This window comes from Heterocephalus glaber, unplaced genomic scaffold, assembly GCF_053883595.1.
Source record: "Heterocephalus glaber isolate CG9 unplaced genomic scaffold, H.glaber_assembly_v1.0 deba00001461, whole genome shotgun sequence".
Lineage (NCBI taxonomy): Eukaryota > Metazoa > Chordata > Mammalia > Rodentia > Bathyergidae > Heterocephalus > Heterocephalus glaber.
In genome coordinates, this window is record NW_028258308.1 from 5,715,115 (window position 1) to 6,003,472 (window position 288,358).

Sequence of the window (288,358 nt, forward strand, 5' to 3'; positions counted from 1 at the left end):
GTTGAAACCCAATTTTTCCAGCACCATTTATTAAAGAGGCTGTATTTCCTCCAGTGAGGGTTTTTGGCTCCTTTGTTGAAGATGAGGTGGCTGAGAGTGTCTGGAGTTATTTCTACATGTTCTAATCAGTTCCACTGTTCCTCAGGTCTGTTTCTTTGCCAGTACTGTGCTGTTTTTGTCACAGCAGCTTTGTAGTATAGTTTCAAGTTGGGGGTTGTGATACCCCACCCCCTGCCATGTCTCTGTTGCCTAGAATTGCTTTTGCTATTCTAGGTCTCTTCTTGTTCCAAATGAATTTTTGGATCATTTTATCCAGGTCTGTGAAGTATGCTGCTGGGACTGCAATTGGGATTGCATTGAATGTATATAGCAGTTTTGGAAGTATGGCCGTTTTCACTATGTTGATTCTTCCTACTCAGGAGCAAGGGATGTCTTTCCTTTTTCTGATATCCTCTTCAATCTCTCTTTTCAGAGTGCCATAGTTTTCAGAGAAGAAGTCATTGATTTCTTTTGTTAGGTTGATTCCTAGTTATTTCAGTTTTTTGGATGCTATTATGAAAAGAATTGTTTGCTCTATTTCTGTCTCAGTCAGTCTTGTTTGTGTAGAGGAAAGCTATTGATTTTTGTGTGTTGACCTTGTAACCAGCTACTTGACTGCATTTTGTTATTAAGTCTAGAAGACTTTTGGTGGAGTTCTTGGGGTCTTCTATATAGAGTAACATTTCATTTGCAAATAATGACAATTTGACTTCTTCATTTCCTATCTTTATTCCTTTTATATCTTTCTCTTGTCTAATTGCTGTGGCTAATACTTCCAAAACTATATTGAACAGGAGTGGTGATAGTGGATATCCTTGCCCTATTCCTGATTTTAGTGTGAAGGATTTCAGTTTTTGACCATTTAGTATGATATTGGCCATTGGTTTTTCATAGATAGCTTTTATCAGATAGAGGTAGAGACCATCTATTCCAATTTTTTGTAGGGTTTTTACCATAAATGCATGTTGGATTTTGTCGAATGCTTTCTCTGAATCTATTGAGATGATCATATGGTTTTTGTCCTTGGCTCTATTAATAGAATGTATTACATTTATTGATTTGCATATGTTGAACCATCCCTGCATCCCTGGGTTGAATCTCACTTGGTCAGAGTATACAATCTTCTTGATGATCTTCTCCATTCTATTATAATGCCAGTATCTTATTAAGGATTTTTGCATCTATGTTCATTAGTGAGATTGGCCTATAGTTCTCTTCTACAGTTGGGTCTTTCTCTGCTTTGGTGATCAAGGTGATGCTTGCTTCCAGGAATGAATTCAGGCGTATTGCTTCCCTTTCAATTTCATTGAAGAGTTTAAACAGTAGTAGCAGCAGTTCCTCTCTAAATGTCTTTAGAATTGGGCAGTGAAGCCATCAGGACCCGGACTTTTCTTAGTTGTTATGTTTTCAATTTCATTGATTGATATTTGGTTGTTTAGAATTTTTAGGTCTTCTTTGTTCACCTTTGGTAATTCACATGTATCTAGTAATCTGTCCATTTTTTCTATGTTTTCCATCTTGTTGGCATATAGGTTTTTGAAGCAGATATTCATGATCCTCTGGATTTCTGCTGGATCTGTTGTAATTTTACCCTTTTCATTCTTAATTGTATGGATTTGGGCCTTTTCTTTCCTTTAACTGATAAAGTTGGCCAAGAGTTTGTCAATTTTGCTTATTCTTTTGAAGAACCAACTCTTGGCTTCAATTTTTTTGTATTATTCTCTTATTCTCCATGGCATTGATTTCTGTTCTGGTTTTTATAATTTCCTCCGTTGTAGGAACTTTAGGTTTGTCCTGCTCTTCTTTTTCTAGAAGCTTGAGGTTCAGCATCATGTTATGTAATTGGCCTTGCTCTGTTTTACTTATGTGAGTATTCACTGCTATGAATTTCGCTCATAAGACTGCTTTCATTGTATCCCATAGATTCCGATATGTTGTATTGTCATTGTCATTTAATTGTAGGAACTGTCCGATTTCTTCATTTTCCTCTGTGACCCATTGGTTATTCAAAAGTGTGTTGTGCAGTTTCCATGTGTTTATGAAATTCTTGTCGTTTCTTTTGCTATTGATCTCCAATTTCATAGCACTGTGGTCTGATAATATATAGGGGATAACTTCAATTTCTCTGCACTTACTTAAAGATGTTCTATGAGTGAATATGTGGTCTATTTTAGAGAAGGACCCATGTGCAGCTGAAAACAATGTGTATTCGGATTTTTTGCAGTGGAACACTCTGTAAACATCTGTTACGTACATTTGTACAAGAACTTGATTGATTTCTAGTATTTTATTTATTTTTTTTTGTCTAGTTCATCTATCTATTTGTGAAAGTTGGGTATTGAGCTACCCCACTGCTATTGAGTTAGTGGTTATTTGATTTTTCTTGTCCATTAATATTTGTTTTATATAGTTGGGTGCACTAGTGCATATATATTTATGATTGTCATGTCTTCCTCTTGGATTGTTCCCTTTACAAGGCTGTAGTGTCCTTCTTAGTCTCTCTTAATTAGTGTTGGTTTGAAATCCACTTGATATGCTAAGAGGATAGCTGCACCTGCTTTTTTGGGGGTTCCTGTCACATGAAGTATTGTTTTCCAGTCTTTAACTTTCAGTCTATGAGTTTCTTTTTGAATTAACTGTTTCTGGTATGTAGCATATTGTTGGATCTTGCTTCTTGACCCATTCTGCCAGTCTATTTCTTTTGATTGGTGAATTGAGACCATTAACATTGATGGTTGCAACTGATACATATTGACATCATTGTCATGACTTTTTCTTTTTGTTGGATTCTCCCCATTTGTTTTAATTTTGTGTTGTGCCCAATGAATTCATTCTGCTGGGCTTCCTGGGGTTGTGATCCTCATCTTTTCCTAGGATACTGTCTAAAATTTTTTGGAGTGCTGTTTTGGTTTTCATGATGTTCTTAAGGAGCTCTTTGTCATGAAAGTATCTTATTTTTCTATCAATTTTGAAAGATAGTTTTGCAGGATACATCAATCTGGGTTGAAGTCTGTTTTCCTTTAGGGTCTGAAAGATGTCACTCCAAGCTCTTCTTGCCTTGATGGTTTGTGTTAAGAAGTCTGTTGTGATTCTGATGGGCTTTTTGTATGTGATTAGTTTCTTTTCTTTAACTGCTTGTAGAATTTTGTTCTTCTGTTGGGTTTCTAGAATCTTAACTATTATATGCCTATGTGTAGATTTTTTTTTGATGAAGGCTAGTTGGAGTCCTATATGCCTCACTTATCTATTTGTCTAGCTTTTTTCCTCTGCTTGGGAAGTTTTTTGCCATCACTTCTATGAATAGTTTTTTTTTAATGTCATCTGTTTTCTCTCCTATTTCTTCATTGACTCCAATCAGTCTTATGTTATTCTTCTTTGCATCATCTAGCAGCTGCTGGATTGGTTTCTCATGGTCCCTTACTGTTTTAAAGAAATTTTTCTTCTGGTCACTGATTGCCATCCTGTCTTCTATATCTGAAATTTCGTCCTCATATCGGTTCATTCTTCTGTGTAAACTTTCAATGGATTTTTTAATCTCCTGGAAATCTGTTTGCATCTATTTTATGGATTCCATTTTTTTCTTATGTTGGGAATCCATCATGTTCCTTAGCTCCTCTATTTTTTTAATCTGTGTCATCTCTAGATTTATTAATCATGTCTTGCACTAATGGCACAATCTCTGCTTTTATCTGAGAAATTATTTCTGATTTTATTTTTTCCAGATCCTCTTTTGTTGCCCATTCAGGAAGTCCAGGTGGTTGAGTATCAGATTGTTCCATTTTATTTCCCTTTGCAGTTGATTAGGTGATCTGGAACTCTGGTTTTGAGATTTGTTTAAGTGTCTTCTCATTTAAGAAGGGCAGGGGTGTGATGCTGGTGCCCTAGGAAGGCTCAAGTCCTCACTGGCATTGGGGGTGGGGGTACAGCCACACAGAAGGCTCCTCCTAAGCACTGGGGGTGGTTTTCTCCTTGCTGCTGGGGGCAGTGTTACAGTAGCCTGGAAAGCTCCTCCTCAGTACTTGTTCTCTTCTTTCTTAAAGAACATTACTCCATTAATCTCTTTTCTTTCACACTCTTATCCTTTGCCTAATAAGTTATTAGGCTCTCTGTCTTGGTTCAAGTCCTCTAGAAAGCAACTTGATATAAACCTTATTAACTAACATTGTATTAGATGATGTATTCCCAGACAACAAGAATAAAGGAAATTCAATAGGTGACTAGAAAAATGGGAAAAAATGGATGTTACTGTTTTTCACAGAACAGAAGAAGCTGAATAAAGTTTCTCAAGAAATGCAACTTTCTGTGTCTCCTTCCATCACAAGAGAAGAATTTTCTCGGAGTTCAGTGCATTGTGAAGAAGGAAGATAGGGTAATTTATTTGTTAATTTCTCCAATATCCTGAGCCTCATTTAAAAAAAATATATACCATAAGAAAAATTTACTCACCTGAAATTGCAGTATACTATATGAGCCTTTAAAGGCAGTACCTGTGAACAAAGTATGATTCAAACAATGGAGTTTTTGAGGTCTCAATCCTATCAATTCAAATAGAAGTCATGCACAACCTAGAACCTGACTATAAGAAAGTAGGACTATAAGAAAGCAATAGGAGAATTGCCATGGTGAAAGTAGCCAGAGATTTTGTCCTTAGATCTGAGATCATGGCAAGTAGTTAAACATAGAGAGGTAGGCTGAACCAATGTGGATGAAGTGAATTTTTTTCTACTTCTCATATCACTTTAACTGGGTTTCTAACTTGACATTTTTTCCAGGTAGCTGTTGTTTTGAGGATTAAAGTATGTCATCTCAACTTGTTATTTTCTTAAAAATGCAGATTGATGGAGATTTGAAAGACTTAAGGGTGGAGAAATATATTGGTATTCTGAGGTCTGTAGGAGAAAAAGGTTATATTTAGCTACCCCAATAAAGACATAAAATTCATTCATTCTACAGACTCTGACTGATCCACATTAAAAAATTCCTGTAACTGAGTAAGAGCAAGAAACTTGCTCACTTCTGGGATATGATCCAGCTTTGATAGAAGAGATTTATGCCACAAAGGAAAAGGTAGGAAGAATCCTTCTAGTTTTAGGTAAGAGTGCTATGCTGACTTTTGGGCAAAGTGATCAACTGCTGGAAGGCAAGCAATATATTTGATAATACAAAGTAGGAGTGGGCTACTGTTGCAGCAGGATATCTGCCTATGCCCTAGACCAGTGATGGCAAACCTATGTCACTCATTTCAAAGCAGGCTATTTGTTATCACTGAAGGCTCTAAAAGGCTTGCCATTACTGCTGTACGTTACACAAGGTAGAAGGGAAAGTTTTCTGTTCAAGATTAAAGCCACAATAATAACATGACTAGTACAAAAATAAACATGTATATCAATGAAATAGAAGACACAAATAGCCCGATATATCCTCATCCATCTGATTTTAAAAAAGAGGCCAGGGCCGGGGATTTAGCTCAGTGGTTCTGCCACCTGCCTCGCAAGCACAAGGCCCCAAGTTCAATCCCTGGTACCAAAAAAAAAAAAAAAAAAAAAAAAAGAGGCCAAAAACATGCTGGAGGAAAGATCACATCTTTAACAAATGGTGCTGGGAAAACTTGCTGTCTACATACAGAAGAATGATTCTAGAACCATATCTCTCACCCTCTTCCAAACACAAATCAAAATGGATCAAATACCTAGATATGAAAACAGAGACACTAAATTGGCTGGAAGAAAAATTATAAAAAACAGTTCCAGGCATAGGCAAGGCCTTTCTAATTGTACAAGAAATAGAACTCTAATTGTACAAGAAATAATACCAAGAATAAACAAATGGAATTATATACTATTAAAAATCTTCTGGACAGCAAAGAAAAATTAACAAAGGAATAAGACAACCTATAGAATGGGGAAAAAATTTGCCAACTGCTTCTCAGAGAAAAGACTACCAAGAATATGTAGAGTTCAACAAGATGGACCTCCAAGATGAAGTATCCTTTGAAAAAATGGGAAATTGAAATAAATAAACATTCTCAAGGAAGTAAAAATGCCCAATAAGAACAAGAAAAAAATATTCAGCACCTTTGGTCACTAGAGAAATGCAAATCCAAGCAACATTGAGATTTCATTTTACTCCTGTGTAAATAGTGTCATCAAGGACTCAAAAAATAATACATGCTGCAGAGGCTGTGGGGAAAAAAAGCCTTCCATGATGTTGGTAGAAATGTAAACTACTATAATTACTGTGGAAATCAGTATGAATATTCCTCAAGAAACTAAAAACAGAAATTCTATTGGACCCAGCTATACTTACCTTGGGTATCTTCCTAAAAGAATTTAAAGTCATCATATTTCAGTAATGTATGAACACCCATGTTTATAGCAGCATAATTCAAATAGCTCAATGGATTAATTTGTAGGAAAATGGATTGATCTTGAGAACATAATGCTAAGTGAAATAAATCAAATACATAAGGTTAAATATCAAATATTTTATCTTATATGAGAAATTCCAAATACAAATAACTTAAAAAGCAAAAAAAAAAAAATAGAGAGATGATAGGAAAGAGGGAGGTAGATTTTTGGAGATGTGAAGAGAGAGTGGGAAAAGGGATAGAGGGGAAAAGTAATGAAATGGTCAAAATGCAATATGCATATGTACCAATTCCCCAAAACAAATGAAATTATTATATATTGTAAACATAAAAAATGAAGACTTAGACAGAAGCACTGGTAAATTTTCACTTCTGAGAGTCAGAGTCTGTGAGAGTCTGGAGCAGAATAAAGAAAATAATGAAAATTCTCTTGTCTTCACTATAAGCCATTCAAGGAGAAACAAGAACAGTGGTTCATGGAGAAACAAGTCAGGGGGAAGGGTTGAAAGAATGAGGAAGGAAACCTCTCCTATGGCTCAAGTATGCAGTCTGTTGAAAGCTAAGGGAAATCACATTAAAAATTCATCAAAATTCCAGAACTCACATTAAGACTAAGACAGCAACAGCTAGTAGCTCGAGAATTTTGTGATTCAGCTCACAGGTCTGTTGGTTAAAGCTATTGAAATGTCTTTCTTAACAATTAAAGTAAAGTTATTTAATTGTTGCCTAATATACATTCATAATCACCATCACTAATACTTTTATTTGTAAAATGGTAGTTAACCCTTTTATATAATTTTTAAAAAATTGTTTATTGTGTGCTACCCCACTCTTGTAGGGGAATGACTTTCTCTGACATTTTGATCTTTGCTTGTAAGAATAAGAAAAGCCCTTGATATACAGGCATACTCAATAAACATTTATTCACTACATTTTATTTGAGAATCATGTTATATACTGTATCTTTGAAATAATTGCCACTTCTTAAAATTATTTCTATATTGTTTTATTAGCTTCCTAAATATCTCCACAGAGAATCTTTGGATTTTTAAATGTTACAGATTTTCAAGTTTCAAGAGTCACTAGGTTATAATTTTTTCTCCCAACTTGGCAAATAAACTGCTTAATATATAAACTGCACATCTCTGGAATGGGTAGAATGTCAAAACAAGATATAAGCAATTAATGTTTGGGAACTTATTTAGTAAGTATTGGGGATGATTTATTTTCATCAGTAAAAAATAATTTTAATTGTTTGACCTCATATCAAAATGACTGATACAGTGTGCTTCTATCCTAACACCTTTGAGTAAAATACCAAAGCATATATTAACACTACTGGTGAAACATTAAATTATAATAATAACAAAATGTTCACTATAAAGACTGGGAATTAACTTTATATATTTGCAATATTAAATGAATTTAATTTCACTTAATAAAACAGGTTATTCCATTTAGGGTAACCTCATTCTTATTTTAGCTGAAGGAGACATAATTACTGCATTATAAATATTATATTAAGACTTCTAATTTATTACTACAACTTAAATATCTATTAAAATATGTGCTTATTTATGTAGAATATTAAAGAACTAATAGTGGGGCTAGGGGCAAAACTTACTGGTAGAGTGCTTGCTTAGCATGAATAAGGCCCTGGGCACTGAAAATGAAAGAATGAAGATAGCTGTTGCATACCAAATAACTTCTAAAATATTCACAAGCATTCACATTAAAATGTGTAGTTCATGCAAGCTTAACATTTTAAACATTTATTGTGATAATATTAATAAAATGTGTATATAGTCTGGTGGACAATGTAATGTTTTAATATAGGAATATATTGTAAAATGATTACCACAATCAGACCTACTCTCTCAGTAAGTTTTATTATATAATGCATTTTTATTTTCTGTAAGCATCATCATTCTTTACATTAAGCTTCCTATTGTATAAGATTCTACATTTTTAAATAACAGGGCCCATTTCTCCATTATTTCCACAATCCATAACTCTGGTAACCGTCTTTCTAATTTGTATATCTGAGTTAAACTTTTAAAAATTCTGCATTCATTATTTGTCTTTGTCTGATTTATTTCATTTAGCCCAATTTTTTTCTAGGTGCATTCATATTTTTGCTACTGGCAGTATTTTCTTCTTTGTTAAGATTGATTAACATTTCACAATAGAGATGCACCACACTTTCTTTATCCATTCATCATTTGGACACTTAGGGTGGTTCCATATCCTTATTATTGTGAATAATGATACAAAGAACCTGGGAGTGAAGATATCACTTCGTGATAGTGATTTTTTTACTCTTGAATGTATACTCAATAGCAGGATAGCTGGATCATGTAGTTTTTCTAGGTTTAATTTTTGAGAAACCTTCATAAAATCCTCCATGACTATAAAAATTTGCATTCTTATCTATGATGATGTGTCGTCGTCTTTTCTCTATATCCTTACCAAAACTTCTCAACTCTTGGCTGTATGATAAAAGCCATTTTAATAGGTGTGATATAATATCTCATTATGGCTTTGATTTGCATTTTCCTCATTATTAATGAAGTTGAACACCTTTCATATATCTGGAGAAAGTTCCATTCAGTTTCTTTGTTCATTTATTATTGAAGTAGAGTTTTGCTAATTACTCATAGAAGTCCTTATATGTTTGGGACATTAATCCCTATCACATTATACTTTGCAAATTTTCACTGCCATTCTTTGGATTGTCATTGAAAGAAAAGTTTTATAAGCCACAATTACGATAATTTCAATAGTTATTTTCAAAGTGGTCAAGTGTATGAATTTTATACCATTGACAAATTGATTTTGCTTAAAAGCCCAGGAAGACTTAAAGTACTGTTTACATACCACTGTTATTAGAATTATTTAAATTTATTTAGCATAAATTGAATTTCTCTGTCAAGTAAATTATATATCTAAATATAAAAAATGTCATTGAAATATAAGTTGACTGTCACTGTCAAATTCTTCTCTGTGCAGGACATGTAGAATTTTGATAATAAAAGTATTTTATCATTACCAAAGTTCTGTTTCTAGAAAATGTCTTTCTTATGTTCTACTGATCATAGATAATCTTTGGATATAATTCATAAGCTCCTTTCCTTTTCAAAAATTCATTTTAATTGGCAAATTATAAAAGTATGTATGTTTGGAAGATAATGTGAAGTTTTAATTTATGTATACATTGTACAAAGATTTAATCAAGCTAATTGACATATCTATCAACTTGCCAAAATTACTACTTTTTTGTGATCACAATAGTAAAAATCTATTTTTGGCAAATTAGAAATATCAAGTGCATTAATTGTGGCCATCATGCAGTACAGTAAACCATTAGAACCTATTTCTTCAGTCTAACAGTAGAGATCATGATGCTAAAAGAAGTAAGTCAAGTATGAAGAAAACTTCTGTATTATCTCACTTATATGTGAAATTTAGAAAAGCAGATATCATAGTGTTACAGCTTGTGTCTAGATGTCTCCTGAAGCCTCATGTGGGCATAGGTGTGGCTTTTTACAAGTGGCTGGATCTAGGGTGTGTGATGTTGAGATTAATTATGTAATGCTGGGATTAAGTGTGTGATGCTGGGATTAAGGGTGTCCACTTTGGATGTGAGTGCTACTCACCCTGAAGGAAGGCAGAAAGCAGCAAAGCAGCAAGCAGCAGCAGCAGGTGATAAACACAGTCCTCTTTTTGTCCCTTATATTCTTTTCAGGCTACACACTGAGCTACTGCCATCACCTGCTGTGCTGCTACTTGCTGGATTGCTGCCTTCTGCCTGTCCTGCTTTGCCATGGATATTTCTCTGTGATGTCCATTTGCCATGCCACACTGCCTTGGAACCAGCCAACTATGGACTAAAACCTCTAGAAACTGTAAGCCCAAATATATCTTTCCTCCTTTAACTGGGTATCAGGTATTTTGTCACAGTGATGAGAAAAGTAACTGAGACAGATTTTGATACTGGGAGTAAAGCCCTTGCTATGACTGTACCTGAACATGTGGTTCAGGATCCTTTGGAACTGGCTTGTGGTAAGAGTTTGGAAATGTTTGGAGATGCCAGATGTAAAAACAGCCCTGTAATGCTTTGACTTGTATTTAATGGGAGATTTTGGTCATAGCTCAAAAACCAGAATGTTGCTAGACATCCACCTGGTAAATACCAGGATCAAGAGGTTTCAGTTAGGAGGAAGGACTGCACTGGCTGTTGTACTCCAGATCATGTGTGTTATGCTTTGGTAGAAAGTTTGTCTACATTTTGCTCATGTCCAGAGACTTTGCCTAAGACTGAGACTAAAGGCAGTGGAATAATTAATCTTGAAGAAATTTTAAGACAGTCTAATGTTGAGTCTGTGGCATGGCTACTATTGGGAAATTTTAGAGAATTTTGAGAATCAAGAACAAAGAGCCCAGAAGAATGTTTTAAAATGTTTTGAATTTGGCCAGAAAGAAAGCTCCAGGAAAGTTGCAGACTACAAACATGGAGAAGAGGAGAATTTGGTTGATGAGAAAGAAGAGGACAATAGAAAAGATGGTCTTAGGGCATCACAAGAAACAAGAGTACTCCACCCTTTGCAGTCTCAAGGTTGTAAAGGTGAAAGAATTTTCTGTGAGAAGAGAGCCCCAGAGGACCTTGTTCCAGAATGGTGGCAGTCAAGAGAATTTGTTCCTTAGGATCAGGTTCAGAGTGCTCAGCAATCCAGATAATCCACCCCTACAGCCAAAAGAGAAAGAAGCCTGGCTACTGCTACACTGACAGCAAACTTTGGTGTTAACTATGTGGTACTGGTTTTAGGTGCATGCAGGATGCAAGACTGTGGGTCAGGAAGGCTTCCACCCAAATTTCAGAAGGAAGGCCGAGAGACCAGGCAGTGTGCCCCTAATAGGGGAGTGTGTGAAGCTGTGAGTGTAAAGCCAAAAGTACGGTGAAGACCCCGGAACATTGGAGAAGCCAGAAACATGAATCATCTGAGGAAAGCTGCAAGGAGTAAGTAAAGCTGGCCCAAGGTATGTGCATGAATATTTGGGGAGGCAGGGGTGGAATACTATGGCTTGTATCTAGATCTCTTTCACAGCCTCATGTGGTCACAGGTGGGGCTTCTCAGAGGTCACTGGATGTACAATGTGTAGTGCTGGGATTAAGAATGCAATGGTGGGACTAAGGGTGCCCCACATTGGTTGTAAGTGCTACCCACCCTAAGAGGAGGTAATATGGATGGAATATAAAGGATAAAAAGAAGGCTACTGCCATCACCTGCTGTTGTTTGCTGATTCACTGCTTTACTGCCTTCTACCTGCTTGTTTAGCCATGGCGTGTTTCTTCTCTGTGATGTCTCTCTGCCATGCCAACTAACTATGGATTGGAACCTCTAGAAATTGTAATCCCCCAAAAAACTTTCTTCGTTTAACTTTTGATGTTGGATATTTTGTCTCAGCAATGAGAAAAGTTACTAAAATTCATAGAAACAAAGAATGAAATGATGTTTACTTGATGCAGAGAGGATGAAAGAGAGGAAAAGAGAAGGTGTTGATCACAGGATAACCATCTCAGTATTAATCTACAGAGTTCAAATGCTTTTTGAAAAGGAACAACAATCAAAGCTCATTTTCTGGCAAGGAATGTAGCTCAGTTGCACTGTGCCTATCTGGCAAGTTTCTGTGTTTGATCCTCGGTACTGAAAAGAAAAATTCAAAACTCATTTTCTAAAGCCTCATATCTGGCTATACATTTCCCTTTTTTCCAGTTTCAAAACTAAGATTCCAATTCTTCCAGGTGGATTCATGCTTTATAATCTTTTGCTGTGATCATGGCTACATTATGCCTTAAGGTCTGCTCAGTAATATCATGTTATACCAATCACTGACCTACTGTTTGTAATTCAGCTAAAAATATGTTTCTTCCATTAAGCAATAGTGATCACGGTATTTTATTCAGTGAACAAATGAATGAGTTTTATTTACACCAATAGGCACACAAATTTATACCAATAAGCATAAAAGTGTATTTTTAGAAAACCTTTCGCTAAATTAATAAAAGGTATCTTATATTTGAACATTTAAATGTATTTTTATTTATGTTTCAACAGGCTGTAATTTAAATGTTTATAAAATTATAATTTGGAAATAAGACATAAACCATGTATAAAAATATAGAACAAAATGGGTAAAATCCTGGAGAAGATTTGAATTATTTATAACATTTAGAATCCTCCATAAAAATTTAAAAGTGGAAAATTTCAATCACATTTTCTTCAATTGTTTCCTTTAAAAAATCAAAAGTCCTGGTGATGAATTTACATATGTGTGTGTGCTCATATGTCTACATATTTAAAAACAATTTTAAGTTAGTTTTATTATATTACATTCATTTCAGTTCTATATTTTCCAAGATTACTTAAATTTATGAAGACTCACTTAAACAATACAACAATATTTTATATAGAGTTTTAAAAATATATATAATACATGACTTGTCTATATTTTTTACATTGCTCTTCCAGATAATGCTTAAGTGTACCAAAATAAAGGCCAAAATAGAAAGGGAAAGGGAAAGTTTTTCTAATGTTATTCCTATTAAATGATGAAGCTGGAGAATTCCTATTGTGTAGCTAGAGTATTTAATTTTCATTACTGTCGATCTTAATTTGTTCATATTTAACTTGGCTACTCAAAATAAAACTATTACACATGTTTAAAGTAGGTTTGAAGTCAGTCTCATTTTTCTCAAGCAATTTTAGATTTTAATTTGTTAATCTTAATCCTGAGGCTATTTCCATCTTGGTTTTTCATTTGAATAAAGAAAAATGTTTCACAGTTGGTAGTTGAAAATGTTTTATTTTAGTTTCATAATATGTACCTTGATTCATGATGAATGTTAATTAAGGATTCTTAACCCTCACCTTAATTATATTTACTGATGAAAACATTTCTCATTGCTATCTCATGAATCTGAATACTGAGAATGGAGGTTACTGAGTAGTTGAAAATACTTATCTTCAAGTATGCGTTATTGGTCTGGGGATGTAGCTCAGTGGCACTGCACCTGCCTGGCAAGTGCAGGGTCCTTAGTTTGATTCTTGGTACAACAACAAAAAAGAATGCATTATTGATTACCAATGAGCGCTCTCTTATTGATAAAATTTATTTTACTTAATGTCTCTATTTTATAAGTATTTCATTTCAATAAATTTAGAAGAGCAAATGTTCAGAAATTATTTATATTTTCTACTAGATAAGTGCTCATGAGAAGTAAGCCAACATCAGAGTTAACTGTAATAGAAAATATGGTGTTTGAAAATTATTACTAAGAAATGGATTTAAAATTTTTTTTATACATTGGAGTACTGCTCAGCCATAAAGAAAGACAAACTTGAAACATTTATAACTAAATGGATGCAACTTGAAAAATCAGACACTACTGTAAATATTGCATTGTCTTTCTGGTGTGAGAAACTGAAAGAGTAAATTAGGACCAAAATATATAATAGATAATGTGAAATAGGAAGAAATTGTTCAAAAAGAAAGGGAAACAATTGAGAAGGAAGGAAAAAGGAAGGGAAAAGAAAAAAAAATAGAAAAGAAAAAAATGGAAACAAAGCTTTTGTAAATAAAGAGGGGAGCTGAAGAGAGGGAAGGGGATTGGGAGAAAAGGGGGAATCAAGATATAACATATGCAGGTACTAATTCCCTTTGATGAATATGATTGTTGTGCATATTTCAAATATACCAATAAAATTAATTTAGACTAAAAATTTATTACAATAAAAAATCACATTGCCATTAATCCTTTTAAAAATACTCTGTCTCCTTCAAATGTGCATATTTTTGCCAGCTACTCCTTAGACATACGATAAATATTTAGAATATGTAGAATAATGAAAGTAAAGTACATGGCCAATAAATAAATGAAAAAATATTCAACATCCCTAGCCATTTAAGAAATGCATATTATAACAATACTGAAATTCCATTTCATTCCAAAAATCATGACCATCTTCAAGAAATCAAACAATTGCTAATGAAGGTGCAGCCAAAAGGAAATACTACTTCATTTGTGAGACTGTAAAGTGGTACAGACACTATAGAAATCAGTATGGAGATTCCTCCAAACTCTAAAAATAGAAATTCTAATAGACACAGCTATTCTCCTTCTGGGTCTCTTCCCCCAAACAGTTAAAGACATCATATTACAGTACTACATGTATAGCCATGTATATAGTAGCACAATTCATAACTAAATCTTGGTAGCAGCTTATCTGTCCATCAGCAGATGAATGGATAAAGACAATGTGGTATTTATACACAATGGTGTACTACTCTGTGATGAAGGATAAAGTTGAGTCCTTTGTATGAAAATGGGTGCACTTTGAGACCATAAAGTTAAGTGAAGTAAATCAGATCCACAGTCTTATATATCACAGGGATATATTATATAGCCTAATATATAATATTTATTATATTTATTAAACTATAATATTTAATTATCTGTAAACATATAAATATATATATAAAACCTAATATATAAATAAAGTGCAAAATAAAAGACAGACAAAAGAAAAAGAAAGAAAAAAGTTATTGGATTCTAAACAGTTATTGGATTCTAGCATGACCAGTGTATCTAAAAATGCACCTTGATTTAGCACAATTGTGTTATGTGTTTTATGTTTTTTGGCCTGCTGGTCTGGCTTTTAATCTGTGTTAATGGTAATTAACTTGAATAAAGACTAAAAAATAAATCTGATGGCAAAAAAAGAAAAACTTTTAAAAAAATGGAGATCAAAGTAAAGGAGTAAAAAAGAATTGAAATGTGTTATATCATTACTGATTCACCACAATTAATATAATCATCATGTCTTCCAAACATGTACTGATAAAATTGTAAAAGTTTGCATTTTAATCTAAAAAATAAATTCATCATATCTTGTAATCACACACACACACAAGGACACACATGTCTCACCATCTTTAGCATTTTCTGAAACAGTTCTAGAAGCCATCCTTTTTGACTGTCCTTAATCACATGTGGTGGCTGCCTTAATGTCCAGAATCAATTCAAAGAGTTTACCTTTCATAATCCTTTGGACTTTGGGAAAAAGCCACAAGTCACAGAAAGCCTGATCAGGAAATAAGGTAGATGGAGACAAGCTGTTAACTTTTTATTTGACAGGTATTACTGTAATTAGATGACAAAAACAGGGTGTCATAAAATATGGTGAATGAATTTTAAAATTTATTTTGTAAAATATACAGTGGCCTCTTAAGTTACTCAAAATACATCTATTGCTTCAAGCATATGTTTTCCATCACTCTTAACAATGTGTCTTTCATTGTAATAATTTTTTTCTTATTGAAAATTTTTACATTAGTACATGTTCGCAATACTAGTGATTACATTCATCCTGCAAAGTTGGTACATGTATATTACAGGTAAAGTTTTTAAATATAAACATTCACTGAATCTTTTTATCACCCTTGTATTTAATTTGATTTTCTCAATAGGCCAGAAAAGAACTAATACTTAAAGCACTAAAACATAATGTAAAGTAATTTTAAAAGGTGAAAATAGCATTATGAACAGAATCAAACCAGATAAGATGTATTTTTGTTCTAGAAAATATACAAAATAGACTTGATATTATTGAAGACAGTTAAATTAGTTAGAAATTATTATAAGGCAGTTAGACAAAGCTCCCCCCCCCACAGAAAAACAATTGAGGCACATTCACTGGTTAGCATTATAAAAAGAGAAAAACTATTATACCCATGGACTTGCCCTAGGAATATATAGCAGTGATTGATATTCTAAATAGGTATCAATCACCTGGGTGGAGGACCAAGACCTTATCCCATCACTTCAGGAAAGGACCCTGACACACCCCTCACCGAAAATCCTTGTTACTTTTATGTACACTTGCTATGTGACTTGCTTCCCCATTTGATCCCTATTTAATCAATATTACCTAAGCGACTATACTTGTTATAATCTTCCTGGCTGATCATAGTTTTTTCCCACCTTGTGATTTCTCATTGGACCAATATTACCTCAGTGACTATACTTATAATCTTACTAGTTTACTATAGTTTTGTTCCACCTTCATCCCACTTCACCTCATGGTTTTCTCCCATAAAATACCTTTGAGAAGCAGGGTGGGTGGGCAACTCATTTTCTGGTCCCTCTTAGGTCTCTCTTTGACAGAAGTTATCTTTCTCTCAATAAATTTTTCCTACTCTTAACCTCTCTGTTGTTCCTAGAATTCATTCTGTGATTTTAGAGAACACAAACTTGCATTTCAGGTATAGCAGGTCTGGGAGTTACCTCTATTCCTCCTATAATATGGTTTGCTCATGAAAGATTATGAAAAATGATGATTTATTTTTATTATTTATTTGTGGGATTGTTGTTTTGTTATAAAAGACTTGTGCAAATAATAGTAATTAAGGAAGAAACACTTGTATTAGACAAGTAGCCACTGGATAATTTAATCCTTCCTTATACCACTTATTTAATTTAAATTCAACTTTTATTTTGTAATTTCCTTATGATGTTATCATGTTCTTAGTATTATAGATAGATGAGCTAGGTAAAAATATTATAGGCAGTCAGATAGGGCTAAGATCTCAAGAGGGCCAGGACAAAGGTGAAACACACCACAGCTGCAGATTGGCTGAAAACCAGGCCTCAAGATGGAGACAAGATGACCAGACCCATATACTTCTTCAAAAAGCTGGGCTTAGTGAAGTATAGATAGGCATTGACCACGCTGGGGGTGACGAGAAACTTCTGGACCCACACCACCTCCTAGGAGAATCCTTGTTCTTTCCATCCACGCTTGGTACGTGACTTACTTCACAATTGGACCACCTAAGTGACTGTACTTGTAACCTTAATGGATGTTCATGGCTGTGGCCCACATTGTACCCATGTGGGTTTCACCCTATAAAAATTCTCTGTAAAGTGGGGTCCTTGGGCTACCCACTCGGGACCCCTCCTTCCCTTCAAGAGCTTTCCTGTCAATAAATATCTTCCTACTTTTAACCTCCATCATTCCTGGGACTCATTCTTTGATTTTTAGAGAAGAAGAACTCCTTGTATCATACAGTTAACAGAATGGGAGATATAATATTTCATATTTCATATTTCCCATGACATCAGCACCCGACATTCCTGAGATAGTTTCCTTCAGTGCCTGGCACAGCATGAGCAGAGACCCATTTAATGGTAAAGTTTTAGGGCTACATGAAAAGACTGTTCCAACATACTTCACACTTGCTATGAAATGTCATTAATTTTGCTGGAAAATGGAGATTTGTATTTTCTAGAGAAAAAGTTGAATTTTCATGCACAATGAAAGCTACACGCAAATGTTTCTACTTCTGTTTAAATCTACAAAGTCTTTTAAAAAGTATTTCCCCAATGACAAGTGTTAATATTTTTGCACTTTGATAACAAACCTGTATAATTTCTGTAGTGCAAAACATGACTCAGATGTATTAACTGGTGTAAAAATCTTTTCAACAGAAATAGATGGTATTTATTCCCATCATATATCATGGTGGATTAATTCATTCTAAGGTTTGCTCCTAGCTAAATTATGTTTCTGAGCAACAAACATCTTTCAGACATTGCTTGTTAATCACTTAATTAGTTTATGAAACACTTGACTTTCCTGCCACAGGAGTTCTGAGATTAAAGGGAATTTTAAAGGATAACCAAAAAGGTTTTTAAATTCAATTTAAAGGAACCTGGAAGAAGAGACAACAATTTTTTTAAATGAGATGAAAATGAAGTGAAGTGTTAATAAGATTTTGATTTCAATAACTTTTGAGTTTTTAAAATAAAGTTCTGAGCTTTTCATCATTTGTACAGAAAATCTACCTAATATGGAAATCAGAAGACAATGTTTTCTGCACTCAGAATTTAAATGATTTGTATTGCTATGACAAAAAATGAATTTTAAGGTCATAGCATTGCAGATAAGTAAGTTAATTAGAAATTATTATAAAGCAGTTAGACAAAGCTGGGCCCTCAGCATAGAAACACTTGAGGCACATTCACTGGTTAACATTATAAAAAGAGAAAAGGTACTGCACCCACCTACTTCCCCTGGGGATGAATAACAGTGATTAATATTGTAAATAAACATCAATCTCCCTAGCTCATTTCCTTTCTGGAAATTCCTTGTTCATTCTATATAGACTTGCTATATAACTTGTTCTTGCATTTGATTCTCATTTAATCAATATTACCTGGGTGACTGTACTTGTAATCTTATTGATTGATCATAGTTTTGTCCCACTTTATGCCCACCTTGTGATTTCCCATTGGCTCTTATTAGTTGGTTATAGTTTTGTCTCAATTTGTAGCCACCTCACCTCATGGCTTTGCTCCATAAAAAAAACCCTGGAAAATAGGGCCTGGAGCATCCCATTTTCCGATTCCCCTTCTGTCTCTTTAAGACAGAAGCTATCTTTCTCTCAATAAAATTTTCCTACTCTTAACCTCCATTTTTCCTAGACACAAAAACTCATATTTCAGATATCTAGCTTGTCGGGAGTTAAATTTCCCATGTTTGGATTATTTTTGCCTATGTGGACTACTTGCTGTCCTATATCAGTATCTGAAAGGCATATTTCAATCACATGAATTTAAAAATTAAATTTTAAATATATTTTCATATTTGGATTTTCAAAATTATTGTTGTAATTGGGAAAGCCTATGTAAAATATATTCAGGCTCAATATAATATATTATTTTTATGAACTAATTCTTTCAAAGATGTTTTATTCAGTATGAGGCTTTTTTATATTAAGTCTTAAGGATTTCATTGTTTAATGATTTGCTATTTAATAAACCACAAGCTTAGGAAAACCCTTTAAAATTCTTAAGCCAACAATCTCACCATCTGCAACACTGGAATAACAACTGTTCTACCACACAGAGATGTGATAAATATTGTTAAAAACTGGTATAATGACATAATGCCAATAGCATAGAGCCTGGCATATGTTTGGCTGTGATCTAACCTGGTTACACGCTATAAAATTATAGCTCTTTTTACAAAAGTTCAATTTGGAAGGAAACTAACACATGTAGAATTTTTTAAAAATAAGATGAAAATGTTATGAGGAGTTAAGACAAATCGATATGGGGGAATAGATGCAACTTCCAAACCTGCTAGCTATCTGAAATGTGAGTTCATGTTCTCTAAAATCAAAGAATGAATTCTAGGTACAACAGAGGTTAAGAGTGGGAAAATTTATTGAAAGATAGCTTCTGTCTAAGAGAGACCAAAGAGGGACCTGAAAATGAGTTGCCTGCCCACTCTGATTCTCAAAGATGTTTAATGAGACAAAGCTATGAGCTGAGGTGGTTCAAGGTGGGACAAAAATTATAGTCAACTAGAAAGATTACAAGTATAGTTGCTTAGGTAATATTGGTCTAATGGGAAATCACAATATGGGACAAAACTATGATCAACCAATAAGATTACAAGTATAGTCACTTAGGTAATATTGATTAAATGGGAACCCAATGGAAAAGCGAATCACATAGCAAGTGTACAAAGAATGAACAAGGACTTTTGGTAAGGGATGGGTCAGTGATATTTCCTGGAAGGGATGGGTTAAGGCCTTAGTTCCCTGCCCAAGTGATTGATACTTATTCAAAATATCAATCAGAGCTATTCATCCCTAGGGAAAATACATGAGTGTAGTAGTTTCACTATTTTTACTATGTTGGTGTTTAGTGAATGTGTCTTGATTGTCCTCCATATTGGCTCCTGAAGATCAGCCCTGTCTAACAACCTGCAAGATATCTAATTAACTTATCTATCTGCAATAACATGTGCATGAAACTTATTCAATGTTTACCTTGAGTCAACATTTTATACAACAAAAGACACATTTGGGAGTATGAAACACAACTAAGGAGGCAGAAATTAATTTTTTTAAATTGCAAAAATTAGAAGTCATAGTAATCAACATAAAGTTTTGAAGGGGACACTGATCTCTACCCCAGAACTAATTTTACCTTGATAGAACATGTCAGTTTATTTGATTTCCTAATTAAATTATAGTAATATTTCTGTATCCAGTTCCTGCCAGAAACAAAAGAAAACCTCATTCAGACCTCAAAACACCTTCAATTCATTTAAATATGTCAGCCTTTAATAAAATGTAATCAAGTACGCAAGAAGACAACACTTGATGGGAAACTAAGAGAAATATAGGCAATAAAAACAGACTCACAGGATATGCAAATATTGATTTTTTCCAACAAAATAATTATACAAACATGAGTTTTGTAGTGAAGGAGCTGACTGACAAGAGCCAGAATTTGAGCAGAAAACTATATTTGATTATAGCAAATAAAATTCTAAAATTAAACATAAAATTACTGTAGTTAATAATTATTCAATGGGTATGATAAGTGGTAGATTAACCATAGCTAAAAACATACTGAATTTAAAAACAGATCAGATTCTCTATACTGTGATATAAGGAGAAAGAAAGAGGATAGAAAAATGAAAAAAATGATCTGAAACAAGAAAGGGTATAAGGGGCATATAATAAACAGATAAAGGGAACAAAGATTTAAGAAGTGTTATTGGGAATTAAAAAAGTAAAAACATGATTGTCAATTTAGACTCATAAATTTTTTGTGTATTAGTCAAGCATTTCAACCAGTTCCAGGACACAGGCTCAGAGATGCAGAAAGTGATGTAACACATTAAATAGTTTTCAGGTGCTTCCTTACCACACAGAAATGACTGTTGATAAACTTTGATAAGGACTCTCATAAGTAGGATATCTCACCTTGTATAGAACGATTAGCTTATTAATATCTATACTTTATTTTGTAGTTTAAAAAAATTCCTTCTGAGGACAATCATTTGGGCTTTTTTATTCTTCAAAATTCTTAATCAGAATTTATCCTGTCTAGAATTTCAATAAATAAGTTCTATCCTCCTCACAAATATTGTAAGTCTGTTAACCTTTAGGTTCATTTATAATGTAGCCAATAGATTAGAAACAATTATCTTCCTTCTTTTCTTTTCAATGGGAACATCTTTCCTGTTAGGACCATAAATAAATAGCACAGGACTATTTACCTCCTTGGTAATCACTAGAGTTAATTTAACAAAGAGAAGTAGAAATTTTGCCAACAAAACTTGTAAATTATTATTTATAATACTTCACGGTTATTGATATTGTTTTATTGGCTAAATTACACTTTATCCTCTGTTGTCCATAATTAAGAAACTTTTATATACAATGGAGACATTTGGTTGAAAAAATATATATGGTTGAAAACATATAAATTCTGAATGTCAAATTTACTCCAATTAGCTACCACAGGTATTTTATTAATTCAAGATTTTATCTTAACTCCCTAAATATCTTCTCATCCTGGGAATCAAGGAGTTCATAAATCAGGTTTTCAAGAAAAAGAATTTTAAATTTTGTTACCAGATATCTAAGAGAAAGAGAGTAAAAATAGTATTTTTATACTGTATTTCAGTTGCAATCATAGCAACATATTCTATAATTTTCCAACAGAAGTAAATTTTCCATATGGGAAATGACTGGCATTTTCATTACAAGAAAAAATTTTGCCCAAATTTGTATTGTTTCTGGTTTGTTAATCTATATTTCAGATGACATTGTACAGTTTTCATGACACAGCTCTAAATGTCACTGTCATTTGAGACAGGCCCACCCATTCACCATATAGACTGCTCTGAGTTATTTCTTTTTCTTTCATTTTTATTCTGTTATACTACAGGATCCAGAATATGGGTAATAGAGTGACTCAAATGAACAAGAAAAAGAAAATAAACAGCATTTTAATTTGAAGTACTTGAGTTATTAGAAGGAATGAAAGCCATAGTATTCGTGGTGACCTACCATCACTGAAGCTTAACTTTTGCCTTAGACACATCTTTGATTTAATTCTTTAAGACCTGACCATAGAATTACCAAGCACAAGATTTCATTGTGATTTTGGTATCTAGTAGTATTATGTGGAAGCTGTTGCAAGCTGCTTACAAGAAGTCACTGTTGAACATCCCATCAGAACTGTATTATCTCTGCATTCCTAGATAAAGTGTCTTCAAATGCCTATTTAGATTTAAAGATTGTTTTAGAAGTATTTTTTTAAGGCTGGGAATTTTTTTTTCAGACTCATTCAGTGTACCACAAACATCTCCCTTTATCCTCACCAAACATTTGGCATTTGGGGGCAGAATGAGCTACCACATATTGTGTTCCATTGTACAGTTGTACACCTTTGGAAAATAGTTGGTCCACACATTATTGGATATCCAGTAAAACTGTCAGTTAAGACCATACGTCTAAGTACAGCTTCATCTAAATATACCAAACGTCTTCCCATAAAAGTTCTTTTTCTACATGTAAAGGACAATATATTGTCACACCTTACAGTCACAGTTATGACTAACATCATTGAAAGTGTCTAGGTTTAATTTCAACTGTATTTAAATGATTCCAGGAAAATTCACATTTAACTTAATCAAATGGTCTATTAAACTGTGGCATACTAGGCAGAAAACTTCAATCTGCTTACTATCAAACCCACCCAGCTGTTTCAGCAAACTATTATCTTCATTTATGGCTTCAAAGATGACAGAGGCACTATGCTCCAGAAACCTCCACTTTATCCTATGGACTTTAAGTCATCAGAGTGTGTTACATCATGTCTTTTACCGATATTCATCAGGTCGGAACTTCAGAGGTTGGTTGATGATTGGTAGCTATGCAATGTATCTTTCTCCCTTTTATTTTTTCCCTGTTTTCAAAATACTGTAACTCATGTCTTGACCAGCAGGAAAATATTCAGCTGTGCTGAATTGATAGGCAATTCCCCATTCTAAAATCTTTACATGTTTTCATAGAATTATTCCAAACAGGATGCATGAACATTCACCGAAAACAGGTATTGATTCTAGTAAATATTCACTTATTACACTTTGAAACTACTGAAAGAGTTCTATAGGGCTCCATCAATATAATCCAATTTTTGACTCAAAAAATATAGTTAGAAAAAAATATATATATAGTTAGTTTCCTTTGATTTTATTCAGGCATTGGTGATCAAACTTAGGATCTTGCACATGGGAGTCAAGCTATCACTGAGTAACACACTCTGCACTATTCTGACTTTTAAGAGAACTTCCTCTGGCAGCACTGGAATAAAATTACCAAGTGGCATTCACTGAATATTAAATTCAATACTCAATTGAAATTGCAATTTATACTGAAGACTGGACTGCAATTTTTTTCCTTAAATTCTTTTATTGGTACATTTTAGGTATACAATACATTTACATTTATCATTGGGAAAACTTGTATCTTTAACATGATGTATCTTGGTTCTTATTTTTTCTCCATTCCCTGCCCTCACTTCACCCCCTCCACCGTTCCCTGTTTACAAAGACTTTGTTTCCATTTTTCCTTTTCTCACTGCAATATTGCTGTTCAAATACTTTTAATGTCTACCAACCAGTTGGATTATAAAGGCTTATGTGGCCTATTTGTTCCATAATCTGAAATACAAATATTTCAATAATTCTTTCTATTTAAGACACACCTTAAATCTGTAGTTTTACCATTGATGTTTAAATAGGTCTGTTGAAGGATTCTTTTTTATAATCTTTTTTTTTTAAATTCTTTTATTGGTACATTTTAGGTATACAATACATTTACATTTATCTTTGGGTGCTTGTACCTGTACATGATGTATCTTGGTTCTTATTTTTTCCCCATTACCTGTGCGCCCTTCCCTGTTTACATACTTCGTGTCCATTTTTTTTCCTTTTCTCATAATTTTTCCTTTCCATTCTGTAGGATTCTTATATGAAGAATGATTTCTTCAAACCTGATTAGATAATGTATGTGAGTTTTATTGTCAAACTCTGTGTGAGAGATCAATGTACTTCTCACAATTTGAGAGATATGCCTTGTTGATTTAGTCCACACAATTCCGGCAAAGGGAAAATTATATTGGGCCTTTGATTTCATATGGACACCATCGTACTTAATTCTGTTTTACTGAGCAAGCCCTTTCATTAACTAAATTCTACTTCAAAATATTGAAAATAGGGTTTGGCTGTACTATTATATAAGAATGAAAGAGAAAGTATTACTCAGGCCTTCAACAGCTTGCCAGATTTCTTTGATAATTTATAGTGCCTATGTAAACTTATCACATCTAATATAACTGAAACAATCTGAAATAACATATTGTTTAATCTTCTACATTTATAAAACTTCAGAAAACATGTCCTTTATGTTTTGGCCATAAAATATGTTATACAAGGAGTTAGTTAAAACCAAACTCCTGCCTCAATCATTTCCTTACTAATCTATTGTTATTCTTCTAAAATTCTTCCATGATTAATATATAGTGTTTAGAGTGGTTAATGTGTTCTTCACTGTATCAAATGAATAGTAGAAGAAAAGTAAAGTTGGTTTCAATGGACCTAATTGTTAGGTGATATACTTTAATTGAATTACAGTTGATTCTATAAATGTCACAGAGGAGCACAAATACTGAATGTCATATTAATTTTCTGCCCATTCTCTTTTATTTTTTTTATTTTTATTTTTTTTGGTACCAGGGATCGAACTCAGGTCCTTGCTCTTGCACAGCAGGCAGCAACACCACTGAGCTAAATCCCCAGCACATTCTCATATTCTTCATTTCTTTTATAGAAACACATATGCCCAGAGGTAGAGCTGCTCTTTTTCTAGTTCCCTAAGTGATAAATTCCAGAGCTGCTAAATGGCACAGAGCCTAGTTCACCTATGGCCTGTATATAGTTTTAAATAACATAAAAACTTGTTGGAAGCTACTAAAATATTGTGGCCACTTTTTGCTTTATAAGCACTAATAGGTCATTTTATGATTAATTCCAGTGACTAGAAAAAATAAGCTCTTATTTCCTGGTAACTAATAGTTTCCTTCAGTTGTTCCAATTCACTGATTGAATTAATGGACTAGCTGACTTAATTTTCTTGGTTATGGGGATATAAATTTTGAATCACTACTGTAACAAGTCATTAAAATTTGGTAGCTTAAAGAAACACAAACTTATTATCATACAGTTCTGTTGATCAGAAGTCTAGTAGGCATCTTGTAGGACCAAGCTAATCTTTAAAGCAAGTTGCATTTATTTCCAAAAGCTCTAAGAAAAAATCTACTGCCTTAAATTTTAAAGCTTTTAAGGCAGAACTTTCCTTGGCTCATAGACTCTTTATCTTTAAAGATAACAAATATCAGGCTACTTCATGCTGTTATCTGTCTGCATCTTAGACTCTCTTCTGCTTTCTTTTTCAAATTTAAAGACCTATACACTATATTATCCCTACAGGGATAACACAGTATAACTTCCACATCTCAATATTATTAACTTAATCACAATTCACATCTGCAAAGTCCCTTTTTGCCATATAAGGTAGTGCTTTTATAAGTTCCAGGGAATATGCATATTTGAAAGACCATTATTATGCCCACAACAATGCCATTGTCTTAGCTTTGGAGTTCACTGGTACAAAATGGTCTCAGATATATAGCTCTAAATTATCCACAAGATCAGTGATATGTGTAAACAAAAAGACCTTGGAATTAGATCTTCTATACAAAACTTTTTCATCTTTGTCATAAGTTCAAAAATATATAATGAGGTTTTCTCTAATTCATTCCCTGGTTAACCAACTCTTCCTTGCTTGATTTTTCATTTAAATTTTTTTAAATTATAGATTTGTTTTAATGGTGCCAATCCATATTAGAGTTTTGTGTGAATCACAGTAATTTTATCATGAAAAAAGATTATTTCATGAATATATTTATAAGTAGATATACATATATAATTTGATTAAACAATGAACTGTTAATGTTTTCTATAAATGTATTAGATGCACATTTCTAAATATCCACTGCTCTCTGCTACTGATAACCTTTGTGTTGCTCCTATATAATGGACATCAATAATAATCTCTCAGGCCAGGGATGTATCTCAGCAGCACCATGCCTGTCTGGCAAGCTCAAAGTCCTGAGTTGGATCCCCAGTACCAAAAAAAAAAAAAATCTCTTTTCTCATGTATTTATCCTGCAGTTTACCCAATCAATGTGTTTGGCATTGCTGGTTTATCAGTCAATATAGGGAAAGGACTTATACCCATATGCACACTCTATAAAAGCCAAGGATACCAATGAGATTGGCATTTTGAAGTAATATACAAAACTATTTATAGCAGCATAGACTTTTAGACTGAGAGGCTGCTGAAGCCTCTTGTATTGGTTTGAGAGATGATTGATATTAAAGGGATGAGGTAGTAATTACTGGAAGGATATAGAACAAATTCATCCTAATCACTTGTTCACAGGTTTGCTTTAACTATACTTTTTTCCCTCAATTAAAATCCATATAGGGTGTGTTATCCAATGTTGTGTCATTATATATTGTAAGAAGTTGGTAATGACTTGTAAATAAAAGTATATCTTTCTGTTTGAAAAGTAATTCATGTATAGTACATTAGGTGACTTCCCACATACTGAAGGCTAATTAAGTATAATTATTATTGTTACTCTTGCGTCTTGTCCTATTTTTTCTTCTATAGTATTCAATGAATTAAGTTACTTATCTTCTTAGTACTATCAACTAAGACCTTTTCTTTGTCCTTAAAAATGTGCCGTTATTTCTGCAAATATGTGGGAAAGAGGGAGAGAAAAAGAGAAGAGAAGAGGAGTGGAACAGGGAGGAGAGGAGAAGTCAAAAGAAGAGAAGAGAAAGAACAGAAGAGGAGAGAGAGGAGAAAGTAATATGAAACTCTTCTGCCTACTAAAGATTAATTACTATGAAGCTTGTCATTTGGTTCCAAACTAAAATGAGATAATAAAATGAGCCCTATTATTTCACTAGATTACTTCCAAGCTTTATTTTCCAAGTAAGACTTGTGAGGTGGAAAATCATAGTAACATGAGGAACCTCAAAGAGGTTGAAAAAAGTAAGAATTCCCGACAGGAGGGCTTTAGACGGGGGTGCTGCAGGGTAAGGTTCAGAGAAGGAGAGGGAGATCGCTGACCATTTGTAGTAATTTGGCTTATTTGTTTGATGCTGAAAGATTTGAATATGAGAAGGAAGGAAGGAACCACTGGAATGTGGTGAAAATGATTCACAAGAGGTAGAATTTAAATTCTCAATAGTGTGAATGGGGAGACCTTTCTATATCAGAGATTGGGCAGATTCTTCATAAAATACAAACCTCTGTAGTGAGGCCAAATAATCCTAGGCCAAGGACTACAATTGTCTTGCCATATAAAAAGCCTTTGAGCAGAGTTCTTAAGGTGTAAATTGATCCTCAAATTGCCTAAGAACATGCAGATTCAAAATTCAGAAGTATTTTATGTAATCCAACAAAATATAAGGTTCAACAACTGTAAATCCACAATGTGAGACATCCAACCAAAAATTATACTTTGATACAGTTGTTTCAAGGAAATTTACTGTGTCAACTTTCTGTTGCTATGACATAATGCTCCAGGTTTAGGAGTTTAAATGTGGCAATACTTATTTCAGCTCATAGTTTCAAAGGTTTCAATTTATTGTCAGCTGGCTCCATTGCTATGGGTCTGTGGTGAAGCAGAGCAACATGGTGAATATGGCATGGCCAGGAGATCTGCTCACCTCATGGCAGCAAGGAGGCAGAGATTGAGGGAACAAACAGCTTTCATAACCTCCAATAATGCAGTTGACTTATGAACCACTGGTGAAGCCCATCTGACCTCCAATGCTGCTTGACAAAGTTCTAGCTGGGGGAAAAGAAGGGTGGAACACATTGTACCCTCATATTTTATATTTTTCATGTCATAATGTTTAAAATTGTTACTCTGGTCACAGGAGTCATTGTGTTTGTGACTAACAACAAACTCTCCATGAGGCAAATTGGCAATGATGTATTGAAATCTGATCTGGCTCAAAAGCCCCAAATTCCAGTTTCTCTTAGTTCTATTACCTCATCTACTTCTAAAGAAACCTCTCCTAAAACTCCCTCTGTTTTCCCACTAACTATAACTCCCTCTCTTATTGCTGATGTTCCTTTTACTAAAGGGGTCTTATAAAGAAATTAGAAGGATAGACTTTAGATGTAAGTAATAGTGGGAAATGAGAAATAGAGAGAAAGTTAAGACAGGCAAATACATTAAGGGGGCAAGTTATTCAATATTTCTCACAGTGCTGAAAATATTTCCTGCTCATGAACTATGAACCCAAATGACACTTAGGTAAGATAAATAGAGGTATAGGAAAGTAGAGAGCTAATAGCAAACTATATTAACCATTGTGCAGTTTCTCAAGGGCTAGCTGGTGACCACAAGTTTGACATTTAATTAATTAAATCTTGCTTGTACCCCCGCTGATATTGAGATTTTGATTAAGTTACATTTTGTTCTGCTTAGGTATGGGAAAATAAGGGGACAATTGTAATTTTTAAGATATGTATTCATGATGGTCAATGAAATGAATCAGCTTAGAAAAAATATATAGTTTAGTAAGAAATAACTTTTACCTCACTAGATATTGCTAAGGCAACCTAAAATGTAAACATGTTCCGCCCAATGCCTCTTAGCTATTGCTTAAAGATATAAAAATAAATCAGACCCTGAGACCTCTCAGAGGGAATCTGAACATTGCTTGTGAAGGTTCTTTTCTCATCACTGGCCCAGGACCTCTCCCCTTCCTACCCTACATCGACTGCAGCTGGTCTGCGGCAAACCACCAATGGATCAGTCAACTGATGAAATTCAAACCTTTATGAAAGGAAGAGGGGAAAATAGTAGAAGTTTTTAAAACTTGTAGGAAAGAGCAAAAGGAGAGGACATTTTAACATAAAAGGGAGTGAGGGAGGGAGGATGAAGGAAGGGAGAGAAAAGAGAAAACATGCAATATGTTTCCAGAATGCTTTCTACCTAAGTAATAAAATCTTTGATGTTTGATTTGATACATTATACACAAAATAACAATCACATTCCAAATCACTTTTGTATGTGTGCCTCACAGACTACAGCCTAGCTAAAGTCATGTAAACTGAAGTGGTTTGTATAAATTGAGGAACCTGACATCCATTTCTTTACTCCATTATGAAGAATGTAAAATGCAGGGGATATATGTTAAGTGGCATCTGCTACCTGTTATGAGTAAGAGCCTGAGCATGTCTGCCCACCACATCATAGTACTAGGAAACACACTGGTTATGATAGGGAAAAGTTTTAGATAACTTAGTAGATTGAATATTAAGGTAGTTGTAGAACCAAAATAAATAATGTGTTCCTTTAAAATTTGCTTTTCCCATAACTCTTGTTGTTTAAGGTGACTTTAAGGTGATGATTATCTGACTCTTTAACCAGTAACTAACAAAGTTGCAATAGCTGGGTGAATTTACAATGTAATGTGCTTATCTTATGTCTGTGACTTGTAAATAGGAACTGGAATTGTATTTACATATCAAAGACCACCAGGGATGAGATAATGGCTAAAAAGGATATAAAAAGGAAACACTGAACAAAGGGGTGGGTGGATACTAACAAGACTGGTTTCTGGCAGTCTCACCTACTTGCAAGTATAACTTTTATTATTTTACCCAAATTCTGTGTCTCTGTGTATTTCTTTCTGAGATTTTCAGAACATTTGATTCCCTGACGGGGAATTGGGAATGAAATAGCCCTTTTAGGCATTGGCTCAACCCCACTGGAGGGAGCAGCTCTTTGTCTCCTTTAGAGGAAAGGTGCATCCCCGGGACTAATTTCCTAGGCTCCCAAACAGGACACAGAGACCCAATCGCTGGTTACAGATTGCCCTAACCTGAGAAGGAGGATGACAGAAGGAGAGCTACTGCTGTTGGTGTCTCATCTGTCTCTTTCCTCTCCTGGGTGAGAAACCCTGGGAAACCCCCTAGTTGTTAACTTTTGGTTTCACTCTGTAAATTTGTATTTTGTAACTTTGGGCAAATGTAGCAGAGGGGCCTGATCGCCCCTCGTGCTTTGCCATTTGGGGAGATGTTTTCTTTCATTTGTTTTGGTTATAGTTAGGGGATCACCAGGAGGAATGTGATAACTTCTGAATACATGTGTGAGTAAAAGAATTCTGGATAGAAGAGTGTGTGGAATGAGCTGCAGAACAAGACAGAGGGAGGAGGTGCTTGTGCTTAGAGTCCTCCCCAAGTTACAGAACTTGTGTGTGGTCTGTCTTTTGGTTCTGTGATCACATTTAACAAAAACACAACAGTGAGCTTACATGACAGCCCACCTTAGCCTGAATGGACCTTCAAGTGCCCAAGAGGCCTGCAGCCAGGCAGTCGAGTGAGTAATCCCCTACCTTTGTTTGTCTTGCATCTCCATACAAGGGTACCCATACACACACCAACATTCTGATTGGCCAATCTTGGGGACAGAAATGTCTTGTCCTACTGTTTTGGAATGCATGCTTAAGAATTTTTAAAAAGATTTTACTGGAAATTATGGTATTAAGATAAAACCCCAAAACTTAGAGCGTTTTGTGAGTTACAATGGCACAAGCTTTGCCTAGCTTGGCCAACTGAGAGATCCCTAGATGAGGGTCTCATCTGATCCATCTGGCTAACAGTCACCACCCCTGGATGGGAACATCCAGATCAATTTCTCTATATTGATTTATGGCTCAAATTGTGCAACAAAATGCCTCCTTGGCTTCATATGTGTGCCCTGGAAGCAAAAAGCAATATCCTGGTCCTCTGTCAGAAATGGGATGATGCTGAAAAGAAACCAGTCCTTTCAGATCCAGACTGAGAGAATTTAGACTTTTCCCCTCCTTTTGAGTTGCTAAATTCACATGTATGGAGGAGGTTGGGACAAAAACATGAGAACTACTGGGCTTTAGAGCCATAGAGGGTGCATGCTGCAGACTCAGAGAGGATCAAATAGGGCTTACACTCAAATTAAAAAAAAATTGAAAAGAGAAAATATGTAATGGATTGAAAACAGCTAAAAAAGCTCTGAAGGGCATAAAACAAAGCCAGAGAAAGTAAAAAAATGTTACAAGAGAAATCAAGTTATAAATTTTAGCTAATTAATAAATGTATTTGTGTTTCAATTTGAGTTGATGTTTAATTGATGTGCTTAAAATATTTCTTGTACATTGCAAATTCTTCAATTGTAATTATTGGGTTAACTTGTGCTTTTCTGTACTTAGCTGATTAAAAGACTCAAGGTTACTACCATTCTATTGGCAGCCAACCAAATTTAAAGTGTAACAATCTGAGAACAAAAAAGGGACACTATAAAATTTTAACAGCTAAAGACAAGTTTGTGATAAAAGGTCTATGGTGAGATAAAAAATATTAAAAAGCTATAAGTAAAAGAGACACAATTTTGATATAAAAATGTTGTATGTTTGTCTTGTTAAAAAGATAAAAAGAGATATACAATACCAGAAGGCCTAGGTATGTCAAAAGATGTGTGAAAGTGATTTATCAAGAAAATATGTATGTTTGTTTGTGGTTTCAAGTTTGTTATGAAAAGTTTAAATATATTTACATTGGTTGTCATCAAAGGGTTAAATTCTAAATATATTGCTATAATATGTGTACATTGGTCATCTTCAAAGGGTTTAAGAGCCAACAGGTTACAATATGACCTTCTACTTTATAGACTTTAAAGACTGTTGGGAAAAGGCACAAATATGTCAGACCAAGGTGCGGTACTTGAGATTTGACTAAAAAAAAGGACAAAGAAGGCTAGGTCCAGAGAAAAAGATAGTCATTCATTCTCTGCCAATACCCCTCCAAAATGCTTCAATTATTTGATTCCATCTTTACTACCCATTGTCCTAATTGGGAGGACTGTAAAAAAACTTGGTAGAACTTTGTTAACCTCTAAAAAAATGCAAGAGTTTTAGGAGAAATTAAAAAGATTAATGCCCCTAGAATGCCAGGAGACACACAGAATCCAAACACTTGGCATGAACAGCAGTGTCCAGTAAATATGTGGCCCAATTGGAATCCTAATACCTCAGTAGGCCAGGAGAGCTTAAGAAATTTTCAGAGGGCCCTTCTGGCAGGGATATGGGATGGGAGTAAAAGACCTACAAAAATGATTAAAGTGTCAGAGACAACAGGAACCTGATGAGAGTCCTGAGAAATTTTCTGAGCAGCTCTGAAAGGTCTACAGAATGTACACACTGTTTGACCCTTCTGTTCCTGATAACCATCAGTTAATCAATATGACCTTTGTAACTCAGTCAGCTCCAGACATTAGAAGAAAGATTCAGAAGCAAGAAACTTGGGAAGGCATGAATACAACGCAATTGTTGCAAATAGCTAGGAAAGTGTATGTGAACATTGAGTTGGTGAGAGAGAGAATGAGAAAAGAAGGAAGATGAGTGAAATAAGAGAAAAGCCAGATACATAGCAGTGGCTATGGGAGCCAAGGAAGAGAGGGAGAAAGAAAAACAGGGAATGAGGTCAGAGGGAAAACAGAAGAAAGGCTTTAAACATGAGGACTTTGATTGTGACCAGTGTGCATATTGCAGAGAGAAAGGACATTATAAAAACAAGTGCCCACAGCTTAAAAAAAAAAAAAAAAAAAAAAAAAAAAAGCAGAAATTAAAGGGAAAAAAGAAAATCATTTACTTTGGGCTATAGAAAGAAACAGTTTTAAGAAACTAAAATTAACTGTGGCAGCTGCCCCCCCCGCCAGGCATACCAGATGTGAAGCAACCTTTTACTCTATATGTGACTGAGAAAAGCCATGTGGCCCTTGGAGTGTTGACTCAAGAAGTAGGCCCATGGAATCAACTAGTAGCATACTTGTCTAAGAATTTAGATCCAGTAGCAAAAGTGTGGCCTCCTTGCCTTCAGGCCTTGATGGTCTCAGTTTTATTAATCCAAGAAGCAGAAATGCTAACTGTAGGTCAGGAACTGACTGTGCAGGTTCCACACATGGTCTTGAAACTGTAGAACATGAGAGGGTATCAATGGCTCTCAAATAATTGGATTACTCAGTACCAAACCCTTCTCTGTGAGAATCCCTGCTTATGGTTTATTCCTGTAAAAGCTTTAAATCCTGCTACCTTCTTGCCTACAGAGATAGGCCCTCCTGATCATGACTGCTTGAGTGTCACTGATGAGCTCTTTTCCAGCCACCCTGACCTACAAATGACACCCTTGCGCAATGCTGACCTTGTTCTGTTCATGGATGGGAGCAGCTTTGTGGAAGATGGGGTTTGTCATGCTGGATATGTGGTAACCACAAAGGATGAAGTGATCCTACCTGGACCCCCTTCTCGTTGGCACAGTGTGTCAAGCTCTGGGTACTCACATGGGCCCTCTGATAGGCAAAGGGTAAAAAGGTAAATATATATGGACTTTTGCTATGCATTTGCTGCATTGCACATCCATGGCAATGATTTACAGAGAGTGAGGTCTCGTCATGGCAGAAGGGAAGCAAATTAAAAATAAACAGGAAATTATACAGTTGCTAGAGCCAGTGTGGGAACCTAGCAAAGTCACAGTAATACATTGTTCAGGACATCAGAAAGGCAAAGACTTCATTGCACAAGGCAATAATAAAGCTGATACTGAAAGGTGAGAAAGACAACACACTCAAAGCCCTGGTCTCACCACTCCTTAGGCTGGTGAGTCAACACATGGCTGAAGAATGGAAGCACCAACAAGGACAACATGGATTATTGTGTTGTGCCAGATTACCACTGCTTTAAGTTTCTTTGTTTACAAATTGTGGGTGTTTAAGCCTAGTGATGAAAAGTTTGATGAACAATATGTGACTTTTAAAATGGTAAAGTGGGAACCAGAAGTGTATCCATTTACAATATTCTTTGATGCCTGCCCAAAAGAACATTATGGAGGACCTGGAGTAGCTTCTGACTGGGGGCTATTCTAATGAGAAATTATATTGCACAAAACAAAACACAAGTTTGGATCAATGTCTCCTTTGCTGGATGAGCCACTAGTAATTTTTACAATTGTAAACAAGGTCAATGCAATCCTATATCTATGTCTATGCCAGCCCCATGGGATCCTATTTGGATACAAAGAGTTATATATTTCATTAGGGCAAGAAATTATAAAAGATCTTTAGGAAATTCGAGATCCACTTCAGGCTTTAGAAACCCAACTAGATTCACTGGCCAATGTCATATTATAGAATAGGAGAGCTCTTGATTTGCTAACAGCCCAGAAAGGAAGGACTTGCTTATTTCTTGGTGAAGAGTGTTGTTATTACGCTAATAAGTCTGGTGTAGTACAAGAATCACTAGACAAACTGAAGGAACGGATCAAGGCTCTTGATGAGGAATTTGGTATAGGAGAGCCATCCTATGGGATTAATTTTGCTTGGGCAGGATGGAAAACTTGGATAGGACCTCTTCTGAGTCCCCTTCTTGTTATAATATTAATATTAATGTTTGGTCCTTGTGTCATCCAATGGATTTCAAAATTTGTACAGCAGTGCACTGCTGCAGCTCAACACTACCAAATGCTAATGTTAAGAAATGTAGATAAGGGGGCCAGGGATTTAGCTCAGTGGTTCTGCCACTTGCCTTGCAAGCACAAGGACCTGAGTTTGATCCCCAGTAGCCCCCCCCAAAATATATATATATATAACCTGGAATTATCCTGAAGTGAACAGAGGGACGAATGAAAGGGAAAAGTTTTAGATAACTTAGTAGATTGAATATTAAAGTAGTTGTGGAACCAAAATAAGTAATGTGTTCCTTTAAGATTTGCTTTTCTCATAACTCTTATTGTTTAAGGTGACTTTAAGGTGATGGTTATCTGACTCTTTAACCAGTAGCTTCATTAGCCTAATAAAGTTGCAATGGCTGGGTGAATTTACCATGTATATGTGCCTATCTTGTGTCTGTGACTTGTAAATAGGAACTGGAATTATATTTACACATCAAAGACCACTAGGGATGAGATAATGTGTAAAAGGGATATAAAAAGGAAATGCTGAACAAAGGGGTAGATATGGTAGTGGGGTTGGCTAAATTTCACTTGCCACACACCCTTAAGTATAAGAAAGGAACACTGAATATCAAAAACCTTGAGTCTGAAACAAGGAAAGACATTTTCACACAAGGTCACAAGTCCAGCACAGGCTGAGAAGGCTCTTACAAAAATATTTTATGCTAAATTCCCATTCTTATGTGCCTGCGAGGAGAATGCAAGAGAGCATGTGTGAAAGTGTCTTTTCCAATAACATGTAAGATATATGGTCATCTTGGAAATGAAACCTATGTGTGACAGTTCAAGATAGAAAAGCCTAGGACCCTTAAATCATAGAATATGATATCGCCCCTGAATTAATCACCTGAAAATTCTTGAATATCAAGAGAATTAGCCTCTATCAACATTAATCTTTTAGATTTGTCTGCTACTCACATCTGCATCCAATCCTAAAGGAACTACCGTTCTTAAGTACTTCAGTGGTTGATTATCCTGTTATAAGTTCCTCATGTTGTATTTATATCTAACTTTAAAACTTAATTTTTGTTATTCACCTAAAATTAGACTAACTCAATGTTTCTTGTGCATAAGTATGCTTAATCCAAATGCAAACCTTAACTTACTGCTCAGTAATTGCAATTAAGATCCTTCCACAGATATCCAGAGACCAGATGATCAATATCTAAGCATCCCTGGGCTGGGGATTTAGCTTAGTGGTTCCACTGCCTGCCTTGCAAGTACAAGGACCCAAGTTCGATGCCTGGTACAAAAAAAAAAAAAAAAAAAAAAAAAAAAAAAATCTAAGCACCCTTTATTCATTTTTTAACACTTTCCTTAATCTTCTTTTTCTTTGTCTTACTGATGATTCCTAACTATAATTCCATTAAGGTATTGCCTTTCCCTTCTTCCATTATAATTATTTGGGGTTCTCTCTTAACTTCAAAATGATCTATTCTGTACATGTGTGTGGGTTTGAGTAACTTGGACATTAGAGACTGCATGAAATAATCTTTTCAAAGAAACCCTGTCTTACAAATTCATGCATTAAGTAACTGAATTCACAAAACAATTCATTTTATCAGGCAACATTGAGTATTTTCTTTTTTCTTCTTTTCTCTAGTCAATAGAATAAAATATCTTTGTCTTATGTTGACAAGATGATATTCATTGAATTAATTTTTGACTCAAACTTATCTGAATTTTCAATTCTTTGTATTGATACCACATCATGAATATGCTCTATTTTTGCTGCTTTTTGTGTCAATTATGCAAGCTAAATTACTGAAGTTGTTTTTGTACCTGATGTTCAAGTTAAAATATGCCATTTCTATTTTATTACTAAATATCACTTAATTAATAATTTTCCATAAAACTAATGAACACAGAATAGGATCAGTATGTAACAATGGATATTAGAGAAATCTAAATTAAAAAGGACTAGATGGATATATATTTTGAATTATAATATCTTATTTAACTTATATAAACTCCTCTGTCAGTTTCCTTAATCAGAAAGAATTAGAAAAATTGGGTCTTCAGGGTTATTTACAGACAAAATTTTGTATCACATTATCTAATTTTCTATTTTATACAGTTATCTGATGTACTTTAAATTATTTAATGTCTTTAAGTGTACATATAAGCTTATTGCCAAGGATCAATATTCATGAATTAACTATTAATAAACCCAATTCAAAAATGGGCATCTGAAATGGACAGAGATTTCTCAGACAAAGAAGTAAAAGCAGCAAATAAATACATGAAAAAATGTTCAAAATCACTGGTCATTCCAGAGATGCAGATGAAAATAAGACTCCAGAAAGGATGGAAGCTATCATGAAGTCATCCAATAACAAATGCTTGATGGGCAGTGGGGAAAGAGGACCTCTACTCCATGGTTGGTGGGAGTGTAGACTTGTGCAACCACTTTGGAAATCAATATGGAGATAGTGGAAAGAACTAGGATTAGAGGTCCCATCTGACCGTGCTATCCCTCTGCTGGGTATCTTCCCAAAAGAATTAAAAGAATCATACCACAATGATATGTGTGCACCGATGTTTATAGCAGCACAGTTTGTAATAGCTAAAATTTAGAAACAGCCCAAATGCCTATCAACTGGATACTGGATAACAAAGGTGTGGTTTTTCTATAAAATGGAGTACTACTAAGCCATAAAGAATGAGAAACTAAAGACATTTATAGCTAAATGGATGCATAATGAGACCATACTCTTAAGTGAAATAAATAGGACACACGTGTACACACCAAATAGCTTCTCTGGTGTGAAAAACTAAAAGTATAAATAAGGTTCAAGTGATATAATTGATGATGTGAAATTGGAAAAAAAGGTCTAAAGCAGTTGGGGAAGTGGGAAGGGTAGGGGAAAGGAAAGAAGGGAAAAAAAATATGACAAAAGGAAAAAATGGAAACAAAGCCCTTGTAAATAGGGAAGGGTGGAAGGGGTGAAGGGAGAGCAGGGAAATGGGGAAAAAATAAGAACTAAGATACATCATGTAAAGTACAAGATTCCTAATGATGAATCTAACTGTATTTTATATCAAAAATGCACCAATAAACTTAATGTAAAAAAAGAACCCAAAGATTTTAAAATATACTGACATTATTATGACAAAATGAATATGATAAGCTAACACACATTTTGATAATTTTTGATTTTTGTTCATAGGTTAATGTATTTAATTCTAGTATTTTATTTGGAAATCATTAAACAAGATGAGGGTGTTAAGATATACATAGCAGTAATACTACTAATTTTGTAACCTATGTATTTTAATTTTGGGTAGACTTTTCTATCTAAATAACTAGTCTATCCTTTAAACTTTATTTAGAGTGATTATTTTTATAAAAGTGCTTCAATATTTTTGTTTCTTTGAAAAATATTATATAAACCTCAACCTTCAAGTTATTTTCTAAATAAAATATTATTTAGTTCTTTGTATTCTGTTTCATGAAAGAATAATATTTGTATGATTGAATGCTACTAAATGGAACCTACTAAAAATTACAGTTGGAGCATAAATATTAGTTATAACCTATATGATTATGCAAATGTGGTATTAGTCAAGGCACCGAGTAACAGAAAATGATTGAATTGTATGTACTTTTCATTAACTTCATGCCATTTTAAAGAATGTGTGTGTGGAGATTAATTGGAAACCAGTACCAAAAAAAGAGACTATAAAGAGTATATAAAATATGTATGACTTTCAAAAATAGCCTTGAGAAAATATTAATTCTAAAATTTTAAAAGATGAGATTTACTTTTATATCAGTAGATATTATTATTAAATGAAATAGAGTAGTAACTTTGTGTGTTTCCAAACATTATATGCGGAGGTATCAGGGACATCCCTTTTTCCCACTTGGAAGGATAACTTCTTTCTTTCTTCATAAAAACTGTAAAATCAAGTCAAAATATAGATCTCAAATGTAGAAAATGACACTAAAATATGAAATATGGTCTTCTAATTAAATAATAATAGTGTGTTAAAGGAAGTGATAACATGTTTTAAGAAAACGTGAGTTCATGAAGTTTTGAATCGAGTTGAAATGGTGTTAATTGTACATTATTCATCTGAGCACCTCCAAGAGAGAACGTTACAGCTGACAGACTTCTACATTCAGAATCTTGGACAAATACTTTCTTTTCATAATTATGGGACATATTTTTATGGTATGTTCTTACTAAATTTTGAGTCAATAATCTACATTTATCTCTATAGAATATAATCTCTATGTGGGCAAAGATTTTTTTTCAGTTAATTGTTCTTAGTCTCCAGCTAAGAGGTTGACTTTGACTGAACCCTCAGCAGATATGTGCAGATTGACTAATGAAAGAAGTCCCATGAACATAAACCAAACACATCCAATGATTATATATCAAGTTGTTTACATAATGTAATATTACATTTAATACACACTGACCCAGAAATCTAACATGAAAACTTCATTTTACAAAATGCATTATAAATATTTGTAATGGTATCGTCTGCATTACACGTGTGATATTAAAATTCATAAGAAAGCCAATAATGATTTTACATGTATTGATTATATAAGATGTAATTAAGCAGCACGCATCATGGAGAAAATATTGTAGGTAATTTATGTAGTTATCTGGTAAGTAAAAATAGCATGTTTGGGAAAATTTAGCAATACCATCCTTTTAGGAAAAATACATTTTTGCATGGATACTTATAAATATATAATATATGTGTATGAATATATGTGTATATTTATACTTAGTGTGTTTGTACATGAATTCATGATACATACACATCCGTGTACTCATAAATACACACATAGTATGTAAATTTTTGTGTATGTGTATTTTTTGGGATGACACACTTAATAGTACCTTGACAGATTGAATCAGAAGATATGCATATAAGGCTACAAAATCAAAATTCCAGTTATAACTGACATACTTTAATCTGAAAGTAAAATTCCCTTGAATATGAAGTCAGTTTAGAAAAATCAGAGTAAAGCAAATTCAATGTTAATTATCAATTTATTTTTTGCTGGTTTGCCTTATTGTACTAGAGATTGAAAACATATATATATATATATGTGAAATTGTACACTTATTTTTATGTTTTATTTTAATTTCCACACCGTTTGTTGAAAAAATTAGTTGTAAAGACATCCACCTTCTTTCAATTTTTATCACTCTAAAATAATCTGAAGTTTTCAGAAAAAGTATTAAATACAATAAAAATAAATCCCATTACTAGATGACAATAATTTGCTAACACGATGTCTTCTCTTTCCTTTTTATTTCCAATGTGTTTGTTATAAGCAACTATATTCATTTACATAATTAAAATATGTCATAAGTACACAGGAATATCAGAGAAATCACTTTTAAAAAGCTGCTATATATTCTATAGCTTGGTCCATGTTATGGTTTAGATCTAAAATGTCCCTGCAAATTCTCATGTGTACGAAAATTGAATAGATCTTAGGGGTGCTGTACTCATCATTGGAGTCATCCATTGGTAACTTTAATAGCTAGATGTGCTATAAGGAGAATGTGCATGGTTGGATGTTATTCCCCAGTGTGGTGACCTGAAAGGGTATATTCTTCTCCCCGGCTCCTCTCATCTCTCTCTGCTTATTGGCTGTCATGGTTTGAGTACCTTTTCCTCCTCCATGCCCTTCCATCATACTCTTTCTCTCTTGAAGCCAGCCATAGATCAAAGACATGAGACAAAGTGAATCTCTTTTCCTTGAAGTTCCCAGTGCAATGGGAAATTAATTTAGTACAGTATTACACTTTACCTTATTATGGCTAAAATATATGTTGTTCACTATGTTGCTCAATCTTGAAGTTGACTGCACTAAGAGATTCCTGGAGAGGCGATTGGAGTTCATAGCTGATGGGCTAATAGGAGGTAGGGTCTAGTTGCTGGAAGTGCTCATGGTGACATGACCTTGGGGAGTGTATCTGCTCCATGACCCCTCATTCTTGGGTGTGCTTTCTCTGCTCTATGTTTCCCCAATGTCAGGTGTTGAGAAGCTTTTCTGTGCTATGCTCTTCCATCAAGATGTTTCTGCCTTGGACCCAGCATTTTACTTAATTTCTTCTTGGCTATATCTGTGACAGTTCTTTAAGAACAGCAGTGAGCCAGGTGTGGAAGTGCACACCTCTAAGCTCAGCTTGTGGGAGGCTCAAGCAGGAGAATTACCACAAGTTTGAGGTCAGCCTGGGCTACAGAGTGAACTTCAACTTAAGGCTGGCCTGAAATTCATAACATGCATGAACCTTCCTAAAAAAGAAAAAAATGCACAGAAATAACTTTTTTATGGTAAGGTAAATTTGTAAATAATTTAGATTAATGTATAGAAGGAGTAAACTCTAAACCTGTATATCAAAATGGTCATTTTGTAAGAATTCTTAGTAGCATGTAGAAAATGTACATCTATAAATATTTTTCATACAGTTTATGTCATATTTAGCTACAATGAGTAAATGCATTGCTCATTTCCTTCTGAAAATATAGCACACATATTCTAAGTATCCCTGTAGTTTAAAGTGGAAAGGTTAAAAACTGTAGGCAAATCTTTTTATATCTACTGCTGAAAACAAAATAACTTGCTTTGGTGACAGAGTCTAATACATAACCATGCAATTGATGCAAACAAAATTACATAGATAGTCATTAAATCTGAGATCTTTCCAGAACAATTCAGCTGCCCTTTGCTGATAAACACAGGCTGAGGTTGTGGAACAACCTGCCAGTTTGCAATCAGCAAAGAATATTCTGAAATAACAATGGAATGAATTGCTGATCTGTAGCTTTTGTGATCAAGAAAGGAAAACCCCTAGTTTATCACATATAGTTGCAAGGAATTATTATGTTTTGCAACCTACATTACAAAAATTTTTAAATAAGTCATGTAGGATTGCAGAGCATACTTGTAATCCCAGCACTCTGGGAGGCTGAGGCAGGAGAATTGGAAGTTCAAGCCCAGGTTGTGCAACTTAGCAACTTAGTGAGAACCTGTTTCAAAATAAAAATTAAACAACAAAACAAAACAAAAGTTGAAGCTGGGTATGTAGCTCAGTGTGAGGACCTTGGGTTCCAAATGCAGTAACACAAAATAAATAAATAAAGAGATAGATAAACAGATGCCATAGTAATAGCAAGATGTCTGTGACCATGAACTTTTTTCAAAAATATATAGAAAAATGATTCATCACCAGAAAATTACTACACAATAATGTGTATTCTAGAGTCCCTGTAATCAGAAGATAGCATATTTTAATTTTTGCTTTCTATTTAATACTGTATTTCAAATTTGAATATTAATTTTTGTGTCTCAGCTATGTTCTATTTTTGTATTTATCTTTTTCTTCTAGTGTAATAAAAGACATTTATGGTGCTTTGCTTCAAAATAGCAAATATTATATTAACAATATTGAAATTCTGTGTATGATTAAATACTATGTAAGTACTTTATGCATATTTATTACATAGAAACAAGATTTTTGAATGTTAATCATTCATTTTAGTTTATGGAGATACTCTTTGTATACAGTGACATAAGCTAGGTGTTAGTCATAATGGTCTGAAAGTAGACCTCTTTAGCTTATACTTGTGTACAAATAACTTACTAAATCTGAGCTAAGATTTATAGAACTCACTCATGTCGAATAATATAAAATATTATGTAAGATATATCCATAAATTCAGGTTCTATAAAGAATTTAATTGAACACAATAGGGGTACATTAAATCAGTATTTGTTAAATTGTGCTTTTTCGCCCAGGAGTACTGGCATAACCAAAGAACTTTTTAAAAATGCAAATTAATGGGCCACATTCTAAAATATTGAATTAGAATTTCTAGGACTGGAGTCTAAAAATCTGTTTAAAGGATCAATTCATGTGTTTCTGATGAATACTAAATTGCATGAACCAGCCAGCAAAAAACTTGCTTGCTTTCCTCTTTCTTTCTTTCTTTCTTTCTTTCTTTCTTTCTTTCTTTCTTTCTTTCTTTCTTTCTCTCTTTCTTTCATTTCTTTCTCTCACCTAATAATATAATGTTGATTTAATAAATGTATAAAATATGGGTGAATAGTCACATATAAAAATAGTCATTTATGTATAGTTTTGCTATACTGTAAGTCTAAAACATTTTAGAGTTGTAATTGCCGAGTTTTGTTTACATGGCTGGTTTACATGGCATGGCTGATAAGTCTTTGCAGAGTAATAGTGTATCATGTTGAGGAAATGATGAAGATCTATACCTCGTATAATAGTATCTACAGGAAAATGTCAATTAAATGCTTTAAAAATTTTGATATTACATTATTAGATGAGAATAGATGGATCGCATATAATACTACCCTGTGATGCTAACTGATTTTCCTATAATTATTTTCAGAAAACCAAGCAAAGATACACAATTTCAAATAAATTATGAAAATATGTTAAATGTATCACACACAATTTAAAAGAAAATCTTCTGAAGTATTCATTGTAATTTTTATATAAACTAAGTATGTTCAAAACATTCAAAAATATTTTAATTTTAAAAAAAAAATTTAATTTTTGGAAAATATAAAATTAGCAGGATTGGAAAAGAGCAAAATTTTTTCAAATAAATTTCACCTACCTCACTCAGATGATAAAATCTTATTTTTAAAAAATTTTAGTAAAAGGAACTATTGCAGATTTCTTAAATGCAATATTTCAGTACTTCTACATTTATTAACTGTGGTTAACATTTTTTTCTTTCTTTTATCAGGATGGATTATTTTTTAAATATCCTTTTGGATATTTTTGGAATGCTACTTTAATTTATTTACAGATAATATTTTTCAGCAGTGGTTAAAGGGAACTATTTCAGATTTAATCCATCCTTCTTTTATACATCTTTATTTCTAAAACAGAAAAAGAAAATAAAGTTGGTACACGATTAACTAAAATACACACCACACCTAATGTCAGCAGCTTTCTCACTAGTCTATTTTCTTATCACAATCTAATCCATGATAACATATTCCTTTTTAGCTGTCATTTTTCCTTTGTCTTCTCTAACACATAAATTTTTGGCCGTAGTTTTCATGACCTTGACATATTTGAAGGCACTAGTCCGGTATTTATAGATTGTTCCATGATTTGAATTGATCTCATGTTTACTGATGAATATACGTGGGCTTAGAAATTTTAGAATTAATAAAACAGCAGTAAAATACCATTTCTGTTGTATCTCAAAAAGTGATACATAATATAAGTACATACTATTACTCATATTTTTATGTCAATCATTTAGTTAAAGTGGCATTTGCTGTTTCCTTACCTCCCTATATTCTAAGGGGGAAGTCACTAAACCTAGTCTAGTTTTAAGAAAAAGTTATTTTCACATGCCAGTGAAAGAAATATCAAAGAATTTATGAAAATATTTTAAATATATTATAGTTATTAATTAATGTTTTGGAGAAGATAATGAGTCTGTATAAATATTCTATTCTTCCACAAGTTTTGCCAACTAATTTTAGAACAGTCACTGAAAAACTTGGTTTTTGTCACTGAAGTTATACTGTACTATTCAAATGGTGTTTATTCTTTTCATTTCTGCTATTTTCTAAATTGGAAATCTTATCAAGGCAGTTTGATTTCTTCTATATTTATTTGCTTATTCAGTCATTTTTATAACAGGATAGAAAAATCTTTTCTTCACTATAATGCAAAATTATTTTCATTTATGTTGTTGCTCAAATTTTTCCAGCTGTACTTATCATAAACTCTTTAGGATTCAAGTTATTTCATTTTTAAAGTGTTTCCTTAGTTTTGCAAATCCAAGATGTTCCAGACTTAACTTATACATTTTTTAAAAATTTCTTTTTTAGCTTGTACTCTTGAGGCCTAGAATCAACTGTTTAATTTTTTAAAAAATGAAGAACATCATTTACAGTCTGATTTATAGGTGTGTTCATTGCAACTTGGTTGTATTTCTCTCAGAGGATAGAAAGATGAAATAAGTACATAAATGCATGTCAAAATAGATATTTGTGCTCTCCAACATAATACATATATCTGTATTTATTCCTGTACTTTTAAGATAGACTGGAGTTCACACTGATATCTTTCACTCTGTTGAGCAACACAGGGTTTGATCAATATTTGCTTTCTTACTTAATTATAGTTTATTTTCCTGGCACAGAGGAACCTGTATCTCATTATTGATAATTCATTTAATTATTTGCTCAACTTTATTGTGTGTATAAAATAATTTAAGAATGGATTACCACATCCTTGCATAAAACATGTTTCACCTACATTTCAGTGCTTTAATATAACTTTTTGCTCTCATTTTGAAAATATCTCATCAAAATATTACTTTCTAAAGTTATTTAGCTGAGCTACTTTTTCTTCATCTTTTAAAGTGAGGAATATAAGTATAATACAGTTAAATTAATTTGTTACTCTTGTAGAGTGATTATCACAAAGGGAATATTGTTTATTTTAAAGTATATGTGTATAAAATTTAATTTCCAGAGATAAAGCTGTACTGCAAAATATGATTTTTGAATAGGATATTTCTACATGAAATACTGGATAATTTTGATAAAGAATAGAGGTTTGAAAAAGAAAATTAATCTATATCTTTGCAAGAAATAATTTTTTTGTGAATGAAACAGCAAACAATTTTCAAGTGTTGCAGTCAGTTTTTTCATATCCTGTGCACTTTAAATAGGATGTGAAGTATGACATTTCTAAAATGTTCTCACTTAGCATCCGGCAATAGCAACCATACTTAATAGTAGGTTTCAAATTAACCCATATGGTAAAACCCAGAGTCTGATTAATTTACTTACAAGTTTTATAATTATAAATCATTCATTAACTTCTTAGAGATTCAATTTTACTATAATTAAACTTGAAATAATTACATCATTCTTCTACATACCTAGAATGTGGTTTTTCAATATTGCCACCATTGACATTTTGTATAGGATAATTCTTTTTTTTTTCATTTTATGATTTTAGCATTATCTTTGTGCTCTATCCACTGTATGCAAGTAGTATATTACTTGCCTAAATTGTGACAATCAACACTATCATTGAACTTTGCAAAATGATCTTCTGTTAAAATAATTATCATTAGTTGGTAGTCACTGATCTAGATGTATGGCAAGAAGAAATATTTGTGTCTGATGAGAAAAGAAATAGTTCCAAATGAAGCCAGTGCTCCAAAGATAATTAAAAATGAGCTCTATCAAAGTTAAGAAAACCTTGTCCTGACTCATCTATAACCAAGAATAAAGGCTAAAATTTTCAGAAAAATTATCAAATATGCTATTTCTACTTATAAAGAAAATGGGTTTATACAGCTCAATTTTAGAGGATGAAAAGCCAAATGATATGGCAACAAGTCTGGTGAAGTCAGACTCATAGGTGCACATTCTTCATGCACACCTATGCTACCTCCTGGCTGGTTCAATCACCTTTTGGAGGATGGAATGATAGTGGTGTGCAAGGAACATATTATTCAAAAAGTCTTTAAGATATTAATCCATAAAAATTTAGAAGATTCACTATACTGATGGGCTCACAGACTGGCTATTTATTATGGTCCTTGCATCCTTGTCCTCATTTGGAAGAGACATTTCCAATACACTGACTTTAACAAAAGCACAGTCAAGAGTCATAAGAGAAGGAAATCATGAACTAAAATTATTTATTATAGATATAAAGGCATTATTGTAAGAAATGAGAGGCTTACACAACATTTACCAGAGCTAGCAGAAGAGAAAAGGTGGAAGCCTCCCTGAAGGGTAGCAGCTATGAGAATTCAAGCAGATGGGTACAAACAACCTAGGTAGACCCTACACTCCCTCACCATCTGTTCTCATACCTGTGTGCACCTGCCTCCGGAGGAAAGTAACCTCCCTGAGGTCTGCTGCTTTCCTATCTCATGTGGCTCTGTCTCATTAGCAAATTTTGTCCATAAAATTTGCTGGGTAAGAACACTGGGTATATGATTTTGTTCTTCTCTTATAACAACATGGAGAGTAGAGAAGGGGATAAGGTAAGACTGAAGATGATTCAATAATAAACAACCCAACACTGCCCAATCCTTTAGGTCACTATTCAGACATGCCACTTTTATCATTATTTAATTTAGTAATAAGGATATTAGAGTCATACTTCTGTTAATACCAAAGTAGCTCATTCATAAGCATATGGGGAAGAAACCATGCTTAGTGTAAAGGTGATCTCAACCCACCAGCAACATAGCTAGAATTCAGGAGGCTCCTCCATTTGTCTATCAGTCAGTCTATTGGTAGTAAGGAGATGCCGCCAGTAAGGTGGTGGGCATGATTTCATTGGCATTTTCCTCCATTCAATGAGTTCTTTTCTTAGGAGTCACACTGTTTGCTGATGGTGAGTAGATAATTCTCTAACCCTAAGAATGTCTTCCTCTGAGGATAAGGGAATTCTTCTGGGCCTGGACCTGCAACATAAACTCTGCCTTTGGTCTCCAGCATCCTGACTCACTGGACTTGCCAGACTCCAGAATTAATGAGACGTTTCTTGAACTTCTCTCTCCCTCCCATTCCCTTTCTCTCCCTTTGTTGGTTTCAGTTATCTAAAGAAACCTGTCCTACACTTGTATCACTGAATCAATGTAGATCTCTATCTTTAGCAATTTCATCTTAAATGCAAACACTAAGCACCTGTGTGTAATTCTCACAGATACAAACACTAAGACTCCCCCTCTTCATTGTTATTCAGGGGAACCCTGTGAGAGGCTACACTATTGCAGCTTTTCCCTTTCTGGTGTTGCCATCATATTGGGCCAATATATATTCAAATAAGTCCTTGGTTGGATATGTTCCACATATGTTCTTTTACTTTTCATTCTGCTGAAATTAGTAATCAACAAAAATTATTCAATTTAAAGTATGATAATTTATCTTATTTCATTTATAATTAATATGTTTTAATGTTTATGGAGACTTTGCTATCTTGTTGTCATAAAGATGTTTTTCTATATTTTATTACATTTAAATTTTTTGAAAACCTGTTAATGTAAATGGAATTTAAGCAACACTTTCAAAACAACCACAAAAATAGAAACAACTATTTGGAAAAAACATTTCAGTGCACTAGAAATCAACCTAAGATGACAAGAGGTTGAGAAGTGCTCATACATGAAAACTGCTGGTGGAAAGCTTACAGCCTTCCCACCCAAATTATTTTCTATTTGACACTTCATCTTACTCTAGCTTAGGCAACAGAATGCTAACCCTTTTCTGTTTGAGGGGGACAAACTTCCTTCAACATCAATGTTAGGGGAGTTAAAATTTTATTCTTGAAGTAAATGTGCCATGGAGAGGTTGAGTTAATAAGCTCTATCTATATGTCTAACTGATTGTTACTCGATGCATGCTTATTAGCAGCCCCAGGTAATCCAGATAAAATGAGAACTTGAGGGAATTTGTAAACTTGCTTAACTGTCTTAACATTGTTATGTGCATGTATCAACTCCCGAAAGGAATGTAATCATTATGAACTGCCAACATGTATGTACTAATAAAAATAAAATAAGTAGTACCCATTAAAAAGTCCTAACATTATCACTACCAAAATTACTGGATGCTAAGTTATGCAAAAACAGGGGAAGCACTTATAGGCACTAGGCTTAAACAAAACAAATCCAAGCAAAACAAACAGAAAATAGAGAAATCAATAGTTGTACATTATGAGGAAATAGATTTCACATTTGGAGATCATGCAAATTGCTAACTAAAGTAAAAATCAATCACACTTACACTATGGTCTGAATATGTTTCCTTGAAATTCCTAGTTCAAATGAATACAAAAAAAGAAAATTCAAAAAATAATATGTATGATTATCACAGGTACTGAGGATGGAGAAGAAATAGTGGGGAAAAAAGAACTAGGCAATAGATGTGTGAAAGGAATGACACTTCGATGAGTTTACTCTTTCACCTCTGATTCTTAAAACAATCAGAATACTGTGTCATATAATACAAAGTAAATTGAGAGAATGAGAATGAGCCAAAACATGAACACCCAAGACCAGGCCTTTATTAGGGGATGGGGTTCCGGGCTGTCTCGAACAATGGCAAGAGCAGCAGCCAGGGGCTGGTTAGGTGACCTCTTATAAGGGCAAGGGGCATAAGGCTGGGGGAGGGGGACATGTAGAGGTAGATGTTCGGCTGCAGCCAGAGGTGAGGTTTAAATCCATCAGTAAGTTTAAATTTCTTGGTGGGAAGGACTATAAGCAGGAGAGCTTTGAGGTAGGAAAGTTAGGTTATTGTTTTCCTGAGTGATCTATTATCTGCCAGGAAGAGGCATTTAGGAGGTGGGACTGCCATCTTGTTATTATGGAATAGGGGCAAAGGTCTCTTTTCTGTATATGCTTTCTGCTGGCAAGGGGCATTGATAAAAGGTCTGGGGTGGTAGATAGGGTCTTATGTGACAGTGATGTGGTCCTCCTTGGTGAGGGGCTGGTAACAAGCCATGATGTGTTCACCAACTATCTGGTTGGTAAAGGCTCACATACGCTCCTGCAAGAAATTTTGAAAACAATGGAACAGACAGGGTCCAAAAAGTAGGATTATGCAGAGAATAGTAAGGGGACCCAGGAAAGGAAGAAGCCATGGAAGCCTTTGGACAAGGTATCCTGATAGAAATTGTGCTCTATATAGGTTCTTGTCTACATTTTTTTATGTGTTTCCTGAGTTCCCTTACTCTGTCTCCAACAATTCCAGACTGCTTTACAAAGGAGCAACATTCTTCCCCTAATAGGAGGCATGCTTACCCTCTTTCTGCTGTTATTCTGCTGTTCTAGTTTTCCTATATACAATGCCCTCAGCAAACATAGGTAATTTTACTTCCTCCTTTTGATTTGCATTTTTTAAACTCAGGTTAGCATTTCTAGCACTATGTTTAATAGAAGTGGTGATAGTGGACATTTGTGTTTCCTCTGAATTTAGAGAAGTTGGTTTCTAAGTTTTATCTTTGAAAATGGTGTTAGCCCTGGGATTTTCATATTTTACCTTTATTGTGATGAGATCTTTTCCTTCTATGTCTAGTGTATTGCAAAATTTTATCATTTTGAATTTGAATTTTAAAGCTTTTGAATTTTGTCAGGTGTTTCTATACATCAATTGAGATGACTATGTGATTTTATCTTTCATTCTGTTAATTCTAGTGGTCCACTTCAGCATACAAAGAATACAATAGGGTGCAGATTTTTATGATCACCTCTAAAATAATCATCTATGTTTAGATAAGCAGCATAAATATTAGTCCTAAACCATCCTGTTGAGTACCACAATCTATGTGATAATATTTACTCACAAAGGGAGTCATGTTTTGAAAGCATAATTGCTAGCACATAGGGGTTCTGCTTACTACCTACCAGACCTTGCTGAAAGTCCTGCATTGTAGACAGTACCATGTCCTTATTTTACAGAATAAGGAACATAGGCATTTGATGACTCACTCAGGTGTCTGTGGGTCTAGAACTAATTGCTAGGAATCATCATCTACACCTGCAACATGCATACTATGTCACCTAGGGCCATTTTATGTTTCCAATTCCCAAACAAAGAACAGCAAATATATGTTTTCTAATAAGTTTATTTTCAACTCATATCCAAATCTGCCTTAGAGAATAAAGAACTTTTACTGAAATACTATTTTTGCTATGATAGTAGCTTCAGTCATGTCAAAGCCTTAGAGAATTCATAGAGATGCATTATGTTAAAGAAAAGTTTATAAATGCATATTATAAAATTCAAAGATAGATACAAATATATTATAGCTAGAAAATTCCTGATTTATGACATAAAATCTGAGACAAGTATTATCTTTTTTTTCATTCTTTTTCTTACCCATGAAAAATAACTAGTACTTTTTAAAAGTAGGAGTTTTTAAGTTATTTTTCTTTCCTCAATGATTAAAAGAATAGTTTTTCAATTACTCTACAGGTTTTATATTCTATCAGCTCTTGATAATTAGATTATAGATGAAAAGAAATATTCTTTGCTAGGTGTCTTATTTGACAGAAATATTCTATTTCTCTGTATTTGCTTTTTACAGCATCTGTTTATTCAAGATGAGTAATAAGCTTCTTGTGATTTCTTCTGTAGTTTGAGATGAAATTATCTGGAGCTGGAAAATTTTAAGCAAAGTATATATGATAGACATATTTACTATAAGAGCTTTTTTGAGGTACATACACATGACTTATGATGTCCTTTTTATGTAGGGACACATGAAGAGTGGTACTGATAATTACACTACAACTTTTTACACTTATTGCAATCAAATTCCTATAATGAATGGTATGACTTGGTGGCTAAAAGGGAAAACAACTTTATTCATCGCTTCCTGTTACTTCTTTAAGCTTATGTCGTCATGAAATTATCAAGTGCAAAATCTGAAGCAAAATAAAATTAATGCTTGCTAATTAACTAATTATGCTTATTCAACAGTAAGTTTAGTATAAGAAAAAATGTAATATATGTAAGTGAAGTTCAAATTTGGAAATTTAAAAAGAAAATGTTAGAAGATCACCATCCAAGAAAATGATTGCATTCAAGGTAGTGCTTGAATGGAGTTATGATTTGTACAAACAGAATCCATTAAATAAAAAGAAAATATGTACTAAGTAGAACATATCTCTAGGAGTTAGAAGAAATGCTAGACAACCCATAATACTGTCTAAAGAAATTGTCGATTTATTGGAAGAAACAGAGATGTAAGAAAAGTTCTGAAGGGGAAGAAGAAGGGGAAGTAGGAAAGGCAGGGGAAAGGAAAGTAGGGAAATAAAAAAAATGAGAAAAGGAAAAAATGGAAACAAAGTCTTTGTAAATAGGGAGGGGTGGAGGGGTTGAAGGGAGGGCAGAGGAATGGGGAAAAAAATAAGAACCAGGATGCATCAAGTAAAGGTACAGATTCCCAGTGATGAATGTCATCATATTGTATATGTAAAATGTACCAATAACTTAATGAATTGAAAAAGATACATTACATAAAGTACATAAGTTTCTGATACAGAGATGTACATAGTAACCTGGTAAAATGTTGAAATACAAAACCCCCATTAGAAACTCAAGGATGAATAGGAGTTAAAGAAAAAAAATGAGTCCAAAGAATATACTGGATAAGGGATAATATATTTTTTAAAAGGCAAAATATAAGTGAAAGCATGATAAAGTCTGCAAACTGAAAAAAGTTTTCTACTATTTCAGGACATTGAGTGCAAGACTTGAGTGGGAAGAGATTAGGCTGGTGAAGGGAGTGTAAATAATTATGAGAAAACATGCCAAGGAATATTAACGTCCTACTAAGAATAGCTGATTCTGATAAGTGAAGGGAAACAGGATTAAATCTTCAGTTTAGCAAAATCCCTGACTAGAAGTAAACTAAATGAGAGAATGAAGTTTAGTTCAATAATTTATGTTAATAAATATAATGGGATTGAATCAGAATCTCCTTAAGTTCCTAAACACAAATATTCAAATATAGATGAAAATACAGGAATTCTATCAAAATTTTAAAGGAAAATTAGTTTCAACCTTCTATTACATATTAAGCTAAATTTTTACTTGTGTGTTAGATGAAAGAAGTTTTTGAAAAAAGAATACCACAAAAATTTACACTTCATATATCAGGAAGCTTGCATAAGATGTCATCCAATAAATGAGGAATTACAAAGGAAGAGGGGAAGTGAGAAGGGTTAGGGGAGAAGGAAAGAAGAAACACATAGGAATGAGGAAGGGTAGCTATCACCCAGAAGGAAAGAGGTTTCTATTCTTAAGAGTTAGGAGAATGACCACAATGATAGAAGTGGAGTTCATACGATGTGTATATATAAAGGTTAAATATGCTTTCTAAAGAGAAAAGAAACCACAGAGGATTCATTACCTGTGTACCTTTATGAGAGACCTCTAGCAAGATTTTGACATTCTCATATAAATTATCATCTGACAATAGATTAAAATCTAAGCTAAAGTTATGGAAATTAATAATTTCAGAAAGAAATAACATGCATGATTGAAAATATAATCACACTGTACAATATAATTTGGCATTGAACATTATTCCTGAGTTGGATTATACAATATTGAATATGGGCTTAACCATACAATTTAATCTAAAATTGTGAAAAGAACAGATATCACATATTTGGAGGAAAAAGAAAGTGATGAAAGAGAGAGAAATTATTCTTTTTTGAGTTGGTAAGATATAAGCATTTCTCTACAATTAGAAAATCAAGTAGTATTTATTATGTAATAGTAAAGAAGTGAGTAGAAGAATCAAGTACAGGAGGAAAAATGAACACAGACGATGGAATTTACAGGTTGAAAGGGGTAATATTTTCATGATTTTAAAATTTTAGGACAATAAAAATTTAAGTAAATGATGAATCACTTATAGTCATGAATAACTTACTCTGAAAATTTCAGCAGTTCCAAATAATGAAAAGTAAGTAAAATAATAATTTTAATGTATTTAGAATTGCAATATTTGAGCATATTTAGAAGCAGAGAAAGGAAATAATTCAGTTAGAAATGTTAAGATAGATATAGATAAAAAGTTAATTGATAAAATGATTTTCCTGGAAGCAGGTAAGACTAGAACATATACATTTTTTAAAATAATTGTTTTCTTAGGCTTTTGTAACTAATAATAGTATAAAATTTTTCCATCTTTTTTATTTCATTTGTGTCTATGAACTAATAATTTTAAACATGCCATTTGGTTTAAGTACAGTGTTATAGCTAGTCTTTTCCGAAAAGTTCCTCTTTAAAATAAATAATGTCATTTGAAAGACATTTAGGAAGCTATATCTAAATACAGTGTATATAGTGAATATGAAAGAGAAAAATGTTCAATTTGTTCTGACACTTGGGGAGAAGGCATTTGTAAAATCAATGAGGAACAGAGACTTGGAGAAACTATGGGAAGAGATAATGCCTGTATATTACAGGAGAAAAATAATGGATTACAAGAAAAAAGGGAACTTTTTCAATGGAAAGTTTATGGTGTACTTTCCCCCTAACTTCTTGATTCTTTAGTGTTCCTGAAAAGGTTTCATAATTAAAGAGAAATTCCCATGAGGATCAGCTATTCTGTTTTCTCATGAATGTTCTTCAATTTAAGAAAACCAGAAAGATATGTTTTTCACATGCTCTTACATCAACCTCCCTGGAAGAAACTAATACCCTTTTTCTTCAGGGGCACTAAAGAGTCTACCATTTGTGTGTCTGATGCTTTCATTCTTTCAAACTAAAAGTAAGCTTTCCCCAACAGCATTCTCACAAAACAAACTACAAAAAATAAAAGTATTTTTAAATAAGAGATAAACATCACTTATATTCTTTAACAGTTTTGGCATTAACTCAACTATTAACTGGGCCAAGAATTTAGCTCAGTGGTTTTGCCACCTACCTCGCAAGCACAAGGACCTGAGTTCAATCCCCAGTACAAAAAATAAAATAAAATAAAATAAATCAGAAGAATTCATCTATTAACTACTTTAAAATCTCATATGTTGGATATTTGGAAAAATCCATTACTTTTTGTCCTAGGTTTTTAATATGAAGTAAAGGAAAATTGTTTCATTTTCTTTCAGAAGATTTTTATTAACTAAACCTGGATGGATTCATCCTGGTTGCATATTTCTTTGGATTTATGTAAAAGAACTGCAAAGCTCTGGTTTCTAGACACAAGCAGAACTGGGCTCCTATCGTGGTTTTTCCATTTATTAAAGGTGGCTCTAGGAATAGCATTTGTTTTCTGATAGGATGTTTTATAATCTACCCCATAAAAATAATGTGAAGACTCTCATCTTAGCGAAGGCCAGTATGGAATCAAATTTATTTTGTTTTGTTCTGTTTTCCCTACACTTAACATGGATCTTCACACTTATTAGGTAAGTCAACAGTTTTTATTCTGTGCTGATTCATCATGCCTGTGATGTCTATGTTGTGATAACTGGTAAAAATTAGAAGTCCAATAAGAAACAGGGCTTCATTTCCTTCAAGTGTCATCTTCTACAAAAATACTACTCAGTTTTATATTGTGTTTCTTTTTCAAAAAGATAATATCCATTTATGGCCTAGAAAAAAAAATTTCATATTCTTGTTAAGGATGAAATTGATCTCAAAGTATTGTCTTTATTGTTTTAAAATGATATTGTTTCTATACTCTGGAGAATGCCTTAATTTTAATATAATAGATATAAATTATTTTTTAATATTTTGGATTACGTACATATGTGATAATATTGCACTGAGGTTTAAAGCTAAACTTTGAAAGCTCTTTGAAAAGAAATTAATGTCTTTTCAAGAGACTTCCTCCTGCTAGTCCCCAAAGTTTCCCAACCTATTCCAATGCAAAAGAATTAGACAATAAGATCAAAGAAGGTTTGTGTAAAGTTGAGAAATCTCAAAACTTAGAGTCTTTAAGGGCTGAATTTTATAACCTGACAGTGTAATATGTGAAGCTCCAAATAAGCAAAGGCAATGGAGGGTGGTACTAATTATGGCATCTTTCAAAGTTAAGATAGGTTTTTCTGAGAAAAGAAATAAAATGTGTATTATGATGATAAAAATATTCATATAGTTTATTTAAACAACATGAGAGCAGAATCAGCCCACGCCCTGGCAACAATCCACTGGACCCCCCTGGCCCACTCCTCTGTACAGCCACCTGGTTCCACACTACAAAGACGCAGAGGACACCAGACCACCAGACCATGGTACTGAGTCGCGCTGCTCTTGGCCCAGAGGAAGGGGCTTCTGGGTCACCATCCCTCCCACCACTGCTGGCTCAGAGGTACGGGCTTCTGAGCTACCATCCCACTGCTCCTGGACCAGAGGAAGGGGCTTCCCAGCCATCCCTCCCACTGCTCCCAGCCCAGAGGAAAGGGCTTTTGGGCCACCATCCTTACTGCTGGTCCAGGCCCCTGTTCCACCTCTCCCAGGTCAGAGGAGGTAATCTGTGCAGGCGCCAAGAGCCCCAGCCCCCGTCGAAATGAGAAAACATGTAAATAAGTCTCAAAACCAGACTTCCAGATCATCTACAGCAACCCCAAAGGGAAATGAGATGGAACACTCTGATACCCAACCACCTGGACCCACTGAACTGGTAAAAAAAGGGGATCTGGAAAAAATGAAATCAGAAATAATTTCTCAGATAACAGGAGAAATTGTGCCCCTAGTGCAAGACGTGATTAACAAATTTAGAGAGGAGCTGAGGAACATGATGGAATCCCAACATAGGAAACAAATGGAATCCATAAAACAGATGCAAATAGATTTCCAGGACATGAAAAACTCCATTGAAAGTCTACACAGCAGAATGAGCCAGTGTGAGGACAGAATTTCAGATATAGAAGATAAGATTGCAATTAGTGACCAGGAAAAGAAAAATTGCTTCAAAATTATAAGGGAACATGAGAAATCAATCCAGCAGCTGCCAGATGATGCAAAGAAGAATAACATAAGACTGATTGGGTTCAATGAAGAAGCAGGAGAGAGTGCAGATGACATAAAAAATCTCTTCACAGAAATAATGGCAGAAAACTTCCCAAGCAGGGGAAAAGAGTTTAACATACAGATAAATGAGGCATATAGGACTCCAAATAGCCTTGATCAAAAAAAAATCCACACATAGGCATATAATTGTTAAGATTCCAGAAACTCAACAGAAGAACAAAGTTCTACAAAGAAAAACCCATCAGAATCACAGCAGACTTCTCAACGCAAGCCATCAAGGCAAGAAGAGCTTGGAGTGACATATTCCAAACCCTAAAAGAAAACAGGCTCCAATCCAGATTGATGCACCCTGCAAAACTATCTTTCAAAATTGATGGAGAAATAAGATACTTTCACGACAAAGACCACCTTAGGAACTTCATGAATACCAAACCAGCACTCCAAAGAATTTCACATGATATCTTAGAAACAGACATTGAGGATCACAACCCCAGGAAGCAAAGCAGAATGAACCCATCTGGCATGACAAGAAATTAAATGTAAAGGGGGAGAACCCAACAAAAAGAAAAAGTCATGGCAATGACAAGTCAATAGGTTTCAGTTATAACCATCAATGTTAATGGTCTCAATTCACCAATCAAAAGAAATAGACTGGCAGAATGGGTCAAGAAGCAAAATCTAACAATATGCTGCATACAAGAAACACACTTAATTCAAAAGGAAACTCATAGACTGAAAGTTAAAGGGTGAAAAACAATACTGCATGTGACAGGAACCCGAAAAAAAGCAGGAGTAGCTATCTTTTTTGCAGATCAAGTAGATTTCAAACCAACACTGATTAAGAGAGATGAAGAAGGACACTACATCCTTGTAAAGGGAAGAATCCAAGAGGAAGAGATGACAATCATAAATATCTTTGTACGAAACACTAGTGCACCTAACTATATAAAACAAATACTAAGGGACATTAAAAATCATATATGCACTAATATAATTGTAGTGGGGGCCCTCAACACCCCACTGTCACAAATAGATAGATCAACTAGACAAAAAATAAGTAATGAAACACTAGAACTCAATCGAACTCTTGAACAAATGAACTTAAGAGATGTTTACAGAGTCTTCCACCCCACAAAATCAGAATACACATTCTTTTCAGCTGCACATGGGTCATTCTCCAAAATAGACCACATACTCAGACATAAAACATGTTTAAGTAAGTGCGAAAGAATTGATGTTTTCCCCTGTATATTATCAGATTATAGTGAGATGAAATTGGAGATCCATAGCAAAAGAAACTCAAAAAATTTTATAAACGTGGAATTTGAACAACACACTTCTGAGTAACCAATGCATCACAGAGGAAATTAAAGAAGAAATCAGACAGTTTCTTTAATTAAATGACAATGCCAGTACAACATGTTGGAATCTATGGGACACAATGAAAGCAGTCTTATGAGGGAAATTCATAGCAGTGAATATGCATATTAGGAAAACAGAACAAGCCCAATTAAACAATGATGCTGCACCTCAAGCATCTAGAAAAAGAAGACCAGGACAACCCCAAAACTCATACAAGGGAGGAAATTATAAAGATCAGAGAAGAAATCAATACAATGGAGACTAAGAGAATGATACAGAAAATGAATGAAGCCAAGAGTTGGTTCTTCGAAAGAATCAACAAAATTGACAAACCCTTAGCCAACCTTGACAAAAAAAGGAAAGAAAAGGCCCAAATCCATGCAATTAGGAATGAAAAGGGTGAATTTACAACAGACCCAACAGAAATCCAGAAGATCATCAATACCTACTTCCAGAACCTATATGCCAATAAGATGGACAACACAGCAGAAATGGACAGATTCCTAGATACATATGAATTAACAAAGTTGAACGAAGAAAAACTAAGAATTCTGAACAACTCAATATCAACCAATGAAATTGAAAATGTAATTAAAAACTTATCAACTAAGAAAAGCCCGGGCCCTGATGGCTTCACTGCTGAAATCTACAAGACATTTAGAGAGGAACTGGTGCCACTACTGTTTAAACTCTTCAATGAAATTGAAAGGGAAGCAATACTCCCAAATTCATTCCTGGAAGCAAGCATCACCTTGATCCCCAAAGCAGAGAAAGACCCAACCAAAAAAGAGAACTATAGGTCATTCTCACTAATGAACATAGATGCAAAAATCCTTAATAAGATAATGGCAAACAGAATGCAGAAGATCATCAAGAAGATCATACATCCTGAGCAAGTGGGATTCATCCCAGGGATGCAGGAATGGTTCAATATATGAAAATCAATCAATGTAATACACTGTATCAATAGAGCCAAGGGCAAAAACCATATGATTATCTCCATAGAAGCAGAAAAACCATTTGACAAAATCCAACATGCATTTATGATAAAAACCTTACAAAAAATTGGAGTAGATGGTCTCTATCTCAAACTGATAAAAGCTATCTATGAAAAACCAACAGCCAATATCATACTAAATGGTCAAAAACTGAAATCCTTCACACTCAAATCAGGAACAAGACAAGGATGTCCACTATCACCACTCTTGTTCAGTATAGTTCTGGAAACATTAGCCACGGCAATTAGACAAGAGAAAGAAATAAAAGGAATAAAGAAAGGAAATGAAGAAGTCAAATTGTCATTATTTGCAGATGACATGATACTCTATATAGAATTTCCCAAGAACTCCACCAAAAGTCTTCTAGACTTAATAACCAAATTCAGTCAAGTAGCTGGTTACAAGGTCAACACACAAAAATCAATAGGTTTCCCCTACACCAATGACAGACTCACTGAGAGAGAAATAGGGCAAATAATTCCTTTCACAATAGCATCCAAAAAACTGAAATACCTAGGAATCATCCTAACGAAAGAAATCAAGGACCTCTTCTCTGAAAACTATGGCACTCGGAAAAGATAGATTAAGATGATATCAGAAAATGGACAGACATCCCGTGCTCCTGGGTAGGAAGGATTAATATAGTGAAAATGGCCATACTTCCAAAACTGCTATATAGAGTCAATGCAATTCCAATTGAGATCCCAGCAGCATACTTCATGGACCTTGAGAAAACAATCCAAAAACTCATTTGGATCAAGAAGAGACCCAGAATAGCAAAAGCAATTTTAGGTAGCAGAGACATGGCAGGGGGTATCACAATCCCCAACCTGCAACTATACTACAAAGCTACTGTGATAAAAACAGCATGATACTGGCAAAGAAACAGACCAGAGGACCAGTGGAACAGATTAGAAGATGCAGAAACAATGCCAGACACACTCAGCCATCTCATCTTCGATAAAGGAGCCAAACACCCTCACTGGAGGAAAGATAGGCTCTTTAATAAATGGTGCTGGAAAAATTGGGCTTCAACTTGCCAAAGATTAAAACTAGACCTATATCTCTCACCATGTACTAAACTAAAATCAAAATGGATTAAAGATCTAAATATTAAAATAGAAACTCTGAACCAGTTGGAACAGAGGTTAGGTAGAACCCTTGAAGACATCGGTGTAGGAAAAGATTTTATGAACAAAACCTCAGTTGCCCATGAACCAGCACAAACAATCAACAAATGGGATCTCTTCTTATTAAAAAGCTTCTGCACAGCAAGAGAAACCACCAGCAGTGTGAAGAGACAATCCACAATGTGGGAAAAAATCTTTCCTGCTCTTCCTCAGACAAAGGTCTACTATCTCAAATCTATAAAGAACTTAAAAAGATCAGACCTCCCAAATTTAAAGACCCAATCCGAAAAGGGCATCTGAAATGAACAGACATTTCTCAGACAAAGAAGTAGAAATAGCACATAAATGCATGAAAAAAATGTTCAACATCACTGGTCATTCGAGAGATGCAAATGGAAACTGCGCTGAGATTCCACTTCACTCCAGAAAGAATGGCTGCTATCATAAAATCAACCAAAAACAAATGCTGGCAGGGCTGTGGGGAAAGAGGAACCCTGCTCCACTGCTGGTGAGAGTGTAGACTATTGCAAGCATTGTGGAAATCAGTATGGAGATACCTCAAAGAACTAGGACTGGATGTCCCATTTGACCTCGCTATTCCACTGCTGGGGATCTTCCCCAAAGAATTAAAAGAATCATACTACAGTGATATATGTGCGCCCATGTTCATAGCAGCACAGTTTGTAATAGCTAAAACTTGGAAACAGCCCAAATGCCCATCAACTGAAGCCTGGATAAAAAAAAATGTGTGTTCTTTATAAAATGGAGTACTATTCAGCCATAAAAAATGAGAAATTAGAGACATTTATAGCTAAGTGGATGCACATTGAGGTGATACTCTTAAGTGAAATAAATAGGACACACATGTGTAAATACCAAATAGTTTCTCTGGTGTGAGAAACTGAAAGTGTAAATAAGGACTGAATGTATAATAGGTCATGTGAAATAGGAAGAAAAGGGGCAAAGGGGAAGGAAGTGGGAGGGCTAGGTGAAAGGATAGAAGGGAATAGGATTAATATGAGAAAATGGAAAAATAGGAACAAAATCTTTGTAACTAGGGAGGACTAGAGGGGTTGAAGGGAGGGCTGGGCAAGGGTGAAAAATAAGAACCAAGAGAGACTATGTAAAGGTGCAAATTTCCAATGATTAATGTCATTATATTGTATACCTAAAATGTACCAATGATTAGAATGAATAATCGATAATGTAAAATAGGAAGAAAAGGTCCAAAGGGGTAGGGGTAGTGGGAGGGGCAGGGGAAAGGAAAGAAGGGAAAGGAAAAATGATGAGAAATGGAAAAAATGGAAATAAAGTCTTTGTAAATAGGGAAGGGTGGAGGGGGTGAAGGGAGGGCTAAGAATGGGGAAAAAATAAGAACCAAGATGCATTGTGTAAAGGTACAATTCCCAGTGAGAAATGTAATTTTGTTGTATACCTACAATGTACCAATAAAAGTATTTAATAAAAAAAATAACATGAGAGCTTGCTCTATTCCAAAAACTATACTATTTATTAGACATAATAGGTAATCCTTGCTTTAATGAGTTTATATTTAGTTGAGAGATAAATAAGATTATATGACAATTCCTTATAATGTTTTATTACAAATAATTTAACTATTTTGCCGTTTATAATTAACATTCTAGCAAACATGTGCGCACAGTTTAAGAAAGTGAGACTACAGCCACAAAAGCTAATTATTCAGCTTCAGCATTAAGTAGTTTATTTTCAAGAATTTATTGATTATTTACAGTGTGTCAAGCATTAAGTGAGGTAAAAAAATTGCAGAAAGGATTTTAGTGAAAGTGCAAATAGTAAGTGAAAAATTACAAAATATTTAGAATGTAAAATTAAAAATAAGACTGATCATTTGTATATGGTGTTTTAGAAACAAATTCAAGGTTTCAGAGATGTGAGACTGGCCCTTTAGATGGGTGTGTTGAGAGTTTGAAGTCAGCCTTTGAAATCTTGGATTAATTCAGAAAAAGAGGAAATTGGTCCAGTTTGAGTAGACAGGATAGAATGGTAAAATAGATAGGTAAAAAGCACAACAAGGATATTGAGGACAAAATAAATATGGTGCCAATTTCCAGTTTGAGATTAGTCCTAAGAGATCTGGCATGAGTTGAATGTAATAAATAGAAGTGAAGTCTAACTATACGATAAGACATGTACTCCAACTGTCAATCAGGGATAAGGGACAATTTAGAGATCAGAGCAGAGAGTGAATTAAGATAGAGCATCATTGAGTCTAAGTGCCTTAAGACTGTAATAAAACACCATAGAACATAGCTTTCTTATTGAAGCATTTTTTTTTCTTAAGGGATTAAATGAGAGCTAGCATGTGTGCAGAGGTTAAGGCTGTGTGTGTGTGTGTGTGTGTGTCTGTGTGTGTGTGTATGTGTGGTGTGTACAAGTTGATACCAAGTAAGGTGTTTTTGTTGCTCTTCCATCTTACATTATATGTCCACAGTGGTGCAATGCTTGGGAAAATGCTCAGGAGGGTGAGAAAAATCAGGCACAGATATTCCTGAAATGTGCTCAAAGAGCTTCACTTCCCAGCTTTCATCTTCTCCTTTAATGCCAGCTTTTCCATTAATCCCTGTGTTGGGTTAGAAACTAGGCTTACTGGGTTTCTGGTCCTGGTCATCTACCTGCAGTTCCATTGTGTGGAGAATATGAAAAATATAAAAGATGACTTTGTGGTTGTTGTTTCATTTTTTTTAGGTCAGAAGACCTGTTGTGTGACCTTTTTGAATGAAAAGATTGAAAGATTTAAATGTGTGTGAATGAAGTAGCCACATACAGGTTATATCTGTGACTTTGGAATATTTACAAAGAAGTTTATAGATTTTTCACTCTCTCTTCCTGTCTTACTTGCTTTTCACAGTTGGGACAAAATATCCAACACCACAAGTTAAAGGATTTTATCTCACAGTTTACAGAGGATTCAGTTCATAGTCAGCTCTTTCCAAGGCAGGGTGGCATGGCAAAGGGGCACAACATATGAGAAACAGTTTATGTCTTTGCAGACAGGAGGCAGCAACATGGAGACTTCTTTCTTCTTTCCCTTTGTATACCATCTAGGCTGCAAACCTATTGATTGGTACCACCCACACCCAGAGTGGGTCTTCCCTCTTCAGTAAGTCCATTGTCTACACCCAGAACTGTTAAAAGCCAATCAATGGACTAATCCAATTTCACACACTCACAATCCAGTCACTGCCAAAAGCCTACCTATGACCACATGTGGCTTTGGGGGACATTTGGATATAAGCTATAACACTTCTCCTTTTCCTTCCTGCTTTACTGCCTACCTAGTCACTCGCTGCCTTCTTTCTCTCTTTCCATTTTGTCAAAAAAAATCTGTTGCTACTATGAGCTGGCATAATAAGAATGTCAGTATGTGTTTTTGGTCTCAGGAAGACTTATGGAAAAATGACTATCTAAATAACAGGCAAGTACTATAGAAAATAAAAGACTTTTTTGCCATTGCCAGTGACATGAATGACTGTCCTTAAAGAAGGAAGAGAGCATTTCACAAAGACAGTAACTTTTGGTAATATTTTTGACACTAAACAGGGAGAGAAAAACATCCAAGGCAATTGACAGCAAGGAAGACAAGAGTGAAAATACATGTTAATTTTGAAAAGGATTTGCTAGATTTATGGTATTAGAACATAAGGTGCTGGAATATGATTTGAAGAGATGTCATTGTGTTAATTCTATAGGGAAAAGATAATAGGAGTTGCCAGAGACCCCTGCAGTGGTCCAAACCAGTACGACATCTGCTAGACAGGAAAGTGGGAAATAAATGACACACAGAGACAGAGATTTGAGAGAAACTGAGTCTTGGGCTGATCTAAGCTGCTCTGGGCAGCAAAGACAAAGGACTCCTAGGACATCCAGTGCTTACTCATTACAAGTGTGGGAAGAAGGGATGCTGGACAGGCCTTGGAACATCTGCTGATAACAAGTAACAAGCAGGCAGGACTGTAGAATGAGGGCACGGATATAACTTTGCTGAAGAGAACAAACAGTTAATTCAAAGAGAAAGAATTTAGTTGGAGTCTGTTGACATTGACTGGAAATGAATTCAGCCAAGCTCTGATATTTCCAATGTAACACAGCCAAATTATGGAGGGGCAAGAAGCTTGTGCCACTATATCTTGCTAATGCTGCAAGAAGGTGTCTGGTACAAATCCCATATTATAAATGACCTCATTTACCATGCAAAGTACCTATATTTCATAGTGTAAATAATAAGGAGCTTATGGGTTATTTTTATGGAAGGGCAATGGGATTCAGTTCTATGAATATATATAATTTTCTTTCCCATTGTTTCTCTTTTTTCTTTCCCACCTCATATATGGGGCTCAGGATCTATCATCTTTAAATTCAGACCTCTTCCATCAGTCATCCCTTTTTCCTTTCCTCACACCATTCACATTTTAATAAGACTGCTAATTTTATACACACATTCATACTCATAGCCTTTCCTGAAGGATTTATCTATAGTTTATGCATACAATTTCTCACCTTCCATTCCTTCTTTAATTTACACCAATATGGCTTCTACTCCAATTGTGCAATTAAATATCTTTCACTAATGATGTCCGTGTTGCTAAATCAAAAATGTTTTGTCCCTTCTTTTTGACTTTGTGATAATATTTAATGAGGCCCTTAAATAAACCCAAATGTTCATTTCTTTTTTAAATTTTATTTTTATTGGTACTTGTTTGCAGAACATAATGATCACATTCATCTTGAGGAGTTGGTGCATGTATGTAATGCATATTAATTCTGTTGTTTTTTTCATTTCCTTTTCCTCCTCTCTCACCTCTTCCTTCCATCTCTTGGTCACTTTCCCTATTGGAAAGACCGGTGTTTAGATTTGATTGCAAATCCAAGCAGCATGGCAGAGAATGTAGCAAAGAGTGGGAAAGACTGAGGAAGATTAGGTAGGCATTGCCTTGAGGAAAATGTTTTGGGATAGAACTGGCTGAGGATGTGAGAAAAGAATAGCTTCGATATGTAGATTGCTTACCACATACATGCATTCCTTTAAGAACTTATAACTGACTCTCTGTTGAGTCTCTAGCTAATTATTAGATAAGATAATAAAGAAATGTTGCATAAGAAGCAATAGTACTATACTGTATTAATGTACCCAACCCAATGGCCTCAACATTTGGTCCACAGCCAGTGAGGGGCACTGCAGGTGTCTTGGAAGCTGCTGGTGCTTTTGTTCACACCCTTCTGATCTCACCTCGAACTTCAACTATGGCTGCAAGGCTGGCTTGTAAACATCTCACTTCAAACATACGCCTTCTGTAACGTCATCTTCTCTCCTGAGGCTTCTAATAGGTATGATGCACAAACCTGCAAGGGTCCCCTCATCAGACATGCATATGCAGACCAGAATTGTGAAAACATTAATAATCTTGGGGATAGCCTTTCATTTTTCTTATATGTGAGATATCAAAATCTTAATATCATGTAGGCTTACTGTTTGTATTTGGAGGGAGACGTGAAAATACTTCAATTTTGCAAAATATACAACAATTACCTAAAAAAGGAAGAGTAGTTTGGAGAATGACATTGATAAACAACTTAAATTTAGCTATCATACTGTTTTGACTCAGTAATTAACAAGCAGAGATGACATATGTGACATTTTAACTAAATTTAATTTTAGCTGAATTTTCATCAAAGAGCAATGTGTATCATTGTCATTTGCCCTTGGTTTTATGTATTTTCTTGCTCTAATTTGCTTCTGTCATGTAATTCAAAATAATTTTATCTTCATTGTAAATAGTTTAAATAATTTTAAGTCTCATTTTATTTCTGAATTTTATATTTTAATGTTTAATTTCTAATGCATACAAATACAATTGACTTACATTTTATTCTCAATGTGTACTCATGCCTTTCAGATTTACAAATATTCACTTATATATGTCTTATTGGGCATTCATTACATTGTTTCTTCACTTATTTGAAACATATTCTAAACTTTTTCAAGTCAAAAACAATATATTTCATAATTTAAGATTGTAGGTATTCAAAACAAACACACTGATCTATAAATTAATAAACATTCCGATATTATTTTATTAAAATATACTAAAAGTTGCAATAGAAAACACTACAGTAGAAAATATGAAAAGTGTATAATTGCATCATTTTACCTTCACATTTAGGTCAAACAGAATAGATTTATTTGTGATGATAATTCTGAAGAAAATAAAAACAGTATTGTAAACAATTATTTTTCTTTATTTACCCTCCAGATTTCCTGTGACTTACCTACCATAGATCTCTCCAAAGACATGTGCTGAACTTTGGAATTCAGTTCACCTATGTTTTGGAAATAAAATCTCAATGTTAAGTGGTATCTGAAAGCAAATTTTAATTCTTTATTTCTAAGAGAAACGATGACATTTGGCTTAATGAAATTGATTGCTCATCTTTAAATTATGATAGAATTCTATTTAACAAAATGCCTGGCAATTTCATTTTATATGGGCCATTTTGTTCTATATTGTCTAGTATTCTGATGTATTTCCTTATTTATGCTACAATTCTTCACCTCTCTCAAAATCTCTTGATATGCCTCTGATTCCAAAATCTCTCATTCTGAATATAACCAAATTCACCTCTAAACAAACAGCTCCTCTTGTATTTTCAAATGTTCAAAATTTTTATTATATTATGATTGGTTATGTAATAGTCTCCTTTATGAACTTTCCAATATTTGGAAAAATGTTCCTACATTCCTTAAAATTTACATACTTTGAAATCTCTTTAAGTTTTCTTAGATCAACTATATTTAAAAGATAATTGTCTTCTCTCACCTTCCAGACTTTTCTGCCAAAATCAAAATGGAAATAACATAAGATAGAATGATTTAAATAAAAATATTACTAGTGAACAAAATTGATATATTAAAATTTAAAGAAGAATTAAAAAGAAAAGTGGACTGAAATGTATTATTTTGCATACATTAAAGGATATGTAAAGTTAAAGCATTGGATGTGAAATGACAGTTGATCCATATCTTTTGGAGAATAATGAAAGCTACTATTAAGAAATATTTAGAAAGCAACCCTGCCAAATAAGACTCGGAAGCTGATACCAAAATTTGCCAGCCACTAAACTATGATTAAACATATTAGGTCAAGCACTGTTTTATTAGCCATATTACAAGGGATATGGCATATTGAAAATCTTTAAAACTGCTTTCCTGTCAGTAATGAAAAATCTTATGTGAACATGAAATCAACCTCCTCATTCCAAAAGTTATTTATCACATAGAATAGATTGAAATTGGTGACCAGATGACCAGTAAAGTAGATTGATTTAGACAGAAAATAGCCTGGATAAAAAGTGAATCAGACAAGAAAGTGGATTGGCACTTAGGCTGAAGCTTATTTCATAAAACCAGGAAATTTTAGCCATCTATAGAGAATGAAGTGTGGAGTCCTTTGAGGATTGGCATAAAATATTGTGTAGATTGATCAGTTTACAGAGGGATGCAGCTATCTGTCAATTGAGGACCTAAGGTTGTAAAATCCCTGATAGTCACTGAAGGAACAGAGAGTAGGTCCTTTTCTGTCAGAAAGGTTCAGAGTAGCTCTTTAAAGACTGTCTGCTCAGACAGGCAATTGTTCCCAATTGGTTTGTGTAGGTGAACACATCTGGATCATTTATAAATATCAGGAACAATCTCCAGACATAGTTTATTAATACAACAAATTCTTGTTCTCATGATATACTTCTACTGTGTATTTCCCATGTGATTATTTAAACCTCAGAGCTTCAACTTGACCTCTTAGAGCTCATTCTCCAGTGCAGTCATTTTCTCCCTTCTTCTTAGGAAGACAGAAGGCAGCAGCCTTAAACTTACTTCACTTTCACACTGATACTTTTTTCTTTCTCTCCAGTCATAGTACAAATAGAAAGTGTTTTCTAAGTAAGACTGATCTGTACATTTGTGCACTCATCCACACTCAAAAATGTCTCTTCATCCTTTCGTCTATGTATTGTACATTCAGTTTTTGCCTTTTAACAAGTTACCTTCCATGCCTATTTTCTTAAAAGGTGTACATACCTCTTAAATTTTCAAATCTTATTAGAATTGAAAAACAAAATCATTCCTTCTCCTCTCTCTCCTTTGGGGGTGCCATATTAACTCGACCCAGCAAAACTTCTTGAAAGGAAAAGTCTCACTTCCTCTGTTTTAGTTCAAGTCTCAATCCAAGGCCATCTGTCCCCTTATTCTCATTCCACTGAAAATTCCTCAAAATAAACATTTATCAAAACTGTTTGTAACTCAGGACTCAGTACAGTAGATACTGGGTTTTTGACTCATCCCAGGTAGTTTGTTTCCAAACATCTAACCTGACTACTGCTTGATATTGCTTCTTTCTTTCTAAATGTCTTTCACATTCATTGGTTCTAAATATCATAGCTAGGAATGTAGTTCATTCTCCTTATATCTTTTTTATGGTTTATTACAACAATCTCTTGTTTTGGTTTTCATATTTTTATCCAATAGCCCCTATTTGGTTTCAATATCTTTATCATCTCATACAAAAAAAATCTAGAGGAAATTTATAAGTACATGTAATTATATTATATACCTGTATAAAAATAGTTCAATTTAAACAAACTTGAACTTCTCTAATTTACAGGATCAGTTAACATCTTTGTGTATAAGTAGAGCAAAAAATATTATAAATACTCCATGGAAACTGGATTTTATAGACAGTGGGATTTTTATCTTTAAAACTTTTTCAAGTACTGGTACTAAGGAATTAACTTATCTTAACATATAGAAGAAAATCAATATTTGCTGAAAGATAATGCTTAAGAACTAATTTCCTAGTTTACAATATTTTTTTGCTATTTAGAAGTAAAATTCTTGGGATAGTATCAGAGTGAGCTCTTCAGTTAAGAATATATCTTTCTCATCAATCTAAAGGCATAGACTTTGACAAAGAAAGTACCTGAAAATATTTATTTTGCTTTTTATTTCTTCAGTGTTCATCCAGGTTGAGAATTTATATAAATATTTCAGTCACCCAATATTGATAATTATAAACTTAAAAATTATAGCAATCCTTTTTAAGAGCAACTAAGTGATGGGGAATTTGGAAAAATATCAGTATTAAATTGAAGGTATTGTTTCATTTCCCTTCTTTCTTTTCCTCTACCTCTGCCACTTCCCCTTCCCCTTTAGACCTTTTCTTCCTATTTCACATTATCTCTTGTACCTTTTGATCCTTATTTACACTTTCAGTTTCTCACATCAGAGAAACTATTAGGTATTTATTTCACCTAAGAGTATGGCCTCAATGTGCATCCACTTGGCTATAAATGTCTCTAGTTTCTCATTATTTATGGCTGAGAAAAGGAAAAATGGAAACAAAGTCTTTTTAAACATAGAGGGGTAGAGGGGTTGAAGGGAGGGCAGAGAAATGGGGAAAAATAATAACCAAGATATATCATGTAAAGGTACAAATTCCAAATTATGATTCTCATCATATTGTATACCTACAATATACCAATAAAACTTAATGAACAAAAAAAATTGAAAGTAAACTTCTTAGTCATGAAACACATACCGGTTGGTTTGGTAAAGATCAAGATACCTGGTTCTCCACATCTATAAGTTAAACAACTGAAAATTCAAACAACTACAGACTGGAAATATTTGAAAAAATTGTATCTGTATTAAATATGTATGGAAATTTTTCTGTCATTATTGAATAGTCAGTGTGACAGAACATCTTTATTCATAGCATACACTTTGAATTATCTAAGGATGATGTGTAGACTATAAAAGGACTTTCCTAGGTTATATGCAAATACTGTCATTTTTAAAAATTAATTTTATTGGTACATTTAACATATACAATATAAAGATATTCATCATTGGAAAATTGAAACTTTACATATTCCATCTTTTTTCTTATTCTTTCCCCATTCCCCTGCCCTCCCTTTAACTCCTTCATGGCTCCCTATCTATAAAGACTTTGATTCCATTTTTTTCTTTTTCTCATATTAATTCCATTCCCTTCTTTCTTTTGCCCTACCACTCCCACTTCCCCTTCCCCTTTTCATCTTTTCTTCCTATTTTATATTATCTATTATACCAGTTAGTTGTTATTTACACTTTCAATCTCTCACACTAGAGAAACATCAATATTTACATTTGTGTGTCCTATTTATTTCAGTTAAGAGTATCACCTCAATGTGCATCCAAATGTCTCATTTCACATTCTTTATGGCTCAGTAATATTCCATTAAAAACACACACACACATTTTCTTTATCCAGTCTCCAGTTGATGGGCAATTAGGGTGCTTCTAAGTTTTAGCTACCACAAATTATGCTGCTATGAACACGGGTGCACATATATCACTGTGGTATGATCCTTTTAATTCTTTGGGGAAGATACCCAGCAGAGGACTAGCTGAGTGAAATGGGACTTCCAATCCTAGTTCTTGGAGGTATCTCCACACTGATTTCCACAGTGGTTGCACCAGTCTACACTGCTACCATATTGGAGTAGGGTTCCTCTTTCCCCACAGCCCCGCTAGCATTTGTTATTGGTTGATTTCATGATAGCACCCATTCTTACTGGGGCAAGGTGGAATTTCACTGCTGTTTTCATTTGCATCTCTTGAATGACCAGTCATGTTGAACATTTTTTCATATGTTTATTTGCTATTTCTACTTATTTGTCTGAGAAATGTCTGTTCATTTCAGATGTCCATTTTTGGATTGGGTCTTTAAATTTGAGAGGTCTGATTTTTTTAAATTCTGTATATATTCTAGGTAGTAGACCTTTGAGAGAACGCTGGTTCAAATATTTTCTCACATTGTATGTTGTCTCTTCACACTGTTGATCATTGCTCTTACTGTGCAGAAGCTTTTTAGTAAAAGAGATCCCACTTGTTGATTATTTGTGCTAGTTCATGGACAACTGAAGATTTGTTGATAAAATCTTTTCTGACACCAGTGTCTTCAACAGTTCTACCTAACCTCTGTTCCAGCCAGTTCAGCATTTCTGTTTTAATATTTAGAATTTTAATCCATTTTGATTTTAGTTCAGTGCATGGCGAGAGATGTAGGTCTAGTTTTAATCTTTGGCAAGTTGAAACCCAATTTTTCCAGCACCATTTATTAAAGAGGCTATCATTCCTCCAGTGAGGGTGTTGGGCTCCTTTGTCAAAGATGCAATGGCTGAATGTGTATGGAGTTGGTTCTACATCTTCTAATCTGTTCCACTGGTCCTCATTTCTGATTATTTGCCAGTACCATGCTGTTTTTATCACAATAGCTTTGTAGTATAGTTTCAAGTTGGGGGTTGTGATACTCACCCCCCACCCCCAGCCATGTCTCTGTTGTCTAGAATTGCTTTTGCTATTCTAGATTTCTTCTTGTTCTAAACGAATTTTTGTATGGTTTTCTCAAGGTCCTTGAAGTATGGTGCTGGGATTTCAATTGAGATTGCATTGAATCTATATAGCAGTTTTGGAAAAATGGCCATTTTCACTATGTTTATTCTTCCTACCCAGGAGCAAGGGATGTCCTTCCATTTTCTTAAATCATCTTCAATTTCTTTTTTTAGAGTGCTATACTTTTCAGAGAAGAGGTCATTGATTTATTTTGTTGGGTTGATTCCTAGGTATTTCAGGTTTTTGGATGCTATTGTGAAAGGAATTGTTTGCCTTATTTCTGTCTCAGTGAGTCTATTCTTTGTGTAGAGGAAAGCTATTGATTTTTGTGTGTTGACCTTATATCCAGCTAATTTACTGAATTGAGATATTAAGTCTAGAAGACTTTTGGTGGAATTCTTGGGGTCTTTTATATAGAGTATCATGTCATTTGCAAATAATGACAATTTGACTTATTCATTTCCTATCTTTATTCCTTTTATTTCTTTCTCTTCTCTAATTGCTGTGACCAATGTTTGTGAGACTATATTGAACAGGAGTGGTGATAGTGGACATCCTTATCTTGTTCCTGTTTTTCGTGTGAAGAATTTCAGTTTTGACCATTAGTATGATATTGGCTGTTGATTTTTCATAGATAGCTTTTATCAGATTGAGGTAGAGACTGACTATTCTAATTTTGGGGAGAGTTGTTATGATAAATGCATGTTAGATTTTGTCAAATGCTTTTACTGGATCTATTGAGATGATCGTATGGTTTTGTTCTTGTTTCTATTAACATAGAGTATTACATTGATTGATTTCCTTATGTCAAACCATCCCTGCATCCCTGGGATGAATCCTAGTTGGTCAGGGTGTGTGATCTTCTTGATGATCTTCTGCATTCTATTTGCCAGTATCTTATTAGGGATTTTTGCATCTATGTTCATTAGTGAGATTGGCCTATAGTTCTCTTTTTCGGTTGGGTCTTTCTCTCCTTTGCAGATCAAGGTGATGCTTGATTCCCGTAATGAATTCAGGAGTATTGCCTCCCTTTCAATTTCCATGAAGAGTTTAAACAGTAGTGGCAGTAATTCCTCTCTAAATGTTTTGTAGAATTCATCCATAAAGCCATCAGGACCTGGGCTTTTCTTATTTGGTAATTTTTAATTTCATTTTCACTTTCATTGATTGATATTGGGGCATTTAGAATTTTTAGGTCATAATTCAAAATTGGTAATTTACATGTATCTAAGAATCTGTCCATTTCTTCTGTATTTTCTATCTTATTAACATATAGGTTCTCGAAGTAGGTATTGATGATTCCCTAGATTTCTGCTGGGTCTGTTGTAATTTCAGCCTTTTCATTCCTAATTGCATGGATTTGAGCCTTTTCTTTCCTTTTTCTGATAAGGTTGGCTAAGGGTTTGTCAATTTTGTTGATTCTTTTGAAGAACCAACTCTTGGCTTTATTGATTTTTTGTATCATTCCCTTAGTCTCCATTGCATTCATTTCTCCATTGATCTTTATAATTTCCCCCCTTGTATGAACTTTGGGTTTGTCCTCCTCTTCTTTCTAGAAGCTTGAGGTTTAGCATCAGGTTGTGTAATTGACCTTGCTCTGTTTTCCTAATGTGAGTATTTGCTGCTATGAATTACCCTTGTAAGACTGCTTTCATTCTGTCCTATAGATTCCGAGATGTTGTATCATCAATGTCATTTATTTGTAGGAACTGTCTGAGTTTTTCTTTAATTTCCTCTGTAACCCATTGGTTATTCATAAGTATGTTGTTCAATTTCCATGTGTTTATGAAATTTTTGTGGTTACTTTTGCTATTAATCTCCAATTTCATCTCACTATGGTCTAATAATATACAGGGGATAACTTCAATTCCTTTGCACTTGCTTAAACATGTTCTATGAGTGAGTATGTGTTCTATTTTAGAGAGCGACCCATGTGCAGCTGAAAAGAATGTGTATTCTGATTTGGTGTGGTGGAACACTCTGTAAACATCTGTTAAATTCATTTGTTCAAGAGTTTGTATGAGTTCTAGTATTTTGTTGTTTATTTTTTGTCTAGTTCATCTATCTGTGATAGTCAGGTGTTGTGGTCCCCCACTTTTATTATATTAGTGTTTATATGACTTTTCATGTCCATTCATATTTGTTTTATATATTTAGACACACTAGTGTTTGGTGCATATATATTAATGATTGTCATCTCTTCCTCTTAGATTGTTCTCTTTACAAGAATATAATGTCCTTTTTTGTCTCTCTTAATCAGTGTTGGTTTTAAATCTATTTGATCTGCAAAGTGGATAGCTGCTCCTGTTTTTGGGGGGGGTTCCTGTCACATGAAGTACTGTTTTCCACCCTTTAACTTTCTGACCATGAGTTTCTTTTTGAAGTAAGTGTGTTTCTTGTTGCCACATAATGTTGGATCTTGCTTCCTGACCCATTCTGCCACTGTATTTCTTTTGATTGATGAATTGAGACCGTTAACATTGATAGTTATAACTGATATGTATTGATTTATCCTTGTCATGACTTTTTCTTTCTGTTGGATTCTCCCCCTCTGCTTTTAATTTCTTGTCATGCCCAACGGATTCATTCTGTGGGCTTCCTGGGGTAGTGATCCTCATTGTCTTCTCTAGGATATCATCCAAAATTATTTGGAATGCTGGTTTGGTATTCATGAAATTCCTAAGGTGGTCTTTGTCATGAAAGCATCTTATTTCTCCATCAATTTTGAAAGACAGTTTTGCAGGGTACATCAATCTGGGTGGGTTGAAGGCTCTTTTCCTTTAAGGCTTGAAATAAGTCACTCCATGGAGTCCTATACACCTCACTTATCTCTATGTCAAGTTCTTTCCCCCTATTTGGGAAGTTTTCTGCCATTACCTCTGTGAACAGTTTTTTTTTTTTTTTTTTTTTTTTTGTCATCTACACTCTCTCCTATTTCTTCATTGACTCCAATCGGATCTGATGTTATTCTTCTTTGCATCATCTAGCAGCTGCTAGTTTGATTTCTCATGGTCCCTTACTATTTTTAAGAAACTTTTCCTGGTCAATAATTGCCATCCTGTCTTCTATATCTGAAATTCTATTCTTGCATTGGCTAATTCTACTACATAAACTTTCAATGGAGTTTTTAATCTCCTGGAAATCTGTTTACATCTCTTTTATGGATTCCATTTGTTTCCTATGTTGGGATTCCATCATGTTCCTCAGCTCCTCTATGTTTTTTATCTTTGCCTTCTCTAGATTTATTAATCATATCTTGTAGTATGGCCACAATCTCTGCTGTTATCTGAGAAATTATTTCTGATTTCATTTTTTCCAGGTCCTCTTTTGTTGCCAGTTCAGTGAGTCCAGGTGGTTGAGTATCAGATTTTTCCATCTCATTGTCCTTTGGAGTTGCCTTAGGTGATATGGAAGTCTGGTTTTGAGACCTATTTGCATGTCTTCTCATTTCAACAGATACAGCCTGCTGTGCCTTTATTGAAGTGACTTTTTGCTCACCCAGTGGTCTTGAATTCTCAGCAAGCCACTGAGCATCCTTTACTCTGCTGTTTACCAGTACAGCAATTCCTGGGTTCAGAGTGGTTGCATTCTGTATCTATGAGCTGACCTGCTATCTGGGAGGCCTTCTGCCTGCGGCCTGTGCACACTTGGGATGGTATCTAGATATGTCTCTCACTAGGGCCCCTATGTAACTGTTGTCTTAGAGGGCCTTTTTTGTGGGGCCTGTGCACCCCAGCTCCTGTTTTCTGCTTAGACTTTGGCTAGGGTCTTCACTCATTTATCCATTGTATCAGGGTGAGCCTCTGCGTATTGCTTGTGTGCTGTGTAGCTCTTTTCCAGGCAGGTCCTTGGCTGTGGCCACTGGTATGGCAGGCCTCTGGCTGAAGCTTGTGCACCTGTGCAGCTCTTTTCTGGGCAAGACTTTGGCTTGGGTGGGTGTGCAGGACCCTCTTGGTTTGGGGTGGAGCCCTGGCTGGGAACCACCTGCAGCCATGCAGGTCTGGGCTTCAGAGCTGCTCCCCAGAATCTGCCAATACGATGTTATTTTTAAATAAGGATCTTGAGAATATGCAAATTTTGTTATCCACAGGATGTCAAGAACCAATTTCATGTGGGATGACTGTACTCTAATCTGTGGAACAGATTAGAAGATGCAGAAACAACTCCAGACACACTCAGCTACTTCATCTTCAACAAGGAGCCAAACACCCTCACTGGAGGAAAGATAGCCTCTTTAATAAGTGGTGTTGGAAAAATTGGGTTTCAACATACCAAAGATTAAAACTAGACCTATGTCTCTCACCATGCACTAAACTAAAATCAAAATGGATGAAAAATCTAAATATTAAAACGGAAATGCTAAACCGGCTGGAACAGAGGTTAGGTAGAACTCTTGAAGACATTGGTGTAGGGAAAGATTTTATGAACAAAACCTCAGTTGCCTGTGAACTAGCAGAAACAATCAACAAGTAGGATCCCTTCTAATTGAAAAGCTTCTTCACAGCAAGAGAAATGACCAGCAGTGTGAAGAGACAACCCACAATGTGGGAAAATTTTTTCACCTGTTGTTCCTCAGACAAATGTCTATCTACAATCTATAAAGAACTTATTTTTAATAATTTCAATAAGTTTTCATGTGAAATAATGAAATTCACATTTCATCTTTAAGGGGAATGTGTACTTTAGCTAATCAAACATGTGAAAAAAGGAGGCCCCAAAGCAAAGAAATTCTGGGTTTAATCCCCTTCCAACCAGATATGGGCTCATTAACAAATGTAAATTATTCTCTTTGCCCCACAATTTCCTTATAGTGTTATTTGCTCTGGATATAATTTATCAAAAATGTAGAAGAGGATCATTTTCTGAGTGTTCTGTTTGATTTCTAGTTTTAAAGTAAAAATTTTAAATTAAAATATATACTGTAGATTTCTTAATACTTAATTGAACTGATCACATTTTAATAACATGAAATTTGATACTTAGGATTAATAATTAACTATATCTTTGTTCATGTTCCTATATTTTTATGCAACACTTAAGGTTTTATAGAGGTCAGCTGTAGGAGTTTTGTTAATATTTCTTTGGCAGAGAGATAGCTATGAGTGTAAAATGATAAAGTTTGGAAGCTGTATGCTAAGGATTATGTGAAAAATCACCAAACAAAAGCTTTTGTTTCTGTACAATTTAATTGTCAACATTCGTATAAACTTGCTTGGGATTCTGACATATGGTTCCATATATATAGAAACAAATTTCTTTTATTATAGCAAATCTTAATGTCCCAAACTTCAGGGCAATGTTTTGAGACTTGATTATAAAGTGATAGCTTTATATATACACATAGATACCCACACCACTTGACTCAAAATTTAACCATTTAGCAAACACAAACACACACACACACACTCATCTTTCCCTCCTTAGGTTGGTATAACAAAATATTAGAGACCAAGAAGCTTAAATACACAGAAATTTCTCATGGCTGTAGAGGCTAGAAAGTTCAAGATCGAGGAGTCAGCCATTTTCAGGTTCTGGTGAAAGATTTCCTCTGGCTTGAAGAAGGTTGTTTTCTCTCTATTGCCTCATATAATGGAAGGAGAGAGAGGAAAGAGTGTATGTTTTTATAAAGCCACTGATCCCTTCCAGAGGACCCCACCATCATGACTGAATATAGTTGTAATTACCTCCCAAATCCCTGACTTCTTAATATCATGGCAATGGAGTTTAGGGATTCAACTTATGAACCTGGGTTGCAACACATATCAGCCCATAACTACACACACACACACACACAAATTTAGTGATCATATGTCATTTTAAAAGTGTAATTTACCTTTTTTGCATTTCCAAACATCACTAATTAAAAATTCAATTTATTTCTCCACAGATTTAGAAGAGATGTTTTTGGAAATTTGACTTTTAAAATGTTTCCTGATACCTTCTAGGACTTCAGTTTATTGAAAAGTATCTTTAAGCTACAGAATTTTAACTCCCTTCTTGGTTTCAGCTGAAAGACTTGAAAACAAGCTGTGCATGCGTGTAGGTGTGCTGTAATTTTCTTTGATTTAAACTCATTTGAAAGATGTCATTTAGTACAAAATGACTTTTAGATTACTTCAAAACCAGTAGCATTTTTTCATACTAGAGAGATATCAAGAACTAGAGAAAAGTAAATCTAACCTACATTTAACTTCCCTCAGGATAAAGAGCGACTTAGGTTTAGGAAGAAATTGAAAAAGCTATTCTTCTGTCATGGGATAAGATTACTTTTGCTTTTATGCTGTAGGCCTTTTTTAACTATTTGCTGAAGTGTCCCTTGCTGGGTGTGATAGTGTATGCCTGTAATCACAGCACACAAGAAGGTGAGGCAGGAGAATCACTGTGACTTCAAGGCCAGCCTGAACTACATAGTGAGACCTTTCTCACACTCCCTCAAAAGGTGTCCCATAAAAATATGACCATAAAGTAGTCACTTCACATGAATTCTTTCCCTTACCCTAAATATGTAATTGTGTTGCCTCATAAGGAGTTTACACTTTGCCCCTAATTTGTTTTAAAAATAAAATCTAACTAAAAGGTTCATCAGAGCTTTGAAGATAGTCACACATCAATGATGTGAAATGAGCTGTTATAATACACTGTCATGGCTTCATAAGCTTTGTCAGAACCCTCTTCATACCATGAGTATTTTGGCTGTTTGACTGTTATCTCTCTGAGCAGTTTTCTGGATGGCTATCTCTCAGTGAAGTTGGACTCTCCTCTTCATAGTGTGGGTCACATGTATATCAGCAGGCTTGTTATAGCTCAAAGTGAGGTGACAGCTGCCAACCTTGCTAAGCAGAGATTTCATTTTCATTACTAGTAGGTGAACTGTTCCATGGGTCTCTTATTAAGGTCAGTTTGAATCAATAGCCTGTAACCTCCATGAAGACAGTGTGCTTTCTTTCCTTTTTTATTTCTTTTACCTGTTAACCAGGTAAGTGCCATAAACTAACATTGCCTATTGTAGATACAAGATTCTAATGCATGTATTCCCTGTATAGTATTTCCATATATTTTAAAATTAAAACTATGGGGCTAATCATCACATTTGGATTTTCTGGAGTATAGAAAACATTTCTTGTCATCTATGGATAATTCTTCGTAATTTGAACACAATAAATGAATGAGAAAGTGGATGTTTTAAAAAACAACTTTATTTCCTTCAATAATACATTATATCATGTTTGATGTCCTATGTGAAAATAAAACACCCAGTTAAATGGCATAGAAGAGAATGTCTTGTACGCCAAATGTTCTTTTTATGAGATTATGTTTTATTAAGAAATGAGGACAAGCTCAGAGTTATGAAAATCATGACCTGAAAGAGCAGAAATAGGAGAACATGTAGAATTTAGGGAAGTGCTTAATGCAGAGGGTCTATTATAGTAATTTTCATTATATAAATATAGCATTCAAATTTCTTTTATCTAATTTTTCTTTACCCAGCCAGACAAAGAGAAGAGATTCATTTCTCCATTGAGTGCAAGGATTTTCATTCAAGAAAAGAAAGGATTCTTTGAAAAGAGAAAAAAACCTGATAACAATATACTTTATTTAGTCACATAAATTGAAGTACTTCCCAATTTTATGATATTTTCAATAATCTCCAGAGACAGAATCATGTTTTCTTCTTCCTTCTAACCAGCCATAATTATGCTGAATTTCAAAAAAAAAAACAACCTTTTAATCAATATTGGACTTTAAGCATCCTTTGGAATTAACAGTAATCTGAATTTAACATTGTTCTGAATTACAGGGAGAACTGGTAGGCCTCTTACAGTACCTCTAGTTTCTACATTTGTTTGCTGAATGGTTAGTAGAAATAAATTGTAGAGGTTGAAGGTAAGCTTTGCTTTGTTTTTTTCATACAATATGCATGTATTTAGGACACTTGAAAAAAGAATTATAGGTATATGCAAAGGTATTGATTAGACTTTTCATAAAGAGAAACAACATGAATTCAGTGATCAGGAGGAAATAATTTAGAGTTATGATAAAATTGGCTACAAATACCTCATTAATTCACTGTAATCTTAGGAAGCCTATATTCATACAATTTGTGATATTTAACTTCCTGGTGTAGAAAATGAAAAACAAAAAGATCTAGAGTAAGATGATGAAGACTAAATAAAATAATTACACTAATTCTCAATTTTAGCCACCAGTTATTGGCATGGCTTTAAATGTAGTTTTATCCTCAAGCTTCCAATTCACTCAAAATATAATATTTTGTAAATGTGATGGATTAGGTGATTATCACAGAGAAAAGAAAATTTACTTTATCAAGAATTGTTTAAATTGAAATGTGTATACAGCCTGAGTTTTGACTGAAAGAAAAAATATTATCTTGATGTAATTAAATATCCAGTTTTTCCAAAAGTATGATATAAATAAATGGGAACAATGGCAATTTATTTTATTTTAAATCCTGTGTGGCATCCCTGCACCTCTGAAATCATGTTGGTTCATTGTACACCTAATTAAGTAAGGTAAATGCAACTTTTTAAATAACCGTAACCACTCTTCCAGTGAATTAGCATTAGTTGTTTCATTGAATTTTGGAGATTCTCATCGAGTTTTTCATAGGTAATATTATAGTAGGATATGTAGCATATTTACAAAAATTTTTAGTGATGATTTGCTATTCCAAACAAAATATCTTGAGTCATACTTTTATTTCTTTAGATTTTATTTCAGAAACTATATTTTTTCTTGTTTTTGGATCTTGTATGCCATGATAAGTAATTTACTGAATAGTCTCATATTTTCTAACAGATTCTGAGTCTGGTAGACTGTCATTTTGGGGATTCTCATTATTTTCCACTAATTAGTTCTTTTTGAGAATGCAGAAAATTTCTCAGGGAAATATGAACACTTGAATTAGCATTGTAAAATTTGATAAAATCAGACAGTAAAATTTGATAAAACCTATTTATGTCAACAAAATATACAGGCAAAAGAAATTCTATGAATCTAAAATTAATCAGTAAGAGTTATAAGTAAAGTGCTTTACACTCTAAATTCATCTCCAGAGCAATGATGGTAAGTACTTAATGGAGCTTATGAAATATTGTTTTTCTTTTTTTCCAAAACTAACATATATTTACATGTTTTGGTAAAAGTCACCAAAGTAAGTTGCTTTTACACTAGGATATTTTTCCTTGCATGGAATTTGTCTTTGATTTGGAGTTTAAATATATATTTAGGTCAATATAAACCATAAAAGATAACTCAATGTACATGATATGATCAATTTTTAAAAACTTAACAGGTCAGAAAATATAGAGGAGAAGAAAAATGTCAGAGCAGTGAGTGCCAGCAGCACAACTTCTCCAGGAAAAGGTGCTGAGAGCCTAGAAATCAACAGTCCAGAAACCAAAAAAAAAGAAAAAAAAAATGTAAATAGCATGGGAGAACCTTGAGGCAACTGACAGAGGCGAGGAAGAAAATATGATCCACTGCTGCAGAAGAAATAGATTATTGATGTAGATCAAAGAACATGTGACTCAGCAGAAATGGCTGTATATTCCCCCTGCAGGGATCAGCGAAAACAACCTTGCTCCTCACTGAGAAAAGAGACCTGGATCCAGAAAGTCGTGTACAGTTGGAGGCAGTGGCAAAAGTGCGAGATAATATTCCCTGAACGCCCACTCTGGTAAGGGAGTTGGTAAGTGAGGCTCATGTGATTGGCAGCTAGTGCGCAGGGCCATTTTGTGCAGAGTAATTCGCTGGAACTCTGATAGCAGAACAGTGTTGCTTTCTTCTAGTGTTGCTTTGATCCCTTAAGAGAAAGAAGGGAAGAGCCGTCAAGTCACAGTAGACTGCCAGCAGTTTGTCAGCAGATTGAGGGAATATTTATTTATTTATTTTGGTACCGAGGATCAAACTGGGACCTTGCTCTTGCAAGACAGGCAGTGGAACCACTGAGCTAAATACCCAACCTGAGGGAACTTATTTATATTGCGAAGTAGTAACTGGATCCAGCCAAACTGATAAGCAGCTGGTACATGGGGCCACCATTTTGTTCAGAGAAATGCGTTCTTGATCTCTGACAGCAGAACATGGATGCTTTTTTCCAGGATCACTCTGGTACCTTCAGAAAGAAGAGAAGAGCCGTCCAGTCATGGACTCCCAAAAGTAGGTCAGCAGATTGAGGGAATTTATGTTGAGAAGTAGGGACTGGGTCCAGCTAAACTCTGTTCCCATGACCACCCAGGACCACTAAAACTGGCCCAGTCTACAAAGGACTGAAGGCATCCCCTCTGCTCTGTGAGCAGAGGTGTGGGCAGGCAATCAGCCTTGGCTGGTGACAGGAAGGGGACACTCCCCCACTGTCCTGCAACTGTGGATACAAACAAGCCAGTGTCAGGACAAAGGAGCCCACCTTCCCCCACCCCTACAGCCAGAACATGAAAATGATCAAAGGTGTGGAACAGAGTATCCCATGCAAGATCTGGAAGTGGTGTACATCACACAAACCTGGGAATAGCCTCAGACTGGCTGGAGCAGAGGGTGCCACAGCAGCTGAGAGAGCGGTGCAGATAGGATCATGGTGGGGAGACTTGGGCAAGAGACATCTGGAAGGCTGCTGATTGGGGAAAGGGCCCTAGCTCTGAGCCCCTGAAGTCAGAAACAGCCCTGTGTCCAGCATTGATCTTTCTACAGACCTGATGGAACTGCAAAGTGCATTTTGGGGCTCTAACATTTACACAGAACTGAGGATACTAGAGGAATTTTAGAATTTTTAATATCTTTTTCCTTGTTTGCTTGATTCATTTCCCTTTTTTGGTCTGGTTGGATTTTGAAAGTTTTTTTGCTGTTGTTTAGGTTTTATACATTTATTCTTCCTTCTTTCCTATCCATCTTCTTTCTGTCTTTCCTCAACTATCTCTCTTGATTTTATGAAACTTTCATGTGAGTGAACACTGTCTGTTGACTTTTTGGTCCACTTCAAAATTCCTTTGCTTCTTCCTTCATGCTTTCCCTCTTGTTCTCTTCTCTAGTATTTCAAAGCTTGGGTGTTCATCCTTTGACCTCTAGCCTTGCTTCGACTATATTTCTCTTCACTTAGCTCTCTGTTTCATTCTCTATCCTTAAATTTCCGTCTCGCAGCATAAAATCACTGTTAAAGGGAAACTCACTGCATCTGAGCTCCGGGTTTACATTGGATTTTGTTATATAGCAGTAGAGCTTGCTCATATGGTTAAAGGTACAAAATTAATAGGGAACACAGTTTGTCAGCTGCTAGACTGTCTTAAATGCTTTTGATTCAGGTAATTGTACTACTTTAGCCAGGATATCATACTTATTATAATCAGTTGTTCTCTAGTCTGTGACAAAACTGCAATTGTCTGGGTTTACAACCAGCAACACAGTCCAGTACCAAAGGTATGGGTGCTGAGATAAATATACAGCAACCTCTCATACTCATTGGGAAGGTAGGATTTTGGGATAAACACAAAGAGCAAGAACCACTTACATCTAGAAGATATCTCTGAGGAATAGGCATTTCCTAGAGAAGCCTCAATAATAGTGATAAAATAATCTATCATAAAGCTTAGTGATAATTTTTAGACTAACATCCATGGTACCCTGTTGGCATTAGCATTACCATTGTATACTGCTGTATAATAAACAATCTTAGACATTTATCAACTGTTGATACAAATCTTAGTCCCTAACCACTTTTTATATGTTTTAAATTTTTGAAATTCAAGTGTACCTGCCATAACATAAAATAAACACTAGACTATATCACACACACAAAAAAGAAAATCTATAAGCAACAACTCAGAAAACAAAATAAAACTAAAAAATAGAAAATGGCAAGATGTACAAGCAAAATGCAACCCCAGACATCCAGGCCACCCAGGACAAGTACAGGGGACAATGAGGTAGAGGAAGGTTGGAAGCAACCTACCTGAACTTTCTGAAATGATAGCTGGAGAAGTAAAGAAATAGAAGCATCTATAGAGAAAATAATCCTCCAGGTTAAAAAAAAAATGACAATCAAAGTAGAGTAGAAACAGATTAAAAAAATAGAAGTGCTTAGGAAAATGATGGAAACCATGAACACCCAACACAGGAAAGAAATGGAGTTCATGAAACAGATTCAAACAGATATCCAGAAGATTGAAAACTCCATTGAAAATATAGGCAATCATTTAAACTAAGGTGAAATCAGAATTTTAGATCTAGAAGACACAATTGCAGTTACCAATCATGAAAAGAAAGATATTTTAAAAATAAGCCATGAAAAATTAATCCAATAATTGCAAAATGATGCAAAGAAAAATATAAGACTGATTGGAGTCAGTGAAAGAGCAGGAGAAAGTGAAATTGCCATAAAAAACCTGTTCACAAATGTAATGGCAGAAAACTCCCCAAACATAAAAAAATAATTGGACATACAAATAATTCAGGCATACTGAATTCCAAATAACCATGACCAAAATAAATCTACACTAAGGCGTATAACAATCAAAATCTCAGAAATTCAGCACAGGATCAGAATATTAACAGCTGTTAGAGAGAAACAAATCACCTATAAAGGAAACCCCATCAGAATCTCAGCAAGCTTTTCAAGACAAACCATTAAGGCAAGGAGAACTTGGGGTGTAGTATTTCAAGTCCTAAAAGAATCCCAGATTGATGTCTCCTGTAAGACTATCTTTCATAATCAATGGAGAAATACAATACTTCCATGACAAAAGCTGAAGAAATTAATGACCAACAAACAAGCTCTACAACATGTTCTGAAAAGCATTTTAGAAAAAAAAATGAAAAAATCACAATTCAAAGAACATCAATAGAAAAAAGCTACTAGGCAGGGCAAGCAATTAAACAGAGGGAAAAGACAAGGGATCAGCAGTAGGAAAATATGTCATGGATAAACCAATTCATATCAGTTATAAATATCAATGCACTCATCTATAGAAAGCAAATATTAATGGGCATGAGAAATCTAATAAGGACAAATACAATTGTAATGGAGGACCTTAATACCCCACTGTCACAAATAGACAGATCATCTAGACAAAAAAATCAGAATTGAAAAAATATCAGAACTGAACCAAACTTGTGAACAAATGTCCAGAGAGTGTTCCACCCCAAAATATCAGGATATACATTCTTCTTAGTTGCACATTTTGGTATGTTCTCCAAAATAGATCACATACTAACGCATAGAACATGCTTAAGCAAATACAAAGGAATTCAAATTATCCCATGAATATTATCAGACCATAGTGCAATGAAAATGGAAATGAATGGAAAAATAAGTCACAATCACTCCAAAATACGTGGAAATTAAATAACATCTTCCTGATCAAGCAATGGGTTACAGATGAAATTAAAGAAGAAATTAAATATTATCTACAATTAAATGACAATGCAGACACAACATTCCACAACTTATGGGATAAAGTAAAAGCAGTTCTAAGAGGGAAATTTATAGCAGTGAACTCTCATATCAGGAAAACAGAGCAAGTTCAAATCAAAGATCTAATAATGAACCTCAAACTTCTAGAAAAAGTAGAACAAGTCAACCTTAAAGCTTGTGTGACAGAGGAAATTATAAAGATCAGAGCAAAATTTAATGCAATTGAGACTAGAAAAACAATACAAAGAATCAATGAACTGAAAAGTTGGTTCTTTGAAAGATTGAATAAAATTGATAAATGCTTAGCCAAGCTCCTCAAACACAGGAAAGAAAAAATCTCTAATTCATGCAATTAGGAATGAAAAGGGTAAAATCACAACAGATTCCGTGGAAATCCAGATGATTATCAATATCTACTTTGAGAACCTGTACTCTAACAAGATGGAAAACACAGAAGAAATGGTCAGATTCCTAGATACATGTGAATTGCCAAACCTAAACCAAGAAGATATAAAAAATTCTAAACAACAAATATCCATCAATGGAATTGAAAATATAATTAAAAATTTACCAACAAAGTTCAAGTCCTGATGGTTTCACTGCTGAGTTCTACAAGAAATTCAGAGAAGATCTATTGCCAATTATCTTCAAACTCTTTAATAAAATAGAAAAGGAAGCATTACTCCCAAAATCATTCTTAGAAGCAAGTATTACCCTGATACCAAAAGCAGAGAAGGGCTCAAACAAAAAAGAAAATGACAGCCAATCTTCCTTATGAACATAGATGCAAAAATCCTCAATAATATTCTGCCAAACAGAATCCAACAAATCATCAAGAAGATTATACACCAAGTTCAAGTAGGATTCATCTCAGTGATGCAGGGATGGTTCAACATATGCAAATCAATAAATATAATACACTATATCAACAGAGCCAAAGTCAAAAATTACATGATTATCTCAATAGATGTGAAAAAAGCATTTGACAAAATCCAACACCCATTTATGATAAAAAGAAAAACCTACAGAAAATTGGAATAGATGGTCTTTAACTCAATCCGGTAAAAAGGCATCTATGAAAACCCAACAACCAACATAATACTAAACAGTAAAAAATTGAAAGATTTTCCTCTAAAATCAGAAACAAGACAAGGATGTCCATTATCAGCACTCATGTTCAACGTAGTTCTACAAACATTAGCCAGAGCAATTAGAGAAGAAAAAGAAATAAAAGGAATAAAGATAGGAAAGGAAATATTTAAATTATCATTATTTGCAGAAGACATGATTCTCTACATAGAAGGCCCTAAAAATTTCACCAAAAAATTTCTAGATTTATTAACCAAATTCAGTAGCATAACTAGATACAAAGTCAACACTAAAAAATCAATAGCAAAGGCCAGAGATTTAGTTCAGTGGTTCTGCCACCTGCCTTGCAAGCACAAGGTCCCAAGTTCAATCCCCAGTACTAAAAAGAAAAAAAAAATCAATAGTATTACTGTACACAAATAACAAATTCTCACTGAGAAAGAAATTAGGGAAATAGCACTTTTGATAAAAGCATTTTTTAAAAAATGAAATACTTAGGAATAAATCTAACAAAAGAAATGAAGGACCTATACATTGAAAATTACAGTACTCTGAAAAAGGAGATCAAAGAGGATATCAGAAGATGGAAAGATACCTACCCCTTGCTGTTAGTTAGGAAGAACCAACATAATGAAAATGGCTATACTCCCAAAATTGTTATACAGATTTAATGCAATCTCAATCAAAATACCATTAGTATACCTCACAAAACTAGAAAAAAGCAATCCTAAAATCCAGAAGAAACCTAGAAAAGGAAAAATAATTCTGGGAAAAAAAGACAAGGCAGGGGGCATCACAATCCCTGACTTGAAATTATACTACAAATCTGTGATAGAAGAACATTATACTGGTGCAAAAAAAAAAAAAAAAAAAAAAAAGACTTGAGTATCAATGGAACAGACTAGAAGAGGCAGAAACAACATTAAATACACTCAGCCACCTTATCTTTGACAAAAGGGCCAAACATATTCACTGGAGGAAAGATAGCTTCTTCGATAAGTGATGCTGGAAAAACTGGCTTTCTATTTGCTAAAAAATTTCATCATGGACTAAACTAATAAAATGAATCAAAAATCAAAATATTAAAACAGAAACACTGAGTTTACTGGAAGATGGATTATGTAGAACTTTTGAGGACCTAAGGGTAAGCAACAACTTCATGAACAAAACCCAGACTACATGGGAAATACAGCAAAGAATCAACAACTAGGATCTAGTCCTATTAAAAAGTTTTTGCACTGCAAAAGTAGTCACCAACAGAATGAAGAAACAACCTACAGAGTGGGAGAAAATTTCATCCAGCATTCCACAGATAAAGGACCAATATCTAAAAGGACAACTTACAAAGAACTGAAAAAAAATCAGACCCCTCAAATTTAAAAACCCAATTTAAAAAATAGACATCTGAAATCAGTAGACATTTCTCAGATAAAAAGGTAGAAATAGCACATAAATATATGAAAAATATTCAACAGCCCCAGTCATCTGAGAGATGCAAATTAAAACAACATTGAGATTCCATCCTACTCCATAAAGAATGGCTATTATCAAGAAAACAACCAACAACAAATGCTGGTGGGGCTGTGGGGAAAAGTGAAGCCTCCTCTACTCTTGGTGGGAGTGCAGACTGGTGCAACCACTGTGGACATCAGTGTGGAGATTTCTCAAAAAATTAGGATGAGAGGTCTCATTTGAATCAGCTATTCCCCTGCTGGGTATCTTCCCAAAGGATCATACCATAATGATATATGTGCACCCATGTTTATAGAAACACAATTTGCAGTAGCTAAAGATTAGAAACAATCCAGATGCCCATCAATTGATGAATGAAATAAAAATATGTCTTATTTTTAATGATGGAATGCTACCCAGCCATAAAGAAGGATAAACTTGAGATATTTGTAGCTAAACAGACTTGAGATTATAATTTTAAGTGAAACAAATTGGACACATAGGTATAAATATCACACTGTCTGTCTGGTATGAGAAACTAAAAGTGTAAATAAGGACCAAAATGTTCAATAGATAATATTAAATAGGAAGAAGGGGGAAGAGGAAAAAGGAAGGGAAAAGAAAACAATGAGAAAAGAAGGAAAAAATGGAGAAAAACTTTTGTAAATAAGGAGAGGAGGGGGTTCAAAAAGAGGGGATGGGATTGGGAGGGAAAGAGGTATCAAGATATACCATGTACATGCACAAGTTCCCTTTGATGAATGTGATCATTATGTATATTTAAATTATACCAATAAAATTAACTTTAAAAAACAGAAAAACAATGTTAATCATATATCAGTGGATAATATAAGAAAAATATCTCTAAAAACTTCAAATATGATTTTGAAATTAGAAAACCAAATAATCAAAATAAAAACCTCTATTACTGGGATCAGTGGCAGAATGGAGCACATGAAAAAATAAATAATGAAATTAAAAAGCTATCGAAATTATATAATTAAAATATATAAGGGAAAATGTGTCAATGAAAAAAGAATACAGGATCAGAGACACATACAAGTCCTATAAAAAATCATCAGTCTTAGGAAGACTGAAGAAAAAGGGTAGACTGAAAATGTGTCAAATAATAATGACTTACAACTTCCCAAATTGGAAAAAGATGTAAACATACAGAGTCTAGAACCTACATAAACCCAAAATAATTTAAACACTGTGAAAAAGAATAAATTTGTAGACTAAGCTGATTTTACTAGAGAATTCTACTAGAAATTTACGGGTAATACATTACTAGTTCTGTGATATTTTTTCCAAAAGAATCCAGGGTAATATCCTTTCGTACTAGTTTTGTGAAGCCAGTATTACAGTGGTGCCAAGACCTGAGAAGGACTGCAAAGAAAAATAATGATCAATATCTTCATGTTCTCGGGATGAAAAATATTTTAAATATTATACATCATGAAATGTGGGGTTTATCCCAGGAATGCAGTGCTGATTCATTGTTAAAAATTTTAAATGTAATTTACCACATTAAGAGGCTAGAGGAAAAAAAACACATCCTAATAGCAATACAAAACCATACATTTTTTAAAAAAAATAGATAACCATTCAAAATAAAAGCTATGAGGAAAGTAGGAGGAGAAGGGGAGCTTTTTTAACCTCATAAAAAACTTCAAAGTCAAAGCTAACTTAGTGGTTGACCATTAAAAGGTGAATATTACACTTCTAACATCAGATGAAAATTGGTGATGTGCATTTCCATTATTCTTACTAAAAATAATGTTTGAGGGGGCTGGGGATTCAGCTGCTTTGCAAGTGTAAGGACCCAAGTTCTATCCCCAGTACCAAAAAAAGTATTTGAAATTATTGCTGTTGCAATTGAGGAACTAACAATGATGCACCGTAGTTTTATGTTGAAAGTTATAAAATGTTGCTAAAAACATCAAAATATATTGGTGAAAATAGACATTCTATATTTACGAATTGGAATACATAATATAATCAAATTGTCAAATTTCCCCAAATTGATGTATTGAAATGTAATTATTAAGAAAGTCTCAGGAAGATTTTGTATAAACCTAGACAAAAATGTTCTACAATTTTCATTTAGAAATGGAAGAAACAATCTACCCAATTGTAAAATTCATTGTATAACTATGGTGATAAAAGTGTTCAGTTTGTCAGAAGTTGAGATACATAGATAAATGATGCAGAAGAGAGAACCCAGAAGCCCATATAAACATACTCAGTTGATTTTTTGATGAGCAATTTAATGGAAGATAGACACTTTTAACATTAAATATTATTGGAGAAATTAGACTTTCATGGGCAAACATAATAACAGCAAAGTCCTAATTTTGTCCCACTCTTCATTAAACAATTAACTAAAAGTGGATCACAGACTTAAGTGTAACCACTAAAACTATGAAACTTTTAGAAATATATGTGGGAGAAAACTATTTAGAAATGAAGGCTAAATGAAGAGTTTTTTGGGGGTTTTTTGAGGCAGAGTCTTACTATGCAATTCAGGCTGGCTTTGATCTTCCTGCCTCAGCCTCCCAAGTGCTGGAATCACAGATATGTGCCACCATGCCTAGTAAGTGAAGAGATTTTAACCTTGATACATAAAGCATGATCCACAAAAGAATAAAAATGAAATACATTTCATTAAAATTAAAACTTTGTTGTGTGAAAAATTGTATCAAGAGGATACAAAGATAAAAGTTTGGGAGCAATTATTTATAAAATGCATATCCAACAAAAGATAAATTACTCAAATATATAAAGAACTATCAAACTGAATATTTAAAAAAATCCAATCAGATATGGAGAAGACATAAAGGCAATTCACTGAAGTGGATGTATCAATAACAGCTAAGTACACAAAATTATTTAAAATTATTTTTTCAATTATTTTCCTAATTATTTGGAAAAGTAAACAAAATAAAATCAGTGGGTGTGATGATTTACATATTAGAATAACTAAAATAACATAGTTGTAATAGCAAATACTAGCAAGGATGTTGAATAGCCTAATCACTGTAGCAGCATTGCTGCTGAGAGTGAAAAATGTTACAATGTAGAAAATTGAGGTATCTTAACACCTAAATATACAATTAAGCATGCAACTCAGAAATTGCATTTGTGGACACCATCTCCAGAGAAATGGCAACTTCTGTCTGCAAAAATATTTGTCTAAAAATACTCATTGTATTTTTATTTATAAGAGGCCAAGCTTAACATAACTGAAATGGCTTCAAAAAATAAATTTTGGAATATTCATACCATGAACCCCTACAATACAATGAACACTGGTGCAATGAATATTTTTAGAGATGGAAATACTTTGCATTGCTGGCGGAACTGTCAGCATCTTGGCTTGTTACTGGAATATTGTTTCCTAAGGTGTCAAAATTTGTGGCAAATTTGGTTTATCCCTCTGTATCATTTCTTTGAACTACATGTAGACCTACAATTCTCTCAAACTAAATAGTTCATCAAAAAGATATAAAAACACACTTAACATATCTTCTAGTTAGTAATGTTTGTAGTTTGTGGCTTTATTTTGAAGTGCATTAGAATGAAGTGAGAGAAAATGATTGCAACTTTTATCTCCTTGAAGTTACAGTTAGCTGCCTGAACTGCTAGATATTTATAGAGAACTGTACTATTTGTCCTGTGTTTCTTTCATGAATTTTAATAACTTTTCCTGGCTTTGCTTTTAGCACTTCTTCAATATTAAAAGATGAATATCCTGAATGCAAATCACTAAACTTTCCATTAATGCTTAAAAAGCAGGACACCTTATTTGGAACTTGTGAAGATAGTTTTGAAGGGATTATGACACAAGAAAACATAAAGCAACACATTTCTAACCAGATTTGCTTTGCTAATAAGCTACTTTTAAAATGAACTGAGGTTTCAGAATTCATTCTACTTTGTAACTGATGAAGTCTGAAAGAAAGAGTAGTGGGGTCTAGGGAGGTAAAGAAAATGGGAACTATTAGGGTTCAGCTTAGAAGTTTGGCTGATCACTGTGATCGCTTTATGCTAACCTTGCCAATAATTCAGACAAACATATTTATTGAATTTGAAATATAAAGAATGGAAATAAACTCATGTATTAGATAAATTTAATCTTGAAACAAAAGGAGAAAGTTAATTATTTGTGAATATAATATAGCATTGCTTCACATTATTTCTACAGTGATCAGGACATCTCTTTTCCTTAAATAGCTTGTAATAGGTATCTTCAATTTTACATTTTCTTAATGGACTATGCTTCAACATTATGTAATTTTATTGTTAGACATTGTAGAAGCATTGGCATGTAGGGAAAATTATAATTGTTTATGTTTATTTTATAACTAACCCCCCAAATCAAGCCAAATTCTAATATTACTCAATTCTAAAAATTATTACACATTACACATTGAATATACATTAATGCTAAAGTAGTTCAAAAATTATCTATCTTCTTTTATTGCGTTCAGTTTGACATAGAATGTGATATCTATTTTGTCATTTTCTATTTATCATTTCAATTTTTGTATTATTTTACACAAGTCAGGAAACTAATTTTTAGGTCTTTACCTGACAATGATTCTCACTTCAAACTACAGAGTACATTTCTATAGCTGCCAATCTTCTTCATTACCATAAAGGCCATGGTTCTAATATCATATACCTTTTCTGTCCTCCACATAATTAAAACTCCTATCACTTAATGTAAAGAACCACACTTCTGTCTTATGTAGAGCAAAATAAATGTATTCACATATTTGTCTCCTGAAGGAAGGATAATATTCTACCCATCAGAGATTTTTTTTATTTATTTAGGGAAGTAGGTTGCAATACAATTTCTGGATTTTAAATGTATATGTGATGAGTTTTATGTTTGCAAGCAACCGTATAGTCAATAGTGAATAAGGGTAAATATATTTCCATTATTTCAATAAGTTTTTTCTTGATGAACTCAAGTAATCCTTCCATCTCATATTATCTTCTCTAGGCCAGAGGAGCCATTGTTATGAATGAACTCCATCATGGTAGATTAGAGTGGCCATTTGTTGAATTTCATATTTATGAAATCTAACATATCAGTGAACTCTTTTTTCCAATTTATCTCCTTTCTGCGAAATAGTGTTTTAGGGATCCATTCATGTTTTTGTGTGTATTTATAATCCGTTCCTTTAAAGTATTGGGGAACATAGGAAGATCTGACAATTTGTTTACATTTTATGAAGCTGAACACTCAAGTTGGTTCTGCTTTTATGTGGGCATATTCTTTCACTTGTCTCCAGTAAATAGGTACAAACTCAAAGTTACAAATTAGATATAAGCTTAACTTAGAAGAAATGACTAAGGCAGAATCCAAAGGAATGTGCCACTACACAACACTTTTGTCAACAAAATTTTCTGTTCCCCTTGATATTAATAATGACATTGGCTATTAATATATATTTTAGGGTGGAAAATTTCCTCAAGAATTTACTGATTTTATTTATTTGTCTTTCTATTACTGATCTTATGACATTCTGTATGTTGATAGAACTCTATGTTAGATGTATAAACGTCCTATTTTAATGATATTGAAACGCCCAAACCATAAACCTGAAACATTGATCAATTCATTTATTTTTCTTTAATTTCCTTAGCACTGCTTTGTAGTTATCAGTAAGCATAACCTAAACGTGGTTTATTATATTTACTCTTAATTGTGATAGTACATTTTATGTTACTAATAACATAATGCTACAAACTGGATAGGTTATAGTTTTATTTTAGGCTCACAGTTCTTGTCCTCTATCAGTTATGTGTTTTACAAAAGTTTTTCCCAAGCCTATGGCTTGTCTTTTCATTCTTTGATAATGTTATTCATAGTGCAGAAGATTTTACTTGTTATAAAGCCTAACTTACTAACTTTTCTTTCATGGATCATGCTTTTGGTAAAGTCATTAAAAAGGCATAGCTAACCCCTAGATTTCTTTCTATATTATATTCTAGCAGTTTTATTTTGTAATATTGAATTTTATTTTTATGCCTATGATCTGGACTGAATTAATTTTTGTAAAAGATATAAAGTCTATACCTGTATTCATTGTTTTGCATGTAGATGTCCTATTGATCAAACACCATTTGTTGCATTGTTTTTGCCCTAGTCAAAGATCACTTACCTGGATTTGAGTATGTGGAACTAATTTTGACAATGTTGTTTTAACACATTAAATACAGAGCAAATGCCCACAAAAAGATATACCTAAGTTCCTTCATCTTAACACTAATTATAAATATCCCTAATGAAATCACTGTAAATTTCCATCACAAGTAGGTAGATAAAAAATCATGGTGCTTTCATGAAGTGAAAAACTATATTATTATGTCCATGAGGAAATGAAAGCATAAAATTTAGAACCACAGTGATTAATTTTATAAATAAAATGAGAGAAAAATGTCTCTGCAAATATAATGTATATAGGCTTTAAGGGTCTATATCCTGTGTAATTGTACAGGGGCCTTATTTGGCTTAATATTATAATTCTCTTGAAATTCTTTACAACTTTTTTTCTTTTTTCTAACTGACTTTTGAAGTATGGCTTTATAATTTTCATTTTGGCTGGGGGCCAACAATTTAGGTAGCCAATTCTGACTCTACAATTCAGTTTACATAAATGTAAAAAGAAAAAATAATATTCACATATATATATATAAAACTATATAAGTTATCAATCGGGATAGAGGTTGTCTTTGGACAAGGGGAGAGAAGGTCTCTAGATACAAATACTGAAATGTTTGGGTTTTTTTAAATCTAGATCCGGTTGCTGCTTACATGGATAGGGCTCATTTCATGACAATTCAGTGGGCTTTTCTAAATGGTAAAATTTGATTTAAAATTATTTAGAAAAGAGTTACCTGATGCTAGCTTTTTTTTTTTTTTTGTACTGGGGATCAAACTCTGGATCTTTCGCTTTCGAGGCAGGCGCCGGAAGCACTGAGCTAAATCCCTGGCCCCTGATGCTCGCTTTTAAAGCAAAATCCAGGTGTCACATTTTCTTTTAGTCTAACATCAGTTAGGAAGTCCAGAGCTTGGGTCTCAAATAAATCTGCTACTCTATTTTCTTTCTTTCTTTCTTTTTTAGCACCGGGGATTGAACTCGGGACCCTGCGCTTGTGAGGAAGGCGGTGGCACCACTGAGCTAAATCCCTGGCCCTGGTACTCTGCTTTCTTTCCACACTAAACATAAAATCATTGGAAGCCTCATTCTATTGTCTGTATCTTTTCCTAAAATACATTTTGAGGGTTGTTTTCAATTAATCCACATTTGAAAGAGAAGTAAATTAACTACTCATCCCATTGGCATATTGAGATATCTCAGAATTATAAAAGTGGGAATTTTATTAGATTCCTCTACCATTATAATATATTTTCCCCTTAAATTATGTGAGATTCTTATAAACAAGTACTGCTCAAAATTCAAAGCAAGCAAAATAACACCAGGCAAAGCAACTGTGCCTAATGGCCCTAAGGAAAGTACTTTGATTTCCTTCAGTGGGGTTTGAAGATGGCACACTGCTCTTTGTTTCTCTTCAAACACAAGTATACCAGTCAAGGAAATCTTGATGAAAGATTACTGCTGCATAGATTTTCCTTTACAGATGATGATATTTTTATTTAAGAATTCCATATTGTATGTATACTTTGAAACTTGGTTTTGTAGATATAATAAATTTGTTTGTAAAAAATGTTTGAAGTTGAAGAAACAAATTTCAGTGAAGAAACTGTAAAACTAAAAATAAGTCAGTGAAAAAAACTAGTTGTTTCAAGCTCTTTGTCTTTAAGTTATTATCAGACACATCAAATACCAAATGCTGAAAAAGGATTCACATTGCTATAAACATTTAAAAATATTTTATCTCATATATCCATGTATATTTTATATTTTTATATATATGATATACAGTCCATATTGAAAATAGAATAGTAGCAGCCAGTTGTGGTGGCACATGCCTATAATCCCAGCACTACTCAGGAGGCTGAGGCAGGAGGATCACCACAAGACAGTTTGGGCTAGTGAGTTCAGGGCCAGCCTGAACTACAAAAGGAGACCCTCCCTCAAAAAACAAACAAAGAAACAACAACAAAGAAAATAGAATAGTAGCTATGTTATAAATAATTTCACAGAAATACATTTATTCTTAACTTGAGATACATCAAGTGAATATAATAGGAGAATATATTAAAATTGTTTCATGATTCCACTTTTGAACAAATAGTGGCCTTTGTACAAAAAAAAAATAGTTCACACAATTATTGCATTGTCTCTATAGATTTTTCTTGGATTTGAAAGCACAGCCAGTGCTGGTTGAATCCAACAGTCTTTGAAATCTTGACTTTCTCCCTCACAATCAGGCTGTTGGCAGACATCAAAAATAACCATTTTATCTTTGATTGCAGCAACTATGACTCTATTGTTAATGTTCTGAATTCTGAGCAGAACCACATTATTAGGAGTTGTGCTTCAGAGTGTCCTCATTTTTTCTTTCATACACTGTTTCTTCCTGACCCACTTCAGTTTCTGTATAGAGTTGCTTCCCAGTCCTCAGTCCAGTGGCTAATGATAAGTGATTATGTTCATTAAATCTCTGAGTCATGTTTAACCATCTCCATCCACTCACAAGACCCCCTGGGAAAAAAGAAGGATTTGTTTGGTCAAAGTAGAACAAAAGGTGGATATTTTGGTTTGTTTTTCTAGCCAAAGAAGCTATTCGACTTCTGAAACCAGAGGAAATGGAAACAATAGAAATATCATTGAATAGTATATAGCAGGGGGTATTCCATAGAGGGAATTAGCTGCAATTCTAAGAGGCATGTACTGTAGTTGTAACACGGGGAGGAGCAGCCACAGCAAGAACAGAACAGAAGAGACATTGGCTCTGAAATGAATGCATAGAGCCAAGGAAGATGACTCCTTCGTCAGAGTCAAGACTATGGGTCAAAATATATATAGATGAAAATGAAAATTCAGAGGGAGAGGAGGGAGGGGGAGAGAGAGAGGAGAGAGGGAGGAGAGATTGTGATTCAGATACTACATATATATATATATATTTTTTTTTAATGAAAGATTACTGCTGCATAGATTTTCCTTTACAGATGATTTTATATATATATATATATATATATAAATATATACATATACATTCAAAAATCATAGATTGAGAGAACCAAGAGTATAATTCAAGAAAGAGCTAAGCTATAAATTTGTCTACCCAGAGGCTTTCAAAAGAGAAATGGCAACATATTGTGGGGATAAAAACCAGAGAACAAAGATGTGGGAAAGAGAATGGTTCCCTGCTGTGTGCTTCCCAGGAAGATGAGTCATCAAGGACATTCTTATGAGCATGAGCCTCGTGAGCCTCCGGGGTTTTTGATTTCAGTTCCACTTGCAATCATGGAAGACCAAGTGACATATCAAAATCCCTGCACAGGCCTAATTACACTATCAAAACTCCTGTTAAATTTTTGTGGTAGTCTAGGTAGGAATAAGAAAACAGAGAAAGCAAATCGTTAGATTCAACTAGGAATGATCTTCTCCTAACTACTCTTTTATTCTCTACTTTTAATCTCTGAGTCAAAATATTAATTAATGCATTGTTCTCCTGTTCTGCTTCTCAGTTACTATAATCTGGAGAGCTTTGGTCCACCGTGCCCTGCTGCCACGACTTTCCTGCCTTGGCAGCAGCCCTCCAAAGGCTGAATTCCTCAAAACTGTGACCCAAATTAAACCTCCGTTCCTTTTAAATGTTAGAGTTGGATAGTCCATCTCAGCAAGGATAAAGCTCACTAATACATACCCATAGTATGAAATATTGAAATAATCATAGTAATTATTTAAAAGTGATGCATTTATTATTGATTATGGTAATGGACTGAGGTGAGTACCTTTCTGTCTGTTTATACAAAGATTTCACATATAATGAAGAATAATACTAAGAAGTCGTCTAAGGAAACAATCTCTCACTGTAGAAAGTTAGGTTGTATTATTAAAACCATATAAGATACTGACAAATTCTCTCTTCCAGTAAGTTGATTGTGAATCAATTTCTAGTAGCTGAATGGATTAATATTCCTTGCTACCAATCTTTTTCTCACTTATTTCTAGATGGTTTTAAGCACTTAGAATTCATTTTCACTATTTGAAAAAGTCATATGAGCATATTGGCTTGCCCTTCTGGCTCACAGAGTATTTCTGTGAGCTGTTTAGGCAAGGCTCTGCCAAAAAAATGCCAATATTATTGTTATTTATGCACAAAGAACTGGGCCTTTCTTTATCTCTTAATAAGTCTTTGATTAAATTGCCTTATGTGATGCGATATTTTATTGAAATATTTGCACTGAATCCATGAACCTTCTACTTCTTTTTTTTTTTTTTGTACCTTCTACTTCTAAGTGCTTTCTGATTTGGACTTGAAAGAAAGCATCCAAGTAAGGTGAGAGCATAAAATCATAACCAAAGTTTTACACTTTCAGCTCACATTCTCTGTACTTTATTTCTCTGCATGATGACCTTGAGGGAAGCTCCTACACCTTTCATTTCTCTTGGCTTTCTTATTTTCCTTCTTCCCCATTTGAAACATGTTCTTAAAGCAATATTCAAAATTCAAATAGCATTATGCAGTCTCCATTACCTAATAATAGCACTGATACATGAAATAAATAATACTTGTTTTCAAGTCTTTCCTAATGAATTACAGATTGAAACTGATAAAAATTCAAATAAATGAGGTCAATAATAGACTTCAACATACTGCTAATTAAAGGACATTTACATTTTAACAATGACATCACCTATAATAGTGTCACAAAAATTACATTCTAATTTTTGTCCAGCAGTTGGGTTGGTATGTTTAAGAAAAAAAACTAAATGTAAATGAAATCCCCTCAAAGGTGACTTTCAACTAAAGAATAAAATGGAGACCTGAAGATGTCCATACTATAAAAACCTGACCTAAAATTTTCACATTTGTTAATATTTGGTGCTGAATGTTATCAGCAACTTAGTAGCTGAGTTTACCTTTTAGATAAATATGTTAAAGTAGAGTTAGTAAAAGCTGAGAATGAAGTCATCAGCTAAGGCTAGACTATGTGTCTTAGAATAATTACAGATAGAAGTGCCTAGTCTATTTGCATATGAGACTATCTTCACGAGTGTGGAATGTTTAATTATTCCTTCCTTCACTCATAAATTCATATACATAAGGAAAAAGTTAGTCTTTGCACACCACAGTGCAGATCCTAAAAAGAAACAGACTTTCTGCCTTCATAATAAAGAGAATAAATATTAAGGAAAGACTACAGAATTTAGATAAAGGAAAGTAATACTATTACGATGTTATGGTGGGGCCGGAGATTTAGGTCAGTGGTGCTGCCACCTGCCTTGCAAGCGCAAGGTCCTGAGTTCAACCCCCCCCCCCCAAAAAAGATATTATGTCTTTGGGCTGGGGATTTAGCTCAGTGGTTTTGCCACCTGCCCCGCAAGCGCAAGGACCCAAGTTTGATCCCCAGTACCAAAAAAAAAAAAAAAAAAGATGTTATGGCTTATATCTATATATCCCCCCAAACTCTCATGTACTCATATCATAGTTGGGGCTTTTTTGAGAGGTGGCTGGACCACTGGTGGGTGATACTGGATTATAGGTATTTGATAACTGGATTAGGCCACTGATTGGTTTAGCATAGTTGTGGGTGATGGAATTGTTGCAGAGGAGCCCTACTCTCGATGTGGGTGGCACCAATCAATGTACTTGTAGCCAGGATGAAATATAAAGGGAAAGAAGGAAGGTAGGCTTGCTGCTTTCTGCCCTGCTTGCTATGGACTATTTCTCCTCTACCATTCCACTCTGAAATACCATCTTGCTTTGGATCCAGACAACTATGCTCTGAAACCACTACAAAGTGTGAACTAAAATTAACCATTCCTCCACTAACTTGTGAGTTATTTTGTCTCAGCCATAAGAATGTAACTAAAACAGATTTAGGTACCCAGAGAAAAGAGGTCACTGCTGTGACATTACCTTGCCACGTGGTTCAGAAGCCTTTTCTTGAGGAGGTTGTAAAGGTTTAGAGATGCTGGCTAAAAAAAAGCCCTGGGGGGCCGGAGATTTAGCTCAGTGGTTCCACCGCCTGGCTTGCAAGCTGAGGACCTGGGTTCAATCTCCGGTACCAAAAAAAAACAAACCCTGGAATGTTGTGACCTGAGCTTGATGTGAATTTTTGGAGAGCTCAGAAGATGAGAATGTTGACAGAAATGAAAGTGGTAATGACCAAGTTCAGGAGGTTTCAGTTGGGAACAAGATTTTATTGGCAGTTGGACTCCAGACCACGTGTGTTTTGTTCAGGTACAAAATTTATCTGCATTTTTCCTATATCCAGAGATGTTACAGGAGACTGAGATTAAGGGCAGTGGACTAATTAATCTGGCAGAAAAAATTTCAAGGCAGTCTAATGTTGAGGCGATGGCAAAACTACTATTGGGGGCTTTTAGCTGGTTCTCTCTTGAGACTCAAGAGCAAACGGCCCAGAAAAATACTCTAAAACGTTTTGAGATTGTCCACAAAGGAAACTGCAGTAAGATGCAGACTGCAAAGATAGAGCAGAGGAGAACTTGGTTTGCTGAAAAGATTAGCATTAAATGGATTTTTCATAAAGAGATTTGCATGAGTCTTTTGGAGTCCAGGGTGGAATGTTATGGCTTGTAAATTTTGATGTCTTCCCAAAGTCTCAGTCATCCATAGGTGGAGTTATTAGAAGGTGAAAGTAACCAAGACAAAGTTAAAATATAAGGGGCTAAAATATTTATCAAGATTACCAACACAGGTTTCCTTAGATTTTATCTGTAATGAGAATTCAGTAGGATTTTTCCTAGAAAAGGATGGGTAAAGGACAGAGTGCACATGCAAGCTTTAGTTCCCATCACCTGACAGGTATTTGTCAATAGAAATGTAAGAAAATATAGTGATTGGATGCCCCCAAATTTGGTGACATATATATTAGAGTAACTTTTTTTTTATAGTGATGACATCCATTTTATTTCTGTGTATAATCTGGACTTCTGATTCTGTTAAAACTTAAATTTACTGTGTCAAAAGGCTAGAATCCAGGTTTAATTTCCTATTCATCTCAGTTTTTTAACACTTTATATGAAAGACAACATTTGGAATCCAAAAGTAACTATCATCTCCAGGATAGAAAACACAAGTTATTTCTGTTTCTTATACATATACCCATACGTACATGGCCACAACCCACCTTCAAGTCTTGATGTTATAGGTAGGATATCCCTGCAGCATTAAATAATGTTAAATATGTAAACTTCTGTTCACCAATAAGAGGAAGTGAACATTTTATCTTGAAGTTTTATGGTCAGTTTATTAAGTTCAATGGTGAAAGTTATCAGAAGAATATTCTCCTGAGAGTTATTTTTTCTTAGAAAAAAAAAAAAAGGAAAATTAAAAGCCTCTCAGCACAGCCACAGATGCTGTGGTATTAGAGTAACTCTTAACAAATGTTTCTTAAATCTATTTTACTTCTTTTATTTTTCTGTTTTTATTATGCTAAATTTTCATTTATTTTCTTCTCACATTTCTTTAACATTAATCTTCTAGAAGTATTAGCTAATATCAATAGCCATTATATTTAAATGTTGATCTAAAATAAAATGAATTGATTAAAGCAAAAACTTCAAGTTCTGTATGTGTTCCCCTGTTGTGTTAGTCATATTTCTGTTGCTGTAACAAATATCTGAGAAAATAATCAATTTAAAGATGAAAGGTTCATTTTAACTTATGATTCATAGATTCCAGTCCATAGTTGGCTGACTCTATTGCTTTTCTGTCTATAACAAGACAGATCATCATGGCAGGAAGCATATGGTGGAGGAGAGATGGTCACATCATAACAGCCAGGAAGCAAAGAGAAAAACAAAAAGAAGGGACTAGGATCCCAATATGCTCTTTAAGGGCACACCCCCATGAGCTCACTTTTTTTGCTGGGCCTCACCTCCCAATCTTTGCCTCACTTCCAGCCAGTCCCACAGGCTGGTGAGCAAGGCTTTAACATATGGGCCACTGAGGAATCTCAGATTTACATTTTGCTTCCCACACACTCATCCTGTGCCAGTTGGTAGAGAATGTGTGCACAATCACCAAAAAGGAAGAGATGATTTGCTTTAGATTTCAAAGTAGAGTTGTTTTCAATTCATTGTTTTAACTAGTAAAGAGAATATAATTTAAAATTGCAAGAGCTAGACACTTTGGAAAGGAATGTCTTATTTCTTTCCTATTTGTGAACCAATTAATTTGACCATGGTAGGTCTACATACAGATAATAACTAGATTGGTGGTAATAAAATAAAAACGTTAAATTATTCAGACAGTGAATGGCTTACTGGGTATTGACAGATTGAGAATGTTCTTAGATTTTTTGGGTCACATACAATTAAACTTTTTCACAATTCTTTAAATTACATGGTAGCATTTGTTTTGGATAAATCACAGTACTGCCACATTAAACCATCTCACACACTGCCTCAGTGATGCATAACAATAAGCTTTTAACTAGGTCTTATTTCTGAGTGTTACATGGGAGTTAGCACATATAGGCTAAATACTGTTAGGGGCACTTCTCTCTTGCATGATTGCTTCATGTTTCTCTCTTCCACTCCTTAGTTCCATCAAACTTGATTTAATTTATAGATAAGTCTGGATAACATTGACACATTCATAGTATTAAATCTTCCTGTCTATGAACATGGGATAAGTTTCCTTTTATTTATATCTTCTTTAATTTCTTTTAGCAAGGTTTTATAGTTTACAATTATTAACCATTCAATTTCCTGGTTAACTCCTAAGAATTTTATTCTTCTTATATTACTAATATGTGTTTATAGTCCTTAGTGATTACATAGAGCTTGGGGTTTGATAAATATACATATTGTATCTTGATTATTTTTACATCCCCAGCCCCAGCCTCCTGCTTTCTCTTCTCCCTCCTACCCATGTCTCCTTTTCATTGCTACAGAATCTACTTCCCTATTTCTTAATGTGGGTCTTTTATTTTTTTCTTTAAATTATTTATATTTTGTATCTCTTATGTTAGAGAAAAGATGCTGTATTTTACATTTTATGACTTATTTCACTTAGTATTATGGTTTTACAATTCATCCATTTTTCTACAAGAACTCAAATATATCTTTATGGCTGAATGGCATTTCATTGCTTGCATACAACACATTTTCTTCATCCATTCATCTGTTGAGAGTAATATAGGCTGCTTCCATGATTTACCTATGATAAATTGTGCTGCTATAAACATGGGTATGCATGTATCCCTTGAAGGTGAGGTATAGCTGGATCCACTGGAATTTCTACTTTCAGCATTTTGAGAAGTCTCCATTCTGATCTTCATAGTAGTAGTACTAGTTTCCATTCCCACAAACAATGGAATAGGGCTCTTTCCCCCCACATCCTTGCCAACATTTGTTGTATTTTTTTTTTGAGTTGTTGATAATGCCCATTCTTACTGGAATGGAATCTCAGTGTTATCTTGATTTGCATTTCTCTAATGGTCAAAGATGCTGAATATTTTTCATGTATATTTTGGCCATTTGTATTTCTTTCTTATTTAGTTAGTTATAAATGTCTATTCATTTCAGTCGCCCATCGTTTCATTAGACCTAAAATTTGGGCAGCGTAGTATTTTTGAGTTTTTAAAAATATATTCTAAATATTGGTTTCCTGAGGGGTAGTTGGTAAAATATTTTTCTCATTTTGTAAGTTGTCACTTAACTTTCTTTTTTCTTGGCTGGCAGAAGCTTTCTAATTTGTTATAATCTCACTTGTTGATTCTTCATATATCTTGTGCAATTGCCATTCTATACAAGAAGTCACTGGTTATGGATATGACTTCAGGAATTTTGGTACTTTTTTCTTAGAGAAGATGCAGTGTTTCTACTTTTATATAAGTTTTTGATCCTTTTTAATTTAGTACAAGATGAGAGGTTTGGGTCAAGATTCACTCTGCAAATGGATGTCCAGTTTTTACACCATCAATTTTTAAAGTTTTTTTTTTCCTCCAGTATATATTATTGGCTTTGGTTTTGAAAATCATATAGCTGAGTATAATTAGGGTTGCTTCTACCTTCTCATTTCTATTCCATCAATTAATATGTCTATTTTTGTGGCAGTACCATGGGTTGTTTTGTTTTGTTTTTTGCTTTTGTTTTTATTTTTCTACTTTGGCTTTGTAGTTTAAGGTTGAAATCTGAGGTTGTAATATCTCCTCCCATGGTCTTATTTCCAGAATTGATTTAACTATTCTGGCTTTCTTCTGGTTCCACTTAAAATTTAGAAATTTTTTTCTTCTCTGAAAGAAAGCTTTTGATATTTTTGGCAGTGATTGAATTAAATTTATAAACACTTTTGGTGATATGGCAACTATGACAATGTTATTTCTGCCTATTCAAGAGCAGGAGGTATCCTATTCTCATGTCCTCATTTGATCCCTTCTTTCTCATGTCTTTATTGATCTCTTTTTTTAAAGGTTAATATAGTTTTCATAATAGAGGTAATTGACTTCCTTTGTTGGGTTAATTCCATGGCATTTAATTTTTGGAGTTCCTGCAAATATGAGTATTTTTCTGATTTTCTTTCTCAGTAAATTTATCAATAGTAATGCTGTTGATTTTTGTGCATTTATTTTGTAACCTTTCACTTTGCTGAATTTATTAGTTCTAAGAATCTTTCGATAGAGTTTTTTAGATTCTTTATGAGTAGCATTTTGTCATCTGCAAATAAAAAAAAACTTTAACATTCTTTTCCTATTTGAATCCAGTTTATTTCTTTATCTTGCCTTATTGCTTTGGCTAAAGTTCCAAGTACTGTATTGGGCAGGAGTGGTAAAATTGGACACCTTTGTCTTGTTTCTGATTTTAGTGGAACTACTATCAGCTTTACTTCATTTAGTTATGATTATGGCTGTGGATTTGTCATAAATGGCTTCTATTATTTGAAGAAAGATCTTTCTTCATTAATTTTCATCAAATGTTTATCATGAATGAAGGATTTTGTTAAAGGATTTCTCTGTATCTATTGAAATGATTGTATCAGTTTTATTTTTCTATTTATATGATGTATTATGTTTACTGGTTTATATAAGTTGAACCATCCTTGCATCCCTAGAACGAAACCAACTTAATCACGATGTATGATCTTCTTAATATTTTCAAGTGTCTTGCTGAAGATTTTAGAGTCTAAATTCAGCAAGAAAATTGGCCTTTAAGGTTCTTATTTTGTTAAATCCTTGTCTTGATTTAGTATTAGTGTAATTCTAGCTTTAATACAGCTTTCCTTCACTTCCAATTTTTGGGAAGAGTTTTAGGAGTATTGGTATTAATTCTTCCCTTAATTTCTTGAAAAATTCAGCAACGAAACTACTGTGTCTTGGGATTTTCTTGATTGGTGGGATTTTTATCAATGCTATAATTTTCCTTCTTGTTATTAGAATATTCAGGGTTTTTATATCTTCTTAAATCAGGTTTGGTAATTCGTATGCATCTAAGAATCTATCCATTTCTTCTGGGTGCTCCAATTTATTGAAATACAGCTTTTTGAAGTTGTTACTTATAATCCTCTAGATATCAGCAGTATCCTTTGTAATTTTTGCCTTTGTCATTTCTAATTGCATTGACATGGATCTTTTGTATCCTCTTTTTGGTAAGCTTAGGTAACAGTTTGTCTATTTTCTCAATCCTTTAAAAGAACCAACTTTGATTCGTTGATTCTTTGTACTGTTTTATTAGTCTCATTTTCATTAATTTACTTTCTGATCTTTATAATTTCTTTCCTTGTACAGTTTTAGATTTGAATTACTCTTTTCTCAGGTATTAAGGTGTATAATTTATGTATTTCTATTGGACTCCAGATGAGGGTATTGTGTCTTGTTTTCTGGATATTCTGAGTCTCTTGAGATTCTTCTTTTGTCTCTTTGCCCAATCTCCTTCTTTGTCCTCCTCAAAGCTGTCACTTTCCCATCTGTAAGCTCTGTGGTATGTAGGGCTGGCCAGTGCTCAGTAGCACTGGGGTGGGAGCAGGGGAGTTCTTCTGTTGGCACTGAATAATGGGCAGAGGGCAGGATATCACAGAGATACATTGACTCCAAAGGACACAATACTCCCTGGTATTTGGGAGAACAATAAGGGAATGTCTGCTCTGGGCTGGCATTGCTGTATCTTCCTTCTTCTCTTGTGTCTTAGTAGTTTCACACCATGGCTCTCTGCCTGTGAACTATATGTCTCTGGGAAAGAGAAAATAGGAAAGAATGGACACTAAACTTTGGAAGGGAGGCTCTTCCTACAATGGGGCTGGAATTACATCAAGGATTGCAACCACTATATCTACTCCTCCTTGTTCATAACTAGAAACCAGTGCCTAAAACATAGGTCTCTTATATTTGTAGAACAGGATACTTAGTGCCTTCTTGGTTCTAGCAGCATGTGAAACTGATCCCATCTGGGAATGGGGAATCTTAGCTGCAGCTGAAGCAACAGCTGATATTTGCCAAAATTAACTGTAATTTATTTGTTAATATCCAGCCTGGTCTGGAAGTTGTAAGCTTTCCATAGACTACAACACTCCATAATTTCTTCATTGGATAAATTCTGCTATTGTGATTGTTGTCTAGGTGGGGAGACAGCATCTTCATGTTTTCTACTCCAATATTTTCCCAGGGTCATCCCCTTACGATAACTTGTTTTTTGTTTTACTTCGTTTGTTTATATTCAGGGGAAGAAAGGCTCTGCAGGTCAAGAATAAATTATCAGTGTCTCCATGCACAAAGTTTATCATGTAATTATGTAATTGGGAGAAATATAGTGATAAAAGGATATTGTTCTTAAGAAAAGTAAAGTTCCTAATATCTGTAATGAACAGTTATGATAAGTCATGAGATTACTGAGAGAAGAGAATTATGAGAGAAGTGAGTGCCTCTGATGACTGTGTTTTATAAATGATTAAAATAACTGGACAAGTAATACAGGAAATGTTAATAAAGGGCATTTTTATGGCCACTTTTTGAAACTCCCAGAGAAGGCAATCTAGGTGACTGTACTTTCCCAACATAGGGCAGTTAGTCACATTAGAGTAAAAATAAGTGCATAACAGGTCTATGCAGGTGGATAATTTCCACCATAGTTATCCTCAGATTAACAAAGTGAAAACAGAACAAATCTGGCTCTCTTCAAGGGGATTTCTAACGGATCCAAGAATTACAGCCTATGTGCCTGCTCCATAGGTACAGTTATCCAAACAAGGAACTCCAGGTTGCACTATGGACAGACCAGGTTTAGGCAGCTACTAGATATCAGAGCTTCTGAGAATCAATTGCACCTGTGAAATCTGATCATTAGGAGAAAACCACAGATATTCCGAAGCACCCACTTTGTGTGGATTATGCTGAGAACAGATAATGAGAATGATCACAAAGTCTGATAGGACTCAGGTCATTTGGTAAGAGAAGAAAGAAATGAGAAAGATGTTTTGTAGAAATGAGAGGATGATTAATTAGACAATTAAACAAAATAATTTGATGTTAATTTAGAATTTCCCTGATTTTGGGGAATGAATTTTTTTGATTGTTGTTTTTACAAATGGATAAAGAAAATAATTTTCATGTCTATGCATTCAACTTTAGCACTATTATAAAAAATGATCCTGGGGCTGGGGATTTAGCTCAGTGATTCTGCCACCTGTCTGCCAAGCACAAGGTCCTGAGTTCCATCCCTGGTACCAAAAAAAGAAAAGATCCTTCTCCTCTCCTCTCCCATTATTTCTTTCCCCCTTTGCTTCCTTTATCCTCCTTCCTTCCTTTTCTCTATCTTTTCTTACTCCTTCTTTCCTCATCTTCCCTTCTCATTATCTATCACTGTGTACTTCATACATTTTGATATATGCATTCCTATGTACTGTCTATATATACTTATAACATACTTATGCAGATACTTATATCATGTATAAGTGGGGGTAAATGGTTAACAAAGAGTGGTACTCTATAATAGAGGTATTACTAGACAATCACTAATTTATATATAATATATAGTAATATATATGTACAAATGTACACACAATGTGTATATATATATATATATATATATATTCCTAAAAATATAGGACTGATGCACCATTTTATTTTTGACACAAAATGAAATCAATAGCTCCTGAATACCAAGAGGTTTGGGCTTTGTTCTATTCAGTAGGTGTCTAGGTCTATTACTTTGACTTCCTGTTTCATCTTTTCTGTGCTATGTGGTGAAAGCAGTAGCACTAACTTCTGTAACTCCTTTGGGTGAAAAGACTTATTAAAGCAATTTTCTACTCTTCATCAGTAATGTTCGGCACTGAGAAGCCCAACAACTTGTCTTCTTCACCCAGCACATATACTCATGGGTTTTCTGCCACTTAGCCTTTCCTGTCTGTTTTTACTCTCCCACACACTCAGGCCTGCCTTCCCATGACTCTTCCCTAACAATGTGCTCCTGTTACCCTTTCTGCAGTGAATTCTGCTGTGAAACAAGGGAGCATCAGAGCATACAAGAATGTTCTGGCTCTGCTCTTGAGGCAAGAACAGCAGCTGTGCAAGGTACATCAAGCAGGCCGTGGGAGGCTCATTCCAGCATGGAGTTTTCCTGCAATATGTTCACTGATTCTGGACCCTTAGAGATCCATTTTTTCTTTTGGCATGTTCTTGTGTGTCATCAAGCAGTTTTACTAGGGAGAAAGTGAATTATAGACTTTTAAAAAATATTTTCCAAAGTGAGAAATTGTATCTCTACTAACATCTCTACTTCTAAACTGCTCTATGGTTTCACAATATCCCAACAGCTTTCCTACAAAAAGCTGCAAGCGTTTTCATTTTGATGTTAATCTTATTTTCTCCTCAGATGCTCTCAATTAGCTACTGTCTTTGTTTCATGAGAGATTGCTTTTGATTAGCAGATTTCTTTGTTTACATGGTTGCTCAGACCATATTGCAACAGAACAGCTAATTTGCTATCCAACTGCTTTTGTCTTGCATCTTCCAGGAGGTCTTGATAAAAAGTCTATTTCTCTAGGCAGTATAAAACAACCTGAATCTAGAAAGTTAATGCACACTGGAAGATGCCATGAATCATAGGCAGTGATCAACACATGAATACATACTATTATAAAATTATGTTTATTAGTGTTAAAAGAATTCATTGCAACTCTACTTATATAACTTCCACCTTGGGCTGGGGATGTAGCTCAGTGGCACTGTGTCTGCCTGACAAGCATAAGGTCCTGAGTTTGATACCCGGTACCACACACACACAAAAAAGAACCCCCCATATTTATATAAGATCCACCCTCTGTGAAACTCAGAGATTTAAGAAAGATACCATAGAGACAAAAAAAAATAGATTTGGTTGGAACCTTTATTATTCATTAGTTGTAAACAAGTAAAAACATAAAACCAATAGAAACAGTTCTAGCTGATTGCTGCCATCATTATAATGAGATGAGATGAGAGTTTTGTTAGACTACTCAAAAACAAAAATGAAATTACTATTTCCATCCAGTTTCCTCACTATTCCAGTCATGTCACATAACAAGGCACTCACTCTTCATCTTGAGGCAGAACTCAAAGTCTCCTCCCTTTGGCTCTAGCTTCTCTGCATTGCTGTTTTGGGCCCATTTGGTCTTTTCAGTAGTTTTTAAACTCCTATCACCTTAGAGCGACATATTGGCTCTTCAGATCTGATATGATGATCCAAAGGCTAATACAGTTTTTTCTCATTGATCTCCTTCACACTGTGGTAATAGTCTTTCACATGGGGGTATTTAGCTAGTTTGGAAACCAATTGCGCTCTTGTGATATAATAATATTTAGAAATCCATTTCAGATCTGAAGCAGCTTTGTCCTGAACAGTTCTTAGTCTTACAACTGTCTCTTCCTGAGCAAACACCCCAACATTGTTCCCATCTTCTGTTCTGGGAATTAGGAGCTCTACCCACATTTTGAATATGTTCGATTTCTCAATAAACATTTGTACCTTAGATTTCACTTTCTTGGTAATGCTGGTGGCTTTGTATTATCCCACTGGATAATATGAACTCCCTGCTTAATTACACTCATCCAAACTTACATTCTTGTAAATAGGAACATCTACTCTATTATGGCTTTTGGTAAGAAGAATGGGATTGGCACTTGGAGATGTGTTCTTACATGGATCTGAGGTGAGTCCTAGCTACTAAGAATTGATTTCATCAAAAAAAACATCAATTCTAACAACTTGGAGAAGACATTTTCCATCAAGTTTCCTGCCTCACCTGTGGAAGAATCAAGCCTGAAATTCACTTCTTGCACTACCCTCAGCAAGGAGGCTGTGGTGAGCCCAGGCTATGTCTCTTTTTCTGGAGATCAGGGGTACTGTGGGCTATGAGATGGAGCTATCTTGTACCCTTAATAAGCTAGTATAAGACATATAGCCTTTGAACGTATTACTCCACTTATTATTTGTATATTAATGATCACTTTAAATATATCTCAACTTGTAAAGTTATGTTTGTGGACAGTGCTCTAAGTTATTTATCCTGTTTTGTGTTGAACTTTAAATTCAGGAGCTTATTTATTACTATTATTATTTGTACCGGGGATTGAACTCGGGTCTTTGTGCTAGGAGAAAGTTATTTTGAAATATACATCACTGGCTAAAGTCACCTTGCTGTGCAATAAACTTCAAGTTTTAAACCTATGGAATTTACTAATATTTTCACTAAGAATTTTTATTTATTTGCCCCCATATTTTACCATTGGTTAATTTCTTTTAGGAAATTTCAATATTTCAATATTAAATATTTCAATATTTAAAACATTTCCTGTATAGAAAAACAAAAATGCAGATTGCTGCCACTGTTTGTTTAATTATAAGTGATACAAAATTACTACATTTTGTAAATGTAAATATTACCACTAAAACCACCAGAATGCTGTGAATGAATGATATCTTTTGTTTCCAAAAACTGTGTATGTACTAGAGGGATGCAAAAGTAGTAATCAAAGAGAGGTAGTTTGTGAAAAATTTTAGGGGTTATCTTGGACTAAATGCTGCAGGCACAACCACTGCCATTAAATGTTCCAGAGGGAAATGGAAAATTAGTTAAATTAAATATTTTATCTGGTGTAGCAACACACACCTGTAATCCCACCACTGTGGGAGGATGAAGCAGGAGGATCACAAGTTTGTATCAATCTGGAAAATTTAGCAACTTAATGAGAAATTGTCTCAAAATTTTATAAAGGGAATACACAGTATTAGGGATATAGCTCAGGACAAAGGTCCTGGGATGAATCCAATCCCAAATATATAAATAAATAAATAAAATGATAGTTAGAGATTTCCTTTCTTCTAAATTTCCTTCCATTTTTCTTTTCTTTCTTTACTTTTTCTGGTATTTAAAACAGTACTCTAACAATTTTAATACTACATATACTAATTAATGTTGAATACACATTACTTAGAGTATCTAATTCTATTTTTAAAATATCAACCATGAATATGTCTGGTAAATTGGATGTTATTGTTGCCATATAAATGGAAATTGTTTTGACTAATATAGTATGTTATCAAATTTAGTATTATTGGCCTACTTTACTTCAGACATTCCAATCAATTTATTTTATTTATTTCTTTTAAGAAAACTGCTTTAGAAAACTGATGAATTTATTGGTTTTTTATTGGCTTCCATTGCTGTGAAATTTCATACAAAAATAAAGACCTCTGCCTAAATTTAGAAAACTACAGATAGCAATGTAGAGACAATTAGCATAAACAAACTCATTGGAATTGATTGATAAAATCTAATGATTATGTGGAAATCATTCACAACAAAAGTAAATAAAAATGAACATTTTACTTTATGAAAAATATTTTAATGTTTTTTGAATATGGTGTCTCAGTATAAAATTTTAAAATATCCACAATAAGCAACTTACTTACAGGAAATAAAATTTTATTTTACTGGATAGTTATTTAAGTAACAGTGATTCTATCAGTGAGAAGAATAATATATCACATTAAAAAAAAATTGGCTAATTTAATTTTGCCTTTTGTAGATCCATTCTTTTTCTTGACATTAATTATTAAGAAGTCATTGCTAAAACACAGTACTTTCTTAAAACACAGTATTTTATTTTAGTTATCTTTTTGCTCACATCTAAACTAATACATAAGCTGAAGAGTATTAAGCAAATTTTCAATTTTCAAATTAAAAATAATTCACAAATAGGAAAAAATCAGCTTTGTTTTAAATATTTGATCAATATGCTCTAGTGGTGAATTTATGTGTGAATGTGCTGGGAATGGGCAGAGAGAGAGACCTACAATGCCATTCATGAAGTGAAAGTACTTATAAATATATAATATTGAGTGTTTATGCTGAGTATTTAGAGGATTATAAATTTAAAGAAAAGTAAAAATTTTAAAAATATATTTTAGGTTATTGATGTAACTATTAGAACACTAGGAGAAGTTAACTGAAAATGTTACATGATGAAAGAAATTAGTAAAATAAATGTATTGACATAAATATCTGTGTGGTTCAAATTCACATTATATTCTAGCTGCAGCTTTACTCATAGCTTGAATAATGTCTCCACTGTTCATCTCCATCTTAAAATCTTATATGGGGAAAAGTGTTACAATGAAGAAAAGTTTCATCATTTATTCAAAGAGAATAAAAATGTGATTCTTTACCAAATAAAATTCCCAAAATGTTAAATGAATAATGAATCATGCATCCATTTCTCAGAAAATCAGGATACTGAAAGAGATATAAGAAACCAAATGATTTGGTTTAAGTCAGCAAATTGACTGAGCATTTTGTTTGAGAATGAAAAAACACAACTTCCTTGGAAATAAAGTTGAAAAACACCACTGATCAACTTGAGTTAATGTTGACCAAAATTAAAACAGAAACCATTATAACCAAAAAATAAAGAAGTTATTGGATATTTCCTAGTATACAATGATCATTACATGAATAAAAAGACATATTCATTATATAAAAACTAGTTTATTCTTACATAAATGCAGAGTCAAGCATAAATTAAAATATCATAATCCCCACACTGAAAATCATTACCAAGAGCCTGTACCTGAAATGCACTGATTTTGAGGAAGGTGCTAGCACATGACAAGAGTGGATTTTGTGGTGCATTTATAGAGAACAAGAGAGAAGGTGATACATGAAATGGACATGGAGCTGTTTTTCAAGAGGTAAAGGAACCTTTACAAATGACACAAATTATGGACTCCAAGTAAAGAATAAATGTCTATCATACAAGAAAGATCAAAATTTCAGTTATGGGCAGATGGGGGAGGACTTCAGCTGCCCCCCCTCCACCCTCTGGCCTCCTGGGTGGGTTGGTACCTGGTTCCACAATGGAGAGGCACAGGGGGTCATAAATGCCATTGTCCTGAGCTCCAGAAGATAGAGCAGAAGTGAACAACAGAAAAAGGGCCTCTCTCAGGCTCTTGATGAAAATTGAAGCCCACTGGAAAAGTGAAGAGAATCTCTGCAATAAAGGTACACCAGACCAACGTGTTTGGTAAGTTGGAAGGATCATCACCTCCCATCGGAACCTAGACTATCTTCAGGGGAAGGGCAGCTGGAACCTGCAATAGAACCTTGCAGAGTTCAACCCTGCAGAAGGTCAGGGAGCTCAACTTGGGACTTGCAGCCAGAAATCAGCCTGAATCCTACTGGCTTGCTGAGACTAATTGACTTACCTCTGCAGACTGCTGTCCACATTGTCTATTGTGACAGCAGAGACATACCTGAAGGAGGTCTTTCATTTTTAGTTTTTATTTGTTATTCTCAAAATTATTTTTTTCTCTAATTTTTAATTTTTATTTTTTCTACTCTTCAAATTTTTCTTTCTTCATTTTGTTCTTTTTTTCTTTTCTTTCACTCTCTTGCTCTCTTGCTCTCTCTTACTCTCTTGCTCTCCCACATTGATCTTCATTTCCATTTTTGTTCCTATTCTGGTGCTAACTTGGATTTCTTCTCTCTTTTTCTTTACTTCTCTTTTTCCTTCTCTTGATTGTAATTAGGTTTTTTATTTTGGTTTTTTTTTTTGATACAGGGGATCAAACTTGGGTCCTTGAGCTTGCTAGACAGGTGGCAGAACCACTGAGCTAAATCCCTGACCCCAGATTGTCATTAGTTTTAAAGGAAAGTAAATACAGTGTCTAGCCTCCCTATTGCTGTTAGGTTGTTCTGTTCATATCTTTGTTTTTGCATTCTGCCTTTTCCTCTTGCCTTCAACAGTTTCCTAGAGTTTGTGTGATTTTCCTCTGGCCAATAGCCTCACTACTAACATTTTCCTATCCTTCTACCTATCTATCCCTCCATCTCCAACTCCTTCTAAGTCCCCATCCTGAAGGGTAAAGTTGCTATATTGAAGATTTCATTCACTATAAACATATTTCATGCTGGTCTTCAATTTTGATTTAATTCACACAGTTAAAGGTGATAGATTAGTAACTACCACAAATTGTTATCTTCTAAGCTATGCTTGATGCTGCTGATTGTATCACTTGGGCTAAGGTTTTGTGATTGATCTAATAAGTTTTCCTTCCTGGTATAATGAAAATGAGATAGCTTTAGAGTCATTAAAGACTCAAAACCTAAAGACCACCTATATCAGGAAGACACCCCTGAGAAGCAATCATTCTGTAGGGTTCTAAATACAAGCAACAAAGATACTTACAATAACCAATTTTGAAGAATCAACCCAGGAATTAAACCAAGGAGAGTACCAACAACAAAAATAGAAATGAGAAGACATTTAAGCAAGGCACAAACCCAGACTTCCAGCCCACCAAAGGAGAATTCTGGGGGAAATGAGGTGGAAAAGTCTGATAATCAACCACCTAAACACCCTGAACTGATAGCACAGGAAACAAAAAAACAGATGAATGAGGCTCTAGAAAAATTCAAAACAGAAATAATTTCCCAGATAACTACAGAAATGGTGAACAGAATGAAAGACATGATTAGAGACTCTAGAAGAGAAACAGATAAAAAAATAGATGAATTCAGGATGATGATGGAAACCATGAATGCCCAACATAGGAAAGAAAAGGAATCCATGAAACAGATTCAAACAGATATCCAGGAGACTAAAAACTCTATTTAAAGCATACACAGAAGACTGAGACAATCTGAAGACAGAATATCAGATATAGAAGACAGGATGGCAGTCAGTGACCATGAAATGAGAGATCTCTTAAAAATAGTAAGGGACCATGAGAAATCAATCCAATAGCTCCTAGATGATGCAAAGAAGAGTAATACAAGACTGATAGCAGTCCATGAAAAAGCAGGAGAATGTACAAATGACATTAAAAAAAAATCTCTTCACAGAATTAATTACAGAAAACTTACCAAACAGAGCAAAAGAATTTGACATACAGATAAGTGAGGCATACAGGACACCAACTAGCCAAGATAAAAAAAAAAAGACAACAAAAAAAACTACACCTAGGCACATAATAATCAAGATTCCAGAAACCCAACAGAAGAACAAAATATTACAAATTGAGAAAAGAAACAAATTATGTTCAAAGGAAAGCCCATCAGAATCACAGCAGACTTTTCAATACAAACCCTCAAGTCAAGGAAAGCCTGGAGTGAGGTATTTCAAGCCCTAAAAGAAAACAACTGCCAACCTAGACTGATGTATTCTGCAAAGCTATCTTTCAAAATTGATGGGGAAATAAGATACTTCCATGACAAAGAACACCTGAGACACTTCATGAATACAAAATCAGCATTCTAAGCATTTCTAAACAATATCTTAGAAAAAGATAATGAAGGTTGCAACTCCATGAGGCCCAACAAAGCAAATTCATCAGGCAGTGCAAGAAATTAAAGGGAGAGGGAAAAAAATAAAATATATCCAACAACAGGAAAATAATATGACAATGATAAGTCAATACATATCAGTTATAATCATCAGTGTCAATGGGCTCAATTCACCAATCAAAGAAGTAGACTGGCAGAATGGATTAAGAAGCAAAATCCAACAATATGCTGTATACAAGAAACACACCTAACTCAAAAAGGAACTCATAGACTGAAAGTAAAAGGATGGAAAACAGTTCTCCATGCGACAGGAACCCAGAAAAAAGCAGGGGTACCAATCTTATTTGCAGACAAAGTAGATTTCAAACAAAAACTGATTAAGAGAAACAAAGATGGTCACTACATCCTTGTAAAGGGAACAATTCAAGAGGAAGAGATGACAATCATAAATATACATGCACCAAATACAAATGCCCCCAAATATACAAAACAAATATTAATGGACATAAAAAGCCAAATAAGCACTAATACAATTGTAGTTGGAGACTTCAATACCCCTCTATCACAAATAGACAGATCATCTAGACAAAAAATCAACAATGAAATTCTAGAACTGAAGCAAGTGATTGAACAGATGGACTTAATACATGTCTACAGAGTGTTACACCCTACAAAATCAGAATATACATTCTTTTCAGCTGCATATGGGTCATTCTCCAAGATAGACCACATGCTAGATCATAGAGCATGTTTAAGTAAATGCAAAAGAATTGAAGTTACTCCCTGTGTATTATCAGACCATAGTGCAATTAACTGGATATCAACAGCATGAGAAACTGTAAGAACTTCACAAACACATGGAAATTGAATAACACTCTCCTGAACAACCAATGGGTCACAGAGGAAATTAAAGAAGAAATTAGACAGTTTTTACAAATAAATGATAATGCCAGTACAATGTACAGGAATCTATGGGACACAATGAAAGCAGTTCTACAAGAGAAATTCATTGCCCACACTAGGAAAACAGAGCAAGCTCAAATAAACAACCTAATGCTCAATCTTAGGCTCCTAGAAGAGCAAGACTTGTACAAGGGAGGAAATTATAAAGATCAGAGCAGAAATCAATGCAATGAAGACTATGAGACAAAAACTCAATGAACCAAAGAGTTGGTTTTTTTGAAAGAATAAATAAAATTGATAAACACTTAGCCAACTTTATCAAAAAAAAATATTCAAATCCATGCAATTAAGAATGAAAAACATGAAGTCACAACACATCCAGCAGAAATCCAGAGGATTATCAATACCTACTTCGAGAACATGTACTCTAATAAAATGGAAAACACAGAAGAAATGGACTTCCAGATACATATGAATTACCAAAGTTGAATGAAGAAGATATAAAAATTCTAAGCAGCCCAATTATAATCAGTGAAATTGAAAGTGTAATTAAAAATCTACCAACAAAGCAAAGCCCAGATCCTGCTTGTTTCACTGCTGAATTCTAGAAAACATTTACAGAAGATCTATATCCACTACTTTTTAAACTTTTCAATGAAATTGAAAGGGAAGCAAGGCTTCCAAATTCATTCCTGGAAGCAAGTATTACTTTGATTCCAAAACTAGGGAAAGACTCAACCAAAAAAGAGAACTACAGGGCAATCTCCATAATGAACATAGATGCAAAAATCCTCAATAAGATACTGGCAAACAGAATATAGAGGTCATCAAGAAGATCATACACCCTGACCAAATTGGATTTATCCCAGGGATGCAAGGATGGTTCAACATATGTTAGTCAATAAATGTAATACACTATATTAATAGAGTCAAGGACAAAAACCATATGATCATCTCAATAGATGCAGAAAGGCACTCAATAAAATTCAGCACCCTTTCATAATAAAAACCCTGCAGAAAATTGGAATAGATGGTCTTTATCTCAACTTGATAAATGCTATCTATGAAAAATGAATAGCCAACATCATACTAAATTGTCAAAAACTGAAAATCTTCACACTAAAATCAGGAACAAGACAAGGATGTCCACTATCACCACTCTTGGTCAATATACTTTTGGAAACATTAGCAGCAATTAGACAAGAGAAAGAAATAAAAGGAATAAAGATAAGAAAGGAAGAAGTTAAACTGTCATTATTTGCTGACAATATGATACTCTACAAAGAAGACCCAAAAAACTCTGCCAAGAGACTTCTACTTAATTGACAGATTCAGTAGAGTAGCTGGATACAAGATCAGGACTCAAAAATCAATAGCCTTCTCATAGACAAATAAAAGACTCACTGAAAGAGAAATTAAGGAAACAATCCCTTTCACAATAACAAGGAAATAAATAAAACATTTAAGAGTCAATCTAATGAAGGAATAAAATACCTCTACATTAAGAACTACAGCATTCTGAAAAAAAAAGAACTACAGATCTCTGAAAAAAAAGAGATCTGAAAAAAACGAGGATCTCAGAAAATGGAAATACATTCCCTGTTCCTGGGTAGGAAGAACCAAAATAGTGAAAATAGTCATATTTCCAAAACTGCTATATATATTCAATGCAATCCCGATTGAATTCCCAGGAGCATATTTCACAGAACTAGAGAAAACATTCCAAAAGTTCATCTGGAACCAGAAGAGACCTAGGATAGCAAAACCAATTCTAGGCAACAGGGTCATGGCAGGGGGTGTCACAATTCCCAACTTGAAACTATACTACAAAGCCACTGTGATAAAAACAGCATGGTACTGGCAAAGAAACAAACCTGAGGATCAGTGGAATAGATTAGAAGATCCAGAAACAAATACAGACATACTCAGCCACCTCATCTTTGACAACAGAGACAACCCCCCTCATTGGAGGAAAGATAGCCTATTTAATAAATGGTGTTGGAAAAACTGAGTTTCAACCTCCCAAAGAATAAACTCGACCCATATCTATCACCATGCACTAAACTAAGATCGAAGTGGATTAAAGATATAAATATTAAGACAAACACTAAACTTGCTGGAAAACAAGTTAGGTACAACTCTTGAAGGCATTGGCATAGGAAAGGAGTTTATGAACAAAACCTCAGTAGGATGGGAACTAGCACAAAGAATCAACAACTGGGATCTCATTTCATTAAAAACTTCTTCATTGCAAGAGAAACCAACAGAGGTAAGAGACAACTACAATGTGGGAAAAAAAATTTTACCATCTGTTCCACAGACAAAGGTCTACTATCTAGAATATATAAAGAACTTAAAAAATCAGACTCCCCAAATATAAAGATCCATTTCAAAAATAGACACCTGGAAGGAACAGATATTTCTCAGACAAAGAAGTAGAAATAGGAAATAAACATATGAAAAAATGTTCAACATCACTGGTCATGTGAGAGATGCAGATGAAAACAACACTGAGATTCTACCTCACTGTGGAAAGATTGGCTGCTATCATGAAATCAACCTATAACACGTGCTGGCAGGGTTGTAGGGAGAAAGGAACACTTTTTCATTTTTGGTGGGAGTGCATACTGGTGCAACCACTGTAGGAATCAATATGGAGACACCTCTAATAACTGGGATTGGAAGTCTCATTTGACCCAGCTATTCCTCTACTGGGTATCTTCCCAAAAGAAAAGTATCATACCACAGTGATACACGCAAATCCATGTTTATAGTGGCACAGTTTGTAATAGCTAAAACTTGGAAGCAGCGCACTTCCCCATCAACCAGAGACTGAATAAAGTAAATGTGTGGGTTCTTTTTTATAAAATGGAGTAGTACTCAGCCATAAAGAATGAGAAACTAGAAACATTTATAGCTAAAGTGGATGCACATTGAGGCCATACTCTTTTTTTAAAAATTCTTTTATTGGTATTTAGGTATACAATACATTTACATTTATCATTGGGTGCCTGTACCTGTACATGATGTATTTTAGTTCTTATTTTTTTCCCATAGTCTTAAGTGAAATAAATAGGACACATGTGTAAATACTGAATAGTTTCTCTGGTGTGAAAAACTAAAAGTGTAAATAAGAATCAAAATGTATAACTGATATTGTAAAATAAGAAGAAATGTTTAAAGGAATAGGGGAAGTGGGATGGGAAGGAGAAAGGAAAGAAGGGAAAAGAAAAAAATATGAGAAAAGGAAAATCATGGAAACAAAGTCTTTGTAAATAGGGAAGGGTAGAGGGAGTGACAGGAGGCCAGGAATATGGGGAAAACTAAGAACCAAGATTCATCATGTAAAGGTACAAGATCCCAATGATGAATGTAACTGTATTGTATACTTAAAATACACCAATAAACTAAATGTAAGAAATATTTCAGTTATGAAATCCACTACCACAGTTTATTAAGGAAAGATGGGAATATTTTTACATGTTACTCTATCAAAGAGGATGATCAAGTTTCCCACTAGAATATGTAGAAGTCAATGAAAATTTTGAATGTTTCTGAATTTTTCAGTAAAATACTTAAGTCATATGGAGACATAACTGAAACAAATCTCTCCAAAAGAACTTCTACGTACAAAATTGATGTATTTCACTCTTTCTAAGGCCCTGGGTTTAGAAAACTGGTAAGAAGTAAGGAAAAAATTTAGTAAGCAATATGGTAGGAGAAAATTAGGTAGATCTTGGAGTAGTACTGGGGATCTGCACAGGGTATATTAAGGTCAGGTTCAGGAAAAGTAAGGATGTGTTATGAAGAAAATAAAATTTATAGGGAATGGAAAATATATAAATTCAAATTGAGATGTATCTTAGTGAGGTTTCTGTTATTATAACACATAAATGAGACAATAAATTCATAAAGAAAAAAGGTTTCTTCTGGAGAATCTGGCCCAGGATTAGTTGCCCCAATGTTTTGGGGCTGTACTGAGGTAACACAAGATGGCAGGAGCAGGTGGCATAGCATAGCTACTCACCTTCTACCCAGAAAGAAAAAGAAAGGTTGAGAAAGGACAGGGTCATACAATCTCTTCTAAGGACATACCCACAGCCACCTGAAAACCTACTAGAGGCCCCCAGCTCCTAAAGTTTCCACAGCAGCCCAGCTTTAGTGCATGATTTTTTTAATTAATAAAAATTTAGGAAAAAAAGAATTGTATTACTTTCTTCTTGCTTTAGTGGTACGTGTTTTTATTAATCACATGATAGATACAAAGAAAAAGTAAATCCCTTGGTGCATGGCCTTTGTTTCTAAAGTTAAAGAAATAACAGCCCAATCATTGGTTGTTCATCTTTTCCTTGAAGTATTGCTTTCTGCTTTTATTCAAGCAGATAATTGTTGTTTAAATAGAAAGATATTTACTGTTAGTCTTTCAGGATTTTGAATTCCAATAGCTTAACCAACTGGGAGTATTCTAAATAATGTGTATACAGGTTTATAAGAAGTTTCAGGGCCATGAAACTACTTGAGCCAGGATGAAATAAAACAACTGTGAGTTTCCCTAGAAATGGAAGGAGAATGAGGAAGCAGGCCTGGGCTAAGAAGAATACTTGCAGATGTCTAATGCTGAAATTGGCTTCATTATTGTAAATTGTCATCATCCAGTCTTCTAAATTTGTTCCTTTCAGCAACTGATAATAACCAAGTCTCAGGCTGAAAAGAAAGAGGTTCAATTCTAACAATGTCCACTTTACTCATTCCTAGGGGAAAAGAGTAACTAGTTCTACACTGGAATAGTGGTAAGCAGTTAAGAGCCCAAACAGAAGTGAACTCTGTGCCACCTCCAATCTGAAAAGGACCTTGAAGTAAATCAGCTAAGGGAAAGAATACAGAAAAACATGGATGAAAAAGTCATGGTGACCAATAAAATCAGCAGCTAGACCAAGGATCACTTTCTAACCCAAATACCAAAGGCCTTTTGCATGACTTAATTCACAATTATTGGAAAACTTACTGACAGCAATGGAAGTAAGCAGGAAATAAATTAACTACAGGAAAAAGAAGTTGTAATTCTTGTAAACATAAGTTGGCAGACTATGATTTATATACAGTGCATACTATGTAGCCTTTATCTGGTTGAATACAATTTTGAAGTATTTGGAAAGTTTAAGAAATATTTCTCTGAAGGCATTTAGCATCTCACAAAAATAGTTTCAGTGAGGTGCTATCTTGAGGCAAGAGATAGTTTAAATGTTTCTTTGAAATTCTTTTCAGATTAATGATTCAATGGTGTTTACTTTTCTGTTCAATATAAAAGTCAGTATTTGTGCTTCAAAACCAGTGGCCTTTATGATTTTTTAAAAATTCTGTGACAATTTTATGTTTATATAGAAAAACTTGAATCTCCTTAAGTACTGCATAGTAAGAATTATAAGTTACAAAATAATTGAATTTTCTTTTCCATTTTTAGTGAGCATTGTTTTGAGTGGCAGGGGATTGTTGTCCATAGTCCAACCAAACATAAGTTAGGCAGGAGGTGGTAGCTCTAAATATCATTGCCTTTTAGAAGCTGTATGTGTGATATAATAGCAAGGTATCTATAATCACCATTTTTTTTTTTGGCTGTCCTTATCCTAATAGAGGGGCTGTAATGATATATTATATCACAACTGAGGGTCTGGAAATACACAGAATTAAACCCCATTCCTCCACTATTGGCTTTAAAACTGGGTCAAATTACAAGCCAGGAAATTTCATTTCTTTATATATAAATTTATGTAAGGATTATTTCACTAAATGAAATTAAAAATATGCAGAGTGAACTTCTTTCAAACTCTTTTTGGTCAGGTTCCTTTTACTCAAAATTTCCTGAAATAAGTCAATTCACAGTATTTAGTGTTTGATTAAAGTCTTACATTAAATTCTATTGAATTAACCCTACCAATATCTTTTGCTCTAAAATATTTCAAAATAACAATATAAATTTAGTGTTCTGATGTGGCTCAGTGGAACAGTGATTTCTGAAAGAAGCCTTAAGTTGAATCCCCAGCACCTAAATAAATAAGTAAATGAATAAAAATAGATAAATAAATAAAATGTTAAATGATTTTTATAATATTTAATGCTCATAATATACCTAATATATTAGTTCCATTTTTATACCTTTATGCATGAGAAAATTGAAGCATACTAAATTTAAGTAACTCGAGGCCAGGGATTTAGCTCAGTGGTTCTGCTGCCTGCCTCATAAGTGCAAGGTCCCAAGTTTGATCCCCCATACCAAAGAAAAAAAAAATTAAGTAACTTGACCAAAGTTCCTTATCTTAGAAGGGGTCAAATTAGGATCTAAACACAGGTCTGATTAAGTGTAAAATGTGTATTCTCAACTAAATGTTTTGCTATAGTCTTAGTTCTACTTTTTATTGATATGATGAGATGAACCGTCCTCCACCTGCTTCAATAATTCTTGTCTGTAGCATAAGAGATTGAGTCAAAGTGATTTTTAAAGCACCTCCTGGTTCAAACGTTGAAATTTTTCTTCTAAGAGATTGAGTATGTGGGTATTTCTTAAGTATTTCTTCTCTCTCTCTCTGAACTTGGATATAGCTTCACACTCATAAAACAGAACTGGGAGAAATTGGTACTAATCAACCATTGTTAGAAATTAAATGAAGATCTACCCATCCATAAAGAATGAGAAACTAGAGACATTTATAGCTAAATGGATGCACATTGAGCCCATACTCTAAAGTGAAATAAATAGGACTGACAAATGTAAATACCAAATAGTTTCTCTGGTGTGAGAAACTGAAAGTGTAAATAAGGATCAAAAGGTACAATAGATAATGTGAAATAGGAATAAAAGGTCCAAAGGGGAAGGGGAAATGGGAGGGGTAGAAGAAAGGAAAGAAGGAAAAGGAATAATATGAGATAAGGTAAAAATGGAAACAAAGTCTTTGTAAATAGTGAGGGCAGGGGAATGGGGAAAAATAAGAACCAAGATACATCATGTAAAGGTGAAAACTCCCAATGATGAATGTCAGCATATTGTATACCTAAAATGCACCAATAAAATTAATGAAAAAAGAAATTAAATGAAGATCATTTCTTATAATTAATAGAGCTATATGATGTAATAAGTATAAAATATATTAAAATATTTATATATACAATATATTTATATATAATATAAATATATAAAAATCATATATATTTATATATAATATTCATATATAATTAATATATTGAAATATTTGTGACTTTTGGGACAACTAATCTTGGATCAACTTGCATAGCCTAAAGTTTTCACTCCTGATGTTTAAGGTAGTTTATAAAACATACATGCTGCCATTCCTTTGTAAAAGGAAATCAAATCTGTTCCTCAATGAGCAGCAAGTTCTAAGCAATCTAAAATTTATCCCACGTAACCTTGTATTTTTTTTTTTTTTTTTTTTTTGGTACCGAGGATTGAACTCGGGTCCTTAGGCTTGCACAGCAGGCAGCGAAACCACTGAGCTAAATCCCTGGCCCCCATGTAACCTTTTAAATAAAAACCTTTAAAGAGTATTTTCCACAAGTTTCTTTTTGCTTTTTTATGTGTTTCTACTATCCCTTTATGGTTGACACAGTTTCACTTTGGGTTTGCTAAGTTGGGCTTTGACATGTTACAGCTTCACCCCATTCAGCTTCCAGTTTGGGCTGCTTTTTAGAACAGCTATGCTTCACCATCCTTTCATTTGTCCAAAGAATACTAAGTGGTAACCTGCTGTCATGCTGCTGCCAAAGAAAATGAGGTGCTGTGATTCCTGCATAGTGCCCCAATTACAAGCAAGAAAAGCACTTACCAACCAGTGCTTGCTCTGATGTGGAGGAAAATAGTTGTCCCAAGGAAAGACATTCATGTCTGACTACATATATTTGTCATCATTAAAAAAATTGAAAAACAGAAATAAATGCCTAAGTTTTTGTATCAGTGTATATAAGACATTACAATGTTAGTTTAAGCATGAATGTTATATAATATTATGGTTTAATCTGTGAATTGAATATGTATTTTATAGTTGATCTTGAATATTTTAAGCTATCTTTATAGAGAAAAGGAATGGCTTAGTCAACTCTCCTTAAAGAAAATAAGTAGAAATATATATGTACTTACATGCCACATGTTGAAACATTTATAAGCATACATACATGAAAAATATGTGTGTAATATTGCTATGCATATATGTATGCACTTATGTATACAACTGCTCTTGTCTTTTGAGCTCAAAAATATGTAGATGTTTCTGCTTTTGTAGAAATGACTCATCAGTGCAAAGCTAATCTTTCCTTCTTGGCCAGATATTAATTTTTTGTTTTCTGTTTTTATTCTTATTTTTGCCTTGTTTGGTAGAAAATGAATAGTCAATGGCTACATAATCTTTTGGGAACTACTAGAGAACTTTGCATACTTTCATTTTATTCTTCAGTTAACCCTGTGAGTTTGTTATTATTTCACATTTATAGATTTAAAAATGGGGAAAAGAAGGTTAGTTAACTGATGCACAATGCAGTAAAGCAACCAACTCAGAATTCGAGAGCCACAGTCAGTAATCCTGGCTGTCTGCTTGCAGGTAATCTTTCCCTCTTTAGCACCTAAAAAAATAGTGGCAATGGACATTTTCTGATGAACCTTTAACCTAACACTAATTAACTTAATGATGAAATTCTATTCTTCTCTTCTGAAAAAATTTTATGTTCTGTTATGGTCCAAATTGTTTTGTATTTTTTACCATATTGTTGCCATTTTCCCAGCCTCCATTCCAGCTTTTTCATATAGCATTCATCCTTTAATGATCCATCCATAAATCTATTATCTGAATTAAAACTCATCATACTTCCAAACTAACTGAATCACATTTTTTCCCAAAACCACTGCTGTTACTGTCTGCACTATTTAACAAGAAATTTGTGAATACCATCCATCTTTAAAAATTTGTTATTCAATTTAGGATAATAATTTTCTTGATGCATGAGTATGAAATTAAATTTTTTTTCCTTAGCTAGACAGTAAAAGTAGACTTCTGATTTCATATCTGATATTTTTATATGAGGAATTTTTTTACTCCCATCTCTAAACTGAATGATTTTGTTATGTCATCAACTTCTTTTTGAGTCCCACAGAGTTTAGACCAACATTAATACCAGAAAAAGTGCTTAAAAGTATTTGATTGATTGAACTGAATGCAGTCCTCAGTTGTGTTAGAGCCAGTCTAGTGCTGGAGACATTAGATTGTCCTACTTGTTATACTACACACAATTGCGATTAAACTTGGCAAACATGTACATGAGTGGTTCAAAATAATTCCCACTTTAACTCAAGTCAGATGACATTTGGTGCCAGTGCACTTTCCAGAAATTGATGGAAAACGTCAATTCTTCCCTGTGGCAGTTTTGCCAATTTCAGATAAATTGAAAAGAAGGTATTGCTGGGCAAAGTAATTTCTTTCAGAAAAACAAGTCTATTAATGAGCAAGGTGATTTGCTTCCAAAAAAGCAAGCACACTGAAAATAATATAATACTAATATTAGAATGAGTAGCTGAACTTTGAAATATATTTCGTTAATTTCCAGACTGAGTTCAGTTGACCAATTCATAATTGCTACACCTTTTCTAAGTATAAGATGAGTCATTTTGTTTATTTTAGGAAAAAATCCAAGAAATATTTAATCTGGCACAAAAACAATACTAGGGAGACTATTATGTGACAATAACTACCTGTGATAGCCACAGGACACTAAAATTTGATGAACTAACCCATTTACTCAACAAATCCCAACTCATAAAGAGAGATTAAGTATGGACAGTCAATTGTGATTATTGATAAAATAAGAGCATGTCCAAACTGTACTGTGGCTCAAAACTGTACATTCTAATATTGATCCTGTAGTTGAGACCAAAGCAGTCTCTCATGCTATGATCTGAAAGGTGAATAGATGTGGAGGTTATTTGAGCTAGTTGAAAAATATAGTCTAACCCATAATGTGGAAGCCTATACTATACAAAGTAGAAGTAAGAAGACATTCATTTTGTAAGACTTCAGATGCTGAGATACCTAGTTTGGATATCTTAGTTAAACATTTATAATATTTTTACAGAAAATGAGATATTCTATTTAAACAGGGTCCTGAGTAGGAATAGCACCGGAATGGGTGTAGACTAACAGTGAAAACAATGAAGTCAGGAAGCACAGTAAGACATTTCTATCAGTGAGATATAACTGGCTAGAGAGAATGAACACTAGACTAGATGAGATGGAAAGCCCTTAAAGAATTTTAAAGTTCCCCCCCTACTTATAAAATCGGGAACTTCAACACTGTGTGTGTGTGTGTATATATATATATATATATATATATATATATATATATATATATAATATCTAATGAAATGAATTGAACTGGTAGTGTAATATCATCTCAAAACATTCCAGTGAGAAATAATTTCTAGGAAAGTTAAGTTATGAACAAAACTGACATTATTTAGATTGTCTTCACACAAATAATTATAACAATGTTTCTAGTCCTCCTCAAAGTATTGAAACATTGCGCATGTGTCCTGCATTCAATATAGCCTGGAAAGAAACTTACTTGCATTTCTCACTCAAGTCCATTTATCAATGGAGGGGAATCCAAGGATTAAGTTAATTTAGTTCTCTATGCAGAGAGATTGAATTACAAAAAATTAGGCCAATTTACCTTTCAAGTAACTCTTCCAGTGTTTGTTCTGGGTTTGGTGTGACTTGCAAGTTGTCATTTGCCAAACAGCTCTGGTTCATTGGAATGACTCAATTTTCCACTCCCCCCTTCTCAGCTTTAGATAAGCATAGTAGGCCTCATGACTTCAGTGTTTAAATCCTTCGGTGAGCTTTTTGGGGTGGCTCAGCTGTAGTCCAAAGCTGTACACATCCTGAGCAGCTATCTTGAGGCTTTGGGAAGATTCACAATGAATCTTAGGCTCTGTTGTTTCTCACTACCTATCTCTGTGTCATAAATATGCTTAGTAACTTGTATATGAATGTGTTCTGTTTTACCAGATTCAAACAAGATGATTAGCATTAAAGGCTGAAACTGCTTTACATCAACTAATTTCTGCTCTCATATATTAATGCCTCAATATCTTTTATAAAATGCTTCTTAAATCTAAATATTTTTAATCAAATGTATGTACCTATTTAATGTTATATTATAGGTAGTTTAGACAAAATTTGAGAGTATCTTTGACTCTACCAGTTTTCTAAAACACAGTTCCATGTCTCTGACTTTATGATGATGTCAAAATTTACAGGGGACCCTTAAATTTTGAACTCAGATCATTTCTGAGGGCTTTTTGTAACTCAACTTAGTCAGTTGAAGGCTCTGGCTCCTCTACACTGCCTTCAAAGCCTCTCTCCTGCATACAGGCAGATTTCAATATCCTTAGAAAGACATTGACCCAGGATGTGTCAATTAGCCCCACACAGGAAAGAATGTTGTAATGTTTCTTCCAGAACTCTTTAATGATTAAATCTGTATCTGAAACCATGTGGAAGAATAAGCAGCCAGCATTCTGGTCATAACTCAAGACTGTTCATAAGTAAAGCTAAAATTCTGGGAGTAACCCAAGTTGTTTGTATGTAGGGCTGGTCATAACTTGAGGATCCACTGTACATTCTAATCTGTTTAGGAGGTCTTCTAGCACTCTTAGCTTGGTGTCTCTTATTTATATGTTGTTGATTTTTCCTTTCACAGGTTCTTCACATAGATCTATTTATATCCCTTGGGCCTTTCTTCATATGAAATTGATTTATAATAGTTCTAGGTGGAAGATGGGCTGATCCCTGAAAACAAATCTGATATTCTGGGTTAGGCCTATGTTCAATAATCCATTGGCTTTGATATTTGGGGTACAATTATAATTTCTAAATTCTAGTTTTCCCCACCAAGTGGCTTTAAATAACACTATGTTAACATCTCAAATCGAACAAAGGCCTAAAATCAGGGTGTTAATAAGTCTTTGTAAATGTTCTAGGGGAGAATCAATTTCCCAGTCTTTTTCTGCTTCTAGCAATACCCTACATTCCCAGGTTCTGTCCCATCATTCCAAATTTTTCCCATCATCGCATCTTGTATACCTGTTAATCTTGATTGTCAGTCTGACAGAATTAAGAGACGTCCTGGAAATTAGTGAAGCACACTTTTGGGTGTGTAGGGAGAAGGGGGTGGTCCCAGAGATGATTGGCATGTAGACCAGCAAACTGAGGGGGAAGCACCCTTCCTGATTCTAGGTTGCACGATCTAATAAGCCTGAAGCCCAGATAGAGTGGAAGCCGAAGGAAGAGAAAGTAAGCCTGCCATTGAAAAGCTCCATTCTGCTCGAGTGGGTGTGTCTTTTACTATCACTATTGCCTATGGACATCGGACTTCAGTTTCTTCAGTCTTTAAAAGTGGACTCACAGGCTCGGATCGCAGCGCGTCGGGGAGGCGCGCAGGCCGGAGCTGGGCGGAGCCGCGCGCGGCTGGCGGCGGCGGCTGTGGCCTGGGGCCCTTAGTGGCGGCGGTGGCGGCTCCCGGGACCAGCCGCGCGCAATGATGTTGTCCACTGGGCATGTACTGACCAATGTGGCAGGTCTGAGAACATAGCTGAAGCTGAAAATAGGAAAGCTAGGGGCGAGGAAGAGCTTTGAATCTTGAGGTGGGACGTTGACTCTAAGAGGTCCTTCAGCAGTGGAGCCTCCGGAGGGAAGGGAGTGGATGCAAACCCGGTTGAGACATAGGACAGTGGGGATGAATGGGACATTGGAGTAGGGAATCTCATCATTGACCTGGACACAGATCTGGAAAAGGACCAGCAGAAACTGGAAATGTCAGGCTCAAAGGAGGTAGGTTTACCGGCTCCCAATGCTGTGGCCACACTACCAGACAACATCAAATTTGTGACCCCAGTGCCAGGTCCTCAAGGGAAGGAAGGCAAATCAAAATCCAAAAGGAATAAGAGTAGCAAAGACACTAGCAAACCTCCTCCAGGGACTTCCTTGTGCACTCCAAGTGAGGGGGTAGCTAGCAAGAAAGAGGTGCAGGGGCGCTCAGGAGATGGTGCCAATGCAGGAGGCCTGGTTGCCGCTATTGCTCCCAAGGGCTCAGAGAAGGCGGCTAAGGCGTCATGCAGTGTAGCTGGCTCCAAAAAGGAGAAGGAGAACAGTTCGTCTAAGAGCAAGAAGGAGAGAAGCGAAGGAGTGGGGACTTGTTCAGAAAAGTATCCTGGGGTCCTCCAGCCAGTTGCCTTGGGAGGACGGGGTGGTCAATATGATGGAAGTGCGGGAGTGGATACAGGCACTGTGGAGCCACTTGGGAGTATAGCGATTGAGCCTGGGGCAGCGCTCAATCCTCTGGGAGCTAAACTAGAGCCAGAGGAATGGGAGAATGAATGTCGCCCTCTAAAGAAAGTCAAGTCTGAAAAGATGGAGTCCCCTGTCTCCACACTGCACCTTTTGGTATCAGTGGTCAATCATTAATGACATCTCATCTCCCTGTGAGCAGATCATGGTTCGTACCAGATCCGTTGGGGTCAACACGTGTGATGTGGCTCTAGCCACAGAGCCTGAGTGCTTGGGCCCCCTGTGAACCTGGAACCAGCGTCAACCTTGAAAGAATTGTGTGGCAGGAAACAGAAGACGGGATGCTGGTGGTGAACGTGACGTGGAGGAACAAGACCTACGTGGGTACCCTGCTCGACTGCACGCGGCATGACTGGGCTACTCTGAGGTTCTGTGGCTCCCCCACAAGTGATTTGGAAATGCGCAATGGTCGCGGCATCGGCAAACAGATGCGTCCCAACAGTAACACACCTGTCAACAAGACGGCCACAGCCTCTGACAGCAAAGGGACCAGTGGCAGCAGCAAAACTCGAGCAGGAGCCAATAGCAAAGGCCGTCGGGGCAGCCAGAACTCTTCAGAGCATTGCCCACCTGCCAGTGGCTCCTCCGAGGACGTCAAAGCCAGCCCTTCCTCCACCAGTAAGCGGAAAAACAAGCCCCTGTCAGATATGGAGCTGAATTCCACCTCGGAGGACTCCAAGGGGAGCAAGCGAGTCCAGACAAACTCCATGGGCTCAGCCACAGGGCCCCTCCCTGGGACGAAGGTGGAACTCACCCTCCTGGACAGAAACTGCCCTTCCCCAGTCCTGATTGACTGTCCCCACCCAAACTACAACAAGAAGTACAAGCACATCAACAGACTCAAGTGCCACCAAGCCCACGCCCACATGGATGATGACAGCAAGCTGAAACCAGATGGGGACAGTGAGTACGGAGAGGAGCCCGCCCTCCATGCAGACCTTGCTAGCTGCAATGGTGCGTCCATCTCCCAGAAGGGCTCCTTGTCCCCTGCCTGCTCAGCAACCGCCAAAATTTGGCTCATAGAGCCCCACAGCCCTTCTCCTTCAAGCAAATTCATCACAAAAGGCCTCTGTAAGAAAAAGCTGAGTGGGGAAGGGGACACAGACCTTGGGGCCTTATCCAATGATGGCTCTGACGATGGACCCTCAGTAATGGACGAAATGAGTAATGATGCCTTTGACTCTTTGGAAAGAAAGTGTATGGAAAAAGAAAAATGTAAAAAGCCCTCTAGTTTGAAACCTGAAAAGATTCCTTCCAAGAGCTTGAAGTCAGCCCGGCCCATTGCGCCTGCCATCCCCCCCGCAGCAGATCTACAGCTTCCAGACGGCCACGTTCACGGCAGGGAGCCCGGGCTCTTCCTCAGGCCTGACCACCACGGTGGTGCAGGCCATGCCCAACAGTCCCCAGCTCAAGCCCATCCAGCCCAAGCCCACCTCGATGGGGGAGCCCTTCACCGTCAACCCCACCTTGACACCCGCCAAGGACAAGAAGAAGAAGGACAAAACAAAGAAGGAGTCCTGCAAGGAGCTGGAAAGTCCTCTGACTCCTGGGAAGTTCTGTTGAGCAGAAGAAGGAAAAAACCCCTTCAGGGAGTCATCAGGAGATGGGGTGAAGATGGAGGGGCTCCTGAATGGCTCCTCTGACCCCCACCAGAGCAGCCTGGCAAGCATCAAGGCAGAAGCAGACAAGATCTACAGCTTCACAGACAATGCCCCCAGCCCTTCCATCAGAGGCGGCAGCCGCCTGGACAGCACATCCACAACACAGCCCCTGACGCCATTACACGTGGTGATGCAGAATGGAGCAGAAGTGAGCTCGGTGAAGACCAACAGCCCTGGCTACTCATACAGCTCTGACTCGGGGGAGGACGGGGAGGGCAAGGTGGACAGCCTCAAGTCCAAGGACTGGGAGCAACTGGGGAAGGAAGGGGCTAAGAAGACGCTCTTTGCCCCTCAGCCGCAGAGCAAAGACTCACCATACTACCAAGGCTTTGAGAGGTACTACTCTCCAAGTTACACCCAGTCCAGCCCCAGGGCCCTGAACCCTGGCAGCCAGGTGGGTGTGGAGAGCCAGGCCTTGAAGCCAAAAAAGGAGGAGGAGCCTGACAGCCTGGAGGGCAAAGGAAAGAGCGATCTCTGTGAGGAAAAGAAGCCTGAACTGAGCAGCTCTCCGTCATCCAGCAGTGCCCCAACATGTACATGCAGTCGCTGTACTACAACCAGTAGGCCTACGTGCCGCCCCGTGGCTAGGGTGACCAGGGCTCCCACACGCACTTGCTGAGCACCAACGTGGCCTACCGATAGCAGTACGAGGAACAGCAGAAGCGCCAGGGCCTGGAGCCACCTTGGGCCCCGACAAGAAGGCCAAGCTGGGCCTCAAGGACCGAGAAGCCATGCTCAAGGAGAAATGGAAGCAGAAGTCTTCTATCCCGCCAACCCTCACCAAGGCCCCCAGCCTCACGGACCTGGTGAAGTCGGGGCTGAGCAAGGCCAAAGAGCCGGGGGCTTACCCTGCCAAGTCAGTCATTATTCCCAAGCTGGACGATGCCTCCAAACTCCCCAGCCACACCCCTGAGGGCCTGAAGGTGAAGCTGAGTGAGGCCAACCACCTGGGCAAGTAGGCCTCCGAGGGCAAAACAGGAACTAAGTGTGGCCGCCAGGCAGAGGTGGATCCGATTCTCTAGTATCAGCAGGAGGCAGAGCCCCAGATGTGGACATATGTGTATCCTGCCAAGTACTCAGGCATCAAGTCAGAGGATGAATGGTGGAAAGAGGAGCGAGACTGAAAATTGAAGGAAGAAAGGAGTCGGAGTAAGGACTCTGTCTCCAAGGAGGATGGGAAGGAAAGCACAAGTAGTGACTGCAAGCTGCCCACATCTGAGGAGTCCCGCCTTGGGAGCAAGGAGCCCCGACCAAGTGTCCATGTGCCTGTGTCTGCCCCCCTCACCCAGCACCAGTCCTACATCCCCTACATGCATGGCTACTCCTACAGCCAGTCCTACGACCCCAACCACCCCAGCTACAAGGGCATGCCTGCTGTGATGATGCAGAACTACTCAGGTTCCTACTTGCCTTCCAGCTACTCTTTCTCCCCGTATGGCAGCAAGGTCTCAGGTAGTGAAGATGCTGAGAAGCCACAAGCCAGCCCCAGTGTCAGTTGTTAATCCAGCTCAGAGTCCAAAGCCCTGGACGTCTTGCAGCAGCATGCCAGCCACTACAAGAGCAAGTCACCCACCATAAGCGATAAACTTCTCAGGAGTGAGATTGGGGAGGCTGTGGGGTGGTGAGAGGTGGCAGCAGTTGCAGCAGTGTTGGGGGAGCAGGCGGAGCTGAACGGAGTGTTGACCGGCCTCGAACCTCCCCTTCCCAGCGCCTGATGTCCACACACCACCACCACCACCATCACTTGGGGTACTCGCTGCTCCCCACACAGTACAACCTACCCTATGCAGCAAGACTTTCTTCTACAGCCATTGTTGCCAGCCAGCAAGGGTCAACTCCCTCACTCTACCCACCCGCCAGGAGGTGAGAATGAACAAGTGCCCGGATAAAGTCAGCTTCACAGGCTCGGACTGCCGCACCCAGGGAGGTGCTGGAGGTCCCATTTAGACCTCAGTTAAATGGTGCTGGTCATCCTGTTTGCCATTCCAACCATGACTGAAGGCAGACCTGTGGCTATCGCCTCCTCCAGACCCCGGACTCCCTGACCCTCCCTCAGGAGCTGGAGAGCTGGTACTTAGCAAAATTATTTATTCTCCGCCACAACCATGACTGCTGTGGCCTCTCTGGAGATGAAGGCACTGGGAGCAACCAGGGGAACATGGCTTCAGGCCAGAGAAGTCACTGCTCTGTTCCCCAGGCCCCTGTTCTGCTGCCTGCAGAGTACCAACCAACCCCCTGCAGGGAGGGACTCCCAGGCACTGGGTAAGGTCTGAAGACAGCACAGCAGCCATCCCCTCACCGCCATTCCCACCGTCACCAGATCCCACACCTCCCCAGCAGATTGGGCCCTGGGAACTGGCAGCATGTGGAGGAATTAGAATCTCAGGAAAGAAATTGGGGGCTGTTTTCTCTGTAGTTGGGAAAACAAGGTCTTCAAACTTGGAGACTTCCCCCCTACACACGTGAGCACAGATAAATGCTCAGCACCCAGCCTGGAGAGGGAGATCAAGGTACTCGCCCCACAGGGCTTTGAGCTACCGGCAGGCAGAGGCAGGGGCTCCAACACCAGCACAGGGCTCCCCAGTGGCTGGGGAGGGAGCTGGAGTACGAACAAAATCTGGGAAATTGAACCTGCGTCCCCACAAAGTCCTGCTGCTGCTTATCTCCCCACTCTTTGCCCTTTTCTCTTCCATCCTAACCCCTGGTGCCTTTCCCAGGGGATCCCCACACTGAATTCACCTTCTTTTCCACTGCTTGGCTCTTAAGATTCAGGCAGATAAAACAGTATTCCCCCAGAATGGGGACCCAAGGAAGTCTGCCAGGTTACCGGCGGGCAAAGCCCAGCAGGCAGGCCTGGAGCACCCAGCAGTTCTTGGAGATGTCCCATGTTCAGCCATCCAGGTATCTTCCTCAACTAGGGCCACAAAAGGACACAGCCCAGTTCATCTGTCTACAAGTACATGGTTTTGTATAGCTCAGTCTATACCTTCAGTGTGTGGCCACATAAGCTGTGTGATTTTGTAACACACATTGTTTTTTTAGCAGCCACTGGTTCTGGGAAGTCATTTATTCCTGGGACCCTAAAATAACACACCTAAGCATTACTCATGGAGCCAGAGTGGCTTGGGCTGTGCTTGGAGGCGCCAGACAGTTCTCTGCTCTCCTTAGAAAACAGTCTCTCTGGGTCAGACCTTTATGCTCTTGCACTGAGAAAGTGATGATGATTTGGTAGCTTTATTTGGCAGCTCCCCAAGATGTGGGGAGCTTTCACTTTTTGCTTTTGTGAGCTATCATCCCTTTGTTCTCCCCTCCTATCTTTCCTTGGCCCTCCAGATAGAAAGACCAACAGACACCAGCCTAGGCTAAAGAAGGGTGTGTTGCAGCCAGAGTTCGAGAAGAGAGCTGAAGAGCAGGAAAGTGGCTCTAACTTAATCTGAGAATGGAGAGGTGGGGCCAGTAAGCACAATTCCCAGAGAGGGTAGTTTCCAAGAACTGGAGCTCCTCTAACCCACAGACCTTCCTCTAGGTTTCCATGTCTTTGTTTTGTTTAAAGTTGGGTCCCGAGCCCCCCAGCCAACCATTTTATACCTGTTTTCAAGGCCCCAGACAGCCTCCCTGAGCCCTGATTCCGTCTGCTGCCCAGGAGGGCAGTGCCCTGAGCAGTCACCTCCCTTCCATTCATGGAAGTTGCTGGTGTGGACACCTTCACCCACCTGACCTGGGCCACCTTCCCAAGAGGGTGACCAAATTTCAGCCTGATTTTGCCCTCCAGGCTCCTGTGGGGTGGACCCATGTGCCCATCTCTATTCCTGTTTATTTTTGACTGTGTTTTGTATCTGTGCCACTGGCCTGTAGTGTGCTCTGTACATAGTGTAAAGAAACCGCTGGAGCAATTTCCTTACTCATCCACTTTCCTGCCCTTTCCTCTTTGTTTTGTAACATAGAGGAGGAGCTTCTGTATTCACAGGGCAGCTTTGGGTTCTTCAGAAGGAAACAGCTGATTTTTTTATTTTTCCCATATAAAACATAGTGGTCTCCCTTAAAGAGTAGGAGCTGCCCACACACACACCAGTAACAGGTGGTAGCTGTGACTGTCCTCACCCTGTGCGAAACAAGGACGGGGTTCTCTGTCCACCTCCAGCCTCTCTCCCTGAAAGGAACAACACCTGTGACATAGAGGGAGAAGACACAGCGAGGAGCCCCACACCACACACAAAAGCTGGGCAGGGTTGCTGCCAGGGACCTAGGCACCAGACCAAGCCTCTCTCAGCCACCCCTGCCAGGCCCTCCCAGGAAGGACAACAGGCTGAAAGCTGCTCTAGAGTCCACACCTGCTTCTTCCTATTTAAGGCATGCCAGTTCCCATTACCCCTTGCCCTACCTTATACATGTATGTGTACATGTATGATGTTTCCTGCTCTTACCCCACTCTCCATACATCTCAAGGTCAAAGGACTACACACACAAGGCCAAGAGGGCACCCTGCGAAATGAAGTGGTCCTTTTCTTGAATCTCCTCTCCAGGCTCCAGGGCCGGGGTGGGACTTAGCTTCAGGAGTTGGGAGTGAAGACTGCAGAAGGGCTGGAGAACTGGATATAGGCTTTGAGGCCCCCTCACCTCTCTTGCTACCCACACATACCCTGTCACTATCCCAATGTCTACTCTGATGCCCCCAAGATTCAACTGGGCAGCTAGCTGGACCCATAATTCTGGGCCTCGGTCATTTGTTTTATTGCTAGGGCATCCCAGGAAGCTTTCCAGTGATCCCGATGTGGGCCCCTCCTGGGACCAAGCCCCTCCCAGCCCTGTCCCCTCCCCTCCTGCCCCAGCCCGCCCCACTTGCCTTGGTGCTTAGCCCTCCCCTTGGGAGCAGGTTGGGGCAAGCTGGAGGCCCCGGCTGGAGGGGCACGTTGCTGTTCAGATTTTGTTCCATTGGCGTTGCTCTGTTGGGTTTAATTTCAGTCTTCCTGATTCTTCCCTTCTGTAAAGTGTACATTACCAAGTTCCTTGTATTTTTAATATCTATATCTATCTATAAATATATATATATATACATACACACACACTCACAAACTGTACTCTTTTTGCCTTTGTACATTCTGGAAAGAAGAGAAAATAAATCTTTTTAAGAGACAATCACAAATCTGTGAGGGCTGCTGATTATTTCTGCTGAAGTTTGCTGCTGAGCTGCCTCCTTCCTCCTCCCAAATTTTCTCTCTTCCCTCAACTTTCCTCTCTTCCTGATCCTGCTCCATATGCATCCTCAGCTTCACTCTCCTTAGCTGATGGGAAACTGTTGAATCCAGTGTCTAGACTGCCTGCCCTGTCCCCCTTTCATGCCTAGCACTGTTTTCTGACCTGGCCAATGGCTTAGCCTGGGAGCTTTATCCTGTGCCCTGGCCCTCCCTTCACCCCTAGATCCCACTCACCAAAGAGGCTTTGGACACTCAACCTGTAAAACTATGCAGCTTGGAGCTCTCTGCCTAAGAGTTTGTACTATTTAAACCTGCATGGGACTCAGGATTGATGGTTGTCAGGAATGTGGGTAAACCACCCCCAACACCCTCCCCTCCCCAACCATTCCAGCTTCCGAGTGCTCTGAACCAGAGACCAGAGGATCATTCCTGTCAGGTGGACTCCTGTGGTCTACCCCTCTGAACAAGGACTAATGGTTTATGGGTTAAGAGCATTTTATCAGACTTTCAAAGGGTGGTACCTTCTGAAGCAGCCCAACCAAACCACTGTTCAGCCCTTTTCTCCTTTCCACTACTTTCCTCCTACCCCTTTTTTCCCTTTGTCTCTACTCCCTTTTCTTAATTGGCTTTGGAAATGAAGTATATTTTTAAATTATTTGTTGTATTTATTGAATAAAGTTTTTAATGTCCCTGTTAAAAAAAATAAAAAATAAAAACAAAAGTAGACTCACATCAGTGACTCTCTGGGGAGCATATAGGCTCCATTAATCTCAGACTCCCATTGCATCCCTAGTCCCTCTTTCTCTGTTCATCCAGCTTCTTGGATTGAGGAGCTATTAGATCTTCTGTCTCGCCAGCATGCAAATATGCACTGTGGACTGTCCCACCTCTGATCCTGTGACCCGATCTAACAGATCCCTTTCCACATATATGTATAAATGTATGTATTATATATATATATATAAATATTTTATTTTTCTTGAGAAAGCTAACCAGTACATCTTCTATGCCTGAACCTCCAGCTGTTCTCATCAGAACCCTTGTTAGTCCTTGTGACCAAACTAGGCAATCCAAGATAATATCCCCATTGCAAGATCCATAATTTAATCACACTTCAAAGTCCATTTTACTATGCAAAGTAACAGCAACAGGTTCCAAGTACTGCAACTTTGAGTTTTTGATCAGGAGACATTTTCCTTTGTGCTTCTTGTCTTTAAGAGTTGGGAAAAATATATCTGTTTACTTATTTCCAGGTTTTGTCATTAAGCTCTTATGGGATAATTTATGGGAAGGTTTTCTGCAAAGAATAAAATATCATTTACAATAGAAGAACCTATTGTTCCCCTTTCAAGTATTTCTTTTAGTTTATAAAATATTTTTATATTTAGATCAAGATACGCATTAAAATTTCAATACTGTGATTCATATACAGTGCTTTAAACAGTGTGTCTGACTGTTGGCTGGGCTTTTTTATTCCCAGAAAACTATATTGGGAACATATTGTTAAAGGATACTATAAGTCACAAAACATGCAATATAGTATTGTTATAGACTTTTAACACAGAAGATGAAGTAGTAATAGAAATCAGAAGAGGAGAAAATAAATAGACTGTCAAGTTTTGCCAGAGATACTAGCTAAATAATACTCATATAGTATAATTTTCTATATTTTTATAGCTACATCAGCAACCATGTACTGAAAATATATAGGCAATTTTGGGGTAACATAAATTCTGGTTTCAAGGGCAGGGATGCTTGTCTGTTTGATATACATGTACACATATCCACCTGCCTGGTAGAAAATCAGGCCCATCTGTTTAGATAGCATTATGCCTGCTTCCAGTTGTTTAAGTTCAAAGCAACACACATAAAAGCAATGTGGATATTCCATTAATTGCTTTCATTTTTCTATTCAGGTCATACTGGGAAAAATTAGTTCCAGGTACTAAAATAATCATAAAATTAATTATATTCCTATCTTCATAAAGCTGTCACACAATGATGTAACAATATTAATAGATACTAAAAGTTATGAAAATGAAATGTAATTTTATTTTTTTCAAATTATTTAATTTTTCTTCAATTTTACTTTTATATCAATATATAGTAAAATGAAATCTCATTGGAGCATAGTTCAATCAATTTTAGGGTGGTTAGAATTTGAGTAAGTTTTACCACCTTTGACAACGGCTGATATATTTTCCTCATATACTTTTTATATGTTTCTAGCAGGAATTCAGGATGTGCAACAGTTTGGCAATTCTTCACAATGCTTAATATGTATTTAACACATCTACAAGTCCTTTCCTAGAACTTTACCCTAGAGAACTGAAAACTGATGTTTAAACAAGATGTTTATACCAGAAATATGAATACTTGTTCCTAACAGGAAAAGTTCAAGCATCATTCAACAGGATAATAAGTAGTGGTATATTTATACAATAAATACAGCTCAGCAATAAAAAGGGAACTAAATAGCCATATGTTTCATGCCTGACCTAGCACAGTGGTGTCTAGAGTGAGAGCCAGCAAAGATAGGTTTCCAAGATTTTTCTAGGGGATCCATAAGACAAAATTGTTTTCATAATAAAACTAAGACATTCTCTGCCATTTTCATGTGTTAATATTCATACTGATAGTGAAAAATAGTGCCTTGACACACACACACATTTTAAATAATTTATTTTTGTAGCAATAAGTGTATTTGTAGACAGTATACTCATCATTATGATACATTTATATTGAGAAATAATTCTAGTTTTTATTTTAAAGTCCTTATTGTACTGGAAACATGACTCCCAGATCTCTGAGTGCAGACTTCAACTGCTGGAACCCTCGGGCAGTCAATGACTGAAGATAGCAGCAAAGCTCATGACAGGGAGTGTGGGTCTCCTTTGCCATGAGACTTCCACTGATCTAGCCAAACACTTTACAACTAAACTGCAGTATAATACACTCTGTCCAACTCTCTCTTCCCTTCTGTTTCCATCACTCAGTCTTTCCAACTCTCTCTTCCCTTCTGTTTCCATCACTTAGGCAGCTCCCCTTTAATTGTTTAGTCACCTTTACATTTTCTGTTATAGCTACTTCCTGTAATGTGCTTCTTGGAAGTCAAATTCTATCTTAAAGTCTATTTTTCTGAGGACAGAAGCCAATAGATTGGTGAAGTTTTTTTTATTTTATTAAATCTTAACCCTTGAGTGTAAATAGGTTTAAAATTCTGTGGGGAAAGAATGAAAGTATATGCAAAGCACTTCTGGTGCACACAATGCTATAATGGTTACCTCAGTGAGACACTTTGTGACATAACAATCATTTTCTTCAGGGAACATTACTTTTGCTTTAATCAGTTATTAACAAATAAAAAATGGTCATCTATATTTAGATTTACCACAGAATTTGTTAAAAATAAAGTTTATTAATTCAAGAAAAAATCATACAGACATTCCTCATTTAACAACCAAGTTATGTTCCTGTGACTAGGTTGTTAATTGAGTTGGTCACTAAGTGATGAACTGTGTATTGTATGTACATTGCAATATTCAGAACAAAGAAATAGTCAAAGGAAACTCCAACTATATGACTTTTCTCTTATTTGTCTAACTCTTACATGCAGTACTGTAATGTATAACCCAAAGTAAAATCACAGTACTCATCTACAGTGCAATCATCAAAAATTATAGTATTTTACTGTACAAGAAGCCACCATAAGGCTGCACTGCAACTCACATTTCTGCATCTTAAGTCTAAATGTAGGTGATAAGTCTTGAGTGATGGTTCACAAGTCCTAACAGTTGCTAAACAAGTAGGCTGTTAAAATGAAGAATATCTGTACTATTTACACTTATTTATATAATCCAAGTTTATAAATGAAAATTAGAATTTGTTTGAAACTTATTTACCCAATGAGTTTGAAAGTTTTCTAATTTTTAAATAATTTTCTGATGCTATCAAAGGTAAATTGATCAGTGATTTTTTGTAGTTGTGTACTAAAGTATATTGACATATATTTGCAGAACTAAGTGAGCAAAATTTTTCAAATGACTAATGTCTGTTGTTGTGGAATCATTCATGGATTAAAAGTAATCCATTAAAAGTACAAATTGACCGATGATATTATCTATGTATACATTTTAATAAAATATATTTATCTGTATTAACATTGTAACATCATATGTTTAGATAGCATAAGTATTACTTTTCTTTTGACTTTTAAATTACAACTTTTTTATTTTAGAATAGTTTTACATTTAAAGAAAACCTGCAAAGATAATATAGAAAGTTCCTATATGTTTCACCCCTTGTCCCTCTACTATTCAAATCAAACATTATGATACAATATTTTTAAGCAGTAATAGGCAAATACAGTATCCATATGTTCTGCAATATAAGTTTAGCCAATCGCTCTTGGAAAATATTTGGAAAAAAGAACTATATGGAACATACACTGAATTTATCATTACTTACTACTAATATAATAAATACAATAATATGATAACTATATAATATTTCCATTGTATTATAAATAATCTCGAGATATTAAAGTACATATGGAGGATGTATGTGTAAAGTATAGAGGAAGATGAGTAGACAGTATCATTTTAAATGAGGCACTTGAGTACCCATTGATTTTGATATCCAAGAGGATTTTTGCAAATCACTCCCCTGTAGATAATCAGGGCATAACCAATACTTTATTCACATATGCACAGTTTTTACTTACCATTGCTCTTCTCTTTCAGGGTCCTGTCTAGGATGCCACATTACACTTATTTGATATATATCCTTGGGCTCCTCTAGATTGTGACAGTTTCTCTAAATTTTTCAACATATTTGAAGAATACTGGCAAGACATTTTATAGATTGTTCTTCACTTTGGGGCATACATGATGTTCTTCACAGAGTTAACCATCAATTATGCTTTAGGGGAGAATGAGGAAGGGAAAAACCAGAAAGGTGCAGTATCATTTTCAGTAAATCAATTCAGGAATGCATATCTTACTAAGACAGTTTTTACAGATTTCTCCAAGTTAAGGTTACCCCTCACTCTTCATTTCCAAATATAAACTTCTGAAACATATACTCTTTGCAGCCTAAATTCTTTTGTTGATATCTACAAAAATTGTTTGCCATTCTTCTGCATTGGAGATTTCTCCTTCACTGTTATTTATTTATTCCTTTATTTATATTAGTATATACCCATTGACGTTTTTAATGTTTTAGATTATAAAATTATACTTTTTCATTTATTTCTTATTCAAATTATTCCATATTTGATCTTTTAGACCTTTCTGAAATTGATTCCTGAGATGGAGTTGTGTATACTTAGCATGCACAAAACATAAGACCAAAGCAAAGAAATGACAGATCACTTTTATGAAACTGCTAGATGATTTCACTAAATGTACTGACATAAGAAACTACAATTCTTCCCTCCAAAAACGAGTAATGAAAAAAAGGTTTAAAAAATGGTAAGAGTTCCGTGTGGACTGGGAAGACTGCTGAGTCAATGATATGGAAGACAGCTATGGGCAGCAGTGGACCTACGAACAGAGGAAAATCGTGGAGTTCACTTGCCACACAGCCTTCATCAGTATTGTGGTGGTGCAATGGGCCAACTTTAACATCTGTAAGGCCAGGAGGAATTCCGTCTTCCAGCAGGGGATGAAGAACAAGATCTTAATATTTGCCCTCTTTGAAGAGACAGCCCTTGCTGCTTTCCTTTCCTACTGTCCTGGAATGGATGCCACCCTAGGATGTATCCCTTCAAACCTTCCTGGGGTTCTGTGCCTTCCCTTACTCCCTGCTCATCTTTGTGTGTGATGAAGTCAGGAAGCTCATCATCAGGCAGCACCCTGGTGGCCAGGTGGAGAAGGAAACCTGCTACTAGTCCCTTGTCCTGCAAGCCTCCTAGCATCACATCACACACTCTGCATCCACCCCGCCCACCTTTGTGTACTTCAGTCTCGGAGTCCAGAAACTTACCCTGGTAGGAAAGCACCGGAGCATGTGGGGGAAGAGAGCCGTCCTGGAATGAAGCATGTAGCTATAATGTGTGTGTTGGAGGGGGGCTGCCTGAAACATCTATCTATGGGAATGAGAGCGGGGAAGGTTTTTATGTGCCTTTTTCTTTTTGTAAAAAAGGAAAACCTGGAAAGACTGAAAGAATACATTTTATATTTGGATTTTTACAAATAAAGATTGCTATTATAATGGGGGAAAAAACTGTAAGAGTTAACCTGTTGGGAGTAAAAGGGCCCCCTAACAACAACAATAACAGCAAAGTTCAAGACAAGATGCATTCACTGGTAAATTCTACCAAATATTTAAATAATTGACAAAAATCCTCAAATCTCTCAAAAAACAGAAGAGGAAGGAACACTTCCTACATCATAATACTTGATTACTAAGCCCTGATGAAAATGCCAAAATAAAAGAACATTACAGACAAATCATTTAGACAATAAGAAGGACCCTCAGTACACTGGAAATTAAAAGGAAATTTTCTCAAAATGATAAAGAACATTTGTAAAAAGAACCTCACAACTCATATCATATACTCCCTGAGGAAACTGAAAAAAACTGAAAAGTTTTCTCATTAAGAGAAAGCAAGAAAAACAAACAAAGATGTCTGCTTTTATCACTGCTATTCACAATCTTATTAGATACATTTCAAAAGCAATGAAGAGGAATAAAAATAATTTAAAAAGTATACAAGTTAAAAAGAAGCAAAAATACTTGTTTCAAGATAACACAGAACTATAAATATAAAATCATGAACAATGTATTTAAAAAAGAAAAGAACTATTAGAGTTAATAAACAAATTCCAAAAGCTTCAGGATATAAGATCTACACACAAAAAGTCAGGTTTTTCCCCTTTAAACCTGCAATAAACACACCAAAAGGAAGTTAAAAGAACAATTCAATTTACACTTGCGTCCAAAGCAATAATATATGTAGGAATAAATTTAACAAAGGAGGTGAAAAACCTGTATTGCAAAAATGAAAATGTTGCCTAAGGAAGACTTAAATAAATGGTAAGGGAATTAATGTTTAAGGATAGGAAGATTTAACATTGTTTACATATCAATGAATGCTACTGAAGCAATCTATAGATTAAAAGCAATTTTTGCTCTAATTCTAATTTTTTTTAAGAGTAAAAGAAAGCCTGTCCTCAAATTCATACATGATTAGAAGTAGTTCTGAGTAGCAAAACTAATCTTTAAGAAGAAAAATAAAGTTAACAGTCTCATATCTCCTGATTTCAAAACTTAATACAAAGACATAATCATTGAAAGATTTTTGGTATGAGAATAAGGGTAGGCATATAGAACAAAGGAGTAGAACTGAGATAGGCACTAGCAAAAAAAGAAAAAAATAGATGAAAACAACTTCATCAAAATTAAAAACTGTTGTGCATAAAACAACATAATTAAGAAAATGAAAATAGAACAAAAAGAATGAGAGAAACATTTTGTAAATCACAAATAACTCTTGCACCCTTCCAACAAAAAGACAAACAGCCCTATAAAAATAAGTGAATAACTTGAATATACACCCATCCAAAGAAGATACGGAAACAGTAAAAAATGCACAGAACACACAAGAGCACTGGATCTTATGGAAATGACAATCTAAACCAGAATGGGGTATCAGAAATGGCTGAGAGGAAAGATGAGAATTCTACGTGCTCTTCTTGTCAGCACTCAGTGCCGTCAGTTTTTAGAAATGTTCTAACAAGTACATAGAAATATCAAATTGTGACTTCAATTTGTATTTATCTGGTGACTAATTAAATTGAACATATTATCATGTACATATAAAGGCATAATAGTAATTAGGTTATTTCAATGTATGATGAGTGTTACAACTAATGTTTTAGGTTATGACACGTTAGTACAGAATTTTTTTTTAATAAGGAGCTGTGAGGGCCTTAGTCCACTTTTGATGTGGCAAGAACGATCAGCTCTGAACTATATGTTAAAGAACATATAATTTGGATCACTAGAATAGATTTGTTTCAAATCCTTATCCCTAAATTAAATGCCTTATGCAAATGGAGAAGACAAATTGTAAGTGTGCTTCTTAATTTGGAATTTTTTTTCTACAGCTACTTGTTCAAACTATGTGATTTGTCTTCCTCATGTTGTTTCTCTTTGCTTTTGATAACCTGCAAAAGCCCTTTTTTCAGAGACCAACACATCTCTTTCAGTAAATATAGGTTGTTCATCAATATTTACTAATTTGGATCTCTTTTCATTCCTGGCTGGACCGCTTAGAAGTTCCTTGTCAGGCCACATGCTTCTGTCAGAATAACTTGGTCTAGTTTGGGAAATGATGTTTTGAAAATTTTTTCCTGCCACTTAGTTCTCTCAAATTCATTCATATAATATTTCATAGTTTTCTATGAGGAAATATCCCCTTTTATCTTTTCAGGCACCATTTATTGATGCGGTGCTGTATATTAGACCATAGTAAATGATCCAGTAATGCAGATTTGTTTATCTTTGCTTTCAACCATAAGGTATCAAATTATGAAGTTATTAACTGAAACAGGGACCATAGGAAAAGAAGCATTTTCATTTGTTATTTTTTAAATATCGTTGTCATTGTATAACAATTGTTTGCTATATATTCTGTTAGCTACGTAATTAGACTTATTGAGCACAAAGCTTAATATAGAGATGTGGAATTTGGTCCGGAGGTTGGGATCATATGTGAACCTGTATGAATTATTGCCAAGTAGCTGCAAGCTCAAGATGGACTCTTAATATAACAAGAGAATTTATGGAATTGAAAAGAAGAAATAAATCTGCAGAAAAATTACTGGACTGATAAAAAAAGAAAAGTGAGAAAGAGGCAAAAAGTAAACAATAAAAGAGGAACAGTACTAGAAATAGATGTTGAATCAGCAAGAGATGAACACTGAAGACCAAATAAACAAATTGCAAGTAAACAGAGACTTTAAGAATGGGAACAGTAAGCCCCGGATTTAGCTCAGCGCCCCCACACCTGTCTGGTAAGCAGAAGGTCCTGAGTTGGATTCCTGGTACCCAGAAAAAAAATGTGAACTGTTATTAATAACACAAAGGAGAAGAAAATGATGATAGAAAATGTAGCGATAATATTATATGTTGCTACCATTCTTGAGAAGAATTTCAAGAGTAGTTTTATCAAACTGTTGGAATAAGTGAAGAGCAAAAACATTTAAGATTAAGTTACTTCTGTCAAAGATGTTTACTTCACAAATATTTAAAGTATATAAAGAACTTCAATAAGATATAATTACTTGGATTAATAAGATGACTTTTTACTGTAAAAATCATAAAAATTCCTTGAAACAAGAAGATATGAGAGCACGGTAAAAAGATACACCAGATGTTTACTCATATTTACCAACAGTTCTGTTTTTCAGAGCTTCTTCTTTTCCCCCATGGCTGTGACAAGCCTGAAGTCTTAATTTCCTCAAATCCCCAGCCAGGAAAGTTCTTGTCAGATTCCGCCAATGTGGATTCCACCAATGTGTGGCCAAATGTAGACTGAGATGATGGCAAAGCAAGATAAGTCATTATTCCCTTGAGGCTTTTGGGAAGTCACCTGGGGACCATCAAACAGGAGACAACATGATTTACCTGCCACCTTTGGATGGACTCTGTAGATTCACTCACATTGATGTTGGGGGTAGTGGATGCTATGAGTAGTGGCATCTAGGAGTTCTCTTGGAAACACCCAAGTGGTACTACCTGTCTCTCAAGCCTTGGCTACACTGCAATTCCAGTTTCTGAGATCTGAATTCCACTTTCTGAGTTAGCTTCAAATTTCCTGTTTTAAGTCACTTCCTTCTCAAAACACTTGCAGAAACTTGTATTTTCCTGAATAAACTCTAAATAATAAAATATATATGAAATGCTACTGTTACATTTATTGAAGAAAAAACTCCAAGTTTCAAGAATACATTTATTGTTTGTGTGAGGCAAAATGTTTACTTCTGTTATGCAAATAATGGGAATTACTTCTATAATTTTTTCTACTGTGATGATTATGCCTTTTGAGGCATTTTTCCCACAGAAACAAGAGAAATATAGCTGAACTAAAAGCAGTCTCTTTTTTTGACATGAAAAACTCTAACTTTCCAATTTCCAGATTTGTATTTCCACAATCTAGTCATTCTGTAACTGCCCTGATGCTCTTACAACAGCTTCTATTTTCACTGTATTTAATGTCGTGCAGAGTTTAAACTAAGATAAACTTATCAATGAATGTACCTAAATGTTGATTTATTTTTAATTTTTAGTTTCATTGGTACATGTTTTCAGTGGACAGTGATTACATTCATGAGGAGGAGTTGGTACATGAGCATAGCACATCTTAATTTCCTATGTCCCCTTTCCCACCCCTCCTTCCTCTCTTCCTCCATAATTTTCATTCCTAAAGCCATATATAGAAATCTTTACTGTTTAGAGCTCTAAAGGTATGGCATTTAATAGGTATTTATATATCTTAATTTTCCAAGAAGATTTCACATCAAGTGGAAATTAATTGATTGTACTTGGAATTCACGATCACTAAAGTTAAGTATATCTAAGATAAAAGTAATGATTTAAAATCTGCTTCTTTCAATTTCCTGTGGGGATTCATGGTCATTCATAATATCACCAAATCTTTTCTTTTTTCTTTTTTGGTACCAGGGATTGAGGCAGGCAGCGGCACCACTGAGCTAAATCCCCAGCCCCAATATCACCAAATCTTAAAAGACCATGTTTCCCAACGAGTACTCTAGTCTATGACTTTTTCATAATTTTACAGATGATTTATTAGAGAATCCATGTCAATTTTGTTCATTGGGTATATATTATTTTTTAATAAGTATGTACTAGGATAATTGGTAGTTAACTCTATAAATTCTTCAGATATTTGCTTCACTGTAATAGAAACCTATTAAAATATCAAATGTTAGAGTTTTATTTCTTGTAGTAACCGATAATAGTGAGAACGTAGTCTAATATATCCTGAAAGCAAAGGAATCTATCATGTTCTCTGCTATATACTTAATGATAACAATAAGATTGAATTCTAGACAATTCTTGAATATTGTTGTATGAATGAATGTCAATCATTTTAGCCATTACAGAGTAGTAAAAAATATTTTTCTTTTCCATTAACTAGATTTATAATTTAAATTATATGGCATATATAAAATAAATTAATAGATTATATACTGCTTTCTCTTGCTTCTCTATTTCTGCTCTTGGGTAATATACTTTGTTTTCTGAATATATTAAATTTCTGGCCCTCATAAAAAATGGGACCTTGATGCACTCAATTGCATTTGGAAGCTATATAAATTTATAAATACTACTATATTTATAGTAGTAGAGCCCCAATGAGTTAGCCATACAGGAGAGATATACGGTAATGTAGCTAATTTAAATGGTCACTAAAGATGAACACTTGAAGTTACAGATAATTTTGAGGTTTCACATGTTTAATTGTATAATTATGGAACATAAAATTAATTACTTTGTGATCCTTATTTTACGATACATGCAAATTAGTCCATGGTGACCTTTCTCCAAACTATAGTTTAACGACTCTTAAATTACTTCATTAACAGGAATGCTTAGCAATGAAACCTCAACACGATACGAAATCTTTCATCATATCATTAATTTTTCTCTATAATGATTTGTTTACTGCAACATTTTATGAAAGTGCAAGATCCCAGGTAAAGTGAGTCAGTATGGAACTGTTTTTTTATAAATGAATATTCAACGTGACTGTGGCTGAGAGTTTTTAGAAGTTTACCTTTCTACAGTTCATTGATTCACATTTATGTCTTTCTAGTGATCTAAATATCATAATGGAATCTAAAACTACAATTAGTACTCTTCTTTCAGTTCACAGACTGATTGGAGTTATGATACTTAGTAAAGATCTAATTCATTTGTACTTAATGTAAAAGTCATTATGCATTTTGTAGATCAGACAAATCATACTTTTTGTCAAAGAAAATCAGAAGTGAACAGTAACAAATGCAATAAAAACAGATTTTAAGAAAGGACAACAATAGGAGTAGGGGGAGAAGACCTCAATATAGAACTGGACTCAATTCCTCCCTTAAAAGAGTTTTAGAATAAAATGTATTTTTACTACTTTAATTCATGTTCTGCTCAAATTTTCTCTAATAGTTATGGTTCTGTGATTTTACTAAGGTCACACTCATCATTAGGCTGCTAGATCTTTCACCTAGGACCCAGATTTTCTCAATCGGGGACTTTGTCTTCTCCTCTCCTAAATGATCAATGATTTCCTGGTGAGTCTGATCCTCAAGGCATTACTCCAGATCATAGTCCATTGAAGTTTGTAGAACACAGGCTGTGAGTCATAAGATTCAGACTATAGAAAATAGGTTGGAGACCTAGAAAAATGGAGACCAAGTTAGAATCCTAGGCTTCTGTGTTTCAGAGACTAAAATAGAGATCATATGCTGAGTTAATGTCCCAAATCATTTTGTTCATAAGCAGAAAAGTATCACTAGTTTAAATAATTGGAGCTTCTTGGAAATCACTCCTTAGACACTTGCTGACCACGAACTTTGTACTACAGAGCTGTCCCTGTCCACTGCCTTTCTGGTAGGCATGATTTCATCGAGGATATGGAACATCAGTGGCCTGACTGGGAAACAAAGATGCTCCCAAACTGGCACCCTCAATATCTATTTTTCTTCTTACTTCCACTCTTTCCTATTTTATACCACTTCCCATTTCCTATAATCCTTTACTCTGTCCCTTTTCAAAACTATTCTTCCTCTGCCCCCGGTCCATCACTCCCAGAATTTTCTTTTTCCACTCCAGCTTCTCAAATCCCCAGGGTCATTTGAAATTTGGACCCTTCCTCATTTGGGCCTCAAATGGCCCTAAGACCACCAAGGTTGAAAAGGAAAAAATAACTTACTTGGAAAGAACATGGATAGTTTGTCCAGTCAGATGGGGTTTGGAGACATAAAGAGTTGCTTGATGTGCTTTTGTTCTGTCATTTAAAATGTCACCCATGCCTCCATCAGAATACACAAAAGGGAAAGGAAAAACCCCAAAAGTCTCTGCAATAAATATTATCAGGAAACAGTGCCACTCCTATATTGAGTAAACATAGCTTATTCTATCTTCCAGAAATCTAATTTGGATAAAAAACATGTTAAGAAAGGATGAGTAGGGGCTGGAGATTTAGCTCAGTGGTTTCGTTGCCTGCTGCACAAGCACAAGGACCCAAGTTCAATTCCCGGTACCACAAAAAAAAAAAAAAAAAAAAAAGAAAGAAAGGATGAGTCAACTATTTTATATAAACTAATAAGTTTACATCAATGTGTTCACCTGACTCATAAGTAAAATTTTATAATGAAAACTATTTCCATTTGTGTCTGCCTATATGTTTATGTATATGTGCATGTATGTTTGTACTCATTATGATGTTTTTCTACCTCTGGGGGTATATAAAATCTATAAAGTACCTTAAAAGAGCTTTAATAAAACAGTTTTAGAAATAAATAAGTGCTATTCAAAGAATCTATGCCTTCTGAGTTATTAACATGAAGTATAGCATGAGCATACATTTCTATGCTACTTGGTCAAACAAGGTAATAGCACATCCATTACATGTTTAGGTTATAAAAATTATAAATTCAACCTAAGTATAACGATATAACTAGATATAATAAAATCAATTCCTTGATATCAGTTACTCTCTGTATATCAAATACAGAAGTAGAATTGAAAATTTATGTATTTAACATTTATTACTTTTTTAGTTTGTTTTACAACATTTTGTGTTTTCTTTTATGATGCTAGTTTTACATGTATGTGCTATAAAAATAGTCAATGGGTAAGTTGAGATGATGCTTTGTTTAATATTATAATAGGCTGATCTAAATAATTTCCAAATAAGATTTGAGATAACTACACTTGAATTACTTATTTTTGGTCATGGGGATTGAACCCAGGACCTTGCCCTTTGCAAAGCAGCCTGCGGCACCACTGAGCTAAATCCCCGGCCCTAAACCTAAATTAGTATATGTAAGTTTCAGTTCATATACTTTTGGTTTCTCTTTTGAATCCTGTGGATACATTAAAGATATTTGGGTTTGTTAATAAACATGTTAGTTTTAACGGACTAGAAAATGTTGGTAAGGAAGCAGATAACAACAAAATTGTGAAATGGCATATTTGGAAGGGTATTATTATCCTGAAAATGCAATACTTAATTTGCAAGTATCTATTCCTTAGTAAGAATGAAAAATGTTGATAGTTAAAAATTATAACCAATAAATGAAAATGAAACCACTAAGCATAAGAGAAGCAATTTTTATTAATATGCAAAAGAAAAGATTGTTGTTTTATATAAGAAAAAATATAGAATGTATAAAATAAGAATTTTTGTTAAGGGAAAATGTGCAAAATTTATACTAAAGTAAAGTGACTGGTCATTCTAGAATGAGGATGAAAGACATAAGATAAAAAAACAAATAGGAAGTTGTAGGTTTGTGAAAAATAAATATTTTTGTATGGTCATACTGATTGACATTGAGTTTATTTGATTTATTTTTTAAAATTCTTTTATTGGTACATTTTAGGTATAAAACACAATTACATTTCTCATTGGGAATTGTACCTTTACATGATGCGTCTTGGTTCTCATTTATTCCCCATTCCTAGCCCTCCCTTCACGCCCTCCACTCTTCCCTATTTACAAAGACTTTATTTCCATTTTTTCCATTTCTCAGCATTTTTCCTTTCCCTTCTTTCCTTTCCCCTGCTCCTCCCACTACTCCTACCCCTTTGGACCTTTACTTTCTATTTTGCATTATCAATTATTTATTCTAATCATTGGTACATTTTAGTTATACAATATAATGACATTCATCATTGGAAATTTGCACCTTTACATATTCTCTCTTGGTTCTTATTTTTCACCCTTGCCCAGCCCTCCCTTCAACCCCTCCATTCCACCCTATTTACAAAGATTTTGCTCCTATTTTTCCATTTTCTCATATTAATCCCATTCCCTCCTGTTCTTTCCACTACCCCTTCCACTTCCTTCCCCTTTGTCCCTTTTCTTCCTATTTCACATTACCTATTATACATTGAGTCCTTATTTACACTTTCAGTTTCTCACACCAGAGAAACTATTCGGTATTTACACATGAGTGTCCTATTTGTTTCACTTAAGAGTATCGCCTCAATGTGCATCCACTTAGCTCTAAACGTCTCTAATTTCTCATTTTTTATGGCTGAGTAGTACTCCATTTTATGAAAAAAAAAACATTTTCTTTATCCTGTCTCCAATTGATGGGCATTTGGGCTGTTTCCAAGTTTTAGCTACTACAAACTATGCTGCTATGAGCATGGGTGCACATATATCACTGGGGTATGATTCTTTTAATTCTTTGGGGAAGATCCCCAGCAGTGGAATAGCTAGGTCAAGGGAGACTTCCAGTCCTAGTTCTTTGAAGTATCTCCATACTGATTTCCACAGTGGTTGCTTCAGTCTACACTCCCACCAGCAGTAGAGAAGGGTTCCACTTTCTCCATGGCCCCACCAGCATTTGTTATTGGTTGATTTCATGATAGCAGCCATTCTTCTGGTGTGAGGTGGAATCTCAGTGTTGTTTTCATTTGCATCTCTCGAATGACCAGTGATGTTGAACATTTTTTCATGTATTTATTTGTTATTTCTACTTTCTTGTCTGAGAAATGTCTGTTCATTCCAGATGCCAATTTTTGGATTGGGTCTTTAAATTTGGGAGGTCTGATCTTTTTAAATTCTTTATAGATTCGAGATAGTAGACCTTTGTCTGAGGAAGAGCAGGTGAAGATTATTTCCCACATTGTGGGTTGTCTCTTCACACTGCTGGTGGTTTCTCTTGCTGTGCAGAAGCTTTTTAATAAGAAGAGATCCCACTTGTTGATTGTTCATGCTAGTTCATGGGCAACTGAGGTTTTGTTCATAAAATCTTTTCCTACATCGATGTCCTCAAGAATTCTACCTAACCTCTGTTCCAGCCAGTTCAGCGTTTCTTTTCCAATATTTAGATATTTAATCCATTTCGATTTTAGTTTAGTGTATGGTGAGAGATATAGGTCTAGTTTTAATATTTGGCAAGTGGAAACCCAATTATTCAAGCACCATTTATTAAAGAGGCTATCTTTCCTCCAGTGAGGGTGTTGGATTCCTTTATCGAAGATGAGATGGCTGAGTGTGTCTGGCATTGTTTCTGCATCTTCTAATTTGTTCCACTAGTCCTCAGGTCTGTTTCTTTGCCAGTACCATGCTGTTTTTATCACAGTAGCTTTGTAGCAGAGTTGCAGGTTGGGGATTGTGATACCCCCTGCCATGTCTCTGTTACCTAGAATTGCTATTGCTATTCTGGGTCTCTTCTTGTTCCAAATAAATTTGTGGATTTTTTTCTCAAGGTCTGTGAAGTATGCTGCTGGGATCTCAATTGGAATTGCATTAAATCTATACAGCAGTTTTGGAAGTATGGCCATTTTCACTATATTAATTCTTCCTACCCAGGAGCAGGGGATGTCTGTCCATTTTCTGATATCATCTTCAATTTCTCTTTTCAGAGTGCCATAGTTTTCAGAGAAGAGGTCTTTGATTTCTTTCATTAGGTTGATTCCTAGGTATTTCAGTTTTTTGGATGCTATTGTGAAAGGAATTGTATGACCTATTTCTCTCTCAGTGAGTCTGTCATTCATGTAGAGGAAAGCTACTGATTTTTGTGTGTTGATCTTGTAACCAGCTACTTGACTGAATTTGGTTATTAAGGCTAGAAGACTTTTGGTAGAGTTCTTGGGGTCTTCTATATTCAGTATCATGTCATCTGCAAATAATGACAATTTGACTTCTTCATTTCCTATCTTTATTCCATTTCTCTTGTCTAATTGCCATGGCTAATGTTTCCAAAACTATATTGAACAAGAGTGGTGATAGTGGACATCCTTGTCTCATTCTTGATTTTAGTGTGAAGGATTTCAGTTTTTGACCATTTAGTATGATATTGGCTGCTGGTTTTTCATAGATGGCTTTTATCCGTTTGAGGTAGAGACCATCTATTCCAATTTTTTTAGGATTTTTATCATAAATGCATGTTGGATTTTGGCAAATTATTTTTCTGTGTCTATGTAGATAATCACATGGTTTTTCTCCTTGGCACTATTGATATAGTGTATTATATTGATTGATTTGCATATGTTGAACCATCCCTGCATCCCTGGGGTGAATCCCACTTGATCAGGGTGTATGATCTTCTTGATGATCTTCTGCATTCTATTTGCCAGTATCTTATTAAGGATTTTTGCATCTATGTTCATTAGTGAGATTGGCCTGTAGTTCTTCTATTCATTTGGGTCTTTCTCTGCTTTTGGGATCAAGGTGATGCTTGCTTCTAGGAATGAATTTGGGAGTATTGCTTCCCTTTCAATTTCATTGAAGAGTTTAAACAGTAGTGGCAATAGTTACTTTCTAAATGTTTTGTAGAATTCAGCAGTGAAGCCATCAGGGCCTGGGCTTTTCTTACTTGTTAAGTTTTTAATTACATTTTCAATTTCATTGGTTGATATTGGGTTGTTTAGAATTTTTACATCTTCATTCAACTTTGGTAATTCATATGTATCTAGGAATCTGTCCATTTCTTCTGTGTTGTCCATCTTATTGGCGTATAGGTTCTAGAAGTAGGTATTGATGATCCTCTGGGTTTCTGTTGGGTCTGTTGTAATTTCACCCTTTTCATTCCTAATTGCATGGATCTGGGCATTTTATTTCCTTTTCCTGATAAGGTTGGCTAATGGTTTGTCAATTTTGTCTATTCTTTCAAAGAACCAACTCTTGGCTTCATTGATTTTTTGTATTGTTCTCTTAGTCCCTATTGCATTGATTTCTGCTCTGATGTTTATAATTTCCCCCCTTGTATGACCTTTGGGTTCATCCTGCTCTTCTTTCTCTAGAAGTTTGAGGTTCAGAATCAGGTTGTTTCATTGGGCTCATTCTGTTTTCCTAATATGCATATTCACTGCTATGAATTTCCCTCGTAAGACTGCTTTCATTGTGTCCCATAGATTCCGCTATGTTATATTGTCATTGTCATTTAATTGAAGGAACTCTCTGATTTCTTCTTTAATTTCCTCTATGACCCATTGGCTTTCAGAAGTGTGTTCTTCAATTTCCACATGTTTATGAAATTTTTCCAGCTTCTTTTGCTATGGATCTCCAATTTCATCGCACTATGGTCTGATAATATACAGGGGATAACTTCAATTCCTTTGCACTTACTTAAACATGTTCTGTGTGTGAGTATGTGGTCTATTTTGGGGAACGACCCATGTGCAGCTGAGAAGAATGTGTATTCTGATTTTGTAGGGTGGAAGACTCTATAAACATCTGTTAAGTTCATTTGTTCAAGAGTTCAATTGAGTTCTAGTACTTCATTACTTATTTTTTGTCAAGTTGATCTATCTATTTGTGACAGTGTGGTGTTGAGGTCACCCACTACAATTGTGTTAGTGCATATATGGCTTTTCATGTCCGTTAGTATTTGTTTTATATAGTTGGGTGCACTAGTGTTTGGTGCATAGATATTTATGATTGTCATCTCTTCCTCTTGGATTCTTCCCTTGACAAGGATGTAGTGTCCTTCTTCATCTCTCTTAATCAGTGTTGGCTTGAAATCTACTCGATCTGCAAAGAGGATAGCTACTCCTGCTTTTTTTGGTTCCTGTCACATGGAGTATTATTTTCCAACCTTACCTTTCAGTCTATGAGTTTCCTTTTGAATTATGTGTATTTCTTGTATGAAGCATATTGTTGGATTTTGCTTCTTGACCCTTTCTGCCAGTCTGTTTCTTTGGATTGGTGAATTGAGACCATTAACGTTGATGGTTATAACTGAAACATATTGAGTTATCATTGCCATGACGTTTTCTTTTTGTTGGGTTCTCTCCCTTTGCATTTAATTTCTTGTCATGCCAGATGAGTTCATTCTGATTTGCTTCCTGGGGTTGCGATCCTCAATGTCTGTTCCTAGGCTATTGTCTAAAATTCTTTGGAGCGCTGGTTTGGTATTCACGAAATTCCTGAGGTCCTCTTTGTCATGCAAGTATCTTATTTCTCCATCAATTTTGAAAAATAATTTTGCAGGGTACATCAATCTGGGTTGGAGGCTGTTTTCTTTTAGGGCTTGGAATATGTCACTCCAAGCTCTTCTTGCCTTGATGGTTTGCATTGAGATGTCTGCTGTCATTCTGATGGGCTTTCCTTTGTATATGATTTGTTTCTTTTCTCTCACTGCTTGTAGAATTTTATTCTTCTGCTGAATTTCTGGAATCCTAACTATTATATGCCTATGTGTAGATTTTTTTGATTAAGGCTAGCTGGAGTCCTATATGCCTCACTTATCTGTATGTCAAGTTATTTTCCCCTGCTTGGGAAGTTTTCTGCCATTACTTCTGTGAAGAGTTTTTTTATGTCATCTCCACTCTCTCCTGTTTCTTCTTTGAGCCCAATCAGTCTTATGTTATTCTTCTTTGCATTGTCTAGTAGCTGCTGTATTTATTTCTCATGATCCCTTATAATGATGAAGCAATTTTTCTTTTCCTGGTCACTAATTTCAATCTTATCTTCTATATCTGAAATTCTGTCCTCACATTGGCTCATTCTGCTGTATAGACTTACAATGGAGTTTTTCATGTCCTGTAAATCTATTTGCATCTTTTTTATGAATTCCATTTGTTTCCTATGTTGGGATTCCATCATGTTCCTCAGCTCCTGTCTAGATTTTTTAATCATGTTTTGCACTAGGAGTCCAATTTCTCCTGTTATCTGAGAAATTATTCCTGATTTCATTTTTTTCCAGATCCCCTTTTTTTGCCAGTTCAGTGGGTCCAGGTGGCTGAGTATCAGAGTGTTCCATCTCATTTCCCTTTGGGATTTCTGTAGGTGATCTGGAAGTCTGGTTTTGAGACTTATTTATGTGTTTTCTCATTTTGACTTGGGCGGCAAGGGAGGTACTGTTGACCTCCACGAGGTTCACCTCCTCTGAGCTGGGAGAGAAGGGCCAGGGGCTGGGAGCAGTGGTAGGGATGGTGGCCTGAAAGCCCCTTCCTCTGGGCCGGGAGTGGTGGGATGTTTGGCAGCCCAGAAGCCCCTTCCTGTGGACCAGGAGTAATGGGAAGGTTGCTCAGAAGCCCCTACCTCTGGGCTGGGAGGGTCGGGATGGAGAGCAGCCCAAAAGCCCTTTCTTCTGGGCTGGGAATGGCGGGAGGGATGGTGGATGGCCAGCCCCTTCTTCTGGACCAGGAGCAGTGGAATGGCAGCTTAGAAGCCCCTACCGCCGGGCAGGAATTCTTTAAATGCTGAGAACTTGATTAGCTCCAGTAAAGTGGTCTGGTGGTCTAGTGTCCTCTGCATCTTTGTAGTGTGGAACCAGGTGGCTGTACAGAGAAGAGGTCAAAGCAGTGGGGGGTTCCAGTGGATTGCTGCCAGGGTGCTGGCTGATTCAGTGTTTTCAGTGCAACTGGTGACCTCAATACCTGACATTGAATTTATTTGTGAGACTTTTTTAAAAAAGTATATTTGATCTGTTCAAATTTAAGAAAAACCTTGAGTTTTCTTATTTCTATGGCACTACTTATTTGCATATGTTACAGTTAAGTAAAGAACATTACTTCTGGATCCAATTGAGTTTGCAGGCAGATAACAAATAGAAAACAAAATAGAGATTCCAGTAAGTGAAAACAGGTCAAAGAAAGGAATGGGACAATAATCAAATAACTAGCAAGGATGCAGCATAGTTTCTATTGTAACAAAACTTCTACCTACTATCATCCTGTTTTGATTCTGATTTAAATTTGGACTGATTACTTACATAGGTACAGCAAGAGAACCATGACCAGAAAAAAAAAAAAAAAATCACTGCATGCCATTCTGAAGTTGAAGACAAACATTCCAGCATTTGGTGCTTCTGGCGACCTCACTGCTGCACCCTAACATGGCAGAAGGACAAAAGGGTGTTCTTTTTAATCTTAAGATCTTTTATAAGGGAAATAATCTCAGTTGTAAGGACCCCATATCTTATCACCTTCCAAAGGCCAAATCTCTAATTCTGTTGCATTGGGGATCAAAATTCCACATGAATTTTGGATAGAACATCATCATTGAACTATAGCATTCTACACTTAATTTTCCCAAATTCATATTCTTCTTACATACAAATGCATTCACTCCATTGTAACAAGACCAAAAAGTCTTACCTCATTTCAATAACAACTTTAAAATCTAAAGTGTCATGGAAATATCACCTAAGTCAGAAATGGTTATGACTTCTTGAGGCAAATTCTCCTGTCTATGAGCCTATGTAATGAAACAAATTTTCTGCTTCCAGAGTAAAATGAGGGGAAAGATGTTGAATCCACAATCAGATTTTAAAAGGAAGAAGCAGGCCAGAAGAAAGAGGTAACAAGTCCTAAATAAGTCCAAAACCCAACAGAACAAACAACATTAAGAGAATTAATAGAATTCTAAGCCCATGGACTGCTTTCAGGACCCACTAGACAAGGAGCTGGCCATCCTTGGCCCTAGAGATCATGCCCATATGGCTTTTCTGGGCTCCACATAACCAGCAGCTCTCATAGGTTGCAGTCAGGTACTTGCAGATCTCAAAGGTTGGGATCACATTCTGGAGTTCTGAGGGGACTCTTAGTAGGGGCTGTCTGCATTGGCCCTACTCCTGTGATAGTTCTCTGCCCAAGCCCTGAAGCTCTCTGTGTCATCTTCTGAAATCTAAGTGGAAATAACTATGCTTCCCAAGCTGACATTTTCTACTCACAGAGTTAGCGCCACATAAAAGCCATCGAGATTGGTAGCCTGTGTTCCCTGGAGCCATGACACTAGTTACTCATAAATCTTCAAGAATCCCCAAGGAGCACTATGCTAGAATGTGGACTGAGCAACTTAGGCAGCCCTATCCAGCCAGTGAGCCCCACAAGAGCCTTTAGTTCTCCCCTGAAACTGTTCTATCTTCAAGGAACTGTCACTCTGTGCCAGTAAGAGAAATATCTTTAATTCATTAAGTTTATTGGTACATTTTAGGCATACAGTATGATAACGTTCATCAATGGGAATTTGTACCTTTAAATGATATATCTTGGTTCTTATGAGAACCTATGAGAAGCTAGAGACATTTATAGCTAAATGGATGCACATTGAGCCCATACTCTTAAGTGGAATAAATAGAACACATGTGTAAATACCGAATAGTTTCTCTGGTGTGAGAAACTGAAAGTGTAAATCAGGATCAAAATGTATAACAGATAATGTGAAATAGGAAGAAAAGGTCCAAAGGGGAAGGAAGTGGGAGGGTTAGGGGAAAGGAAAGAAGGGAAAAGAAAAATATGGGAGAAGGAAAATACGGAAACAAAGTCTTTGTAAATTGTCAGAAAAATATTTTTAGATTTTTAAAATTTCATCAACTGGTCCCATAGCTACAACCTTGGTTTTTCTGTTTGTTTGTTTGTTGCTTTCTACTGATGAAATACACAAAGGCCCTTATAGTTTTTGACCAGATTAACTAACATACTTTGTACAACATTTAGTAATGTCTCATTATGAATATTTACAGATTTATGGTGTGAATACTATGAAATGTATTTAACGAGAACTGCAATATGTGTGTTTATTCATAAGCAGTAATGTTCAAAGGTGACATTAAGAATTAACACTACAATCAGTATACACTTCTTTTAATTTAAAGGCATGTGCATTTGAATTTGTGCTATTTGAAACACATTATACAGATATCTACCATGTTTTTACTGTTGATACTAAGTCCCTGCTTAAACTATCATTCTTAACATCTTTAAAATTCTTAAACAGATTAGAAATTTTGTTACTTAGACTTGATAATTGTTCTTGTTTTCTTATTCTTGAGTTTTATGTAAATATTAAATTTGGAAAATGTATCAAATAGCTTTTTGATAGAATTGTTATATATTTATTATTTAATCAACCATAGAATCTTGGTGGCAAACGAAAGTAAGCGCTAATGAGTTCATAAGTTGGCAAGTTGCACAGCTATTTCTAGAAGTTGCGCAGCTAAGTGTGAATAAATATTTCTGCTGACTTTAACTCTGAGTGAACTGGGTATTCTGCTCCAGGTGTCTCTCAATGTCCTCCTGGGACCATTGGGTTGGACTAGCCTATCATTTATACCTTTGCTGTAGAAGCCAAAGAGAACAAGCACAAGTATATAAATGCTTTCCCAAGTCTTTGCTTACAGCAGTGATGTGAACATCCATTTTTCCAAACAATTCATATGTCCAAGACAAGGGTCAAAGAAAAGTCACATGATGTAACATTTTCTCCTATAACTAAAGAGAGTAAAGAGTTGGAACAATTCAAGGTTTAAACTGGCAATCTTCAATAATTTAAGTGGTCAGAAACACATAATTTATATTCTATTTTAAATTACTTGTTTTTTGTTTAATAAATAGGAAAATAGCATAAGTGAGGTTTCCAGATACATTAACTGACCATGATATTTTCTCATTATAATTATTTGTGGAACTGAAAAAAGAGCTAGGACACTAGGCCACAAATATTTGAATTAAGTGTCTATCGTGCTTTTTTCAAAAAGTTCATTTTATAAGATTTTAGAACTGACTCTTCATTTTGACATTGAGCTGTATATTCAAACACGCACCCCTGATGGTACTTCCCTTGTGACTGATGTTATGATGATTAGACTAAGAACTGTCTTTCAAGAAATATTGTATGACAGACAGTATCTTGATTAAAATGAACTTTAATTAAGATAAATGAGGCAGCTTAGTCATCTGTTTGGCATGATGAGCCCTGAATCTTTAAAATAACATTAAAAGTAATGAAAAGAGTTTCCATTTTCTTATTGAAAATGCTGACTAGATTTAGAGAAGGTAACCTGTCTACCTGTGCCCCAGCACACACCTCTCAGAAAGCACTGACACAGAAATTTTATTAGTGATCTTCCCACACGGTGGACTCTATTGAGTACAAAACATCATGTAAATCTGCCAGTCAACAAAATTTGTTTCAGAAAAGAAAAAAAAAATAAGCAAAGTTAAACCTCATTGAGGTTGATATGCTCTTCTTTTGCTTGACAATGTTATCTCTTTTTATTCTTGTCTTAATCCAGATACTCCAAAGTAATTATATGGTATCTTAAACTTGGATATTCACTCCTTACACTTGATTGGAACAACTTGTATATGTGCCTGTGTTTATTTTCTACTGCTATGTAAGGAATAACCATAAATACAGAAGCTTAACATAACAAAACTTTCTTACTTTTGAATTCACAGAGGTAAGGATTCCAGGCCTGAGTTCACAAGATGTTGGTCTCTCCATGCTAAAATCCAGGTGTCATTTGTAGCCAACATGTTAGTTGATGCTCACAGTCCTTTTCCCAGATCATTCAAGTTATTAACAAAATATTTGTGCTAGTTGTAAGCCAGAAATTGCTCCCAGCTGCTTGAATATCTTTTCATAAAGTGATTGTATTATTTGTGAAAGAAACAAGGAATATGTTTTAAACTCATAATAAAACATTTGAAAGTTTGAACCCTTATTTAGAGAAATGGACTTTTAGCATCATACTCAATGTTATAATCTACTATTTCAACATTAGATTATTTAAGCATTCTGTCCTATTAAAATATGTGTGATACAATTTTTCAAATGTTTTTTAGGTAGAGACCCATTGATATGATTTTCTTAGTTTTCTTGAAGGAGAGAGTAGTTTAAGAATAAAGATGTCATAAAAGAAAAGATTTTGGAGTTCCTCTACTTGAAGGGACTCAAATTTTGTTGCCTAGGGATTTGCAATGGGAATGGATGAACGTTAGAGGGAAAAGCACATAGGAAGGCAAATGCAAAGTATCATGGCTGTAGCTTGCACAATCCAGTGACTGCACACAGGATCCTACATCAGAAAATACTTTTATAGTAACCTTTATTCATGGATGAATGAGTACAGAGTGGCTTAATACTCACTTTCATTCCAAATGAGTCCTGGGAGTGTGCATAATCCTTAGAGAGAAGGAATCTTGAAAACAAGTTGAAGGTAAAACAGAAACCAGAATCTAAATAATAATAATAATAATAATAATAATAATAATAAATAATAAATGATCTAAATAAACTGTAAATATACAAACTTATTTGTTGAAATTATTTTTTTTCAGTACTAGGGATTGAACTCAAGAACTTCACCTTAAAGTGTATCCCCAGCACTGTTTTTTTCTTTTGAGACATGATCTTATTAATTTGCTGAATTACTCAAGCTAGGCTCAAACTTGCAATTCTCCTTCCTCAACTCTCCTTCTTAGAGTGTTGGTGATATAGGAGAAAAATGTAACTCCCGAGCTGCTAGATGTCAGATACAATGAGTTTGTGTTCCCCAAAATCAAAGAATGAACTCTAAGGAATAACACAGGTTGAGTAGAAAAATTGGTGGTGGGGGGATAGGAATGGGGATAGAAATAGCTCCTGAGAAACAGGAGGGGTTCTGAATGGGTTGACAATGATTCCACTTCTCTGCGAAGGTTTTATAGAGCAAAATCATGAGGTGGGTGCAACATGGGTCTAAACTAAATGAACAAATAACATCATAACTACAGCTGCTTGGCAAATATTGGTCCAATAGTTGTGAGGGCATATGAATGACATCATTAATCTTGGCTGATAATCTATAGTTTTAGTCTTGTCTTTAGTCTTAGTTTTAGTAGTCTTAGCTTTAGTGGGTGGGAGAAAATGGCCCACCCCCAATGAGATAATGATTAATTATACAAGACATCTTAAAAGGGTGGTACCAATAATCTCAAGCTCCTGTTTATTCCTTAGGGAAGCATTTAAATCTGACCATTGTGATTTTATTTTCTTTAGATGTGCATAGCCCTATTGATTGTCTATAATATTTCTACCTAATTTAACTGTCTATCAGATTGGGAATACAGACATATATCACTATGCCCCACTAATATTTGTATACATACTAGAAAATCATACTCTGTCACAACTCTGTTATATTTTTCTTACAATATAAATTTCTCTTTTGGTATTTTTTTCTTAACCCACAGTTAATTTTGCTGTAAATCCAGGAAAAGTGTTGAGGTTGCTAGATAGACATTAATTGCCTGCTTTTTGTATATAGTTAGAATAAAAGCCATAATGAAAGCCCACTTAATGATTCAGGAAAGACATTTAATTCCTATGAATATGATATTTGCTTTTAAGACCCCCGCTGCTCAGTAGAATTTCTAACTCATTATAGATCTCTATTAATGTCACTGTATACAAATAGATATCTAAAAGCAAAATTGCTTAAACTAATTGATATTTTTCTGCTTTCTTTCTCTTTCTTTACCTTAAAAATACAGAACATGACTAATCTTTTTAGGTAGATAAATACAATGTTCTATGAAAATATATACTTTGAGAAGAACCAAGATGTTAAACATGGATTCAGAAATATTCTTAAGAAGAAAATAAACATTGTTATATAAAAATATGACAAATGAATTTCAAAATGACAGGGAAATTATATAGAAGAAACTGTTATATTCATTTTTGAAAGAATTTCTTGATTACGAAGAACAATTAAACAATGATTTCTTAAAAAGGACTCAATAGCATTTAAGTAACAAGTCAAAGCAATCAATACTAAATAATATCATTTTAAAATACATATGTGTTTTTAAATTTCCTTGTATTTTGTTCAATGAATTAATTTAACTTGGTTTTAAATAAAAATAATTAATCTAGCATTTGGCCAGCCATCATCTAACCACACCAAATTGTTCTCCAAGAATTAAAAGCAAAAACTAGTAAAAAATTTTTTTTTGAGACAGGGTCTCACTATGTAGTTCAGGCTGTTCTCAAACTCATGATGTAGCTCAGGCTGGGCTCAAACTCACAGGATCCTCCTGCCTCAGCCTCCCAAGTGTTGGGATCACAGGTGTGAGCCACCACACCCAGCCTAAGATTTTTTAAAATATTCGATCATTTAGTATGACTGTGAGTAACTTGGTAGTGAAGATTAGAACAGTTTTATATTGGGGATTTTTTTTCCATTATTTTTCTTATTTTTTAATTGTTCAATGAGAAAATCTTGCCCTTTTCCTTCCTTTCCTAATTTGATAATAAAAATGTCTCTGATGTCTCCATCAAAATAAGAGTGAATAAACATGAAGAAATAATCAAGAAAGGAAAGAAAAGTCAAGCAGTGTGCTATAATTGCAAAATTAGAAAAAAGTAGTACTTCCTTGGGCATATCAAAACTGGAAATTATAGAAATGCACATGAGGGGAGAGCAGGGGAAGGGAGAAAAAAATAAGAACCAAGAGAGATTATGTAAAGGTGCAAATTTTGATGTCATTATATTGTATACCTAAAATGTACCAATAAAATTAAATTTAAAATAAATAAAACTTTTAAAAAAGAAATGCACATGAAATAATTTTCAAGAAATATTATGAATTAACTTTGGTCTAAAAAATTTTCATAGAATCAAATGTATAGATGTTGGCTGTAAAAGTGAATACATTTTGATAAACTTATACATTCATATACCATCTCTGCAGGTAAGATACCAAGCAATAATTTTTTAGCAATAACTCCTTAAATCCAACAGATCCTTGCCATTTCTTGTCTTAAGTCTTTTTACATCAGTTTTTGATGTGGTTGGTTAGATTCTAACTTTCCTTTTGTGCATATACCACTCCATTTTTCTATTATCTGGCCTTTTCTGAATATTTCTCAAGAAATGTTATTTTCTTTAACTTTTAAATTTTAATATATATATAGTGGGGCCACTTTTCCTCCTGTATACCTTCCATAATGATTGTATGTATAATTTTTTTTCTTAATTTGTATATCAAGTCAAAATTTCTGTCTTGAGTTGCTGACATTTAAAAATAATTATTACAACGTCCTAATATCACATCAGAGTCAGCATATCAAAACTAGTTCTCCAATGATTGTCTTCTTAAAAAAGCAGTGATAACAGAGATTTATAGCTGCTCTAAAAGCAAATCTACTATTTTTTACTCTGTCTCTTTCCAGTATACCAAACGATTAGCAAATTCTATTGCGATAGGAGATTAGGGCATTGCAAAAGCTGGCTGTGAAGGCGGGCATGACCTGCTAACTACAAGACCTTGGACTCATGCCAAGAACAATTCCCAAAGCCTTACACAAGGAATTCTCATGAGAATTCAAGCAGGTGATCAATAAATGGCCTAGACCTGATGTCAACATGAGGGTAGGACCTCAGCACCGCCTCTCAGGACTCAGATGTAAAAGTTCTCCCAGGTTTCCTTGAGATTTAGAAAGCACAAAAGGACACATTGATGCCACGAAGGCTTTGCTATCATAATTTTCTATGACAGGCCATGCTGGGTTTCTCATTCACACTCATGCAGAGTGTACTTTTATCTTTGCTCTCACCCTCTTTTTTTATTTACTTGGTCCAACCTCACTCCCATTCTTCACTTTCACTTTCTCAAATAAACTTTGACCCATGTTATACCCATCTCATAATTTTGCTCTATAAAACTTTTTCAGAGAAGCGGGCTGGTTGACAACCCATTTAGGACCCCCCCCCCATCTCTCAGGAGCTATTACTATTTCCCATTCCTATTCCTATTCTATTCCCCACTCCTATTTTATTTTCCATTCCTCTCCCCCACCCAAATTTTCCTACTCTTAACCTCCATTGTTTCTTAGAATTCATTCTTCAATTTCAGGGAACAGGAACTTGATATATCTGACATCTAGCAGCTCAGGAGTCACATATATTTTCCATATATCACTTTCACTCTCAGCATTTATTACACATTGTTTTAGATCATAGTTTAATTTTCTTCTTTCTCTGCTGCTTTACAATATATTAAGATCATATCATACCTTTTTTTTAATAAATCTACTCTACAGAATACATTATGTAAGGTTGGTAGAAATATCAAAAATAAAGTCCTTGAAAAAGAAAGGAATGTAGAAAAGAAAAAAGGAAGAAGTAAGTAACAAAGATAATAACAAAAAAAAACTAAGCAATAGAGAAATAAAACTTCATTTTTGAGAAGGAATGGGATGGAAAGCAATAATTTAATAATTTTGTAAAAGGAGCACTTTAAGGCTTTGAAAATTAGCAATACTATCAGATATGATCTTTTGCAAGCAAAGCTTATTCATGCTGATATACTAGATGGGGAAATCAAAAATGGAGAGAGGCCTGTTTACTAGATCCTGTAGTGTGGTACTGAATCTGAATTAAGGTATTAATATCACACTGGAAAAGGAGAAAACCTATGAATGATATATTCTGATCTTTACAAGTATATGTCTTTGGAAACAATTAAAAAGAAAGAGGTTGTGATTCAGGTAGCACTAGGTAGAACCGAAACTGGCTTTGAGCCTTTAATGATAAAAGATTAAGATAATAGCTTGGCATTTGTCAAGCTAGAGACATTTAGAGAAGAAATTGGAAGTAATATATGAGTTCAGTTTTATCATAAATTTGGAATATTGGTAGAACCTATACAAAAAAGATTTTTGTTTAGAGGAGGGATTTAGGCTAAGGATGAAGGAAAGTACCTCATTTGAAATTTGCAGCAAGGAATAAGTAAGTACATGTTCTTTGCAGAAAATCATATATCAAGTGTATAATGTCTTCTATCTGCTATTGGCTCCCGGCCTGCCTTTTCCAACCATTTGTTTTAGGAAATTGTAATTGTAAAATTTATCTGCTTCTTTAAGATTTAAATCCTCTGTAATTTCTAGAAGAAATGTCTTTTTCAAGCACCTGAAAGGGCTCCCTTTGAAAACAAATCACCAAGAAAGACAGGGCACCTTTTATCATTCACTAAACTAAAATCAAAATAGATCAAAGATCTAAATATTAAAACAGAAACACTGAATCTGCTGGCAGACAGGTTAGGTAGAAGTCTTGAAGACACTGGAGTAGGCAAAGACTTTTGAACAAAGCCCCCACTGCACAGGAAATATCACAAATAATCAACCACTGGGATCTAATCTTATTAAAAAGATTTTGCACAACAAATGAAACCAGCAACAGAGTGAAGCGACAGCTCACAGTATGGGGAAAAAATATTTGCCAGCTGTTTCTCAGACAAAATACTAATATGCAAAATATATAAAGAACTAAAAGAAAAAAAATCAGACTGCTAAAATTGAAAGACCCAGTGCAAAAATAGGCATGTGAAATAAGTAGACATGTCATAGATGATAAAGTAGAAACAGCAAATAAATATATGAAAAGATGTTCAATATCACTGGTTATTAAAGAGATGCATATTAAAACAATGTCGAGATTCCATCTAACTCCTGAAAGAATGGCTATTATCAAGAAATCAGCCAATAACAACTGCTGGAGTGTGGGGGAAAAGAAACCCTTCTCCACTGTTGGAGGGAGTATAGACTGGTGAAACCACAGTGGGAATAAGAATGGAGAGTCCTCAAAACACTAAAACTAGAGGTTCCATTTGACCCAACTGTTCCCGTTCTTAGTATTTTTCTGAAAGAATTAAAAGCATCATACCACAGTGATATATGCACACATCCATGTTTACTGTGGCACAGTTTATAATAGCTAAATCTTGGAAACAGTCCAAATGCCCATCAACTAATGAATGGATAAAGAAGATATGGGGGTTTTTGTAATCAATGAAATACTATTCTGCCATAAAGAAGGATAAGCTTGCAATGTTTCTAGCTAAATGGATGTACCTTGAACCCATACTCTTAAGTGAAATAAATTAGGTACACATGTTTAAATACCATATTTTTTCTCTAGTGTGAGAAACCAAAAGTGTAAATAAGAAGCAAAATGAATAAGATTTTAGGTAAAGGGAAGAAAATGTTCAAATGAGAAGGGGGAGAAGAGAGGGGAAAGGAAGGAAGAAAAGGACAAAAAAAAAGAATAGAAGAAAAAATAGAAAAAAGCTTTTGTAAATAAAGAGTGGAAATGGGGTTAAAGAGGAAAGAGAAATAAAAAAAAAGAAGCAAGATATATCATGTACATGTACAAATTCCTTATGATGAATGTTATCAATATGTATATCTAAAATATACCAATAAAAAAGGTTGATGCTTAAAAAAGGTAAAAATACAACATAAAAAGAGAAATAGGGCATTCATCTCCCAGTCTCTATGGCCTATAGCTGTCAGATTTCAGGAATCAGCAAAAATAGATTGCATAATAACATTGACCACTCCTCCCTAATATCTTCTTGTACTTGTCTACTAGTTCATACCAATGCATTTTAAAAAATACATTTTGTTCCAGTGGAGTGAGGTTCAATGTTTTTCCCCTATTGTAATAGTCTTGACTTCTATTTCAATAGCCTTGAATGTCTTCTTTACTTGTTCATCTCTATCTGGTGTAATTTTTCTCTGACAATAAAAGGATTGAGAAACTTATCCTCTTGTTTCATGTGTTACATCACCTCAATTGTAACAACTAACATATGTGCAGCACTTGGAACATGCTAATCAATTGGCAGTGTTGTGAGTTCTTTACATGAATTAATAGATTTAATCATATTTGATTTAAGAAGTTGATTCTTTCCTCTCTATGGATAAGGAGGAAACTGGAACAGTATTAAAACCAGGCTATGTTTTTAAAATGATTTTTAATTGATTTTTTAATTTTAAAACAGTTGTAAGATCACATTAAAACTAACATGAGATTTCTCAAATATTTCCTGCTTTCTTTCATACAAAGCCTCTTTCCTTATCAACATCTCCCATTAGAATGTTACTTTTGTTACAACTAACGAACCTACTTTGATACATGTTAATCACCTAAAGCCCATAGATTTACATTAAGTTTCAGTTTTGGTGTCATGAATTCAATGAATTTGAGCAAATATAATGACACTTATCCATCATTATACAATTAACTATTTTCACTGATTAAAAGTCATCTGTGGGCTGCGGATTTAGCTCAGTGGCGCCAGTGCCTGCCTCACAAGCACAAGGTCCTGAGTTTGATACCCGGTACCAAAAAAAAAAAGTCATCTGTGAATCTGTGCTCTACCTTTTCATTCCTTACTCACAACCCCTAGGAAACCTCTGATCACTCTGCACATTTCATAGCTTTTCCATGTCCAGAATGTTATACAGGATGTAGACTTTTAGGATTGGCTTCTTAGAAGTGTTTTCCTCCATGTCTTTTAATGGCTAGATAGTTTATTTCCTTTTAGTACTGAACATTAGATTTCATAAAAGAACCACAATTAATTTATCTATTCACCTATTGAAGGTCATCTTGATTGTTTCCAGGTTTTGGCAGTTATTAATGAAACTGAAATCAATTTTGTGTGTGTCAGTGTGTGTAAATTTTTGACCCCTTTGAGTTAATTCCATGCAAAATTCTTGCAAATTATAAGGTAAATCATATTTAGTTGTAAAGGAAGTACCAAACTACCTTCAAAACTAACTGAATAGTTTTTCATTCTTATCAGAAATGAATGATACTTCATGTTGCTCCACATCTGCACTATATTTGCTGTTGACAGTGTTCCAGATTTTGGCTATGCTCACAGGTGTGCAGTGATTTCTCCTTATTGTTTTAATCTTCACTTCTTTGATGGGCATCTTTTCATATGTTCATTTGGCATCTGCATGTCTTCTCTGTGAAGTATTTGTTAAGAGTTTTGGCTCATTTTTTAACAGGTTGTTTTCCCATTGATGAGTTTAAGAATTCTTTATATTTTAAATAGCAAACCTTTATCTGATGTTTCTTTAGCAAATATCTTTCTCCAGTCTGTTTTCTTGCTCTCTTAACTCTGTCTTTCTCAGAGCAGATGTTTTTAATTTTACTGTCATACAGCTCATAAGTTATTTATTTCATGTATCATGTTTTTGGTGTTTTATCTAAAATTCCATCATCAATTAGAGTCATCCAGGGTTTTCTCCTTCTATTACCTTCCAGGATTTAAATAGTTTTATCTTTTTCATTTATATTTAGGATCTATTTTGAATTGATTTTTGTGGAGTGTGCAAAGCTTTTGTCTAGATTTTTGTTTTGCAAGTGGATGTCTATTAATTCCAATACAATTTGTTGAAAATATTGTCATAGATGATTTCATTCTGTATAAACATCCGAGTGTATTTAAACAAATTAAGATTATTATAATGTTTCTAGAAGATATATTATTTTGCAACCACCATCATATATACAACCCATTGTTGACTTAAATATAACTATGAAGTGCATAACTATTCAGTACTTGACTGTTCTTTCTGCATTAGCACACTGTCCAGGTTACTGTACTTTTTTTACAGCAACTCTTACAGTCATGTATTTTCACTCTTCCAACTTTGTTCTATTTCTTCAATATTGTGTGCACTACTTTTGGTCTTTGGCTTTCTGATAGAAATTTTAAATGAGTTTTTTGTGTGTACATGATAACTTAGGGACTTTGTTTGGTATTGGTTCCACATGTTAAACTGGAATGGATAGGCATTTTGACAATATTGCATACTCTTATTCATAATTATGAGATACACCTCCATTTAGTTGAGCTCACATTTAATTTTTATTATAAAAATGAATTAAAATGTCATAATAAAATAAAAGAAAACAACAGCAGTTAATACATTGTGTATCGTTATTTTCAAAGTACTCATACTACAAGACATAAACCAAAAAAATTCTTACAAAAAAGAAACAACAAGATTTCTTTTTAATGAACTAAGTTAAACTAATAGTATAAAAGAAACAAATTAGCATATTGAACTAATTTTGAAAAAACAATATGTAATTTGAGGAAGTATTTGAACTTCTTTGTATTCCTCTTTCTATTCCTCTCTCTCTCTCTCTGTATATAGATGTATATATCTCTGAAGGAGAAGTTCAGGTCTGGCTGGGTCAAGTACGCCGCACTCCGGTCTCTTGAGCATGCTCAGAGACAAAAAGCAGAGTTGAGCAAGCTCACTCCAGTGCTTAGAAACTAGATCAAGTCGACCATACCTCCTCACTCTTTGGATCGTTACTCCTTCGCCTCGCCCAGACGATCACCCATACGGCTTAAAATAAATTTAACTATGTTCTCCATTGTGTATAATTATATCCCTTTCCATCCAATTAAATTATGCCAAGGCTAAAGCTGTTATAATCCCGCCTACATAATTGCCCTTTTATTTCACTATATAAACTTGGGTAGTTCCTCAATAAAGCGGAACCATTCCAGAAACCTCCCCGGAGTCGGCTGGTGACTCTGCACCTTACCTTCCCGGTCCGGGCTCCTGAACCTAGGTCTGCGAGCGGGCTTGCGAATGACAACATATCTCTATCTATCTATCTGTCTATCCATCTATCTATCTATCTGTCATCTATCATCTACCTATATCTATCTATCTCTATATATAGTGTTTCTCATCTAAGAGAAACCATGAGATATTTGAGTCATATGTTTGACTTATTTTACTTAACATTGTTTTCTAGTTCTATCCATTTTCCTATGAATGCCTCAAGCTTATCTTTATTTATGTCAGTGTAGTACTCCATTATGTATAAATATCTCATTTTTCTTATTTATTCATCTGTTGTTGGACATGTATGCTGTTTTGGGATCAATCTATTATAAATTGTGCTGCTATTAACATGAGTATGCATGTATCCCTGTAAAATGCTGATTTTAACTCTTGGGAAGACAGCTTGAAGGGGGATAGTTGGGTCAAATGAAATTTCTGTTTTTTGTTTTTTCAGTAATCACTAAACTGATTTTCATAGTGGTTGTACTGGTTTACATTCATACCATCAGTGTAGAAGAGTTCCTTTCTCCCTCATCCTTGCCAATATTTGTGATTATTAGATTATGAGTTCAAAGGAGAAGGGGAACATGGTGGTGGGGAGAAAAGGAACAATAAAATAGAAAGAATAAATGAAAACAAAGCTTTTGTACATAAAGAGGGGAAGAAGGGTCAAGGGGGAATAGAAAAAAGAAGTAAGATATATCATGTACAAGTACAAATTCCTTATGATGAATGTTATCATTATGTATATCTAAAATGTACCAATAAATATTTTGCTTCAAATAAATGAAAAAAGATTATGGGATGATAGTCATTCTTTCTAGGGTAAGATGGTATCTCAGTATAGTTTTACTTTGGATTCTCTGATGTCCAGTGATTATGAGAATTTTTTAATGATTTATTGACCCTTTGTACTTTTGAGAAATGTCTATTCATTTTGGTTGCCCATTTTTTTTTATTTGGTCTTTTATTCTTGGGAGTCTAATTTTTCTGAGTTCTTTCTATATTCTTTTTAAAAAAATTCATTATATGAACCAAGACATATCTTTGTATGCTCTTTGTATTAGTCTTCTCTTCAAGGAATATCTGACACAACTTTTTTTCCCCCACTTTGTAGATTGTTTCTTTGCTCTGTTGGTTGTTTTCTTTGCTGTGTGGAAGATTTTTTTCCATTTCATTTTGTTTTAGTACATGTTTTCAGCACATAATGATCACATTCATCATGTGGGATTTGTACAGGTGCATAACACATTTTAATTCTTTTTCTCTCCTCTTCCTCTCCCCTTCCTCCAAGCTTTCTTCCCCTCTTCTGTAGAAGCTTTTTATTTGGATATTACCCCATTTGCTGATTCTTGGTACTATTCTTTGTGCCACTGAGTTCTGTTCAGAAAGTTCTTGCCCACATCTGTGTTCAAGATTTACATATTTTTTTCTTATAGCAGATTGTGTTTCTGTTTTAACATTTAGATCTTTGATCCATTTTAATTTTAGTTTAGTGCATGGTGAGTTACATGAATGTGGATTATCTGCATGTGGACATCCAATTTCCCAGCACAATTTATTAAAATGGCTATTTTTCCTCTATATTTCAAATAGCTGTATGCCTGGGGTTATTTCTGCTTCTTTTATTCTGTTCCATTGATCCACAAGCTTATTTTTGTGTCAATACCATGCTGTTTTAGTCAGTGTAGCTTTATAGTATATCTTCAAGTCTAGAATTGTGATGCTTCCTGCTTTTCTTTTGGTATCCAGGATTGCTCTTGCTATTGTGAGTCTCTACTGATTCCAAATAAATTTTAGGATTGTTTTCTCTGGCTGTGAGAAATGACATTGATGTTTTGATTGAGATTGCATTAAATACGTATGTCAGTTTTGAAAGTGTGGCCATTTTGACTGTACTGACTCTGCTATCCAGGAACAAGGGCTATCTTTCCATTTTCTGATATTCACCATGCTTTTCTTTTTCAGAGTATTGTTTTTGTTAGTGTAGAGGTCTTTCACTTCCTTAGATTAATACCTAAGTAATTTTTGATGTTACTGTGAATGGTATTGTTTTCCTAATTGTTTTTTCAGTAAATTCATTATTAGCATGTAGGAAAGCTATTGATTTTGTGTTTACTTTGTATTCTGCTATACTCTGCTGAATTTGGTTAGCAATTCTAGGAGTATTGTAGTGGAGATTTTTGGATCTCATAAGTGGGATTATGTCGTTAGCAAATAATGTTTTGACTCCATGCTTCCTTACATGGATTCCTTTATTTTTTTCTTCCCTGATTGCTCTAGCTAATATTTTGAGGACTATGTTGAACAGGATAGTGATAATGGACATCCTTGTCTTATTCATCATTTTAGAGGGAACGTTCTCAGTTATTACCCATTTAATATACTGCTGGCCATAGGTTGGTCATAAATGACTTTTATGATGTTGAAATTAAAGGCCTTCTATAACTATTTTGTTCAAATTTTTTTCTCGAATAGTTGTTGGATTTTGTCAAAGACTTTTTTCTGTATCTATTGTGATGATCATATGATTTTTGTCTTAGGTTTTTTCCTTGTTTTTTTTTTGTCCTTCTTTATGTGTTGTTTGGTCTTTTTGATATTTGTTCCATCCAGTTTGCCAGTACCTTGTTAAGGATTTTTCCATGCATGTTCATTAGAGAAATTGGCCTATAGTTCTATTTTATAGTTTAGTCATTGGTTTCAGAGTCAGCTTAGAATTAGCTCCTGAGGATGATTTTGGAAGTACTCCTAACTTTTCAATTTCATTAAAAATTTGAGGAATATTGTTGTTATATCTTCCCTAAAGTTCTTGTAGAATTTGGCTGTGAATCTGTCAGGTCCCAGGCTTTTCTTAGTTTGTAGTTTTTAAATATATATATATATATATATATATATATATATATATATATATAATTATTATTACTGCTTCCATTTTGTTTCCTGTTATCAGATTGTTAAGTATATTATTGGATTGTTCAAGACCACATTTAATTTTAATTATAATTTTGTAGGTTTCCTCAAATATTGTTAGATTTATAATTAAACTTTTCATTTTGGATTGGGCTAACATATTTTTTTTAATTTCAAATTCTACTTGCTTATTACTATTTATAGTAAAGTTGTATATAGTTGGCTTTTTCATATTGACTTTATAACCTACCATTTTGCAATAATCAGTCATTATTCCTTTGAGTTTTTAGTCAATTCATTTTTACCTCTACACAGATGATCTTGTAATCTGCAGATACAGTTTTTGTTTTGTTTTGATTTTTCAGTACCAGGAATTAAACTCAGGACCCTCCTCTTGCCAGGCAGACATGGCACCACTAAACTACATCCTTGGCCCTACAAATACAATTTTATTTCTTTCTGCTGAATCTGCATTCCTCTCCTCCCCTCCCCTCTCCATCCCTCCCCTCCCCACCTCTCTCTTCTCCTCTCCTCTCTTCTGATTTCCTCATATTTTCTTTCAGAATATCTTGAGTATCAAGTATGACATTTAAAAGAAAAATGCGAAGGCATATCTTTACCTTGTTTCTGAGCTTTGTTGGAAGTTTTGAGTTTCTCACCATTAAGTACAGTGTTAGCTAGAGTTTGTTTGGCAGATATTGTTTATCCAGTTGAGAAAGTTTCTCACTATTCCTAGTTCATTGAGTGGTTTTAAATTTTGTTTATATTTAATATCCCCCTTGAATGAGCGCTGTGTGCTTTTTCTGCATCTATTGATATGATCTTGCCATCTTTCTTTGTTAGCTTATGACATAATTAATTATATTAACTGATTTTTGAATGTTTAACCTATTATTAAAAAGATTGTTTGGTATAATCCCATTTGTCTACTTTTGCTTCTTTTTCCCATTTTTATTGTCTTATAAAAATTGCCTATAGCAGTACACTGAAGTGTTGTTCCAATTTTTTAGTGATTTCATTGCTTCAGGTCTTATACCTTTGGTCTATTTTTACTTTATTTTTGTAAATGGTGAGATGCAGGGATCTAGTTTCATTCTTTTGCATGTGAATATCCAATTTTCCAAGTATTACTTGTTTCAAAGCCTGTCCAGGTTTCCAATGTATGTTCATAGTTCAAAGATCAGCTGGCTTGCTACCCAATGATATAAAAGAACAAAGTATTAGCACTTACAAGACAAAAGAATCTTATACAATATTACCAGGAAAAAGCTAAAATGAAAAGAATGCATGCTGTATGATTCTAAATGAAGTCAAAGAGGAGTCAAAAATATAAACTTGGTAATAATACAAACATACATATTGAATGAGAAAGAATAGAAGAAAGCTTTCCAGTGGGGTGAAAATGCTTTATTTCCTGAGTATGTGTGGTATTCTGTTGCCCACATTTTTTCCAACTTATCTAACTTTGTAAGTTCTTTGGGCAATCGAATTCCAAAAGGGAAAAGAAATAAAATAAGAACTACAAAGTATTTAGGAAAACAATAATGAAAACTGTACGCATGATAGGAAATTTGAGAATTTAACAAGATACAGATTAGCTATTGTCTCCCAGACCATGCCAAGGACTTTAATTCTATGTAAAAGCCATAAAATGATTTTTAATTGGTAGAAGATGTAGCAGGGCTTTATTTATGTATTTTCACAGATCTTATTTTTTAGGATAATTTTAGTCTCACAGAAAATTGAGCAATGATATGATTGTAATTCAAATTGACCTACCAACACAAGTAAGGTAGTACATGCCTGTAAACCCACCACTCTGTGAGGCTGAGGCAGGAAAATCACAAATTTGAGCCCAATCTGCACAACTTAGTTTCTTAGTGAGGACTTTTCCCAAAATAAAAAAGAATGAAAAAGGAGCTGGAGATGTAGTTCATTGTGAGGCCCATGGGTTTAATTCTTAGTACCACCAAAGAAAAGGAAAACAATACCCTCTCCCAACCTTATGATTTTGAAAGTTTAATTGCCAGCTAATAAGCTTTCGGAAAGGGGTCATATCACGACGTGTATAACTTCATCAAGTGCATTAATTCACTTATGAATTCATTAACTAAATGGACAATTCGGAGGTCACTGATGTATATGCTTTTGAAGAGAATATCTTGTCCCTGGCATCAGTCACTGTCAGTCACTGTCTCCCTGTATCTCTGTCTGTCTACATCTGTCTCCCTCTGTCTCCTTCTTCCTTCTCTCCGCCTCCCCCCCACTTCCTGGCTGACATGAGATAAACAGCTTTCTTTCTCTACACCCTACTTCTTACTGTTTCTGCTTGCCACAATCCTAAAAATTGATAAGACTAGACAAATGTGGACGGAAACCTTTGAAATAGTCAAAAATGAACATTTCCTATTTTACAATGATTTATGTCTGGTATTTTTCACAGTGACAAAAAGCTGAGTAACAGCAGAAAGTACAGAGTTCCCATGTTCACTCTGCCCCACCTCCCTCCAATACACACACACATACACACACAAGATCATCCCCCGTTATGAAAGTCCCACAGTAAAGTGGTACATTTATTACAATCAAACCTATATTGACAAGCTTGTATCACCTAAAGTCCATAGTTTCCATTAGGGATATTTTTGATGGTTGTAAGTTCTCTGATGTTTGCCAAATACATAGGGACATGAATCTACCATTGTAGTATTATGCAAAAGAATTTCACTGTCCCAAATTAAAAGTCCCTTTGCTCCTCCTTCTTAGCTCTTAGCAACTACTGATCTTTTCCTGTCTCCACAGTTTTGCTGTTTTCAAAATATTTGTTTTTATATGTTTTTTCACTGTGTAAGGACATGACTAAAGACGAAGTTATTGCAGTATTATGGAGGAGTAAAATGTTCCAAGTTAGGGAGATAAAACCCCATATGTGGAGAATATTTAAGATATATATTGGTAATAAGACTCAGATATAGATGATGAACAAAAGAAAATGATATAAAATGACTAAAGTATTGGGCTTAAACAAAAGTATGAATTGTATTATTCACAGAAGTAAGGAAAGTATGAGGGTATGAGAACATGAGTTTCATTTGGGACATTATTTTAAAATATCCAAGTTAATCAGGTTTGGAGGTCAATAGAGAGTGTCAGGAGAACATGTTCTTAAAATCACCAGAAATAATGAGATCATTTTGTTAGAGATTTTAGGAGAAAAATGCCTGGTATCAAATCTTGAGACCAAATATTGAAAGAAGGCATGGAGAGAATGCTGCAATTGAAACTGGGAGGAAGTGGTCAAGGAAGTGCATGCAGAAAGGGTGGTGTTATTCAGTAACTTTACAGGATTTGGGGGAAGAAAGGAGTTTTTGCCAGAGTTAAATAATGCTCCCAGGAAAGCCACGTGAAATTGAAATTATTCAGAGATTCACTATGTCAGCAGGAATGTCATTGGTGATTTCTATAAGGACGGATAAGTAGGGAAATAGGTGGTAAAAAAAATGCCAGATAAAAAACTAAAAACAGAACAACAAAAGGAACATAGCTATATTTCTGACAGACAGGGACATTTATATAATTAAAAGAAATCTACAACCTGTCAATTTGACACTTCTTTTGTCTTTAAGAAAATACCATTTCAAAGCAGATTGGACTTTAAATGAAAAGTGAATTAAATGAAGCTTAGACCATAATATATACTCTAGATATTTTTTAAAAAACTAATTCTTACATGTGAAATATTTAAAAAAATTTTTTTGAAGCAAAGCTTTTTTTGGTACATTTTAGATATACGCAATGATAACATTCATGATAGGGAATTTGTACTTGTATATGATATATATTGCTTCTTTTTTCCACATTCTCCCTTCTCTTCTACCCTTCTTCCCCTCCTTATATACAAAAGCTTTATTTACATTTTTCTTCTTTTCTCTTTTTTTCTAGTCTTTTCTTCCCACCTTCTTTATTCCCCTTCTCATATTAACATTTTCTTTCCACTTTCTTATATCTATTACACATTTTGGTCCTTATTTACACTTTTACTTTTGGTTACTTACAACAGAGAAATCATGCGATATTTGAATATGTGTCTCTGATTTATTTTACTTAACAGTACATATCCATTTAGTTGGAAATATCTCATGCTTATCCATCTCTATGACAGAATAGTACTCCATTGTATAAAAAATCCACATCTTTATCCATTCGCTGGTAGATGGATACTTGGGCTGTTTATAAGATTTAGCTATTACAAACTCTGCCACTATAAACATGGGTGTGCATATATCACTGTGGTATTCTGCTTTTAATTCTTTCTGGAAGATACCAAGAAGAGGAATAACTGGGTCAAATGAAAACTCTAGTTTTAGTTTTTTGAGGAATCTCCACAATGATTTCCACAGTGGTTGCACCACTCTACCCTCCCACCAACAGTGGAGAAGGGTTCCTTTTTCCTCAAAGCCCCTCCAGTATTTGTTATTGACTGATTTCTTGATCATAGCCATTCTTTCTGGAGTGAGGTGAAATTTTAGTGTTGTTTTCGTTTGCATCTCCTAAATGACCAGTGATGTTGAACATTTTTTCATATATTTAATTTGTTTCTACTTTGTCATTTGAGAAATGTCTAGTCATTTCAGATGCCCATTTTTGGATTGTGTCTTTAAATTTTGTGGGTCTGACTTCTTTTTTTTTTTAGTTCTTTATATATTCTAGATATTAGTCCTTTGTCTGAGGAACAGCTGGCAAAAATCTTTTCCCACACTGTGAGCTGTCTCTGCACTGTGTTGGTGGTTTCTTTTGTGTGCAAAAGATTTTGTTTAATGTAGGTTTTATATTTTTGTTTTGTCTTGATTTTTTTTTTTCAGTACCAGGGATCAAACTCAGTACATTGTGCTTTCTAGGCAGGCTCAGTGGCAAGAGAGTTTTAATAAGATGAGATCCCAGTTGTTGATTCTTTGAGATATTTCCTGTGCAATCAGAATTTTGTTCATTAAGACTTTGTTTATACTGATGTCTTCAAGAGTTCTACCTATCCTATCTTCCAGCAGATTTAGTGTTTCTGTTTTATATTTAGATCTTTGATCCATTTTACTTTTAGTTTCGTGCATGATGAAAGTTATGAGTCTAATATTAATCTTCAGCATGTGGAAAGCCAGTTTTTCCAGCACCATTTATTAAAGAGGCTTTCTTCCTCTTCTAGTGAAGGATGAAGTTGCTTTGCTCCTTTGTCTAAGGAGGCTGAATCATAAGGTGGCTGAGTATGTTTGCAGTTGTTTCTAGATCTTCTAATCAGTTCCATTGATCCTTGGGTTTGGCTTTTTTTTTTTTTTTGCCAGTACAATACCATTTTTATCACAGTAGTTTTTCTGTATAATTTCAAGTGAGGAATTGTTATGCTCCCTGCCTTGCTTTTTTGCCAAGAATTGCTTTTGCAATTCTAGGTCTTCTCTGGTTCCAAACGAATTTTAGGTATGTTTTTCCTAATTCTGTGAGATATGCTACTGGATTTTGATTGGGATTACATTTAATCTGTATAACAATCTTGTAAGTATGACAATTTTCAGAATATTGGTTCTTCCTACCCAAGAACAAGGGAAATCTTTCAATTTTCTTGTTACTTCTTCAATCTTCTTTTTCAGAGTGCTGTAGTTTTCCATGTAAAGGTCTTTTATTTCCTTCATTAAATTGATTCCTACATATTTATTTTTTTGGATGCTGCTGCAGAAGTTGTTGTTTTATCACTTTCATCACAGTGAGTTTGTTCTTTGTGTACATAAGGATATTGATTTTTGAGGGTTGACTTGGTATCCAGCTATGCTACTGAATTTGGTTATTAAATCTAGAAGTCTTCTGGTAGAGGTTTTTCAGACTCCTATGTAGAGTATCATGTCATTCTCAAATAATGATAATTTAACTTCTTTGTTTCCAATCCTTATTCCTTTTATTTCTTTCTCTTGTATAATTACTCTGGCTAATGTTTCTAAAACTCTATTTAATATGAGTGGTGATAGTGGACATCACTGCCTTGTTCATGATTTTAGAGTGAAAACTCAGTTTTTGTCCATTTAATATGATGTTAGCTGTTGGTTTGTTATAGATGTGGACTTTTTATCAGATTGAGATAAAGACCACCTAGTCCAATTCTCTGTAGGGTTTTTAATCATGTGTGAAAATTAATTGAACAAAAGCCATTATTTTGAAACTTAGGCACTTTTATATTAGACAAACACATGAGAAAAATATGAAGAGCAAGTATTTTCAAAGGAATGGTTGACTACAGCTTAATTACACTGCTTATATCTAAAATGTACATTATCCAAACTGATGCAGCCATTAGATTTAAAGTGAAGTAGAGTAATATATTTCAGGAATATGATTTTTAATTTAATATTTCAGGTAGCCTTGGGCCTTGTGTATACCTTATGCTTGTGAAACTATGGCTGTGTAGATTGTATAAAAGCTATGCTGAGAGGTAGGAATTCAATAAAATTATTATATAAGCAGCTTATTATTAAGATTTATATTTGTACAACAATAAAAAACATTTCTTGTATTGTTTTTTGTTTTGTTTTTCTTAAATTCTTTTATTGGTACATTTTAGGTAAACAATACATTTACATTTCTCATTGAGTTCCTGTACCTATACATGATGTATCTTTGTTCTTATTTTTCCCCCATTACCTGTGTGCCCTTCATCCCCTCCACCCTTCCCTATTTACACAGACTTTGTTTCCATTTTTTTTGTCATAATTTTTCCTTTCCCTTCTTTCCTTTCCCCTTCCCCTCCCACCACCCCTACCTCTTTGGACCTTTTCTTCCTATTTCAAATTATCAATTATTCCATTTAATCATTTTAATTCTTATTTACACTTTCAGTTTCTCATGATAGAGAAACTATTTGGTATTTACACATGTGTGTCCTATTTATTTCACTTAAGAGTATGGCCTCAATATGCATCCATTTAGCTATACATGTCTCTAGTTTCTCATTCTTTATGGCTGAGTGGTACTCCATTTTATAAAAATAATCTTCTTTATCCAGTCTCCAGTTGGGCACTTGGGTTGTTTCCAAGCTTTAGCTCTTACCAACTGTGCTGGTATAAACATGGGTGCACATATATCACTGTGGTATGATTCTTTTAATTCTTTTGGGAAGATCCTCAGCAGGGGAATAGCTAGGTTAAATGGTACCTCTAGCCCTAGTTCTTTGAGGTATCTCTATACTGATTTCCACAGTGGTTGCCCCAGTCAGCACTCCCACCAAAAATGTAGAAGGGTTCCTTTCTCTCCACACCCCCGCCAGCATTTTTTATTTGTTGATTTCTTGACAGCAGCCATTCTTTCTGGGGTGAGATGGAATCTCAGTGTTGTTTTCATCTGTATTTCTCAAATGATCAGTGATGTTGAACATTTTTTTCATTTATTTATTTGCTACTTTTATTTCTTTGTCTGAGAAAAGTCTGCTCATTTTAGATGCCCATTTTTGAATTGGGTTTTTTAATTTAGGGGGTCTGATTTTTTTCAGTTCTTTATATATTCTAGATAGTAGTCCTTTGTCTGAGGTACAGCTGCTAAAAATATTTTCCCACATTGTAGCTTGTCTCTTAGCTCTGTTGGTGGTTTCTCTTGCAGTGCAGAAGCTTTTTAATAAGATGAGATCCCTGTTGTTGATCTTTGTGCTAGTTCCTGTGCTTCTATGGTTTTATTCATAAAGTCTTTTCCAATGCTAATATCTTCAAGACTTCTACCTAACTTATCTTCCAGCAAGTTTAGTGTTTCTGCCTTAATATTTAGATCTTTAATTCACTTCAATCTTAGTTTAGTGCATGGTGATAGCTATGGGTCTAGTTTTAATCTCTGGCAGGTTGAAATCCAGTTTTGTACAACTTATTAAAGAGGCTATCTTTCCTCCAATGAGTGTGGTTGGCTCCTTTTTCAAAGAGATGAGGTTGCTGAGTATGTCTGGAGTTGTTTCTGCATCTTCTAATCTATTCCACTGCTCCACTCCATTGCATTGATTTCTGCTGTGATCCTTATAATTTCCTCTCTTGTATGAGCTTTGGGTTTGTTGTGCTCTTCTTTTTCTAAGAGCTTGAGGTTCTGCATTAGGTTATTTAACTGAGTTCTCTCTGTTTTCCTAATATGGGCATTGACTGCTATGAATTTCTGGTGTAAAACTGCTTTCATTGTGTTCGATAGATTCTTGTATGTTGTACTGGCATTGTCATTTACTTGTAGAAACTGTCTAATTTCTTTTTTAATTTCCTCTGTGACCCATCGGTTGTTCAGGATGGTATTGTTCAATTTCCATGTGTTTGTGGGAGTTTTGCAGTTTCTTATGTTATCGATCTCCAATTTTATTGCACTATGGTCTGATAATATACAGGGGGTAACTTCAATTCTTTTGTATTTAGTTAGACATATCCTATGAGGTAGCATGTGGTTTATTTTGGAGAATGACCCTTGTGCACCTGAAGAGAATGAGCATTCTGATTTTGTGGGGTGGAACACTCTGTAAACATCTATTAAGTCCATTTGTTCAATAGCTTGGTCCAGTTCTAGAATTTTGTTGTTGATTTTTTGTCTAGATGATCTGTCTATTTGTGATAGTGGGGTATTGCAGTCCCTCCCTACAACTGTATTAGTGCTTATTTGGTTTTTCATATCCATTAATATTTGTTTTGTGTATTTGGATGCATTCATATTTGGTGCATATATATTTAGGATTGTCATCTCTTCCTCTTGGATTGTTCCCTTCACAAGGATGTAGTGACCATCTTTGACTCTCTTAATTGGTTTTGGGTTGAAGTCTACTTTGTCTGCAAATAAGATTTTTACCCCTGCTTTTTTCTGGGTTCCTGTTGCATGGAGATCTGTTTTCCATCCTTTTACTTTCAGTCTATGAATTTCTTTTTGAGTTAGGTGTGTTTCTTGAATATACCATGTTGTTGGACTTTGCTTCTTAATCCATTCATCCAGTCTATTTCTTTGATTGGTCAATTGAGGCCATTAACATTGATGGTTATAACTGATATATATTGACTTATCATTGTCATGTTATTTTCCTGTTGTTGGTTATATTTTATTATTTTCCCTCTTCTTTTAATTTCTTGCCCTGCCTAATGAATTTGCTCTGTTGGGCCTCATGGAGTTGTGAACTTTGTTGTCTTTTTCTAGGGTATTGTTTAGAATTGTTTAGAATGCTGGTTTTGTATTCGTGAAGTTTCTCAGGTGTTCTTTGTCATGGACGTACCTTATTTCCCCATCAATTTTGAAAGATAGTTTTTCAGGATACATCAGTCTAGGTTGGTGGTTGTTTTCTTTTAGGCCTTGAAATATCTCACTCCAGGCTCTCCTTGACTTGAGTGTTTGTGTTGAAAAGTTTGCTGTGATTCTGATAGGCTTTCCTTTGTATGTGATTTGTTTCTTTTCTCTGTAGTATTTTGTTCTTCTGTTGGTTTTCTGGAATCTTGATTATTATATGTCTGGGTGTAGGTGTTTTTTGATCATGGCTAGTTGGAGTTCTATATGCCTCACTTATCTGTATGTCAAATTCTCCATCTCTGTCTGGAAAATTTTCTACTATTACTTCTGTGAACAGATTTTTTATGTCAATTGTGCTTTCTCCTGTATTTTCATGGACTCCCATCAGCCTTATGTTATTCCTCTTTGCATTATCTAGCAGCTGCTGGATTGATTTCTCTTAGTCCCTCGCTATTTTGAAGAGATCTCTGTTTTTATGGTCTTTAACCACAATCCTGTCATCTATATCTGATAGTCTATCTTCAGATTCCCTTAATCTGCTATGCATGCTTTCAGTGGAGTTTTTAATCTCCTGTATATCTGTTTGAATCTGTTTCATGGATTCCATTTCTTTCTTATGTTGGGTGATCATGGTTTCCATTTCTTTCTTATGCTGGGCATTCATGGCTTCCAGCATATTTCTGAGCTCATCTACTTTTTTTATCTGTTTCTGTTCTAGAGCCTCCAATCATGTCTTTCACTCTGTTCACCATGTCTATAGTTATCTGGGAGATTATTTCTGTTTTGAATTTTTCTGGAGCCTCATTCATCTGTTTTGTTACTTCTTGTGCTATCAGTTCAGGGTGTCCAGGTGATTGATTATCAGACTTTTCCACCTCATTTCCCCCAGAATTTGCCTTTTGTGGGGTGGAAGTCTGATTTTGTGCCTCACTTAAATGTCTTCTCATTTTTGTTTTTGGTACTGTCCTTGGTTCAGTTCCTGGGTTGATACTTTGAAGTTCTTTATTGTGTATCTTTGTTGATGTATTTAGAACCCTTATGGAATGATTGCTTGTCAGAGATGTCTTCCAGATATAGCTTGTCTTGAGGTTTTGAGTCTCTAGTGGCTCTGAGGCTATCTCATTTTCATTATGCCAGGAAGGACAACTGATTAGATCAATCACAATACCTTAGCCCAAGTGATACAATCAGCAACACAATAACATCAGGTACCTCTTAGAAAATGACAATTTGTTGTAGTTATTAATCTATCATCTTTAACTGTATAAATTAGATCAAAATCAAGGACCAACCCAACATATGTTTATAGTGAATAAACTCTTCAATATAGCAACTTTACCCTTCTGGATGGGGAGTTAGTAGGAGTTGGGGAGGGAGGGATAGTTAGGTAGAAGGATAGGGGAAGGTTAGCAGTGAGGCCTGAGGACACAGGTGAGAGAAGGAAAGCAAAGAAAAGAAAAATAAAGAAGAAATACAAATTAGGGCCAGAACAGGAACACAAAGGGAGATGAAGAACAATGTGGGCCAGCAAGAGAATGAAGGAGAGAGAGAGAGAGAGAAGAGAAAAGAAAGAAAAAAGAGAAAATAAAAATTTTAAAAGAGTAGAAAAAGAAAAAAATTAAAAATAAGAGCAAAAAAATGGTAATTTTGAAAATAAATAAAAGATAAAAATGAAGGGCCTCCTTCAGGATATGTATCTAATGTCACAATAGACAACGTGGGCAGCAATGTGCAGATATAAGTCAATGAGTCTCAGTAAGCCAGTCACAGACCCGTGAGATTCAGGCAGATTTCTGGCTGCAAGTTCCAAGTTGAGCTCCCTGACCTCCTGCAGGGTTGAACTATGCAAGGTTCTGGGCAGGTTCCAGCTGCCTTTCCCTTGAAGATAGTCCAGGTTCCGATGGGAGGTGATGATCCCTCCAACTTACCAAGTATGGTTGTCTGGTGCGCTTTTATTGCAGAAATTCTCTTCACTTTTCCAGTGGGCTTCAGTTTTCATCAGGGAGCCTGAGAAGGCCCCTCTCTCTGTTGTTCATTTCTGCAGCTCAGGACAATGCCCTTTATGTCCCTCTGTGCCTCTGTAGTGTAGAACCACATAGCTGCACAGCCAAGAGGCCAGAAGCTGGAAGGGGGGCGAGGGACTCTTGCTGGGGGAGCCCTCTCTGCTGTCCGGTTGCTGGCGGGAGTGCCCGGGGGGGTTCCTCACTGGCTCCTGGTCCCAAGTGGGTGTGTCCTGCCAGACAGAGCTGGACTCAGTCCACCTGGGGTGCTCTGCCTGGGCGGCTCTGGGAGTGGCTTGTGGTCCTCACCCACTCCCGGTCCCATGTATTAAGAGATAACTATCACAAGATATAAAGTAGAAGATGAATGAATTATAATGGAATATGTTAGGATCCAGATCCAAGTGGATAGAGACTTTGCAACTTAATTAATTCCTCTGCCTCAATCCTGAAGCATCTGAAGTTCTCACATTTCATGCGCATAATGATACATATTTTATACCTGTTTTGTAAAAATGTCAAGGAGCTTCTTTTATACATTGTATATTATTAGCCTCATTAACCATAAGCATGTCTAATTCTCCTGGAAATTTATTCTACTTTGCTCATACAATTCATTACTATTCATACAAATCATATTTTTTAATAAAATAACATTTAATAAAACATTTTAATAAAATAACATTTTTCTTTGAATTTAAGGACTTATTTTTCTAAATACAATGATGCAGAAATATTTTGCTTAATTTAAGGAAAGGTAAAGTACTTAAAATATATGGAAATATAAAATTCTTCTGCTTTGCAAATGAGATTTGGTTGTTCTCACCCGTCTTGTTGGTTACTATAAACTTAACTCAATTTAAAAATCAATACAGATCATGTTATTTTATTCTATTTTTATAGGTTGATGATGATTATAGCTACAAGAAAATCTGCAAACATGTTATCTCTCTAAACCCCCAAGTATTTTTTTTAACAACTTCAGACTCCCAGCTAGAATATTCTGAAATTCACTTTCCTTTTCCTGTAAAATTAGACTGGCAGCAAACATTTATGTGAGTTACTGAGCTTGACATCTAATTAACACAGTCTTTATAGGTTTAATGAGCAGTGATAAATTTCTATCCTTTCTTTGGCACATTTTAATTAGTTGTAATTATGAGTGGAGTGACCTGAAAAGATTGTTGTCCCACAGAATCATAGTAAATTTGTATAATTTATATTTGCAGGGACAGAATGTGTTTTTATGACTTGAAAAACTGAAAGGTTATTTAAGCCATTATACTATAGTATTTAAGTCACCATATAAAATACTCAGTAAACCACAGGTAACTAAGACATTGGACATTCATATTTTACCAGCATCAAGTGAAATGCTTCATAAATCCCATTTATCATAGATCATTTCTGGAAAGAGAGTTAGCCTTTGCAATTTAAGTACAACCTGAACTCAGATTCTCATATATATATATATATTATTACTGTGAAAGTTCTGTTCTCTATAATACCTAATATTATTTTAAAATATACTTATTAATGTGTTTTGAATAAAAATATGTTTTTCATATATTAGTTGAAAAGCATATATATTAGGATTAAAATGAAGGGTAATGAAGATACTCCCATTATTTTTATAAAGATTACAAGGTTGCAAAAGAGAAAAGCAAACAATTCTAATAGACATCAACAGGCAAGAGATGGGAGTTGTATATAATTGGAAAACTTATATGTTTAGATACAGTAGGTTAAATAGTTCCAATATTTCCTTTATAAGCAAATGAGGGGACAATGTAGTCTCTGAGGAGCGAGTGTGATGATTAGGACGATGATACAAAAATAATAATGAATAGTTCCTTTGTGGTTATAAATTACTAGATTTATAAGAATTTACATAGTCTTTTAATAACTGATAATTTTTAGGAATGAGTATTAATGAGTTGAATTTTCTCATTTAAGAGAAGGTTACTGAGACTAAGAACAATTTAGCATATAGCAGAATACATTCAGAATATTATATTCAATATAATATTCTCTAAATTAAATGTCTACAACTTCTGTGATAAGCTGCATGCTCATGATGGTCTCTTTTCCCTTTTCTGCATATCAAACATAACTTTCAATCCATAATGAACATTATCAGTACCAAGTTTTAACTCTTCCTCTATTTCCTACAGAATTCAACTCCTGTGGCCACTCCTATACTATGTTATAATTTCCTTCAAGTTGTTTTCTTCAAAAAGGAATCATCTCAGCATAATTCTAGAAGTTTTCTACTGTCATGCATTTTCTTCAAGGGAAGATTCTCCAATTACATATCTGCCATTATCAGTGGAACAGATATATCTATTGTACTCCTGAAGCTGCTTCCTCAATCATTTTTGTAACTGTTAATTGTTAGGAATAACCCCACTGTGCACTGTCAAGAAATCTTTTTTTGTTTGTTTGTTTTTGTTTTTGTTTTTGGTACTGGGGATCGAACTCGGGTCCTTGGGCTTGCACAGCAGGCGGAGAAACCACTGAGCTAAATCCCCGGCCCAAGAAATCTTTATCATCCCAGGGACGTGGACCCTTGCTCCGAGCCCACACACAAGGAAGCTGTGGGATGTGTCTTCTCTGAGAGAGATCTGAGGCCCTGAGGGGCTGGGCACCCCACATTAGGCACCAAATAAAATTGTTGGAAATGTGTCCCCAGACTCACTTTGTCAGTGTAGATAATGAAGCACTCAGACACCAAGAAATCTCCAGTAAAGGATTTTTATTTTTGCATAAAGGCACAACCTTGAGGTAGCAGGTGCTCAGGACAAAGCAGAGTTGCCCTTTTCATCCCTGAGGCAGGAGACACAAGTGACTTCTTTCCCATTGGCTGGTTTGGAAGTTCACAATCTATCACATTTGAGTAACTCAGATGGCACAAGGGGAATCTGAGGGGTGGCTGAGGGGAAGGAAGAGGGGGCAGTGGGAAAATAGAGAACAGAAAATCCTTGGACTGTGATAAGCTATCTTTGGTTTGTAGCTGTGTTCCCAGGATTGGAACTCAGAGGGAATTTGAAACTTAGTGTGTTCATGAAGGGTTATATAGCATGAGCTAAGAGTCTTAGATGATCTTAGAGTCTAAGATGGAGTCACTCCTGTTCAATAGAAAAAAAACAGAGCTTACTGTTTCATACATAATGATTCATAAGAGACGCTTATTTTTTGTGAGATGTTGTAGTGAATTTTATTATGTGGCTATGGCTCCATTGTATTTCCCACTGTACAAACTACTCTACAATGGGAACTTGACATTACTCTCATTAATCCTTATACCCATACCTCCAATAGAATGGCAGGGGCTTGAGTCCTTGATAATCAATAGAATGCACAAGAAGTGACATTTACCTGATTTCTGGGGATAATTTATAAATGACAATGTGAATGTATGTCTCATATCCTGAAACATTCTCTTTGGAACTCCAACTCAATATGTAAACCTTCTGCCTACCCTGAGGCTACCATGTTAAATAGTCCATGTGAAAAAACTCTAAGGGATGACTCTGAACACATAAAGAGAAAAATGTCTGCATGGCCCTCATTGGCCCCAATTCTCACCATCATGTGAACACAATTGATGATGAGAAGCCCACCCATAACTGCCCAGGCTAGTTCATCCTAAATTCCTAACACACAGAAGCTATAAAGGGTGATAAATCAATTATTTTAATCCAGTAAATTTTGCACAGTTTTTATATAGCAATAGATAACTTCAAAGCAGTTATTTACGATATTTTCTATCAACTGTGATGTGCTACCCAAGATTCCCTGGAGCATGTTATATATTGTAAGACAGTTCTCTACTTCCTCTAGCCCTTTACTTATCCAATAAAAATATTCTTTACAAAAATCTGCCCTTAAGTATAAGCACACAAAGAATATTACAGTTGCACATCTACTCCCTTGATTCAACTGCCAGTAGATATTGAGCACATTCCTGTGAATCAAAGACTTTTATGGCTCAATCTCTGCCTAGCAGCTGCAATGCACTGTAGCTTCTGGAAAGTCACTTAACATCTGTGGAACATCGTTTTCCTTAGCAAAGAGTCAATAATAATACTTAGCTCTTGCACAGGGGTATTGTATAGTTTAGATAGGTACATTCTAAAAATATAAAATACTATAATTTCAAGGTAATATTATAAACATATTATCCCATTCTCATATCTGACCATATGGAATGGGACCTATGAGGACTTAGTTTTTAGTTTTAAGGTTTTTATTTTTCAAATTGCCACTTTACTACTTAACATCTCTTTACTAAGCATGTAGCTACCGAAAATATTGGCTAAATAAAAATCCATGTGTCATCTAGAAATGGGTGCTATTTTGGGCTTCAATTCCCTAGCTTGTCAGAAAGCTTTCAAGGTTTTATCAGGCTGTCTTCGATTCTGCAAAGTGAATTCTTACCCTTCTTTTCAGTTTTTTCCTTCTCAAAAAATTTTGTATTAGCATGTTATCATATTTTTATACTTTTTGGATTAGTATATGATCTTGCAGCCAAGATTAGGAAACAATTTTCTGTAGAAATCTAAGGTCCTGATGAAATCTTAGTAAAATTGTTCTAATAATACATTAATAACTCCTTTGATTATTGCTATAAATCACTTAAATAAAGATTATATTTTTCATAATAAAAGCTTGATTACCTATAAAATATGTTATAAAGATTTACAATTGGTGAATTAGTCCCCTTATTCACTCTTAAGATAGTACATATGCATTGAACACATAAGAAAATATTGGAATCAATGATTTAATATAATTCAAACCAAAAAGTTTAAATATTAAGGGAAAGGAAATTAATCCTTATCTTTACTGTACTCAAACCTGTAATCTCTTTATATAGCGACTTCAAACAAAATATGACAGTACTTAAATTGGGCTGACTCTACTCCTAATGCGGACATAGAAGCTTTAAATGAAACAAATATAAATTTCTTTAAAATGAGGTGATTAATTTCTATATTTTGTCATTAAACTACTTTTAAAAATTAAGAATTTCCTTCTTTCATTCTAATTTATACATACAAATTAATAATAAATCCATCAGTGCACCAACATATTTGTTTGAAAATTGCACTACATATGTCTCACTCATTTGACATTTAAGTACTGTTAATCTCTATTTCATGTTCTATAATGTATTTGCTTCATTTTAATCCTAAATCTAATCTTTCTCCATAACAGACACAGGTTAGATTCCATAATGACACTTCATAGTGACACAGGTTCAATTCATTGAAATGTCTCCCATAAACTACAAAAAAAAAATCTGCAGGAGTCAGAATAGCATTTTTCCCTTGTGTCTAAGTTATTTAACATCTTTTACTATTTAAAAATTAAAATATCCTGGCTGGAGCTCCAAATTTCCTAAGCCAGCCCTCTGCACAATTCAGCTGCTAGCTTTGGGAGAGCTGAGGGAGGAGGGACATTGTGTCTAAATTGTCCCCCACTTTCTGCTGCTGTTCCACTATCACCCATTCGTGGACCAGGGAGCTTCAACTGATGAGCCCCAGGATTTTCCTTGAAGATTAAAGCCATAAATAAAGATCTCTGAAATGGATATTATGTCATAGAAGACTTTCACAGTTGGAGCCGGAACATGAAAAAGAAGATTGTGCAACAGCTACATATGGCCCTCAGTTTGACAAAGAAGCCCTGAGTCTTGAGGACAATGCAACATTTGCTCATTTCCATAACTTCTTCTTCATACCAACTATCACTTCATATCCTGATGAAAATCTGTATTTACAAAAAGTCCATAGGAATCCCAATTCCTATTGAAAAACAAAATCAATTTCCATTATTATGCACTCTAGACTTCCCTTTGAAAAATGTAAACAAATAATCAAAATCCTATTGCAAATTTCAGAAAAATTAATATGCTGAATATGAGATAGGAAGCACAGAGAAAAAGCAAAAGATTCTTTACTTTGTTACAAGTTAATTAGAATCCACAAAAGTTTTCCCAGGAGGTGTTGTGTTTTCGTTGTTGTTGTTTGTTTTGTTTTGTTTTGAGACAGTGTCTTGCTATGTAGTTCAGGCTGACCTTGAACTCACTATAGCCCAGGCTGGCCTCAAATTCATGGTGATCCTCCTACCTCTGCTTTCTAAGCGCTGGGATTACAGGTGTGAGCCATCATGCCTGGCTGTGTTTATTCTTAATGAAGAGCATTAGATGAGAAATCAGAGTTTAACATTTTCAAAACTATAGGTTTAGCGGGCCAGGGAATTAGCTCAGTGGCCTGGCGCCTGCCTTTCAGGTATAAAGTCCTGAGTTTGATCCCCAGTACTGCGAAAAAAGAAAGAAAGAGAGAGAGAGGAGAGGGAGGAAGGAAGGGAGGAAGGAAGGAAGGAAGGAAGGAAGGAAGGAAGGAAGGAAGGAAGGAAAAAAGCCCTATAGATATAGCTATAGGAGAAGGTTATGTGTATGAAAATAATTAGTAAAACATATAATTAGTTTGAAATGGGATTCAACTTAGCCTGGAATATTTTTCTTACAAAGATGATAAACACTTTATTGTGAAGCTGGGGCAGGGAGGTTGTGGTTAGTAACAGAGTATGTAAAATTTCCAAAATGTGACAATGAAACAACTGTCATTTTTAAAATCATCCCCTTGGCTATAATTTATTCTGTCATTTTTACCATAAGTTTAAAGTCATGATCATAGCTTCCTAAGCTTTGCTGGCTGTGTAGTTTTAAGATAATAACCATAATACTTCATAGAACTGAAAAAAATCCCATATACACCAGAATGTGTAAATAACATATAAAATAAATTATATTTTTAGACATGGAATAGGTCCATGAGATAAATATTCACTCAGATAAGAAAGCATCCAGGTAAGTAGTGAAATAAAACTGGGATATAGGACTTTGTGAGCATCATTTAGTTTTCCAGTGACTGAGTCAGACTTGTCAATAATATCTACAAGTTTTCTTATAATACTAGCTTTACGCTTAATAAATCAGAGTTTTTGATCAAGGGAATATCAAGCATGTGGAGTATACAAGTATTTAGCCATTTAGTTTAGGGTTACAGAGGAAGAAGTAGTAATATTGTATTAATGTATGAGAATATTTCTTTGTTTTTAAAAAATGTTTTCTACATATACAGATAATTCATGACAGTAATAAATTTTCAACAACTAATGACATGAAATATATTCAAGAAAAATTATACTCCATTTTGGTCTTTTGCTCTTCTTACATGACCTCCTATTTAGAGAACATCCAGATATTAGAGTATCTTTCTAGCCTTTTTCTAATCTGAATTCTATGGTAAAACATAAAGATTTAAAAGAAGAGAAAGATAGTTTCTACTGTTTGGTTTAAGTGCTTAGTTTTACTGAGTATTAAAAAATGACTTCTAGGGCCAGGAATTTAGCTCAGTAGTTCTGCTGCCTGCTTTGCTAGTGTAAGGACTGGAGTTCGATCCCCAGTACCAAAAAAAAAAAAAAAAGACTTGTATAATAAATGAGTAAATTTATTATATGTCTATTATTCTAGTATCTGAAAGTATAGCCATTTATTCAAATTGTCTTTTTAGAGAAACTGGGCTTCTATGAATCTTAAATTCATATAATATGATTCTTCATCTTTTCACTGCTTTCTATCAATAAATTATTTCAAAAGTATATATTAAGTGTTTTATCTGTTTGACTTTTTTATACTGGTCTTACAATTGCATATCTGCTTAATGCTTGCCCTGATTGTATTGATTTCCTTGTTTCAAACACACTTACACTGTTTGGATAATATAAAACCAGCACAAATACATTTCCAAATTACATTTGATGTTAATTTAGAAAGCCAAAATCCATTATTTCCCAATATTAAATCCAGCATTTAATAGATGCCTGGGGATATAGCTCAATGGTAGGGCAATGTGTGAAGCCCTGGGTTTGATGCCCAGTATTGGGAAAAAAATAGAGAGGAAGAAATAAATTTAATGTTTTGGAGATACTTTGGGCAGGTACAATAATAATAATGCATTTCAAAATATTATTATTGATATTATAGATAATGGTAACTGTTGAGGGCAGCAGATAGCATTCTTGGCATATTCAATCATAGCCGACATTTCATTTAGAAAATAAGGCCCTGGTGGAGGTCACCTGGCTGATTCAGGGTCTTGGAAGGACAAAATGGGCTAGTGAGAGTCTCACATTTCAGTGTTAAGTCATCACACTTATAGATCTTGAAATTTAATTTTTCTTAATCTCCCAAGGTGATCCTTCTGTTTTCCACTGACTCAGAATCTTCAAAATTCCAAGAATATGAAATATTAAGAGTGACTGTTTCATTCAAAGAAAACTATGAAAATCAATTCAATCTACTTTGGTAGTCAATTTGCCCTCTGATCATGGGCAAGCTGCATAGGAAGTGATTGTCATGGAAAGATTCCTTTAGGAAGAAAAATAAAGTGAGGTAGGTCTGCAATCTTAAAGATGATAAATATGACAGCTACTATAGCTTCCAGAGCAGTGTTTGGCAAATTAGGGCTTTCAGGCAAACTCTAACCTGCTGTTTGTTTACAAAAACAAATGTTAAGAATGTTTTTTATCTAAGTGCTTAAAAGTCAAAAGGACAATATTATTTAACACATTAAATTTGTTTGAAATTCAAGTTTCAGTGTTCATGAATAAAATTTGTTTATTGACAAACTGTTTTCCTCTGCTTTCACTACAAAAGCAGGGTTAAGCGGCTGAGGTTGTGACAGATGGTGTGACCCACAAGGCCTACAAGATTGACTAGATGGCCTTTTAGACAAGGTATTGGTTAATACTCCACAGTCAGGCATTTCAAATGTTACTGGTTTTATAAATCAAGCAAGAGTAGGCTTTAAGCATACAGCTACAGATTCACTCTGAGGCAGGGCTTGAATTTCTACATTTCTATGAAATTAAGACTATGTGAAAAAACTCCAGAGCATGGCAGACATGGATCTTAGGAAATAAATTGATGTCTGTGTCTATAAAAGACTAAAATAGACTGGAGATATTCCCAATCATCATTATCCTTTAAATCTTTTAGTGACAGGAAATTAATTCAGAGGGCACTATAAGGGGATTCAGGTACACTGTTCAAGGTCACTTCAGTTGATGATGATTTCATTACAGTCTTCAAATGTCTCCTGAGGCTTAACAGGACTTCCTGCACCTCCCCTCCCTGCCTCCCTCCCTCCCTCTCTGTCTCTCTCTGTCTCTCTCCTTTCTTTCTTTTTCTTTCTTTCTTTCTTTCTTTCTTTCTTTCTTTCTTTCTTTCTTTCTTTCTTTCTTTCTTTCTTTCTTTTTCTTTCCTTTCTTTCCTTCTTTCCTTCTCTCTCTCTCTCTCTCTCTCTCTCTCTCTCTCTCTCTCTCTCTCTCTCTCTCTCGCTTTTCTTTTTTTCTTTCTTTCTGCTTTCTCTTGATAAGACTGGGGACTGAACTCAGGGTCTCACACAGGCTAACCAATCCCTGTAGCACTGAACAATATCCTCAGTTCCTGTAATTATTTTATTGCATGGCCTCTGTAAGTTTCTCTGGCTTTGAACTTGTGATTCTCCCAATTGCATCTGTGTCCCTGGCTTCAACAGGATTTTGATGGGACCAGTGACACACATACTATGGTCAAAGTCACTAACATCATACCTGCCACCAGGCATAGACAACTCCAAGAAGAAAGCTTAAAAGATTTCATTCTGATACCTAAGAAAATGTAAATACAGTAAGCTGCTAATATTATTTTCTATTTTAATCACTTAATTAAATGAACAATCCATTTTCTACAAGTTTAAGCATTTTAATATGGTAAATTTTACCTCTCAATTGAAATATAAGGAAAAAAGTGGTAAAAGCTGTTTTTCTTCAATTAATAATATGTGAGAATTCAATTTGTTTTTATTGTGCTTTCAGTGGTTTCAAAAGTTTTCACATAATTATAGAGAAGGTAGTGTCCTTTATACAGATGACTTTTAATATTCTCATTTACTTATTAGGGAATTGTAGTTACTAATATTTGGGTTTCAATAAGGTCACTTTCTAGTTTCCATGGATTGACATTCAGTATTAAGTACTAAAATGGGACCAAAATAATGTACCTCAGTTGAGAGATGATAAATGATATGAACTAAAACTATATTTGTACTAACAGTCATATTTGAAGATAGGTTAACTAACCCTAAAAATAAGAGGCATATGGTTCACATGTGAGGCATTTGGACTGATAAGACAAACAAACTAAAGGACTGGTAACTTAAATAGAGGTCTTATATTTTAGAAATATATACCATGAGAAACTAAAATGAATCACAACCGTCAAGAAATATAAGTGCTAAAAGTAGTGGGAAAAAGTACATTCATATAATGCTGTAGTTTTACCAGAAATTCCACATGGTAGAAAATCAGATTGATGGATAAATGTAGACCCCCAAAACTTTAAAATGTACTTTAGTTCACTAAAAATATCAAAGCAACACCATACAACATATTAGTAATATATCAGATTAGCCATTTCCTATTTATATAACTAATCACATGCTTTTTAATTGTTCTACATATATACATAGGTATGTACTTGATATATCAGGAACAACTGATGATATTACTAAAATATAATAAAGGAAATATAATAATCAATATGTGCTTACCAAATACCTGATACCCTCCTACATGTTACAGTCATATTATATGATCCTCACTACTCTGATCTATATATATTATAAAAATAAAGAGTGAAATTATTTTACAACAAATCCTAGTCACTCTTAATGTAGAGAAGAAAGTCTATAAAAGAAGACCTAGGCCCGAGGGTGTACCTTAGTGGAAAAATGAATGTTTGACGGGTTTGTGGCTGTGGGTCCAAGCTCCAGCACCAACCACTATAAAATAAATGCATAAATAAATAAATACACAAGCACATAAAGAATCAAGTGACTCTGTATTTTTAATCCTATGTAATTAACGTGTATATCATAAATATGACCTCATCCTTCAGCATAGATTGCAAATTTTAAATTAGTTGATGGAGTATATCACAAAACTTTGAGTTGCTAATATACTATTGTAATCCTTTTATCTTTTTAATGTATTTTTAGAGTATTGTGAAAAGATATTCAAGTTATTATCATTTAACATAATTTTAATGAAGTGTTCCCCTCATCTGACATTATCATATCACTAATTAAAAGCTTCATTGTTTGAGAAGACTAGAGAATGGAAAATATACCTTTTTCCCTCCTTTAGTTTTGTTCTAATAGGTGAGAAATAGCACTTGCACTTGCAAGTTATTTTCACCTCAGCGCTTTTAGCAAGATTTGAAAATACAGAATAAGTGCTATCATTGAAATTTCTGACATAAATTGTGTTACCTAACGGTTAGTGACTGACCTAAATAAAGTTTTAACTTTGGGTTTGAAAGTTAATTTTATATTTTCTTAGATGTACTGTTGGATGCTATATTTTCTCTGTTTTGCAATTTTGGTAAAGATAAAACTTTTATGTTGTCAAAACTGATATATGTAAGAAAAAACCCTGATATATGTGCAGAATTCAAAGAGATGTTTAAAATAAAATTTGACTTACCTAAAATAAACAAATAGAAACTTGTAATAATTTTATCATTTTCATACTATCAGCATATTGTGATTGGGGTTAAAGATTAAAGACACTTAAGGATAACTTATTAACATATGAATTACCATGAAGAAAACTTCTCTGGATGAACTGAAATAATTTAAAACTAGTAGATAAAGCCTTTTATTAAAATAAATTATTTTATTCAGTATTCATAATTGTTTACATTCTTTGTTGTTGATGAAACATATTATCATAAAGAGTGGCTTAAATTATCATAAATATATGATCTTATAGTTCTGGGGTTTAAAATCCTTCACTGGTATAAACTGGTAGTAAATCTAGGTGTTAACAGGATGTGTTTCTTTCTGGAGGCTCTAAGCAAAGAGATGTTTCCTCACCTTCCTTGAGGCTGCCACATTCCTTAACTCAGGATCTCTTCCACCAACAAAGCCAGCAATTCTGCATCTCTTTGTGGTTTTCTTTCACAGTCACATTCACTATGATTCTGTCATTGTCCAATTCTTCCACATTCAGAATCAGATTGGTACATTGTGCTTATTTAGATAGTGAAGGATTCTCTCTCTATTTTAATGTCAGCTAACTAACAATAGTTCCATATTCTACCTTAATCCCTCTTTGTTAATAATATATTCACAGATTTCGGCGATTAGGATAATTGATATATATTGGGAAGGCATAATTTGATCACAAAAACTTATGCTTGGTTTAAATTTTAAAATGACTGATTCTAGATTCTTTCATTAAGACAAGTAGCAATTATCAGTCTATTTTTCTGATGTCATACAGTTTTTTCTTTGTTTTTCTGTATGGTTACTCCACAAATATTCAAAGTGTGGAAAATTCCATTTGGGACAAGGAAAGATAAGTATAGAGTTAGTTAATAGAATGTAAATGAAGATCTCCCTGGACTTCCTTACCAATTAATTCTGAAAACATGAGCATTATTCATAAGTAAGAAACATTTCATAGGATACTGACTTCAATGGAAAAGGAAGAAGGCCAGGGATTTAGCTCAGTGCTTTCACTGCCTGCCTTGCAAGCGCAAGGACCTGAGTTTGATCACCTGTACCAAAAAAAGAAAAAAGAAAGAAAAGGAAGAGATAAGGATAGATAAGTTTGTTCCACTTTCTCTGTTGGCAAAATGTGGATATGGATTATGGTCTAAAAGTACAAAGAATATATTTTGGGATAAGAGAGCATTAATAGGGTGATTGATTTTGAATTATCATTAAACTGTTCAAAATTAATTTAATGACTCAACATCTTGGTGTAATGTAAAGGGGTCCAGTTTAACCTAAGAATAGACTCCTTCAAACAGTATACAAATCTTTTGAAAAAGTAAAAGACTTGAGGGACTCCACTGGCCACTTGCTGAGAACTTATATATAAATCAGCAAAAACATAGGCAGATCCACCTTAAAAACTGTAGAAAGTGTGCAGTTTGTGTTCTAATTGCCCCATCCATCTTTCAGGAAATGTTTTACCTCTATATGAGGAAAAATTTTCTCTCAGTAAAGCTTTCTCAGTCCTCTTTCCTAAAAGTTGCTGCAAATAAGAATTTGCCTAAAGGTCTATACCATGCTTACTTCTAGTATATTAGGTGAAATGTGAACAAAAAAATTATTTTTTATTCTCCTTTGTATCTCTATGCTTCCAGATGGATGTTTTAAAGTGCCTGTTAGTGTGAGACTCATTGCAAATACACTCTGTTGTGAGCTACTGCCTTTGCAGTGTACAACTTTGACCTGATTCAATTTTATCACTCTGCTGTGCCCTGAAACACTGCTACATTAGATATTCCCAAAGTCCATTTACACCTCCAAATAGATATGCACATAACACATTCTTTTGGTAAATTATTTGCCGAATAAGCAAGACTTCTAACTGCATTCTTTTCAGAGTATGAAGGTGAGAAGATGGCAACACTCACTATATACAAAACTCTTAAAATAAAAGAATACCTGGAAGAATACAGCCTATAGTGGAAAATTTTTCCCAAAGAGTCAAACCCAAAACTTACTCTAGGAATATTATTACACTTTATCACTTTAATAATTTTTAAAACTCCTCTGAACCTATGGGCAAACTAACACAATGATTAATTATCAAGGAAACAGCACAAAAACAAAATCAGATTGACAGCCTGTTTTTCAGAAAAATTTTAGTAAAACAAAACAGGGGATCCATATTTGGAAAATGTTCAAGAAAAGAAAAAAAAAGTACCATGAATAGGACATCTAGGCACACCGACTTTAAAATATAAAGGATATTGAAATCTGACATTGTAAGAACTCTAATAAAAAAAAACCTACCCTGAGTACCTCCATTTAAAGAAAATAAAACTATGAAAATAAAATGTCCTTAAATATGATGTCAATAAATTTCGAAAAAATTCCAAAATACCTTAAGAGTTGAGAAAAATCTCAATCTTTTAAAATTATTTAATATAGAGTAATGCATTAATCCATTATATACATACAAATTTAGGAAAAAATAAAAAATTAGGTCCCCCAAATTAAAGGATCCAATCAAAAATAGGCAAGTGAAATGAATAGCAAAATGAATAGACCCTTCACAGAAGATGAAGTACAAAACATAATGGATAAGGGAAGATCAAAAGGAATTAGGATGTGTTATGTACATGTTCCAACTCCAGACAGTGAATGCAAACATTATGCACTGCAAATGTGCACAAAATAAAAATAAAAAGGGAAGGAAGGAGATCAAGGGCAGGAAGAGAAAGGCGATGAAAAAAATAATTAATATGTGTTGTGTACATGTACAAACTCCATTCAAGAAATATAACCATTATGTACTACACACATATACTAATAAATTGAAAAATAAGAAAAGAAACATTGACTTACTGATGTAGAAACAATATATCATTTTAAAAATTCAATATGTATTCTTATAGAAACACACATTAGGAATAAAGAGCTGCTTTCTAGAGAGGGTTCCAATATTATATATATTTGCCTCAAAGGGCAACATCTTTGTTCATAGGGAAAAACTGAGGATGTTATCACTAATGAAAAGCTAAAAGATAAGAATTCCTACTATTTCCATAACATTTTGATATTTTCACAAGGAGAGGATTTGCCAGGATAGTTTTAGAAGAGAAAGAAGATAATCAATTGATACTTGGATAGAAAAATTCAGCTTCATTTAGCTAATTATCATCAACTAACTAACACTTCATTCAATAATCCAATAAAATGTCAATAATACTTTCTCCTGATACATGATAATTTATTTTATATACACTGAAAAACTAGCCAAAAAATCCTGAAAGAGGAACAAGTAGAGGAATAATAATACCAGATTTTTAGACATGTCATGAAAACCCTGTTCAAGTTTCCTTCGGTATCCTTAGGGGATACATACCAGGATCTCCCACAGATATCAGAATGTGCATATAATCAAGTCAGTCTTATGAATGATGTATCATATGATCTATTGTTTCCTCTCATATTCATGAAATCATATGTAGATTTCTTATAATACTTAATATCATGCAAATGCTATTTATGCGTTTGTTAAGCTGTTCTGTTCAAAGATTGACCAAAAAACATTTACTCACATTCAGTACAGATGCAATATATTTTAAAAATATTTTTGATCTGTGGTTGATTGAATTTACTGATTTGAAATTATGAAAATGGAAGGTTGACTGTAATTCAAATATTGTAATATTGGCTAACTGTCAAAAAATAACTAAAACCATAAGAAACTTCACAAGTCATCTAAGTGAGGACAAAAAATGTCTGATATTTTACCTTATTTCCAAGGAAACATGCAATCCTGCCAGATTTTTACTGATGCTGCTGGTAGAAGGCAAGGGATTTCTGAGTCACAGATAAAGGAGTTACTCCCTTACAGCAAGAGCATATTGACAATACCAGTATTTGTGACTGTCTCTCAAGACCCAATTCCCACAAGGTGATGTGAAAATACACAGATGATATCTGCTGTCAAAATAGGTTGACCTACAAAAAAGAACTGAGTTTAGGGAATGTACATCTTTTATTATGGGCGGTGACTTTGCAGTCCATTAGTCCAGTGGGAGATAATATTGTTGTCTCATGAGCATGTTTTTTCTGTAAATATACTTGAAAAGATACACCACAACAAAATGTAATCAGTACCTGACTCCTAAGACAAGGAGAAACACAGAGGCCTTGCAAATTTTTATTTGTATCTCCTTTTTATTAGATGCCTTATCCAATTTTAAACCATAATATATTGCACTGAACTGAAAATACCCACACATATGTCATTTTAGAAATTATAACTTTAACCTACTGAAGAACATAGCAATAATACATTAACTTTAATAACATTTATTAGTGGCATGATGTTGATGTGTAAATAATATGCGACACATTAAGGTGTTAGGGTCATTGGAGAGAAATGACAGATTCTACTCAGTGTTGGAAGAAATGTTCATGGTGAGTGAGAAATATTAGTATAACAGAAAACGAAGGGATGTAGAAATCTAATTGGGCTATATAAAAAGTGCACTGGATGCCTTGAAACATCTATGTACCTTTGTATAAGGTGAGAAAGTCATTCTGCTAAACTGCTTTTAGCAAAAAAACAAAAAAAATGCTCATGAATATTCATAGGAATACATTGGAAATAACAGCTCAGTCTTGTCAGGAATAAGAATTTTATTGTTTTATCAGAAATGAAAGAGTGAGAAAGAAGGTGGGAAGAAGAGAAGAAGGAAGGGAGCTGCAAAAGAGAAAGGAAGGGGGAAGATTAAAGTGGATGCTGAAAAGGGAAGAAAATTCAGATGAAATTCAGTAAATAAATCAATATTTTCTAGGCAGGCAGTACTGCCATTTAATGACAGCATAAGTATTCAGATCTTTGGGCTACAAAATTAAGATTTTTTTTTCCACCAAATTTTGTCGTCATGACTTTCTCCTCTTGCAAAAAAATGTCATAAGAAACAATGCTGGATTGCACCTGTATTTATTTACCAAATCCAGAAACTTACGTTGGTCAGTCTGAGGAAACCTAACATATATACAGTGAAATATTGTTCACATTTCATACACATAAATTTTCAGTAAAAATGGTGGAAGCTGAGTGTCAGGTAAAAGGGCCGAAGACCAAGACCAGAACAGGCCACAACAAGCCTTTATTAGGGGAATAGATCTGCCCGGCTGTTTCTGAACAAAGGAGAGACAAAAGCAACATGGCTGGGGCAGGGAGAGTCTTTTATAGAGACTGGGGTGGGGTTTCAAGGGGCTGAGGTGGAGTTGAGTGAGGCAGTGACTAGGGAATGGAGGAGCCGGTGATGTCACTAGGTGGTAGGAGGTGAGCGAGTATTAGGTTACTTTCTAGGCGGGAACAGGGGCATGCTGGGAAGAAGGGTTTATTCTTTGGTGGGAGCAGCCATCTTAGCGTGATGTCACACAGGGGAGGGGGCAAGGCACCATAGGAAGAGGGCAGCTACTATACATAATAGCTGCTGAGGTAGTGGGAGACCTATCACTGAGTTTATAAATGGTCTGACAACTGAATCCTGGTCAGGAAATGAAGTCATTGTATCAGGAAAATAAAAACTATTGGAGTGAGATAAACATTGTAGAACATCCCATCCCCACAATAGTTTTCTTTCCATTTTATTGAAACAAATTTGTCATTTAGTTTACAAGTAAGGTAAAGAAAAGAGGGAGGAAATGAAAGGAGAGAATGGAAATGGGAAAATAGCATTGAGAATGTGTCCTGAAACAGAAATCATCTACAAATCTGTGTAATGCTTAAATCTTCCTAAGTAAAGAAAGGTTTTATTTTACATTTTTTGTCAGCTTGCCACCTTAAAGAATTTTCTGAATCTCACTGGGCTTAATTTTTCTTTTATGTAAAATGAGGGTAATACTAGCATATTAATGGGAAAAAGTGAAGGTAAAATATAGTCAAATGAAGTGTTCAGCACATGATAATTTGTTATGTAAGTAACATCACAATGGAACAGAAGATAATTTTATGGTAAAATAAGTGGCACAAACAAAAGTGATATTGAGTCTTGCCAAAACAAAATAGAGATTTCTAGAATATACTAAAATTGTTTAGTGCTATTGGAGAGTTTTTACAATCATTTAATAGACTTTCTCCATCATTAGTTTCTTATCACAGTCATATGAAGTATACCAGAACAAGAATAGTTTTCCTCATTTTGAAAAATAAAACTTAAGAAAATGAAGTGACATATCTAACTTCAGAAGGTAGTTATTTGGATCTCAGATTCGCTCTTTTGACTACATATTTTTTCCTAAGTAAAAGTTTAAAAATTGTAAAGTAAATAAACACTACACAAATATTATCTTTTTCTAAGTCCATTCACTAAGATACCATCCAAGTTATTTTCTTGTAAAATCCTATCCAAAATTAACTTTTACCCTGTCTCAATACTGAAGAAAAATCAATGATTGGCCATTTAAAGGTACCCATTATAGGGCCAGTGATTTAGGTCAGTGGTTCCACTGCCTGCTTTTGTGGGGGTAAGGTCCGGAGTTCCAGCCCCAGTAACAAAAAAACAACAAAAAAAAGGTACCCATTATGTTTGAAGTGGTAATTTTAGCATGCATTGCAAAATTTTCAAAAATAGATAAATTTTCAAAATTTAAATTATAACAGCTTTGGAAACGATACATTTACTACTTATGTAATTGGTAATTACATATTTAATTTAAATTATTAAGTTAAATCAATTCTGTGGAATAATGAATGGCTAATTTTCTGTTCAATAAGTGAATTCATTTAATTCAAGCTACAAATATTAATTCCCACAAACTAAATACCAAACAATCACAAATTAATAAAACACCACTCAACTAAAACATGTAATTCTTTTATCATATTTGTTTGGAGTCCCAGGAATCAGCCACAGTAAAAGGAAGAATGGACAGTAAGATAATTTATGTGCTCATCCTAGTTAAAATTGAAAGAATCAAAAAAAAAAATTTGAGAGAATCATAAGACCTCAAAGAATACTTCTTGCCTTCAGAAAACATACTTTCTTTTTCTTTTTTCCAAAGTGCAACATAGTTTATACTAAAAGCAGGAATAAACATCAATCAGAAAAATAATTGTAAAGAAGAATAAAAGATATAATTGAATGACATATTGCCAAAAATAACCTTTTCTCCTAAATAACTAGTAAGACAAAATCAGTCAATTTTTCTTTTATTGAATATTTATAAGTGAATTCAAACTAAGAGTTTGGAATATTCTTCAATAATGCATTAGTTTCTTATTGAGCTTCCTACAATATTTTATCAGGCCTCTTAAAAGAAACTTTATTGACATAAAGAACAAAGTACAGCTACACAATTAAGCAAATAAATAGATTTCTTAATCCAATCTGTCCTTACAAAGAGAGAGAAAAATAATAAAATCTGACTATTGGCACACATTATCTTTGCAACTGGGTAATTAATTTTTAATATAAACTAAATTTCTCTTGGTAGCAGTAGCCTTTATTATTTTTCCTTGTAAAAAGAACAAAGCCATATAAATTTTAATCTGTATAAAATAATGTCTCTTGAGAAAAATGTGAATGAAGGTGTACTAATCACTTTCCTATTACTGGGACAAAATGCCTAATACTTGCAAAATGAAAAAGGAGAGATTTATTTTGGCTAATGGATTCTGAGTATCCAGTCCATGATTGGCTGTCTCCAGGGAAGAAACAGCATGGTGGAGTTGTGTAGTGGAGGAAAGGTGCTCAACCCATGGACAGTCCAGAAACAGGAAAAGAGAAAGAAGGAACCAAGAAAAAAATATATCCGGGTCACACTCCCAGTAACTTATGTGTTCTGACAAGACTGAACATCCTAACAACTCATTCAGCTATGAAGTTATCAAAAGACCAATCCATTGATGAACATAGCTTCCAATGTTCCAATTGTTTTCCAAAAGCTCTGCCTCTGAACATGAGACTTTGGGTGGGACCTTTATATCTAACCTTTTGGATCTAACCCATAACATTTCTATCCCTGGCACCCAAAGTGTTCTTGGCCATTTTATTGTGGAAAATGTATTTAGTCCATTTCTGTAAGTTGTCAAATTGTTAACAGTTCCAACATTGCTGAAAGTTCCAAGTCCAAAGTTTCCTCTGAAATGCAAGACAATTTCTTAGATATGAAATCCAGTAAAAAAATTTAAAATGTTAAATATTTCCAACATGCAATGGTACAAAAGTGTGAAATATTGGGGAGGGGATAGAAAGGAATTAGAGCACACTTAGACCAAATACCAGCAGGGCAAACATTATAGCCTGTAGCTCCATGTCTAGTATCAGGGAAGGTTGGAATGAGACATGATGTCCAAAAGGTTTGGGGAGATGCTCCTATGATCTTGGGTTGCATCCAAAGGGTGTCTCCTTTAGTGGCTCTGCTTCCTGCCCAAAGCTTTCCTTAGCAAACTTTCTAAGCTTCTGACATATCCAACTGTCTGGGCTCACTATGGAATCTTTACCTTCATACTTTGCCCTCTCAGAGACACATTACCTAGTCTTCCAGATCTTTCTTTGAAATTTGAGTGGAAGCTTCCATTGTGCCACAAGTCTTGCATTTTGCATGCCTTAAACAGCAGTACTATATGAATGCAGGAAGGTCTGCCACCATCTGAAACAGTAACGAGGCTCCCTTGAATCATAGCTACTGTGGCATCTAATGCCTGAATGGCTGAATGTGATGGTTAAGGGGGATTGTCACCTTGATTGGCTCAGAAGTTGCCCAGGAGATTAGTAAAGTACACCTGTGGATGTGCCTGTGTATGTTAAGGTGGTATGACCTTCGTGTCTATTTTCCAGCTACCATGAACTATTTGCTTTGTCTTTTGTACCCTTCTGTCATGATGTTTCTACCTGGACCTAGTTAACCAAGGACTGAATCTCGTGAGTTAGATTAAACCTCTCTTCCTTTAATTGTGGATATTGCCTATTTGTCACTGATGGAAAAATCTGATTAATACACTGAACTTGGGGATAAACTTCTCCAGGTATCACTAGGTGAGGGGGTCATACTTGGGCTCTTTTCATAATGCAAAGTATTTCAAAGGAGTTCATTCTTTAATTCCCTTGAGCTTGGGTTAGTGGTATCTGGCTAATTCCTGAGATACTCTCAAGCCATCTTTCCTCTTGTGCCAGTGCAAAGCACTTGGATTCTTTTTACAAGTGCTAATATTTTCAGGAACCACACATCTTGACCCCAATGCTGTGAAACTATTAAAAAGAAGCCAACTAATTTGTACTGATTTTTTTAATGTGCATTTGTCTTTGGGAATTGTAGGTAACAATGATATGTAAAAGATAAAATGAGTGATTGCAAGGATAATCAAATATTTGACAATTTTTAAAGCATTTGCATATCAAGACAAGTGAACCAAGACAATTACTTTAAGATTCCTCAAAGCTTTCAAAGGCTTTACTGCTACCTACCTTGTAATCTTAAAGGCAGAATTCTTGTCTAGCATGAGACATAAAGAAATCACTGGCTGTAAACTGTTTAGCAATTGAGAAGATCTTAGCCTGTCAATCTGTAGAAACGATTAATTTGTATTCATCCATTTGACTTTCCAAATAAAGTAATAACAAATGTCTAATTATATGAAAGCATATGTAGAGGAAAAAATATATTTTAAATGTAGGTATAATTTAGGTCAATCTTTCCAGACAGGTTAAGATCAGAAAGAGGTTGTGACTAACATAAAACTTAAGTCCTCATTAGATTTGCTTACTCTTTCATTTGAGAACTTGCTATTATAATTTCATGAGCCACATTTATCCCTAGCAACAGAACCTTTTTTTCTTGGAATATAATTTACTTGTAGAATTTAGTTCTTCTCATGTTGCTCCCAGATGAGGCCACATTAATAATTTGTGTATATAATTTAAAGGACTTATTTTTTTGTAATTAAGTAGTCTAGTATGTTGTTTTCAACATTTCCACAGATTTATATGATTAATTGTATATAATTAAAATGTATATGATTAATTGTCATTTCATTTGAGATGTTTTGTTTCTGTGCAATGAACTTACTGAAATGCAAAATGAATACTACTTTTCCTGAGAAGCGATGGTTCTATCAAAGGATGTAAGCAATTATTCTTGCAATTGACACCTGCTTACTGAAACATTAACCCTACTGTATATTTTCCAAGCTGGTGATGCTTTCAGGAGCTGGAGAAACCACAAGATAACTTGCCAATTATAGTTTTAACTTTATCACCAAAAATTTTCCAGAAAATATCTTTTCTTAATTATTATTTTAGCATTATTTAAAAATATAGGAATGGTCTTTGGATACAAAACACATCATTCTTCTTATACCATTCTGATGTAAGCAGTGATATTTCCATTTACAAAATATGGTGATTCTTGATTACTAAAAATATCAAATCCTAAAAAATATAGCATTCATACATACAGCATTAACATCATTCTTGAACACCTGGATGTTACCAGAAGATTGGTTTGAGAAATCTGATTTTTAAACAATAGAAAATTCTTATAATTTTTTGGATAGTAAGACTGAAAAAACCATGGTCAGGTTTCCATTATCAGAATCTAATGGAAAAAACAGATTGAAAAAGGGATGATTTTAGTCAGATTCTGTGGAGACCTTACAGCACTGAAATGATATGAAAAGATGGACGTGAGAATGTTGTCAACATACCACAATTATACTGTGATTGAAGTAGATGAAAGAAATGGAAAGAAAACTAAGAAACCATGTATCATAGAATTTTGAGGATATAGGAGCACTGGACTTTGCTCACTTCTTATTCAATGGAATGTAAAAAGCTCAAGGTTTCATATAAGAAATTCTTTTATCATCTTGTAAAGATTACAGTGCTGAACTCCTACATCTTGTTTAGGGAGAACAATGGAGACAATGCAAGAACAATGGAACAATGGAACAATGGACAATGGAACAATGCAGGAAAAGCATCCCATCCAGGGGAGCAACATCTTTGAGGTCTTCTGTGCTGGATGATGCCACACCTGCCTGTCTGTCTGGAAGACACTTCCAAAAGAGCATATCACCAACGTCAGGGAAACAGAATCCAATTGCCAAGTTTTTGCTTACACAAAGAGAAGGATGACAAATAGATCTGGAAAGACATGGAGTATTTGTGTGTGTGTGTGTGTGTGTGTGTGTGTATGATGTTCTGCTTTGTGTTGTTATGTGTGTGCCTTAAAGAGTATCAAAAAAGAAAAAAATTATCATATACTCATTATTATATACATTTCTATTACATGAAGATTAGCAATAAATTCTGTTTAGAAATAATTCCTAAAATGATTTTTATATTTTATTTTCACATTGAAAATCAGTCACATTTGTTTTAGCCTGAAAGGACTGGTTTTTGAAAATGTAAATGAGTGCTGGCAGTGAGAAAGCTGCAATTTTTTTTTCCCACACAGAAAACTGGTTAAGCAATTATTATACTAAAATTACCTTTAAAAACATAATTGCAAACATGCCACTCACAGACTAAAGAGAAAACAAAACAAAACAGAACAAGAATCATCCTGAAAGGATGTTGAATAAAATGTATGGATATGTAATACTACTAAATTTTAATTCTGATTCAATTATTTATTATGTATTTAATTTTAACTTATAACCAATTACATCAAATGCTATGTATATTTTTTAAGTCCTGGGAGTGGATCATGGAAACCTTTCTATAAATCCTAAGCATGAATACTTTTCAGCTGAAAAATAAGTAAAAGTGCATTTTACAATCAGGCTGACAATTCTTACAACATGAAAAGTTTTAACATACAGGTTAGAAATGACATACTGAAATCGTCAAAGCCTAACTCACAGAAATGATATATTTATGAGGGAATTTTTTAAATCTTTCAAATAATGAAGAATGGATGTTTTCTCTGATAATTGCCTTCCTGTTTCAACTAGATCTTGTTTCCATGAAGTGCTTCTGTCAAGGAAAAGGGGACAAAACATTAAATGAGTAATGATATAGGCAATTTTGTCTTCTAAAAAAGGCAACATTTTGATTAGGATATGTATACGTTTATAATGCCCTCTCCACCTGCAGAAATAGGGTGCTCAAGAATGATTTGCATATTGTAAAGCATCTCCCTCTCTCCAATGGTATGGCATATCTTAGACTGATGATCCTAAAAATGGAAATATTTACTTATGCTCAGATATGCACATTTTAGTATCTCTCTGGGAAATTGATTAGAAGAAAATATCTGTTGACAGAATGAATACATTTCTAGGGAGACTATCAATTGTTCATTTATTTCACCTTCAATATTGACATTTACAAGATACTAAATCTATAAAAACTGAAAGTGACCAATGTGGGCCTCCGTACTCTGAACTAGCTTTTAGTACCCTTACTCAGCTGCTGTGAGCATTCCTCTTTCTGGTGCTGATGCAAAGAGCAAGATGTTCACTAAACTGCCAACAGAGATCTCTACACTTTTTGGTTTTTAGTAAATTTGTCTGAGAGGGATTTTGCAAAGATTAGAAGAAATTGTATAAATTATTTAGTTAACTCAGTATCTGACAGAGAAAGTTAGTACTTGCTACTATGTTTTAATTTTTTAAGTCTAATGGTAAGAAGAGTCCTGGAGAATAGCATTACTTTAACTCCTAGAAATTTGTCACATGCAAAACAATACTATGATCTATCAAGCATGCATCAAATATCATCTAACATATGAGCAATAATAACACTGGGGAGCGCCTTATGGATCTGGACTCCCAGGTGATATATATGAAGGAAATGGCTTTGCAAACAGGAAACTTTATGTATAATTTTTGAAAATATACATCTTTTATAAATAGGGATTTCACCTCCTAAAGATTTCAAAACTTAGCATATTAATGTCTCAGATGAAGCATTCAGTTAAATTATGGTTATAGTTACAGAAATTTCAAACTATTCTGTAAATTTTTAGCTAAAGGTTTTTCAAGAAACCCTATGAAAATGCATTACAAGTAGTATAATCAAACATTTCATTTTTCTCTGCAGCATACTCAGTGTTATGGTTTAGACCTAAAATGTTCTTCAAAGTCTCATGAGTTCATAGATGGGCCTTTGGGAAGGTGGTTGGATTATGGAGGTTTATAGTTGCCTTACTGTTAGGAGGTGGATCACTGGGTGTGTGGTCTGGAAGGGTTTTTCTCTCCCCCCATCCCCTTTCTCCCTACTTCCCGCAACAATGTCCTGAGCAACTCTTCTCTGTCATGCCCCTGTGTCAGTGCCCCTGCATTGGAACCAGCTGGCTATGGTAAGGAACCTCTATAAACTCTGAGCCAAAATAAACTGTTCCTCCTTTAAACTGTGAGTGTTGAGTATTGTGCTTCAGTAAGGAAGAATTAACTAAGACACTTAGTTTAATTTTGTTTTGTTATTCCATAAGAATTAGCATTCTTTTCTGAGTCACTTATTGCTTTAAATAAAGTAATTATTATATGAAGTATATCAAAATGGACAAAGTATTTTCAGTAGATTTTCAAAGTCCTTATAAATTTGCCTTGATTTCACCTAGTACTGTGTGAAATGCATGCAGAATGTTCTTACCTTAATACAAGACTAAGTTGTAAATATCAAATATAAACAGTAATACATCAGATATGTTTTTCTGACTTTTGTAGACTGAATTTAAGTAATACCTCCCTTTCAAGGACAGTTTTTAAATAAATAAACTATGCCTTGACACAACAGACAGGAGACAGTTTCTTTCCATTTACATAGACAGAGGAAGAAGTATTCCATGCTGCTGCTCTGTGACCAATTTTCAAGAGGCCTGTGTGACACAAGTGTCTTGTGAAATACATAGAACCTTTGTCAACAAGTCAGTAGGATCAGAACTGAAAATGTTACAGCATATGCTAAGTTTTTGTGAAATATGCCTATGAAGTAGTTATGGAGAAGTCTTGTTATAGAACATATAGAAAATAGTCTGGTTTTTCATAGATAGCCTTAATCAAGTTGAGATAATTCTATTCCAATTTTCTGTAGGGTTTTTATTATGAACGGGTGTTGGATTTTGTTGAATGCCTTTTCTGCATCTATTGAGATGATCATATGGTTTTTGTCCTTCACTCGGTTAATATAGTGTAGTACGTTTATTGATTTATGAATGTTGAACCATCCTTGCATCCCTGGGATAAATCCGCCTTGGTCAGGGTGTATGATCTTCTTGATGACCCTCTATATTCTGTTTGCCAGTATCTTATTGAGGATTTTTGCATCAATATTCATTAGGGAGATTGGCCTGTAGTTCTCTTTTGGGTTGTGTCTTTCCCTGGTTTTGGAATCAAAGTGATACTTGCTTCCAGGAATGAATTTGGAAGCTTTGCTTCCCTTTCATTTTTCTTGATGAGTTTAAAGAGTAATGGCGATAGTTCTACTTTAAACGTCTTGTAGAATTCAGTAGTGAAGCCATCAGGACCTTGGCTTTTCTTTGTTGGTAAATTTTTAATACATTTTCAGTTTCACTCATTGTAATGGGGGTGTTTAGAATTTCTATATATTCTTCATTTAACTTCGGTAATTCATATGTATCTAGGAATCTGTCCATTTCTTCTGTCTTTTCCATTTTATTAGAGTACAGGTTCTCGAAGTAGGTATCGATGATGATTTGGTTTCCTGCTGGATCTGTTGTGACTTCACCTTTTTCATTCTGGATTGCATGGATTTGAGCCTTTTCTTTCCTTTTTTTTTGATAAAGTTGGCTGTTTATCCATTTTATTTATTCTTTCAAAAAACCAACTCTTTGATTCATTAATTTTCTGTTTTGTTCTCTTAGTCGCCATTGCATTGATTTCTGCTCTGATGTTCACTACCTAATTGTAAAAACCTGAAAACTTTCATGCTAAAATCTGGAACAAGATAAGGATGCCCACTATCAAAACTCCTGTTTAATATTGTTCTCAAAACATTAGCCACAGCAGTTAGAAAAGAGACAGAAATAAAAAGAATAAAGATAGGAAAGGAAGAAGTTAAACTGTCATTATTTGCTGATGATATGATACTTTACATAGAAGTCCCAAAATACTCTGCCAAAAGACTTCTAGACTTAATGGACAGTTTCAGTAGAGTAGCTGGATATAAGATCAACACTGAGAGTGAAATTAGAGAAACAATTCCTTTTAAAATAGCATTCAAAAAAATGAAATATCTATGAGTCAATCTAACAAAGGAAGCAAAAGACCTCTACACTGAAAACTATAGCACTCTGAAAAAGGAGATTGAGCATGATAAAAGAAAATAGAAAGACATCCCTTGTTCCTGGATAGGAAGAACAAATACAGTGAAAATGGCCATACTTCCAAAATTATTATATAGGTTTAATGCAATGCCAATTGAAATTCCAACACTATATTTCACAGAACTAGAGAAAATAATCCAAAAATTCATTTGGAACCAGAAGAGACCTAGAATAGAAAAAGAAATTTTAGACAACAGAGATATGGCTGGGGGTATTACAATCTCCAGCTTGAAACTATACTGCAAAGCTACTGATATAAACAGCATGGTATTGGCAAAGAAACAGACCCAAGGATCAGTGGAATAGATTAGAAGATGCAGAAAGAACTACAGATATGCTGAGCCACCTCATCTTTGACAAAGGAGCCAACCATCCTCATTGGAGGAAAGATAGCTTATTTAAGAAATGGTGTTGGAAAAACTGGAATTCAACCTGCCAAAGATTGAAACTAAACCCATACCTATCACCATGCACTAAACTAAGATTGAAGTGGATTAAAGATTTAAATATCAAGACAGAAACACTAAATTTTCCAGAAGATAAGTTAGGTAGAACTCTTGAAGATATTGGTATAGGAAAAGACTTTATGAACAGAACCTCAGTGGCACAGGAACTTGCGCAAAGAATCAACAACTGGGATCTCATCTTATTAAAAATCTTCTGCACTGCAAGAGAAACCACCAACAGAGCCAAGAGACAAACTACAATGTGGGAAAAATTTTCAGCAACTGTACCTTAGACAAGGGACTACGATCTAGAATATATAAAGAACTGAAAAAATCAGATCCTCCCAAATTCAAAGATCCAATTCAAAAATGGGCATCTGAAATGAACAGAGACTTCTCAGACAAAGAAGTAAAAGCAGCAAATAAATATATGAAAAAATGTTCAACATCACTGGTTATTTGAGAGATGCAGATGAAAATACTGAGATTCCACCTCACCCCAGAAAGAATGGCTGTTATAAAGAAATCATTCCATAACAAATGCTGGCAGGGATGTGAGGAGAAACTAACCCTTCTCCTTTTTTGTTGGGAGTGCAGGCTGGTGCAACCACTGTGGAAATCAGTATGCAGATACCTCAAAGAACTAGGCTTAGAGGTCCCATTCAACCCAGCTATTTCCCTGCTGGGGATCTTCTCAAAAGAATTAAAAGAATCATACCACAGTGATATATGTGCTCCCATGTTTATAGCTGCACACTTTGTGAGAGCTAAAGCTTGGAAACAGCCCAAGTGCCCATCAACTGGAGACTGCATAAAGAAGATGTGGTTTTTTAATAAAATGGAATACTACTCAGCCATATAGAACCAGAAACCAGAGACATTTATAGCTAAATGGGTGCATATTGAGGCCATTCTCTTAAGTCAAATAAATAGGACACACATGTGTAAATACCAAATAGTTTTTCTAGTGTGAGAAACTGAAAGTGTAATTAAGGATACACATGGATGAAATTGTTGAATAACATATTTCTCAGATTGTTTCCATCACATGTCATATGATGAAATTTAAATTACACAGAAATTTGGTTTATGTTGAATATGCTAGCTAACTGGAGGTTTTTTTTTCCAGACCACTATTTGTTCAATGTTGGTTTTGGGGATCTTTCTGAAACAAATCACATCTTCTGGTGTCTTTTTGGTGCTTGAGATGTTTTTTTAAATTATATGGAAAAATGTTTAAGTGGTTTTCAATTTTGTTTTGGTTGAATTCTACTGTTTTTGAATATTATTGTTGTTTTTTCTCCCTTGCATTGTTTTTCTTTGAATGGTTTTAATTTTGTATGTGTGTGTGTGTGTGTGTGTGTGTTTGACAATAAAGTTATTTTATTTTAAAAAATAGTCTGAATGTACATACTACTGGGATTTTACAGTATATTTGTGGTAGAAATTTACAGCTACTTAATATGTTGTTTTTAAATTACTGTATATTTAAAACATTAGCCAAAAGTTAGTGCATGTGATTTAACCATTAGTAGTGGCATTTGCTTCCTAAATTAAATTGATAATAAATGTGAACTGGTCTAAACCTTGCCATTTATCATCTGCCCAGGGGCTATATTGATATTACTGACTGCATAAAAATTTTTTAAAACCCACAAATATGCTGGCAAAACATCAATACTTACTTTAAAACTTAGTTAAAAATGACTGTGATATAGATAATTATTTAAACCTGTAGATGCAGGAGGCTAATGTAGCTCATTATTATTATTATCAATATATTATTATATAAAGCATAAATTCTTATTTAGATCAAGTAATGGTTCTTCAAATTTTTTGCCCTCATGAGTTTTCTTATGATCATGATTAAAATTGCAAGATTAGCTGTTAATATGCTGCCTCCATTAGCAGGTGAACTTTGCAAACATTGAATAGATGCCAGATTCAATAAATCTGATCAGATGATTTAAACTGAAAATCACTAAGTTAATCACAAATATTCTTTGTTTATCTCATCTATGACATTATTCATTATTGATTATTCATTACTAAGAATATTTTCATAAGTATTTTAATTTCAACATTAAAGATGAAATAATTTACTTTGGCAATGTTTAAATACACATTTTTGTTGAAAGTTCTATATAAATAACACTCCTACAAAATTAAGAATCCATGATATATAAATGTACTTGGAATTCTCAGGTGCATCTACATGAATTACAATTTTTTTGATTGATAGTAACAAAAAGTGAGATTTTTAAAACTTCTATCCACATATATACAGAAGAATTTTATTCTATTTTTGATAAAACTAATTTTTAATGCAAATTATACTTAATCATACTATAAAGTGTACTTTCTTTTTGGTACAATCACCTGAATTTGAACAAATTTTGAATATTGCAATAATAATTAGAATTTTTTAAGTTTATCACTTTTTTTTCTTAGTACATATTTGCAGTACATGCTGTTTACAGTTATTTTGGAGAGTGGGCATATGTACATACCACAGCTTGTTACTTTTTAAAATCCTCTTCTTTCTCCTCTCCCTCTCTTCTCTAATTCCCTTTTCTCTATTTTCATTCTTGTTGATGTTATTAATTTTAGCTCCTATTTATGGTGTATAAGTTCACATTCTTTGAGGTTATTAGGCTTCTGTAACTGATATAATTTTATTCTAATTATCTCATGAATCATGTCCCATTTGCAAGAGATTCCTTTGCTTGTCTCCTACCCATCTTTTATTTTCTCTTTGTATTTTGCCTATTCAAATGTGGGGAAAGCAGAACCTGGCTCCACTGCTGGTGGGAGTGCAGGCTGGCACAACCACTGTGGAAATCAGTATGGAAATACCTCAAAGAACTAGGACTAGAGGTCCCATTTGACCCAGCTATTCCCCTGCTGGGGATCTTCCCAAAAGAATTAAGAGAATCATACCACAGTGATATATGTCCACCCATGTTTATAGCAGCACAATTTGTAATAGCTAAAACTTGGAATCAGCCCAAGTGCCCATCAACTGGAGTCTGGATAAAGAAAATGTGGGTTTTTTATAAAATGGAGTACTACTCAGCCATCAATAAATGAGAAATTAGAGACATCTATTGCTAAATGGATGAACACTGAGGCCATACATTTAAGTGAAATAAACAGGACACATATGTAAATTCTGAATAGTTTCTGTAGTGTGAGAAACTGAAAGTGTAAATAAGGACTAAAAGATATAATAGATAATGTGAAAAAGGAAGAAAAGGGGCAAAGGGAAGGGGGAAGTGGGAGGGGTAGGAGAAAGGAAAGAAGGGAATGGAATTAATATGAGAAAATGAAAAAAATGGAAACAAGGTATAAATAGGGAGAGATGGAGTGGTTGAAGGGAGGGCAGGGGAAGAGAGAAAAATAAGAACAAAGAAAGTATGTAAAGGTGCAAATTTCCAACGGTGAATGTCATTATATTGTACACTTAAAATGTACCAATAAAAGGATATACATACAAAACCAAATACGAGATATGACCCAGCTATCCTACTTGTAGGTATCTTTTCCTAAGATCTTAAGACATACTACACCAATGCATGCATACCAACAGTGGTGGATTAATTAATGGGCAACTTGAGTGGGAATCCCCAGCTGAACTGATTCATGTGGTTTTGAGTGGGGAAGACCCACCTAAGGATTGTTGCCAATGGCATAAAAGGAGAACAGGAGGGGATGATTGCATGCTCCTGATTTCCCAAGAGAAACTTTGTTGTGGCTGATTTTCCTGATAGGAACTCAGCAGTCAGAGAAGGAGCTCATGTCCTTGCTATTGCCAAGGCTGCCTGCTGTTCTCTTCTGGGGAACTCTGATCTTCACCTTTATCTTGAGCATTGCTTTCTGGCTCCAGTGCAGATCCCTCAGCCTGGTGGCACAGATCCTTCACCCTAGGGAAACAGACTTTCTGGCTTCCACCAGTGGCTGTTGGGCCTTTCCAGTGCTGACCTTTGATAAGGACTTGCATAAGACATTGCTGTGGCCTCTGGGCATCCTGCTGGACTCGTGAAGGACATTGCCATGGGATCCAGGCCCTCAACTGGATTCTTCAGGCCTCTCAGGGCAAGGACAGATCTCTTGCACTCTTCTACATCTGACTCTAGTAAGATAATACATGAACATTTATAGCAGCACAATTAGTAGTAGCTAAATGCTGGAAGCAGCCTGTATACCTGCCAACAGACAATTGGATAACAAAAATGTGATATCTAAACATAATGAGATATTACTTAGCTATAAAGAAAAAAAAATTTGAAACATTTGTAGAAAAATGGATTCAACTGCAAAATATAATGTGGAATGAAATAAACCAGTCACACAAGCTTAAATACTCTATGAAATAATTATTTTAAGTCAACCATAGTACCTAAAGGAATAAAATATTCTTTCTAAAAATGAATACTCAAACATTTTTAACATTGTTTATAAAATGATTTGAAAACCTTTAAACAAAATATTACATACATGGAACACAAAAAAATGTACCACTTTCGAAGTTGGGGGACTGATTGCAAAATTAACCTAAATTCTTGATTTGTCATACTTATGCACTTTGCAGTGTGACTGAGCTGCCTCTTCCAAAAAGAGATAGAGTTACTTTATAGCTTACCTGAAGCAACCAGCATGACAAATGTCCTGGTAAAGGTGATTTTTATGCTCATAGGATCCTAGGCCTTAAGAGACTTAATATGCTTCCTATTGCTCTTTGGTACCTTCTATGCCATAAGAATAAGTGAACAAGTTTATTACAGACCAACTGTTTGTTTTATTCCAGTTTATGGAGTGCCTTTTGTGATATTTTAAACTAGAGAAAAATTGTTTCATGTGCAGACACATTGCACACTCATACACAAATCATACCCATCACATGACTAAAGAATATTTTAAAATGCTGAAGTATTTTACAGCACTTTTTAATTTTTTTGTAGGAGTGTCACTTTTGGAGTAAAAGAGGTTATTAATAATTGTATTATCAACAAAATAGTACATTTTAAATTTCATGTTGTGAGAAATATTTTTCTTTCAAATATTTGGGAGAACAGTTTTTGGACTGCTGTAATACAAATAATTAACTTGCAAAATTGGTGTTTTAAGATTTTTATGGCAAAAACAGTTCACTATGATATTTTCTTGCTATTTACTCTGATTAAATTTAAATTTCATAATAATAATGACAAAACACATGGTATTTTTAATACTGTGTTATTGTACAATGTATCCAGTAGGTACACAGGATCATGACAATGTTGAAGATTATATTCTACCTCCAAACACCACATTTCAAGTAAGCTTACACTTAAAATACCTTCTTCATATATTAAGAAAACTAGATCACTTTACAACCTCATCTTGATTCATTTTTCTTGGCTTTTAATGAATATTCATAAAAACTCTGCTTATTTCCACTAAGCCACCTGATAAACAGATGAATTTACAAATTGTCTATTAATACAGAAGCTTGAGATAAAATATGATAAAAGTAATCATAAAGTAAAGATATGGATTGATGTTTGGAACCATTCATTTCAAGTGTAGCTTGGGAATCTTACCATAATTAAGATACCAAATCTTACAATACTCAGAAAATGCTCTTCTATAGAATGCAGACTAATACTTTGGTCTTAGGTTAAAAGCTGTGATAGTTTAAGTATTATTATAGGACAAAAAAGCCCTTTTCTCAATGATTATACACATCTCTGACATCTATCTCAACAGCTAGTGGGGAAAATTATATATTTTATTTCATTCAGGCATTAAATAACTAGCCACCATTTTTATATTTGCAATTATTTATATTAAACCTTTCCAGAGGACATGAAAATATACTTTGGTAATCAGTTACTTTAGAAAAAAGACACAAGAGTGTTGAATTACTTTCTGAACTCTAGACAAGTTTCATAAGGTAAATGTTTTACCATTACCCAAACACCTTTAGAGGTCAAAGGAAATTTTTTTTTCCAGTACCGGGGATCAAACTCAGGACCTTGGTCTTGCCAGGCAGGTACAGGGGTCAAAGGAAATTTTAGGCCTGAATTTTCAACTTAATCCAGTACTAGAGCACCATCCACAATAAAAAAGACTAAGTATTATTTATTTTTTAAAATTTCTTTTATACAACTTGACAGGATAACTCCAAAATTTACAAACATCTCTGCTCCATTCCAACAAGGTTAAAAAAAAAAGGCACAAGAAATAAAGTCAAAACCTATGCACAAATTTATGATAATTCCATAAACTATGGACATGTTAAGCATTTACAAGGTTACTAGCAATTAGAAGAACCAATGTTCAATTCAGATTCAATATTCAACCCTTTTCCTAGTTGTCATTGCCAATGATCTTAACTATCTGTAGGCAAATTGTTGGAAGTTATTTCTAAAATAATACTTAAATTCTCAGTACATTGAATATATTTATCAGTTAATATTGTTCTAGAATAGAAAAAAAATCTCAAGCTAAATAAAAAGAAAACCTTAAAGATAAAAATAACAAACTTTGATATCAGATTTTATTATTTAGAGTGAAATACTAGCATAATTTGATGTAATCTACATACTGAATTTTATAACTACTCTTCAGTTAATGTCCCATTTATTTTTGCCTGATAATAATGAATTAATGAATAATAATTATAGATCTTTGATAATACTTTGTAAATGTTTGAGGATAAAACACATTTCATCAATGGAGGAACATAATGTAGGACTAAAAGTGTTGCCCAACTGAAATGAAAGATATAAAAATCTGTGTGATGTTCTTAGTTTATGATCCCTCTAATAGATCCTATAAAATATATTGGTATCAATTAACATTTGGTCTTTTTATTACACATGCAGCCTAAACAAAGAATTTCAAAATGATAGAGAAGTGAATTTAGGTCAGTGACTTTAACGGGATTTTAAAATGGATTGTTTTGGGGCAACCCACCTTTCAGTCTCCCTTCTGTCCCCCTTAGGCAGAAGCTTTCTTTCTCCCAAGACATTTTTCTTACTCTTAACCTCTGTTCCTAGAATTCATTCTTCAATTTTACAGAAAACGAACTCACATTTTGGGTATCTAGTAGGTTTGGAAGTTATATCTCTTCCCCCTATATCATTTTGGAGGTCTTCCACTGAGATTACTGGCCAGAGGTAAGAGTTTTCTTTCACAGGCTCTAACTTTGGTCTTTTTGTTTCATAGATTGTAACTTTTGTTTCACAGGCTCTGGACATTTGTTTCATAGATTCTGGGTTTTGTTTCATATAAATTCTGATCTTTGTTTTGGCTCTTGTTTCAAAAGTGTCTTAATTTTAAATTGTGTGTTTGGTGGTGGGAGGGGAAGGGGAAAGGGAAGAAAGGAAAGGAAAAATTATGAGAAAGAAAAAAAATGGAAACAAAGTCTATGTAAATAGGGAAGGGTGGTGGGGGTGAAGGGCGCACAGGTAATGGGGAAAAAATAAGAACTAAGATACATCATGTTTAGGTACAAACACCCAATGATAAATGTAAATGTAGTATATACCTAAAATGTACCAATTAATATATAAATAAAAAAAGGATGTTGAGAACCCCCCCCCAAAAAAAAATTGTATGTTTTAAATGTTTGCAAATTTCTTGTTTTTCTTATGCATTGTCTTTTGATAAAATTACATTTTATTGTTTTATTGTATTTGGACTTAGTTGCTTAAAAATGTTGTAAAAATGGGTCTTTCTATGAAACTGTCTCAGAGAAAAACTGTTCAAGCTTCTATTTGTCCCTTATAGAATGCCAAACAGTAGTTACTCTGCCAGCTAGCAATTGCCTTTAGAGCAGCTGCCACTCTCAAAGCAGAGGGCAGGTTTCTCCAGTTGTTCTCTGGTGAATCCCCACTCCCACTGACACCAATGGAGGGTGGAATGTTGACCAGACAGGCAATTGGGTTCCTTTCAGGGACAGATCTCTGATTGTGTGGAACTAGCAGAAACTGAGGTGACAACTGAGGGGTCATGGCCAGGGCTACTCTCTGGCAGATACCCAAAGGTTCTTCAGAAGCAACTAGCTCCCAACAGCCCACCTAGGTAATAAGAAAATCTCCACATCTTTTCCCTATCTGGACTTCTCAGTGAGGTGAAAGGGAAACTTTGTCAGTGATCATCAGATATCCTCTGTCTCAGAGTAATCTGAAATGATGCATCAGAGCCCTTTCTTAAGCCTCCATTAAGAATAGAGCTACCAGTTTGGACTTCTTTCTCTACTACTATTAAGACCTCTATACAAATGTAAAAAATGAATCTTTGATAGATTAAAAGCTACCTGAACCTTTTCTCCCCCTAGGCATGGTCTTCATCGTTTGTGTGTAGGGAGGAAATGCCTTTTCTGATAGGTTATGAACTTTGGAACATTGACTGTGGACTTATACAATGCTATATGGTGATTTTGGGGGGATGTTTAACTAGCTTGAGCTTTATTTGGGCTTTTTCCTCTCTGGTAGTGAGTTAAAAACTCCCCTTAAACTTTTTTCCAACTTGTTGGGAGTTCATTTCAGAATCCCTAATAGTCAGACCGCTCCTCCCTCCAGAAAGTCAGACTAAGGTAACTCAAACAACTGTTTTGTCTTGCACTTGGGAAAATAACAGTCAGTAACTTGCATTTGTGTTTTTGCATGCTAAATAGAATATGGGACTATTTTGGTCAGCCTTTCTCTTCCTTGGTGCATGCCCATAGGAAGTTGATAAATGAGGACCTATGATTTTCAAATACTTAGTGAATTTAAAATGGACCTTAAAGGAGTAGCCTTGCTTTGCTAATAAAAGTTGCCTGAATGACTGGATAGATAAGAAATTTCTCAGAGCTTTCTCTGCCCTAGGGCCCAGGGCAGAATCTCTGAACAATCTCTGGAGGTGATCTCTTTTGGAGGAAAAGTGCCCTAATTTGACTGTTGACCTGCTTTCTTCTCTCTCTTTCAAGGAACTAGATAGCAGTGGTTTAAACCTCTTGGTTTGCTAGCAATAATTCCTTCTCTAAACATGAATTGTTATGGCTAACTTCAGTTGTAACTTGTGCTTTAAGAGTACCTACTGGAGTAAGGATTTGAGGTACCTGAGGAAGATAAGATCGCATGCTGGTAAAGGGTGCATAGTCCAGTCTGGTTTTATTTTCTGGTTGTCTCTCCAGAGGGTAGCTACCTACCCTGGAGTGGTATAAACTTTGGAGGACACCCTGGGGATGCCCTAGGGGGCACAGGAATCAAGCAGAGACTTATGGGATGCCATATTTGTTTCTCTTGTTTCAGATTAGGAATTCCATATCTGAACCTCTTATTCCTTTGAAATATATTAAGGAGCAATTTAGTATTTCTCCACACTCCTGCATGGTATGCCTATCTCCTAAAGCCAAGTACACAGAGGAACATACTATGATGCTATCTCACAAGTGGAATTATGCTGTAAAAGAGAGAAAATGGTCAAAATAATCTTATGTTGAGATTTTCTTTACATTAAGAACTAATTCTTGCTTGTGTTCAAATGTAAATATGGGCCATAGAAAAATGAAAGACACCTCACCCTTAAGGCATTCAGTAACTCTAAGCCCAAGGCTACTTATCACCCTAACCACCAGGTGCTGAGGTTGGAATTTCTAGGCCAGCTATATTTAATCTCCAAGAGGCTATATCCATCCTTAGCTAAGTAGTTGATGTCCCTCAAAGACAATATCCCTTGAAGGAAGTAAATGGCAAATATGGGACAACCTGTGTTCATGTGTCTTTCTCTTAGTAATCTTAGACAGATCAAATGAGACTTAAGTTTTCAGATGACCCTGATATGTACACTGAGGTCTTTTAGAGGGCTGCCTCAGACCTATGGAGTAGATTAGAAAGATATAATGTTGCTCTTAAATCAAACATTGATTTCTAATGAGAGACAAGCAGTATTACAAGCTGCTACTACATATAGAGACAAATATTTTAATTTGGAAGCTCAAAAGACAGGCAGCCAATGGAATAAATGGTTCCTACTGGAACACAAGCAGTTCCTATACAAGACCCCTACTGGCCTGCCAATCAGATAGAAGAGTAAAAGAGAAGACATTTTCAGGCATGTATTCTTGAAGATCTAAGAAAGATAAGAACTAAGTCCTTCAGATATTTTAAATTGTCAGCTCTTTACAAGGAAAAAGATGAGGACATCCTTAGACCCTGATTTGATAGAAAGAAATACTATAGTTTTTCCCAAGTCACAGTCTTGCAATGTGTAGATGATATGTTATGTTCCCCCTCAGAAGAGCTTTCTAGCCAAGACATCTGCTCTGCTTAATTTTCTAACAGACAGGTGTTATAATGTTTCTAGATCTAAGGCACATCTTTGCAGCCTTGAGGTAAAATATTTAGGCCTTATTATATCTAAGGGAACCCAAAGACTGGGGGAAGAAAGAATTAAACCAATTCTTTCCTTTCCATAGCCCAACTCTAAAACAGATAAGGAGATTCCTGGAAATAACAGGTTTTTGTGGCCTTCACATAGCAGGATATAATGAGATTGTGGGACCCCTCTATTAGCTTATAGAAAAACCCAAGAGACAGACACCTGGGGACCTCATTCCCAGACTGCATTCTAGAAGTTCAAAAAAGCACTTCTAAGTGCCTAACTACAGGACACTGTTTCAGTTTACATGTTAATAAAAGGTGAGACATGGCTTTGGGAGTGTTTCTGCAACATCAGGGAGCTCCTCAACAGCCTGTAGGATGTTTCAATCATAAATTAGATATTTTAGATTCAGAGTAATTCATTAAAAGGGTAAGCTCTAAACAATATAGTTAGAATACTTTCATTCTCTTTTAAGAGGCAAAAAGCAGCCATTTGGGTTCTTTGCTTATTGGTTTGATTTTTCTGCTTGGTAATTCAGTTGGAGTCAATCATAGCTTTTGTCTCTGGAGACATGTTTTGCTAAGAATTGCTGATCCACTCTGGAAAAGCTCCTGATCTTAACTGTCCTTCTACACCTGAGATGGTTAAGATTTAGTTTTTCTGTCATACTTAAAGGCACTCTTCTCTCCCTTCTCCACTGCCCTGCTCCTGAGAAATAACACAGTTTGATTCAAGGTAGTTCCCTTTTCTCTGGCTGCTGGATTTCAAGACAGAGCTTCCAGAATGGTGAGTTTCCCCTTCCTGGAATCCTTCCAGTATAAAGCTGACCTTCATTTATCACTGGACCATATAGAAAACTGGTCTAGGTTTAATCCTGAAACACAAAAGATAAATGTAAAAGTTTTAGTTCAGCTTTATCTGTCTTTCACACTCAGGCAAAATTAGAGAATGGTAGGAACAGCTAACCTAGCTTTGGCCACTTCCTTCCACCTCTAGTGAGGCACCACTGGCACTGGATGAGATAGTCTAAGGGCCACCTTTGATTGGGCACACAACAAGAGAGATAGATAGGGATGCCTTCTTTTCCTTTGTTTTCAAAATGGGAAAAACTGTCATAGACAGACATCTACAGTACAGCAGGTTAGAGTGTTAGCAGGCCTTCTTCCCTCACTGTTTGAAATTCATACATAGCTCCAAAGAGTGTCACCTAGTCTCTTCTACACACAAACCTGGCCTGAGCAGACTCCCACTGGAGATAGTTAAAATTACTTTTAATGGTCTGTCCCTTTAGAGGGAACAATTACATATGGCTATCAAACAACATCAAAGAAAAAATGAGAAGCCTGTGTAGCTGGATATTCTAGTCTGATAAACCATCAGCTTAGGGCCCATCTTAATATGGTCTTTGCTTTCATAGATGTAGAAGATTTTTATTCCTTTTGATTCTTATTATAAGAGATTTCTGTTAACTGATCTACAAAGTTTTGACTAGTCTTATTTATAGTTATAAATCTAAAAACTATGTTATTATAATTCAACTTGGCCAAATACATCTGAATGCACTCTGGTTTACAAACAAGTTATCTTATATGTGTGTCTGTCTGTCTGTTCAATTTGTTACAGCATGTACAGCTGTTATGTTTGAGCTTTTTTCTTTTGGCATTTTGGATTTTTTAAGACGTTTGCCTGTAACTCAAGTTGACTTATAGATAAATGTAATTAAAGACATGGTTCCCCCAGGTTGCCAGATGATCCAAATAGTGTCAACTAGTTTTTCAAATACAGTACATATTGTTGTCTATGTATAATATTGGGAATCTTTCATTGGTCAAAAATGATGTGCTAGTTGCTATGACCTGGCTCTCAGATCATCTAAAAATTTGTTAAGATAATTAAATAAAGACTCTTGGGCTTAGGAAAACTACTGGACAAGAATCCCTTGATAAATAAAGGAGCAACTGCCTGAAAAAATTTATTCCAGCCTTTTCTCACAAAGGGGACCCCAATTTCCATAGCATTGTGTGAAATACATTGCTAAACATATCATTGTGATATGTATACGTTGGTCATGGTCTAAGTTTTCTGTGGGAAAACAAAGATTTATTTAAAATGTTCTTGGTACAAAACAAAATTAAGGGACAAAGAGTTTCATGTAACTAATACTCATTATTATTACATGGTATATATTCATGCCTTCTGGGTGTATAATTCTTCTAGGATATTGTATATGGTAATGCTCTTTTTTGACTCAGGTATCTGCCTTTCTTTTGCACTCTAGCTACTTGTGATAAGAGGTACATGTCAAGCCAACATGAGAAAACCAGTCAAATAATAGTTATTTTAAAAATTTAAATGATGTATCTTATACAGGTCAACACACTTAGGGATGCTCAGTCACCCAAACAGTTGAAAGAATGTCACACTAAAATTAGAGATTAGACATTATGAACTCCTAAGATACATTTATAGGCCAATATGTGTGTTCTCTTTAGATGGCATCCTAGTGAAGGATAACAAATAAGAGTTTTTTTTTTTTTTTTTTTTTTGGAACTGGGGATCAAATTCGGGTCCTTGCACTTGCAAGGCAGGCTGCAAAACGACTGAACTAAGTCCCCAGCCCAATAAGTTTTCCTTATGTCATTTAATGTCTTGTGATCAGATGAAGGTGTTTGACTCAAAGACTATTCCATACTAAGATAGACATGTAAGTGTTACAAAGAAGATATCATCATGATTGTCATGTTAAAATACTACCTGTGGCTCTTGATCTTAAGGTTTTCTATACAATATATGTCTGTTGTCGGTTAATATTTTACCAACCATGGTTAGTAAAATAACATCCTTGTAACTGTGCTTTATACTTCAAAAGTCCTTAATATCTTAACTATTCCAATAGTTAAGCTCACTGCTTCTACTGAAATACTTATGTCACTGGTCTTCTCTTCTGGGTGTTCAACAACTAAAGTTTGGAGACCAAAACTAGAAAGGCAACTAGGGTAAGAGGACAGCCAATATGTTGGCCCTGGCCCCTCAAGGTCAACAAAGAATCCAGGACATGAAGGAACCTTTCCTACATGATCCTACATCTTTGGTAAATTACTCAACCTCCTGAGCAGGGAGGTTGCTGGGCACCAGAGGACAAATGTACCATGTGCCACAGGAGGGTCACCAAAGGGAAAAATCTCCCATGCTTTCACTGAAAGCAATATGGTCAAGCAAGGCTGTGACCCATCCTCATGGCTGACACTGACACAGAAGCTGAGAGGCTCTATGCATGGTTCCAAAATAATGCCTGAGGAGACTTAACTGACCTTGATAAATAGCAAGAGGTTCATACTGATTGACAGGTCTCACTTAACTTGGTCTTAAACACTCAGCAGAAAAGAATAACCAAAAGTGGTATAAAATAATTCCATAGTAATAAAGCTAGATATAAAAAGGGGCTCCAGTCACTGACCCTTTCTGGCAGTTTCTAGCTATACCAGTAGCTGACCACAGTTATGGATCATTAGGAAAAAACTATGGCAAAAATCTATAAGCTCTCAGCTAGAGTTTTAAATTTCTTAAGTGAGATTTGTTCTTCAAATTGTCTCTTATCTTCTTACAGCTAAAACTAGAGAAATTTATAACAAAGTATCAGACTTATACATAAACTTATCAATGAAAGAATCTAAGAGTCAGAAGGATACAATCACTATTTCAATTTCTAAGTGCAACTTTCTCCCCAACCTGCCCTTCCATTCTAGTGTGCTCATGGTTAGATTATACATGCTCTAATTTCCTCAAAGTTTTGTTTATTCTTGCCTAGAGGCTGCCAAACTCCAAGGAGTCATACAAATGGAACCAATGACAAATTTGCTAGACTTCTTTTACTGGGATTCACCAGATCAACCTTGTAAACAGCTCATAACTGCTACAGTTTGACTTCTATGTTGGATTCTGAAGTCCCCTGGACTTTCTCCTTGTCCTTTTTGTGGGAGGTTATTACTAGTTCCTGCTAGTGGAGACCCTTGTTGGCTATATTCATAGCAATCCTACTGACCTTATAAGTTGGCCCATGTATTAACTGTTTCTTTGGCTTTGTCTCCTCCAGACTCAAAGCTATATGGCTACCAAATGACAATACCTGGCACCTATTGAGGGCCTTTAGATAGACTCTCTGTAGAGTAACTCTAACTGCTGATCACAACTACAACTCTCTTCATCTGGAAGTAGCCCGAACAGTCTTTGCCCCTCACAGCAGTTAGGGGTACTTCAGAGGGGGAAATATTGCAGATAGATAAGTTAGATATCTGTGTGCAGTTAGACAGGACCAGCCCTCCAAGAGCCAACACAGCAAGGAGCCAATATGGAGGACAATCAAGACATTCACTGAAGGCCAGAATTGTAAAAGGAGGGAAACTACATACCTTTGTGCTTCCCCTGAGGATAAATGGCAATGATTGATATTCTAAGTAGGTATCAATCACCTGGGTGGGGGCTCAAGGTCTTAACCCAGCCTGTCCAGGAAATATCCCTGATCCCTTCTTACTGAAAATCTTTGTGTGCTTGCTACACGACTTGCTCCCCCATTTGATCCCCATTTAATCAATATTACCTGGGTGACTGTACTTGTAATCTTATTGGTTGGTCATGGTTTTGTCCCAACTCATGCCTACCTTGTAAATTTCCATTGGGTCTTACAGTTTTGCCCCACTTTGTACCCTCCTCACCACATGGCTTTGCTGTATAAAACATCTTTGAAGAGTGGGGTGAGGGGGCAACCCAACTTCCAGTCCCCCTTCTGTCCCTCTTAGACAGAAGCTTTGTTTCTCCCAATAAATTTTTCCTACTCTTAAAATAAATAAATAAATAAAATGGATTGTTTTTATTGTAATTTATACAGTAAAAATTTTTGGTGAAAACTACCTAAGTAGGATCTGAAGTGGTTCACTCTAAGTACTTACTTAAGTTATTGTGTCTTTAGAAGATACTGCACCCCTATTGCCCATTGTACACTTTTCTCTCCCTTTTGTGCTTTTTTTTTAAAAAAAAAAACTTTATTGAGATAGGCTATAAAATGTACCCACTGGAAGTGTGCAATTCAACAGATGATAGTAACTTCATAGGCCCTTTCATGTTTTTATCCCTTCTTTTCCCTGCTCTTTTATGAGACTTCCTCTGACCTACTTTTGAACTAAAAACTATTTATTAGAAAGCTAGTGATATGAAGTAGCCCGGCATTGTGATTGGTAAATTGCCACAAAGAGTCAGCCCTAACTGAATTGCACTGTAAGTACACTCAGGTGGCTGTTATCACTTCACTTTATTAAAACCCATATAGGCTAAGGAATAGGAGTAATAACAAGATGTCTTGAGGATAATAAGAAAATATCACTGGATATGTTTGTCTCCAATAGACTTGGCATCCAAATTAACAGTACTAAAGGGAAGTCTGGAATCCCTTTATGTTAGCAGTAGTAGTAATTCTCATGGAACTTAAATTCATAAATGCCTGCCCTTAATTTACCTACCATAGTAATTTATGAATCAGATGGTACTAAAGTTACAGTGGTTAAGGCTTTTATGCATCCCTGACCACCATATCAATGTGTAAATGAAAGGGCATAAATTAGGTTCAATATTAATGATGCCACATATTCTTGGTGTATGAACTAAATCAAAAGGAATCCTTGTTTCACATAAAAGAATTCATAATTCATGCATACTTGGTATTTTCACATACACATTTAATAACTGATGTGACCTCCTTCAACATACTGGAAAAGGCAAATATGAAAAGCCTTCAAGACTTTGGTAGATTACACATTCATTTTATATATTTTTCCATCATCTCTGAGACTAATTTACAACTGTTAAGTAAATGTCATCTTAATGTCTATTGCACATCATTAACACACTTTATAACTAAACCCCAAAAGGATATATTCCTGTGATTGAAGCTACACGGGCCTTATGTTTTTATAATCAATAATGTAGAATTAAAATTATAGTTACCCTATTTTAAATGATGATTTATTGTTCACTAGAATAATGGAGTTAATTTGTTAGTGATATTAAAATTAGCATACATATTAATGATACATTTGATTTTGCTCTGTCACAGAAGGTTTTCACAACCACAGAATACATATTTTAAACATCCTATGAAGTTAGTGGGATAACTTTTTCTTTTGGTACTGGGGATCAAACTCAGGTCCTTGCACTTGTGCAGCAGGCGACAAAACCATTGAGCTAAATCCCTGGCCCTAGCAGGATAATTTTTGTATGGCTATGTTAGTAACATCATTAGAAATATTAATGGTTCCTCTAAAGTAGAAAAAATATATGTACAGATGTACTTTACTAAGAAAAATTAAATCAATTAAAGTATTATGATACATTCAATAGCACATTTAATAATGTCTACTGAACTATGATGAGGACTCAGATTATGTCTCTCTTGACTTTCTTTTTATTGTAGTAGTGGGGATTGAGCTCAAGGCACTCATAATAAGTTACATTCCTATCATTTAAAAAAAATTTTTGTTTTGAGACAGGATCTTACTAAGTCAGTAAGTTACTTAGGCTGGGCTTGAATTTGTGGTCCTTCTATCTCAGCCTCCCAGAGTGCTGAGATTACAGGCTTTTACTACTGTGCCTGGCTTCTGCTTCTCCAGTAAAATTATGTAATTGTAGAATTACATAATATCTTAAGGTATAAGAACTTACATATCTCTCCTGAATCTTTATGGATCTAGCCTTTGAAATTTGGTTCAGAAATCTGTAATTCTGAGGCAAATTAGGCTTTATCTTGTTGATACTACTTCAGATAATAAATATGTAATATCTATACATACATTAGTGTTTCTGTGACTTCTCACTGAATCTGATATTAAAGGATGTACAAGGTAGCTGACTAGAAAACTACCCTGAAGCTTCAAAGCAGTAGAAAAGAGACAAAACATAAAAAATAAAAACAAAAACAAACAACAACAACAAAACAGAATTTGGAATACAAGCATTGATCTGACTACTCACTCAAACACACATCTGCTATTCCCTTTATATGGTTCTTTTTATATTCTCTCTCTCTCTCTCTCTCTCTCTCTTTCTCTTTCTCTGTCTCTGTCTCTCTCTCTCTGATAATTTTTCCTTTTCATGTTAGAGATTGAACCCAGGGCCCTGATTTTATAGGCAGATTCTCTACTACTGAGTCACTCCCTCACAAGCTTCTCTTCTTGGCTGAAATATTTTTAAGCAGTGGCAAAGTTTATTTGAGAAAAAAAGTGAAGAGTGGGAGAGAAACTGGCTTTGTAGAGCAAGCTTGGGCCGAATAAATAGAAAAAGATGATAAGAGCAAAGATAAAAGTACAAGCTGTGTGTGAGAAATACAGTGTGGACTATCATGAAAACATCCTTCGGCAAAGTCTTCATGGCATTGATGTGTCTTTTTATGCTGTGTAAATCTCCAGGAAAAACACGAGAACTTCTACATATGGATCTTAGATCCCACACCTCAGGCTGATGCCAGGTCCAGACAGTCATATTAAAAACCTGGAGTTGTCAGGAGAAGTCCAGAACTTTGGGAACTGTTCTGCACTTGTGTCCCACATCTTGTAGTTAACAGATCACACCTACTTCCTTAACCAGCCTTTGGCATGTTTTAGTGTCCCATGTCATTTTCCCCTGAGAGGCACAAAGCCCCATGATTCTTTATGAGGTGCTGAGGGAATGGAGGTCTCTGTCTTCTATAACTTCAAGCTGGAAAGGGCCGTAGACCCTACCTACTAGGGTTTATGTGCTCTCCAACTGCCCTGGGATGCTGTGGCTCAGCACCTGGGTTGAAGAAAGGGAAACTTGTTAGGAACAGTAAGAGAAGTGTTAACAATTACTGACCTTTGCTGTTAGCCCAGATTGAAATTCTTGATGTCAGGGCACAACTGTTGCTTTTGTTTTCTAGAAAATATTTTTCCAGAAAATAGCTTAAGGTATTTTTATAAATAATGAAATCATGGGCCAGGGTTTTAGCTCAGTGGTTCCGTTGCCTGCCTCACAAGTGCAAGGACCTGAGTTCGATCCCTGGTACCAACCCTCCCAAACAAAAAAACCCCACATTTATTAATTAGATATAAATAAGGTGAAAATAACATAAACTAATACTATCCTGTGGTACTCCATCCCTTCAAAATCAATGTGTGATTTATAGAACAGAGGACAGGAAATAGAAAAATTACTCATTGTAATAACGCCTCATAAGTAACACAAATAAGGTCAACTTAGCCCAGTGGAAAATTCCTTCATTGAATCTAAATCAATTATAATATAATTGGTTAATATAATGTTTAGAAACAGGATTCTAGTAGCCTGACCTAGGTATTTTTGCTAACCACAAAATTTACATTCTATTGTGGAAAAATACAACTATGTCTTTCACAGATCACTGAAGAAGGAAGCACACGGTAGGTGTGTTTGCCCTAATCCCTAAGTACTGGTCAGGGATATAAAAGAGAAGGCTCATTTCTAATATGGCATATATATATATATATATATATATATATGTTTTTCACAGGTTTGTGACATACTTCCAGAATGGAATATGCATAATCGTTTGTAACTAGGCACTGTGCTTTATTTACTTTTCCAGTAGTTTATGATAAATACCCTTACTGTAATCAATCCAGATTGGACTGTCTCCTTAGAAGTGGCATTCAGTATATGCCTATCCTGAATAAACAACTCGTTGTTAGTTTTTAAGCTTTCAGCTAAGACTTCGAAACAGTATAAACTTGAAAAGCTGCATCTCTGGCAATTATTTATGCTGACTTTTTTAAGGGACTTGTCATTCTCTTTACCTATGAGTTCTTCAAGGTCATTTCAGGGCATTTTAAAAATTACTATTGTAACTCACCTTAGTACAACCTGAAACACTTCCTTGTCAAGATTTCAGCATATCTTAACAAAACTTGGTGCTGAATTATAATTCAGTCAGGAAACTTATTTGATAATTATTTTAATTTATTAAACAAAACAGAAATTCTTCAATCCCACCCTTCTCTTCAAATATCTAAGGAAATTTCATAACTGGAGTCATCCTCAGCCTTATTGGCTAGTTGGTGGGCTTTTTTATGGGATTATCACCAAGATTTTTTTAATATTTGAATTTTGGAAGAATCAGTGCTCACCTTAGAAAGAAGAGGTTGAAGGAGCTGAGCAAATAAGGCTTCTTCTGATGTTTTAAAGCATGTTCCTTTTTAAAATAAAAAGAAGAGGGAAACAGGGTAGAAAATGACTAAGTTAATATTAGCATTAAGGAGAAATAACTGAAAAAATCAAAACCATTTAATATAACCAAAACTAGATCTGAATTTTATGCTGCATATTTTAATACACAGAGACACATACACACTGAATCACGCATGCACACATAAACCCAGAGTTCCCTCTGAGAAACAGAATCCTAACATTTTATGCATATTTCCAAAGACTTCAACTAATTTAGAATAAAAGGAAAGTGTCACTAGAAAGTGGCACATTTGCTGGCAGCCTGCTCTCAGCAGCTTGGCATAACCTAAAGACACCCTGACTGCATTGATCGACCACTCCAGAGTGCTGGTGCCGAGGATATTTCTTTTGAACACATCTAACTGCCCTAAGCTAACAAGTTGTTTAATGGCATATTGAAGCCATATGTTAAAGAGCAGAAAGTTATTTAGAAGAGTACAAAGCTATAATCATTTTTCTGCTACCAGCCGGCACATTGCAAATTATCTTCCTAAGGATACAAATTCTCCAGAGTGTAGCTCAAGCTTTAGCTTTAGCTCTTTTTATTTTCATAAAGATGAACTTGAAATAACACACCAGGGTATATCAACAGAGTATTCCTTAGGCCACTTATGACATCCTTTGGGAAGCTTAGTAAATTCAACAACTTGCTGCCCCATTTAAGATTCAAGAGAAGCAAATTTCTCAAGTTCCTGAAATCAGTAGATGGGACAAAAGAATTCTTCTGACTTAACTTTACAAGATGGCCATAAGAGCCTACTAAATTTGAGAACCACTGGTCAATTCTCCTTTAAAGAACAATACTTAGAGTTTAAATTATTGCTTAGTTTTATTCTGGCATGGGCCCTATTTACATGGAAAAATTGTACTGTTATTAAAGTGATCATCATTTGCTCTTAAAGAAAGTACAACTGCCAGGCCTTTCTGCTCTTCTTTCTGGAGGATGGTATTGACCATAGAATAAGGCGAAGAACAGAAGGCTGTGATGGGTTCTATTTGGAAAACATGTTTCCTATTCAGTTTGGTATAGGATGAACTTAATTGGTTCCTCATGGTTCTTTTCATTTTAGCTTGGGCTTTCAGGTTGAAAAATACAGAAAGCTGAATATAGTTCAGATTTATTAAAAGCACACACAGGGAAGAAGAAATGTAAGAAATTGTTTAATTAAACACAGAACTGTGTGTCATAAAATTGAAACATGCTTCTATTGTTTGTAGATACAATACCCCTCATTTATACAGGCAGTTCTAGTCACCCAACAGTAACCGCAGGGTTCTATTTTCTTTAAACTTCCCCAAAATTAAGAAGCATCTGACAAGCAATAGAGGAAAACTCTTATTCTAGAGATTCAAGAATTTTTGTTTGTTTCATTCTCAAGATTTGCTTTATCTATTTGTGCTTCTATTTCTCCTATTTTACAGGCCTCTTGTATTTCATGCCCTAGTGTTCCTGAACTAAGAAAATGACTGAGTTAGTTTTACCTTTAAATCAATATTAATAGGAATTAAGTAATGGAAAGTTTTCTCTGTTCCACCACTCCAGTTAGGCCTTTTTTATGTCCACTAAGTGGGTGTTTCCTTTACCTCAACCACCTGATCAGAGTAATCTCTACAAGAAGATGTTGAACAATGCTGTTTTCATGGGTTACATACTCAGAATGCTATTAGTTTAGGTTTGCTTATGAAAAAAGAAAGAAGTGAGTTTTTTTCTTCTTTGTCAGAACTGGTGCTTCTCACCCAGACAACTCATTGTATAAAAAATGGCCTTTAAAACACCATTGAGGTGAACATAGTTTGAAATCTGTCCCAAAGTTTTGAGTTAACAATATTACTTAGCCTTCTATATTAGTATTTTGGGTTGTAAATGGTAAGATTTTCAGCATTTCCTATGGTTTTTAAAGAGTAACTCAGGGTGATATCACATCAGCTTCTTTGGAAATCTAAGCAACTATGCAGAAGACTGACAGTTTTTCTTCATTAAATAGGTTGCTTTCGTCAGATAGCAACTATTGTCACAAGAAGAAATGTTCACAGAGTTAGTTATTTATTTCCCAACCCTATTATTTTCTCTTCAGTGGATGGTTGTGTTTTACTAGTTGATAATATTTTTGGGTAAAAGCTACAAAGAATAGAACTGTGATTTTCACAGAATCCTGAGAAGGCCTTAAATTTTATAAAACTGAACTGTGATTACAATAATACACTGCTCAGTTCTTCTGAAGAATAGGTGGGCGACGTGAATATTACCAACATGGTTACCTGATGGTATTTAACAGATTATTGTTATTTTTATTTCCACTTAAATGTAATGATACTTTATCTGTTTATTAAATATCTTACCCTACAAATAATGTGTATAGGCTTATTATCTCCATGATAATAAAGTGTATGTATTTCTTTGTAGAGGTTACTGGGAGACATTCTCTGCTTCACCTTATGGAAAAAGAAAATCTACTTATAATATTTACATGTATGAAAAAATGCATGTTTGCTTGCTGTCTCCAATTAAGGATAAAGGCTAAGTCCCTTCTGTTCTTATAAATTTAGTGCAGAAGTGTCTACCGCAAAATAGACTCATCATGGAGCTTAGATGGGTGAATAAATGAAAGGTCAATGAATGAATCAGAGAGATTAAAAAACATTTGCCTCTTTGTCACAAAGTAGTTTAGAACATAGCTTCTGCAATATAGACGTGCATATGGAGCACCTAGATATTTCGGAGAATGTTGAGTCTGATTGTTATAGTTGGACCTGACAATTTCAAGTTCTCTTTTGAAAACATTTATTTTATGCTGATTTGGTGAATAGTGACCCCCTATTTTCATGGTTTGTAGGATGATGATTGATGCATGTATACGTGTGAGATGATTAACATACTTTATCTACATATCCATTACCTCACATACTTGCCATTTCTTTGAGGTGAGAATATTTAAAATGCAAACTTTTAGCCACTAAGAAATATAAACATATTATTAATTATAATCTTTTCTGTGTAAGACATTGCCAGAATATATGTCTCTTGGGTAAATGAAATGTTTTACCTTCTTTCCCTTTTCCTATCCAAGCCCATCACCTTTGGTAATTATCATTTTACTATTTCTATAAGCTTAACTTTTGTAGCTTCTACACATAAGATCATCTTATGTTTGTCTTTTTTTTTTCTTAAGTTCTTTTATTGGTACATTTTAGGTATACAATTTGTTTACATTTATCATTGGGTGCTTGTACCTGATGCATCTTGTTGCTTATTTTTTCCCCATTCCCTGTGCGCCCTTCACCCCCTCCACCCTTCCCTATTTACATAGATTTCATTTCCTTTTTTTTTCTTTTCTCATAGTTTTTCCTTTCCCTACCTTCCTTTCCCCCTCCCCTTCTTTCACTCCTTCATCTTTGGACCTTTTTTCCTATTTAAAATTATCAATTATTCATTTTATTCATTTTAATCCTTATTTACGGTATCAGTTTCTCACACTCATGAAACTATTCAGTATTTACACATGTGTGTCCTATTTATTTCACTTAAGAGTATGGCCTTGATATGCATCCATTTAGCTATAAATGACTCTAGTTTCTCGTTCATTATGGCTGACTAGGACTCCATTTTATTAAAAAACCACATCTTCTTTATCCAGTTTCCAGTTGATGGGCACTTGAGCTGCTTCCAAGCTTTAGCTATTATGAACTGTGCCATGATGAACATAGATGGACACATATTGCTGTGGTATGATTCTTTTAATTCTTTTGGGAAGATACCCAGCAGGAGAACAGCTGGGTCAAATGGGACCTCTAGTCCTAGTTCTTTGAGGTATCTCCATACTGATTTCCACAGTGGTTGCACCAGTCTACACTCCCACCAGCAAGGGAGAAGGGTTCCTTTCTCCCCACACCCCCTCCAGCATTTGTTATTGGTGGATTTCTTGTGCATGGCTTATTTCACTTATTATGATATACTCCCTGATTCATCCATGTTGTTAAAAATCACAATATTTCCTCCTTTTCTTAAGACCAAATACTATTCCCTTGTGCAGATATTTGACATTTTGTTTATTGACTCATCTACTATATTGGTAGACAAACAAGTTTTTTCAAATCATGACTATTGTGAATAGTGTTGCAATGAATATGGTAGTGCATACTTCTCTTCAATATACTGATTTCAAGTTATTTGGTTCTGTATCCAGAAGTGAAATTTTGGATCATAGGGAAATTCTACTTTAATTTTTGATGAACCTCCATACTATTTTCCAAAATGGATGTACTAATTGATATTCCCAGTAACTATGTACCAGGGTTTTTTTTTTAATACATGCCCACCAAAACTATCTTTTGTCTTTTAAATATGGCCATTCTCATAGCTGTGAGTTAACATATTGTAATTTTAATTTGTATTTCCCTGATTAGTAGTGAGGTTGTTAAGTGTTTCTCATACATTCTTTAGCTATTTGCAGGTATTTTTAAAGAAATATATAATTAGTTCCTTAATCTACTTTTTAATAAGGTTATTTTTCTTGTTCCTGAATAGTTTGTTTGCTTTATAGATTGTCCTTGAATTAATGATGTTCATTGCATTTTATAGTAGCATAAAAACTACACACATTCAGTAGAAATAGAAATTCAGATTTTGAATTTTTGTCTTTACCTGAGCTAGTGATATGCAGTATAATATTATTTTGGTTTAGAAGGCATTGGCAGTAAACTTCAGCTGCCAATCAGGCATGTGATTTAGAGAGCAAATGACTATACACTACAGTTTACCATGTTGCTAAGATAAGTGCATTTTGACTTATGATATTTTCAATTTATGGTGGTTTTATTGGGATATAACCCTATTGTAATTCAAGGAACGTCTATATATTTTGAACATCATCTCCTTATCTCACACATGATTTGCAAATATTTTTTTCCAATCTGTGGGTTTTAAGTTCACCCTATTAGTTGTTGCCTTTGCTGTGCAGAAGTTTTTAGTTTGATGTAATCCAATTTGTCTATTTTTGGTTTTGTTGCCTGTGTTTTTCTCACAATATCCAAGAAATCATTGCAAATATAAATGTTCATCTCTTCTCTATGCACTTTAAAGTTTCATTCCTTACATTTAAGTCTTTAATTTGAATTCATTCTTGCATATAGTGTGAGGTAGGTCATATTTCATTTTTCTGCTTATTGAGAGCCAATTTTCTCAACAACATTTTTCTTGAAAAGACACTCTTAAATGTTGTTGATGCATTTGGTTGGTGGAATGCATTGTGAGAAGAAAGGTTTACAATATTGTGGAAGAAGGATAGTCCCTAATCCTGAAATTATTTTAGTAAGATGAAGAATATTAACATTAAAAATGAAGGCCAAGGGTCACTACATGATAACATTTTACATTTTTGTATTTGGTAATTGAAACTAGAGTGTAGCTACCTCCTATCCATTCAATTATATTTTCAAATATATGTTCCTTTCATTTCATAGCAGCAAAATTGTGCAAATATGCATGCGATGTAGTATTTATTACATCTGCAGAGAACATACTTAATGTTTTAAGAACTTTTAATTAGTTAATTCTTCTGCATTGTCCAAACTAAAGTCTGTGGAGTAATGGACATTCTCGAACAAAAGAAATCCTTGAGGTCAAAGTTATTTTCATGAGAAAATTAAGATGCTCTTGCTACCAAATGTTTTAATAAGCTAAGATGTTATTGGACACTTTCATTGCATTAAAATTTGCATAGATGGTGCAAAAGCAGTGCCCCAAAGCTCAAACAAGGCAGTGACATCCGTTCTGCTAGTTGTGATTGTAGTTTTGACCATTCACAGTAAGAATTATGTCATTTCCCTGAGGAATGTCCATCATGAAGCAATTCAAATTACACTTTATTCAATCTTGACCTCCAATATTCAAACGTTTAAATATTCTATCAATGAGAGATGAAGAATCCACACAGTACTTCTGCATGATAGAGTGTAACATTTATTGCAAAGAAAAGTTCTTGTGCAGTCAAGTTGTGAGCACAACCAGTGTGTAATTTTCATCAAACACAATTTAACTTAACTTGGAAGAATGACAAACTATGATCTTTCTGATTTGGGTATGTGGCAGACATTTGCTTGAAAATGAATGAAGTGAGTCTGTCGGGCCAAGATAAATAACTGACAGCATCTGTCACCAATGATAGAATTTGAGCTTTTGAAGAAAAAATGTAGCTGCCATTGTGAGTTTGACAGCTTACTTCTTCCTAACATTTTTTCTGATGAGTAAAGTGGTGATATTTAAAAATGTAATTTTTGATTTTGTTTAATGAAATCTATCGACATTTGGAAGACATAAGTAATGCATGAGATATTTTTCAAATGATCAAAACTTTCTATTAGATAATCACACACAGGTGAAAAATCCTTCACATGCAAGAAAAACCAATGGATTTTAATGTAACAGTAAAAAAGTTTAAGTTAGAGTCCACATTAAAACAAAATTTTTGTTCAAGTACCATTTGTCAAGAGATTGGGTATATCTTGTGTGCAGTTTGGAAAAAAAAAAAAGACAAAGTCTGCAGTTTGAAAGACCATTGTTCCATGAATTCATGTTCAATTTGATGACCTGTCTGTCTCCAGTCCATGAAAATGAAATTATCAATTCAAATGTTGCTACTTTGTCCTTCTTTTCTATGAGGTTTATCTTGACTTTGTAGAATGTTCTTTCAAGCAATCCTGCATTTCCACTAACACTTACAATTTAAACTGTATTAGAATGCATATTAATAATTATACATACAGCTATAACCTTTTTAAGAGTCTGCTGATATACTTGTACTTAATTTAATTTTTAATCACTGCATGTGTATTTGCAAATTGGTGTGTGGTCTTTTTGGGCTTTATTTTTAATAAAATAACTTTTAATAAAATAAGGATATGAATATGTCCTTAAATCATATACATATAAATTGAAACGTTATGAATAAAGTTCATGAGAATTATTGTCAGGATTCCCAGTAGTTAAAATTTTATTTTGCTCAATCTAGATAAACTATATTTTAAATATCTAGTTAAGTTTTGCCTTTACTGTTTTCAATGTATTTTTTTCAAGGACAAAGCAGAGATAAGGAGAGATTGATCACTGAGTATCAAGTTGTAATTAGAAACAAATTTATAGCGCACTATTGTACAATAGGGTAATTAAAAGTAATGATAATGTGCTATATATTTCAAAAAGCTAGAAGAAAGGATTTTGAAAGTCTCACCATAACAAAATGCTAAAAATTTGAGGAGATAGACATTTCTATTTTGTTTTAACATTAACAAATATTTACATATATCAAAACATCATGTTATCCTTACTAGATTTGTATATTTTGTTTTTATGAACCAGTTAAAATAAATTAAATTTTAAAAATAATTCCCCAAAATGTTGATATTCTTTACAAAGTTCCCGGACTCTGTTAGATAAAAATAAAGTAATGCTTAAAAATGTGTTAATCATCTAAAGCGTAACTTTGGAGATACTTTACCTCTTAAAAGACTTTTAAGTATATTAACATTGAGATATAATTTTTCTAATTTTCAAAAGATTATTATCTTTTAAGTAAATATACATGAGTTAGCAGAAAATGTGAGTATTTCTATATGAGTGTTCAGGTAAATGAATTATAGTTTTGAATAATATGCTCTGTGAACACAAAAACGTGTGTAACATTGTCACAATGTAAGCAGGGAGTCAAGGAAATAAATAACTCTCTCTTTGTTCTCTGCAGCAGAGTTTAGTAAAATTTTTCTGTAAAAAATCAGATAATATTTTATTTTCTTTCTGCGTTGTATAATCTCTGTTAGAGCTATTCAACTTCATTACAGTGGGAAAACAGCAAAGAAACATGAAGTAAATATTTGTATGACTCTGTGTTGCAATTAAAGTGTGTTTATAAACATAGTCATGAAGCCAGACTTGGCCCAAGAAATTTTAATTTCCCAAACTCAGTTTAAGAAACATGATTAAGCATGTCAGTGGGCCTTTAGCCCAAATATTTATGGTTTTAGTTTAATGCTGATAATGGTGATTTTCAGCAATCTTTATTCTTTTCAAAGGAGAGTTGAACATATACTATGGGCCAGCCTCCAACCTAGAACCTTCAGGCCAGGACTCAGTGATCTCAAGGTCAAGTCAAGGGTGTCGATGTATACTTTCACAAGAACACTGAATTGCATGAGGGCTGCCGTGCACCACCCAGAGGGGATCTGCAATCAAAAGTCTTGAAGCTGTGGTGTCTATGTGCCACACACTGCAATGGAAAAGATCCATGTTTTCCTTCTTTGGAAATAGGATTTAACAGCTGTAAAAGTGAGAGGATATTTGTGTTTGTCTATGTCTTACTCTTTCAAAGTGATAGATATCATATTTGTGAAAGGGATCAAGCTTTTAACCACACCTGAGATATGATTTGGCTTTATTACATTTTATCTGCCTTCTTGGTATCTTCTCCCTAAGGTCACCTGGAGATTGGTTTGTTTCCTTTGTTATGGATGCAGATCCTGGTGCACATTGCTCCTCTTTGCAGGAGTTCCAAACTAACTGTGGCAAAATAAATGAACCAGAAATTGGATTTCTGTAAGTCTCTGTCTTTGTTCCTACATAATGTATAACCTAGGGCTATTTTGAGGCTTTAATGAGATAATACTTGGAAGACACTAACATCAAGCCTATTCTATTCTATTCAATACAATTTAGCTATTATTTTTAATAAGTTACAACTATGTTTTTAAACAAACACTAATTAAGTTAATTGGAGAAGAGTTTCCCTTGTGGTGTTTTTAATTACTCTATTTTATATACAAAGTAATATTTAAAATTAAGCAAACAATATATTTTGGATCTTACTATATTAATGGGAAATTAAATTCTACTTGATTACAATTATAAAGGAATTGGCTTTATTCTTCTTCAATCCTAAATGTTAGTTTTTCCTTCTGGAATCAATTATTTACTGCAATAATTTAAGAGCTTTAAAGTTCCACCTAAATAGTTTTGAATTACTACTATCTTATACGCAATAATACTTAAAATGAGGGATTGAAATCTGTACTTGTAGGTTTATACTTTTTTAATAGGGAGTTCAATTCTACTTGTTTAGGACTATAAATGAAGTATGGATCTATTCATACACTACGTACATTTGTTGTGGTACTGCAATAGCTATAAAATTCTTTTTGACTGTAAATTAGGAAAATAGTCCTTGGCATCATCTATTAAAAATACTTCCTACTCAACTTTTTTCTTTTTTTGTCCCATCTGACTTAGCTCCCATCTTGTTCTGGACTGAGATATTTTTCTACTGCAGAAGGGCCAGTATGGACTACATTAAGTGAATCCTGCATTCAAAGGCAATCTTAAATGTACCAATAATCTTAATTTAAAAAAAAATTAAAATAAGGTAATCAGCAAAAAACCTAAGAGTGACGTTGAAATATTTGTCCCTTTTCAGTTTTACCAGATCGTTATAATTCCTGACATAAGGCCAGGAGTCCAACGAGACAGTTCCCTAGTCTACACACCCCTCCTGCTTGGCCCGCTCATGAAATGTTCTCCACAGCCCTTTCCTCAGAGGTCAGTAACTGCTCTGCACTTCCCCTAGCTTCAGGGCACTCTAGTATGTTCAGTGTGTCCTTTGTCACACTCTGTTGTGATTTTATAAAATCCTTTTGATGAAGGTTTCAAGTTACTGAATGACATAATTTTTTTTCTCAGATCACTGATGATTTATGTACAAGGAAGAGCAAAATTGTTTTGAGAAGAGGAAATATTTGTCCTTTACCTAGAAGCTTACCTTAAAGGCAGATGTGGACTGAGAATGGTTCTCAGTACAATTGAGGATGCTGGAACAAAATTTCACACAGGGGGCAAGGATTTAGCCCAGTGGTTCTGCCTCCTGCCTTGTGAGTGCAAGGAAGGATCCGAGTTCAATCCCCAGTACCAAAAACAAACAAACAAAAATTGCACACAGGTATACATAATGATAACATCCAACATAGGGAATTTGTACAAAATGTACCAATAAAATTTTTAAAAAGGAAAAAAAAACACCAAATTGCACACAAATCAATCGCTGCAGGGCATTGATTAAAGAGAGGATTCTATGAGTTAAGGATTTAGCTCAGTGGTTTCGCAACTTGCTGTGCAAGTACAAGGACCTGAGTTTGATCCCCAGAACCAAAAAAATTAAGAAATAAATAAAGGAGGTGATTCTAGCCTCAGGTTACCTTATTTTAAATTTAACTTTCACCACTTCTTAGATATATTACATTGTCCCAGTTTTGTTTTGTTTTTTATAAAATGGAGAAGCTAAGAATACCTACTCTCAGGGATCTCCAGAGAAATAGAACTAATAGGATGGAGATGTATGAGAGGATTTATTAGGAGGATTGGAGCATAGGATTATGGAGGCCAAGAAGTCTTATGATGCGTGCTCTGCAAGTGGGAAAATCAGGAGATGGGTGTTCTTCACCCAGAGTGGAAGCCAGCTTTTCCCTTGTCCTCCAATTTGTTCTAAATGGTCTCTCAAAGATTTGGATGCTGCCTGCTCACAGCGGATTTTCTCTACACAATCTGCTGATTCATATTTGTTTGTTCAAGAACATCCTCATAGACACACCCAGAAATAATATTTTACCTGACATCTAGTTATTCTATAACCCAGTCAAGCTGACAATAAAATTAATCTTCACATTTACCTAGTAGAGATGAAGTAGAAACAAATTGAGATAAACTTCTAAAGTATTTAGCAGAGCTGAATCCATACAAAGCACACATACATGCTTATCATGGCAGCATTTGATTACTATCAATAATGTCATCATCATTACTTTGATAAAATGAATTGTGGTGTAATAAGCCAAAACTAAATCCTTTTTTATTATTTTTGAGTTTATAGTTTTAAACCCCTTGAACTATGACTATTACACTCATGGTTTTTTACTAAATCCAGGATTCTGAAATCATCTGATAGTTTATGTTGCTTTTGAAAGAACGTCTCTTTTTTTTTTTTTTTTTTTTTTTGGATTACATGAAGAAGAAACTTAATTTTTTTTGTATTTGAAACCTCCATTACTTTATAAGAAAACTATTTGTTTTGAGGTTTTCTTTTTTGGTTAGAGGGCTGTAGGTAGCTACATTTTGAATTTAGGTCAATTTCCTAAGTCTACTATAAATTTAAAGGTATATAAAGAGGTCTTCATTTTGTAATGGCAAAGATTTAAGCAGTTAAGACATATGGTATTTTTGTATGTTAAAATATTTAATGCAGAATTATACAATGTCTTTTATTATTTTACAGAATTATACTAATGAAAATCTTATTTCCACATAGTAGTAAAAATTCAGGTGCAGAAACCCTCCAACATCTTACTTTTTCTTAATTTGAAATCAAGAGAATTTTTTTTTGCTTAAATTCTTTTATTGGTACATTTTAGGTATACAATATGTTTACATTTACCATTGGGTACTTGTACCTGTATATGATGTATCTTGGTTCTTATTTTTTACCCCATTCCCTAATCGCCCTTCATCCCCTCCACCCTTCCCTATTTACAAACACTTTATTTCCATTTTTTCTTTTTCTCATAATTTTTCCTTTACCTTCTTACCTTTCCCTTCCCCTCCTTAATTAGGAAACTGTGTTGGTCAGTTTTCTGTAACTCTAACAAATGTCTGAGGTAATCAGATTGTAACAAGAAAAGTGTATTTCAGAAGTTTCCATCCAGTGTATGTTGGTCCCATTTCTTTTGTGCCAGGGCTGAGACACCACAGCACAAATGTGCTGTGGATCAAATCCCATCCTCTTCTGGCGGGACACAAAAACGAGTAAGAGGGAGAGAGTGGGTTCCATCTATCCTCCAGAACAGGAGTTCCCTCAAACCTCCCCCTAGGCTACACCTTGCAAAGGTTCTACTCCATCCCAGCAGCATCAATCAGAGGACAAATCCTTTAATACAATGGAATTTGGGGACTTCGTAGATCCAAACTATACCAGAACTGTACATCTTCTAATAATGAACTAGAAAATTTCCAAAGTAGATTAAAATTGCTGTACTTGATTTAAGAATTCCTTTTTATAGTACATTCACATTGAAAGTAATGTTTTCCCATGTAAAGAGAATTCCATTCATTGATTTAGGCAATGACAAATAGAAAATATAATAGAAATGAAGACCTAAAAGTAGAAATAACCTCTGTCAAATCAGAACTCTATTGTTATTTAAACTCATATCTCCACTTTAATTAACATATTTTGTACATGTATAGAACATATATACAGAGATATAGATAGCTTATTAAATCATAGTCCTAAACAGTAGAATGTCTAACAGCATGAATCTTCTTATTTACTTGATTCTATCATCTACAACAGATGGTGTGCATTGAAGTTGCACTTAGGGTGCAAGAGAAATCTACTCATCTTAAGTATAGTTTTTCATCTTTGTTCCCTCCAGTATATTTATTGACAATGTTGCTAATCCTTACATGCATTCTTGATGAGGTTTAAATGACTCCATCTGTATCGTTGAAAGCATTGCATGATAAATATTAACTATATAAAGGTTCTGTGCAAAAACTGAAGAAATGTGGCAATTTGGTAAATAAGCTTATGTATGGGGTTTTTGCAGAATCCACATTAGTCTGCATTTTTAATTTACTGCAACAAGAAAATCTCTGTTGCCTTTTCCAAAGCTCTTCAGAGTCAAGATAAGAAGGACCTATGTGAAATAAAATATAAATAGCCAAATGGAAATATAAGAGAGTTCAGCGCCCTCTTGTATTTAATCATTTTTTTTTTCTTTTTCACAAGTGACTGAATAGCACCTCTGGACAAGTGGATCCCCACGTAGACTTGGGTGACCTAAGACTTTTTGAAGGTTTCCTATATTATCCCAATGCCATTAAACACTGTTAAATTTAATGTAGTTTTTCAGTGTCCATTTTGTATTTTTCTTTTCACATTTGTGTATAAGTTGGAGAGAGGACACACTATTTTAAGAATTGGATAGAGGTGTTACAAATTGTTAGAAGAGGTTAATGATTACTTACATTTTCAGAATCTAATATGTAAGTATATCATAGTGCCCTTAATGCAGGCTTTTCTTGTTGCTGTGCTCTTGCTTTATTCTGTTCATTGAAGCAGCTGACTTATTTAATTATATAAAGCAGCTGTTGTACAAGGGCAGCAGCTGTTTTGCATAATGTTTATTTACATTGCCATAATGTAATTTGAGAGGCTATTATAATTCCATCTTTGGAGCCGATCCTATGTTTCCTTTTTAAGTTTTGTGGGCAATGAACTATCTTCATCAGAGCTTGAAGTGACAAAGTAAACCAAATCAAATCATGATGCATTCCTCTGACTTCATTTCTTAGTTATGAATAGAAGTATGTAATTTGTAATTTCTTCTCCATTTACTCAGTAACACTGCATCTGAACAATGGAAGACTCATACCACATTCAGTGCAGGATTACATTTAAACATTTATATTAGACCAGAGTTTGTGTGCTTCTTTGGATTTCTGACTCTCCCTTTCTTGTTCTCATTTGGTACACTTCTTGTACCGTGTTGTTCCCCACTTTCAAATTTGGGTGCAACACTTCAATTTATTGCTTGAGAGCTCTTGATGGGCCAAATAATTCTCTTGGAAGTTCAAGCAGTTTTGTTTTCCATGGCATGTACCTTAAGCAAAGAGAAACAAGATCTAAGATGGTACCAAACAAGATAACCCCCCTCAGTATTCTCTTTCTCTGGGTCTCTCTCTGTCTGTCTCAGTCTGTCTCTGTCTCTGTCTCTGTCTCTCTCCCTCTGGTTTAACTGCTGTATGATACACTTCCACCTGGCTCATTCTAAAGGAAAAGATGCAGCATGCTGGGCTGAACTATGGAGACTTGTAAGGAGTAAGACGTCAGAGTAGCCTCTGCCTAACAGCTAGAGAACTGAGATCCTCAGTTCAATGACTTGTGAGCTGCTGAATCCTGTCAGCAACCAGCTGAGTGTGCTTTCCTTTTTTCAGCCTTTAGATGAACGCAACCCAATGGATCATTTCTAAAGCTGTGGGAGTCTGATGTAGAGAATTAAGACATACCTGGTGTCTTACTGTAGAAAATAGTGAAAGTAGGTAGAAATTTCTCAAATGACAAGGGGATCATGAGATGGAGAGAAACAGAGAGGGAAAGGGAATGAAATAAGGGATTCAGGTGTGTTATGTACATGTACCAACTCCACATGTACAAGGAATGTAAACATTATGTGTTGCAAATATGTACTAATAAAAATAAATAGATAAGGACCTGGGATTAGCTCAGTGGTATTAGCACCTGCCTTGCAAGCATAAGATCTCAAGTTTGATCCCTGGTACCCCAAAAATTAAATAAATAAATACATAAGTAAGTATTGTTTCAAACTGCTATGCAGTGAGACAGTTTATTACAGAACATTTACTAATTATCACTGTACATTACCTTCAGTACTTCCTTCTATGGGTTCCCTTCAGAAGCCTCCCAGTTTTTCATAAAGTCACTCTTCAACTACAAAGTACTTACATAGGCTTCTACGTGTAGTTCTCTCTTTGTCTCTCTAAGACCATGAAGCAATACATGAGCCGAGCCCATCCTTTGAAGCCCTACCCTAACAGGACTTATTCCATAAACATCTACCAGAAATCACTCAGCTGAAAGTAGCCTGAGCAATGGGAGGTTTTCACGTGAACTCTGTTATGAATTTTCCTCTAACAAAATAATTGTTAAGTTTACTCTGTTCAGGCTGTTGGCATAAGGGTTTGATGTCCATCACACACAATGTAATGGTTAATTTCACATGATAATAATCATATATATATAATTGTTATTTCATAGATATACATGTATCTATTGCATATGTGTATATATTATATAAATGAATATATTGTATATACACATTTGTATATTTTATACATGTATATGTTTTACACATTTTGTATATGCAATTTAAATAGATTTGATTATATTATTTATTTTATATTAATGTCCAAAGCCTCTATATCTTATGTTAAAGCTCCATTGTATATGTTGATTTGAAGTGATTATTTTGAACCTTTTATTCATTTTTATAACACCGTAAAGTCAAATTACCTTAGCTTAAAAATGTTATGTAAATTTTAGTATCTACTAGCACCCTTTCCCTTTATCCTGTTTCTTTTTCATGAAGTATCTTTATTATTAATTTACCTTCCCTTTGTATATAAATTTTGACATCAAGTTTTGTCTCATTGAAACCTTTTAGCTACATTAAGGTTGTAAAGTTGCAAAAATATATATGATATTTAATTTTTATATTCAGAAATTGAAGGTATTTGTTCAGGATGCATTTCTAAGTAACAGCATTTTAAATTATGTGAGATATATATATATATATATTTTTATATATATATTTATATATATATATATTTTTTTTGTACCAGGGATTGAACTTGGGTCCTTGTGCTTGCGCAGCAGGCTGCAAAACCACTGAGCTAAATCCCCAGCCCCTATATTTGTTTTTAACTGCTTACAAATAATTTATTTTCATGAAAATATATTTTGAATAGTTTGTTGCAGGAGTAAAGCCTGAATTTGTTTTTATATATGGGTCTAAATACCACCTTGCTAATATGGGAGGCAATCTTTCATAGATCTTTCGCGTATCTTCATGTCTTATCAGCACAGATATTGTTAGATTTTGTCCTGAACTATCTTCTTAAGGATTTCTGTAGTGAGCAAATTTGAAAGTTAAAATAAAGAGTATTATGTATGGGTCATAGAATAGATACATTTGCTCTCCAGGACAATAAATATAACTATGACTTCCAAAGTAAAGGTTGTGCTACTAACCCCATTAAAAAGACTGGTTATTTCCTAAATTTGGAGTTCAGCTGTGATATGACTACACTGAGTGCATAGCATCTCCCCATATTTCTCTACATCCTCTCCATGGGATATATCTGAAGACAATGCTACTGTGTGTATTCTTATCCTGCAGCTTGAAATTGTGTTGATAGCATCCTTAATTAAATGTTGCATGATATAAATGGAACAGATTTAGTCTCAGTTCCTGTGGGCACATTCAATAGAATGTCTAATAGTTTAGGGTACTCAAGGGGTAATTTGCCAAAAAACCAGCATAGTCTAGAAATGAGAGATGACTATTGTAGAGGAACAATTCTCTATAGTCTCTCAGATACTTATTAATGGGTAAGACAATGGGGAAACTTCTGTTCTCCTCTCTCACTACTTTGATAGAAATATTCACTGTTAAAGTAAAGTGATTGTGCTGCAATGTGTATATTGAAGTTCATTTTAATATATCTTGGTTAAAATCAGTCACCATACATTGTAATTATCCTATAAGCTTCATTAATGTGTGAATCTGTAGTATAAATTTTTTAAAACTTAAAGCTTTGATGTCCCATAGATGTCTTTATGTTAGGTTTGAATCTCAGTGTATATAACATATTAGTAAATTTTTAATTCTTAAAATTTAATGACATCAGCTTTATGGCCCAGAGTCAGTTTTTATAATAGCTCTGTATATTCTTGAAAAGTAGGCATTATTTGTAGTTCTTGCTGACTGTGGCTATGTGTATCATTGAACAGAGGTTTGTAACTATGCTATCAAGTTTTCTATAGTCTGACTTCATTTAATTATTTTATCTACCAATTACAGAAAATTATGTATTAAAGTTTTTCTCATCATTGTGGATTGTCTTTTTACATTGCAATCTATCCATTTTTTCATTTATGTAATGACTTTTGCTCATTCCTTGCAAATGTTTTTATTCTGGTATGTTCTTAGCTCTGTTTTTATGCAGGATAATGTTTGATTTTATTTTTGTTTGATTATATTTTCCTCCTTCCTCGCAAATATTTTATTCTGGTATGTTCTTACCTCAGTCTATTTGCAGCATAATGTTTGATTTTTTTTCTAACAATTTATTTTACTAAATCAGTATTTAGGCCAATTATAATTTGTAATATGACTGATATGTTTAAATTTATATTTATAGCTTTAATTTTTCTTTACACTCATCCTATTTCCATTAAATTTCTTCTCTTTCTTAATTTGGAGTTATTTATTTCTTTTTTAATGTTTATTATCAACATTTTATCATGTAATTAGCATATTTACTGTAGTTCTAAAAGTATTTAACATGAAATTTGAAAAAAATTACTTTAGGACCTCTATCCAGACTATATTAAAATCAGTTGTTGTTCTATGGTAATTTTTTGTCTATGCTTATTAAGTATGTCTGTCAACTTTGAATTAAAAGAATGGAATGTAGAGATGAACTGCTTTCCCAGTTTATTCGTGGTGAACACACTCAAGGAAAAATTCAGAGATTCCTGATTGAAATTCAGAGATTTCCTGATTGACATCAAATGCAAACCAGATTCAATAAATTTTTGTATTTAGAAAATAAAGCAATAAATGGTCTCATTGATTCTGATGAAACAATCCCTTTAGGACACCTATAAGCCAATACCGGGGATCAAAATCAGGACCTTGAGCTTGCGAGGCAGGCACGGCACCACTGAGCTAAATCCCCAGCCCCTATAAGCCAATTTAAAATGAGAAAGTGTAAAAAAAAAAAATCCTTCTACGTTAATGAAGCTAATCTTTGGCTGAGGATATATTTTAAATTTCTAGGGTTTTTAACTCTGTCCCACCTTCATGCTTTACTTTCCCACCAGATTCTTTAGTGTCTGCTCATGTTATATTGTAGAATTATCCTTATGTTGTAAAATAAGAATGATAAACTGATTATTGATATATTCCAACAATTTTCTTAACCCCATTAGAACAAGTACTATACTGTAAAATTAAAAGTTTACTTTTAGTTATCGTGACATCTTTTGACTCTCAGTATGAGTATCTGGATGAAAGAATATGTTTTGTATTCAACAGGGGTAAAAAATAAGTCATAATTTCTAACTAAGTAATAAAAAAATTTTCAAAATATGTTAAAAAGGTTTTTCAGTCGGTCATCAGCATATTCATATTAATTTTATTGATCTCTACCTAGATTAAAAGAAGATTTAAAATAACCCCACTTTTCTAAATTTCTATACTTTTAATTTCAATTTGTTTTTGTTGAAATTAACTTATCAAAAGATGAGAACCACAGGTACATCACAGGTTTAAAACTACTGGCAAATGAGCCCTACTACCAATTCTCTTCTGATTTTAAAGGATAAGAAATACACAAACCAAACAGATTTTTGGTCCATTATAGTTCATTTACTTTGAGCTGAGTGTAATGACTTGAATTTAATTAAAATATTGGACACATTTTTACACACATGAGCAAAAATTTAACACTTATTTATAATTTTTTTTTTTTGGTACCGGGGATCGAACTTGGGACCTTGTGCTTGCGAGACAGGCAACGGAACCACTGAGCTAAATCCCTGGCCCCACTTATTTATAATTTTAAAAACTTTTTAAGAGTTCATTATAAAGCTACTCAAAATTTTCTCTAACAGTTTACTAATCTATATAGCTTATATTCCAGTGATACGAAGTTTGCCTATCTTGCATTCCAGTAATACATTTTCATATATTTATTATGAAATATATATATATCTTGTATTTGAGATATTGTCAATAGGCATCAAAAAGTGGACTGCTTTTGAAAGAACACTTTGCCATTTTTTATTGTATGTTCTGTTTAAATCAAGTATTTTACATATATCACTTTACATGTGCATTATAGTCCATGTTGCCTTCTCTATTAAGAATATCTAGAATTATGATAACAATTAAAAGTCATTTTACTCTCTTTTTTTTGGTGCTGGGGATCAAACTCAGGACCCTGTGCTTACAAGGCAGGCGGTGGCACCACTGAACTAAATCTCCAGCCCCAAAAGTAATTTTACTCTTAAAAGAAAGAAATTTGAAATTGGTGACCATAGTAAATTTATATCAACTTTATACCTCTTTTGTCATTGTGACACATTTATAAGGCCCTGAACTTTGACTGCCTGGAGGTTATAATGTACTTGATGTGACCCTTACATACTAAGTCAGGATCTTACAAGTTACAATGATTATATGCCATTCAGAAATAATACTAAAATTTATATTCTTATGCTTTAATGAATGTGGAAAAAGATGACTGATAATTTGTCTTAGGAAAAATGTTACTAAGTAAAAGATGCCTGAATTGTTTTAGTTTTATGAATATACATACCCTTTCTTCCAGGCTGGACATAAAGTCATTAACTCGAATACTACTATCAGACTTACTTTTTGTAACTATGATTTTTTAAAATTCCCCTATTAGAGAAAAATTTAGAAAGACAGAAAAGAAAAAGAAGAAATACCACTATAGATACATTTCTTAAACTTGATTCCTGTTAACCTTTGAACTATTTTCTTTTAGCCTTTTCTAGTGCATGATTTTGTTGGTTGGTTTTTACATAGTTAAGCTTATACAGTATATAGTTATATATTTAACATTTCATTTAACTTTATAACAAACATTCTCCATGTCATTATAAGATGTTCATAAGCATTAGTATAATAATTATAATTAATATTTGAGGTATATCTTGGTATTATTGGTTCCTTTGATCATAACCCTATGCTTTAAATCAAAGTGCAGCAAATGAAGCAAGCTCTGCAGTTCTCCTGCTACCTTTTAAGTCACTTAATTGTAGTCTATTCTTTCAATATTCAACAAAAGCCAACAAATAAGTTGGTTTTTTAAAAGTATGTTTAGTAGTACTCATGTAATGACACATGTCTAAGCTTCAATTTTTTTGAGATATTTGGTGGGAGATAGTACAGTAATTGGAGGCAAAGATTTCCATGTATGGATATAAAGACAGCTGTGTATGTTCTATGTGGAACAGGGTCAGGTGTAAGGAATTTGGTTGATGCTGCAGTAGTTCAATATTGGTATTATTTTTAAAAATTTGTTACCATGTCAAACAGATTTCATCTTTCTCCTGTTAAACACAAAGTTTGAAAAACTCAATTTTTCTGTTGTCTAAGAAAGACTGAAAACCTATAGTGTGAATAACGTATGTTTTTCATTTGGAATACTGAGAATGCATTCAATATTTTGTTCTTAAGAGAGTATGACTTTTCCTATTTGAATTTTTAAAAAAAGTTGTTCTTTACTAGTTCATCAGTGCCATGTAAAGGAAAAAATAAAAAAATGCAACTGAGTTTCAAATAACAGAAATGCCAAGTATAATATTGTCATTAACTTGCAAATAAAAATTCTTCACAAACCATTGAATTTAATAAAATTGTTTTAAAAAGTATTTGTATTTTTACATAAAAATTAAACAGAAATTAATTATAACTCAAGGTTACATATATTCTCGGCCATCAAAAAATGCTAAATGAATCAGATTGTTATGCAAGAAAAATGTATTGTGGCCATAGGGTTTTGATATTAGGTAGAAAATAGAGATACTTATTGATTAACATTTTATCCCTCAATTTAATTTCACTATTGAGAGTTGTGAAGCCAATATATATAATTCTTCATTTCATCAACTTAATTTTTTGTAAATTGCCATTTTGTAACTGTATAAATTTATGAGAAGAAAAGTAATATTATGACATGAATATAATGTGAACTAAGTCAAGCTAGTTAACTTGCCTATTACCTCAAATGCGTAACAGCTTTTGTGTTGAGAACACTTGAAATTTATTTTTATGAATTTTAAAGTATACAGTACTCTAATTTATCCTATTCTCCACATTATGTGCTAAAATAAAAAGACACATTCCTACTTAGTGAGATTTTATGCTGTTGCACCATCATCTTCCTATGCCTTCCCCCCACTTTATAGCTCCCCCTCTTCTTTCTGCTTATAAGTTTGTTTCAGATTCAGATTGTTTCAGCATGTATGTCACTTGTTTTCTGTACTTGGATTATCTCCATATCTTGTCATTCAGATTGATCCATTGAGTTTCAAGTGATGTGATTTCCTTCCTTATAAAGGTTGAATGTTATTCCATTATATGTGTGTGTATCAGATTTTCTTTATCTCTCCATCTGTTGAACACTTATATCAAAATCTTCCCTTCTTTGCTCCATTTTCTGATTCTTTAGCAGGTCCTTCAAATCTTTGAATTTTCTTCCTCTCAGTGCAGGAAATTATGGACTCTTGTACAGAAAGCATAGGAATGAAACATCTATGGCTTTCAAACATCACTGTTCACAGGTCATTCTCCAGATTTCTCCTCTACGTAGCAGTGCTTTCCCAGTAACCCCAACCACAGACTTGGGACAATCATGGGACAGTCCTACTAAGTATTTTTTTCTATTGAGAGCTCCAATGTGCTCAAAAACTATCAAATTCCTTGGGTATGCTTTACGGCAGAGGCCTAAATATCAGTGTGGTCAGTTGGGAGTGGGTGTCCTACTTTGTCCATGTTTTTAAGTCAGACCATAATTTTCTGTATCTCACTTGTTTCTTCTGGTCTCATTAGAATTCTTTCACCAATCTTAATATTTAGCCACCTTTTGTTATATCATAAAACTTCTCTCTTCAATTAAAGTAGTCTTTTTCTCCTGGCTAGAACCTATATGATATATTATGATTAAATAAAAACTTTTATTAACTTAAAATGTATCTATTCTTGTTTGAACCCATTTAGAGACTTCAAAATAACCGAGGAAGAACAGATCATGCACAAGCTTAGGAACTACTTATTCTTAAATAATAGTGTATGAAACAAATTTGAACCTTCAAAATTTGTTGAAGTTTCAGGGGACTTAAAACCTGATTATTTGGAGGACATGTAGAGAGTCTCTGAAAAGTTTTTCTAGTTGATATAAAGCTATTTCTCATTTCCAAATAAAATTTTTTATAATCTTTGTGCTGAGGCTCTTCTAACAAGACTGTTAACTGGCTACCTTTTATGCTCAACCATCAGAGTATGCTACACAGAGACTCCAAGGCTACATAAAGAATGAACTTACTTATTCCTGTTATTTTTCTTCTGTGCCTCCTATGTGATTCATGCCACTTTCTTTTCCACTGACATCACAAACTTCATCCCAGTAGCACTAGCGTCCTTCCATGAATCTTTTCTCCATCACTTGCCTTCCATCTTCATCACACTGCCCAGAGACAGCCACATGTTTAATGAAGGTCTGAAATCCAGGCCCATGGGACTTCTCCTCCCAGAAAGCAACATCTGCCCTTCAGTGTTTTGAAGTTCAGCTTTATAGTGTCCTTTACATACAATTTAATAAGATTATCCTCTTTCTTTTGTTCACCAAGCTGGCAGGGATCATTGCCCTCTTGTAATTGTTTTTCCAGTACTAATTTATTTATTGGCTCCTTCAGTTAGCTGATTAACAGCTTTATAATTAATTGACAATTCTTTCAATTCAAATATTTGTTCAAATAACTGCTGTATTTTCTGTCTTGAGCCCGAACTGTGTTATTAACAGAAATTGGTATTAAGTGCCAATTTAAGAAATAGAATCTATGAGCTCGTTGCAGGTAGGCAGGTCTGTGCATGCCCTACTGAGGTCCTGAGTTGCGCGGAAGATGCTGAATCACCCTGCTGCAAACAGGCAGCCACCTGGTTCCACACTACAAAGACTGAGAGGACACCAGACCACCAGACTAAGGTACTGAGTCCCGCTGCTCCGGGCCCAGAGGTAGGGGCTTCTGAGGCGCCGTCCCACTGCTCCTGGTCCAGAGGAAGGGGCTTCCCAGTCACCATCCCTCCCACTGCTCCCAGCCCACAGGAAAGGGTATTTGGGTCACCATCTCGGCCCCTGTCCCACCTCTCCCAGCTCAGAGGAGGTAATCCCTGCAGGTGCTAACAGCCCCCTGCCCCAGTTGAAATGAGAAAACACATAAATAAGTCTCAAAACCAGACTTCCAGATCACCTACAGCAACCCCAAAAGGAAATGAGATGGAACACTCTGATACCCAACCACCTGGACCCACTGAACTGGCAATAAAAGGGGATCTGGAAAAATGAAATCAGAAATAATTTCTCAGATAACAGGAGAAATTGTGGCCCTAGTGCAAGACATGATTAATAAATCTAGAGAGGAGCTCAGGAACTTGATGGAATATCAACATAAGAAACAAATGGAATCCATAAAACAGATGCAAATAGATTTCCAGGACATGAAAAACTCCATTGAAAGTCTACACAGCAGAATGAGCCAATGTGAGGACAGAATTTCAAATATAGAAGACAAGATTGCAATTAGTGACCAGGAAAAGAAAAATTGCTTCAAAATTATAAGGAAACCTGAGAAATCAATCCAGCAGCTGCTAGATGATGCAAAGAAGAATAACATAAGACTGATTGGAGTCAATGAAGAAACAGGAGAGAGTGCAGATGACATAAAAAATCTCTTCACAGAAATAATGGCAGAAAACTTCTCAAGCAGGGGAAAAGAACTTGACATACAGATAAGTGAGGCATATAGGACTCCAAATAACCTTGATCAAAAAAAATCTACACATAGGCATATAATTGTTAAGATTCCAGAAACACAACAGAAGAACAAAGTTCTCCAAGCAGTCAGAGAAAAGAAACAAATCACATACAAAGGAAAGCCCATCAGAATCACAGCAGACTTCTCAACACAAACCATCAAGGCAAGAAGAGCTTGGAGTGACATATTCCAAGCCCTAAAAGAAAACAGCCTCCAACCCAGATTGATGTACCCTGCAAAACTATCTTTCAAAATTGAAGGAGAAATAAGATACTTTCATGACAAAAAGCACCTTAGGAACTTTGTGAATACCAAACCAGCACTCCAAAGAATTTTACACAATATCTTAGAAAAAGACAATGAGGATCACAATCCCAAGAAGCCCAGCAGAATGAATCCATCAGGCATGACAAGAAATTAAAAGCAAAAGGGGAGAATCCAACAAAAAAGAAAAAGCCATGACTATACTAAGTCAATACATATCAGTTATAACCATCAATATTAATGGTCTCAACTCACCAATCAAAAGAAATAGACTGGCAGAATGGGTTAAGAAGCAACATCCAACAATATGCTGCATGCAAGAAACACACTTAATTCAAAAGGAAATTCATAGACTGAAAGTTAAAGGGTGGAAAACAATACTGCATGCAACAGGAATGCAAAAAAAAGCAGGAGTAGCTATCCTCTTTGCAGATCAAGTAGATTTCAAACCAACACTGATTAAGAGAGATGAAGAAGGACACTACATCCTTGTAAAGGGAACAATCCAAGAGGAAGAGATGACAATCATAAATATCTATACACCAAACACTAGTGCACCAACTATATAAAACAAATACTAATGGACATGAAAAGTCATATATGCACTAATACAATGGTAGTGGGGGACCTCAACACCCCACTGTCACAAATAGATCAACTAAACTAAAAATAAGTAATGAAATACTAGAACTCAATCGAACTCTTGAACAAATGAACTTAACAGACGTTTACAGAGTCTTCCAAACCACAAAATCAGAATACACATTCTTCTCAGCTGCACATGGATCATTCTCCAAAATAGAGTACATATACACATAGAACATGGTTAAGTAAGTTCAAAGGAATTGAAGTTATCCCCTGTATATTATCAGATCATAGTGCGATGAAATTGGAGATCCATAGCAAAAGAAACTCAAAAAACTTCATAAACATGTGGAAATTGAACAATACACTTCTGAATAACCAATGGGTCACAGAGGAAATTAAAGAAGAAATCAGACAGTTCCTTCAATTAAATGACAATGACAATACAACATATTAGAATCTATGGGACACAATGAAAGCAGTCTTATGAGGGAAATTCATAGCAGTGAATATGCATATTAGGAAAACAGAACAAGCCCAATTAAACAACCTGATGCTGAACCTCAAGCTTCTAGAAAAAGAAGAGCAGGACAACCCCAAAGCTCATACAAGGGAGGAAATTGTAAAAACCAGAGGAGAAATCAATGCAATGGAGACTAAAAGAACGATACAAAAAATCAATGAAGTCAAGAGTTTGTTCTTTGAAAGAATCAACAAAATTGACAAACCTTTAGCCAACCTTATCAGAAAAAGGAAAGAAAAGTCCCAAATCCATGCAATTAGGAATGAAAAGGGTGAAATTACAACAGACCCAGCAGAAATCCAGAGGATCATCAATACCTACTTCCAGAACCTATATGCCAATAAGATGGACAACACAGAAGAAATGGACAGATTCCTAGATACATATGAATTACCAAAGTTGAACGAAGAAGGCCTAAAAACTCTGAACAACCAATATCAACCAATGAAATTGAAAATGTAATTCAAAACTTATCAACTAAGAAAAGCCTGGACCCTGATGGCTTCACTGTTGAATTCTACAAGACATTTAGAGAGGAACTGCTGCCACTACTGTTTAAACTCTTCAATGAAATTGAAAGGGAAGCAATACTCCCAAATTCATTTCTGGAAACAACCATCACCTTGATTCCCAAAGCAGAGAAAGACCCAACCAAAAAGGAAAAGTATAGGCCAATCTCACTAATGAACATAGATGCAAAAATCCTTAAGAAGATACTGGCAGACAGAATGCAGAAGATCATCAAGAAGATCATACATCCTGATCCAGTGGGATTCATCCCAGGGATGCAGGGATGGTTCAATATATGAAAATCAATCAATGTAATACAATATATCAATAGAGCCAAGGACAAAAACCATATGATTATCTCCAAAGATCCAGAAAAAGCATTTGACAAAATCCAACATGCATTTATGATAAAAACCCTACAAAAAATTGGAATAGATGGTCTCTACCTCAAACTGAGAGAAGCCATCTATGAAAAACCAACAGCCAATATCATACTAAATGGTCAAAAACTGAAATCCTTCACACTCAAATCAGGAACAAGACAAGGATGTCCACTATCACCACTCTTGTTCAATATAGTTCTGGAAACATTAGTCACAGCAATTAGACAAGATAAAGAAATAAAAGAAATAAAGATAGGTAATGAAGAAGTCAAATTGTCATTATTTGCAGATGACATGATACTCTATATAGAAGACCCCAAGAACTCCACCAAAAGACTTCTAGGCTTAATAACCAAATTCAGTCAAGTAGCTGGTTACAAGGTTAACACACAAAAATCAATAGTTTTCCTCTACAAGAATGACAGACTCACTGAGAGAGAATTAGGGCAAATTCCTTTCACAATAGCATCCAAAAAACTGAAATACCTAGGAATCATCCTAACAAAAGAAATCAAAGACCTCTTCTCTGAAAACTATGGCACTCTGAAAAGAGAAATTGAAGATGATATCAGAAAATGGACAGACATCCCCTGCTCCTGGGTAGGAAGGATTAATATAGTGAAAATGGCCATACTTCCAAAACTGCTCTATAGATTTAATGCAATTCCAATTGAGATCCCAGCAGCATACTTCATAGACCTTGAGAAAACAATCCAAAAATTCATTTGGAACAAGAAGAGACCCAGAATAGCAAAAGCAATTCTAGGCAACAGAGACATGGCAGGGGGTATCACAATCCCCAACCTGCAACTCTACTACAAAGCTACTATGATAAAAAAAAAAAAAAACAGCATGGTGCTGGCAAAGAAACAGACCTGAGGACCAGTGGAACACATTAGAAGATGCAGAAACAATGCCGGACACACTCAGCCATCTCATCTTTGATAAAGGAGCCAAATACCCTCACTGGAGGAAAGATAGCCTCTTTAATAAATGGTGCTGGAAAAATTGGGCTTCAACTTGACAAAGATTAAAACTAGACCTGTATCTCTCACCATGCACTAAACTAAAATCAAAATGGATTAGAGATCTAAATATTAAAATAGAAACTGTGAACCAGTTGGAACAGAGGTTAGGTAGAACCCTTGAAGACATTGGTATAAGAAAAGATTTTATGAACAAAACCTCAATTGCCCGTGACCTAGCACAAACAATCAACAAGTGGGGGCTCTTCTTATTAAAAGGCTTCTGCACAGCAAGGGAAACCACCAGCAGTGTGAAGAGACAACCCACAATGTGGGAAAAAATCTTCACCTGCTCTTCCTCAGACAAAGGTCTACTATCTTGAATCTATAAAGAACTTAAAAAGATCAGACCTCCCAAATTTAAAGACCCAGTCCAAAAATGGGCATCTGAAATGAACAGACATTTCTCAGACAAAGAAGTAGAAATAGCAAATAAATACATGAAAAAAATGTTCAACGTCACTGGTCATTGGAGAGATGCAAATGAAAACAATGCTGAGATTCCACCTCACACCAGATAGAATGGCTGCTATCATGAAATCAACCAATAACAAATGCTGGCAGGGCTGTGGGGAAAGAGGAACCCTTCTCCACTGCTGGTGGGAGTGTAGACTGGTGCAAGCACTGTGGAAACCAGTATGGAGATACCTCAAAGAACTAGGACTGGAAGTCCCATTCGACTCTGCTATTCCAGTGCTGGAGATCTTCCCCAAAGAATTAAAAGAATCATACCACAGTGATATATGTGCACCCACATTCATAGCAGCACAGTTTGTGATAGGTAAAACTTGGAAACAGCCCAAATGCCCATCAACTGGAGACCGGATAAAGAAAATGTGGGTTTTTTTTTATAAAATGGAGTACTACTCAGCCATAAAAAATGAGAAATTAGAGACATTTATAGCTAAGTGGATGCACATTGAGGCAATACTCTTAAGTGAAATTAATAGGACACACATTAATAAATTCTGAATAGTTTCTCTGGTGTGAGAAACTGAAAGTGTAAATAAGGACTAAATGTATAATATGTAATATAAAATAGGAAGAAAAGGTCCAAAAGGGTAGGGGTAGTGGGAGGGGCATGGGAAAGGAAAGAAAGGAAAGGAAAAATGATGAGAAATGGAAAAAATGGAAATAAAGTCTTTGTAAAGAAGGAAGGGTGGAGGGCGTGAAGGGAGGGCTAGGAATGGGGAAAAAATAAGAACCAAGATGTATTATGTAAAGGTACAATTCCCAATGAGAAATGTACTTGTGTTGTATACCTACAATGTACTAATAAAGAATTTAATTTTAAAAAAAAGAAAGAAATAGTATCTACAATATGAAGTATTTAGTTTTGATGTGTTTTGTCCTTGTGCTTAAACACTGAGCTGATTCCCCCATAAACTCTAAGTTGGATATTAGTGGATACATGACAATTGTTGGCAATATGATTAGTCAGATTTTCACCTATTACTAATTTTGACAAAGTGTCTACTGAAACAAGTGCCTTCAGGAGTTGGGAAGCCACTGCATTTGATTGTTGTGGCAGTGACAATGACTATATAGACTAGCTGAACTGGGACACTGACAGAAAGAACATGCAATCCTTGAGGTCATTGAACTAGCACCTCATATTATGGTCAGAGACTGCAAGTGTCTCAGTGGTATTTCTAAAGGAGTCCTTCATTTCTTGTGGCCACTGGGCCTTACACTACTGAATATTTTAAATATGATTTTGATTGTAGAATTAAAACAATTTTAATCCAATTTTTCATCAAGTCATATATAAAATCTACTATTTTTTAGTAAGAAATATGACCCTAATTTTTTGAATTAGGACATTTGGTTGAAAGCAGCTTTCACTCCCATGTATATACATATTCATGCTTCTATTGCTTAGAAACACATCGATTATTACACCTAAGATGTTTCCTTTTGGGGAACACCAGTTCTCCTTAAAATGCATCCCAAATTCTTCTTGTTCTTATTAAACTTATTACAAGGGCCTTAATTTAGTATTTTTGATCAGGGCAATTAAGCTCTCATACAAGGAAAATTATTTACATACCAAAAAAGTTGAAATATTTTGTTAATTAAAAGTATCATGAGGAATATGTACAAGAATGTATTCCAAACATATTATATTAGAAATGAGGGACTATACTATCAGATTTAGCGGAATTTATCATTGTATATGTGTTTACCAGAAAATTTGAATGTCATATATTTCTTCATTAACTTAAGAATTATTTGTACATGCTTACTTGTGTGGTTGATGGAATTTGCATTCGGTGGTGGCCTATGATTAATGAAGTTGACCTGCCAGAACTTTTACTGGCACAAAGCAGATGTTGGAATCCAAACATTAAAGGAGATTAAAAACAATACAGTGCATTAGATGGCAACTAGACATTTTCTCACATTTCACAGCTCACCAGAGAGCCTATAAACATTCCCTGCAGAGGGCACTGAGAATCTTTGGTGAGGCAAATACCTGGTAGGTAAATTGAAGGACTGAAAATGCCTCTTTATTAATTTAGTAATGTAAAATTAATACTTCATTCCCACAGAATTGTGCATCAAAACACTGAAAAAAATGCAGTGATGGTAATACTTATGAGATGATCTATTACTTTCTCTTTGTTAAATTAACAATTTTTTTTTTAAGAAGAACTACGGATCATTATATATTAATTAGGTAGAAACTCTATTTTAGCTATTCCGGTTGTACATTCCTGGCACCTGGTATTTTGCTATTTAGCTGGCAATTTTTTTTCATAAATTTACAGGCTCTATAATAGTTTACTTTATCTAACAGATCAACAATATGCTTTCACAGTCTTGCCTCAGAAGTTCTTCGTTTCCCTTTTCTCTTCCCAAGCCACTATCTAGAGGAATCTTGAATATCTCAAAATATTACACTATATCATTATTTATTGATGTATGCCAGTGAGAGCAGATGAGACACATGTGACAAGCACTTTAAGCACCATAGACTGAAAAATTACACCACGATTTTCAGAGGCTTAGAAACCCAGTAATGTTTCCAGAGTCTAATCGCCTAGATCCTAAATTAAGTTGCTGAATCTCAAACCACCTAATAATACTAAAGAATCATTGCTTGTTGAGCCACTTTTGACACAGTGGCACACTTTCCATATTAAATGTGCTATTTAAACAACCTTATTAAATAAATTGCAAGTCTGCCAATTTTGAATGGGGATCAGAAAAAAGGAATGCTTGAAAATTTATGTTTTTATCCCTATTATCATAAGCCTTTTAATCATATAATGCAATTTGTAGTGAAAAATAAGTAGCAGTGGGGTCACATGTATGGAATGTGCTTACCATCACACTAGCATTGAATAGCAGCTGTACTAATAGACTAGTGGAATATCCTGCTGAAGATCCAGTTATGGTACTAATTGATGAAAATAGCTTAAGATCATGATTTTCAGTCCTAAAAGGTCCAATATATGCTTGAAACAGCAATTAATATGTAGTGAGTGATGTGTATTCTACTGCCAGAATACACAAGTATTAAGACAAGAAAGGAAAAATAGATATGACTTCCTTTATTAAGATTAATCATTTATTTAATTCAGTTATACAAGGCTGATCCCCACAACTTTGAGCTCTGCTTGTTTGTAAATCTTATGACTATAGAGAAGAATATTTCTACCAGGAAAAAGAGTTTCAGTGCATTATAAATTAGAACTGCCTCCTAGCCATCGGGGCATATCATATCACAGAACAAGGCAGGTAAGAAGTATATTAGCCTACTGAATATAATTAATAATCCTGGGTAATTAACAATTAATAGCCTTTCCTAATAATGGAAATGGATTGGTACCAGAGAATGAAGTCAATTTTTATCTAAGGAAATTTTTTGTACTTCTATGGCCAATAGAAACAGTACCAGATCATATGATAGCAATACCAACAAAATGATCCACAGAGAACGTTCTGCCACCCAAAACAAGATTTGGGTCACATGTTAATTTTTATTAGATACATTTCAGTAATTATCAATCACTCTATATTAAATTTAATAGTCACTGGGAATTACAAATTAAATTCATATATATTTTTCTTAAAACATTATGTGAAAAAGACTGGATGAGTTTTTTTTAAGTTAGTACCTCAAATATTTAAGTCATTTTTATGGTTAACTTTTTCATTTTAGTTTCTCACAGTATCAGATCACATGAAGTGAAATTTCTGGCTTTTTAAATACTTTAAGATTACCATTTCTTACCACACCTGACTCACAAGCGCAAGGTTCTGAGTTCGAACCCCAGTACCAAAAAAAAAAAAAAGATTGCCATTTCTTATAAATAATTCTGATGCATATTTATGTTTATTAAAAACATCAATTTTTTTCAATTTTTCTAGATACTATGCGAAGGAATCTGAAAAGTTCTCAATATATCAGTGTTTCTCAGGGGAAGCATAAAAATAGAGATTCATTTAATTATCTTTGTTTCAAATTCCAATTAATATACTTGGATTGTATTTAGAGATTTTGCCAATGACATTGAATTCAAACTGAGTCACAGCCAATATTTATTTTAATTACTTTCAAGTGAACTTTGAAAAAAAACTCTTGCTTTAAAAAAGCAATGCTATTTATGAACAGAATAGCTATCAGTCTATTGCTATGAACTACTCATTTAGAATTCAGGAAAATGGAATGTATAAAATAAATTCCCAACTGTACAATCTACACATTATTTTAAAATAACAATCCTGGGAAAGTTCCTAAAGCTCATAGTATATATTTTTGTTAAGAAAACAGAATCTCTGACCAGTCTTTAATAATTACATACTAATATGATGTAGTCAAGACTAGAATCCTATTAGTCCGACCCTACAAATGAAGAGTTAATACATCTAATGAGCATAATACCCAGTGGAATGAGAGTGACTGTATTTCATCACTAAAATTATCAAATAATTAAAGTAAGTAAAAATGAAAACCATTACTGAAATGCTTGAGATATTAGAAATTCATATCACCATGAAAGTATCAAAAGTCCTGTTATGAAAAAAGACTATGGAACAAATTATTATTCACATTACTTCATGTAGATCTGATAGGAAAAATAAATATCTTCATTTTTTTTTTTGGTCTGTTTTTTTGGGTTTTTTTGTACCGGGGATTGAACTTGGGTCCTTGCACTTGCAAGGCAGGCAGTGGAACCACTGAACTAAATCCCCTGCTCTTTTGCCTGTTCTTATTGCAGAAAAATGGTGATTCTTATTTTTCTATTTATTTATTTTATTCTCCTTAACACCATCTAAAAATGAAGCTGGGTTTTAGTTATGAAACTTGGTTGCAAAATCAAAATAAACACATTTCTGTTTTATGAAAGATAAGTATAAAATTGAACACTAAGCTGCCTTACTTACAGAGGAAGCTCAAGAGTCAGGATGACTCAAAACTTGTAGGTGCCTCTATTAATGTATGTCTTCAATTAAAATCTTATTGACCCTCTGAAGTTCATAAGACAAGTCTTAAATTAGAAAGTTTTTGGATCTTTCCTGTTTAAATCACCCTGCTAGTTTACTTCCCCCTTTCTGAACTATGCATTTTAATATCCATGATTCTGTTTCACGGCCTTATAAGGAAGAAATGCTTCTTTCTCCATATTGACAACCAATTATTTGAACTACAGACTCAGAGGCCAGGAAATAGATCATCATGTGTTTGATGCTTTTCAGTCTAGCACAACTAAGTGAGTAAAAAGTAGCTGATAAAAGAATTTAAGCAAAATAAATAAATAAATAAATAAAAAGGAGTAGCTGTTGACAGATTTTATGGCATCTTACAGAATTCCAACGTAACTTTTGACACTCAAACATTTAGGTGAACGAAAAACAAGATTGATTCACTTTCCTAAGTGGTTCTCTAATTGGTCTGAAAGATTGAGCCTGGCTTCTAAAAGAAAAAGAAGCACTTTCAGCGTGGATTAATCTGGCTTAAGAGATTTGAAACATATCATGCTGCTAAAAGGAAAGATTAGACTTCATTTAAAATTTCCTCCCTGGAAAGTTCAGAACATACATCAATTTTATCATTAAAGATTATAATTATGGCAAAATAACTATTTTATTTTATCTTTGTGTTGAAGTAAATTGAAAAATAACTCTGAAATTTACTGTAATTTAATTTTAAGATTAAAAATAATTGCTTTCATTGTACAAATTATCAAAAATGATGCATGTTATCATTTACCTAATATTGTCAGAGAAAAAATATGAAATTTAATGTCAAAGTTATTCTCTCATGCATTATTTTACTTTTGAAAACATACTGGTTATGTTTCTGTATAAATGGATGAAGATTTTCATTGTTTCAAGCAATACTTCTATTTACTATAAAATATTGATATTCCCAGAATATATAATTCTAAATGAAGTGGTAGGTTTAAATATGAAAGTCTAGTTTAATAAAAATCTACCATGTAAAGTCAAAAATTTATAACATATTTTTAAATTTAATTAAAAAATAATTTTTATGATTACTACAAACTACAATGTTGCTTTGCTTATCTACTAAAATCTATATAAAAACTGAGTTACTTGTATGTTTCCCACTTATAATACATGAAAAGTTGTTGATCATTTTTTAAGAAGGATAAAAAGAATTAAGATTTTAACTTTTAAGAAATGTTCATACACTTTTTTACTCAAATATGTTGGGTAAATAAAACAATAATAAATGAGCAATTTTGCATCACCTATATGAATGCTCCTTTTTGATTACAAGTTAATCGCAAAGTTATATCTGGGAAAGTACGTCTTTTTGTTTTCTTTTATTTTCTCTATAACTACTGAATATACAGAACTTTATGGCAAAATAATAAAATCCAAGGCTACAGAATCTTAGAATATTAGATCCATCTCTTAAATTACATCTGAGGGAACAGAAGTTAAAAAGGTTTACAAAATTTAATAAAATCATTGAGATAGAAATGGAGCAAGGACTATCAATTTTCACATATTTACTAGGTAGAAGTTTATATTTTTTGGCAACTGTATTAATTCATTTGTTCTAAACCAAATTACTGACACAATATACTGAACATATTCTAAAAGAATCATAAGACATGTTTCAGTAGGAACTGACATTAATATCTGGTTAAACAAATAGTAGCTTTTTTTCTCTCTTGCATGGACTCATTACTAGCATCTGTCAAGTTGATTCAGTAGAGTTACTAGATACACCTTTTTCCTTAATTGACCTATATTTATGGTCAATCAGATGTCTGCTTATTGTCTTCTCTTTGTGTATCACCATGCAAGATAAAACAAGGGGTAAAGAATTCCCATACCCTTGAATACTATCATTAATAACATAATTTTAAACACAAAACTGATTAATTTATAACTGTATCATAATTATCAAAAAGTGTTATATTATTGATCTACTAATGAATATAAATTGTACAATCCTCGATTTTATATTATGTATTGCAATGATCTCCTCAATAATAGTTTCAGGTTAGATTCCAAAGTGATGTCTCCTGAATGCTATATAAAATGGGCTACCAAGTTCTACCAGTATCTGGTATAAAGTGGGAATCAGGACAGTTCACTAATTTTGCAGCTGCAATTACAGAGCATGATAATTTGTATTCATATTTTATGTTGGTAATCTTTGAAAACCTAATGCTTCCAATAAAGCTACCTATAAAATACTATAATGTCAACACCTTTGTTAAGAGAAATATATGTAGAACTAGTATCATCAAAATGATTTGGAGATTATCAGAAGAAAAGTAGTCAAACAAACCACACTTTGACCTTGACACTGTTTTTACCCATTTTATTTTGTCAAAATAGAAGTAAAATGTGTAGGTATATGTATATCTGTGTATAAAAGTAACAGCTAAATTATTATTAAATTATTGTTGGTGTCATATGGAAGGTACACCAAAGGACCATGTGTCCTTGAATGAAAGGGTCTGAGCTCAGGGAAGCATGCTTTGCTGACAAAATATGTAAGACATATTTCTGTTCTTAGGCACCCCACAGTTACATGAAAAAGGCAGACTTAAGTAACATAGCTTAACATCTAATCAAAAGTATGATTTCAGAAATTAAAGGCATTTTCAGGACGTTTTCAGGATTTTGATTTTTTTAACCATTGAATGTGTTCACAAAATTAAACCATGTTAAAATAACTTAAAAATTTAACTGATATTGATCCCTGGTACCTCCAAAAATTTTTTAACTGATATATTAACTTTTACAGCTTTCTAAAGTTTTAGTAATTTGTAGTTAGATAGACTATAATCCATTTAATTTGAATGCCATAATTATTTTATACTTTATTTTAAATGCAATATATCCTATAAGAATAATAATTATAACACTCATTCATTAAGAATATATTGCTAACTTGAAAATTACTTAAAAATACAAAACAGTGATCTACTGCAAAATGCGGTGACTACAATTAATAATATTTATTTCAAAATAAGTGAGTACTTAATTTCCTCATTTATATAAGAAATGCTTGATTTCAATAAATAACAATATTTAAAAGATGTCAAATCTATCCTCTCAAGAAGCCTCTGTTGTAGGATGTGTGTACAGTGAAAGATATGCCAGTAAAATTTCTTGACATTTTTCTATAATAATAAGTGATAAGTGTTTTAATCTGGAAAATTGACTGTACTGACTGCAATCTTAATTCCAACATAAAATATAAATTGCCTCCACTTTTATGATATAAAGTCATGTTTCTCCTTTGATATGATTCAAAACATGGTAAATAAAAATTTAGTCATATTCAGCTTTGATTTTAAAACAAAAGAGTTCTCATTTATCAGTATACATGAGCTTAAAATATTATTATGCAATCTCTGTTGGTCAAGAGTATTTAGTGATATTTTTAATTAAATCTTTAAATTCCAATACATAGAATACATGCAAAAGAAAAAGAAACAGCAAAATTCCTATCCCAAGAGAGTATATAGAGAGTATACTCTATTTACTTTAAATCATGTTACAAAGTAATTATTTTTATTCAGAAGGATAAAATATAAGGATTATTTAGCATTTTTCAGCAATTGATCCAATAAGAAATATACTTTTTAACTTTTCATGAGACCAAATCATGAAATTATTTAAAAATAATGATAAATTATAAAGCTCATTACTGAACTGCTAAAAATGGGATCCTAGAGAAAACAAATAATCATTAGATTAAGCCTAATAATTGGACTTTGAAAACTTTTCAGAAATATGTCAATATTGATTCTGTGGTCAGCTTTGAAATGACTTTTCTACTTCTGATCCATTGGATCATTACAAGGAAAGATTGTTAACTACATAGTCATGTAATTTGTATTCTGGAACTTTGCAGCCTCAAAATTCTTTGCTTTTTTCAGTTTCACTTGGAACTCTAGCCAGAAACTGACAGCTGGAAGATATTTGTCCGCTGGCATTCTAACATCACTAGTTACGTCAAAATTGCTATCTAAAAATTGCATTCTTCCTAGCACTCTTACTAGATCAAAGGAGAAAGATATCAATTGTAATTTTATTTAAAGAGTGCTTTGTTCTTAGCATAGCTATCAATGGCCATAGAAAAGGTTAAGTATATTCATAGATTATTAACACTATGAGAGCATTATATTGTTCATCTTTTTGGTTACACTCTTCTTATGTAAATGATCATAAGCTCAGAAAATAGACAATTGTCATAGGAAAAAGATAGATATAAAATATTTACTGTGTGACATTTTTTGCATCATTATTTCCATTAGGCTAAAAGTTTTTCTGTAAATGGTATTATTGCAGTATTTTATGCAGATATTGAAGCATAGAGAATGTAATATACCCAATGCTACATTCTACAGAATGTTTCTAGAAATATCACCTACTAAAGAGTAGGAACATTAATTTTCATGGTTTCAAAGGAAGATATATTTACATACTCACATACACATAAACATAAAAATATATAAATATATTCTTTCCCAAAATAAAGCTGGCTGAATAGAAAAATGAAAACTTGTAACCACAAATACTGAGCTTTAAGTTTTCTATTATACTAATATAAACCTGAAATACAAAAGCAATCTTTGAAATGAAAACTTTTTTTAAAGTACATAAGCAATATACTGATAACCTTTGTTTAGAGGGATTCCATTCATAATTTTTTCACAATGATCTTTCTTTCCCCTTTCCTTATCCCCATCCACCTTTGTTACTTGAACAAGTAGTTTTTAAATCTAGGGTTATTGATTAGTAAAACCAAACACAGACCATAAAATAGCTTAGTTTTTATCCAAATAAAATATTAGTTATAGTGCATACAATTGATTGATATATAGAAATGTGCTGTTAATATACTGATAAATATTATATTAAACTAACTAGCTTAATTCCTCCTTCTCTAGTCTCACATAATGATTCAACTGAAATACATATGAAATTTTATCAGTCCAACTGTAAGATTATAAAGGAAAAGATAAGAACTTGGAAATATAATCATAAATTATCTTCAGACTTGAAATACCACAAACTGATGCAATTTCATTCAATGATTACACAAATCTGCAAGAAATACTTTCTTCACAGTATTATTCAGACTGATACAAAGGGAGCCAGAATTATGTTTATCATGTCTTCCATGTATGGATATTGTTCAAAATTTTGTGGGATATGTAATTGCCAATAAAATTGTCACTTATGACCATAATATCCTAAGCAAAATATTTATAGTATGATAGAATTAAAACTGTTTCAAAATTACTATGATAGCACTCATCACTTGATGTTATATTTTCATATATTAATTCACTGAAAATTTTTTCTACCTCTTAACCATAAGGCTGTTAGATGTTTCTTTTTTATTTCATAATGTCTCCAGTTAGACACTAAAGGATTTTGTTACAATTTGTAGACATATATTTATTTCCTATCTCTTCCATAAAATTATGAATTGTTGAAATTTTTCTCTTTTTTTTGTACATTAAATAATGGAATGTAGTCATGAGAAGTCATTTTCACAGCATTTTATAACACAATTCTCATTGTAAAGTAATGACAATAATTTGATACATCAATTTTATATCAATAGGAAGCAAATAATATTTCACCTAAGTATGTATGAATTCAAATTTCATTCATATGCTTTCATATTACTGGCTTTCCAATTCTCTTAGTGTTGGAATATATGTGTGTCTATATAAGGGGTATGGACACTGTGTTTATGTATGTTTGTTTATTATTTTTATGTTCCTAATTTCTTTTTCATTTCCTGTATTTACCCTATGGAATTAAACAATCACATTCATATCTGTTTTGATAAAGAGTGTGCCTTTAACATTTTGAATCAGTTATTATGTTTGGATAAGTTAAATAGTATATGTGCTACTTAGCTTTCCCATTGTTAAGAATAAAAATAACTAACACCTACAATTTACAGGAAAGGAGATTTATTTAGGCTCAGTACTTTAAAGGGTTCTGCTAGTTCCAAATATTTCAGAGGTTTCTCCTAGGTCCAAGGCAGAAACATAGCTGAAGAGCCTGGTGGAGAAAAGCTTCCCAGTTCCTGGTGGCTAGGGAGCAAAGAGCAGGGGAAGAGCTCAGACAGGAAGAAACCAGGGACCAGATCCAGCTATAGAACCTAAGGTCGTGCCCTGGGACCCACTTTCTCCACCTAGGCTCCACCTTCCAATAACCTATTCAACTATGATCTCATCAATGGAGGGAAGGTGAGGGCCTTCACAATCCTATCACCTCTTCAGCACTCTCTTAATCCACATTGAGACATCACTTGTTGTGTGTGTTTGTGTGTGTGTGTGTGTCCAGAAAGAGAGAGAGAGAGAGAGGAGAGAGAGAGAGAGAGAGCGAGAGAGAGAGAGAGAGAGAGAGAGAGAGAGAGAGAGAGAGAGAGAGAGAGAGAGAGAAAATGCATGACCAGGTTCATAAAACATCTTTTTGAAAAGTACTTTTCCTCCCTCCTTCCTTTCTCTCTCACTGCTGCTGCTTTGGAATTGTATCCAAGAAAACACTGGCACAGGATCCTTTGCCTTAATCTCTCTCTTTTTCCCCTACGGATTGTGGACTAAGAGTGCTAGTACAGCTCTCAGAATGGGATATTTGGACTGGAATTCTATGACAATATGAGGGCAACACATATTCCATAATGATTGAAAAGGAGAATAGTGAACATCACTAGTAGGCAGTGGTATTACAGTTTTGTAAAATTTCCATTTGTCTTTACTAAAGATAAGATGGAAAAAGAGGGTAACCACACTCACATATCAATTCTTTACTGTTTTCTTAGGCAATGAGAATAAAATAGTATTGTGGCTTTTGCTGGTAGCATTTGAAGGTTTGCAGAATGAACGTAGTAAGTTCAGTGAAGTTGATAGCCAACTTAGAGAATGTTGTAAAACACAGAGAACTTTCATTTGTTGAGAGACTGATTTTGCTGTAACTAAAGGGTAGGATCTAAATTTATTGAATTGTACTTTCTACAAAAGAAACTCAATGTGAAATCTTATGCTAAAATCATGAGTGATATTTTTGAAATGAAACTGAGGCCTGAGATGGATATATTTGGAGACACGAAGTAAAGGATCTTGAAATCTTAAATGCTACATGGATAACCTGGTTGGAAAAAGCAGTTTTCTCACTCTTGCAAAGGGAAAGAAGGATTGGAACTCTGATTCATGGATAGCTGAAGGCAAATGTTGATCAGTAAGGAATCCTGTCAAAAAACAGTTTCCCTTAGAGGTTGCCCTGGAAATCAACAGTAAAAGAATTTCTTCCAAATGTATAAACATTTAAAAAATATTACTGAATGAGATAAAGCTTCAATAGCTTTCTTATATTTTCTGTCTTACGAAAGAAAGGTGGTTAAAACTGTGTATCTATACTACCATGTAAGCGTGTAGTTTTAAGACTTTGTCAATGACCTGAAATGAATGGGATTGAAAATTCAGGTTCATGAATACTTGGAGAAAATGTATGTGAATAAATCTTTGGAAATTGGCAAAGAATCTGTAAATGGTATACAATGGTGCTACCTACCAGCAATTATTCAATATTGTATCATTTTATCATTTGCTTTGTCAGAGGTATATATATGTATATATATATGTGTGTGTATATATATATGTGTATATATATATATATATATATATATGTATATACTTTAAAGCAAATGAAGAGTAAAAATTGGCTGATGACTAACAGATACACTTTTTTTTTACAAGCCCCTTAACTAAGAGGATTTAGGCCAATAATCTGGAAAATTGTCCTTTTAATATTAACTACAATCTTAGGTGGGTATTGGGTGTGCTATTTAAATTGTTAGTGCATGGTGCAGTGTCCCTTGTGGTTATATATTTGGAGGAACCAAAGTTTATAATAGATGACAGGTGCTCATCATAACTTTCTGTGACAATCAGGGCAATCTTTGGCTTCTTGTGTACGCAGTCTTAGTTTCTGCTCATTAAGAGACACTGATTAACAGAGAGTGACTACACTTAAAGGTATACACTAAGAATTCCTTTTAATTAATATCTTGATTTTTTTTACATTACCACTTTGATTTTATTCTGATGAACCATCAGACAAAACCAAAAAAAAAGAGATATTGTTCTGGATGATAATTTAGCATTTTAGCTTGAAGGGAACAGTGTGCCTGGAACCCCAGGAATTCACTTGTCATAATTTTATGGCCAATGCTTACTACAAAATGGCAATTGCAGAAAAAAAATTGATCTATAAGTAGAAAGAAACAAAGATCCTAACAAGCATGATAGGAAATTTCTGATCTCCTAAAATCTTAATAGTAACATAAGGTTATTGTTAAAATTATATGCTCAAGGAGCAACGCTGCTCCCAGCATGGAGGAGGTGAGCCTTCAGGGCAGCCATACCATACCCCCAGCTCAAGGAGCAGAGCAACCCCCAGAATCAAGGAGGTGAGCCACGGGAGCATCAGCAGCACAAACCCCTCCCCCCAAATCCCCACCCCTGGTGAAATAAGAAGACACATAAACAAGTCTCAAAACCAGACTCCAGACAACTTAAAGCAATCCCAAAGGGAAACAAGATAGAACAATCTGATACTTAAACACCTAGACTCCCTGAACTGGCAACAAAAAAAATCTGGAAAAAATGAAATCAGAAATAATTTCTCATATAAAAACAGAGATTGTGCTCATAGTGCAAGACATGATCAATAAATCCAGAGATGACACAGATTAAACAAAAATAGAGGGGCTGAGGAACATGATGGAATCCCAACATAGGAAACAAATGGAATCCATTAAACAGATGCAAACAGATTTCCAGGAGATTAAAAACTCCATCAAAAGTTTATGCAGAAGAATGAGCCAATATGGGGACAGAATTTCAGATATAGAAGATAAGATTGCAATTAATAACTGGGAAAGGAAAATTTTCTTTAAAATTGTAAGGGACCACAAGAAATCAATCCAGCAGCTGCAAGACAATGCAAAGAAGAATGACATAAGACTGATCAGAGTAAATGGAGAAACAGGAGAGAGTGAAGATGATAGAAAAAACTGTTCAGAGAAGTGATGGTAGAAAACTTCCCAAGAACAGAAAAAACTTGACAAACAGGTAAGTGAGGCATATAAGAATCCAACTAGCCTTGATCAAAAATAAAATCTACACATAACCATATAATAGTTAAGATTCCAGAAACCCAACAGAAGAACAAAATTCTCCAAGCAGACAGAGAAAATAAATAAATTATATACAAAAGAAAGCCCATCAGAATCATAGCAGACTTTTCAATGGAAAACATCAAGGCAAGAAGAGCTCAGAGTGATGTACGTCAAGCCCTGAAGGAGAACAGCTTCCATCCTGGATTGATGTATCTGGAAAAATTATCTTTCAAAATTGATGGAGAAATAAGATACTTTCATGGCAAAGAACACCTTAGGAACTTCATGAATACCAAACTATCACTTCAAAAAGCTTTGAAAAATATCCCAGGAAAAGACAATGAGGATCACAACCCCAGGAAGCCCAGCAGAATGAATCCATTGGGCATGACAAGAAATTAAATCCAAAGGGAGAGAATACAACAAAAAGAAAAAGTCATGACAAGGATAAGTCAATATGTATCAGTTATAACCATCAATGTTAATGGTCTCAATTCACCAATCAAAAGAAATAGACTGGCAGAATGGGTCAAGAGACAAGATTCAACAATATGCTGCATACAAGAAATATGCTTAATTCAAAAAGAAACTCATAGACTGAAAGTTCAAGGGTGGAAAATAATGCTCCATCTGACAGGAACCTGAAAACTAGTAGGAATAGCTATCCTCTTTGCAGATCAAGTGGATCTTAAACCAACACTGATTAAGAGAGACAAAGAAGGACACTACATACTTGTAAAGGGAACACTCCAAGAGGAAGAGATAACAATCATAAATATATATGCACCAAACACTGGTGCACCCAACTATATAAAATCAATACTAACAGACATGAAAAATCAAATAAGCACTAATACAATAGTAGTGGGGGACATCAAAACCCCACTGTCACAAATAGATAGATCAACTAGACAAAAAATAAGCAATGAAATGCTAGAACTCAATCAAACTCTTGAAAATATGGACTTAGCAGGTGTTTACAGAGTGTTCCACCCCACATAATCAGAATACACATTATTTTCAGCTGCACATGGGTCATTCTCCAAAATAGACCACATACTCACTCATAGAATGTGTTTAAGTAAGTGCAAAGGAAATGCAGTTCTCCGCTGTATATTATCAGACCACAGTGCGATGAAATTGGAGATCAATAGCAAAAGAAACTGCAAGAATTTCATAAATTTCATAATTGAACAACACACTAATGAATAACCAATGGGTCACAGAGGAAATTAAAGAAGAAATTAGACAGTTCCTACAATTAATGATAATGACAATACAATGTATAGTAATCTATGGGACACAATGAAAGCAGTCTTATGAAGGAAATTCATAGCAGTGAATGCAATTAGGAATGAAAAGGGTGAAATTACAACAGACCCAGCAGAAATCCAAAGGATCATCAATACCTACTTCCAGAACCTATACGCCAATAAGATGGAAAACACAGAAGAAATGGACAGATTCCTAGATACATATGAATTACCAAAGTTGAACGAAGACCTAAAAATTCTAAACAACACAATATCAATCAATGAAATTGAAAGCATAATTAAAAACTTATCAAGTAAGAAAAGCCCGGGCCCTGATGGCTTCACTGCTGAATTCTATAAGACATTCAGAGAGGAACTATTGCCACTACTGTTTAAAATCTTCAATGAAATTGAAAGGGAAGCAATTCTCCCAAATTCATTCCTGGAAGCAAACATCACCTTGATCCCCAAAGCAGAGAAAGAGCCAACCGAAAAGGAGAACTATAGACCAATTTCACTAATGCACATAGATGCCAAAATCCTTAATAAGATACTGGCGAATAGAATGCAGAAGATCATCAAGAAGATCATATGCTCTGACCAAGTGGGATTCATCCCAGGGAAGCAGGGATGGTTCAAAATATGCAAATCAATAAATGTAATACACTCTATCAATAGAGTCAAGCACAAAAAACATATGATCATCTCAATAGATGCAGAAAAAGCATTTGACAAAATCCAACATGCCATTATGAAGAAAACTCTACACAAAATTCGAATAGATGGTCTCTACCTCAATCTGATAAAAGTCATCTATGAAAAACCAATAGTATCATACTAAATGGTCAAAAACTGAAATCCTTTACACTAAAACCAGGAACAAACAACAATGACCACTATCACCACTCCTATGCAACATAGTTTTGGAAACATTAGCCATGGCAATTAGACAAGAGAAAGAAATAAAAGGAATAAAAATAGCAAATGAAGAAGTCAAATTGTCATTATTTGCAGATGACATGATACTCTATATAGAAGACCCCAAGAATTCCACTAAAGGTATTCTAGACTTAATAAGGAAATTCAGTAAAGTAGGTGGATACAAATTCAACACAGAAAAATCAATAGCTTTCCTCTACTCAAACAGCAGACTCACTGAGAGAGAAATAGGGCAAACAATTCCTTTCACAACAGCATCCAAAAAACTGAAATACCTAAGAATCAACCTAACAAAATAAATCAAAGACCTCTTCTCTGAAAACTATAGCACTTTGAAAAGAGAGATTCATGAGAATATCAGAAAGGGGAAAGACATCCCTTGCTCCTGGGTAGAAAGAATCAACATATTGAAAATGGGCATACTTCCAAAAGTGCTATATAGATTCCATGTAATCACAATTGAAATCCTTGCAGCATACTTCATGGACCTTGAGAAAATAATGCAAAAATTCATTTGGAAAAAGAAGAGAACCAGAATAGCAAAAGCAATGCTAGGTAACAGAGACATGGCAGGTTGTATCACAACACACAAGTTGAAACTATACTTCAAAGCTACTGTGACAAATACAGCATTGTACTGGCCAAGGACCAGACCTGAGAACCAGTGGAAAAAATTAGAAGATACAGAAACAACTCCAGACACACCCAGCCACTGGATCTTTGACAAAGAAGTCAAACAACCTCACTGGAGGAAAGATAACCTCTTTAATAAATGGTGCTGGAAAAATTGGCTTTCAACTTGTCAAAGATTAAAACTAGACCTATATCTCTCACCATGCACTCAACTAAAATCAAACTGGTTTAAAGATCTAAATATTAAAAGAGAAACACTGAACTGGCTGGAAGAGAAGTTATGTAGAACTCTTGAAGACTTTGGTGTAGGATACGATTTTATGAAAAAAACCTCAGTTGCCCATGAACTAGCACAAACAATAAACAAGTGAGGTCTCTTCTTATTAAAAAGCTTCTCCACAGAAAGAGAAACCACCCACAGTGTGATGAGACAACCCACATTTTCACCTGCTATTCCTTGGACAAAGAACTGCTATCTCGAATCTATAAAGAACTTAAAAAAATCAGACCTCCCAAATTTAAAGACTCAACCCAAAAATGGGAATCTGAAATGAACAGACATTTCTCAGACAAAGAAGTAGAAATAGCAAATAAACTTAAGAAAAAATGTTCAACATCACTGGTCATTTGAGAGATGCAAATGAAAACAATGCTGAGATTCCAGAAAGAATGGCAGCTATCATGAAATCAACCAATAACAAATGGTATCAGGGCTGTGGGGAAAAAGGAACACTGGTCCACTGCTGGTGGAAGTTTAGTCTGGTGCAACCAGTGTGAAAATCCATATGGATATACCTCAAAGAACTAGGACTGGAAGTTCCATTTGACCCAGCTATTTCCCTGCTGGATATCTTCCCCCAAAATTAAAAGAATCATACCACAGTCATATATGTGTGCCCATGTTCATAGCAGCACAATTCGTAATAGCTAAAACTTGGAAGCAGCCCAATTGCCCATCAGATGAATACTAGATAAAGAAAATGTGTTTTCTTTTTAAATGGAGTACTATTCAGCCCAAAAAATGAGAAATTATTTTTAATTTTATAGCTAAATTGATGCACATTGAAGTGATACTCTTAAGTGAAATAAATAGGAGACATGTGTAAATATTGAATATTTTCTCTATTGTGAGAAATTGAAAGTGTATATGAGGACTAAAAAGTATAATAGATAATGTGAAATGTGAAGAAAATGTGTAAAGGGGAAGGGGAAGTGGGAGGGGTAGGGAAAGGAAAGAAGGGAATGGAATTAATATGAGAAAATGAAAAAATGAAAGCAAAGTCTTTATAAGTAGGGAGGAATGGAGGGGTTAAAGAGAATGCAGGGGAATAGGGAAAAAATAAGAACCAAGAGAGATTATGTAAAGGTGCAAATTTCCAACGATAAATGTGATTATATTGTATACCTAAAATTTACCAATAAAATTCATTTTTTAAAAATTAAGTGATATTATATTATATTATTAATGTTGGTGTCCATGTATTTACTGCTAATAGAAATATATACTTTGTGTGTTTCTATTTTAACACAGCTGAATTCATAAATTCTAGTGAGTTTTGATTGATTTCCTTAGATTTTCTGCACAGAATAATATGCCATCTGTAATTAAGGATAGTTTTGTTTCTTTCTTTCCCCTCCCCATTAAGTTTATTGGTACATTTTAGGTAAAAAATGCAGTTACATACATCATTGGGAACTTTTCGTATATGTGCTGCTGAAGCGAGCACCATCACTGGGATCTTGGACGTTTACATGATGTATCTTGGTTCTTATTTTTTGCCCCTTTCCCTGCCCTCCTTTCACCCCCTCCACCCTTCCCTATTTGCAAACATTTTGTTTCCATTTTTTTCTTTTTCTCATATTTTTTCTTTTCCCTTCTTTCTTTTCCCCTACCCCTCCCACTTCCCCTGCTCCTTTAGACATTTGCATCCTATTACACAATATTAATTATACATTTTTAAAATTACAATATCAAGATCTAGGAGACATTACCACAGATTTTACAGAATTTAAAAGGATATAGAAAGTATATTTCAAAAATCTGTTTTGAAATAAATTTGACAACTTCTAAGGAGTACCTTGGAAGACAAATTAATGAAACTAACTCTGGAGGAAATATAAAATTTGAGTAGCACCTATTAAAGAAAGTATATTCCTAGCTTGAAAATCTACCTATGTGACAACAACTCATATACATTTTAACTGACATATTATATCAAACATTTAAAGCAGAAAAAAGAGGAATACTTCATCCCTTATTTTAAGGAATCAACATTGTGCTAATCCTAAAACTGGATAAGGATAATAGAAGAAAAAAAGTATGAACATAGATAGAAATTTCTTTAACAAAACAAACTATTTGAAGTCAGTATGTAGAAAGTGATTTTATTATAGGGATGGCAGTGTTGGTTCAGCATTGGAAGATCCACTCCCAAAAGTCATCATTTTAACAGAGGAGAGGAAAAAGCCATATGATCTTGCTACTAGTTGGAGAAAAAGTATTAGACTAAATTCCACAGCTGTTCATGGTAAAAGCTATCAGGAGACTAGAAGTAGAACAAAACCTTCTCAACAGATTAAAGACATGTACTCCATACTTCCAGCAAAAATGTCTTATATAAATGGAGAAGATACAATGCTTTCTCCTTAAAGTGGGAAACAAGGGCAGATATGCTTACTCTTCACCTGTCCTTTAAACTTTGAAACATAGGCCCAAACCAAAATCTGGCAATAAAATGACACAATTAGGATAAGATTGGCAAGGCAGAAGCAAAATCTTTATATGTAGATAAAATAATCATCTACAGAGAAAATACTAAGAAACCTTTAGAAGCCCTGAGAATTTGTATTTGAATTTAGTAGGATTAGAAAACATAAGTATGTATAAAAATTCAGGTCTATGTATACTTGCTATAAATGAAGAATTGGATATTGAATTTTGAAAATTATGTACTAGTACAAAGGACCTAGAAAAGTAAAAAACAAAACAAAACAAAAAACAGTGTAGGAAGACATTTAGTATCTAATTTTAAGACTTCCTCTAAAGCTACAGTAATCAAGGCAGTGTTGGTGTAAGGAAAGACATATAGATCATTGGAATAAAACAGAGAATTTAGAAATAGTACCACATATATATGGTCCACTGAATTTTGAAAGATTATTTAACATTAACATTTTATATAATATAAACTCAATTCAAGAGCAGAGGAAAAAATAGTGCTTTCAGCAAATGGCATTAGAACACCTGGTATCCGTATATAAAAAATTAACCTCAGCCTTTTATTGTCATACATAAAAATAACTTGAAAGGATCTATGAACCTAAATATGAAAGCCTAAAAGTATAAAACTTTAATAAGAAATTATAAGGGAAAATGTTTATGAATTTAGGGTAGGCAAAAACTTCCTAGGATACAAAAAACATGATGTATAAATGAAAAAATTGATAAATGAGATTCTATCAAAATTTAGAACTTTAAATGACATCGTTAAAATGAAAAGTAGTCTTTAAACAGACCATATTTATAATGCACATAACCTATGACCAGAATATATAAAGAACTCTTACAGCTCATTAATAAACAACTCAATCAAAAAGTAGACACAAGAAGATGATAAATAGCCAGTACAGCACAAGGAAAGGTGTGTAACACTAGAACCAGAAAGATACTAGTCATGAACAATAACAAGATTGAATTATATATCCATTAGGGAGATGAAGTTAAAAGTTTTAAAAGCCCTGTCATGACTTTTTCTTTTTGTTGGATTCTCCCGCTTTGTGTTTAATTTGTCATGCCCAATGGATTCATTCTGCTGGGCTTCCTTGTGGTTGTGATCCTCATTGTCTTTTCCTAGGGTATTGTCTTTTGGAGTGCGGTTTGGTATTCATGAAGTTCCTGAGGTGCTCTTTATCATGAAAGTATCTTATTTCTCCATCAATTTTGAAAGATAGTGTTTCAAGGTACATCAGTCTGGGTTGGAGGCTGTTTTCCTTTAGGGCTTGAAATACATCACTCCAAGCAAGCTCTTCTTGCCTTGAGAGTTTGCATTGAGAAGTCTGCTGTAATTCTGATGGGCTTTCCTTTGTATGTGATTTGTTTCTTTTCTCTCACTACTTGCAGAAGTTTGCTCTTCTGTTGGGTTTCTGGAATCCTACTACATGCCTATGTATAGAGTATTTTTGATCAAGGCTAGTTGGAGTCATATATGCCTCACTTATCTGTATGTCAAGTTCTTTTCCCCTGCTTGGGAAGTTTTCTGCCATCACTTCTGTGAATAGCTTTTTTTGTGTGTGTGAATAGCTTTTTTATGCCATCTGCACTCTCTCTTCTTTCTTCATTGACTCCAAACAGTCTTATGTTATTCTTCTTCACATCGTCTAGCAGCTGCTGGATTGATTTCTCATGGTCCCTTACATTTTTAAAGTGATTTTTCTTTTCTTGGTAACTAATTGCAATCTTACCTTCTATATCTGAAATTCTGTCCTCACATTCTTTCATTCTGCTGTGTAGACTTTTGATGGAGATTTTAATCACCTGGAAATCTGTTTACATCTGTTTTATGGATTCCATTTGTTTCCTATGTTGGCATTCCATCATGTTCCTCAGATCCTCTATTTTTTTTATTTGTGTCCTCTCTAGATTTATTAATCATGTCTTGCACTATGGGCACAATCTTTGCTGCTATCTGTGAAAGTATTTCTATTTTCATTTTTTCCACATCTTCTTTTGTTGCCAGTTCAGGAAGTCTAGGTGGTTGAGTATCAGATTGTTCCATCTCGTTTCCCTTTGGGGTTGCTGTAGGTGATCTGGAAGTCTGTTTTTGATGCCTGTGTATGTGTCTTCTCATTTCCATGCGGGTGTGCTTCTGGCACCCACGTGGCTCACCTTCTCTACTCTAGGAGCATGGAATGGTGGCAGAGGAGCCTCATTCCGGTCACTGGGATTGGCTCACCTTCTCTGCCCTAGGAGCATGGAGTGGTGGTAGAGGAGCCTCCTTTCAGGTGCTGGGACTGGCTCACTTTCTCTGCCCTAGGAGTGTGGGATGGTGGTGGAGGAGTCTCCTTCTGGGAGCCTGTTTCTTCTGTTTTTGAACAGCATGTTTTTTATCTCAACTTCTCCATTTGTTATATGGCTAGAAGTTCCAGTACAACTGAATAAATTTGGTGAAAGGAGACATACTTGCTTTCTTGCAAAGAGTTTCATTTTTCTACATCAAATATGTAAGCTGTATTTATTTATAAATGCTTTTCTAAAAATCATGTTTAGATGTTCTAATCTATTCTGAAAGTTTTAAATCATAAAAGGATGTTAGGTTTCATCAAATGCTTTTTCTACACTAAATGACATAATTTTATGGTTGCTGTTTTTTATTTTGTTCATTAGCCTGCTAATGTAGTGGGTCACATTGACTGCATTTTAAATATTGAATCAGCATGAAACAAAGCTTACTTAGTGCTTAATTCTTTTTATTTTCCATTGACATTTATTTATTAATATTTCTTAAAGATTTTTGTGTACTTATTCATGAGGAGATAATGTTTCTTAAATAGGGCTTCATAAAAATCAATTAAGAAAAGTATTCCCACTAATATTCTAAGTGATGGTACAAAATTAATAATATTCTTTCTTGAAATATTTTGTAGTTATTCAGTAAAAGAAGCTTGTCTTGGAGATTTCCTTTTCATGGGTTTTATAATTTTTATGAATATAATTTCTTAATAGGTATGATGCCATTCAAATTATCAACTTCATATTGTTTAAATTACATTTTTTGTAAAATTGGTTCATTTAATCTACATTTGTCAAATTTTTGTGTGTTGAGTTGTTTATAGTATTCTTTGTTACATGTTAGGTAACTTCAGAGTATGTATTAATATTTCTGTTTTAATTCTCTTATTGTAATATGTATATTCTTTGCTGCTTTTCCTAGATATTTTATTATATTGCTTGCCTGAAAAAGCCAGTTCTTCCACTTTATTTTTTTACTTATACTTATTTTTAATTTTTTTGATTTTTCTTTTATCATGATTTCCTTTATTTTTTATTCCTTCTGACTTCTTTAAGTCTGTCTTTTTTTCTTTCTAGGTTCTAGAGATAGAAATTTCAGTGATTTGAGACTTACTCTCTTTATTAGTGTTAGAAGTTTCTCTCTAAGACATAGATTCACTGTTTAATAAATGTTGATATATTGTGCTCACATTTTAACCCAGTTCAATGTATGTAATATCCAGATTTTCCTTGAAAGTTTCTCTTTACTGGAAGAATGTTTAGAAGTGCATTTAGCGTCAAAGTACTGGCAAATTTTCTTGTTATCTTTATGTTATTAATTTCAAATTTTAGGTAATTTGTTTAGGAAGTATATTCTGTTTATTTTCAATTATTCAAAGTTTTGCAGCTTGTTTTAAGCAAAAGACATGGTCTATTATGCTTTGCATTCTGAAACAAAATTTGTATTCTACTCTTGTTAGTTGACTATTGTCTACAGGCTGATGTATTTTGGATATTGGTCTCTGCTAAGGATGTCTTCTATTGCAGTTACAGAGCCACCTAGTTCTCTATATTAAGTATTTTTTAAATTTATATGTGCATGTTTTGAATATTTCGAGACTGGATTTTATTTAAACCTACATTTTGTCTAGCTTCTTTTGACACTTCTTTGGTGAAGGAAGTGTATTGGGCACTATTTTTTTGTTGTTGTTGTTGTTTTTTTGGTACTGGGGATCGAACTCAGATCCTTGCGCTTGTGAGGCAGATGGCAGAACCACTGAGCTAAATCCCCAGCCCTAAGGGCACTTTGATTTTTGCCACTTGTCTGTTGATACCTGATAAACAGGAAGGCTCCTCTATACTAGGCAGTGTAGGTATGGTCTTTGGCTTCCCATTAGGCCTCCACTGATATTTGGCTGGCTTGGAGGCTTAGAATGTTTTGTAACTGCTTCTCAAAGTTTTTCTCTTTTTTTGACACTATAATTTGGGAGTGGTCCCGTGACTGTTACACAGTGGTACGATCCTGACTTTACACCAGAGCTCCTTTGTCACAGCTGAGTACAATACAAAGAAATTTGGGTTACTGCTGGGTACACCTGAAAATCCAGGCTGTTAGCATCATCTCCACTGACACTGGCAGTGTCTGCTGTCACAAGGGAAAGACTTGCTCTAGCTTTTCTACCAAGTATTCACCATAACAGCTAAATATAAGCATTGTGGACCTTTGTTACAACCTTAGGAATGAGGAAGTCTAGCCTCTCCATTGAACCTCTGTTAGTGCAAGAGAGGGTGTGACCCACAATTTTTTCAGTGTTGTAGCACAGATGAATGTTACAAAGTCCTCTGTCCAGCTAGGTGTAGTGATGCATGGCTGTAAACCCAGCACTCAGAGATGCTGGGGCAAGGGGATAGCAAATTTGAGGCTAGGCTGGGCAAGATAGAAAAAACTCCATCTCCAAAACCAGGGAGGATGTGTGCTGGAGTTGTAGCTCAGTGTGAAGGCCCTGGGTTCAGTACTACTACTATACCCCCCTCCCCCCCAAAAAAATTAGAGCCAGGGATTTAGCTCAGTGGTGCCTCCACCTGCTTTGCAAGCACAAGGTCTGGAGTTCGATCTCCAGTAACAAAAAAAAATCTATTTTTCTTAGTTGCCCTTTTGCTCCTCCTTTTGCTAAAGAAGATAGTCTTTGCTTTTGAATTTTATTATCTGTAACTGTTGGCCTTGGTGGGTTTTCTATTTCTTCAACTCCACATCTTAAACACAGTATATAAGATGAAAAATACCAGAGAATGGGACATCATAGTGTTCTTTGAATCCCACATCCTTATCAGGTATGCCTTTTTCTTTCTACTTTTTCTAATCTTCTCTTCTTTGTTTTATTTATAATGTTCAGGCAATATAGTGGTACCTAGTAAGAGATCTAGAGGAAAGCATATATATATAAAACATATATTATGTATAATAAATATATTATTAATATTATTATATAATATATAATATAATATATATTTTATATTCCAGAAATCCAATCTTAGATCTTGGGTATTATTTTAAGACAAAACATATTATGTATAATTTTTATACTGAAGGGAATCACCACCAGCAGTGAGAAGCAAACCTCAGGAGGTTGAAGAGAGGGTATAATTACATAAAACAACCCTTGAGAATGTAAGAACTGTCATTCAGGGACAAATGTAAATATTGGATTTTGATAAGATCTGGTAATGTTTTGATAAGTTTTGTCATTCATACAAAAGACAAAGCATCTTGTTGCTTTTACTTTGGCAGTGAATTAAGCAATATATTCAACTCGTAATGAAAACAAATCATAAAAGCCCAGAGTGGGATAGATGAAAACAATATTTTTTAAATGGATAAAGCATATGGAAATATAAAATAAGCTTGACACAGCAGAAAGACTATCTATTTTTTGCAGAGACAAATATGCAATGATATCATTTTCATGGCTTTACTTCTTCTTGCCAAAAATAGAGTAGAGAATTAGACTAACCAGTGTTGCAGCTTTGGCAAGAATGCTGAAAAGTGAGAGAATATGGAAATGTCATTTAGGGTATATCGACATTATTGATTGTGCTGATGAACCACAGAATATCAACTCACATTATCTCACCATTGAGAAATAACAAAGAATACGAATATTTTAAGATCAGTGAATGAGTGCTAACAATGGAATTAGGGAACTCTTACCATTGAAGACCTAGGCAGTAAAATGGGGGATGAATGGCTATAAAAAGAATCAGTGTCTCTTCTAGGTCCCGATGGTGCTCACAGCATGAAAGAAGACTAGTCCTCATGGAAGAACATTTCAGTTTGTGTAAGAAAGTGCTTATATGAAGATATACTTGAAGACTTGATCATGGGTCCTGCAGGGAAAGCAGACAGTGGTGTGATGCTGAAGTTTCATTGATAAGAAATGATCTGTGAAGCTGAATTTCCTATGGAATTGGAGACAAACAATATTAATATATGAATGAATTAGTCCTGATATTCTCTGAAACTTAGATGAATACTTGGGTCCAATTTGATCTATTATTTTATCTATAATGGGACATCTTTAGTGGTGATATATGGGTCTATACATAAACACTTAATCAGCATAATTTTCTCTCGAATATTTTTTTTTGTTAAATTCTTTTATTGGTACATTTTAGGTATACAACACAATTACATTTCTCATTGGGACTTGTACCTTTACATAATGCATCTTGGTTCTTATTTTTTCCCCATTCTTAGCCCTCCCTTCACCCCTTCCACCCTTCCCTATTTACAAAGACTTTATATCCATTTTTTCCATTTCTCATCATTTTTCCTTTCCCTTCTTTCCTTTTCCCTGTCCCTCCCACTACCCCCACCCCTTTGGGCCTTTTCTTCCTATTTTGCATTATCGATTATTCATTCTAATCATTGGTACATTTTAGGTATACAATATAATGACATTAATCATTGGAAATTTGCACCTTTACATAATCTCTCTTGGTTCTTACTTTTCACTTTTGCCCAGCCAATATTTTAATGGATGATCACCAATTATTCACTTGGTAATCACAGATGTATGCTATGAAATATCACATAAAAATGTTAAATTAAAATTGTCCAAAAACTACCTCATATCTGCTGAAATCTATACCTTGATAAATGTGGTCAGGTCACTTGCATTTGTGCAACTGCAAATCTGGATTTTCTCAGTATCCTCTATGTTCCACATCACTATTTAGTTTTATCAGTGTTTTACTAATACTTTACACACTGTATGAAACATTATGAGAATACAGTGATTATACATATTGTGGAACCAAAGTGACAAGTCCAAACTAGGTGGGACACTTGTGTATAGTTTGTTCACACAGAATAAAAACAAATGAGGGGTGAAAATAAGTGCAAAAACATAGCTGGATGTTTTCAGTGTTGACGAAGGGAAAAAGTTAAGAAATGGTATATGGCAGCAACAGAACAAAGGTAATTAGCCTTAAATGTTAAAGGGATTGGTTTTGTTAGATCCACACCACTATAGCAAAATACCTGAGCAAAGCAACTTAACAAGAAAGTTTTGATTTGGCACACAGTTGTCTTTTTTTTTGCACCTCTAGTGAGGTAATAGGTTATGGCAGGAGTGTATGTCTGAGGAAGCTCTTTTCACGTAATGAATTAGAAACCAGAGAAGCAAGAAGGGACTAGTGCCTTGGTATCCTGTTCAAGGGCTTTCTCCCATTGACCTAATTCATTCCTTCTATTTTCACGTTTGAATGTTTTTGTCACCTCCTAATAGCACCAGGGGCTATGAATCTTTCAACACTTGGGCCTTTAGAGATTATTTAAGATCTATACTGTGGTGGGCCCTTGTTTTTGATGATTAAGAGTTAATTTGGTAAAGTCATTTCAGGTGGATATGAGTGTGTTGGGTAATGTGTTTGCACAGCTCATAATTAAAGGTGTAAAAGAACAAATTAGTAATTTAAACAATTTAGTAACTTAAAAGATTAAAAATGAGAAAGTAGGCTGAAAGTAAGCAAGCCATGTAAGAACTCAACATTGTGATTCTCACATTCTGTTTTTAGAATTAATGAGTTTGTGTTGTGTGGACTAACAAGCAATTGTTCATTGTTATCACTTGAATTTATGTTTGGTGTTTAGTATTCAGATTGGCTTGGAACAACAATTTGTTTTTAACACAATATACATTTCCTCATTTAATGATAATTATTTAGTACCTAACAGGAGGTCATGGGAAATTAACAATGAATGAGAAAGTCAAAATCTTTACTCTTATTTCTGCTAGACATGTTTAAAATTAACAAAGAAAAGCAAATAGATATGCAAATCTTCAATGGTAATAAAACTATGTAGATAGTACAATAAGACGATGTCATAGAGGATGAAGAGAAAGGATATACAAGCTGTAAAAAAAATAGAGTACATGTTTAAATTAAAAATTATAGTAAAAGACATTACTGTTAATTCCCCTCAAAATACTTGTTCTCACTCAAACACATTTATCCCATCATTCTTACACTTTTTAAAGAAGTTCTGGAAGTCCTTTTTTGTGTATTTAGTTTGGTGTCGTGGCTGCCTTGTGTTCTCAATTAATTAAATGTCTAAGTCTCGTGGTCATTTTGACTTTGCAGAAGTATCAGAAGTCACACAGTGCCGAGTCTGGTGAATAAGGTGGGTGAGGGCACACTGTAATATTTTTACAAGCCTGCCTTTCCATTGGATAGCACTCAGCAGCCACGTTCACTGTAAAGACACTCACAAAAGAGGATTTCCAGGTCTGGTTGAGAAAGTAGCAAGAATAATGCAACAGCAATGTTCAAAGTGAGGGAGAATATTTTGAAGGGAATTAATGATAACATGTCTTTTATGGCAATAATTTTTTTTAATTTAAACATTCACCGTCTTTTACCATCACCCCTTGTATGTCATTAATAGGTTGATCAGGGCAGATTTTTGAGGTTTTTTTTTTTTAAGTGATACATGAATTACTAAATAGTTCTATGAATGTTTGTAGACAAAACATTTCAATGCAGTGAAGAATTTCAATGGTGTTTTCAAGTGGCATGTTTTTGTCTTAGAAAATATGAGAAAGAATATGAATGTCCCGTAATTCTAGTGGTTGCCCATGGTGTTATCACATCTCCAATTCACAGAACAGAAAACTTTGGTTTCCAACAATGCTGGATTTGAGTAACAGTCCTGTCACTTGCCAATTATGGTAAAGTTAATAACATATAGTGTACAAGTGTCCAATATTTTATAAATAGTACAAGCATACTGACATGACTTTTCATAAAGGTTATTGGAAATATTAAGTGAAATATTTCATATAATTTTATTTTTTTAATTTTTTAAAATTAATTTTATTGGTGCATTTTAGGTACACAATATAATAACGTTGTCATTAGAAATTTCCAACTTTACGTAATCTTTCTTGGTTCTTATATTTTCCGTATTCACCTGCGTTCTCTTAAACCCCTCCAATCCCTTCCTATTTACAAAGACTTTGTTTCCATTTTTAAATTTTCTCATATTATTTCTATTTCCTTCTTTCCTTTCCCCTACCTCTCCCACTTCCCCTTCCCCTTTGCACCTTTTTTTCCTATTTCATATTATGCATTATAACTTTTAGTCCTTATGCACA

General features: G+C 34.6%; 1 pseudogene; it reads left to right on the forward strand.

Annotated features, from left to right (window-relative positions):
- The first annotated feature begins 33,448 nt into the window (after positions 1-33,448).
- On the forward strand, positions 33,449-133,266 carry LOC101704227 (zinc finger protein 609 pseudogene; annotated as a pseudogene).
- Positions 133,267-288,358: the final 155,092 nt, after the last annotated feature.